The sequence below is a fragment of the Coregonus lavaretus genome (assembly GCF_964263955.1).
Source record: "Coregonus lavaretus genome assembly, chromosome: 40".
Taxonomy (NCBI): domain Eukaryota; kingdom Metazoa; phylum Chordata; class Actinopteri; order Salmoniformes; family Salmonidae; genus Coregonus; species Coregonus lavaretus.
The window spans coordinates 3,196,656-3,485,013 of record NC_140027.1 but is presented as its reverse complement, the minus strand read 5'-3'; the positions used below and the strand labels follow the sequence as shown (position 1 = coordinate 3,485,013).

Genomic DNA, 288,358 nt, shown 5'->3' with positions numbered 1-288,358 from the left:
TTGGGCTTATAGTCCTTTGTCTAATTAGATCCCTCGCCTTCTCTCCCTCCCTCCATCACCAACCGCCCCATAGACACCCTGGCCTGCTTCTCCCCTCCTCCCCCTCTCATTTCTCGCTCCCTCCATCTTTATGACCCCCTCGTTCTTGTCATCTCTTCCCTTCTCTGAATTCCACTCCTTCTTTCCCTCTCTGTTTCTACCACTCCTCACCCCTTCTCTCCATCTTTCCCTCTCTGTTTCTACCACTCCTCACCCCTTCTCTCCATCTTTCCCTCTCTGTTTCTACCACTCCTCACGCCTTCTCTCCATCTTTCCCTCTCTGTTTCTACCACTCCTCACCCCTTCTCTCCATCTTTCCCTCTCTGTTTCTACCACTCCTCACCCCTTCTCTCCATCTTTCCCTCTCTGTTTCTACCACTCCTCACCCCTTCTCTCCATCTTTCCCTCTCTGTTTCTACCACTCCTCACGCCTTCTCTCCATCTTTCCCTCTCTGTTTCTACCACTCCTCACCCCTTCTCTCCATCTTTCCCTCTCTGTTTCTACCACTCCTCACCCCTTCTCTCCATCTTTCCCTCTGTTTCTACCACTCCTCACCCCTTCTCTCCATCTTTCCCTCTCTGTTTCTACCACTCCTCACCCCTTCTCTCCATCTTTCCCTCTCTGTTTCTACCACTCCTCAACCCTTCTCTCCATCTTCCACTCAACCGTTCTTCCCTGCCCTCTTCATTTTTCACCGCCCCCTTCTGTTTCTCTACCCTTCTTTCCATCTTGCTCTCTACCCCTACTTCTCTCCTCCTTTTTCATCCCACTCTCATTGTCAATGAGTTAATTAGGCTCGTCTCTGGCACCCTCTCGCCAAGCCCTGTACCCAGAGGGGCAGCTGCCTGCCTGACCCACTACACTGATGACTGGGGGCTATTTTAAGAAGACAACAGAGAAAGGAGAGGAGGCGGAAAGAGAGAGATGGTCATCCAGTACTGTGTGTGTGTGTGTGTGTGTGTGTGTGTGTGTGTGTGTGTGTGTGTGTGTGTGATGCAGAGAACAAGAGGGGATATAATAGTGAGGAGGAAGAGAGCGAGAAAGAAAAACATCATGGATTTGACAGTCTCTTCACAGTCACGTGTAGAAGACTACAGTATTTTCCAATGAAAATGGTTCAATTATAAAACCCCTATAGCACCCAAGGCAGAAACGGACAGTTTTACACGAATACATCAATGGCACTAATAATGTGGCTCAAAATTCCTCCATATCAGTGTGTGAATGAGAGCAAGAGTACATGCTCTTAGTGTCAAGGCTTTTCCATTTGGGCTCTCAAGCACAAGCCATTGCCTATTGTGTTTAATTATAAAAACTGGCCTCTCATTCGCTTCTAATTAGCACGCTGCTACTCTGGAGAGGGCTATAGCGCTAAAGCCTCGGTCTCCATGGAGAATCTGTCAGTGGAGTAGTGATCCTCTGGACAAAAGGGCTGCGATTTAACCCTCACACTGCTAGAGTAGCTAGTCCTACGCCAACATGACTGAGAGTCATTGAGGTTTCTCTATGGTAGGGGTATTCAACTTTTACCCTACGAGGTCCGGAGCATGCTGGTTTTCTGTTCTACCTGACCATTCATTTCACCCACCTGGTGTGCCAGGTATAAATCAGTCCCTGATTAGAGGGGAACAATGAAAACATGCAGTGGAACTGGCTTCAAGGTCCAGAGTTGAGTTGAGTGTTTCTCTATGGTTAGACAGCCTGTTTTTATTTCTGAATTGGTAATTAAAATAATAGATGGGACTTATATAGCACTTGTTGAAATGAAACAAAAAACTGAAATCAAAAACATGAAACAAAGAGAAGGGGGTGGGAAAGAGTGATGTGTCAGTGTATGACTTTGGAAATGTTACGTGGTGGAAGAATGATGATTTGACAGTCAGTCTTATGTGGTGGTCGAAGGACAGGGTGGATTCAAGGGTTGTCCAAGGTTGCGTGCGTGGGGGCAGGGAGAGACAGTGATGTCGTCAATGGTAAGGGTGGGTTGCAGACTTAGGTTAGGGTGGATTTGTGCGTAAAGATCAAATTAAATTGCTACTTGCTATCATGTTTAGCGTGGGTATGCAGCAGCAGGGACATTTTAAAGATGGCAACTGTATCACTTCTGGTAAGTCGTCTCTTTTTCCCGTTTGTCCCCCTCGTCTTCCTTTCCAATCCATTCAATTTACCCAACAGTTTCAATTAAATATGCGATAACCAACCAATTTGGTATCGTTACGAAACATTTTCCCCTCCGTCACGCGTTGTCAGGACAACCAGGCGGTTCTACTTTCCATGATCAGCTGAACCCTTGCTGTATGTAAAAAACAAACGCCTTGTCAGGGCGACCGGGTGTACTTTTCCCGAACAACTGAACCCTTACTGTAGGAAAACAAACAGGTTCAGGGTGTTGATCATGCATCATGACAAATATAGAAACACAGGGCCTAGAGAGGGGTGAGCTGGCCAGGAGACAATTTCCCTGCCTCTCCTCGATAAACAAAGCAATCAGTGACAGTCTGTGACACAATGAGGTAATTATAGAAAATAACTTGATTTCCTCTCCAAACTTTCACGGTTGTTTCACAGGGTACCGACAGCTTTAACCTCATGTATCCTTCAGCTCACACAATCATGCATGCACACACATATTCACACACACACACACACACACACACCACCCCCCCAGAGCCCCTCTTAATTAGCAGCCAATAAGCCATCTCATGGCAACACACTTGTCAATCTCACTCTGCGCCGTGGAGAGAAAGTGCTAATTAACAGATTTAAATGTGAGTGTGTAACGGAGTGACACAGAACACAGGTCTCCCCCTCCCTCATCCCTCCATCCCTCCATCCCTCGATTGACCTGGCTGATTACTGGTATCACCGCGTGAAACGCCTCTCTGCCAACTGGCAAGCCCCCATGCTCTGTGCCCGCATGGCTGGTTGCATGGCTGGTTGGCACAGGCGAACACGTTTCACAACATGGTAATTATACCATGGCTGGGTCCATTGGGAGGGGTTATGCTAAATGTTTGAATTAGGGTGACATCAGTGGTTTCAGAGAGCAGGAGTGAGTGACTGAGGGTTGATGAAAGCTAGGCAGATCGCCTGAGGGTAAATTGAGCAAAAACCGAAAAGAATATGAAAATAATAGAAATAGCTTATGGGTACTAAGACAAGTGGTCCTCTGTAGCTCAGCTGGTAGAGCACGGCGCTTGTAACGCCAAGGTAGTGGGTTCGATCCCCGGGACCACCCATACACAAAAATGTATGCACGCATGACTGTAAGTCGCTTTGGATAAAAGCGTCTGCTAAATGGCATATTATTATTATTTATTATTACAAGCGACCAGTCATTTTTTTTGTAAGAGGGGAATGAACAAGATTGACAGTATCTAGACAGACATTCTCTGTTTTTCATAGGGCCACCAGGCTACATGGGCCTAGTACCAATGCAGAGGGGGCAGATACACAGGGATACAGGGAGAAGACAAATCACTGTGGTCCCCTCCGGGTCCCCAGTCCTAACTAATGTTGAAGCCCAGCTCCACCAGAGGGGTGTTAGGAGCATTAGGAGGATAAATGATGGTCACCTGGGAGACAAGCACCACCTCCTTCTCCAGATGCGGTCTGGGAGGAGCCGTCATGGGAGGTCCAGGCCTGGGCAAGGCATCACCTTTGGCCCCTCCGAGTTGCCCTGGGGCCCCCCGTATCCGCTCTCACACCACTATTATCCCTGAGCATGATGAAGCACTACTATACTGCCAGGCCACAGGGCCACAGAGCTGGCAGTGGGGTCCCTCAAGGAACAGTGCTGAGTCTCATCAAATATTTCAGATCCTGGAATATATCTCTCCTTTATCCTCTACTACAGGGATCATCAACTAGATTCAGCCACGGGCTTATTTTTTCTTGAGCGGATTGTCAGGGGGCCGGAACATAATTACAAATAATTTGTAAAATGCAAATTGAACGCAAGAAGCCCAAATAGATAACATTTGACTAAAACAATAATTTCAAACCTTCTTGTATACAATCACACATATCTCTATATCATGCATGGGAATACTTTGGAGCTGATTTGCGCAGTCCAACAATAAAAATATACTGTATACAGTACCAGTCAAAAGTTTGGACACCTACTCATTCAAGATTTTTTAAAATTTTTACATTGTAGAATAATAACTATGAAATAACACATATGGAATCATGTAGTAACCAAAAAAAGTGTTAAACAAATCAAAATATATTAAGAGATTCTTCAAAGTAGCCACCCTTTGCCTTGATGACAGCTTTGCACACCCTTGGAATTCTCTCAACCAGCTTCACGAGGAATGCTTTTCCAACAGTCTTGAAGCAGTTCCCACATATGCTGAGCACTTGTTGGCTGCTTTTCCTTCACTCTGCGGTCCAACTCATCCCAAACCATGTCAATTGGGTTGAGGTCAGGTGATTGTGGAGGCCATGTCATCTGTTGCAGCACTCCATCACTCTCCTTCTTGGTCAAATAGCCCTTACACAGCCTGGAGGTGTGTTGGGTCATTGTTGAAAAACAAATGATAATCCCACTAAGCGCAAACCAGATGGGATGGCGTATCGCTGCAGAATGCTCTGGTAGCCATGCTGGTTAAATGAGCCTTGAATTCTAAATAAATCACCAACAGTGTCACCAGCAAAGCACCCCCACACCATCACACCTCCTCCTCCATGCTTCACGGTGGGAACCACACATGCAGAGATCATCCGTTCACCTACTCTGCGTCTCACAAAGACACAGCGGTTGGAACAAAAAATCTCAAATTTGGACTCATCAGACCAAAGGACAGAGTTCCACCGGTCTAATGTTCATTGCTCGTGTTTCTTGGCCCAAGCAAGTCTCTTCTTCTTATTGGTGTCCTTTAGTAGTGGTTTCTTTGCAGCAATTAGACCTTGAAGGCCTGATTCATGCAGTCTCCTCTGAACAGTTGATGTTGAGATGTGTCTGTTACTTGAAATCTGTGAAGCATTTATTTGGGCTGCAATTTCTGAGGCTGATAACTCTAATGAACGTATCTTTTGCAGCAGAGGTAACTCTGGGTCTTCCAATCCTGTGGTGGTCCTCATGAGAGCCAGTTTCATCATAGCGCTTGATGGTTTTTGCGACTGCACTTAAAGAAACGTTCAAAGTTATAAAAAATGTCCGGATTGACTGACCTTCATGTCTTAAAGTAATGATGGACTGTCGTTTCTCTTTGCTTATTTGAGCTGTTCTTGCCATAATATGGACTTGGTCTTTTACCAAATAGGGCTATCTTCTGTGTAACACCACTACCTTGTCACAACACAACTGATTGGCTCAAACGTATTAAGAAGGAAAGAAATTCCACAAATTAACTTTTAAGAAGGCACACCTGTTAATTAAAATGCATTCCACCTCATGAAACTGGTTGAAAGAATGCAAAGAGTGTGCAAAGCTGTCATCAAGGCTACTTTGAAGAATCTCAAATATAAAATATATTTTGATTTGTTTAACACTTTTTTGGTTACTACATGATTCCATACGTGTTATTTCATAGTTTTGATGTCTTCACTATTATTCTACAATGTAGAAAATAGTAAAAATTAAGAAAAACCCTTGAATGAGTAGGTGTGTGCAAACTTTTGACTGGTACTATATGTATGTATGTATGTATGTATGTATGTATGTATGTATGTATATATATATATATATTTGTAAATCTTTTGTTGACTCAGAAAACTTGGGGGGCCAAATAAAATCACCCATGGGCCAAATTCGGCCCACTGGCCGCCAGTTGGGAACCCTTCTCTACCCTTAGCTGGACTAGTCTATGCCTGTGTCCCACTAGTCTATGCCTGTGTCCCACTAGTTGTTATACCGTATTTTACGATATACCGGTATTGATGCACGGACCGGTTTGGGTTTTTACTTTACCTTTTATAACAGTATTTCAATGTTTGGTTTGTTAAATGTGATACGCCGTGTGTAACGTCAATCTTTTAAAGTTTACTTCGCTACTTGAGTCTTCTCTTTCCGCTCTCTCTCTCTCTCCATGCCGCTTTCCACACAGACCTAGCCCCGACCCTGAAGGAGTGCATATTATTCCTCGACCACAAGAGACTTGTGTTCAGTCTCTGTTTGGTCAATGCAGGACACGCAACAATGTTGACGACAACGATGCTGTTTTCACTTTGCTTCTCAATATAAATCCACTAGCGTTTTATAATTACACTATTAGTTTGTGTTTCTTAGGCTACATCTGCAAACAGCTAGTTTGTCTTTTCTAGAAAGTTGGGCCTACAGTAAATCTTGTTAGCCGCTAATACTAATCACTAATCCTAATCGCTAATGCTAATCGCTAATGCTAATCGCTAGCTAGCTGATAAATGTTCTGAGTCAGAGCAAATTATTTATTATTTTTTTATTATTTCACCTTTATTTAACCAGGTAAGCCAGTTGAGAACAAGTTCTCATTTACAACTGCGACCTGGCCAAGATAAAGCAAACCAGTGCGATAAAAACAACAACACAGAGTTACATATGGGGTAAACAAAACATAAAGTCAAAAATACAAACAGAAAATATATATACAGTGTGTGCGAATGTAGTAAGTTATGGAGGTAAGGCATAACACACAGAAAGTGTAATACACACACATGTAACTAGCTATACAGCCTGATAATACCAGTGATGGACCTACATCTGCATGTTTTTTGTGCAACAGTATCTTCTAAATCAAAGATGAATACGCAAAGCAAGAATATGTTAGCTACGTGAAGTAGCTAAGAGAAAAAAACATTAAATGTAGCCAAGATTATAGGGTCCCCTAGGTTCCTACCCTGTCACAATAACTCCTCCCTGGCATTTCCATTTGTTGCCATGTCAAACACTGTATTCAAAGTGCCCACTATTATATCCTAACTATAGAATTAGAATAATCATTCTATTTCCATGACTCCAACAGTTCACCCAAGTGTTTTGCTCTAAATCACAAGTCAAATCGCAATTGCAACATTTGGTTAAAAATGAGGCCTAGATTGTTAGCCCATATCATGCAGCCCTTCGTGGCAGTGTGGAAATGATCTCAAATTAATGCAGAAAATGCAGAAAATGCAGAAAATTATTTTGGTTGAAGTTGAATTGAACGGTATAAAACAATCAGATTGGAGAAAGACCCATTGAAATCACTTAGAATGTATGTGTTTCCACCCTAGGGTCACGCACTACTCATAAAGCACATTTTGAACTTTTATTATTCAAAAACATAAAATACAGTCAAACCGTCCAATATTGTTTTAATACTGTGATATGATATTTTGGCCATATCGCCCTACCACTAGTCTATGGCTTTGTCCCACTGGTCTTTGGCTGTGTTCAATGCAGGCCATCAAAGGATGCATCTGAAATGGCATCCTATAGAGTGCCATTTCAGCCGGCATTGAATCCAGGGCCCAAAGCTGGGGTTGGGATCCCTTAAGGTGCAGTCTCATCAACATTCTCCTTTATCAGTCTCTTTCTCCTCTATTCTCTATTCTACCATTTCCTGGACTAGTCTATAATAGCCTCCTTATAATTGTACCCCCTCCAGGTAGTAGCTAAATCATGATGAAGAATAAAAGCAATAGTCAACACCTGAACAAAACCCACGACGACGCCACAGAATCAGGAGGAAACAAGCCAGATTGTCTGTAAAGTGAAGCCTGAATTCAGCAACAGGCTCAATAGAAGGTCTAGTGGTCCAAAATAAAAGCATACAGTGGGGAGCTTGGCCATCCCAGGAGATTGTGCCACAGAGCCATAAAATAACCCACGCTGCCTGTCCACTTTGGATCCTATCAGACCCGGTTGTTTACAAATCACTCTTTTCAGGACAGATGGGGAAAAATGAGAAAGTAAATGAAAGTAAAGTGGTTCTGCAGTGCTGGGTCTGGGCAGCCGGGTTTAGGAGGGCATTGTCCGTTGGCCATTAATTCTTCACAGCAGCTACTGTATATCTAAAATCATCACAATCCCCAGTAATGCCCAGTCTCTTCCTCTCTCCTTCCTGCACCTGGCTCTCCATCACGTCTCGAGATCCTCCGTTTTTCATCATTTTATCGTGGATAACTAATTCTGGCTTTATCCCAGAGTAATATTGCCCTTATCGAGGCGGAAGGCGAGGGGAGGCAGGTGCCGGTTGGAAGTTGGAATGTCAGTATGGCGGAACTGATTGCGAGCGCCCAGTGAGGCGTGCGTTGCCGAGCGGCTGCAGCATAACCCAGCACAGATCCATTTACTCCCCCAGGTCCCCTGCCCTCCTAAGCCCCGCAATATTGCCACTGATATTGCCCTGGCGTTACATCACTCAGCCCACGCAATCCAGGCACTGCCGCTACTGTCACACCTGCCCCGCTTGCCCACCACACACACACAAAGGGTAATACACACACACACAGAAAGGGTAGTACACACACACACACACACGTCTGAGTGATACAGCCGAGGAAAAGCCATTTTATTCCCTCAACCCCCCACCTCTATTTTCTCCTCCCTCCTCCTTTTCTCATTCCACTTCTCAATTACTGGTAAGATACGGTGGGTTCACCCCTCAGCAACCCCCCACCACACACACACACACAGTAAACAAGGCATAGATGTCAGGGAGCAGAGGAGTGTAGAGTACACCACCACACACTTATAATGTAGCCTGTACACACACGCACACACACACACACGTGCACACGCACGGTACCAAGGTCAGTTTACATTGCTGTGAAGTAAATCTCACAAGAGGTTCTCACTGCATACAACATGTACTGTATGCTAATCATCCTCCAGCCAATGTTTTATAAAGTACATTCAATTTGACACACATTCCTCAAACCAGGGAACTTCCAGGACACACTTCTACTGGGTTAATGAAGAACTATGACAGGTGTAGAGTTGACATTTAAAGACATTCTTCATCTGTCCTCTGGCACAATCTTATCCTGTGTGTGTCTGTCTGTCACTGGTTTTGGACCGAGACACAGACAGACCCTGTGATGGGGAAACAGTCTCTGCCCTTGGCTACTACCCTCTCCCCTCTTTTCACCACTCTCCCTTTCTCCCGGCTCTCTCCCTCTCCCGACTCCCCTCCTTCTCTCCCCCTCGCCGCTCTGCTCCGAGGGCACGGGCACTGGGTGATTGATGTGGTGAGTGAGCGTGTTGCCATGGTGCTGTACCTGATGGGGAGGAATATGCTGCGGTGGTGTATGTGTGCTGCTAGCGCTGCACGGGCAGCCTGCCAATGAGAGAACAGTTAGAGAAGCTCTTGTTTCACACACACACACACACACACACACACACACACACACACACACACACACACACACACACAGACAGACAGACAGACAGACAGAAAAACACACACATTCACGCGCACCATCTCATCATTCTCCACCAGAATTAAATCATGGTAGCTCCCAGACAGTAGTGCAGTTGAATTATTTATGGGTGCCCGTCTCTGAGGCTGGCCGTAATAAAGTTACCACGACGACTAATTTGCAGTTTGATCAGGTGGGCTTTTAGCAGTGGGTCCTGGGCCCCAACATTAAGTAGATATTGTTTTTACAGATTTGATTACTTTTTCTATTGTTATTTTTATTAATGCACTGGGTTTGCACAGTGTAAAGTAGGCTAGACCACCCAACCTGGCTAGCCGGCTCAATACAAAACCAACGGGAGCTTAGACTGAATGTCTACTACCATGTAGGGAGCACAGGAGGCTGGTGAGGGGAGGACGGCTCATAATAATGGCTGGAATGGAGTGGTATCAAACACATGGAAACCATGAGTTTGATGTGTGTGATACCATTTCAATAAATCCGTTCCAGCCATTACTATGAGCCGTCCTCCCAAATTAAAGAACCACCAGCCACCAATTGTAGGAAGCCATACAACATTATATAGGGATATCATCTAAGCGCTTTAAGCGTCCCAATAAACTCAGGGCTCTGTGCTTAAAAATACATAAGGCTGAGTATGAATCAGAGCTGAATTGGACCTGTGCGGGTGGGGGCGTGTGCGTGTATGCGTCCCACAGCCGCCATGTTGGGTGATGATAAGGACTGTATAGGACAGAAATGGGGATGGCAATATGTCCTACACCAAAACCTCTTAGCCATTATGATAATCTGTACTATAATTATGGTTAACATTATTTAGTATGATTATTATAACTGGTTAAAAAGGTAATTATCTTTTTGTAGGAAGTACCTACATTATTATTTGTCTAATTTTAAAGGAATTCATGCATTCAGGGATATTTTTTAAATAAAGTTTTTACAAAAGTTATATAGTACAACTGAGGTGAAAAGGTTAGAAATGCTTACTGCTGCTAACCTGTTTTTGTGCGGTAAGTGGCACTTTGAGAAGTTACTTGCATTTAGACTGAGAAAACAACGTTTTTAAAGATAACTCAAATCCACATGAAAATAACAGAAATAGCTAATGAATTTGTCAAATACTACCAAAAACTCTATACTCCAAAGCTACAAGAATCTAACAGAGAAATTAAGTAATACATTTTTACATTTACATTTTAGTCATTTAGCAGACGCTCTTATCCAGAGCGACTTACAGGAGCAATTAGGGTTAAGTGCCTTGCTCAAGGGCACATTAACGTCATTTAGCAGACGCTCTTAGCCAGAGCGACTCACAAATTGGTGCGTTCACCCTATAGCCAGAGGGATAACCACTTTACAATTTGGGGGGGGGGGGGGTAGAAGGATTACTTTATCCTATCCCAGGTATTCCTTAAATATAATTAATATAATCCCCTGATGTCAAACTCTGACCAAAAGGGTTGTGTCCAGCAGACTTCTGAGCAATAATGTTAAGTGAACGTTTAATGTAATGCAACACGCTCGAGAAAAAACATAAACTGCTTATGCTAATTCTAGATGCAGATAAAGCCTTTGACAGGGTGTCATGGCCTATCATCTTTGAAACATGTAAAGAAATTTAACTTTGTGAAACTTTCCTGAACTGGCTGCAAATGACGTACAAAACACCAAATGGGAGAACAAGTGTAAATGGTACATTATCGCGCTCTTTTGACCTCCTAAAGGCTTCCACGTGCTTCAGCCGAACTCGGCTAGGTGAACCGAACGAGTGTGCTCGTATACTCCCTTAAAAGATTAAAGCTTGAAAAATGAGAAAAAACGGCAATAGTACTGTTTGTCCATCTTGAGACGCCGTAGCCAGTATACTCTTTCTCAAAATAGTCAGAATTAATGTAAGATAACTTCAAATGTAATGACATTTGTTGAGTTTTCGTCAAGGAGATTTAGTCGCGCAATCTAACTAAGATGTTTGGTGCAGTATTTCTCAAGTGAAAAATGTTGCATGAAAATGAGTCTATCGTTGAGTGACAGCAAACACTTCTTTGAAGAATCCCTACAGTTGACCAATGACCGACGAAGGGATGTAGACTTCGGCTACCAAAATTCGGTTTGCCTCAAGAAAAAAATGTGTGCACGAACAGTCGAAAAAACCCTTTGCCTAAAACTAACAAAAACCTCATAATATATGTACGAACTGTTCTGAACTGTTTTGGATGGGAAGCATGCAGACGCCTTAAGGGGGACAAGACAGGGAGATCATCTGTCATCTTTAATCAAAAATATGAGAAACAATCGGAAAATACAAGGTCTACAGATCGATCAGGAAGAACACAAATTAGCAATGTACGCAGACGACGTGATTCTCTACCTAACAAACATATCTCAGTCAGTTCCCGCCACTATGGATGAAATGAAACAATACAGTGTTGTATCTGGGTACAGACTAAATACAGGGAAATCATGACGGTAGGTCAACCAACACCCCAAGACACCAACTGAAATCAAAATAAACTGAAATACTTAGGGATTACTATCCCCCAAGATCTGACGAAACTACATCAGTATTACTTCAGAACACTGGAAAACAAGCTTAAACAGGACCTACAAATATGGAAATTATTACCTTAAACAATAACAGAAATGGTGAAGCATGGTGGTGGTAGCATCATGCTCTGGGGATGTTTTTCAGCGGCAGCGACTGGGAGACTAGTCAGGATCGAGGGAAAGACGAAAGGAGCAAAGTACAGAGAGTTCTTTGATGAAAACCTGCTCCAGAGCGCTCAGAACCTCCAACTGGGGCGAAGGTTCATCTTTCAACAGGACAACGACCCTAAGCACACAGCCAAGACAACGCAGGAGTGACTTCGGGACAATTCTCTGAATGTCCTTGAGTAGCCCAGCCAGAGCCTGGACTTGAACCCGATCTAACATCTCTGGAGAGAGCTGAAAATAGCTGTGCAGCGACGCTCCCCATCCAACCTGACAGAGCTTGAGAGGATCTGTAGAGAAGAATGGGAGAAACTCCCCAAATACAGGTGTGCCAAGCTTCTAGCGTCATACCCAAGAAGACTTGAGGCTGTAATCGCTGCCAAAGATGCGTCAACAAAGTATTGAGTAAAGGGTCTGAATACTTATGTAAATGTAATTTTTTTGTTTTTTTTGTTTTTATAAATTTGCTCAAATTTAGTCAAAATGCTCAACTTCCAGATGAGTACGAGTGAGCTGTTAAAGTATAAATCTTACAAGCTTGTTTGGCTGGTCTGTAGCTTATTCTTTAGATGTTTGGGGCTGCTGGTGAACCATGATGTGCCGGCATAATCAAAGTGACACTGAACTAGAGCACTTACCAGAGTATTAGGGTGTTTATAGCTAGGTTTCCATCCAATTGGTGACAGATTTTTGCAAATATTCTAAAATCTGCATAAAAACAATATGCACATTTTCCCATCAGAGTTGTTTCATCAAATTGCCTTGTTGCAGATAAGTGTGTGTAAATATGTGGTGCACATAAAAATAACTATTGCGGTTAAATTCCCATGTAGCGAATAAAAAAATACAAGTTAAATGGGTTTCCATCACATTTTTCACTCTAGGCCTACTGATGATTTTGTCACTCCAAATGTTGCCCAGGTAGAGCAAATGTACCCACTCTGGTATTGGCACGTGTGCTCTAAAGGCTGGACAAAAGTGCAAGGTTATTTTTATTTGTCAAACGGCAGCCAAGCATCGATCATCATGTAACCAGAATAAGACCCTCGATGTTAATTGAAAGGAGCATCAAGCTCATCACCGTGCACTTTCACCACCCTTTGAAGTTCATCATAACTTACACTACCGGTCAAAAGTTTTAGAACACCTACTCATTCAAGGGTTTTTCTTTATTTTACTATTTTCTACATTGTAGAATAATAGTGAAGACTTCAAAAATATGAAATAACACATATGGAATCATGTGTTGTGACAAGGTAGGGGTGGTATACAGAAGATAGCCCTATTTGGTAAATGACCAAGTCCATATTATGGCAAGAACAGCTCAAATAAGCAAAGAGAAACGACAGTCCATCATTACTTTAAGACACGAAGGTCAGTCAATATGGAAAATGTCAAGAAATTTGAATGTTTCTTCAAGTGCAGTCGCAAAAACCATCAAGCGCTATGATGAAACTGGCTCTCATGAGGACCGCCCTAGGAATGGAAGACCCTGAGTTACCTCTGCTGCAGAGGATAAGTTCATTAGAGTAACCAGCCTCAGAAATGGCAGCCCAAATAAATGCTTCACAGAGTTCAAGTAACAGACACATCTCAACATCAACTGTTCAGAGGAGACTGTGTGAATCAGGCCTTCATGGTCGAATTGCTGCAAAGAAACCACTACTAAAGGACACCAATAAGAAAAAGAGACTTGATTGGGCCAAGAAACACGAGCAATGAACATTAGACCGGTGGAAATGTGTCCTTTGGTCTGGAGTCCAAATTGGAGATTTTTGGTTCCAACCGCCATGTCTTTGTGAGACGCAGTGTGGGTGAACGGATGGTCTCTGCATGTGTATTTCCCACCGTAAAGCATGGAGGGTGAGGTGATATGGTGTGGGGGTGCTTTGCTGGTGACACTGTCTGCGATTTATTTAGAATTCAAGGCACACTTAACCAGCAGGTCTACCACAGCATTCTGCAGCGTTACGCCATCCCATCTGGTTTGGGCTTATTGGGACTATCATTTGTTCTTCAACAGGACAATGACCCAACACACCTCCAGGCTGTGTAAGGGCTATTTTACCAAGAAGGAGAGTGATGGAGTGCTGCATCAGATGACCTGGCCTCCACAATCCCCCGACCTCAACCCAATTGGGATGGTTTGGGATGAGTCGGACCGCAGAGCGAAGGAAAAGCAGCCAACAAGTGGTCAGCATATGTGGGAACTCCTTCAAGACTGTTGGAAAAGCATTCCAGGTGAAGCTGGTTGAGAGAATGCCAATAGTGTGTAAAGCTGTCATCAAGGCAAAGGGTGACTATTTGAAGAATCTCAAATATAAAATATTAAAATTTAAAATGTTGGTTACTACATGATTCCATATGTGTTATTTCATAGCTTTGATGTCTTCACTATTATTCTACAATGTAGAAAATAGTAAAAATAAGGAAAAACACTTGAATGAGTAGGTGTTCTAAAACCTTTGACCGTTAGTGTATTGTCCCTAAACTAAGATCATTAGGGGAGCTTTTTGAGCTGCGTGTCTCATGTCTTCACTGTTCTTTCATGCACAATAATGTACCTGGCCTCTCCACTGCCTATCAGCTATTCCTATTTGTTCCTGTGGATACATATTGAAAATGTATGAAGCTTTGAATGCTTTTATGTGTGGTATGATTGCTAGTTAGCCTATTGCAGATCTGGACAAACGATCCCCCCAAAGCAGAGGACCCAATAAAACACTTAATGATATACATCCTTTAAATTAGATATAGCAAAGACATAAACAAGGTAAATGCCAAGAATGTGCTGGGGCACATATACAGAATTATTGAAGAAGAAACAAAAGATGAGAATATTATAGCGGTAACCAATTGGGAAGACGAGCTGCAAATAGTAATAACCCAAGAGGACTGGGAGGACATATCTAGAAACAAGTCAATCAACTCTACTCTGGAGGGAATATCTCTCATAAATCCTATAATACAGCCAAAATACATCTGTGACATCACACCAAGTTGCTGGTGTAACAGTGGGGAGAGCAGGGCTAACCACACCCACATACTATATTCCTGCCCAGTCCTCAAACCCCTCATGGACTGGTCCTCGAAGTACCTCTTCAGAATTCTGAGAATAACAGCACTTAAACAGATTACTAGAAACTGGCTTAAACCGCTGGCACCACAAATAAGCAATTGGAAAGAAACAATTCATGAAATCTATAGTATGGAAATAACTCACAGAATAAGAAACCAAATCACTATTTGAGATACGGTAGAAGTGCAAGTGTTTATGCATGAGTGTGTGTGTGTGTGTGTTATGCACGCAAAGACGGTGAAAACGCAATGCAGATAGTGATGCCAACACCACGCATTTGAGATTTAACCATAAAAAACAAGTACATAAATGAAAACAATAATGGTGGAAACTAGACTCCCTGCGGACCTGTCATCTTTTCACTCCCTCCTCTCTACATTATCTTCCTCTGTTTCTGCTGCTAAAGCCACTTTCTACCACTCTAAATGTCAAGCCTTTGCCTCTAACCCTAGGAGGCTCTTTGCCACCTTCTCCTCCCTGCTGAATCATCCTCCTCCTCCCCATCCCTCCTCCCTCTCTGTGGATGACTTCGTCAACCATTTTGAAAAGCAGGTTGACGACATCCGATCCTCATTTATTAAGTCAAATGACACCACTGGTCCTGCTCACACTGCCCTACCCTATGCTTTGACTTCTTTCTCCCCTCTCTCTCCAGATGAAATCTTGTGACTTGTGACGGCCAGCCGCCCAACAACCTGCCCGCTTGACCCTATCCCATCCTCTCTTCTCCAGCCAATTTCCGGAGACATTCTCCCTTATCTCACCTCGCTCATCAACTCATCCTTGACCGCTGGCCATGTCCCTTCCGTCTTCAAGAGAGCGAGAGTTGCACCCCTCCTCAAAAAACCTACACTCGATCCCTCCGATGTCAACAACTACAGACCAGTATCCCTTCTTTATTTTCTCTCCAAAACTCTTGAGCTGGTCATTCAACTGACACTGCTCTTCTCTGTATCACGGAGGCTCTCCGCACTGCTAAAGCTAACTCTCTCTCCTCTGCTCTTATCCTTCTAGACCTATCTGCTTTTGATACTGTGAACCATCACATCCTCCTCTCCACCCTTTCCGAGTTGGGCATCTCCGGCGCTGCTCACTCTTGGATTGCGTCCTACCTGACAGGTCGCTCCTACCAGGTGGCATGGCGAGAATCTGTCTCCGCACCACGTGCTCTCACCACTGGTGTCCCCTAGGGCTCAGTTCTAGGCCCTCTCCTATTCTCTCTAAACACCAAGTCACTTGGCTCTGTCATATCCTCACATGGTCTCTCCTATCATTGCTACGCAGACGACACACAACTAATTTTCTCCTTTCCCCCTTCTGATAACCAGGTGGCGAATCGCATCTCTGCATGTCTGGCAGACATATAAGTGTGGATGTCGGATCACCACCTCAAGCTGAACCTTGGCAAGACGGAGATGCTCTTCCTCCCGGGGAAGGACTGCCCACTCCATGATCTCACCATCACAGTTGACAACTCCATTGTGTCCTCCTCCCAGAGTGCAAAGAACCTTGCTGTGACCCTGGACATCACCCTGTCGTTCTCCGCTAACATCAAAGCGGAGACCCGATCCTGCAGGTTCATGCTCTACAACATTCACAGAGTACGACCCTACCTTACACAGAAAGCGACACAGGTCCTAATCCAGGCACTTGTCATCTTCCGTCTGGATTACTGTAACCCGCTGTTGACTGGGCTCCCTGCCTGTGCCATTAAACCCCTACAACTTATCCAGAACGCTGCAGCCCGTCTGGTGTTCAACCTTCCCAAGTTCTCTCATGTCACCCCGCTCCTCCACATCCTACACCCAAACGAGGGCACTACGTTCATCTACCTCTGGTCTGCTGGCCCCCCTACCTCTACGGAAGCACAGTTCCCGCTCAGCCCAGTCAAAACTATTCGCTGCTCTGGCACCCCAATGGTGGAACAAGCTCCCCCACGACGCCAGGACAGCGGAGTCACTGACCACCTTCCGGAGACACTTGAAACCCTACCTCTTTAAGGAATACCTGGAATAGTATAAAAGTCATCCTTCTACCCCCCCATTAAAAAAATTATGATTGTTGAATGCACCAATTTGTAAGTCGCTAAATGACGTAAATGTAAATAACAGTTCAGATACATGTACACGGCAAACTGAAAACAAAGACCTTGTGTTTGCAATATATATACAGTGTCTGTGTGTGTATATATATATATATATATATATATATACACATATACAGTGGGGAGAACAAGTATTTGATACACTGCCGATTTTGCAGGTTTTCCTACTTACAAAGCATGTAGAGGTCTGTAATTTTTTATCATAGGTACACTTCAACTGTGAGAGACGGAATCTAAAACAAAAATCCAGAAAATCACATTGTGTAATTTTTAAGTAATTAATTTGCATTTTATTGCATGACATGAGTACAGTGGGGGAAAAAAGTATTTAGTCAGCCACCAATTGTGCAAGTTCTCCCACTTAAAAAGATGAGAGAGGCCTGTAATTTTCATCATAGGTACACGTCAACTATGACAGACAAAATGAGAATTTTTTTCCCAGAAAATCACATTGTAGGATTTTTAATGACTTTATTTGCAAATTATGGTGGAAAATAAGTATTTGGTCAATAACAAAAGTTTCTCAATACTTTGTTATATACCCTTTGTTGGCAATGACACAGGTCAAACGTTTTCTGTAAGTCTTCACAAGGTTTTCACACACTGTTGCTGGTGTTTTGTCCCATTCCTCCATGCAGATCTCCTCTAGAGCAGTGATATTTTGGGGCTGTCGCTGGGCAACACAGACTTTCAACTCCCTCCAAAGATTTTCTATGGGGTTGAGATCTGGAGACTGGCTAGGCCACTCCAGGACCTTGAAATGCTTCTGACGAAGCCACTCCTTCGTTGCCCGGGCGGTGTGTTTGGGATCATTGTCATGCTGAAAGACCCAGCCACGTTTCATCTTCAATGCCCTTGCTGATGGAAGGAGGTTTTCACTCAAAATCTCACGATACATGGCCCCATTCATTCTTTCCTTTACATGGATCAGTCGTCCTGGTCCCTTTGCAGAAAAACAGCCCCAAAGCATGATGTTTCCACCCCCATGCTTCACAGTAGGTATGGTGTTCTTTGGATGCAACTCAGCATTCTTTGTCCTCCAAACACGACGAGTTGAGTTTTTACCAAAAAGTTCTATTTTGGTTTCATCTGACCATATGACATTCTCCCAATCCTCTTCTGGATCATCCAAATGCACTCTAGCAAACTTCAGACGGGCCTGGACATGTACTGGCTTAAGCAGGGGGACACGTCTTCACTGCAGGATTTGAGTCCCTGGCGGCGTAGTGTGTTACTGATGGTAGGCTTTGTTACTTTGGTCCCAGCTCTCTGCAGGTCATTCACTAGGTCCCCCCGTGTGGTTCTGGGATTTTTGCTCACCGTTCTTGTGATAATTTTGACCCCACGGGGTGAGATCTTGCGTGGAGCCCCAGATCGAGGGAGATTATCAGTGGTCTTGTATGTCTTCCATTTCCTAATAATTGCTCCCACTGTTGATTTCTTCAAACCAAGCTGCTTACCTATTGCAGATTCAGTCTTCCCAGCCTGGTGCAGGTCTACAATTTTGTTTCTGGTGTCCTTTGACAGCTCTTTGGTCTTGGCCATAGTGGAGTTTGGAGTGTGACTGTTTGAGGTTGTGGACAGGTGTCTTTTATACTGATAACAAGTTCAAACAGGTGCCATTAATACAGGTTATTTTCCACCATAATTTGCAAATAAATTCATTAAAAATCCTACAATGTGATTTTCTGGAGAAAAAAAATCTCAATTTGTCTGTCATAGTTGACTTGTACCTATGATGAAAATTACAGGCCTCTGAACTTGCACAATTGGTGGCTGACTAAATACTTTTTCCCCCCACTGTATTTATCATGTGATATGATTCTGTTGTGATCTATAACAAATAAATAAAAAGTATTACTTTTTTTCTCCAATGTTACACAATTCCAAAGAACTCTATAGTGTTAAGTTGTGTACTGAAATTACATTTCTATAAACCAACAGAGTGACAACCAATGAAGTATCCATTCAAATTATGATGCCTGTCAACGGCAGCAAATTAACTATCCAATTCAATAAATATTCTACAGTGTCTCTCCAAATAAGACTATACAATTATTTGATGAAATGACACCAAGCCATATTATATATTTTTAATACACAAGAAAGGAACAAGATGACAAGCTTAACAATTAGGTCAATTAGACAATCATTTTGCTGGGGTTAATTAGCAGCTCTCTTTATGAGGACGCTATTCATCCGTGTGCCAATGACACGTTATTGACGGGGTGGGTGTGTGTGTGTGCTTGTGTGTAAAGAATGTGCATCTGTGGTGTGTGTGTGTGTGTACACAGAATTTGTATGTGTCTGTGCAGTACGTGTGTATAAGTGTATATCTGTATACAGTGAGGGAAAAAAGTATTTGATCCCCTGCTGATTTTGTACGTTCGCCCACTGACAAAGACATGATCAGTCTATAATTTTAATGGTAGGTTTATTTGAACAGTGAGAGACAGAATAACAACAAAAAAATCCAGAAAAACGCATGTCAAAAATGTTATGAATTGATTTGCATTTTAATGAGGGAAATAAGTATTTGACCCCTCTGCAAAACATGACTTAGTACTTGGTGGCAAAACCCTTGTTGGCAATCACAGAGGTCAGACGTTTCTTGTAGTTGGCCACCAGGTTTGCACACATCTCAGGAGGGATTTTGTTCCACTCCTCTCTGCAGATCTTCTCCAAGTCATTAAGGTTTCGAGGCTGACATTTGGCAACTCGAACCTTCAGCTCCCTCCACAGATTTTCTATGGGACTAAGGTCTGGAGACTATCTAGGCCACTCCAGGACCTTAATGTGCTTCTTCTTGAGCCACTCCTTTGTTGCCTTGGCCGTGTGTGTTTTGGGTCATTGTCATGCTGGAATACCCATCCACGACCCATTTTCAATGCTTCTCACCCAAGATTTGACGGTACAAGGCCCCGTCCATCGTCCCTTTGATGCAGTGAAGTTGTCCTGTCCCCTTAGCAGAAAAACACCCCCAAAGCATAATGTTTCCACCTCCATGTTTGACGGTGGGGATGGTGTTCTTGGGGTCATAGGCATCATTCCTCCTCCTCCTCCAAACACGGCGAGTTGAGTTGATGCCAAAGAGCTCCATTTTGGTCTCATCTGACCACAACACTTTCACCCAGTTCTCCTCTGAATCATTCAGATGTTCATTGGCAAACTTCAGACGGCCCTGTATATGTGCTTTCTTGAGCAGGGGGACCAGGGGGCGCTGCATGATTTCAGTCCTTCACGGTGTAGTGTGTAACCAATTGTTTTCTTGGTGACTATGGTCCCAGCTGCCTTGAGATCATTGACAAGATCCTCCCGTGTAGTTCTGGGCTGATTCCTCACCGTTCTCATGATCATTGCAACTCCACGAGGTGAGATCTTGCATGGAGCCCCAGGCCGAGGGAGACTGACAGTTATTTTGTGTTTCTTCCATTTGCGAATAATCGCACCAACTGTTGTCACCTTCTCACCAAGCTGCTATGCGATGGTCTTGTAGCCCATTCCAGCCTTGTGTAGGTCTACAATCTTGTCCCGGACATCCTTGGAGAGCTCTTTGGTCTTGGCCATGGTGGAGAGTTTGGAATCTGATTGATTGATTGCTTCTGTGGACAGGTGTCTTTTAAACAGGTAACAAGCTGAGATTAGGAGCACTCCCTTTAAGAGTGTGCTCCTAATCTCAGCTCGTTATCTGTATAAAAGACACCTGGGAGCCAGAAATTTTTCTGATTGAGAGGGGGTCAAATACTTATTTCCCTCATTAAAATGCAAATCAATTTATAACATTTTTGACATGCGTTTTTCTGGATTTTGTTGTTGTTATTCTGTCTCTCACTGTTCAAATAAACCTACCATTACAATTATAGACTGATCATTTCTTTGTCTGTGGGCAAACGTACAAAATCAGCAGGGGATCAAATACTTTTTTCCCTCACTCTATATGTGTGTCTTAACATACAGTGTGTGTGTGTGTCTGTGTGTGTGTGTGTGTGTGTGTGTGTGTGTGTGTGTGTGTGTGTGTGTGCGCGCGCGCGCGTTGGTATATGAGCCCAGGCGCCAGTGTGTTATCCATGCAGTAGCTGTAGGTATTAACTGTTCTCCTGATGAGCTGAGAGATAAGGCGAGGCGGTGCTCTCAGCCTGTGTTAGGGGGGCCAGCCCCAGCCTGTGGAAGCCGATTAATTAATCAAAACAGGACACTTGAGTCGGAGCGAAGCCACTCATCATCCCATCTATCCTCCTCTTTTTTCTCCTCCCTCCCTCCCGTTTCTGCACACACACATAGGCTATTCATACACACACACACACACACACACACTGCATGCGCTCACACTCCGTGTTTGGCGTGCAGTGTGCTATGGCGGCGGGTGCAAATGAGAAATACAGGGAGGTCATTTCCATATTCACTTAACAGTGAAGTGTCACAGCTCCCGCTCCTTTTTCAACTGAAGCGGTTTTAATCAAAGAGCTACGCAGCGGTGCCACCAGATCGTAAATGGCCCTGAAGCACCTCTGAAACACAGTAAGCACTGACACTGGTGTCGCCAGTGAAAAGGACAGGCTTTTTATCTCCTTAAATGGCTTGTAAAAGGGCCCCATTGACTAAACAGTCTTTCTTTCTTTGGGGCGCCATTGTTCTGTAAAGTGATTATGTCGATGGAAGCAATGAAACCTAGACGACAAGTCTGTTCAAGCAGTATGTGTGTTTGTGTGTGTGTGTGTCTTTCAATAATGCAGAAAGCACCGGAGGTAGAACATATTTCCACTATTGACATTTCCAGACTTTTCTACTTCCGAATGAGGAGTCTGGATCCCATATAGCAGAGCAGTATCAAAACAGAAGGAATGTTATTACTGTAATGTGAAATTCCCTCCTTCACACACACACACACACAGTCACACACAGTCAACGGCGGTGAAAAAAATAAAATAAATGTACCCTAACGGCTTCGATATGAAGGCTGTCATCCATCAGAGGTTATTGCATGTTCTTGTTATGAGTCCTAATCCACTTGTTTCAACCAGTTATTCTCCTGATAGTAGACTAGCCCTCCTCAAGACTAATGGCTATGGAGTGCTGAGGATAGAGATATACTGTATAGAGAGAGAGCGCGCACATACACACAAAAGCATGCCAACCGGCGCGCACACACACACACAAAGCGTGCACACACACACAGACGTCAGATCTGCTCACTTCCCCAAGGCACAGCGATATAGTGGATATATAGTGCCTTTATCAGACTGGGGAAGGTACAGCGACACCACACAACAATGTATTGACTATTTGGTTACCCCTACACAGAGTACTCACTGATGTTGTATCAAGTGCAGTCATCTCCAAATGTGTGATTATGGTGTGAGGTTCTGTTAGTGTGTGTCAGTGTGCTTGTATGTGTGTGTCAGTGTCTCCCGCTCTGTGTAATTGAGCCTGTGTGAGTGTGGCTCTATCAGCCCTCTCTGTGTAGTCTCTCAATTAGCCCTGAGAGGAGGCCCGTGGGGAGGCATTGTTTGAGCTGCACTGGAAGACAAACAAGGCTGCTATCACTGAACACTCCCTGGGCAACACTTGAGACTGCAGCAACACTAAGTCTGTACACGCACATAATTACACTTGAAAGCGCACAAACACAAACAAACACACAAACTCTCTGGTGAATGAACCATAACCAAAGATCCAGAAAAATTGAGAGGGCCTAGTTGTTTTCCCACAAATTGTACCCAGTGGGATGGGCCCCATTTCAACAAGGACAGACCAAACAGCATTTGACGAGTGAATCGATATTATCTCCTGCCACCCTTCCATACACACTTCAATGATAACAGCAGCACCTGTGGTCATAGCAATATTTCACTTTGTAACATTGGTCCAATTTGGAAAGGAATACAACTGAGATTGTTATTGATTGTTTCATCCCCCCCAACTCTCTCCCTCTCTAGAGACCAAAATAGAGGACTTTCAAGTAATTTCATCCATAAAGAGTGACTGTGTACTGTTGGCCCTTTGGAGCTCATCCCCAGTTTTTATACTCCACTGAGACGGGAAGAGGAAGGTTAGTCTAATAGCTCTCTCTTCATCTATTCTAGGATGCTTTCAGTTATTTTCATCCTCTTCCAAGGCCAACTAAAATCTCTAGAGGGAGACGAAGATGCACTTTTCATCTCCTTCCAGGAGTGCATTTAGCCATCTGAAGGTAGAACTGTAGGGATGACAGTATTGAAAGGGAAAGGAAGGCACAGTGGAGGATGTCACTAGCCCAGTAAGCCCATGCAGGCTTTGGCCCACAGTCAACTAAGTCCCTTTGTAGTGAAGGAAGGACGTCCCTGGTTGATTAAGAAGTGTCTTATTCAAAGCACAAGAATATGATAAATAGTGTCTTAGAAAGCAGACGAATAGAATACATTGTATTACATTAACCATGTTTACATCCACAGTTTTTATGCGAGTAAGGTCATACCACAGAGTTTCTAAACCCAGAAGTGCAACATTGCGAGACTTCCTGGAATGCTTGCGAAACAGACCAGGCCAAGTTTTGGGGTTTGAGAAGTCAATGAGAGAAGTAAACAATTCTTCCTTAGATGTTAATTTTCTCGAAATTTAAAGGCACAACCCATATGCGAGCCAATGTCTTAAGTAGTTGAACATGTTATTACTCCAACCTCGTAAAAGTGACAAACTGACACGTTTAAATTTCAGTATTTTTTTTTTAAAAAGTATATCGAAGGAGTACCTTTGATTTGACGGCCTGAACATGCGCAGTTCAGCGCGAGACGACCGTTAGACCGATGACGTGTTTCTGCATATGAACTTAGCTAGCCAACGTCACCATGACATCGCCTATAAGTGTGATCTGGGATTTCTATTGCAGAAGCAGTTTCTGCCCATCTTCATATTGTACTCTTTGGTCAGCTGCGATGGAAACAGGAAGTTTCTGTACAATTTTATAATAATGCCGACAGATCATTTGTTTGTTTGACATGGTGGGATCTTTTTGTGTCAGTAAAAGTTATTATGCGAGAAATGGTGATGGAAACGCCTTTACGCAGAAATATTGATATAATAACCATCATTTCGAAGTCAACTTGGGGAGTACCGCGATGATACGGTGTGTGGTCCTCCCACTACGATTCGGGAAACCATGCAGTTTATTAGGCTACAGACAAAATAAGTTATGATGAACTTCACACAGTGGTGAGATTGCACGATGTTGAGCTTGATGTTCCTTTCCAATAAATATCGAAGGTCTTATTTCTGGTGACATGATGATCAATGCTTGACTGCCGTTTGACAAATGAAAATATTCTCGCTCTTATCCATAATAATCTCATCATGTAGACTAGCCTTCCAGCACAGCCTACCTGCACTGTATCTGTGAGCTGTTGGCATTTGCTATTTTACGCAACAGTTTGTGACAAAACATCGGTAGAGTTGAAAATGTGATGGAAACACATTGAACTTTCAAAAAAAATTCGGTACATGAAAACTTAAAGCTGCAATATGTAACTTTTTGGCGACCTGACAAAATTCACATAGAAATGTGAGTTATAGATCTGTCATTATAATTGAAAGCAAGTCTAAGAAGCGGTAGATCTGTTCTATGTGCGCTATTTCTATGCTTCCCATTTCTAAGTTTGGTTTTTGCGTCTTTTACTTTGGTTTTGTACACTAGCTTCAAACAGCTGAAAATACAATATTTTTGGTTATGGGAAAATATATTTCACAGCGGTTTAGATGGTACAATGATATACTTGCTTGTTTTGTCAAAAACTGAAATTAGGCTAACTATTAGAATATTAACAACCAGGAAATGGTGGAGGGATTTCTGCATAGTGCATCTTTAAGTACATTGTGTGCACTACGTCATCACGCACTGATTCTTATCCGCAACAAGTGGAAACACCCCTGGTGGGAAAATGCAACTCTTTTCTTTATGCGGATTTTAGAATATTTGCATGAAAATCTGTTGCCAATTGGATGGAAATCTAGCTAATGGCCATCTCTATTAATTCAATGACAAACAGTTTGATACTGGGCTCAGAAATCTTACATGACTGACTGGTATTCAGTTGGTATTCATGCTGTGGCATCTTGTGCTCTCTGCCTTCCCCCTGTAACCCATGCCAATTGGAAAGCAATAAAATACAGTGAGCAGGGCAGCAACAAGATAAACTACTTTCTGGACAAAGGCGGCGAAGCAGAATGGAATGCATTTCTCCTGAGGCTAGGGGGGGGAGAGAACGACAGAGAGAGAGAGGGATGGATGGAGAAAGTGAGGGATGGAGAAATCACCTTGCGCAGCAGCCCCATATCATTTGCATGGTTTATACTCTCCAAGGCCCTCCATGCAAATGAGTCATAAAGTAGGAATAGAGAGACTTTGGAAGGGGTGTTGGAGCAAATTTATATATGATTGCCGAGGCGCTGAGTGTCCTAAATCATTTTCAATTAGGTGACACTTTCAATATCGAGCGGCTGATTTAGAGATATTAAAACTTCTCCCCTCACTCTGGCTGTTTCCCAAATGGCACCATTTCCCCTATTTAGTGCACTACTTTTGACCACGACCCATAGGGCTCTTGTCCAAAGTAGTACACTATAAAGGGAATAGGGGACCTGTTGGGACACAACCTCCATCTTCAGCAGAGTTGAAGGAAGACCGGCGATGCTATTCCTGCAATACTGGTGTCCCCCCTCCTCCTCTCCTTTCCCCTCCTCATGTTTATCTCATCTCCCTCTTCAAAAATATATTTAACAGGAATAGAACTGAAACTATAGAGGAAAGGTATTTTTCCAAGAATGAAGCATACTTTAGAGCGAATAGAGACTTTTATGTTGAAGGAGGACATCTGGACAACCATATGCCAGAGCAGCAGCTGATCCCTTAAAAATACTGTCCATATTGTCTATACATACATACATACATACATACATACATACATATATACATACATACATACATACATACATACATACATACATACATACATACATACATACATACATACATACATACATACATACATACATACATACATACATACATACATACATACATACATACATACATACATACATACATACATACATACATACATACAGCACCAGTCAAAGGTTTGGACACCTAGTCATTCAAGGGTTTTTCTTTAATTTTACTATTTTCTACATTGTAGAATAATAGTGAAGACATCAAAACTATGAAATAGCACATATGGAATCATGTAGTAACCAAAAAAGTGTTAAACAAATCAGAATATATTTTATATTTGAGATTCTTCAAAGTAGCCACCCTTTGCCTTGATGACAGCTTTGCACACTCTTGGCATTCTCTCAACCAGCTTCATGAGGTAGTCACCTGGAATGCATTTCAATTAACAGGTGTGCCTTCTTAAAAGTTAATTTGTGTAATTTATTTCCTTCTTAATGTGTTTGAGCCAATCAGTTGTGTTGTGACAAGGTAGGGGGGGTATACAGAAGATAGCCCTATTTGCTAAAAGACCAAGTCCATATTATGGCAAGAACAGCTCAAATAAGCAAAGAGAAATGACAGTCCATCATTACTTTAAGACACGAAGGTCAGTCAATACGGAAAATGTCAAGAAATTTGAACGTGTCTTTAAGTGCAGTCGCAAAAACCATCAAGCGCTATGATGAAACTGGCTCTCATGAGGACCGCCACAGGAATGGAAGACCCAGAGTTACCTCTGCAGCAGAGGATAAGTTAATTAGTTAACTGCACCTCAGATTGCAGCCCAAATAAATGCTTCACAGAGTTCAAGTCACAGACATCTCAACATTAACTGTCCAGAGGGGACTGTGTGAATCAGGCCTTCATGGTCGAATTGCTGCAAAGAAACCACTACTAAAGGACACCAATAAGAAGAAGAGACCTGCTTGGGCCAAGAAACACGAGCAATGGACATTAGACCGGTGGAAATGTGTCCTTTGGTCTGGAGTCCAAATTGGATATTTTTGGTTCCAATCGCCGTGTCTTCGTGAGACGCGGTGTGGGTGAACAGATGATCTCCACATGTGTAGTTCCCACCGTAAAGCATGGAGGAGGTGGTGTTATGGTGTGGGGGTGCTTTTCTGGTGACACTGTCCGTGATTTATTTAGAATTCAAGGCACACTTAACCAGCATTGCTACCACAGCATTCTGCAGCGATACGCCATCCCATCTGGTTTGGGCTTAGTGGGACTATCATTTGTTCTTCAACAGGACAATGACCCAACACACCTCCAGGCTGTGTAAGGGCTATTTTACCAAGAAGGAGAGTGATGGAGTGCTGCATCAGATGACCTGGCCTCCACAATCCCCCGACCTCAACCCAACTGGGATGGTTTGGGATGAGTCGGACTGCAGAGTGAAGGAAAAGCAGCCAACAAGTGCTCAGCATATGTGGGAACTCCTTCAAGACTGTTGGAAAAGCATTCCAGGTGAAGCTGGTTGAGAGAATGCCAAGTGTGCAAAGCTGTCATCAAGGCAAAGGGTGACTATTTGAAGAATGTAGAAAATAGTAAAAAATAAAGAACAACCCTTGAATGAGTAGGTGTGTCCAAACTTTTGACTGGTACTGATACACACACACACACACACACACTCCGGACTCTGACATTGCTTGTTCTAATATTTCTATATTTCTTAAGCCCTTGATTATTTTTTTTATTTTTTGGGGGGGGGCGGATTTACGTGTATTATTTTGTTTTGTCAGGTATTACTGCACTCTTGGCGCTAGGAACATAAGCATTTCGTTACACCCGCGATAACATCTGCAAAATATGTCACCAATAAAATTTGATTTGATTTGAAATACGCATCGTCAGAAAACAGACTAAAAAGAAACCGTTGTCTGTAAATGCAATAATTAATATTCCACCACCAACCGATTGTCACGCCCTGATATAGAGTTCGCTAGTTGGTTTGGTCAGGGTGTGAGTATTCTATGTAATGTGTAATTCTATGTGGAGATCTAGTATGTTTAGATCTATGTTGGCCGGGTGTGGTTCCCAATCAGAGGCAGCTGTCGATTGTCGATTGTAGCCTGGTTGCCTACCTTAGTTGTGGGATCTTGACTCATGTTTGGCTTGTTGTGTGTAGCCACTGTTTGAGCTTCACGTTTCGTTGTTTTGTTATTTTGTCAAGTGTTTATTTGTCTTAATAAACATGTACGCATACCACGCTGCACCTTGGTCTGACCCGTCTCTCAACGATCGTGACAGAAGATCCCACCAAACAAGGACCAAGCAGCGTGCCCAGGAGGAGCAGAAATCATGGACTTGGGAGGAGATATTAAATGGTAAGGGATCATGGACATGGGAGGAGATCCAGGAAGGTATGGATCGCCTTCCTTGGGAGCAAACAGAGGCAGCGAGGGAGAAAAGACGGCGACTCCAAAAGGCGAATTGACGAAGGAGACCCGAGAGGCAACCCCAATAAAAAAAAATGGGGGGGGGGGGGGGGGGGGGCACACGGGGTGGTCGACGAAGCAGCAGGAGGCCTTGAAAGGGCTGACTATAGAGGAGGAGACTGCTATTTTAGAGGTCCTCCAAGACCTGCGGATCAGCAGTTTAAGAGAGGAGGCCACCACGTTACGGGGGCTGATGGCGAGGTTAGAGCAAGAGAGCTCCCTTCAAGAGGAGGCGCTGCAGGAGGCCCGTAGGGAGAAGGAAGTAGTGGATGGACGGAGAGAGGAGCTGGTCAGGCAACAAAAGGAGCGTGTGTTCATTGAGGAACCAAGGTATGCGGAGATACGCACTGTGTCGCCAGTACACATTCACAGCCCAGTGCGTCCTGAGCCAGCGCCCCGCACGTGTGGTGCGAAAGTGGGCATCCAGCCAGGACGGGTTGTGCCGGCTCAACGCTCCTGGTCTCCAGTGCGCCTCCACGGTCCAGTATATCCTGCGCCAGTCCTACGCACTGTGTCGCCAGTGCGCGTTCACAGCCCAATGCGTCCTGTGCCAGTGCCCTGCACGTGTCGTGCGAAAGTGGGCATCCAGCCAGGACGAGTTGTGCCAGCTGTACACTCCAGACCTCCAGTACGTCTCCACGGTCCAGTATATCCTGCTCAGGTTCGACGCACTGTGTCACCGTACCTGCTCCACGCACCAAACCAGTGGTGCGTGTATCCAGTCCGGCACGGCCCGTGCCTGCTCCTCGCACCAAACCAGTGGTGCGTGTATCCAGTCCAGTACGGCCCGTACCTGCTCCCCGCACCAAACCAGTGGTGCGTGTCTCCAGCCTGGTACGCCCTGTACCTGCTCCTCGCACCAAACCAGTGGTGCGTGTCTCCAGCCTGGTACGGCCTGTACCTGCTCCCCGCACCAAACCAGTGGTGCGTGACGCCAGCCCGGTACGCCCCATACCTGCTCCCCGGACCAAACCAGTGGTGCGCGTATCCAGTCCAGTACGGCCTGTAACCTGCACCCCGCACCAAACCAGTGGTGCGTGTCGCCAGCCCGGTATGCCCCATACCTGCTCCCCGGACCAAACCAGTGGTGCGCGTATCAAGTCCAGTACGGCCTGTAACCTGCACCCCGCACCAAACCAGTGGTGCGTGTCGCCAGCCCGGTACGCCCCATACCTACTCCCCGGACCAAACCAGTGGTGCGCGTATCCAGTCCAGTACGGCCTGTAACCTGCACCCCGCACCAAACCAGTGGTGCGTGTCGCCAGCCCGGTACGCCCCATACCTACTCCCCGGACCAAACCAGTGGTGCGCGTATCCAGTCCAGTACGGCCTGTAACCTGCACCCCGCACCAAACCAGTGGTGCGTGTCGCCAGCCCGGTACGCCCCATACCTGCTCCCCGGACCAAACCAGTGGTGCGCGTATCCAGTCCGGTACAGCCCGTACCTGCTCCCCGCACCAAACCAGTGTTGCGTGTCACCAGCCCGGTACGCCCCGTACCTGCTCCCCACACCAAACCAGTGGTGCGTGTTCCCAGTCCGGCACAGCCCGTGCCTGCTCCTCACACCAAACCAGTGGTGCGTGTCTCCAGTCTGGCACGACCCGTGCCTGCTCCTCGCACCAGACCAGTGGTGCGTGTTCCCAGTCCAGCTCCGGTCAGCTGCTCCACTCCAGTGCCAGAGCAGTCCGCTCCACCGGGGCCCAGTTCAGCTCCGGTCAGCGGCTCCATTCCAGTGCCAGAGCAATCCGCTCCACCGGGGTCCAGTTCAGCTCCGGTCAGCTGCTCCACTCCAGTGCCAGAGCAGTCCGCTCCACCGGTGCCACGTCCAGCTCCGGTCAGCGGCTCCACTCCGGAGCCAGAGCAGTCCGCTCCACCGGGGTCCATTTCAGCTCCGGTCAGCGGCGCCACTCCAGGCCCAGACGTCAGCCCCTCTCCAGGGTCGGGGCACCTCACACCAGGGTCCAGACAGGGCTTGTTGCATCGTGGGAGGATTGCCGATCCAGGCCCAGACGTCAGCCCCTCTCCAGGTTCGGGGCCTCCCACACCAGGGTCCAGACAGGGCTTGGTGCATCGTGGGAGGAAGGAGAGGGGAAGCATCGCGCCGAGGTCCAGACCAGACCAGGGGTGCAACGGGGAGGCAGAGAGGGAGAGGTCGTTCAGCCTCCGAGGCTGAATGTCCACCCGGACCCTCCCCTAATGAGTCAGGTTGGTGCGGCCGGAGTACGCACCTTTGGGGAGGGGGTACTGTCACGCCCTGACATAGAGTTCGCTAGTTGGTTTGGTCAGGGTGTGGTTCCCAATCAGAGGCAGCTGTCGATCGTTGTCTCTGATTGGGGATCATACTTAGGTAGCCTGGTTGCCTACCTTAGTTGTGGAATCTTGACTCGTGTTTGGCTTGTTGTGTGTAGCCACTGTTTGAGCTTCATGTGTTGTTGTTTTGTTATTTTGTCAAGTGTTTTTTCGTCTTAATAAACATGTACGCATACCACGCTGCACCTTGGTCTGACCCGTCTCTCAACGATCGTGACACCGATAACCCAATGGGCATCAACCGATAACCCAATGGGCATCAATCCAATGGTATTTGCATTCTTATTACCTCCACATCATGACATCATGTATTGATCTGAATCACTTCAAATCACCCTGGCTAATTCTCATTCCAGACAGGCTCCTCCATCTTCCTCAAAAAAGACCCATCTACCATTAGGTCAGGGGGCATACTCAGTTACCTCTACTACCACCCTCTCTCTACAGAATCAACCCCTGCACCTTGAGAGACCCATATACACACCTCCTCCCCACCTTTTTGAAGGCAATAAAGTCCAGGGAGGATAAGATGGACATACCCCATCTCCTCCTCCCCTCACACCACCACCCTCCCTCCTATCTCCATACAGTCAACCGCAGCACCTTACGAGACATTACACACCCTCTTTCTGAGGCAATAAAGTCAAGGTTTAGATGGACATCTCCCATCATACCCTCCCTGTTTGATTGTCTCTCACCAGGCCGAGGCGGCTGGCCGACAAGTCTGGGTTCAGGCGATAACGTGGCGTCTGAACAATGGGAATATTGTAAAGCTAATGGAAGAACTGGAGGTGGAGGACAAATAAATCAGCCTAGCTTGGCACTGATGGGGGTTTTCAACAGCAATAAGGGAGGCAATACCTCTCAGAGAAAAGGAGGAAGGCGCACACACACACACACACACACAGAAGTAGGCACACACACACACCTCTCAGAGAAAAGGAGGCCCCCCACACCTCCTCCTCCCCATCTCGTGTGAAATAAAACAAAATAAGTCTACCAGATGAATGATCCTCGCAGCCGCCAGCCAAAAGCACTCTAGAGTGTGTTAAAGTGGCAATGTGTCAATCTAGGAAGGAGTTTAAGCTTGCGAGAGTGATAAGCACAGAGAGGGAGTCATTTTACCTTTACAGTCTGTTGCGCATGCACACACACACACACACACACACACACACACACACACACACCTTGGCTTTTCAGTGTTAACTAAGATAATGGATGTGGGGTCTTAGTAATCACACTGTCAATTAAAGGCTTTCTATTGTGTTCTGTCTCACCGCAAAGCTTTTCTCTCTCCGCTATAATGTGTAGTTATCAGAAAATGTATCACATTTGCCTCTATTTCATGATTTTACATTCCCCATAGCCATCTAGGGGTGTGCAGATTGAGTAATTGCCCATACATTCTCGTAGGTAGGTCAGTGGGCAAAGAGCTTCGGCTCTCACAGGTTGATGCCTGAAACAACTTGAGATACAGTCACTATCTTAGTACCTATAGACAGCATGACACAAACTCAATGTAGAGCCATGCCATTGCTCAGCCGTCCAAAATTCAACCCAGCAACTTGCTCATAAGCGCTCAAACACAGGCGTACGCACACACAGTGTAAGATAAGTATCTTTGCTGGTCTAAAATCTCATAACTGTAACTGGCTATGGTGTAATTTCCTGACGGTGGCAAGCGGCCCATAATGAACGTAGAGAGAGAGCGCGAGAGAGAGCGCGAGAGAGAGCGCGAGAGAGTGCGCGAGAGAGAGCGCGAGAGAGAGCGCGAGAGAGTGCGCGAGAGAGAAAGAAAGTGGCTGAGAAACAGTAAGAACGAGAAGGAAAGAGAAAAAGAGTGGTAGAGAGAAAAAGAGCGGTAGAGCGAGAGTGATTAGACGTCCTCCACAGGTCTTAAATCTCCATTAATCATTGGCATTCCTTCCATTCATTCACAGTCTGGGGCCTCTGACACTGATAAGGGCCCGAAGAAAAGAAAAGGATAGAGAGAAAAAACGGAGGGGAGATCACAGACTTGTTAAAAATAATACGCTGCTAAGGAGGAGCCACGTGGAGTGGACCGGCGAGATGGGAATTACTGATTAAATTAAAGGCTCGTTAATCAGCCCGCCTTGACGACTGCCGTTTTTCTTGTTCATCTACATCGCCCCAGTGGGTTGCCAGGTCTAGAAGGCCACGTCCCCCTAACGGTCCTGGAAAGGTTCAAGGTCAAGATTCAGCAGGAGAGGGGGATAAAGGGTGTGGAACCTGGCAACCCGCTCATGTCATTAACCAAAAAACAACAATCTGGCCTTCAACCTCCTCAACTACCCCCTGTTACAGAGAGTATCCAGGGTTGCCAGATTCTGTGTATTGAAAACCCCCTCTCTTTAACTCCTAAGACTACATCCCCTTTGCATAGAGAATAACCAATCCAGGGTTGCCAGAGTCTGTGGGTAAAAAAACTGAACTGATTTTAATTCAACACAACCATTAAGCACACACTGGCTCTAATCTCCAATTCAGGAGCATTCTCGCTGATGATGGTCTTGGCTGCATTCATCATCTGTTGGATGAAATAATTAGCCTGGTTAAACCAGACTGAACACCGTGCTCAGCATTGCTCCACATCAACAGAGCGTTCAGTCTGGTTTAACCAGGCTATGACCTTGGGAGAGAAGCTGTTGTGTAAATGAGATGAAGGATGGCTGTAGGCAGCGTGGCTGTAAGGCATAAGTAGGCAAGGTGGTTGTGGTGATGAAGGATGTGGAGGGAAGGCAGCGTGTTTCATAATGACGCTAAATATGCTGATTATGCTGCTGAGGTCATTACGAATACTGCATATTATTATTACGTCACTCTGCAAGAGAGGGGGTTCCTGTCACGGTTTCGGCCGAGGCTGCTCCTTCTCCTTGTTCGGACAGGCTTCGGCGGTCGTCGTCCCCGGAGTACTAGCTGCCACCGTTCGTTGTGTCTGTGTGTGTTTGGTTTGGTCTGATTTGTTACACCTGTTGCTCATTTCGTCTTGATTATGTGTCCTTTAAGTTCTCGTTGTTTCTGTCTTGTGGTTGTGTGTAGTTGTTCTATGTCAGCAGGTGTTGCCAGTCAGTTTGTGCTCTATGTTATTAGAGAGTCCGCACGTTGTGCGTTTGTTGTACTTTTACGTTGAGTGCGTTTATTTTTCCCTTGTTCAACCGGCTCTGTTTATAGCCGTTGTTTCTGTGGACTTTATTAAAGTGTTTTTGGACTTGCATCTGCATCCTGCAATTGATTCCACACCACACCTACGCCCGGCCTTGACAGAACTACACACCATTCATGGAATCAGCAGGAGCAGCAGCAGCGACCGAGTCATGGGAGGAGCGCGTCCGCGGACAGGATGACAGGATAGCCCAGATCACCAACGCATTACAAGGAGTAATGAATACCCTGCATCGCCTGGAGACCAGTTGGGCACCCACGCCTCCTCCCACAGTACCACCAGCACCGGTCAGTCCCTTAGTCCACGCTCCGGAACCCAGTGGGATTCGGCTCTCGCTCCCGAGGGCGTATGATGGTACCGCTGCCGGGTGTCAAGGTTTCCTCCTACAAGTAGAACTCTACCTCGCCACCGTACACCCGGTGCCCTCGGGACACGAGAGCGTTTCCGCCCTCATCTCCTGTCTCACCGGCAAGGCGTTGGAGTGGGCCAACGCCGAATGGAGGAGAATAGACCCCGCGACGATCACCTATGCGGAGTTCTCCCGTCGCTTCAGGGCTGTATTCGACCATCCACCTGAGGGGAAGGCGGCGGGAGAACGTCTATTCTACCTCCGACAGGGGAAGAGGAGCGCACAGGATTTTGCACTGGAGTTCCGGACTCTAGCGGCAGACGCAGGGTGGAATGAGCGGGCCCTCATAGACCACTTCCGCTGCAGCCTACGGGAGGACGTCCGTCGTGAGTTGGCCTGCAGGGACACCACCCTCACGTTTGACCAGTTAGTTGACATGGCCATTCGCCTCGACACCCTGTTGGCCACCCGCGGACGTCCTGAGTGGGGGTCGTCCATTCCACCCTCCAGCACCTCCGAGCCTAGTCCTATGGAGCTCGGGGGTGCTGGCGCTAGAGAGGAGAGGAGAAGGAGCCCCAGGGGAACCAACCCCTGTACCTACTGTGGCCGTGGAGGACACACTGCGGCCAGGTGCTGGGGGGGGGTCTCCTAGGGGGAGAGACGGCAGGCCACGCTCTGGGGAGTCCCTCCAGGTGAGTAGGCGCCCCACTTACCCAGAGCTCTCTGTTGATCATCTAACCATATCTGTTTGCTTCCCACAGGTTGCACCTCATTCCCAGCATAAGGCGCTAGTAGATTCAGGCGCAGCTGGGAATTTTATAGATCGGCGATTTTGTGCTGAGTTAGGGATTCCCCTCCTTCCAGTCAGTAGTCCCTTCCCTGTACATGCTTTAGATAGCCGTCCGTTGGGATCGGGGTTGATTAGGGAGGTCACAGCTCCCCTTAGGATGGGGACGCAGGAGGGTCATGAGGAGACTATTCAGCTATATCTTATAGACTCTCCTGCGTATCCGGTGGTGCTGGGGCTTCCCTGGTTGATTACTCATAATCCCTCTATTTCGTGGCAACAGAGGGCTCTCAAGGAGTGGTCTGTCCAGTGTGTAGGGCGATGTCTGGGCGTTTCCGTAGGGGCGACCTCGGTGGAAAGTCCAAACCAACTGCCGGCATTGCACATTCCCCCCGAGTATGATGATTTAGCAATTGTGTTTAGTAAAGTGAAGGCGACGCAATTGCCACCACATAGACAGGGGGATTGTGCGATAGACCTCCAGGTAGGAGCTACGCTTCCGCGGAGCCATGTGTATCCTCTGTCTCAAGAGGAGAAGAGAGCTATGGAGACTTACATAGCCGAGTCTCTGAGACAGGGATACATACCGCCCTCCACTTCCCCTACGTCCTCAAGTTTCTTTTTTGTGAAGAAAAAGGATGGAGGTTTGCGCCCGTGTATTGATTACCGCAGTCTCAATCAGATTACTGTGAAATACAGTTATCCACTCCCTCTGATTGCGACTATGAAGGAGTCTTTACACGGGGCGCGTTTCTTCACAAAATTGGATCTCAGGAGCGCATACAACTTGGTGCGTATTAGGGAGGGAGACGAATGGAAGACAGCATTTAGTACCACCTCGGGTCATTACGAGTATCTCGTCATGCCATACGGGTTAATGAATGCTCCTTCAGTCTTCCAATCCTTCGTTGATGAGATCTTCCGGGATATGCAGGGGCAGGGAGTAGTCGTGTACATTGACGACATTCTAGTGTATTCTTCTACCCGAGCCGAGCATGTAGCCCTGGTGTGCCGAGTATTGAGGAGATTGTTGGAGCATGATCTGTATGTCAAGGCAGAGAAATGTCTGTTTTTCCAGGAGACTGTCTCCTTTTTGGGTTATCAGTTGTCTGCGTCAGGGGTTAAGATGGAGGTTGACCGTGTGTCGGCCGTGCGTAATTGGCAAACTCCAACTACTGTTAAAGAGGTGCAGCGGTTCTTGGGTTTTGCGAATTACTACAGGAGGTTTATCTGGGGTTTTGGACAGGTGGCAGCTCCCATAACGTCTCTACTAAAGGGAGGTCCGGTGCGCTTGCAGTGGTCTGCTGAGGCGGATAGGGCTTTTGGGAGACTGAAGGACCTGTTTACCTCGGCGCCGGTGTTGGCGCATCCGGATCCCGCACTCCCATTCCAGGTCGAGGTAGACGCGTCTGAAGCCGGTATAGGGGCCGTGCTCTCGCAACGATCTGGCACGCCCCTGAAACTCCGCCCCTGTGCTTTTTAATCTAAAAAGCTCAGTCCGGCGGAGCGAAATTATGACGTGGGGGACAGGGAGCTGCTAGCCGTGGTCCAGGCCCTAAAGGTGTGGAGGCATTGGCTAGAGGGGGCTCAACACCCTTTCCTCATTTTGACAGACCACCGAAACCTGGAGTACATCCGGGCAGCTAGGAGACTGAACCCTTGCCAGGCTAGGTGGAATATGTTTCTGGCCCGGTTCGTTTTTAAGATCACGTACATCCCTGGGTCCCAGAATGGTAAGGCAGATGCTCTGTCCCGGCGGTATGACACGGAAGAGAGGTCCGTTGAGCCCACGCCCATACTCCCGCCGTCTTGCCTGGTGGCACCGGTGGTGTGGGAGGTCGATTCCGAAATCGAGCGGGCGTTGCGTACCGATCCTAGCCCTCCACAGTGTCCTGTGGGTCGGACGTACGTGCCGTTCGAGGTTCGGGATCGACTTATATATTGGGCTCACACGTCACCCTCCTCTGGACATCCAGGGATTGGCCGGACGGTGCACTGCCTTAGCACTAAGTACTGGTGGCCAACGTTAGCCAGGGATGTGAGGGTTTATGTTTCCTCCTGTTCGGTATGTGCCCAGTGTAAGGCACCCAGACATTTGCCCAGGGGTAAGTTACAACCCCTGCCCGTTCCACAACGACCCTGGTCTCACCTCTCGGTGGATTTCGTTACTGATCTTCCCCTCTCCCAGGGAAATACCACCATCCTGGTCGTTGTGGATCGGTTCTCGAAGGCCTGTCGTCTCCTTCCCATGCCGGGTCTTCCCACTGCCCTACAGACCGCTGAGGCACTATTCACTCACGTCTTCCGGCATTACGGGGTACCCGAGGATATAGTGTCTGATCGAGGCCCCCAGTTTACCTCTCGAGTCTGGAGAGCGTTCATGGAGCGCTTGGGGGTCTCGGTGAGCCTTACCTCGGGGTACCACCCGGAGAGCAATGGGCAGGTTGAACGAGTAAACCAGGATGTGGGTAGGTTTCTGAGGTAGTATTGCCAGGGCCGGCCGGAGGAGTGGGCGAGATATGTTCCCTGGGCCGAGATGGCACAGAACTCTCTCCGCCACTCCTCCACTAAACTAACCCCTTTCCAGTGTGTGTTAGGGTACCAGCCGGTTCTGGCACCTTGGCATGAGAGCCAGATCGAGGCCCCTGCGGTGGATGAGTGGGTGCGGCGCTCGGAGGAGACGTGGAACGCTGCTCACGTACATCTGCAGCGGGCCATCCGTCGACACAAGGCGAGCGCCGATCTCCACCGCAGTGAGGGACCGGTGTACGCACCGGGAGAGCGAGTCTGGCTCTCGACCAGAAACCTGCCCCTCCGCCTGCCCTGCCGGAAGCTGGGTCGGCGGTTTGTGGGGCCTTTTAAAGTCCTGAGGAGGTTGAACGAGGTGTGTTACAGATCACAACTTCCTATTGAGTATAAGAATATTAACCCCTCGTTCCATGTGTCTCTCCTCAGGCCGGTGGTAGCTGGTCCACTCCAGGAGTGTGAGATAGCAGAGACTCCTCCGCCCCCGCTGGACATCGACGGGGCTCCGGCGTACACAGTTCGGTCCATCCTGGATTCGAGATGCCGGATGGGGGGTCTCCAATATCTCGTGGAGTGGGAGGGGTACCGTCCGGAGGAGCGGTGCTGGGTGCCGAGGAGAGATATCTTAGACCCGTCTCTTCTGACTGAGTTCCATCGTGGTCATCCCACGCGCCCTGCTCCGCGTCCTCCTGGTCGTCCCCGAGGCCGGGGTCGGCGCACGGCTGGAGCCGCGCGTCAAGGGGGGGGTACTGTCACGGTTTCGGCCGAGGCTGCTCCTTCTCCTTGTTCGGGCAGGCTTCGGCGGTCGTCGTCCCCGGAGTACTAGCTGCCACCGTTCGTTGTGTCTGTGTGTGTTTGGTTTGGTCTGATTTGTTACACCTGTTGCTCATTTCGTCTTGATTATGTGTCCTTTAAGTTCTCGTTGTTTCTGTCTTGTGGTTGTGTGTAGTTGTTCTATGTCAGCAGGTGTTGCCAGTCAGTTTGTGCTCTATGTTATTAGAGAGTCCGCACGTTGTGCGTTTGTTGTACTTTTACGCTGAGTGCGTTTATTTTTCCCTTGTTCAACCGGCTCTGTTTATAGCCGTTGTTTCTGTGGACTTTATTAAAGTGTTTTTGGACTTGCATCTGCATCCTGTAATTGATTCCACACCACACCTACGCCCGGCCTTGACAGTTCCCCTGAATCAGTGTATGATGTGAAATCATTAATTACCATAATAAAATCCTGAAAAAGCGATATCCTTGTGCCTGTGGGTTGGTCTTGCAGTTAAAGCCGTCTACATCGCATGTAGCCTACAATCCCCTGCCTGCGTGGGATCAAATTCCTTCTACAGTGATACCCCTCTGTCTCACCCTCATTCAACCAATCACTGTCAATAAAACACTTTTTTTTAAAGAGCGCTATCCCCATACTTTACAATGAACTAAGCCCTTTAACCATTGTCTTGTCAGTGGACATCATGTATAGAATGGGAAGAAAACTAGGCATCAGACAGACTGGCACACCCACTCTTACATAGCCCTGTGAGATCCCCTTAGGATCAGCATATAAATTGAACAGAGCCCTTGACATATCTGACAACACCCTCTTCTCTCCTCCTCCACAGCCTCCCCTCCCTCCCTCCGCCACAGGGAAGTGGAGTAATAGGATCCCTGGGTGAACTGACCCCCACATATCTAAAAGGGCTGGCACACACACCACACACACACACACACACACACACACAGTTAAAAAGGAAATGGAATGGAGGTGAAGACGGAAGAGGAAAAAAAGAGGAGTGTGATGGGAGGAGAGAACAACAAACAAGCGGCCAGCCATGTGTGAAAGATATAATTGAAAATGTCAAAAGATGTAAGGAATGACAGCAATGAACTGGCTGAGCACGGCGATGCAGTCTGTCAGAGCAGAGAGAAGATTTGTTCAATCTCTCTCTCTCTCACACACACACACACTTTGTCTATTTCCTCCCATTGTTGTCTTGTGTCTCTGTGCTACTTAACTCACAGTATTAACAGGCCTTATTGGCACATACTTTATATCTGCCCTCATGATAATGAGTTTGTCGGTGTGTAAGCAGGCGTATGGAGACACTAATACGTGCATGTCAGCGTAAATGTAACAGAGGGGTTGGCTCAACAGGTGGTGAGGAGACAGATGCAGGGTCTGGTCATGCGTGGACTACATCTGAGGCCCTTGAAACAGACACAAGGCCTTATGTCAGTGCAAGTCCTACTCCCCCCTCGTCCTCTCTCCATCTCTCCGTCCATTTCTCTCTACTTCTTCAAAAGGTGACCCTCAGCCTGTGTGCATACATAACAGATAATTCACTTAACAATGCTCCGATCAGATAGCTTTTATCTCATTTTAGCTGGATAATGATATTCATTCTAGGAATAACCACGTGCGGTATCAGATCCTGGACATGTCTCATGGATATAGGACAGCTCTCTGAGAAACATTGAACTGAGAAACATTGGCAAATAAGGGGGCGGCATGTAACCTAGCGGTTAAGAGTTTTGGGACAGTAACCGAAAGATCGCTGGTTCGAATCCCAGAGCCGGCAAGGTGGAACAATCTGCCATTCTGCCCTTGAGCAAGGCAGTTAACCCCAAACCTCAACTGCTGCCTGGGTGCTGATGACGTGGACGTCGATTAAGGCAGCCCCCCGCACCGCTCTGATTCAGATGGGTTGGGTTAAATGCGGAAGACACATTTCGGTTGAATGCATTCAGTTGTGCAACTGACTAGGTAGCCCCTTTCCTTTCCTTTAGTGAGACTCTTCTTCATATAAGCCCTTCTAATTTCCATGTCACACCGCTCCTCTGCACACTCAATTGGCTTCCATTCGAACCATGCATCATCTTCAAGACCCTAGTGCTTGCCTATGGAACAGCAAGGGGAACTGCCCCTCCTTACCTTCAGGCTATGCTCAAACCCTACATCACAACCCGAGCACTCTGTTCTGACACCTCTGGTCTCTTGGCCCTCCTACCCCTACGGGAGGCAACAAGCTTCCCCCTAAAGTCAGGAAAGCGGAGTCCCAGCCCATCTTCCGAAAACGTCTGAAACCCTACCTCTTTGAAGAGTATCTTAAATAGCCACTTATTTTCCCACTAGTACTGACTTTTCTAATAACTACTTCATTGAGGGAAAATGTACATGATACAATTGTGATGTGTTGTTGTCTCACCTAGCCTTCTTAAGATGAATGCACTAATTGTAAGTTGCTCTGGATAAGAGCAGCTGCTAAATGACTGAAATGTAAAAAACCTCGGGGAGAACTTGGAATCAAAACAATGAAAACAGAATGAGCATTGTGATAAAAAACAAAAAAAATCAGAAATGTGAGCGAAAATGTCTGTCTCGCTTGGCAGCCAACTCCTTAAAAGATGTGTTTTGTAGTTGGGGAAAGTTAACTGTAAAATGATTGTTGTCTGTTACTGTTGTCTGTTTAAATTCTTCGCCACAATGCATATTTGAAGACAATTAGCTGCCATTTTCCCTTGAGAGAGAGTGCTGAGAGAGCGAGAGGGAGCGAGCGAGCGCACTCGGAGAAAGAGAGAGAGAGAAGGAAAGATCTTAATGTAGCGTCTCCTGGTTACAATAATCTCTCTATATGTAAATAGCAAGGTAGCAACTTATAATTAGAATTATTTTGTTTCCATCTCAGTTCGTCTAATTTGTCAGAGCAATCAGTTGTCTCTGTCTTTATAATAGGCAATCAATTCCCTAACATGAACTTGTGGCATTTTTGTTCATCAATGACGTGAATGACAGAAAGATCTAAAGCTTGTGCAATTTCCAAAAAATATGTAAAGTTTGTCAATCTGATCAGAAATATGGTGTGTTGATACGTGTCTCTATGGACAAATTGCCTAAAGCTATTGAGTGTACAGTAGATCAAGCTATTGAGTGTAGATCAAGCTATTGAGTGTACAGTAGATCAAGCTATTGAGTGTACAGTAGAACAAGCTATTGAGCGATGCTCATCCACCACCAAAAGGTCTGATAACCCCCTAGGCCAATAGGGGTTTTCACAGCGCACTTTATTAGCCCTGGGCTATCTAAGCTAACTCTGGGTTAAAACTGGCCCCAGGGCTATCTTAACCCTTCTCAACCTAGCAGGTTAAGCAGAACAAATTACTATCACAAGCTGAGCTGTGCTACAGTAATCCTGCTCTGGACTAAACAGGGCCAGCTAAGTCCTGAGTTGGTATACTGTAGGCCTATCAGCAACATCAATTCCGAGTCAGTAAAAAGTGACATCACTGTTTCTTACCAAAAACAAAACTGTAGCCTCTGGCCAGGACGAAAGACAAAGTGAACAGGAAAGCCCTGAACAAACAATACAAAAGTGTTTCTCCTCATCGCCTGTAGGTATCAGTCCTATTTGCATGGAACTGCTTCCCTCCCAGAAGAGAGAGAGATAGAGGGAGGAGAGGAAGAGGGATAGGGCAGGAATGGCTGCAGGGAGCGCCAGGGAGGGAGTTACACAGCTAGAGCAGAGACACCAACCCAAATTAAACTCTTAATGGCTATATTAACACTCCTCCAAATACACAGTGGCTGGATGGGTGATGGTGTGTGTATGCATGTGTGTGTGTGTGTGTGTGTGTAAGGGTGGCAGGGGAGAGCAGCGAGATAGTTTGATAAGATACGTTTTTTATTTGATAAGACGTGTTTAAATAATATATCCCCCTTGATCGGACTTCAACATTCCTTGGGGCAAAAACGTCAGAACAATCAGATTCAATATGGACTACAGTATAATTATCCATTATTCAATCATGCATATGAACAAATTCCTAAGACACGATAAAAAGGTAAACTATTGAAGATGTTTGTGTCCATTCAGTGACAATAAAATACAGTGGTGCTCTTTTTATGACACGTGTGTGTCACGTGTGAAGGTGCGACTTTGCGTATGTGCATGCATTTTCCCAGTGTGTATGTGTCACGTGTGTATTCACAGAACATGCATGATGCATTCACATTGTGGGAAAGCTGAGTGTAAGAAAGAGTGCAGACACAGCAGACAATGGAGCGGCGAGGGACACCTGGTAATGGGATAAGTGGTGGGTTGCAAATGTGTCAACAAGAGTGTGAACGCTGTGTTAAGTACGCAAATGAGACGCCAGCCAGGGCCCCGGCATGGGCCATCTAGCCTACAACTGTGACGAACACTGTGTGTGTGTGTGTGTGTGTGTGTGTGTGTGTGTGTGTGTGTGTGTGTGTGTGTGTGTGAGTGAGAGACAGTGTGTGTGTCACAGTGAGGGTTAACATACTATACGGGAGAGAGAGGTTTGACCTTCATGGTCTGTGGTCGTGCCAGGAAAGGTTGGAGGTCAATTCCATTTCATTTTAGTTCAGTTAAGAGATTAATTGAAAATCTGAAAATGTATCTTCAATGTGGTTATTTTCCATGTATGAATTGGAATTTCAATTCACCTCCTGTATAGTGAAATTGAAATGGAATTGACCCCAACCTAACCCTGGTATCCAGTCAAAGATTCTAATGGAAATACATTCAACCAACAATGACCTCGTTCCATAGAAATTGAGCTTTACAAATAACTTAAAGTATGTCTGACTGTCTGGTTACTGCTGCAGCTGTCCAAGTTCTCCTGATTTCACATAGAAATACACTATTCACTACTGAGTATTGTACAGGCACTCGCCATATCTCCACGCTATCCAAAACCAAACAGTTCCCACAGTGTATCGTAGCCTTCAGTCATACACTCCTCATCCAAAATGTATAAAAACACAGACAAACCCAGGATATTCAAATCTTACGACTTTGAGGATTCTCTTCTGGAAATACAATACAGCCCTGATGCAGCTCCGATTGTAGGCTAAAATGGCTGAATAGGAGAGGCGATTCAAGGCGAATATATTTTACGATGACATCTACATCCCTCCTAAATCACAGGCAATCTTGGCAGGGGTTTGTGTTTTGTTCTGTGTTTGCATAATCAAAAACCTTGGCCCAATGACGTCGTTGTGGCTGTTCTGCATTGTGTCGATAGATTGCGTTGTGTTGTGTGAAGCCTGGTATCACAACACAACGACCTTACAGCAGGGGAGTTTGTTTGTCCCTTTGTTCATAAACAAAAAAGACGGAAAGGGGAAATTAATGGCGAGTGACTGAAAAAGAAAAGTAAAAAAGAAAGAATAAAGGAACGTCTTCCTGATGAAATGACCTCGACTCCTTTGAAGAAAAGTCAGGAGCCCTTAAGGTTCAGAAGGAGAAACCTGATTTCTCATCCTCCTCCGACACATTTCTCTTTGTCCTTTCAGCCCTCTCTACCCCCTCCTCCCTCCTTCCCCTCTCCTACCCCCCCTTTCTAATTTTCCAGAGGACGAAGGAGCCTGGCACATGACATTGATTTCCATCAATGCTTGGAAATAACCTCCGCCTGCCGTTGCTGGGGCAACCCGCATTTACCTTTTTGCATATTGCTGCGAGTTTTCCATTAGCGTCGGAGCGGGAGGCTGAGGCTGGGACTCATAAAGCGAATCGGTGGGATGACAAATGCGCTCAGGTGGGGCGGTGATGTGATGGCAGGGCTGGGGGGAGAAGGGATGGATGAGAGAAGGGGGCAAAGAGAGAAATAGAGACAGATGGGCATGCCAGGCAGGAGCAGGGGCGCCACTGCAGCTCTCATTTCTGGCATAAGCTGCATGTGTCTTGATGTGTGGGTGTGTGTGTATGTGTGGGGGAGGGTTATTGATGGCCCTCCATCTGATTCCGGGGCCGAGAGGGAAGAATAATACAACACCAGAGCTCTGACACCAATGGACTGCTGCTTCCTAATTAACCCTATATAAGACAAGAGACAGAAAGTGTGTGTGTGTGAGAGTGAGAGTGAGTGAGAGAGAGGAGAGGGTTTGTGATCCGATTAAAACAAGGGCGCTTATACCTCTTCACGTCATCCCAACACGTCACCACATCTCATGTTACACCTCACACTAGTGTCAGTTCAACTCTCTCGGGATTGAGTACATGATGTTCCTCGTCTGAGGGATAGCCTGGCTGTTTTGTGTGTGTGTGGTGCCCAGGTCATCTGCAGTGACGAGTGACCTTTGAGTCTAATCTGGGGTTGATGACATTAATCTACTGTTGTTGGTCATGTCATACACTGGTTCAGCGTGTAAGGTGGGTTGTGGTGCCGGAAGGGTACGTGTGTGTGACAGGGACACGGGGGGGGGGGGGGGGGGGGGGCATAATGGATTCAGGGAGGAGGGCTAGTTGCGGTTCGCTCGAGACAACCAGAGAAATCCCTTGACTGCTTCCCCTTGTATCAACACCCTAGTCAAAGTGCAGCCAGGGAGAAAATTAAATTATTATTAACTGATTATATTATTAGGTTTGGCTTGGAGTGTCTGTTAAATATTCCACATCAGCGTTTCATCAGTAGCAGGGCAGGCAGACCAGGGCTGCATGGGTTAGGGCTGGGAGGGGAGGGCTGTAATCACCTGAGCCGTCCCCATGAATATAAAGACTGGCGTTGGCAATATGCTGGCAGAAAGTAATTTTCTCAAGTGCTATTCCCTCTAGTCTAGACTCGGTAGGTGCACACACACATCCAAATCAATGCCCGTTCTTTCACAATGGGTCCGGGGTGTTCCGCTCGAGCATTTAGGCGCACACAAACACGGACATACACACAGACCCACACGAGCCGTGGGCTTTCTTTCCAATAAACTCGAGCTGACTGGATTCATCAAGCCTGCCCTCAGTCCGCTTTTCATTCTTTCATCCCCCCCGCTCCTCTCCTCCAAACAGCGAGGGTTAAAGACATGTGCCTTGGATTGCCCCCCCGCCCACCAAGATGCTTGCCAACATTCCACAAACACACTACCCTCATGACGGAGTTTAGAGGGCCATTAGAGACGAGGGAAAATGAAAAATTATATTTTGAAGACCGCCCCTGGCAGCAACAACCCCCCAAATAAGTAAATAAATAAATATACACACATTACAAGAAAGACAGACGTTTCTAGGCCTAAATCAAATCTTAGGTTATGTACCCATGGCTTAAAATAGACTGGTAAGAGCTTTAACATTTACATTTTTTACATTTTACAGCTTTAAGGGGGTAGGGTAAACTAAATGTATCATTACCAAATTCATGAGGTCCAGAAATCCCAAACGTGGGTCTGTATCTTCCTACAGGGCAATGTTATTATTTTTCTCTACACCGCAACAAATCTGTGTGCTCAGTGACCAAGTCTCGGAAAAGGGCACATTTGCATACAGTCCATAAGGAAGTGAAAATCTGATCATATAAATGTAAATAAGGTGAGCTTAACTTATATTTTCCTTGAAAAAACAGTGATAAGATGAGTGAGAGGCAGGGAGAGAGGGGTGGATGGGGTGGAGAGGGCTCAGAGCGGGCTCATGAATCAGAATATGCATTAGTGTCAGAAATAAATTAGCTTCAGTCCATGGTGCTGGTAAACAGGCAGGAGGGTAAATTACTACCGACATACAGCAGGTGGCAGTGTTGCAACACCATCAGCAGAGCAATTGCCCATACACATTTGTACTGGAATACATGAGCACCGTCAAATTGATCCCTACCAAAACATAGGCTGTGAATTCTTAAAATGAATAAAACCCTGTACATTGTTCCCCAAATAAACTACATTCACAGATTTTGCTTCAAAAAGAACATTGACGCAGCAATTTGCTTTAGTTTCACAAAAAGAACAGAGTTGTACCTTGCCTGCTTGCACTACAGCATGTGATGTAGCTGTAGGAACAAACATCAACCTTCTGAGAAAATGAAAGGACACAGCCTGAAGCACCGCTGCCCATCTTAGACGGCAAGAAACAAAAATACAATCTGTGTGGTTGCCAACCTGGTCAATCCGTATAACTGCCTATTTCATTGTTATGACTTTCACAGCACCGTTTTCTTCTGGTTTTTGTCCTTGGTCTATGAGGCCACCCTTGGCTTGCATCTGCCCACCCCTTACAAACCCCCTACTACCATCTCAATACAAACATCCTTGGTAGGGTTGGCCCCTTATCTCTCTACTTTCATTGTTTGTGATTTATTATGCACGGCCCTCATCTCCGAGGGCCGTCTGAGGGCTGGCTACGAGCCAGGAGATGGAAGCCGAGGGAGTGTCCTGACGTGGTTATGAATGCCGGGAATGAGGGGTTTGTATGTGTGTGTGTGTGTGTGTGTGTGTGTCTGTGTGCATATGTATATGTGTGTTTGTGTGCGTGTGTGTGTGCATGTATGTGTGTGTGTGTGTGTGTGCATATGTGTGTGTTTGTCGAAGGGTGATGAGGGGGGTGATAACATGGCTGGAAACAAGCAAAACCTGAATTAAGTAAACGAACAGATGGACGATGGGGCATTAACATAGATCAACAAAAAACAGGGGTACGGAACGCTCAGTCGTTTGGGGAGCAGGGCTCTCAAGGGTAAAATGGGCAGAATAAGTAGGCGACAGGGTGTCTGGGGGGTGGGGGGGGGGTCCCGCCGCCAACAGATGAACCGGGGGTGTCGAAAACCACCCAAAACACTGATTTTCAAGCAGCTTATTAACAAACGGCGAGGGACAGAAAAACAAAACATTCACGCCTGCTTTAAATGCAATGCCATTAACAATCCCGCAATTAATTAGCGACAAATTACCTTGTGTTGATTATTTGCGTCGGGCAGGGGAGAGGAGCGGCGGGGGTGGCGATCGTTTGTTTTGCCTTGAATGGGCTGTTTTTCGCAGACGACGAGGATGGGGAGTGGTGACGACAGACTGACTAGACTGACTAGACTGACTAGACTGACTAGACTGACTTCTCCTGTACTGCGTGTCTGAACCTCTGGAAGAGAGACTGAGAACGAGACTCACTGAGGAGGATGCGGGTTAGTTAAAGATGGGAGGAAAAGAGAAGGACATTTCCTCTGGTGCTATATTACCAATACAGACAGTGTATCAGCCTGTCAAATCTGCCTAGCAACGACATAGCGAGCAATCAGCACGACTACATGCAGAGTGATTGTAGAGGCACCAGACAGTTAACACTGTGACTGTATGTACGCCATCTTCCCTCTCTGCTACCCAAACAACGCTTTCTCTATATGATGACACCGTCTGTGTACATACGACGACAGGATTCAGAAGCGAACCGTCTCTGTGCCAAACGACCATGGCACCATGCCACGTTAAAGCAATATGTTGTGAATACGGTGTTGCACGCATTGATGCGGTATACGAGTCCCTATAGACCCAACTCGCTGTTACATTTGGCACGAGTACCAACGTTGACTCAGCACTGGAGGGAAAAGGTGTGGTTCGGTCAGTTCCCCTTCCTGAACGCCACCCTCAGCTCAACATTAGTGCTCAAGACGCAATCACTCACTCTCCCATTGCACAGTTTCTCGTGACAGACTGACTGTTAACAAAATCAAGATTTAGTTCTGGGTTACCCAAGATTACCCATTGCATTGATTTATTTACACAACTATCAATTTCAATGCTTTATTTGTGACAAAGAAATCATTGCACTGCCAAAGCAACAATGTTGAACTATCCGACTAACTCCCATCCGCTACAAAGGCACAGATAGTCAACTACAGACCACACACCCTGTCAAAAAAATCGGAAACCTTTTTGAACCCCTGCCAAATATGCATGTCGACGTCTGCTGCCCACAGCCTCCAGCTTAGGTACATTAGACTATGTGATTGTCTCATTAATGCAGACCACCCAGTGTTTCTCAGTGTCACACCATGTTGACTCCGTGTAACAAACAACACTGGCACTGCAGCAACATGGGGGCATCGCCCTGACACACACAGCGGAGGAGACACACCCATACACAAAGGAGACACACACAGCACGCACACACACACACACAGCGCCAGAGAGAACTGTCTGGGACACAAGACTAGGGCTCCCTTGAGCGCTATAAGCTCAATGGGGTTTCTTGCTCCGTCTGACAAGGGTCGCAGATACATGGTGGAAAACAATCTACAGCTGTTTGATTACTAACTAACAAGTATGGCGCTACACTGCCCAGCCTCTCGCGAAACACACACACACACACACACAAACAATCCATCGGGTCTCTGCGCCTGAAAAGTTTCACTGAATGGCAAATTAATTTAATTACACAGCGGTGCTTTGGCAAATAAAAGGGAGGGGAGGAGGGAGTGTGTTTGGGAACTGAGTGAACGCTCTGCTGCTATGGATCTGAGAGCAGCACATTTCTCTCTCCCTCTGTCTCTAAGGGATACGCCGGCGGCACTGTGCTGGAAAGAGTGTAAGAGATAATGAGCTGCTCTTTACCTGGCAGTAGCAGACAGTGTGAAATCCAAAATATACTAGCCAGAGGAAAGGCAGTGAGAGAGGGATAGAGAGAGCCCGCCTGGCTGGCTGGTTCAGAGAAAAAGGTGAGAGTAGAAAGAGCCAAGGCGGGCGCCATTTTGAGTGCAGCGACCTCGACGTCTCGCCATTTTACAAGAGAAGAGAAGGGGCATGAAAAGTCCCTGACCCACACACACTTCTAAACAAAAGCATTTGCATACCAACACAATAAGCTTCGCTGTTCACTGCCAAGAGGATTCAGTTAATTAGCCAACAGACGACTTGGGTTGAGGACAGAATGTTTTCAAGGCGTCCTTTAATGATGGTGGTGGAGTGGTTGAGATAACTACTAAGTTGTGCTGCGTTCATAACAAGTGGGGAACTAATTGTAAACTGGGAGCAACAAGTTATGTGTGTTCACGTGCTTTGAACTCGTTGAGAATGCCATTTGGCTAATGGCAAACAAGCTTCATCAACAATAAACGAAAAGTACAGCTATCGTGCTCGTAAACAATTTATAGTGTTCAAATACCATATAAATAGATTGTCATTTATTTCATAAATAATGTTTTGTTGCTCCATTTAACGCTGAAAATGCTGTTATCCAGGTCATTTCCTTAGTAGGTGACGTCAGGTCTCAGCATGTGGGAGAAGTTGGAGCTCAGAGATGAGACAAGTTTAGTAATAGTAATTACGAGTTGGAGGGGCGATCAAGTGGATTTTTCCAGGTCGTATGCTCATATTTGCGAATTTACGAGATGTTATAAACGCAGCATTAGGTACCATTCTGGTAGAAGTACCAATATATCTAGGATATGGCAGGTGTCATTCGTATGTACAACATTTCTCTGTTCAACATTAGCCTAGTGTTACACAGCCTTACTAACTTGAACACAGTTGTGTGTAAACCATCACTTACCTCTTATCCCTAGTAGTAGTCAGCATCTGCATCAACGTCAGTAAAGCAGATGATTAGGCTTCTTCAGTTTTCAGGCAGGTCTTCCAGAAGCCTGGGGGGTGGCAGGGAAAGGCAGAGTGGGGAAGTGTGAGAGACTGACCTCTTCAACTGACCAGCTAGTTAAACATGCCAACAAGGATTTAGGAACTGATGGTACTGGCAGCTGAGAAACGATGACAGGAGAGGTATGAATGAGTGTACCCAGTGTTGCGTGACCAAGGTGTCATGCATGAAGCTCCTGTTTGAAGCGTTGTTTACCCCGCAGGACATGGCCTGTCGTGAGTTAGTCCCACTCTCCCTGTTAATGATGGGAAGTTCGGCTCTTTTCTGAGAGCCGGCTCTTTTGACTCGGCTCCCAAAGAAGAGCCGGCTCTTTCGACTCCCGAACGGCTCTTTATTTAGGATCTTTTGTAGCCTATATTTTACCTTAACTTTGAAAAAAAATCATGGTTTATGTGTTGAAAACCCTTTTGCTTTCAGTGTTTTTATGAGAGACCTTATAATGCCTAATTCTGTGCATTTATTCTGTGACAAAACCACTCTTACATTTGTTTATTTCAATTAAACTTTTTTATTGCACAAATTAACAATAAACTTCAAACAAATCCACAGAACAGAATCAAAACCAGAACCAAACTCCAGCAAACAGCATTAGTCCTCAGGGCAGGTTGGCATTCAGGAAGATCAGATGCCTCAGCTTGGATGGGCTGATAGGCCTGATACGATTTCGCCTCTCCGTGAGTATCTGCCCTGTTTTGGAGAAGATTCTCTCAGAAGGAACTGATGTGGCAACAATACATAGTCTCCCCTCCATCACCTTCACCAGGAGTGGAAAGACTGAGGCCTTGGCCTGCCACCAGCTCAGTGGGTCTTCTGCTCTCTGGATGAGGGGCTCCTCAAGGTAGCTCCTCACCTCCAGGACGGCGCAGACCTCTTTCACCAGCTCCCATTCCTCTTGGCTTAATGGCTCAATAGATGCGTTGATGAGGGCCAGGGTGGAGATGATGGCATCTTTTATTTCAAGCATTCGTTTCAACATATCAAATGTTGAGTTCCACCTGGTGGCACACTCTTGTTTGGGCCTCAGTTCAGGAATCCCCATTTGGCGCTGTGTGGACTTTAGCTTCTGTGCTGCTACTGTGCTTTTGTGGAAAAACTCCACAACAGCCTTCACCTTATCCACGGTTGTTTTGATCACCTTCAGAGCATCTCTAACCACCAGGTTTAGTGTATGCGCCAGACATGGGTGATGGGTCCACTTCAAAACTTTTATGGCTTTGGTGATGTTTGCAGCATTATCACTCACACAGCACACCACTTTGTCCTCTACTTGCCACTCTTTTGCCACTCTTAGTAGCTCCACTGCCAAGTTTTCTGCAGTGTGTCTGTCGGTGAACTCGAAGCAGTCCAGAAGGCAAGATGTCATCTTGTAATCTTCAATAAAGTGGCAAGTGACAGACATGAAAGAGCAGGTTGTTCTGGAGGTCCAGCAGTCAGTTGTCAGGCAAACTGATGGAGCTTTTGTCACCCTTTCTTGCCATAATGCACGTTCTGTGTCATATAGTTTTGGGATCATTGTTTGGGAAAGTGTTTTTCTACTGGGTAGAGTGTATGTGGGATTTAGGGCTTTGACAAAGTTTTTCATTCCTTTGTCCTCCACAATGGAAAAGGGTTGAAAATCAGAAGCTACCATTTTAGCCAACTCATCATCAATACTGTGCTGTTTGGCTGGGGTCATCAGTTTAGGTAAAAACTGACTTATTTTGCTTTGAGTTGCAGTAGGAGAGGTTATACTTGCACGCATGGGGATGGCAGTAGACGTTACAGCAGCTGTTGTTCTGGTATGAGACACACCAGGATCAGTAGATGGTGAGCTGGCTTGCCCTCTCTCCTCTAACTGCACTGTAGGATGGACAGTTCTTGTATGTCTATGCAGGTTTGTGGTGGAACCTGCTCTTATAGTGACCTTCGTTTTGCAGTGAAGGCACTCTGCTTTCTTGTTCCCAATATCTTTAAACTGCAGCCAGATGCTGCTTCGCTTTCTAGTGTCACTCATAGTTAAACGACACGACAATGCAAGACGCACACACGCTCCTCAGTCCGCTCTGTCTCTCTCTTCACTTGCAGTGGAGTCAAGTGGTGTGTCTGCCCCGCCCCCTCTCTGTTTACACATCCTTAATTCTCACGTGAATGCCGCATGCTGGTCGCCATGCTGGCCAATCATAACAGACCTCTGTGAAAGTGAAACCTAAGCAGCGAATGGGCAAAAAACTGGGAGCCGGCTCTCACTCGATGCGAGCCGGCTCTTCTGATTCACTACAAAGAGCCGGCTCTCAGAGCCGATGCTTGTGCGCATGACCCATCACTACTCCCTGTCTGCCGTTGACAATTGAAGAGTTGTCAGACCTGCAATTCTACTAGGCTACTGTGAAATGACTAAATCCGTTCTAGAAAACAAAAAGTAGCCTAATGTCTTCTGTTGTAGCCTAGACCTACACTTGTTTGCCTTGGAACATTTTGAAATAACGTTGTAGCTTCTCTATTGTAGTTTATTATCCAACATTGTTTATTAGGCCTATAAATGCAGTTAAATACATTGACCACCTTCCAATACTAGAATGTTTCCATTAATTAAATTCCCCAAACATGTGACTGATGTTTACTTGCAACGGTACAACTACATCATCACCAAACTAAAAATATTCAGAAGTTGTTTACTTTTTCATTGCAATTTGGTAGGCATATTTTACCCCCATCAGCCCACTTCCAGTACCATATTGTTTGATTGTTTTCGAAATACCTTGTAACTTGGTTCTCCTCGTTATGACTTTGCAAAAATACTCCGTTAGGACAATAAAACACAAACTTCAATGGCAAACGCAACACAAATGGTAAAGCTTTGGTAAAAAGCCTTTCTGGTAGTTTTGGAAATGAACATGTGAACATGTTTTGCAGGGTTTAAGACATGCCAAATTGCGCATGAGGAAAGGGGCTTTTGTGATTGGTTGACTGAGGTCAATAATCGGCAATCAAGACAGAATAAGTGTAAACAATAAAATAATATTACTTTTTTTGAGATAGCATATCAAAGATACATCTTAATCTATCATACCATAAATTACACAACAATAAACATTGTATTAACTTTTGTCATTTTTTATGTAACTACATTGCTGAATTAATAGTACTCTTGGTTTTGACCTCTGTCCATGAGTTTTTGGCTGAGTTTGAATTGTGTTTGGCTGAATGGCACATTTATAACGTTTTTGAATAAACGTTTAGTAGGGAAGATAAGGAAGTTATACATTGACTACACCGGGAATGCAAAACTGTCAGGGAACTAAATATTATTTCAAGCTGTGTATGTAGGCTACATATTCAACCTACCTGTAGTCCTATTCTGTATCATGTCCAAAAAGACAGAACATAAATCTAGATTCATACAATTCCCTATAAATACAGGGGAGACAAAGTATGAGGGAAAGGAGATACTGCTAAATACAACCAAAGAGGGTCTACATAGGTTTTCCTTGCCTGGCTACCCAGACTCCTTGATTCGGTCAAAGGCTACGCCCACGGACATTCGTTTCTTCTCGGTAGCGAACGACAGAGCAGAAGAATGTCTGGCGAAGGTTTTCCATCCTCTCTGGTACAACTACTCTCTGAGTACAACGGGCGTGTTTAGAAGCTGGTAGCCTATGAGTATCATCTAACTCAATTAAAAGTGAGGACATAATAAGCATAAACAGAAAGGGCATTTATTTGGTTTACAGAATAGAAAGGCATAGGGAGAATACAGGTGTGTTCCCTACACCCACATCTAGCTAAAAACAATGCAAGAATATTATAATTACAACACAACAGTAAATGCAAAATACACTGTCACAAATATGACATTGGCATATTGGTATAGACAGGATAGTCTTAAACATATGAAAACACAAAGAGATTTCAAAGCTGCTCCACACCACATTGCTGTTTTACTGGGCAGTGCAGATGTGTCAAAATATACAAAGAACCTAAACCCTACCCACCCCTATCTCCAATATCTCCAATATCTAGACAACACTATACAGCACAACACACAAGTAGAACAGGTCATTTCAACCAGTTATTTCTAGTTAGCTAAATGATGATGTGCAATACTTAGATAGCTGTTCTGTACACATCTGTATGCTATACTATTGTGGCATCCCATCTCCCTAGGGGACATCTTGTACTGTTTATCCAACAGCTCTGACCTACAACTACCTACACTAGAAATGTCAGGTAACAGAAACTCTGTTTGGCAGTTGATCATGTAAGAATCATTATACACTTGATGTTCTATGTACAGTCCTTTATGTCACGTCAGCCAGTTATGATGGGGAGATGTCGGAGGAGGCTCGGTGTGAGTGGATGCGTGTGTGTGTGTCACGTGGTGTTTTTGCATGTTTGGGTGTGTGTGTGTCACATTAGTTGCCAGCCATCAAAGATATGGGTCGTTCCACAAAATGAGTCTATTTTGCATCCCTTTGATATTTAGAAATTGTGCACCAATAAAAAAAGCCTGTTTAAATTAATTAAATGTAAAAAAAAATATATATATATACAGTGGGGGAAAAAAGTATTTAGTCAGCCACCAATTGTGCAAGTTCTCCCACTTAAAAAGATGAGAGAGGCCTGTAATTTTCATCATAGGTACACGTCAACTATGACAGACAAATTTAGAAAACAAAATCCAGAAAATCACATTGTAGGATTTTTTATGAATTTATTTGCAAATTATGGTGGAAAATAAGTATTTGGTCACCTACAAACAAGCAAGATTTCTGGCTCTCACAGACCTGTAACTTCTTCTTTAAGAGGCTCCTCTGTCCTCCATTCGTTACCTGTATTAATGGCACCTGTTTGAACTTGTTATCAGTATAAAAGACACCTGTCCACAACCTCAAACAGTCACACTCCAAACTCCACTATGGCCAAGACCAAAGAGCTGTCAAAGGACACCAGAAACAAAATTGTAGACCTGCGCCAGGCTGGGAAGACTGAATCTGCAATAGGTAAGCAGCTTGGTTTGAAGAAATCAACTGTGGGAGCAATTATTAGGAAATGGAAGACATACAAGACCACTGATAATCTCCCTCGATCTGAGGCTCCACGCAAGATCTCACCCCGTGGGGTCAAAATGATCACAAGAACGGTGAGCAAAAATCCCAGAACCACACGGGGGACCTAGTGAATGACCTGCAGAGAGCTGGGACCAAAGTAACAAAGCCTACCATCAGTAACACACTACGCCGCCAGGGACTCAAATCCTGCTGTGCCAGACGTGTCCCCCTGCTTAAGCCAGTACATGTCCAGGCCCGTCTGAAGTTTGCTAGAGTGCATTTGGATGATCCAGAAGAGGATTGGGAGAATGTCATATGGTCAGATGAAACCAAAATAGAACTTTTTGGTAAAAACTCAACTCGTCGTGTTTGGAGGACAAAGAATGCTGAGTTGCATCCAAAGAACACCATACCTACTGTGAAGCATGGGGGTGGAAACATCATGCTTTGGGGCTGTTTTTCTGCAAAGGGACCAGGACGACTGATCCGTGTAAAGGAAAGAATGAATGGGGCCATGTATCGTGAGATTTTGAGTGAGAACCTCCTTCCATCAGCAAGGGCATTGAAGATTAAACGTGGCTGGGTCTTTCAGCATGACAATGATCCCAAACACACCGCCCGGGCAACGAAGGAGTGGCTTCGTAAGAAGCATTTCAAGCTCCTGGAGTGGCCTAGCCAGTCTCCAGATCTCAACCCCATAGAAAATCTTTGGAGGGAGTTGAAAGTCCGTGTTGCCCAGCGACAGCCCCAAAACATCACTGCTCTAGAGGAGATCTGCATGGAGGAATGGGCCAAAATTGGGCCAGCAACAGTGTGTGAAAACCTTGTGAAGACTTACAGAAAACGTTTGACCTGTGTCATTGCCAACAAAGGGTATATAACAAAGTATTGAGAAACTTTTGTTATTGACCAAATACTTATTTTCCACCATAATTTGCAAATAAATTCATTAAAAATCCTACAATGTGATTTTCTGGATTTATTTTTCTCATTTTGTCTGTCATAGTTGACGTGTACCTATGATGAAAATTACAGGCCTCTCTCATCTTTTTAAGTGGGAGAACTTGCACAATTGGTGGCTGACTAAATACTTTTTTTCCCCACTGTATATATGAATAAGACTTGATAAAGTGCCAAAATTCAGCATTTTGACATGTCTCTCTGTGCATCCTCTGTGATTTCTAGGAAGATTTTAACCCCAACATTTCTCAAAGTTTTCACCATCATTGTAAAGCCCTAGTTATTTTTGTTGCTTTGACAAAGTCATTTCTAAAGAGTATTATTTATTTAATGTGATTAGTGATTCATTTTAAGGGGAAAAATATATAAAAAACCTGTTCCTTGTTTTAAGGTCAACCCTGTTACGTGAACTGAACTCTCATTTTAATGATGAAACTATTCATTTTTTTGTATTATTTAAAAGAAACATTGAACATGAATAAACTGAGCGGGTCGAGCAAAACACGTAAACCCTTTTACCCATAGATAGACAGTGTCACACCCTGGTTCTGGGACTCATTATGTTGAGCCAGGGTGTGTGCAGTCTATGTGGTTTGGTTCTATGTTGGGTGTCAAAGTGTTGTAATTATGTTGATTAGTCATATGACTCCCAATCGGAGGTAACGAGTGTCAGCTGTCGGCTCGTTATCTCTGATTGGGAGCCATATTTATTCTGTATGTGTTCTTGTGGGCATTGTGGGTTATTGTTCCGTTTCTGTCAGTTTAGCAGAGGACTTCACGAATCGTCGTTTGTTTTGTATTTACGTGCTTTACTTTATTAAAGTTATCATGTTCACTCAACGCGCTGCGCTTTGGTCCGTTCATTCATCAGACGATCGTGACAGAATAACCCACCACAAGAGGACCAAGCGGCGTAACAAGCGGCAACAGGACCTACCTACGCAGGATTTATGGAAGCCTCCTAAGGACTTTTGGACATGGGAGGAGATTCGGGCTGGAAAGGGTCCTTGGGCACAACCGGAGGAATATCACCGCCCTCGTGAAGAGCTGGAGGCAGCTGCAGCCGAGAGGAGGTGGTATGAGGAGGAATATCACCGCCCTCGTGAAGAGCTGGAGGCAGCTGCAGCCGAGAGGAGGTGGTATGAAGAGGAAGCGCGGAGTCGAGGCTGGAAGCCCGTGGTTACTCCCCAAAATTTTTTTGGGGGGGGGCACATGGCTTGGGCGCCTGGGCAGCAGGAGGCTGCCACAGGTAGAGCTGGAGAGAAGGCTATCGGATTACGGGAGCCATTGGCGAGTAGAGGGAGGGAAGTTGTTGTGGCACGGCATGAGAGACTGAAGTGTGTTCCCAGTCTGGTCCGGTCCGTTCTTGATCCCCAGTTAAGGCCAGTGGTGGGTGTTCCCGGTACGGACCGGTCTGTTCCTACTCCACGCACCAGGTCCACGATGTGCGTCGCCAGCCCGGCCCGGCCTGTTCCGGCCACTCGCACCAGGGATAAGGTGCGCGTCGCCAGCCCGGCCTGTTCCTGCTCCACGCACGAATCCTACGGGGTGCGTCACCAGTCGGCCAGAGTCTGCCGTCTGCCCAACGGCGCCTGAACTGGCCGTCTGCCCAACGGCGCCTGAACTGCCTGTCGGCCCTATGGCGTCTGAACTGCCCGTCTGTCAAGCGCTGCATAAGCCGCCCGTCTGTACTGAGCCTGCAAAGCCGCCCGTCTGCCATGAGCCTTCAGAGCCGTCCGCCAGACAGGAGCCGCTAGTGCCTTCCGCCAGACAGGAGCCGCTAGAGCCTTCCGCCAGACAGAATCATACACCTGCTATGGAATCAGCAGGAGCCGACGCAGCCCATATCAGACTGGAAGCTCAGGTTCGGAACCAGAAAGAGCAGCTCCTGCAGATGGGAGCCGCCCTGCTGGCGGTGATGACTGCAATCCGAGGCTGGGGTCCGCCTCCACCGCCAGCCTCCCAGCCAGCACCATCAGCCAGCCATGAGCAGCCAGATCTGTCAACCAGCCATGAGCAGCCAGACCCGTCAGCCAGCCATGAGCAGCCAGACCCGTCAGCCAGCCATGAGCAGCCAGATCCGTCAGCCAGCCATGAGCAGCCAGACCCGTCAGCCAGCCATGAGCAGCCAGATCCGTCAGCCAGCCATGAGCAGCCAGATCCGTCAGCCAGCCATGAGCAGCCAGATCCGTCAGCCAGCCATGAGCAGCCAGATCCGTCAGCCAGCCATGAGCAGCCAGACCCGTCAGCCAGCCATGAGCAGCCAGATCCGTCAGCCAGCCATGAGCAGCCAGATCCGTCAGCCAGCCATGAGCAGCCAGACCCGTCAGCCAGCCATGAGCAGCCAGACCCGTCAGCCAGCCATGAGCAGCCAGATCCGTCAGCCAGCCATGAGCAGCCAGATCCGTCAGCCAGCCATGAGCAGCCAGATCCGTCAGCCAGCCATGAGCAGCCAGATCCGTCAGCCAGCCATGAGCAGCCAGATCCGTCAGCCCGCCAGGATCCGCCAGATCCGTCAGCCAGCCAGGATCCGCCAGAGCCGTCCAGCCAGGATCCGCCAGAGCCGTCCAGCCAGGATCCGCCAGAGCTGTCCAGCCAGGATCCGCCAGAACCGTCTAGCCAGGATCCGCCAGAGCCGTCCAGCCAGGATCCGCCAGAGCCGTCCAGCCAGGATCCGCCAGAGCCGTCCAGCCAGGATCCGCCAGAGCCGTCCAGCCAGGACCCGCCAGAGCCGTCCAGCCAGGATCCGCCAGAGCCGTCCAGCCAGGATCCGCCAGAGCCGTCCAGCCAGGATCCGCCAGAGCCGTCCCGCCAGGATCCGCCAGAGCCGTCCAGCCTGGATCCGCCAGAGCCGTCCCGCCAGGATCCGCCAGAGCCGTCTCGCCAGGATCCGCCAGAGCCGTCCCGCCAGGATCCGCCAGAGCCAGCCAGCCAGGATCCGCCATCTAGTCAGGTACTGCCCCTTAGCCCGGTGCTGCCCCTTAGTCCGGTGCTGCCCTTTAGCCCGGTGCTGCCCCTTAGTCCGGTGCTGCCCCTGAGTCCGGTACTGCCCCTTAGCCCGGTGCTGCCCCTTAGTCCTGTACTGCCCTTTAGTCCGGTACTGCCCCGTAGTCCGGTGCTGCCCCTTAGTCCGGTGCTGTCCCTTAGCCCGGTGCTGCCCCTTATCCCGGTGCTGCCCCTTATCCCGGTGCTGCCCCTTATCCCGGTGCTGCCCCTTGGGCCGATGCTGCCCCTTAGTCCGGGGTTGCCCCTTAGTCCAGGTGGGGTTAGGTGGAGGGTGGTCATTAGGAGGAGGCTACCGAAGCAGGTTGTGACTGTGGTGGGGTGGGGATCACGACCGGGGCCAGAGCCGCCACCATGGACAGACGCCCACCCAGACCCTCCCCTAGTCCTGATGTTGGTGCGCCCGGAGTTCGCACCTTTAGGGGGGGGTACTGTGACACTCTGGCTCTATGGACGTTTATATTGAGCCAGGGTTGTTCATTTTCATGTGTTTGGGTGTATTTCATTTGGTGGTGTTGGGGATGGGTGAGTTTCATTTTGTTTGTGTCATGTGGTGATTGGTCGATGACTCCCAATCGGAGGTAACGAGTGTCAGCTGTCGGCTCGTTATCTCTGATTGGGAGCCATATATATTCTGTATGTTTTCTCCTTTGTGTTGTGGGTTATTGTTTCTTTGTTGCTGTTAGTCGTATTTCAGTTTAGAACTTCACGTATCGTCATTTGTTGTTTTCTTCGTGGTTGCTTTAAGTTAATAAAGTCATCATGTTCACTCGCAACGCTGCGCATTGGTCTCCTCCTTCAGACGATCGTGACAGACAGGCTAGAAATGTTTTAACAATTTAAAATGTTTTGTGAAGCTTGCATTCAATTGCCCCTCCCTGTTGCACACAATCTTCCATTCCCCTGTTACAAGGGGATTTATGGCTGATTTAAGATGAAATAGTCAACCCTGTGATGGTGAACCCTGTTAATTGATTTGGCATTTAATAGGCACTTACTATAGTAATTTTTTTATTTAAATTTTTGAGATGGGGAAAACGTGTTTTTAAATTAAGTTGAACATGTGCTCTTTATGACAGAATGTTAAAATTAGGTGAAATAAAACTCTTCACCAAGTTACACTACCCAAAAGGGTCTCATTTCGTGGAACAACCCATATGTGCGTGTGTGTGTGTGTTTCTGGGGTGGTTAGATGTCTACATCTCATGGGTCAGAACTGTGCTGTCACTGCGTTGGCCTGCTGTGGCTGTGGGTTGACCAATGTGTTGAGTGGCTGGCTGTTGGGCTGGGCGTTGGTCTCATTTAGCCTGTGTACACAGTACACCTCGTAGTGGATGCTACTGGTGATGTCTGTGATGTTCTGCATGTGGGTCCTGACAGAGCGGAAACGAAGATGGGATTTAGTTATAAATGTTTCCCAGAGAAACATCAACCCACTGGGCACACTGGTTGAATAAACATTGTTTCAACGTCATTTGTCAACCTATTGTGACATGGAATCTACGTGGAAAATACCTTTGGATTTGCAAAAAGTCAACCAGTACTGTTTTCATCTAATTTCAACCAGCATTGTAAACATTGAAATTAGGGTAAAACTTCAATTGAAACACAATTACTTAACCTACTAACAGGTTGTTGCATCAATATTTCAACATAGTCATCAGAACTATGTATACATTGAAATTGCGTTAAATTCCACGTAGAAAAGTACAACATCCTTTTCATCCTATATTCAATATATTTTGGGTGGTTGAAATTATGTTGAATTTCATATTTGATTCGACATTTTATTTGACCTTGTTTCAATGTTGATAGTAAAACGGTATGTTTGAATCAACATCATAGTTTCAAGGTCATGCCATCAACCTAAATAGAGGTACAGTATATTGAAATAAAATGTGAAGCCACAGTCCAATGATTCCTGCCTGAACAGTGACTCCTACTGGTATATGATAGGTAATGCACTTACGTGAGAACGAGTCTACCATCCAGAGGCCTACCTCTATGTACCTTGCTTAGCTTTGGAAACAAGCTGTGTTTGTTTTTGCTGAGCTATCATGTCATAACATTTAGACATTGATCAGCTTCCATACTCATTTGCGTAGACTACCTAAATAACATTGAATAGTTGAAAGTAGCCTAACGCTAACTTTTCTTACACAAGCTGTATGTGAAAGTACATTTGGAGTGAGGTTGGGTTTATGTAGGCTATTGACATCTGATTTGCCCAAAGGTATACTATCATTCATCCATGGTTGATTGGAACTTTGGAAGTTATCAGTTATCTTTAGCCCTATGAATAGGATGCCATATTCATGATATTAAAACTAGAATCCGCAGTTGAAACCACAACAAAGCCACAACCCTGCCTTTGTTTTGATTAAAAGCTGAGGGATGGGCCTCCAGAAATGTAAACATTAAATTCATAGACCGAGCTATGGCTGAAAGGACGGACCATCCATGATATTGAAATGATAGTTTTAACCATGTTTTGAGGTTATACAGTGCTTGCTTAAATTTACATTGTTTACAAACATTGGAGTAAAACAATATTGTATTTAGGGTTCTGATGGAGTACAACAGTTGAACTAAGCTCATGAGGCATTTATAAGTTATATTCTTCAAGAATCAATTGGTTTATACAATTAATTTATAAGTCAAAAAATTGACTAAGCAACTGCAGATTGCCTCTTTAATAATACACTTTTACCTTTAGATAGTATTTTATGTGCCTTCAGAAAGTATTCACCCCCCTTGACTTTTTCTTATGATGGAGGTGCAGACGTGCCCAGCAGCTCTCTTCCTCTCACTCGCTCCCGCTCCCCTCCTCCTTCACTCGCTCGCTCCCGCCATCCATCCCTCTCCCACTGCCTGAGCACAACGCCTGGCCAGGGGGCAACCACATTTCTCACATCCATGCTCCCACAAACACACCTTTGTCTAAAGTTAAATTAAAGTCCATGGGTGTTTTAACCCCATGGAGTCTAAGCCTTGGGGCAAAACAGATAATAAAAAATGTAATCAGAAGGAAGTATGTTTTGAAGCGTCTGTCCTATATTTTTTTGCCATATTTAACCCTTTTTTTGGGTACAAAAAAACGTCCATACACAGACGACTCTTGTGAAGCTTGTGGGCGTCGTAGAGCAAAACAGCATGTTTGTTAGAGTCTCAGCTTTTGATAGTGGGGTCATATGAGTTTGTGGCTCAGACTGAAGTTGGCACACTGTCGGTACCGACTTCAGACTAGTCCCGTGAAGCTTGTGGGGGTCGTAGAGCAAACAAAGCCCAAACTGCTCGGACTCTGCAGACGTTTCAGTGAGAAAATCGATTTTCGGGATGTCTCCTGGTCTGACAAACACCGCTGTAGCTCTGCCACCTTCCAGAGCAGATGTGGAAGGCCGATTGAGAAGCAGACCTCTAGATTAACCTTTACGAGATCGGTGTCCCATATATGGGACGGTTGAGCTAACGTGCGCTAATGTGATTAGCATGACTATTGTAAGTAACAGCAAACTTTCCAGGATATAGACATGTCTTATATGGGCAGAAAGCTTACATTCTTGTTAATCTAACTGCACTGTCCAATTTACAGTAGCTATTACAGTGAAAAAATATCATGCTATTGTTTGAGGAGAATGCACAACAAAAAACTTATCACGGCAACTGGTTTGATACATTCACCTCTGAAGGTAAATAATGTACTTACATTCAATAATCTTGCTCTGATTCGTCATCCTATGGGTCCCAGAGATAAAAATCTAGCATAGTTTTGTTTGATAAAATCAATTTTTACATTCAAATGTAGGAACTGGGTTCTACAGTTTGAACCCTTGCTGTCTCTGGCTCCACACCCACCCCGCCCGGCCATCTAGATGTGTGAAAGTTAGTGTATAAGCTAATGATACATCATGTATGACATTCCTGGGAGTGTGTAAACTTACATTTTGTATTACCATATCATTTTTGTATGTTCTCTATAGTTATGTACTTGAAAATGTATCAATTTAGATTTTGCAGTGTGTGTGCAAAGTTTCAGATTGACCAATTCGGCACATTTGGGCAGACTTGATACAAAATAGTCCAGTATTGCAATGCTTCACTGGATCAATCTGAAACTTTGCACACACAATGCTGCCATCTAGTGGCCAAAATCTAAATTGCGCCTAAACTACAATATTATATTGTGGCCTTTCTCTTTTTGTTTGTATTATCTTTTACCAGATCTAATGTGTTATATTCTCCTACATTCATTTCACATTTCCACAAACTTCAAAGTGTTTCCTTTCAAATGGTATCAAGAATATGCATATCCTTGCTTCAGGTCCTGAACTACAGGCAGTTAGATTTGGGTATATCATTTTAGGTGAAAATTGAAAAAAAGGGTCCTATCCTTAAGAGGTTAAATATACAGATTCTTCTTCTTATGCTAATTAGATTGAAGAGCAGGCGCGTCAATCGACTATGGGGTAGGAGACGTTGATAGTTCAAGAGCAGGACCAAAGTACTAGAACACTAGAAAACTATTTATGCTAAGCTCACTGGTTGGTTGGTCCTTTGAACAGACCTAACAGCAACAGAGGTCCAGAATAATATAGCTGCTCTTCAGCCGTCTGTCTACAAGTGTGGAGTGATGACAGGAGCATTCACCAAGGGCCAAGAGGGCCCTGGAGGGCCAGGTGCAATCTGGGAAGGAGACAGTCGGTCCTCCAGTAAATAGGAGCTTTGACATTCCCCCCCCCCCCCCCCCCCTCTTTTCCTCCTCTCCTGTTTGTTCTTCCCATCATCACCTCCCCCTCTGCCCCCCTATTCCCCCCAGGGACGACCCCCAACTTGGCAATAAAAATGATCAGCGTAGTCCAAAAAACGTAAACACTATGATAGTTTGTGTGTGTGAGTGCACGCATGCTCTCAACTACAGTATAGTACACCTGTGTCTGTCATAAACATAAAAAATCAGTAGATGGTGATAGCACTGACGTCATCCACATATTCCTATGGAAAACTCCCGATGGCGCATGAAGCCGGAAGTATTTTAATTTGAAGTGTGCAATATTGCTGAATGGGACTGAATGGCAGCAACAACAAAAATCGCTAAGGATCATGGTGAAAGTGATCGTAACTAGCAAAGGATCATGGTCGATGTAGTCATTTTCATCCTGCCTGAGAGAGTCAACTGTAATGTCTATGGCATGAGGGCGCAAGCCTCCTTGTGTGGACAAATGTAGTAGTCAGAATGGATCACTACTTAAAAAAATATCTCGATTTGTAGCGAACTTTAAAATAATTCACCGTGGGGATCGAACTAGATCATAATAAACACACTTTAAAGGCCAAAATGACGTAAATTTGTTTTTTTTGGGGGGGGGGGGGGGGCGTTCTAGCAATTGTATTTTACATAGGCGTTCTGGGGCAGAGCAGGGCTTTTGGCACCGCTAGGTTGCTATGCAGTAGCCGACCAGCAGAGCTCGTGACTTCACATTCCAGACCGGACACTGGGGGCCTGGTGTCTGTGCACAATTTCCCCGATTGTGACCCGGAATCAGACGGTTCGGTAAATCGTCCTCCTCGCGTCTATTACTCCTAAATCTGTTTAGTCACAGACAGACCAGAGAAACGTGGATATGAGTTAGACGACAGATGTTTAAATCAGTTGGCTGGGATTTAAACATGTATTGGCAGCAGTAACATAAGTACAGTGAGGGAAAAAAGTATTTGATCCCCTGCTGATTTTGTACGTTTGCCCACTGACAAAGACATGATCAGTCTATACTTTTAATGGTAGGTTTATTTGAACAGTGAGAGACAGAATAACAACAACAAAATCCAGAAAAACGCATGTCAAAAATTTTATAAATTGATTTTCATTTTAATGAGGGAAATAAGTATTTGACCCCTCTGCAAAACATGACTTAGTACTTGGTGGTAAAACCCTTGTTGGCAATCACAGAGGTCAGACGTTTCTTGTAGTTGGCCACCAGGTTTGCACACATCTCAGGAGGTATTTTGTCCCACTCCTCTTTGTAGATCTTCTCCAAGTCATTGAGGTTTTGAGGCTGACGTTTGGCAACTCGAACCTTCAGCTCGCTCCACAGATTTTCTATGGGATTAAGGTCTGGAGACTGGCTAGGCCACTCCAGGACCTTAATGTGCTTCTTCTTGAGCCACTCCTTTGTTGCCTTGGCCATGTGTTTTGGGTCATTGTCATGCTGGAATACCCACCCACGACCCATTTTCAATGCCCTGGCTGAGGGAAGGAGGTTCTCACCCAAGATTTGACGGTACATGGGCCCGTCCATCGTATCTTTGATGCGGTGAAGTTGTCCTGTCCCCTTAGCAGAAAAACACCCCCAAAGCATAATGTTTCCACCTCCATGTTTGACGGTGGGGATGGTGTTCTTGGGGTCATAGGCAGCATTCCTCCTCCTCCAAACACGGCGAGTTGAGTTGATGCCAAAGAGCTCCATTTTGGTCTCATCTGACCACAACACTTTCATCCAGTTCTCCTCTAAATCATTCAGATGTTCATTGGCAAACTTCAGACGGGCCTGTATATGTGCTTTCTTGAGCAGGGGGACCTTGCGGGCGCTGAAGGATTTCAGTCCTTCACGGCGTAGTGTGTTACCAATTGTTTTCTTGGTGACTATGGTCCCAGCTGCCTTGAGATCATTGACAAGATCCTCCTGTGTAGTTCTGGGCTGATTCCTCACCTTTCTCATGATCATTGCAACTCCACGAGGTGAGAGCTTGCATGGAGCCCCAGGCCGAGGGAGATTGAAAGTTATTTTTTGTTTCTTCCATTTGCGAATAATCGCACCAACTGTTGTCACCTTCTCACCAAGCTGCTTGGCGATGGTCTTGTAGCCCATTCCAGCCTTGTGTAGGTCTACAATCTTGTCCCTGACATCCTCGGAGAGCTCTTTGGTCTTGGCCATGGTGGAGAGTTTGGAATCTGATTGATTGATTGCTTCTGTGGACAGGTGTCTTTTATACAGGTAACAAACTGAGATTAGGAGCACTCCCTTCAAGAGTGTGTTCCTAATCTCAGCTCGTTACCTGTATAAAAGACACCTGGGAGCCAGAAATCTTTCTGATTGAGAGGGGGTCAAATACTTATTTCCCTCATTAAAATGCAAATCAATTTATAACATTTTTAACATGCGTTTTTCTGGATTTTTTTATTGTTATTCTGTCTCTCACTGTTCAAATAAACCTACCATTAAAATTATAGACTGATCATTTCTTTGTCAGTGGGCAAACATACAAAATCAGCAGGGGATCAAATACTTTTTTCCCTCACTGTATGTATGGTTGAGCTGCTGTACTGTGCAGTCCAGTCAGGCAAATCTGCTTCAACCCATTTTACATGATTCATTTGACAGGGATAGTAATGGTTGTGTGTGTGTTGAATTACCTTCTATGGTGCCCCACTTTGTTTTTCTGCCCAGAAGCTTCTTTCCATTGACCTGGTACTCCTGGTCGCTCCCCACCACAGCAAATGGGATCATCTCCTATGGCACACACAACACATGGTTTAAGACCAACAATGCTTTATAATGAATCCATGCGTTGGTCGGTCAGTGGTGTTTGTGAGTGTGTGCGTATTTACAACACTGTAAACTCCCCGTGATCTTCTCATTGATCCATCCTGTCATCAGCATCCTCATCAACCTCCTTCTGAAGGTAGACGTCGATCCCGTTGGCTTGCAACTCTTCCCTGATCTACACACACACAGAAACACATCAGAATCTAACACCAGGTTGCAGTGTTACATCAATGTACTGTAGAACAGCAGTCAGGGCAAAGCCCAGGTCTGAAACAATGGCTGTTTCCACCTCATATCATCCACCAAGTAATCTAGTCCTGGAGGTGGAGGAGTGTGTCCTGCCCAGTACATCACACACCAAAGCCTTTCACTCACCACCGGGGGAAAGACCGGGGAAGGGAGGCTGTGTCACATCATAACAATTATTGATGTAGATTTCCAGATACCCTGATTGTTTGGATCAGTATAAGGTCACCATGATTGAAAAAATATACAAGTATTTAATCTCAGAGAAAATGAACTGATTGACTACATTTCGACCATACTGTAGCTCACTCGGATTCCACCATAAATACTCCATCATGCTGTTAAGGCTGGTGTTAACCTTAAACAATATATAATGTTCTCTAACATGGAGACTTAATGTGGAGGTTAACAACCATTAATCAAATATACAACCAGACACAAAATGGCCGCCTTCTTTATAATGACTGGAACACAGACATGCTTCTTCTGCCAGCGGTGATGGCCTTTAAATTACTACTTTGACAGTTTCCACTTGGTCGATGATCAAACAGATTTTCTACATTTCTCTGTTTATACTTCTTGGAAAGTTTAAATGTGTAACTTTTTAAACTTTCTCAGCCTTAGGCCTACATTATAGGATGAACTGTAAACTGACTAAATTTTTTAAAGCTACAACAGAGCATGCACGCACACACTGTTGGACACAGATGGTAAAACTTTAATAAAAATCTCTCTTGTTCCCTTTGCATGCATGACAACTGCTGCAGGGAACAGAGAACAAGAAAAAAACGTCAAAAAAACATTAAGATCACAATCCCAGGGTCGTACATTGCCCAGCCCATGCAGCCAACCAAAACAAGCAGGGTTACAAGCCCCAGAGCTTCCACCTCGCTCTGCCTTGTTCTCATTGGCTGTTGTTGGGGGAAACGGTAGCCAAGTTGCCCAGCGTGTTTCCTCCTCCAGAATTAATAAAGCTGTGTCGCAGGATGCCAGAGAGAGGGAGACTAGCGTCCCTCGAGAGAGTGTGTGTGCGTGTACATGTGCATGTTCCTTTTCTTGTGTGTGTGTGTGTGTACATGTTCTTTTTCTTCTCCCAGGCTGACCACTGGCCAACAGAAACAGAGGAACAGAGGGGGGTGCAGAGGCCTCTTTAGACTGAGCCAAGCAGGTAGTTCGGGCCTGTGTATCCTGGTATGGTGTAGAGTTAAAGTGATAACAGGAAGAGAAAGCAGCATTTGAGAATTCCATTGAATTCTAAATCATTTAAACTTCCATGTAAATCAGCAGAGGGCCTCTAGTCTCTGTACCATAAGCATGAGTCAGTCATCAACAGAAAGGGTTATGCTTTCTATCATGGAGGAGTTGCTACTAGACAGTCTCTACCAAGTAGTAAATAGACAGCCTCTACCAAGTAGTTACTAGACATCGTCTACCAAGGAGTTTCTAGACAGCCTCTACCAAGTAGCTACTAGACAGCCTTTACCAAGTAGTTACTAGACAGCCTCTACCAAGTAGCTACTAAACAGACTCTACCAAGTAGTTACTAGACAGCCTCTACCAAGTAGTTTCTAGACAGCCTCTACCAAGTAGGTACTAGACAGCCTCTACCAAGTAGTTACTAGACATTTTCTACCAAGTAGTTACTAGACAGCCTCTACCAAGTAGTTTCTAGACATCGTCTACCAAGGAGTTTCTAGACAGCCTCTACCAAGTAGTTACTAGACAGCCTCTACCAAGTAGTTAATGGACATCCTCTACCAAGTAGTTACTAGACATCGTCTACCAAGGAGTTTCTAGACAGCCTCTACCAAGTAGTTACTAGACAGCCTCTACCAAGTAGTTTCTAGACAGACTCTACCAAGTAGTTACTAGACAGCCTCTACCAAGTAGTTTCTATACAAGCACTACCAAGTAGTTTCTAGACAGCCTCTACCAAGCAGCTACCAGACAGCCTCTACCAAGTAGTTACTAGACAGCCTCTACCAAGTAGTTACTAGACAGCCTCTACCAAGTAGTTTCTAGACATCGTCTACCAAGGAGTTACTAGACAGCCTCTACCAAGAAGTTACTAGACAGCCTCTACCAAGTAGTTACTAGACAGCCTCTACCAAGTAGTTAATGGACAGCCTCTACCAAGTAGTTACTAGACATCGTCTACTAAGGAGTTTCTAGACAGCCTCTACCAAGTAGTTCCTAGACAGCCTCTACCAAGTAGTTAATGGACAGCCTCTACCAAGTAGTTACTAGACATCGTCTACCAAGGAGTTTCTAGACAGCCTCTACCAAGTAGTTACTAGACAGCCTCTACCAAGTAGTTACTAGACAGCCTCTACCAAGTAGATCTAGACATCGTCTACCAAGGAGTTTCTAGACAGCCTCTACCAAGTAGTTACTAGACAGCCTCTACCAAGTAGTTAATGGACATCCTCTACCAAGTAGTTACTAGACATCGTCTACCAATGAGTTTCTAGACAGCCTCTACCAAGTAGTTACTAGACAGCCTCTACCAAGTAGTTTCTAGACAGACTCTACCAAGTAGTTACTAGACAGCCTCTACCAAGTAGTTTCTATACAGGAACTACCAAGTAGTTTCTAGACATCGTCTACCAAGAAGTTTCTAGACAGCCTCTACCAAGTAGTTACTAGACAGCCTCTACCAAGTAGTTAATAGACAGTCTCTACCAAGTAGTTACTAGACAGCCTCTACCAAGTAGTTTCTAGACAGACTCTACCAAGTAGTTACTAGACAGCCTCTACCAAGTAGTTTCTATACAGGCACTACCAAGTAGTTTCTAGACAGCCTCTACCAAGTAGATACTAGACAGCCTCTACCAAGTAGTTAATAGACAGCCTCTACCAAGTAGCTCATAGACAGCCTCTACCAAGTAGTTACAAGACAGCCTCTACCAAGCAGTTTCTAGACAGACTCTACCAAGTAGTTACTAGACAGCCTCTACCAAGTAGTTTCTATACAGGCACTACCAACTAGTTTCTAGACAGACTCTACCAAGCAGCTACTAGACAGCCTCTACCACGTAGTTTCTAGACATTGTCTACCAAGGAGTTTCTAGACAGCCTCTACCAAGTAGTTAATGGACAGCCTCTACCAAGTAGTTACTAGACATCGTCTACCAATGAGTTTCTAGACAGCCTCTACCAAGTAGTTACTAGACAGCCTCTACCAAGTAGTTAATGGACAGCCTCTACCAAGTAGTTACTAGACATCGTCTACCAAGGAGTTTCTAGACAGCCTCTACCAAGTAGTTACTAGACAGCCTCTACCAAGTAGTTAATAGACAGCCTCTACCAAGTAGTTACTAGACAGACTCTACCAAGTAGCTACTAGACAGACTCTACCAAGTAGTTACTAGACAGCCTCTACCAAGTAGTTTCTATACAGGCACTTCCAAGTAGTTTCTAGACAGTCTCTACCAAGCAGCTACTAGACAGCCTCTACCAAGTAGCTACTAGACAGCCTCTACCAAGTAGCTCATAGACAGCCTCTACCAAGTAGTTACTAGACAGCCTCTACCAAGCAGTTTCTAGACATACTCTACCAAGTAGTTACTAGACAGCCTCTACCAAGTAGTTTCTATACAGGCACTACCAACTAGTTTCTAGAAAGCCTCTACCAAGCAGCTACTAGACAGCCTCTACCAAGTAGTTACTAGACAGTCTCTACCAAGTAGTTACTAGATAGCCTCTACCAAGTAGTTTCTAGACATCGTCTACCAAGGAGTTTGTAGACAGCCTCTACCAAGTAGTTCCTAGACAGCCTCTACCAAGTAGTTAATGGACAGCCTCTACCAAGTAGTTACTAGACATCGTCTACCAAGGAGTTTCTAGACAGCCTCTACCAAGTAGTTACTAGACAGCCTCTACCAAGTAGTTAATGGACAATCTCTACCAAGTAGTTACTAGACATCGTCTACCAAGGAGTTTCTAGACAGCCTCTACCAAGTAGTTACTAGACAGCCTCTACCAAGTAGTTAATAGAGAGCCTCTACCAAGTAGTTACTAGACAGCCTCTACCAAGTAGTTACTAGACAGACTCTACCAAGTAGTTAATATACATCCTCTACCAAGTAGTTACTAGACAGCCTCTACCAAGTAGTTTCTAGACAGACTCTACCAAGTAGTTACTAGACAGCCTCTACCAAGTAGTTTCTATACAGGCACTACCAAGTAGTTTCTAGACAGCCTCTACCAAGTAGTTACTAGACAGCCTCTACCAAGTAGTTAATGGACAGCCTCTACCAAGTAGTTACTAGACAGCCTCTACCAAGTAGTTACTAGACAGCCTCTACCAAGTAGTTAATGGACAGCCTCTACCAAGGAGTTTCTAGACAGCCTCTACCAAGTAGTTACTAGACAGCCTCTACCAAGTAGTTAATGGACAGTCTCTACCAAGTAGTTTCTAGACATCGTCTACCAAGGAGTTTCTAGACAGCCTCTACCAAGTAGTTACTAGACAGCCTCTACCAAGTAGTTAATAGACAGCCTCTACCAAGTAGTTACTAGACATTCTCTACCAAGTAGCTACTAGACAGACTCTACCAAGTAGTTCATAGACAGCCTCTACCAAATAGTTTCTAGACAGCCTCTACCAAGTAGTTACTAGACAGCCTCTACCAAGTAGTTACTAGACAGCCTCTACCAAGTAGTTACTAGACAGCCTCTACCAAGTAGTTACTAGACAGCCTCTACCAAGTAGCTACTAGACAGACTCTACCAAGTAGTTACTAGACAGCCTCTACCAAGTAGTTTCTAGACAGCCTCTACCAAGTAGCTACTAGACAGCCTCTACCAAGTAGTTTCTAGACAGCCTCTACCAAGTAGTTACTAGACAGCCTCTACCAAGTAGCTACTAGACAGACTCTACCAAGTAGTAGTGATCGGGAGATCATCGGGAGAGGTTGTGTTTTCTCTAGCAGGAGGTAAGCTTGGCTTCTTATATGGTGTTGAGTAAAGCTTAAACCATGTATTTAGATCGTAGGTAGGTAGTTGTAGTTAGGTATTGTAGGTAGTTTATTTAGGTAGTTATTTAGGTAGTTATTGTAGGTTTCCGTAGGTAATTATTGTAGGTAAGTATTGTTTACGGCGGAGCCCGGCGAAGCACGAGGCTAGCTAGCTAGCGGGTAGCTACTGGTAACGTTTAGCAACGGTGGAGAGTTGTTTCCAATGTTATTTCACGCTTAAGAGTACCTGTAATTATTAATTTTTGCTGCGTTATGAAAGGAACTAGACACGGACACGAATTATCTGTTTAGTGTGTTAACACACTATTGGTAGTTTGTTGTAACCAAGTATTGGTGCTAAACTGTGTGTTATTGGATGCTAGCATGCTAGTTAGCTATGGCGTCATAGTTAGGCATCGTGGGCTGTTGTGGGTAGTTATTGTAGGTTAGCATTGTTTTCGGCGGTGCCGGGTGTAGCACGAAGCTAGCTAGCTAGCCGTTTTTCAAACAAAGTCAACACAGTAGCCATTGCTAGCTAGCCAACACGACCAGCTAACTGTACTGTAGTAGCTAAATACAATATACTTGTGCTAGCTAGCCAACGTTTAATTATTACTGCGTTATGAAAGGAACTAGACACGGACACGAATTATCTGTTTAGTGTGTTAACACACTATTGGTAGTTTGTTGTAACCAAGTATTGGTGCTAAACTGTGTGTTATTGGATGCTAGCATGCTAGTTAGCTATGGTGTCATAGTTAGGCATCGTGGGCTGTTGTGGGTAGTTATTGTAGGTTAGCATTGTTTTCGGCGGTGCCGGGTGTAGCACGAAGCTAGCTAGCTAGCCGTTTTTTCGAACAGAGTCAACACAGTAGCCATTGTGTGCTGTACTGTGGCAGCTAAATACAATATATTTGTGCTAGCTAGCCAACGTTTAATTATTGCTGCGTTATGAAAGGAACTAGACACGGACAAGAATTATCTGTTTACTGTGTTAACACACTATTGGTGGTTTGTTGTGACCAAGTGTTGGTGCTAAACTGTGTGTTATTGGATGCTAGCATGCTAGTTAGCTATGGTGTCATAGTTAGCTAGCTGAATAAAGTGGGTTGAGTCTATTCCTTGAAACATTGAACCGCTGTGGTTCACAACAATTCTGATTTCTAAAGGTGGAAGTTGGGAGAGTTTTTGTTCGGGTGGTTCAGTGAAACAATTATAGTTTCTGAGGTGGAAGTTTTGGTGAGGGAGGCCCTGCTCTCTCCTCTCCCAGATGTTTAGTTCATTTCATTCCGATCTCCTCTGCATTATTGTAGCCATTTGCTACAGCCTGTCAACTATGCCTCTGCCTATCCCTGTTCTCTCCTCTCTGCACAGGCTTCACAAACGCCTCACACCGCGTGGCTGCTGCCTCTCTAACCTGGTGGTCCCTGCACGCACCCCACACCTGGAGTTCCAGGTCTCAGGCAGCCTCTGGAACTGCCGTTCTGCTGCCAACAAAGCTGACTTCATCCCAGCCTATGCTAACCTCCAGTCCCTCGACTTCCTGGCGCTGACGGAAACATGGATTACCACTGAAAACACTGCTACTCCTACTGCTCTCTCCTCGTCTGACCATGTGTTCTCGCATACCCTGAGAGCATCTGGTCAGAGGGGTGGTGGCACAGGAATCCTCATCTCTCCCAAGTGGACATTCTCAATTTTTCCCCTAACCCATCTGTCTATCTCCTCATTTGAATTCCATGCTGTCACAGTCACTAGCCCATTTAAGCTTAATATCCTTGTCATCTATCGCCCTCCAGGTTCCCTTGGAGAGTTCATCAATGAGCTTGACGCCTTGATAAGTTCCTTTCCTGAGGATGGCTCACCCCTCACAGTTTTGGGGGATTTCAACCTCCCTACGTCCACATTTGACTCATTTCTCTCTGCCTCCTTCTTTCCACTCCTCTCCTCTTTTGACCTCACCCTCTCACCGTCCCCCCCTACTCACAAGGCAGGCAATACGCTTGACCTCATCTTTACTAGATGCTGCTCTTCTACTAATCTCACTGCAACTCCCCTCCATGTCTCCAACCACTACTTTGTTTCCTTTTCTCTCTCGCTCTCCTCCAACACTACTCACTCTGCCCCTACACAGATGGTAATGCGCCGCCGCAACCTTCGCTCTCTCTCTCCCACTACTCTCTCCTCTTCCATCCTATCATCTCTTCCCTCTGCTCAATCCTTCTCCCTCCAATCTCCTGATTCTGCCTCCTCAACCCTCCTCTCCTCCCTTTCTGCATCCTTTGACTCTCTGTGTCCCCTATCCTCCCGGCCGGCTCGGTCCTCCCCTCCAGCTCCGTGGCTTGATGACTCATTGCGAGCTCACAGAACAGAGCTCCGGGCAGCGGAGCGGAAATGGAAGAAAACTAAACTCCCTGCCGACCTGGCATCTTTTCACTCCCTCCTCTCTACATTTTCTTCATCTGTTTCTGCTGCTAAGGCCACTTTCTACCACTCTAAATTCCAAGCATCTGCCTCTAACCCTAGGAAGCTCTTTGCCACATTTTCCTCCCTGCTGAATCCCCCCCCCCCCCCCCCCCCCCCTCTCTCTGTGGATGACTTCGTCAACCACTTTGAAAAGAAGGTTGACGACATCCGATCCTCGTTTGTTAAGTCTAATGACACTGCTGGTCTTACTCACACTGCCCTACCCTATGCTTTGACTTCTTTCTCCCCTCTCTCTCCAGATAAAATCCTGCGACTTGTGACTGCAGGTCGCCCAACAACCTGCCCACTTGACCCCATCCCCTCCTCTCTTCTCCAGACCATCTCCGGTGACCTTCTCCCCTACCTCACCTCGCTGATCAACTCATCCTTGACCGCTGGCCATGTCCCTTCCGTCTTCAAGAGAGCGAGAGTTGCACCCCTTCTCAAAAAACCAACACTCGATCCCACTGATGTCAACAACTACAGACCAGTATCCCTTCTTTCGTTTCTTTCCAAAACTCTTGAGCGTGCCGTTTTTAGCCAACTCTCTTGCTATCTCTCTCAGAATGACCTTCTTGATCCAAACCAGTCAGGTTTCAGGACTGGTCATTCAACTGAGACTGCTCTTCTCTGTGTCACGGAGGCTCTCCGCACTGCTAAAGCTAACTCTCTCTCCTCTGCTCTTGTCCTTCTAGACCTGTCTGCTGCCTTTGATACTGTGAACCATCAGATCCTCCTCTCCACCCTCTCCGAGCTGGGCATCTCCGGCGCGGCTCACTCCTGGATTGCGTCCTACCTGACCGGTTGCTCCTACCAAGTGGCGTGGCGAGAAGCTGTCTCCGCACCACGTGCTCTCACCACTGGTGTCCCCCAGGGCTCGGTTCTAGGCCCTCTCCTATTCTCCCTATACACCAAGTCACTTGGCTCTGTCATATCCTCACATGGCCTCTCCTATCATTGCTACGCTGACGATACACAACTAATCTTCTCCTTTCCCCCTTCTGATAACCAGGTGGCGAATCGCATCTCTGCATGTCTGGCAGACATATCAGTATGGATGACGGATCACCACCTCAAGCTGAACCCTGGCAAGACGGAGCTGCTCTTCCTCCCGGGGAAGGACTGCCCGTTCCATGATCTCGCCATCACGGTTGACAACTCCGTTGTGTCCTCCTCCCAGAGTGCGAAGAGCCTTGGCGTGACCCTGGACAACACCCTGTCGTTCTCCGCTAACATCAAAGCGGTGACCCGATCCTGCAGGTTCATGCGCTACAACATTCGGAGAGTACGACCCTGCCTTACACAGGAAGCGGCACAGGTCCTAATCCAGGCACTTGTCATCTCCCGTCTGGATTACTGCAACTCGCTGTTGGCTGGCCTCCCTGCCTGTGCCATTAAACCCCTACAACTCATCCAGAATGCCGCAGCCCGTCTGGTGTTCAACCTTCCCAAGTTCTCTCACGTCACCCCCCTCCTCCGCACACTCCACTGGCTTCCAGTTGAAGCTCGCATCCGTTACAAGACCATGGTGCTTGCCTATGGAGCAGTGAGGGGAACGGCACCTCCGTACCTTCGGGCTCTGATCAGTCCCTACACCCAAACGAGGGCATTGCGTTCATCCACCTCTGGCCTGCTGGCTCCCCTTCCTCTGCGGAAGCATAGTTCCCGCTCAGCCCAGTCAAAACTGTTCGCTGGTCTGGCACCCCAATGGTGGAACAAGCTCCCTCACGACGCCAGGACAGCGGAGTCACTCACCACCTTCCGGAGACATTTGAAACCCCACCTCTTTAAGGAATACCTGGGATAGGATAAAGTAATCCTTCTACCCCCCCCCCCCCCCCCCCCCAAAAAAAAAAAAAAAAAAAAAAAAAAAGTGTAAAGTGGTTATCCCACTGGCTATAGGGTGAATGCACCAATTTGTAAGTCGCTCTGGATAAGAGCGTCTGCTAAATGACGTAAATGTGCCCTTGAGCAAGGCACTTAACCCTAAAGGATTACTTTATCTAGCTGTGCCACTAGAGATCCTGGTTCGAATCCAGGCTCTGTCGTAGCCGGCCGCGACCGGGAGACCCATGGGGCGGCGCACAATTGGCACAGCGTCGTCCAGGGTAGGGGAGGGAATGGCCGGCAGGGATGTAGCTCAGTTGGTAGAGCATGGCGTTTGCAACGCCAGGGTTGTGGGTTCGATTCCCACGGGGGGGCAGTATGAAAAAAAAAAAATATATATATAAAAAAAAGAATAAAAATAAAATAAAAAAATTAAAAAGAATGTATGCACTCACTAACTGTAAGTCGCTCTGGATAAGAGCGTCTGCTAAATGACTAAAATGTAATGTAAATGTAATTGCTCCTGTAAGTCGCTCTGGATAAGAGCGTCTGCTAAATGACTAAAATGTAAAATGTAAATGTAGTTAATAGACAGCCTCTACCAAATAGTTTCTATACAGGCACTACCAAGTAGTTTATAGACTGTCTCTACCAAGCAGCTACTAGACAGCCTCTACCAAGTAGCTACTAGATAGCCTCTACCAAGTAGCTCATAGACAGCCTCTACCAAGTAATTACTAGACAGAATCTACCAAGTAATTTCTATACAGGCACTACCAAGTAGTTTCTAGACAGCCTCTACCAAGCAGCTACTTTTTGGTTGTGGGTTCGTTTCCCACGGGGGGCCAGTATGAAAAATTTATGCACTCACTAACTGTAAGTCGCTCTGGATAAGAGCGTCTGCTAAATGACTAAAATGTAAAATGTAAATGTAAATAAACACTTCTGACTCTCTGTGGTCACTAAAGATCCCATGGTTGGGGGGTGCTTGTGCATCCTACTCCAAAGATCTCAAGTCTTAGAGCTTCACTACCTACTCTCTCTTATATACAGTGGGGAAAAAAAGTATTTAGTCAGCCACCAATTGTGCAAGTTCTCCCACTTAAAAAGATGAGAGAGGCCTGTAATTTTCATCATAGGTACACGTCAACTATGACAGACAAAATGAGAAAAAAAATCCAGAAAATCACATTGTAGGATTTTTTATGAATTTATTTGCAAATTATGGTGGAAAATAAGTATTTGGTCAATAACAAACGTTTCTCAATACTTTGTTATATACCCTTTGTTGGCAATGACACAGGTCAAACGTTTTCTGTAAGTCTTCACAAGGTTTTCACACACTGTTGCTGGTATTTTGGCCCATTCCTCCATGTAGATCTCCTCTAGAGCAGTGATGTTTTGGGGCTGTCTCTGGGCAACACGGACTTTCAACTCCCTCCAAAGATTTTCTATGGGGTTGAGATCTGGAGACTGGCTAGGCCACTCCAGGACCTTGAAATGCTTCTTACGAAGCCACTCCTTCGTTGCCCGGGCGGTGTGTTTGGGATCATTGTCATGCTGAAAGACCCAGCCACGTTTCATCTTCAATGCCCTTGCTGATGGAAGGAGGTTTTCACTCAAAATCTCACGATACATGGCCCCATTCATTCTTTCCTTTACACGGATCAGTCGTCCTGGTCCCTTTGCAGAAAAACAGCCCCAAAGCATGATGTTTCCACCCCCATGCTTCACAGTAGGTATGGTGTTCTTTGGATGCAACTCAGCATTCTTTGTCCTCCAAACACGACGAGTTGAGTTTTTACCAAAAAGTTCTATTTTGGTTTCATCTGACCATATGACATTCTCCCAATCCTCTTCTGGATCATCCAAATGCACTCTAGCAAACTTCAGACGGGCCTGGACATGTACTGGCTTAAGCAGGGGGACACGTCTGGCACTGCAGGATTTGAGTCCCTGGCGGCGTAGTGTGTTACTGATGGTAGGCTTTGTTAATTTGGTCCCAGCTCTCTGCAGGTCATTCACTAGGTCCCCCCGTGTGGTTCTGGGATTTTTGCTCACCGTTCTTGTGATTATTTCGACCCCACACGGGGTGAGATCTTGCGTGGAGCCCCAGATCGAGGGAGATTATCAGTGGTCTTGTATAATAATAATAATATAATAATAATATGCCATTTAGCAGACGCTTTTATCCAAAGCGACTTACAGTCATGCGTGCATACATTTTTGTGTATGGGTGGTCCCGGGGATCGAACCCACTACCTTGGCGTTACAAGCGCCGTGCTCTACCAGCTGAGCTACAGAGGACCACATTGTATGTCTTCCATTTCCTAATAATTGCTCCCACAGTTGATTTCTTCAAACCAAGCTGCTTACCTATTGCAGATTCAGTCTTCCCAGCCTGGTGCAGGTCTACAATTTTGTTTCTGGTGTCCTTTGACAGCTCTTTGGTCTTGGCCATAGTGGAGTTTGGAGTGTGACTGTTTGAGGTTGTGGACAGGTGTCTTTTATACTGATAACAAGTTCAAACAGGTGCCATTAATACAGGTAACGAATGGAGGACAGAGGAGCCTCTTAAAGAAGAAGTTACAGGTCTGTGAGAGCCAGAAATCTTGCTTGTTTGTAGGTGACCAAATACTTATTTTCCACCATAATTTGCAAATAAATTCACAAAAAATCCTACAATGTGATTTTCTGGATTTTCTTTTCTCAATTTGTCTGTCATAGTTGACGTGTACCTATGATGAAAATTACAGGCCTCTCTCATCTTTTTAAGTGGGAGAACTTGCACAATTGGTGGCTGACTAAATACTTTTTTCCCCCACTGTACCTTCTGTCTTCCCCATCTCATCTCTTTCCTACATATAACTCTCCTAACTGTTCTCTCAGAGGAGAATGCATGAGAATGTTCAGGCTATAGCTAGCCTGGCAGTGCCCCTGGTTGTTCCATATGATTCTGAAACACATTTTCACATTAATTTATTCAACATTAAAATATTAATATGAATATCTCAAAACTACCCTTTTTGATTTTGTTTATTTTAAGACATATCGTTTGGAACAATACTCTCTACAAGTACATCACAATTACAGAGTGGGCTCTCTGTTAATTTCTGAATTTCTGATAAATTGAGCACCACCAACAAAGTGAACGGTAAATGGATTCAAAAGGGAACTCTCTCTGCTGGTGATTTGCTGAATGTGCAATCCTAAAGGTGGGCTGTGATTGGTTAATGACCTATAACGTTAATTTCTATGTTTAAAATGGGTCATATCATTAAAGGTACCAGAGAGCCCACTCTGGAAATGTGATGTGTATGAAGAGTATATTGTTCCAAACAATATGTATAAAAGTAAAGGGAAAAAAAGCTCAATCAAAAAGGGTAGTTTGGAGATATTCATATTAATAGTTTTAATGTTAAATAAATTAATGTGAAAATGTGTATTTCAGAATCTAGACATACTCCATATGTTAGAGCACACTATAAGGAGTATAATGACACCAAGATGTCTGTATCATGTATGGTTCACAGATCATTGGTCTTACAGGAGGCATGTATAGGTCAAAAAGGGCCTAAAATGGCCACTTTCATCATGATTTTAAAATATATATTTTGTGATTCAAATGTAAAAAGCATTTCAAACATTCTTTCTCCCAATTAAGTTTCTATGTGAGAATTGCCAGAACAATCTGAGATACCCCTAAATATTTTCCGCTCCCGCTAGTGTAGAATCACCCTGCATCCACTTCCATTGACTATGCCTGCATCCCAAATGGCACCCTATTCCCTATATAGTGCACTACTTTTGACCAGAGCCCACAGAGAATAGGGTGCCATTTGGGTTGCAGCCATAGTCATTTATCTCAAACCGCTCCAGCTAGTAAAAGGAAACCTTGAAGCAAATTGCTGACACTAAACCAAGGCCTAATCAATTCAAATTGCAGTCAAGAAGCTTGACACTCAAAACACAAAGCCACAACCATTGGGCTATAAAACTAATATGGTATACCAGTATTCCTGAATATTCAGCATAGTGTCTACCATTTAATAGACACTATTAGATGGACATAATGGCACCAAAGCATGGAGCTGTCCTAGACAAAGGGTTGCTTCCCAAATGGTACCCTATTCCCTATGTAGTTCACTATTGGCCCTGGTCAAAAGCAGTGCACTACAGGGAAAAGGGTGTCATTTGGAATGCACATATGGCTTTGGCATCGTGTCTATGTAATTGATTACAGACCCTTGTTTCAAACCTCAACCGACTGACGAGAATCCATTTGTGAAAGCAATGAATAAGGGGTGAAAGAAGAATGGAGAAAGAAGAATGGGGAGAATTTGGGTTTTGGGGAGAATTTTGAAAATAGTTCCAGAAGCTTCTCAAGTCTAGAACATGAGCCAGGTTCCACCCACAGTAAGATCTATAGTCCTTATAGAACACCAGGGTTGAGAGTTATATCCTCATATTGCCTTAAAGAGCAGCATTGGCTACTCAACACATTGTTTTAGTGCGTCTCCCCTCATCCCCTGTCGTGCCATCTGTTTTTGCTGAGGGACTAAGTGTGTGTCATGTTGTTTCTATTAATGTGTGTGTGCCTCAACACCAGGAAGGCCCAACCACCCCTGCCCACAATGCACCAAAATATGTGGCTCCCGGATCGACCTCTACAGCCATCTGAAGATCAACAAATAGAAGACCCTACACCAGTCCTTCTCAAATAGTGGGGCGCGCCCCCCTGGTGGGGCTCGGAGCAATGCCAGGGGGGGCGCGTGTGACCCCGTGGAACATGCTTTTTTTTCCCGCAGGGAGTAGGTTTTTTTTGCACCGAACAAGAGCACACAGCAGGAGATATGAAGTGCAGATAACAAACCCTTAAGAGACACCCTGGAAAAATATTTCACAGGGATGAAAAGAAAGGCGGAGAGAGACGGAGAGAATGAGACAAATGTAAGTCTCCCGAAAGCTAAGACGAGGAAATATGACGAAGCGTATGTAGCGCTTGGTTTCACTGTGACTACGGTGGGAGACGAGGAAAGACCGGTATGTTTACTGTGTCTAAAAATGTTGGCTGCGGACAGCATGAAGCCAAATAAATTAAGGCGTCACTTAAAGACATTACACCCCAATCACGCTGATAAGCCGCTTGAGTTTTTTTCGTCCCGTTTTGTGAATGCTACTTCAGTAAACCAGCGAGCACTGTTAGCATCATATAAGGTGGCGTACCAAATTGCTCAGTGCAACAAAAAAAACACTCCATAGCAGAGGAGCTGATACTGCCTGCAGCATTAGACATGGTCTCTGTCATGCTGGATGACGCAAGTGCTGCAAAAATAAAAACTATCCCTCTGTCCAATGACACTGTCGCCAGACGTATAAATGACATTGCTAACAATCTTAAAGAACAGCTGGTAGATAAACTCAAAGACAAACGTTTTGCCTTACAGTTCGATGAAGCAACTGACGGCAACAAAGACTGTTTGTTTATGGCTTATGTACGATTTGACATGACAAACTCCCTGTGTGAGGATCTACTTTTTTGTAAATATGTCAGAGACAGAGCCACAGCTGAAGAGCTATTCAAAATGCTGAACTGCTTCCTGACTGAGAATGGGCTAAAGTGGGAGAACTGCATTGGTGTTTGCAGTGATGGTGCACAGACCATGGCAGGGATGAGAAAAGGACTTCGGGCACTCATCAAGAAGGCCTCACCTAATGCTGAGTGGACACACTGTATTATACACAGAGAAGCACTGGCATCAAGGCACATTTCCTCTGAATTAAGTGAGGTTATGACTGACATTGTAGGTGTAGTCAATTTTATAAAGACCAGGGGCCTCATGTAGAAAGACTTGCGTTGAATTCATACTAAAACATTGCGTACGGACAAAGCCATAAATGTGCGTACGCACCAAAAAAATCTGATGTATGAATCTCTGCGTACGCAGCATTCCACATACATTCTCTTTGTACATCCCAATCAACGCGAAATTGAGCGCACATGCACGAGCACCACACCACACCCTGTCTCCTCCCTCAATTAAATCAATTTAAATATGGTAATTAGTCCAATTTGGCAAAAGAAACCTGCAAGAACATGGCTAAAGCAAGCAAGAAACGAAATTTCACTGAAAACGAATTAGAGGTGCTACTATCAGAGGTAGAAACAAGAAAAAATATTTTATTTGGAAATCTGTCCTCTGGAATTAATAACAAAAGAAAGAAAAAAGAGTGGGCGAGTTTGTCTGATGCCGTCAACGCAGTGGGATCTGAGAGTCGCACCGTAAATGAACTGAAGAAGAAATGGTCAGACATAAAGGTGGAAGTTAAGCGGAGAACTGCTGCGCACCGACAAAGTGTGGGCAGAACAGGCGGTGGTACAGGGACCGATGAACTTGCACCCTTTGATCAGAGAGTTGCCTCTATTGTAGGAGACACGTTAATCTCTGGAATCGTATCCGCTGATGTAGGAGACTCGGATATACTACAGGACTGCCAGCAAGGTGACTCAGATTTATTTCCTTAACTTTGATATACATAGCCAGCCACCGTTTAATTTTAAAATGCATGCAATATAGCAAAAGGTACACCAGAGATTTCACGTATCCACTGCTTTTATTGCAAATGCGTGTACCCATTAATAAGGAACAGACTCAAATTACTGTTAAGATGTGCCTGTGTTTAATTGGACTTAGGAACCGCAGGAACGTCCACTGGCACGCACTCAGTGTCACGATCGCCAATGAAGTATGACCAAAGCGCAGCGTTGGGAGTGAACATGATGATTTTAATTTTGAAACACACGACAAAACAAAACACGATCCGTGACGTCCTCAGTTACACCGACTGAATAAAGAACAAAAACCCACAACCACAAGGTGAACACAGACATTTAAATATGGCTCCCAATCAGAGATAACGAGCCGACAGCTGACACTCGTTACCTCCGATTGGGAGTCACTGACCAAACATAGAACGCGAACACCTAGACACTACCCACAGTACACAACACACGGAAATCTACACACCCTGACTAAACACAAAAAGTCCTAGAACCAGAGTGTGACAGTACCCCCCCCCAAAGGCGCGGACTGCGACCGCGCCTAACTACAAGCAAACAGGGGAGGGCTGGGTGGGCATTCCTCCTCGGCGGCGGCTCCGGCTCCGGGCTTCCTCCCCACTTCCTCTCCAACCCCCCAAAGTACCCCTGGTCCTGCCTAGCCCCGCTGGCCGGAACCGGACTGACGACACGCGCCCCTGGCTTGGTGCGTGGATCCTGGCTGGACGGCTCTGGCGGATCCCGGCTGGACGGCTCTGGCGGATCCCGGCTGGACGGCTCTGGCGGATCCCGGCTGGACGGCTCTGGCGGATCCCGGCTGGACGGCTCTGGCGGATCCCGGCTGGACGGCTCTGGCGGATCCCGGCTGGAAGGCTCTGGCGGATCCCGGCTGGAAGGCTCTGGCGGATCCCGGCTGGACGGCTCTGGCAGATCCCGGCTGGACGGCTCTGGCGGATCCCGGCTGGACGGCTCTGGCGGATCCTGGCTGGACGGCTCTGGCGGATCCTGGCTGGAAGGCTCTGGCGGATCCCGGCTGGAAGGCTCATTGCTGGCTGACGGATCTGGCTGCTCATGGCTGGCTGACGGATCTGGCTGCTCATGGATGGCTGACGGATCTGGCTGCTCATGGCTGGCTGACGGATCTGGCTGCTCATGGCTGGCTGACGGATCTGGCTGCTCATGGCTGGCGGAAGGCTCTGGCTGATCCTGTCTGGCGGAAGGCTCTGGCTGATCCTGTCTGGCGGACGGCTCTGGCTGGACAGGGCTGACGACGCACCCCCTAGGCTCGGTGCGTTGAGCAGGGACAGGCAGAACCGCACTGGGGACACACACCCCTGGCCCTACACGGGGATCAGGAACGGGCCGGACCGGACTGGAAACACCCCCCAGTACCTCTCGCCGTGCCTCCACACTTTCCATCCCCTTCGTAACCAGTGGCCCCCTTAAACTGGCGGCCATATCTGCCAACCTCTTGCACTCCTCCGGGCCGTACACCTTCTGCCCCGACGTCGTGAGCCCCCCCCTAAAAATTTTCTGGGGGTCTCTCCTCTCGGTGGACCAGGCCTCCATAGTCCTCTCCCAACCTTCGCTCCTCTGGCTCCACCACCCGTTATCCAACTGCTGCTTGGTCTCGTTGTGGTGGGTTTTTCTGTCACGATCGCCAATGAAGTATGACCAAAGCGCAGCGTTGGGAGTGAACATGATGATTTTAATTTTGAAACACACGACAAAACAAAACACGATCCGTGACGTCCTTAGTTACACCGACTGAATAAAGAACAAAAACCCACAACCACAAGGTGAACACAGACATTTAAATATGGCTCCCAATCAGAGATAACGAGCCGACAGCTGACACTCGTTACCTCCGATTGGGAGTCACTGACCAAACATAGAACGCGAACACCTAGACACTACCCACAGTACACAACACACGGAAATCTACACACCCTGACTAAACACAAAAAGTCCTAGAACCAGAGTGTGACACTCAGAGTCCGCACCACCTGAGCAGCCAGAGCCCATTCAGTCCAGCGTCTCCCGTGTCTCTAATGTTCCCCCCAGTGCTGAAGCCCGTCCATCTGGCCGTGTCTTGACGCATGCTGTTCTGGAGTCACAACAACAAATTGTTAGGGCCATTGAAGAAATGAACAGTCACCTTAAAAATGTCACTGACGCACTCACAGAAATAAGCCATTCATTAAAAGAATTGGTCAAAAAATGAACTTTGTGTCTGAGTACCATTTATATTGTCGCAATTACACGTTGACGGGCCTGAATGGCTTGTTGATTGTGCTGCACATATACTGGTCCTGGGTCAGGGTCATCTGGCGGTGCCCCCACCTCACCAAGGGGTATGCCATGCCTGTGCGCGACATTGTGCAGCACTCCACAGGCCAGTATGATGCGGCAAACCTTGTCAGGGCGGTATAACAGCATCCCCCCGGTCCTGTCAAGGCAGCGCCACCGACATTTCAGCTGCCCAATCGCCCGCTCCACAACTGACCGAGTGCGGGAATGGGCATAATTGTATCTGCGCTCTCGGTCAGTTTGTGGGTAGGTAAGGGGGGTTAACAGCCACGTCTTTAGTGGATAACCACTGTCTCCTGATGGGCAGTAATAATAATTACAGACACAAACATTTTACTTTTAGATAGAACCATACATTTAAATGCATAACTTACCAAGTAGCCACCCATCGCGCACCCTGCCAGCTTGGAGTCTCATCCCAACCATGCTGTTTGTAAGGATATATGAATCATGGGTTGACCCAGGCCACCTTGCCACAATATTTGTTAGGCGCATTTGTGCATCACATATAATCTGCACATTTATTGAATGGAAATGTTTCCGATTCACATATGCAAATTCGTCTTCAGATGGCGCCTTTATAGCAATATGTGTGCAGTCGATCGCTCCGATTACATTAGGAAAACCGGCTATCGCTGCAAATTGCGCTTTGATGTTTGGCTGGTCACCTGCATCGTATGGGAACGTTATATACCTGGTAGACAAGCGGATGATGCCGTCCCATACAGGTGGCATTGCACGGCTCAAACACGACTGGCTTATTCCTGAGCGGTCTGCCAGTTCTCTTTGGAAAGAACCGGTTGCTAGGAAACCAAGTGTAGTAAGCACCTGTAAAGGAACGGGTAATGCGTGGCTCCTCACTGTCTCTCTTTCCAAATTCGGACCCAACTCAGCGCAGAGCTCCAAGAGTATAGCCCTTGGAAATCTGAAACGGCTGATGAGCCAGTCATCGTCGTGGGCCAGAAAATCACCGTGGTCCCTAAAAACTTGTTCTCTCCGGATTTGTCCATTGAAAATGTCTTCTAATAAAGCCAAAGCTGCCATTGCTAGACGGGTTGTATCAATTGTCACATCCTTTATATATGTTCTTACTTAATTGCATAATTAATAGAATATTCTAATAAGACTCGTGTGACAATAATATGGCAAATCATTTATCAATTACAAATTATAAGCAATATCTGGCAGGTGCGATAGAACAGTTCGTAGTGTAATGTTTGCCACTTCACTTTATTGCCTCTATGAGTCGCCAACGGACAAACATCACAAAAATGTACGTACGCCAGGCCTGAAGTTTACGTGGAAGAACGCACATTCTTACGTTAATTTCACTGTTAGTACATCTGACCGTGAACGTGAAAGCTGGCGTACACCGTGTTTTCGTGCGTACGCAAGATTGATACATGAGGCCCCAGACCACTAAAAACAAGAGTCTTCTCTGCTATCTGTGAGGAGATGGGAGCTGAACATCAAGCTGTGCTGTTTCACAGTGAAGCAGGGTGGCTGTCACGAGGAAAAGTCTTGTCCCGAGTTTTTGAGCTCAGAGAGCAGATAAGAATGTTTTCGGAGCAGGAGCACAAGTATGACCTCGCAGAAAAATTTAGTGATGAGAACTTCCTGGCAAACCTGGCCTACCTGAGTGACATATTTGGAAAGCTAAATGAACTAAATCTACAGCTTCAAGGGAAAGATAAACACCTCCCTCAGGTCACAGACAAGATCAGCTCTTTCACTCGAAAGCTTGCAATGTGGGGCAGGCGACTTGATGAAGGACATACTGATTCATTCGAGAACCTGCATGAATTTGTTGACACTACTGACTATGATGCCACCTCAGTGATTCCATATATTAAGGAGCATATTTCATCACTGATGGGATTCTTTAAAAAGTACTTCCCTGAAAACAGTTCCCAATATGACTGGGTCAGAGATCCTTTTAATGCACCAGCTCCAACTGGTTTCAGCTCTGCAGAGGAGGACCAGTTCATTGATATGACATCTGACTCCACATTGAGACTGAGGTTCACATCACAGACACTGAGTGAATTCTGGCTGAGTGTAGAGAGGCAGTATCCACTCTTAGGGCAGAGGGCCATGGGCATTCTTCTTCCTTTTGCAACATCTTATCTTTGTGAGACTGGCTTCTCTGCTGTTGCTGCACTGAAGACCAAGTACAGGTCCCAGCTAAACATTGAGCAGGAGCTGAGAGTTGCAGTATCATGCTTCAAACCCCGCTTCGAAAAGCTGTGCACTGCAAAACGTGCTCATTGTAGCCATTAATCCTGACTTCCTCATTTTGATTTTTTAAAAATCAGCACAAATTGTTTTATTCATTTTTGTTTTATAGGTCAGTGTTACATATATTGTACTCCTGAGTTAATGTTGCTGATCAATTTGAATGTATTATTATTTATTGATTATATTTAATTTAATTTTTCAGTATCAAATGGTCAAAAATATTTTACAGTTTAAATAAGGATTGAATTATTTTTTTAATTTCAGGCAAATCGATGCACTTTAAGTATTTTCTGTTACAGGCTAAAAAATGTTAATAAAGTTATTCTTTGTAAGTTGATCTATATTTCTTTTTTGTTTTTTTGTTTTCTTTAATGTTAATAAGGATACAATGTTATGCAGAGGTGTACTTATAACAATTTTATAGACAAATGATACTATTTACAGTCGCAGCGGAGAGTTGGGGGGCGCGAAATGTTTACTTCTTCCTAGGGGGGGCGTAACAGAAAATAATTGAGAAGCACTGCCCTACACGCACGTGTGAGACTAACCAGGGGGCACACAAGGACACTTCATCCCTGTTAAATGAATCAAGCAAACTGCAGACGTGGGTAAAGGGAACATTTGCTAAATCACTAGCAGAGCGGCAGGGAGCAATGTGGTCGGTACTATTAAGACATTATGAGAGTGTGTCTATGCAAACGTTATGAAAATTTAACAAATGGCCACCATCTGGGTGTCTAAATTGATTCTATTTGCTGCTAGTTGCTCACTAGATTAACTGTGATGATTTACAAGCATGCTGACGCTTTAAGGTTTAATTTTCCATTCCTGAAATCACAAGAAACAGCACATTTTAAACATGAAAATGGTTTTGGTCCCATTCCTGGTCATTGTTAGGCACCTCACACACTATTCCCAGCTGAACATATATAAACGTATTGTCTCAGTCTCCCCGTCACTCCCTGGCAAATGTTTTCTACACTGTGTACTATAGTCTACAAAAGTGTCTGCGGTCAAAGGAGTCTTTGTGAAACCTGATTCCCAAAGTGATACCTCAGTGTCTCTGTGGACAGAATGAGTTCCACATGTGGTCGAAGAGAGAGGGAAGGAGATGGAGGCGGGAGAGGGAGGGAGGCAGTTTAGAGGAAGTGGTGAAGAGCCCCAGACAGACAGTGAGCTCACGGGAGATACCCACAGTAGTAGACATCAGCAGGTGAGGCAGAATCCAGACCAGTGAGTGTGTATGTCTGTTTCCTGATCCGAACCATACGGAGCTCAATTGTATACTTTCCTTTTACACTATCCTTTTCATAACGTTTCCAGCAACTATGGTGGATGTGTGACCAGGTCAGCACAGTGCATCTCAGCTTGGCTCAGTAGTGTGAAAGGGGTGTATGCGTGTGTCCATAACTCACCAGTGTCCAGTAGGTGGTATGAAGTATAGAGTAACACAGTCATAATACCCATAAAACTTAGCGGTCAAACAGGGAAATGGTTCCAATCATTTTCCCACCATTCATTTTTCCCATAGGGGATTTTTGAAACACTTAAAATATGGGCTGTGTTTCGTGTAGGCTTACCCTGGCGTGAGGTTTTGTTAACCGTGTAAATCTCTCTAGGACAAGGTGACAAAAAAGATTACACCCATCTATACATCCTTTACATTGTTTGCGAGATCAGACATAATATCACTATAATGCGAGTGTTCATTTTCTGAAGTTGCTTTCATTTCAGCGCATCTAATTTGTAAACATTTCTACGGTATTAAATTATAACTTTTTTCAATTCCACAGAAAAAAGTGGAATTGTGGCGAGACGTGTCGAGACGATGCGTTAAATCCCAGATAAAGCTTTAGCGTTCTTATAGATGCAACGGAAAGACAATATATTAATTTTTTTTATATTTTATTTTACTGTGTTTGACAGGTCATTACAAACATTTCCGCGGTCATAACATTAACGTGAAAAAACCTACAGGCACAAGCAAGAGAATGAAAGAGTCGCAGGAGTAAAATGAAAGCAATCAATCCATTGAGATTTAAGTGACAAGTGGATTTTGCAGCCTTCAAACAGGAAACAGCTGGCTGAAAAAGACAGATCCTCAGGTGGGCAGGGAATGCGCATTGCTAGTATAAGATTTACAGTATATTTATTTGTAGCCTATGTATATAAACATTTGAGAATATTGCCTGTTCAGAATTCCCTGATCTGTGACTTGGAGGTGGGGAGAAGGTATTCATGGCAAGGGTGCCCTCTACCCAACTCTATGGTCATGTGAGTACGGAGGGCACTAATGGCAGGTGTGCCCTCTGTATTACTCTATGGCCAGGAATGTATATGGGCAGCCATTGAGGGTGCCTCCTTTTCAATCCGGGTCCTTCACCCAGTGAGAGTTGAGCAGTTGAACACACCAAACAACTCTCTCACAAGAAACATAAGGTTACTTCCTTACACTCTTGCGAGTACAGTGATCCCTCGCCACTTCGCGGTTCACTTATCGCGGATTCGCTATTTCGCGGATTTTCATAATGCATTTTTTTTTTTTTGGTGCATTGTGCTCTGCATTCTGATTCGCTAAAAACTCACTCCCGCTTCTTGTATCAAAACATGCTACGAATTGTGCTATCATTTTGTCGTCTCGTGCAGTTATGTGTACGTACATAAAACAGCTTGGCAAATTTACATTAAGTTGGCCAAATTATCTTGTAATTTCGAACATCTCCTAAACCCATAATGTCGACGAAACGGCCTGGACCGACAAAAGCACCTGCGGATGGGCCCAAACGGCGGAAGATGCTACCTATCTCAGATAAAGTTAAACTTCTGGACATGCTAAGGGAAGGTAAAAGCTATGCAGCCGTTGCTCGCCATTACGGAATCAATGAATCTTCCGTTCGTTACATAAAGAAGGAGGAAAAAAACATAAGGACGACAGCAGCAGTCAATGAGGAGGAAGGACTAACGCTTGGTCGCTTAGCAACCATGGTGCGAATGGCCACTGAACTTAAGCGAGTAGCTGAGGAATGGGACCCTTTGATGAGCCGTTCATTACAGTTCTCCAACGTAATCGATGGTGGCATGTCGGTGTACAAGGATCTTTTTGCAAAGAAGAAAAAAGAGCGACAACAGCTGCCTATCACTATGTTCTTCTCCCGAACAAACACACCTGCACCGCGGGCTTCAGAAGAAGAGAACACTGCAGAGCGCAGTCAGGATGCAGCGGCCCAGTCTGAAGAGCAGTGAAACGGCCTACACGTGAGTCACTGTATTTGTATACATGTAATAGTTGCTAATTGTAAAAAAAAAAAGTTTTCTATTTCGCGGATTTCACTTATCGCGGGTCATTTTCGGAACGTAACCCCCGCGATAAACGAGGGATTACTGTAGTGGAATGTGGCGAGATGTCTCCCATAATATCAGAGAACCGGGGTTACGCAAGTAACCCTAAGATCTCTTTAAATTATTTGTTTTGACATCTCACAGTGGGATATGGCCAACTCCCATATCACACATGCTCTCTGGAGCCAGGGAGTCTCCATTCCCTTTGATGGGGATTCCCTCTGGACAATACGTCTGCTCCTACGTTCAGTATGCCCGGGACATGAGTCAGGCGTAGGGACAGTAGGTGTGCTCTGCTCCACAGAATAATCCTGACGGATAGTCTAAATGCAGGGAGCGAGTGCCACCCTGGCGCTTGATGTATGCCACTACAGTCGTATTGTCCGTTCTGATCAAGACGTGCAAATTCTGAAGAAGGGAGGGTAAAAAGTGTTTCAGTGAAAGAAGCACTGTCAGCAATTCGAGGTAATTTACGTGAGCAATGCGGAGTTGTGGAGTCCATACTCTGTTTATTGCATTTCCCTTGTGAACTGCGCCCCATCCTGTGAGTGACTCATCTGTCGTCACCACTTTCCTTTTTGCCACTACCCCTAGGGGAGTGCCAGAAACGATGATCGAGGGGCTCTTCCAGTGACTGGGAGCCAAGAGACATGCGGATGTCACCTCTATCCGGCGATTGACAGACAACAGGCAAAACCCAGCGCTGGAAGTCTCTTATCCTCAGTAGGCCTAGTGGTACTACTGAGATGTTGGACGCCATTAAACCCAGCACTCGGAGGCACGTCTTGAACATGACCGAGCGCCCCCTGTGGAACAGGGAGAGGCACTGTCGGAACGACACGATGCAGTCTTCTGAAAGTGTTGCCCGATAAGAGAGAGAATCCAGCATTACGCCTAGGTATTCTATTTTCTGTGTTGGCACCAAACAGCTCTTTTTCTGATTTATCTTGAACCCTAGCTTGGAGAGTTGGGTTAAGCTTACCATATACTTCCCAGTTGAAACAGTTTGCACATATGACAATTTGACATTTTCTTTCATTTTGGTGTTCGGCAGCGTTCGGCAGGGGTTTTTCCCGGCTGTTCGAGCACACAACAATTTCTCTTGAGGCAAGCCGAAGTTCGGTAGCCGAAGTTTACGCCCCTTCGTCGGTGATTGGTCAACAGTAGGGATTCTTCAATTAAGTGTTTGTCATTCAACAACAGACTATTAGTTTTATACAAATATTTTCTATTTAAGGGAATATGCGAGGCACATACATTTGCATCGCCTAGCAGAGTTCTGATAGGAGTAAACCGAGCCTAGTATGCAGACGCTTTTACAAGGGAAGCCGTGTCTCGTACCGCTTGCTCCCGGGATCGGGAACAAAGCAAGTAATCGTCTATGTAGGCGGAGACTCTCAGTCCCTCAGGAATGTGAGAGCTGCCTCTACACAAATGCTGAACGTTCGGGGAGCTAGCGCTAGCCCAAATGGGACAGCAAGTTTTTCATAGGCTGTGCTTTAAAAGCAAACTTCAGAAACCTCCTGTTTGCTGGCAGGATGCTTATGTATTGAGGACCCATAGGTCCAGAACGGGGTGAACCACTCCCCCTTTCTTGGGAACCAGGAAGTACCGGCAGTAGAAACCGAGGTGGCTCTCTGCCACTGGTATCGCCCTGATAGTCCCTTTGCTTAGTAGAGAGGAGATTTCCTGCTCTAGTATGCGTGCCGAGTCACGAGTCGCTTCCTATTTCCAAAATGGTCTCAGAGTAAACTGCAGTCTGTACCCCTTTGTCACTGTGGACCAGATCCAGGGCTGGACTGCATGTCAGTTCCCTGCTTTGCTGGTGAGTCACCCACAGGTCGATAGACTCAAGGTCACCAGTGGTGCGGTGATGGATCAAATCTCCTTTTCATTGTATTTTCAATCTGTGTCTGTGGATGCCTGGATGCAGCAGAGTGAATGCATCAAAATGGGTCGCTGCACAGATGTGCCCCTCCCCCATAGTGGGGTGAACTGTTGGCTGCCCCTCTCTGCCGTGTACCCCTAGGTCTGGCACCCCTTCCCCACATGGGAACCAAATGGGCGGAACCTCGATGCTGCTTCAGGGAAGGAACGTTTTCCCCACTGTCGGCCCGTTAGGGGATCCGAACTGTGGGGTCGATGACCGCTGTGTCGCTGGGGGCTTCTCGCAGAAAGCTCTGGTGCCAGCAAATTGCCCTCTCTCTGCCACGAAGCCTTGGCTTCTGGAGGGGTTGACCGGGTAACCACGATTCCCAGATCTACTGGGCAGACAGAAGTTGAAGGCTTCGCCCTCCTCCTTTCAAAGTTTGCACTCTCCCCTACCACTGCAAGGCTCATGGCATGACCACAGGCTTGAATGGCACCCCTGGAGGCTTGGAGGTTGATGTCTGTGACGACACAGATCTCTTCCCAAAGGTTTGGGTTAGGCTTGCCAATTGATAGGAGATTATGCATCTCCTCCCTGCTGAATCCTACCCCCCCCCCCCCTCCTGCCACCCTCCTTACCAAGTTAGCTAGCTGAATAAACTAAGTTGGGGTGGGGTGGGATTCAGCAGGGAGGAGATTCCTAGAAAACATTGAACCACTGTAGTTTACAACAATTATAGTTTCTGAGGTGGAAGTTGGGAGAGTTATATTTGGGTGTTGTGGTGAGGGAGGCCCCGCTCTCTCCTTTCCCAGATGTTTAGTTCATTTCATTCCGATCTCCTTTGCATTATTGTAGCCATTTTCTGTAGCCTGTCAACTATGCCTCTGTCTATCCCTGTTCTCTCCTCTCCGCACAGGCTATACCAACGCCTCAAACCGCGTGGCTGCTGCCTCTCTAACCTGGTGGTCCCTGCACGCACCACCCACGTGGAGTTCCAGGTCTCAGGCAGCCTCTGGAACTGCCGTTCTACTGCCAACAAGGCAGAGTTCATCTCAGCCTATGCTACCCTCCAGTCCCTCGACTTCTTGGCGCTGACGGAAACATGGATTACCACTGAAAACCCTGCTACTCCTACTGCTCTCTCCTCGTCTGACCATGTGTTCTCGCATACCCGAGAGCATCTGGTCAGCGGGGTGGTGGCACAGGAATCCTCATCTCTCCCAAGTGGACATTCTCTATTTTTCCCCTGACCCATCTGTCTATCTCCTTATTAGAATTCCATGCTGTCACAGTCACTAGCCCATTTAAGCTTAACATCCTTGTCATTTATCGCCCTCCAGGTTCCCTCGGAGAGTTCATCAATGAGCTTGACGCCTTGATAAGTTCATTTCCTGAGGATGGCTCACCCCTCACAGTTCTGGGGGACTTCAACCTCCCTACGTCTACCTTTGACTAATTTCTCTCTGCCTCCTTCTTTCCACTCCTCTCCTCTTTTGACCTCACCCTCTCACCGTCCCCCCCTACTCACAAGGCAGGCAATACGCTTGACCTCATCTTTACTAGATGCTGTTCTTCTACTAATCTCACTGCAACTCCCCTCCATGTCTCCGACCACTACTTTGTATCCTTTTCACTATCGCTCTCCTCCAACACTACTCACTCTGCCCCTACTCAGATGGTAATGCGCCGTCGCAACCTTCGCTCTCTCTCTCCCGCTACTCTCTCCTCTTCCATCCTATCATCTCTTCCCTCTAGTCAATCCTTCTCCCTCCAATCTCCTGATTCTGCCTCCTCAACCCTCCTCTCCTCCCTTTCTGCATCCTTTGACTCTCTATGCATTTCCGAGCGGAAATGGAGGAAAACTAGACTCCCTGCGGACCTGGCATCTTTTCACTCCCTCCTCTCTACATTTTCTTCATCTGTTTCTGCTGCTAAGGCCACTTTCTACCACTCTAAATTCCAAGCATCTGCCTCTAACCCTAGGAAGCTCTTTTCCACCTTCTCCTCCCTGCTGAATCCCTTTCCCCCCCCTCCTCCTTCTCTGTGGATGACTTCGCCAACCATTTTGAAAAGAAGGTTGACGACATCCGATCCTCGTTTGTTAAGTCAAATGACACTGTTGGTCCTGCTCACACTGCCCTACCCTATGCTTTGACTTTTTTCTCCCCTCTCTCTCCAGATAAAATCTTGCGACTTGTGACGGCCGGCCGCCCAACAACCTGCCCGCTTGACCCTATCCCCTCCTCTCTTCTCCAGACCATCTCCGGTGACCTTCTCCCTTACCTCACCTCGCTGATCAACTCATCCTTGACCGCTGGCTATGTCCCTTCCGTCTTCAAGAGGGCGAGAGTTGCACCCCTTCTCAAAAAACCAACACTCGATCCCTCTGATGTCAACAACTACAGACCAGTATCCCTTCTTTCTTTTCTCTCCAAAACTCTTGAGCGTGCTGTCTTTAGCCAACTCTCTTGCTATCTCTCTCAGAATTACCTTCTTGATCCAAACCAGTCAGGTTTCAAGAATGGTCATTCAACTGAGACTGCTCTTCTCTGTGTCACAGAGGCTCTCCGCACTGCTAAAGCTAACTCTCTCTCCTCTGCTCTTGTCCTTCTAGACCTGTCTGCTGCCTTTGATACTGTGAACCATCAGATCCTCCTCTCCACCCTCTCCGAGCTGGGCATCTCCGGCGTGGCTCACTCTTGGATTGCGTCCTACCTGACCGGTCGCTCCTACCAAGTGGCGTGGCGAGAAGCTGTCTCCGCACCACGTGCTCTCACCACTGGTGTCCCCCAGGGCTCAGTTCTAGGCCCTCTCCTATTCTCGCTATACACCAAGTCACTTGGCTCTGTCATATCCTCACATGGCCTCTCCTATCATTGTTACGCAGACGACACACAACTAATCTTCTCCTTTCCCCCTTCTGATAACCAGGTGGCGAATCGCATCTCTGCATGTCTGGCAGACATATCAGTATGGATGACGGATCACCACCTCAAGCTGAACCTTGGCAAGACGGAGCTGCTCTTCCTCCCGGGGAAGGACTGCCCGTTCCATGATCTCGCCATCAAGGTTGACAACTCAGTTGTGTCCTCCTCCCAGAGTGCGAAGAGCCTTGGCGTGACCCTGGACAACACCCTGTCGTTCTCCGCTAACATCAAGGCGGTGACCCGATCCTGTAGGTTCATGCTCTACAACATTCGGAGAATACGACCCTGCCTTACACAGGAAGCGGCACAGGTCCTAATCCAGGCACTTGTCATCTCCAGTCTGGATTACTGCAACTCGCTGTTGGTTGGGCTACCTGCCTGTGCCATTAAACCCCTACAACTCATCCAGAATGCCGCAGCCCATCTGGTGTTCAACCTTCCCAAGTTCTCTCACGTCACCCCGCTCCTCCGCACACTCCACTGGCTTCCAGTTGACGCTTGCATCTGCTACAAGACCATGGTGCTTGCCTACGGAGCTGTGAGGGGAACGGCACCTCCATACCTTCAGGCTCTGATCAGTCCCTACACCCAAACGAGGGCATTGCGTTCATCCACCTCTGGCCTGCTGGCTCCCCTACCTCTGCGGAAGCACAGTTCCCGCTCAGCCCAGTCAAAACTGTTTGCTGCTCTGGCACCCCAATGGTGGAACAAGCTCCCTCACGATGCCAGGACAGCGGAGTCACTCACCACCTTCCGGAGACATTTGAAACCCCACCTCTTCAAGGAATACCTGGGATAGGATAAAGTCATCCTTTTATCCCCCCCCCCCCTTACCCCACCCCACCCCAAAAAAAAAAAAAAAACATTGTAAAGTGGTTATCCCACTGGCTATAAGGTGAATGCACCAATTTGTAAGTCGCTCTGGATAAGAGCGTCTGCTAAATGACGTAAATGTAAATGTAATTCGGCCTGGTAAGATAGTAGTAAGGACGTAACGTTCAACGCCCGTAAAGAATGTGCAGCAGAGACTTAGACATTTTGGTAGATAGACGTGGAGAAGCGGTTCGTCTTAACAGGGAGAGAAGTGCCCGTCTTTGACGAGGTACTGGGGTTGAGGTGGTTGGCCAGTGACCACTCAACCACTAATGGCTTGTCCTTGACATTCATTTTGGCAAAAAGTCTGGTCTGGACATTGCCAGTCAAAGGTTTATCCCAATTGCATTTTGCTTCAGCCACGCAAGCTGGGAGGAGTTGTTTGCCTGGGACGGTGCTATAGGGGAGTTTACTAATGTCGTACCAGTCCCTCTCTGTGATGCCACCCCCCATGGGTATGAGCTGCACATTTGCTGACATATATGAGCGAATATCTCATCCACCATCGATGCCCTGCTAAGTTTGCAGGTTCCATGGCTCCAAAAAACAGCTAACAAAGTGAAACGTAACTAGCGTTCACGACTTGGGCTAGTAGCCTAGCTAGTTAAGAGTGCTGGCCAGAGAAGCTAATCCTTTAACAATGTGAACATAGCTTACGTTCGCCACGAGGGCTAGTAGCCTAGCTAGTTAGCACAAAATTAGCCAAAGGAAGCTAGCACTATGTTGGTCATGCGACGAACAAAAGCGAGGATGGTTGGTCTAGTCAACGGCGATGAAGGGTTGAACTAAACGAGAGCGCAAACTAGTAATTCTACCCTTCCAGATAGCTAGCCTTGCAGCGAGTTAGCCAGGTTTGCTAAGCCTTGCAGCTAAGCTAGCCAAGTCTCCGCAGCTAGCCATGTGATGCTAGCTACTAAAGGAGACAAAGGAAGAAAGGCGCTGAAGCAAATTCTTACCCGAAAATATCACCCAACACAAAAGACGAGAGCTGGTAAGGTCACGCCACCGAGCGCAGGGTTAACGGCACACGTGAACAGTTAAACAGGAAAAATTATCAAGTCGTGCTGAGGAGAGCCAAGTAGAACTCTTCTGTGAGGAAGACATGTGAGAATGATAAGAGGGCAGGTGAGTGGCTCTTTGGTATGAGAGGAAGGGCTCCCTCATTCGCCACTCGACTGGTCTGATTAGTCCTTCGAGCTACTTACAGGATTCTAGTGAATCCCAATGAGATGTCGAAACAAATAATTGAAAGAGAACCAGTGTGCGTCTGACATTTAAGTACCTGCCCTTTTATCATGTAGAAGAGGATAAGAAGAGAACTCCCTCACCATTGTTGTTCATAGGCCAAAGAGCTACAGTATATTTTCCTCTCATCTAACAAATGTAAATAGAGTTTGCATGGAATTAAACTAGAATTTTCTAAACAGCATTGGCACTTGTAGTAGAATCGGTGCGTTAGTTGATGACATGAAAACAGAGCTCTTTGGCCATGCACACCAGTGGTGGGTTTGGCATCGAAATGAGAATGCATGAGCAGAAATGAATCCCATACCTACTTTCAAATATGGTGGTGAATTATATTTAACCTTTATTTCATCAGGGAGTCATACTGAGACCAAGTTTTTTTTTACAGATGAGCCCTGAATGTAATAAATTACAGAAAATAAACACATCAATATAAATACAAAATGCAAGAAGAAAGAAAAACAGTTCATAACTTTCTGAATTGCCCTAGAGGCACCAAAACATAAAATGTAAGAACATTTTGAAGATTGTTCCACAAATAAGGTGCAAGAAAACTAAAAGCTGATTTACCTAACTCAGTAGAGACCAAAGGGATTTTCTGAGTTAGCCATCCCTGAGACCGGGTGTGGTAACTCATATGTCTAAAGTTTAGTAATGATGTTAGGTACAGTGGGACTTTTTGTAAAAAGGCTTTATAAATGAAAACATAGCAATGCATCAACCTACATGTTTGAGCCATTATGCTTCCACTGGTCCTGCGGCCCATGTTAAGGTCAACAGCATAGTGAACTACCCAGTACCAGGACATTTTAGCCAAAAACCTGGTTGCCTCTGCCAGGAGGCTGAAACTTGGCCACAACTGGCTTGTACTGCATGACAATAACCCCAAGCACACATCAAAATCCACCAGGAAATGGTTAATTGGCCACAAAATCAACATTTTGAAATGGCCATCTCAGTCTCTGGACTTGAAACCTATTGAAAACCTTGAAGAGGGCAGTCCATAAGCGCAGACGAATGATATCAAGGATCTGGAAGGATTCTGTAAGGAGGAATGGTCTAACATCACTCCCAATGTGTTCTCCAACTCATAAAACATTTTAGAAAAAGGCTCTGCCATTATTCTCGCATGGTAAGGTATTGAAAGGTATTGAAAACAGGGGTGTCAATCACTTTGACCCCTACGTTTTTGAAAAAAAAGTATTACTTGTTAAACAAAATCTCTTTCTCTGAGCCATTGTATTAGTATAAAACAATATAATTACCCCATTTTTTTAGCATACAATATAGCTCAGTATTAGAATGATTTATTTTATACAGTCATTTTTTGCTAATCTTTATCAAGGGTGTCAATATTTTTGGGCACCACTGTATGTGTGTGTTACCGTGACTGTCTTGGGGATCCTCTCCGCGGGGGTGGATACCACAGACTTCCTGCTGACCTTAGACTTGAACAGGGTGTTCATCAGGGTCGACTTCCCCAGACCACTCTGGCCTGTTAGGGACAACCACACCCAGGGGCTTAGTTTGCTATAGGTCTGGACGGACACGCACACACACACACACACACAATCTTCCGAGTTCATACATGATAGCAATGAGAGAAATTAATACTTTTTGACCTTGCCCAGATAGGTCTTCATTGACATTCCCCAAACACTGTTTGTAATGGTTTAGGATCTCCTCAGAACCACTATGACATCTAGTATGTATACAAAACACACTCCCGCAGTGCTCATATACAAACACACCGTGTGTGTGTGTGTGTGTGTGTGCGCTCTACTCTACCACCATCACCATGCAAACATAAATACCGTTGTATCAAGTCTGACACCAACAGGCTCCTAAACAGCTGCTATCCCCAGGCCATAAGACTGCTAAATAGCTAACATAATGGCTATGAGGACTATCTGAATTGACACAACATGCACACACATTTATACTGACTCCACACATTAAAACTTGAAACTTAAAACACTGAGTGATATCTAAGCAGGGAAGAAAGACTTAAGGTCTTTCAACATGCTCTTTGTTGCTTCAATCACTTCTCAGTGTGTTCTCATCCCCCTAGATCCATCTGCTGGCTCAGGCTCTGCACACTCTTGGATTGCATCCTACCTGGCAGGTCGCTCCTACCAGGTGACGTGGAGAGGATCTGTGTCTGCACCACATGCGCTCACTACCGGTGTCCCCCAGGGCTAGGTTCTAGGCCCTCTCCTCTAAATACCAAGTCACTCGGCTCCATCACAGCCTCACAGTCTCACCTATCATTGCTATGCAGATGACACGCAACCACTTTTCTCCTTCCCAAACCTTCTGACACCCAGGTGGTGACATGCATCTCTGAGTGCCTGGCAGACATCTCAGCTTGGAAGTCTGCCCACCACCTCAACCTCGACAAGACGGAGCTGCTCTTCCTCCGGGTGAAGGCCTGCCCACTCCAAGACCTCTCCTTCACAGTTGACTCCATGGGGTCCCCCTCCCAGAGTTCAAAGACCTTTGGCGTGACCATGGACAACAATCTGTCATTCCCTGCAAACATCAAAGCAGTGACTCGCTCCCGCAGTTTCATGATCTACAACATCCGTAAAGTACAACCTTTTTTCACACAGAAAGCGACGCAGGTCCTAATCCAGGCACCTGTCATCTCCTGTTTGGATTACTGAAACTCTGTTGGCTGGGCTCCCCGCTTGTGCCATAAAACCCCTGCAACTTAACGCCAGAACGCTGCAGCCCACCTGGTGTTCAACCTAACTAAGTTCTCCCTTGTCACCCCGATCCTCCACACACTCCACTGGCTTCCAGTCGAAGTTCGCATCGACTTCAAGACCCTGGTAATTGCCTATGGAGCAGCAAGAGGAACTGCCCCTCCCTACCTTCAGGCTATGCTCAAACCCTACACCCCAACCAGAGTACTCTGTTCTGCCACCTTTGGTCTCTTGGCCCTCCCACCCCTAAGAGATATATGCGATCGTATACAAATGTAAGCAAGGTTTGAAATTATGTTTTAGTCAAATGTTATATCCGTTTGGGCTTCTTGCAGTTAATTTGCAGTCTACAAATTATTTTTAATAATGTTCTGGCCCCCTGACCATCCGCTCAAGAAAATTTTAATTATAGTTGATGATCCCGGTCATACACTTACGCGGGCGCATACACACCCACGCTCACATGCACACACATTTCTAAAAGGCAATGTTGTAAGAGGCTGTGTTTATGAGCCCCTATTCTCTGTGTGTGTGTGTATGGGTGTGTGTGTGTGTGTGTGTCTGTGTGTGTGTGTATGGGTGTGTGTGTGTCTGTGTGTGTATGGGTGTGTGTGTATGGGTGTGTGTGTGTGAAGAAAGGGCACAGATTTGGTGGTGGCATTTAATTGGCCCTTTTGAGCTGTTGATGTTCTCTTAACGAGAGTGTGCTTCAGCTTGTTACAGTATGGGCATCATTACTACTCCATCTCTCTGCCTGACAGCTTTCTTTTATCTACTGAAGGATGCATGCCACTATGTGTAGTGTGTACCAATCTCAGGGGCACTCGGGGTAAGGGTTCCCCAATGGGGTTTCATGCTAGTATTGAAGAACAAGCTGGAGTGTGTGTATGTCTACATGCATATTAAATGCCTCTCAGCAACAACCATGATGTTGAGCTCAAAGCCCTGTTTCATGGCTTTCTTCCTCATCTGCTCCAGGGCGGTATCGATGCCCAAGTAGCTGAAGTCGCCAGCGCCATGTGATGGCAGGGTGCGAATGTGGTGGGATGGACATTGTGGCTCGGTTACTGTGGCTCGGATTGACCTCTGACCCTGATGAGGCAATAGGAGAGAGAGAGACCAGTTAGTCAGGGTTCTGTGACATGATTTTGGAGGAACCCGTTTTAACTGATGCTTTGTCAGCATGGAACATTGTAAAGGAACATTTTAAATAGGAGAGCTCCATGCTGACAAACATTATGATAAATATTTTCCATCTCACTCTTTTGAATGAAATGACTCAGACCCCCCCCCCCTTTAACCTACTAAAATGGAAGATTCCAGATCCCCGAGGGATCAAACCGAGCCAACAACCTGCTAAAATTGAAGATTCCAGAGGGATCAAACTGAGCCAACAACCTGCAGAGAAGAGTAAATCACACAGAGCAGCTTACAAAACACATCCGCTCCCTAGCGTCGTATAAATCTGAAGATATATATTCAACTTGTCATGCCTTACAAAAGCCATTTATTTTGTTTGGATTCAGGCTGTTGCGTTCCCCAGAAGAGCATTTGGTGAACAATGATGGGAAGCTGTAAAATGTTGTGTGTGTATCTGTAGCTGGCTGCAATGTGTGTTGGGGGTATGTGTGTACACACGTGTGACTGTGTGTGTGTCACTAGGAGGTGGAGTAAGGTCCCCTACTGCAGTGGTTCTCAAACCTCTCCTCGAAGACCCACAGACGTTTCGCAATTTTGTTGTAGCCCTGAACTAACTCACCTGATTCACCTACTAGTCAAGGGCTTGATGATTAGTTGACAAGTCGAATCAGGTGTGCTAGCTGTGGAATAGTTCAAATACATGGAACGGCTGGGGGTCCCCGAGGAGCGGTTTGAGAACCACTGCCCTACTGTGCAGGCAGCCTCTCTGAAAACTGAGAGACAGGATACAGATAGGTACTAATGATGATATTAAAGTTCAATATATAGCCATCCCGCCCCTGGGTACCACGACAGTGCCAGCCAGCTCCCCCTGTGCCATCTGCTGGGTTATGTGACATCTGTGTTCTCCAAGAATAAACACACACTCACACTTCACAATACTGTAATCCTAGCCCTGAACATTCAACTGTCTATGGCAACGTTTCCCAAACCCTGTCCTGGGGACGAGTTCATTATTTGAATCAGCTGTGTAGTGCTAGGGCAAAAACCAAAAAGTTCACCCCTTGCGGTCCCCAGGTCTATGGGCCCTTGGCCATGAGCTTGTAGACATGAAAAACATTGGCATTTGAAGATCCAACAAATGGGGCATCAAACTTTTATAGAAAGCATTGCCTTCCTTTTATGAGTCAGAATAGCGGCCAGGCGTAAACATTGTTCTACAGAGCACTGGTAGCCTTTGAAGCCTGCTGGGTCCAGACAGTCAGACATCTCTGGCTGAATCACCTGATTAAAACGGACCAGTGAAAATATGACTACTACACGTTCTAAACTTAGCTCACGCTAATGACCCTAATTTAATGTAAAGCCCCCTCCAATACGTTGTATTTACCTCCATTCACCCACAGATTGTTTAAAATAACTTGTATCTTGGTCTTCCCCATTATGACTTTGCAAAGACACTTTGTTATGACACTAAAACCCAAACTGTGATGGCAAACGCTACATAAAGGGTACCCTTCTTTTTCGCACGTTTCAGACAAGCCAAATTGCGCATGAGCAAAGGGGCTTTTGTGATTGGTTAAGAGGAGTCACCTGCACAGGTGAAACGGATTGGCAATCAAGACATAATTGTAAACAATAAAAATATCAATCTTTATTTCTATGACATAGCATATCAAAGATAAACCATACTCTCATCATACTATAACAAATTACACAACTATACAACAGTAAACGTATTACCTTTTGTCATTTTTGATGTTATGTAAGATACATTGCTGAATGAATAGTACTCTTGGTTTTGACCTCTGTCCATGAGTTTTTGAATGAGTGAAGAATTGTGTTTGGCTGAATGGCACATTTATGACTTTTTGGAATAAAATGTTTAGTAGGAAAGATAAGGGAGTTATACATTGACTACACCGGGAATGCAAAACTGTCGGGGAACTAAATATTATTTCAAGCTGTGTATGTAGGCTACATATTCAACCTACCTGTAGTCCTATTCTGTATCATGTCCAAAAAGACAGAACATAAATCTAGATTCATACAATTCTCTATAAATACAGGGGAGACAAAGCATGATGGCAAACAAATACAACCAAAGAGGGTCTCTATAGATTTTCTATCCTCTCTGGTACAACTACTCTCTGAGAACAACGGGCGTGTGTAGGCCGACTGGTAGGCTATATGAATATCAAACTCAATTAAAAAGTGAGTACATAACAAGCATAAATATCTATTTGTAAATCAATTCTATATATTTGCTTCTCTTTAAAACAGAAATGGCATTTATTTGGTTTAGAGAAAGGTCCGGTAGCATAGGGATGTCTGTTCCCTACATCCCCACCATCCAGATAATAAACAATACAATATTATAACACAACAGTAAATGTAAAATGCACTGTATGTATGAACATGATACGTTTAACAACATATGACATTGGCATATTGACAGGATGGTTTGGCAAGAGGTCTTAAAGATATGAAAACACAATTGAAAAAGAAAGGGATTTCAAAGCTGCTCCACACTGCATTGCTGCTTTTCTGGGCAGTGCAGATGTGTCAAAATATACAAAAACCTAAACCCTACCCACCCCTATCTCCAATATCTCCAATATCTAGACAACACTATACAGCACAACACACACGTAGAACAGGTAAATTTGACCAGTTATTTCTAGTTTAGCTAAATGATGATGTGCTATACTTAGATAGCTGTTCTGTACACATCTGTATGCTATACTATTGTGGCATCCCATCTCCCTAGGGGACATCTTGTACTGTTTACCCAACAGCTCTGACCTACAACTACCTACACTAGAAATGTCAGGTAACAGAAACTCTGTTTGGCAGTTGACCATGTAAGAATTGTTATTGGTACCCTCTTTGGAGTGTATACAGTTTATGTCAGCCAGTTTTGATGGGTGTTGGTGTGTGTGGATGTGTGTGTGTCACATGTGTGTCACGAGGTGTGTTTGCATGTGGTGTGTCACAGTTGCCAGCCATTTAATATATATATATATATATATATATATATATATATATATATATATATATATATATATATATATATATATATATATATATACACACACGTGTGTGTCTGTGTGTGTGTTTCTGCAGGTGGTCAGACGTCTACATCTCATGGGTCAGGACTTGGTGCTGTGCTGCCACCCCATTGGCCTGCTGTGGCTGTGGGTTGACCAATGTGTTGGGTGGCTGGCCATTGGGCTGGGCGTTGGTCTCATTTAGCCGACGGACACGGTACACCTCGTAGTGGATGCTACTGGTGATGTCCTTGATGTTCTGCATGTGGGTCCTGACAGAGAGGACACGAAGATGGGGATTTAGTGAGAAATGTTACCCAGAGAAACATCAAGCGTCATCAAAACACTGCTCAAACACAGTCCTAAAACACAAGTGAATTACTCATTATCCCCATCACTTAAAACCCTGTTAATATTCACCTGATGAGAAGGTCTCGCAGATAGGCAAACTCGCAGTGTGCAATGTTCTCAACTGCAAAAAGAGCGAGTAAAGAAAATGAAATTACATTCTTTAGGATAAACAGCAAGTGTTTTCTGTTTACAGTTACTTAAATAATATTCAATCCAATAGCCCACGTACCATATATTTTGTGTATCAGGGTGTGTATATTTATGCATAGTCACTTTAACTCTACCCACATGTACATATTACCTCAACTACCTCAACTAGCCGGTTCCCCCGCACATTGACTCTGCACCGGTACCCCCCTGTATATATAGCCTCCCTACTGTTATTTTATTTTACTTCTGCTCTTTTTTTCTCAACACTTTTTTGTTGTTGTTGTTTTTTAAACTTTTTTATTTAAAAATAAATGCATTGTTGGTTAAGGGCTGTAAGTAAGCATTTCACGGTAATGTCTGCACCTGTTGTATTCGGCGCATGTGGCAAATAAAATTTGATTTGATTTATAACAAGTTCAATGCCATGTGCTATTCTACACTCTGCCACAAGATGGGAGTGTTGCGCCAAAGACAGGTCAAGGATGCCCATTTAACTTGACATCTGCAGCAATGTTCTTAAATCAAGATTACACCCTCCACTACAAGTAATTGAATACATCTCAGCCCCCTTAGCAAGTCAGACAGTTTAACAAACTCTCCATGACAATTTGCTGGAGTCTACAAAGGGTCCAATACATGTTTGAATGATAGATTATGTCAAATCCACAAAATGAAAAAGGAGCGCTATTTATGTGAAATCGCAGCGCAGGAAATTACATTCTATTTCATCCCTCCTAGGGAGGGGCGGGGGAGAGGAGGGGGGGAGAAGACGGTGCTGCTGTGTAACCACCATAGTCTGTGGGTGGGTGTACTGATTAATGTGGTGGTAGGTCTCCCTTAATTTAAAACCAGGCTGGTCTCTCTTTACAAACAGGGGATTAACACAAGAACCCATGTCAAACACACCGAGATGGACACATTTTATATGTTGCTGTATAGGTACCAGCCCTCTAGATATGTATGACTATTGTGGAATGGAATTAGGAGGAAGAACGGATGTGAAAGAGGGAATGACATTGGGGCAGCGGTAGAGGGAAGCAAGAAAGAAAGAAAGAAAGAAAGAAAGAAAGAAAGAAAGAAAGAAAGAAAGAAAGAAAGAAAGAAAGAAAGAAAGAAAGAAAGAAAGAAAGAAAGAAAGAAAGAAAGAAAGAAAGAAAGAAAGAAAGAAAGAAAGAAAGAAAGAAAGAAAGAAAGAAAGAAAGAAAGAGATTTAAAAAAGAAAAAAAGGTCCTGGCTATGAGAACCCTGGGCCCACAGGCCTCCCTCCTCTTGTGGCCTAATTTATGATGGCGGTGCAGACGTGCCGAGCAGCTTCCTCTCCCTTGCTCCCTCCCTCCCTCCATACATCCCTCCCTCCCTCCATCCCTCTCTCCCACTGCCTGAGCTGGCTGGGCTAGAGTCATTGTTCCCTCAGCCTGGGGACAACCACATTTCCCACTCTTATCACATCCATGCTCCCACAAACACACCTTTGTCTTAGAGTTAAATTACAGTCCATGGGTGTTTTAAAGACACCTTGACAGTTCAAGAGCAGGTCCTAAGTATTTTACATTTACATTTTAGTCATTTAGCAGACGCTCTTATCCAGAGCGACTTACAGTTAGTGAATACATATTTTTTTTAATACTGCCCCCCCGTGGGAATCGAACCCACAACCCTGGCGTTGCAAACGCCATGCTCTATCAACTGAGCTACATCCCTGCCGGCCATTCCCTCCCCTACCCTGGACGACGCTGGGCCAATGAGTCTCCCGGTCGCGGCCGGCTGCGACAGAGCCTGGATTCGAACCAGGATCTCTAGTGGCACAGTTAGCACTGCGATGCAGTGCCTTAGACCACTGCGCCACTCAGGAGTACTAGAACACTAGAAGGCTGTGTATGCTAAGCTCACTGGTTGTTTGGTCCTTTGAACACACCTAACAGCAACAGAGGTCCAGAATAATATAGCTGTGCTTCAGCCGTCTGTCTACAAGTGTGGAGTGATGAGAGGAGCATTCACCAAGGGCCAAGAGGGGCCCTGGAGGGGCCAGGTGCAATCTGGGAAGGAGACAGTCGGCCCTCCAGTGAACAGGAGCTGTGACATTCCTCTCTTTCCCCCTCTCTCTCTAGACCTCCTCCTTCTGTTTGTCCTCCACATCATCACCTTCCTTAGATGCCACCCCCCCCCCCCCCCCCCCCTTCAGGGTCAAGAACACTCACTTGGTACGACCTCCTTCTTGGCAGTAAGAGTGCTCAGTGCAGTCCAAAAAACGTAAACACTGTATGGAAGTTGTTACTGTGAATTGGTGTGTGTGTGTGTGGTACAGTATCTTTGTCTGTGCACATTTCCCCCACCGTGTTATGGATGCAGACAGCTCAGTAGATCCTCCTTGTGTCTGTGACTTAGAAATGTCTTTAGTCACAGACCAGAGACTCGCTCATAGTCACACAAAAGACAATCATTTGGCTGGGATTTAAACATGTACTGGTAGCAGTAACATGCATGGTTGATCCACTGTACTGTGCAGTCCAATCAGGCAATGGCAAATCTGCTTCAACCCATTTTACATGATTCATTTGACAGGGATAGTAATGGTTGTGTGTGTGTTGAATTACCTTCTATGGTGCCCCACTTTGTTTTTCTGCCCAGAAGCTTCTTTCCATTGACCTGGTACTCCTGGTCGCTCCCCACCACAGCAAATGGGATCATCTCCTATGGCACACACAACACATGGTTTAAGACCAACAATGCTTTATAATGAATCCATGCGTCAGTGGTGTGTGTGAGTGTGTGCGTATTTCCAACACTGTAAGCCCACCCTGATCTTATCATTGGTCATCCTGTCGTCAGCGTCCTCGTCAAACTCCTTCTGAGGGTAGACGTCGATCCCGTTGGCTCGCAGCTCTTCCCTGATCTGCACAAACATAAAACAGAAACATGTCACAATCTAACACCAGGTTGCAGTGTTACATCGATGTACTGTAGAACAGCACCAAGTCATCTAGTCCTGGAGGTGGAGGAGTGTGTCCTGCCCAGTACAACACAAAACAAAGCCTTTCACTCACCACCAGGGGAAAGACTTGGCTGAGACTTGTGTCACATCAGAATCCATCAACAGTAAGTAAGCTTACTAATTCTTCCAACTCAACTTTCACTGGCAACTGACAACAATAAAAACATAAATTATTCATGCAGATAGCCAGATTGTTAGACCAGTATGAGGTCACCATGACTGAAAATATAACAGAATAGGAAATGACTGACTACAATTCTAGTGTAGCTCACTCCGAGTCCATCATAAACACTGCTAAGGCTGGTTTTGACGTTAAATGATCTAGAATGTTCCCTAACATGGAGGGTTAATGTGGAGGTTAACCACTATTATACAAATATACAGCCAGACAATGAGGTTTACAAAATGGCCGCCTTTCTTCTTCTATGACTTTATAATGACTGGAACACAGACAAGAGAGAGTGAGAATTACTTCTGCCAGCGGTGATGGTCTTTAAATTAATGACCGTTCCGCTCACAATTACTACTTTGACAGTTTCCACTCGGTCGATGATGAACAGGTTTTCTACATTTCTCTGTTTATACTTTTTGGAAAGTTTAAACTTGAACTTTCTCAGCCTTAGGCCTACATTATAAGCCTACAACAGTCGGGGGAACCTGAACAGAGCACACACACGCAAGCCCACACTAACAGTTGGACACAGAGGGTAAAACAATAAAAAGCTTGTTCCCTTTGCATGCATGTCAACTGCTGCAGGGAACAGAGAACAAGAAAGAAACGTCAAAAAAACATTAAGATCACAATCCCAGGGTCGTACATTGCCCAGCCCATGCAGCCAACCAAAACAAGCAGGGTTACAAGCCCCAGAGCTTCCACCTCGCTCGGCCTTGTTCTCATTGGCCGTTGTCGGGGGAAACGGTAGCCAAGTCGCCCAGTGTGTTTCCTCCACCAGAATTAATAAAGCTGTGTCGCAGGAGGCCAGAGAGAGGGAGACTAGCGTCCCTCGAATGTGTGTGTGTGTGCGCGTGTTCCTTTCTTCTCCCACACTGACCACTGGCCAACAAACACACACTGGAACAGAGGGGGGTGCAGAGGCCTTTTTAAACTAAGCCAAGCAGGTCGTTTAGGCCTGTGTATCCTGGTATAGTGCAGATTTCAAGACACAGCAGGAAGAGAAAGCAGCAACTGAGAATTCAATCGAAGATGGCCTCTATACCATAGACATGAGTCATCAACAGAAATGGCTGTGCTTTCTTTCATGGAGGAGTAGCTACTAGACGGACCACCACTGGACAGCCTCTACCAAGTAGATACTAGACAGCCTCTACCAAGTAGTTCCTAGACAGCCTCTACCAAGTAATTCCTAGACAGCCTCTACCAAGTAGTTCCTAGACAGTCTCTACCAAGTAGTTTCTAGACAACCTCTATCTATCATGTAGTTACTAGACAGCCTCTACCAAGTAGTTTCTAGACAGCCTCTACCAAGTAGTTTCTAGACAGACTCTACCAAGTAGTTTCTAGACAGACTCTACCAAGTAGTTTCTAGACAGACTCTACCAAGTAGTTTCTAGACAGCCTCTACCAAGTAGTTTCTAGACAGACTCTACCAAGTGCTGCATAACCCTTACCCTAAACTCTGGAGGGGAACTCCTCATCTGAGGTCCTGTGGTGGTTTCTCCATCTCCTGTACCCAGTAGCTTCTTGCTAATAAGAGACTAGCCTGCTACAGTACAGCTGCCTCTGAGGTTTAAAGAAAGCTGGAATACTGTGCTTTAAATAAATAACTTCTTAAAATGCTCCTTTCTGGCTAAAAACATCCGTTGGTAAGTGTTCCAGGGTTTCATACCGCTACACCCCAGACTGGGCAGAGTACAGTAGTTCATCCAGATGGCTGCTGTTTGTAATGCCTGGCATGGCTTCATACCGGCCTGTGTGTGATCTTACCCTCTCGTTACCCTGCTGTAAAGGCCTAATGCCAGCCAAGGTCAGGTTGTTGTAGTGCAAAAGGGACTAGTTTAAAAGCATAGGCTATTTGTGTACACACACGTGCATGTATACACATTACGCACGTGCACACACCTTACCGTCTGTTTGAAGAAGTCCCTCTCCTCCAGGGTGAGTGTGTCTGCCTTAGCGATGACAGGGACTATGTTGACCACTTTACTCAGACGACTCATAAACTCCACATCCAGGGGCCTCAGACTGGAGAGAGACAACATGGAGGGAGAGAGAGAGGGGGGAGAAGGAGAGAGAGAAATATGTTAATAAGATAACTTCAAGAGTAAAGGAGATATTTTCAGATTTCCTTTGGGTCTTGGTAGGTTACATTGTAATGCAGCACTGTGGTATAATTGAAAACACATCCAAAACGTGTATTCAATCACAAAATACATTTATTTTGAGACGTATGATAAAGCAGTGTATTGTGAGGCAATAAATGTCACATCCACTGAAGACTTTTCAGTCATAGATGATATGAGACAGATATACCACTAGGGGGAAATGATGGTCTACTGTCTATTATTTTCTGATCAATGACAATGTGATTGTGCAGCAGTGTGCCAGTATAATCCTAGTTCTCAAATTTAAAAAGTAAATCACAACCTCTTTCCAAGGTTAAAAACTGAAACTGATATAAGCCTGCAAACAGATAATGGTCCTCTCAAGATGTTCCTCATGGATGGCAGTTCTGGGAGCTAGAATGTGTGGGATAATGCAATTAAATACATATCTGTATTGAGCAGAATGTGATGAGGAACCTTGTCCTCATATGACCACTCACACAAAGCTTGTGTATCCTACTCTAGATCTCAAGTCTTAGAGCTTCACTATCTACTCTCTCCTATAAAACTTCTGTCTTCCCCATCTCATCTCTTTCCTATATACTCTCTCCTCTCTGCTCTCTCAGAGGAGAATGCATGAGAATGTTCAGGCTATAGCTAGCCTGGCTGTGGCTCTGGTTGTTCCATATCGAGTATGCCTAGACTCTGAAACACATTTATTCAACATTGAAAATATTAATATCTCAAAACCACCCTTTTTGATTTTGTTCATTTTAAGACATAGTTTGGAACAATGCACTACAAGTACATCACATTTACAGAGTGGGCTCTCTGATCATTCTGAATTTCTGCTAATTGTATGAGCATCACCATAGCTAGCCTGGCAATGCCTCTGGTTTTCCCTCCCTCCTCCTCCTCCCTCCTCCTCCTCTACTTTCTCCTTTCTATATGCTCCCTCTCTTTCCCCCCCAATCTCTTCTGTCTCTCTCTTTCTCATGGTATCACCACTCTCCGCTTGGCTGGCAGTAGTGCCTCTGGTTGTTCCCCTCTCCAGCGCCTCCTCCTGTTCTCCTCTCCCCTCCAATTATCCCAGCCATGCCGGGTCACCCTGGTTCAAAGACCTGGAGCAGCTGGAGTGTCGAGGGGCCACCTCAGGAGAGAGGAGAGACATGCACACGGAACACTGAACGGGGCGGGAACAGAGAACCCTACGCGTGTCAAGTCCGAGATAGACTGGTAAGAGAGAGAGAGAGAGCGAGGAGAGAGAGAGGAAGAGAACACCACTTCATGTTAAGGGACAGAAAATGAAAGAGAGGGATGGTGTGAGAGAGATCCCCCATAGGCCAATGATGCAGCTCTCCTGGGCTCCTCCTATAATGTGATCTACTGTCCCCTCAGGAGTCGTGACCTCAGCTTTGTGGACTGTAAGTCAGACACACACGTGTTCCATGTGCATCAGTGGTATGTCCACACATCTGTAAATACATACTGTAGATGTTTGACTATGAAGATGTTCACACGCTTCTGAACAAATAGATGAGAGGTTACAAATTGACGCACTGCACAGATAGACATGCACATGTCCACACACAATATAGCCATACTCCAGTTCTCCAGTTAAATGGGAAATTATCAACAAAAAGGTCAACACACACATGAAATGCACTCCTACACACTAAACATATGTACGCAGACACACGCCATATGCTCAAATTTCCACTTCAAAAGGGAAGTAGTCAACTTGGTAGCTATGTCTGCAGAGGGAGGGCTGAGCTGTCACTGCTAATTCTCTGAAAGCTGTTCTGTGGTCAAAATGGAAGCTACCATACAGAGGAAGGGGGTGACCACACTGTAGACAGCTCTCTTCTTCCTTCCTCTTTCTCTGATGCCTTTGAAACCACCTCACGGGTCAAGAGAGTCCGAGTGCAACATTGCCTGGCGTAACCGTGGGATACCCTGGTAGTTCTCAAGGAAAGCATCCTTCATGAGGTAACAAGAGGACAGCCTTGAGGGAAGGAGTGTGGTCAACCATTCAGTCAACGGCTGCTATGCAGTCAAGACTGCATCAGCTTCCATTGGCTACAGGTGTGACCAAAATGGCATCCTATTCCCTATATAGTGCACTACTTTTGGCCATAGCCCACAGAGAATAGGGTGCCATTTGGGACGCATCCTACGTCTATCGAAAACCGGTCTAGCTACTAAAAGAGACCTTGAAGCAAATTGCTGACACTTAAAGTACTCCTACTAACCCAAGGCCTAATACGTTCAAATTGCAGTCAAGAAGTTTGACAATAAAAACACAGAGCCACAACCATTGGGCTATAAAACTTGATATCTCTGCTATTATTTTGTAATATGGGATACCAGTATTACTGAATATTCAGTGGTGTCTACCATCTAATACTTTTTTTCTGCTTGGGATTTCTCCATTATGGACATAATGGCACCAAAGCATGGAGCTGTCCTAGACACATGGGTTGCTTCCCAAATGGTACCCTATTCCCTATGTAGTTCACTACTTTTGACCAGAACCATAGGGGCCCTGCTCAAAACTTGTGGACTAAATTGGTAATAGGGTGTAATTTGGGACACAACCATGGCTTTGGCATTGTGTGTTAGTAATTGGTTACAGGCCCTTGTTGCAGACCTCAACCATAGAGGAGAAGTCATTTGTAAGAGCAATGAAGAGGAAAGAAGAATGGGAGTTGGAGTCTTTTGGTTTTGGGACAGTTTGGGAGAATTGTTCCAGAACTTTTGAGTCTAGACCATGAGCCAGGTTCATCCCACAGTAAGATCTATAGTGCTGTAAGAACACCATGACACCAGGGTTTCATCCTTAGATTGTCCTGTAGATGAGCATTGGCTACTGAACACATTAGTGTCTCTCCCCCATCACGTGTCGTCCCATCTGCTTTTGCTGACTGTGTGTATGTTTTATACATCCCTATGTGTGTTGCTTGTGTTCTCTAGCCCAGTGCCAGGTTGTAGCTTCAGGCCCACAGTGAGTGGTGGTGAGTGGAGTAGGACTTCCTCTTTGTACTCCTGCTCTGAAGTCTCCTGTTGGCAGTAAAGAAGATCCTACTTCCTGCTCCCCCTGTTTCCAGGCCTGATTAAGAGGGCCCTAGAGGGGACAGGTGCTTGGAAGCTTCCAAGAGAGCCTGTTTAGGGGGGGTTTAGGGGGACTGGCAGAGAGGGAGGGGATGGCAGGGGAAAATAGGCATTTTAGCTTTTGGGACGAGAGAGAACGAGGGAAAAAGCCTTGGCTCGTGCGAAAGAGGGTCTGGACAATGCACTGACTGTACAGCTGCCACATAGGCGGATACAACCCCCCCCCCCCCCCCCAATATGCAGCTGTGGTGTCATAAGGAGGAGGTGAGGGAGTGTGTCAAACAGTGGGATACACACACGCCACACACTCAATACACTCAAGAGAATCACTAGTGGTCAACTGTTGAGCTACAGGTCAAGGAAATGATGTGGGAGGATGGAAGAGACAATTTTGAGCCAGTAGATGGAGTCATGATATTTGCTCAGACGGGGTGTGTGTGTGCATGCAAGTCCACCCAGGGGGCACACAAGGACACTTTCATCCCTGTTAAATGAATCTAACAAACTGCAGACGTGAGTAAAGGGAACATTTGCTAAATCACTAGCAGAGCGGCAGGGAGCAATGTCGTTGGTATTATTAAGACATTATGAGAGTGTGTCTATGCAAATGTCATGAAAATTAAACAAATGGCCACCATCTGGGTGTTTAATACAATTATGCTAGTAATGTATACACGTGTAGAAGACTGCAGGACGTTGACACAATCTTTGCATGCTCTGAGACATACTGAAGTCACTTAACGATTTCCCCATCTATTAGAATAAACGCTTTTAACTTTGCATGAATGTCTAGGATTTTGATGTTTATATTTCGGTTGGTTAATATGAAGTAATTCTCTAATTTGCCAAGTCGCGGTTCCTGGTCACATACACAAATGTCTCCTAAATGCTTTGTTGTACATCATCTTAGTCTCCCTGGCACACCCTGCTTGCTTTCACAGTCTATAGGATTGGGTACACTAGTTTTCCCAGACAGTGGGTACTCTAGTTCCTAAAGTCAAAGGAGTCTTTGTGAAACCTGATTCCCAAAGAAAAAGGGGGGGGGTCAGACTAGAGGAAGTGGTGAAGTCCCAGACAAACAATGTGCGTGTGTGAGTGTGAGTGTGTGTGTCCATAACTCACCAGTGTCCAGTAGGTGGTATGAAGTACATGCAGCAGTGAACCCGTGAGTCTGGGATCCTCTTCTTCCTGTTGATGTTGATCTCCTCCTGCAGGTACTGCTCATACTGGTCGTTGATGAACTTCATGATTGGCTGCCAGCTGTTGGGGGGCACATGGGAAATGGAGTTCACAGACAGGCAACGACACATAGACATTCACTCTGCGGTAGGGATAAAAGAACTACAACTCACCAGTTCTCGTTGTTGATGTGGTCCCCAAAGCCGGGAGTGTCGATTACCGTTAGTTTCATCCTCACGCCCTTCTCTTCGATGTCTAGACAGAGAGACAGGAGAAATCCATGACATGTATTACATTGTTAATGTATACTGCATACCACAGATCTGTGTGTGTGTGTGTGTTACCGTGACTGATGGACTTGATCTCGATGGTTTTGGGGATCCTCTCCTCGGGGGTGGACACCACAGACTTCCTGCTGACCTTAGACTTGAACAGGGTGTTCATCAGGGTCGACTTCCCCAGACCACTCTGGCCTGTTAGGGACAACCACACCCAGGGGTGAACTATAGGTCTAGACACACACATGTATTGGACACACACAAAAAACAGAGGAGCTTTTCTTCAACCAAGAGGCTCTTCTAACCTGTTGTGAATGTACAATAGCTTTCCTGACTCTGAACAGAGACCCTACACACAAGTAATGTGAAAGATCGAGATAGACAAAGAGTGTGTCCTCATGCACTCACTGACTATGACAATAGGGTCATTCCAGCCTGCTGTAAGTTCATTCTAGCCTGCTGTAGGGTCATTCCAGCCTGCTGTAGGGTCATTCCAGCCTGCTGTAGGGTCATTCCAGCCTGCTGTAGGGTCATTCCAGCCTGCTGTAGGGTCATTCTAGCCTGCTGTAGGGTCATTCCAGCCTGATGTAGGGTCATTCTAGCCTGCTGTAGGGTCATTCCAGCCTGCTGTGGGGCTACAGAGGACAGGTGGACCGGCCACACACTCCTCACCAAGACCCAGAAGAGGACTGGCCACCCCTCAGAGCCTGGTTCCTCTCTAGGTTTCTTCCTAGGTTCCTGCCTTTCTAGGGAGTCTTTCCTAGGCACTGTTCTTCTACATCTGCATTGCTTGCTGTTTGGGGTTTTAGGCTGGGTTCTGTATAAGCACTTTGTGACAACTGCTTATACAAATACATTAGATTTATTCCTCTTCCTCCCCATAGGCATCCATCAGCAGCAGGCCTGATAGTGGGCATCGGCAGCCCAGCCATGCCAGCTTAATTAGCCTTTATGCATAGGGGACACTGCTGCGGTCTAAGAGGCTTTAGGGCTGGGATTAGGGTAATACATCTCATAGAGAGGCCTTACGAGATTGGAGTCTGATTACATCTCCACTGACCTTTCACACAATGCCTTTAGAGAGGGACAGAGAGTACTGCTGCTGTGTCATAGAAGAGCAGGGTTTACCAAACTGTCCTGGGGCTCCCCATGGGTGCACGTTTTGGTGTTTGCCCTAGCACATCACAGCTGATTCAAATAATCAAAGATTGATGATGAGTTGGTTATTTGAATCAGCTGTGCACCTGGGGGGGGCCAGGACAGAGTTTGGGAAAAACTGTCATAGAGGATAGACAAAATGGCCACTTCAAGACCAATCAGAGTTAGGCATTTGTACAGTAGTAAAATGACTTCACATCAAGTGCTACCCTGTATACTGTAGGTCATTGGATCAACTATATCCCTGTAAAAGGACAACCTTATAAAATGTCTTCTTTATCTTAATCATCAGGACTTGATTCATAATCATACTGCTCATGTATATGGACAGATCATATGAACAGATAGGGACGCGTCAACAAGCAATAACCCTCTCTATTCTAACCTGGCATTTATCATGTGATTCATGTCTCACACAACAATATCCACTATAACATGTATGCGCACAATTGCACAACATACCCTGGGCTCGTGAACACAACTATCACATTCACTACAGGTCTGCCTTTCTCCAACGTTACAACTCCAATTCAAGTGGGCACACGTTTCTGACGTCTCTGATGTAGCGCTGACTGAATGCTGCCCTTTTCCAAAAAGAACTATGAGGATTGGGATGCGTATCAGTGATGGTGTGCCAACAAGATAAAGATATAGCCTAGTCAGAGATTATGAAAGTCTGGCGTAAAAAAAGAGATTGAATTGATCTTCCTACATGATAGAAATGACAGAAATTAATACTTTTTCACCTTGCCCAGATAGGTCTTCATTGACTTGGTGCCATGAGATGCCACCCTTATTTTAAACAACATTCCAATGGTTTAGGATTTCCTCAGAACCACTATGACATCTAGTATGTATACAAAACACAGTCCCGCAGGGCTCATATACAAACACACAGTGTGTGTGTGTGTGTGTGTGTGCTCTACCACCATCCCCACTGACTGCCACGCAAACACAAATACACAGAGACATCTAAGCTGGGAAGAGAGACTCGAGGTCTTTCAACATGCTCTTTGTAGCTTTAATCACTTCTCACCGTGGTAAAGTACAGGTAACTGCCAAAATAAAGGAAACACCAACATAAAGTGTGTTAATAGGGCGTTGGGCCACCACGAGCCAGAACAGCTTCAATGCACCTTGGCATAGATTCTACAAGTGTCTGGAACTCTATTGGAGGGATGCGACCATAGATATAAAGCAGTGTTCTATATACATGGATGCAACACGATTATTCCGCTAGAAAATCTGTCATTTGGTGTTTTGTTGATGGTGGTGGAAAACGCTGTCTCAGGCGCCGCTCCAGGATCTCCCATAAGTGTTCAATTGGGTTGAGATCTGGTGACTGAGCCGCACGCACACGAGCTGTGGTGAGCTGAGGACAGAGTAGAGTGTGCTAGAGCTGGTCAACATTAATAGGCATCATTACTCCACCATCTCTCTGCCTGACAGCTTTCTTTTATCTACTGAAGGATGCATGCCACTATGTGTAGTGTGTACCAATCTCAGGGGCACTCGGGGTAAGGGTTCCCAAATGGGGTTTCACGCTAGTTAGTCCTGGAAGGACAAGCACTCACTCCAGGCTCATTTCCCAATGACAGTTTGGCTTTGAAAACATTTAAATGCGGTGTACAGAAAAGAAAGTGTCTCTCTCTCTCTCTCTGGCGATGGGTGGATGTAACAGATGTGATGTTGAGGACGTGTGTGTGTGTGCGTTCAAGTGTGGGTTCAACACCACTTATCCACTACCGTGATCTCAAAAGGGTGTGTGTTGCATGTGTGTGTGTTTTGCTTGTGTGTGTTCACTGTTCAACACCACTCACCGACAATCATGATGTTGAGCTCAAAGCCCTGTTTCATGGCCTTCCTCCTCATCTGCTCCAGGATGGCGTCGATGCCCACGTAGCTGAAGTCGCCAGCGCCATTTGATGCCCCCTTAGCAGGGGGGTGCGGATGTGGTGGGGCGGACATGTTGCTGTGGCTCGGATTGACCTCTGACCCTGATGGAGAGAGATCAGTGTCAGCATGGAACATTGTAAATAGGAGAGTTCCATGCTGAGAAACATTATGATTAATCTTTTCCATCTCACTCGTCACTGTAGCTGCCGATTGAAGAGTAGATATCACGACTGTTCACTGAATTTCAGCTGGTTATATCAAACTGTACTGAACTCAAACTACACCAGACAAATGTAACTTAAACTGATTATAGTCAACAGTAGTGGCATGTTTGGTGAGTCATGGATGCCATGCTTCAGCAGCATCAACATGAGTGTCACAGTTAACAACTCCACCTCACACAATAAGTCAGACTCTAACAAGAGTCCAACTGTAGCCACAGAACAAGTCACTAAAACAACAACATAAAACAGATGAATCCGGATCCCTCAGGAATTAAACCGAGTGAGGCAGCCAACAACCTATAGAGACTATAGCCCAATAAATTACACACAGAACAGCGGACAAAACACATCCTCTCCCCAACGACACATATATCTGAAGATACTGTATACATGTGTGTTTTACAATAGCCATTAATTTTGTTTGGATTCAGACTTGTGAATTACTGTGTTATGGTGGACAATGGTGGCAAACTGCAGCTGTAAAGTGGATGTAGTCCTCACAATATTTCAGACTACAAAAGTTACACAGATTCTTGTTGTAGAGGAGTAGCAGTTACAAGTTACAACTCACCTGAGCGAGTGACTGGGAGGCAGGTAGATGAAAAGGTACAGTCTACCTTGAAATAGACCTAAAATAGTCCAAAGTTGTTGAAGAGAAGGTATGACTGCCTATCGTAGCAAGGCTAACTGCCAAAGCAGTGTCGGGACGAGCCTACTGAACAGACAACAAGCTGCTTTCAACTGTTGCATGTACACACACGCATACACGCTGGCGCACGCACACACTCACATGTTAGCCCCGGCGGGGTGGGAGGAGTAGTTGGGTGTTTTCTCCTCTGACAGCGTGCTGTGGTATCATCTGCCGCTCGAGGTCTACAGACCCTCCAAACCACAGACAGAGACATATCACAGCCACTAAAATAGCTGTGAATGAATTAAAACCCTCGAGCAGAAGATACACAGACAAACTTCAAGACTAATGCACATACTGTAATCACAGACCACTATGAACATACTCCAGATAAGGGGAAATGTGGCTGTTGTTTCCAGTGCTTTAAATTCTAGTTTGTGTTCATACAGTACACTCACAGTAGGAGAGAATGTATAACTCACTTTTGCGTTTGATAATGTCAGCTCTAGCTGTATGTGACATGTCATTGTAACCACCTCACCCTGCTCCTGTAGCAGCGTGCCTGTTGACCTGATGAATATGGATGAGTATCAACAGCCATATCTGTCTTCACAGTGAAATCTTCACCGCAGTCTCTGGGTTTCCTGTTCATCACACTAGCATCCACATCCTCTCGCTTTGACACACAGAGACAGACCTCTATCTCTGGCAGAGGAACAACAGTATCTCTCCTTAGCTTGCTGGGTCTGATGATTAAAGTGTTGCGTTTTGTTTCACCTTGCACACTGGAAGTCATTGTCACACTGCACCTTATTTCCTGTCCATGTCTGATAACGACAATTGTGAGTATGCCCATAAAACAAGACGCCTCAGATCTGACACTAAATTCAATGCCATGTATAGAAACTTCTCCAATGGCTTTCTACACAATATGTAACCATTTTGTGGAACCATTACAGTATGAGCTTTCTTTTGACTAGGAAGTAGTAAACTTTCCACAAGAAAGCCCTGGGAAAAATGCTGCTAATAAACTTTGAATAAACAGTGTTCCCAACTGTTCTATCGGAGCTATAATTTCAGGGCCGAACCCGGACCCTTGTACAGTAACTACCACATGCGCATACATCGCCTACACACACTTCCCGACCACACACCTCTTCCAAACCCACCCACTCAGACACTCATCCCAGAATGTAGGACTCCCACTCCCAGTAGAATCTCTGAACGACTGAATCTCTGAACTGAATAGTCAGAGTCAGACAATACAACTGAAGAGAATGAGTAGGTGGTGCCAGATGGGTTGGACCACACCTTCACTAGCTAGTATCTGTGACGACCTTCAGTTTCCCAGACCCTGTGATGATTGATGGAGGCTAAGATACCACAGAGCGGCTTGGCTGAAACATCCTGGGAACATGAACTTTATAGAAGAAAAATCCATTCTTCTTTACCGTCATCAATCAATACACATCACGTCAGAGTATTGGGTTTTGTTTTTGTATTCTCTCAACCGGCAAAGCACTCTTCAACTTCTTTATGCTCCTTCATTAAGCTTACATTAAAACTCTGACATTAAACATTCGATCAAATGGGGAAATGTGAACCCTTTGGTCGGTTGAAACCGCATTAGCCCCTACTGTATATGTGAGAACAGACAATCCCCTGTAGTGGGAATAAGATGTAGAAGAACACACAGAGTGCTCATTTGATGGTAAAAGGGAGATACAGCATGACACAATGGCATGTACAGGGCCTTTGTTGATGTTATGGTGTCATGTGCACATCTGGCAGGGTGTGTGTGTGTGTGTGTGTGTGTGTGTGTGTGTAGCATGTCTCGGTAGAGCGTGTCTCAGCAGCATACCACCCTGCATCCCATTGCTGGCATGCCTCTGAAGCTAAGCCGGGATTGGTCCTGGTCGGTCCCTGGATGGGAGACCATATGCTGCTGGAAGTGGTGTTGGAGGGCCAGTAAGAAGCACTCTTTCCTCTGGTCAAATAAATATATCCCAGTGCCCCAGGGCAGTGATTGGGGACATTGCCCAGTGTAAGGTGCTGTCTTTCGGATGGGACTTTAAACGGGTGTACTGACTGTCTGTGGTCACTAAAGATCCCATGGCACTTATTGTAAGAGTAGGGGTGTTCTGGCTAAATTCCCAATCTGGCCACCCTAGCTTCCAATTGGATCATTCATCCCCCCTCCTCCCCCCTGTAACTATTCCCCAGGTCGTTGCTGTAAATGAGAATGTGTTCTCAGTCAACTTCCCTGGTAAAATAAGGGTTAAATCAAATAAATAAAAGAGTAAGGACCCTACTGCGTAGGAGGCAGCCTCTCTGAGAAAGAGACAGGATACAAACAGGCACTAATGACATATTAAGGGTCTATAAGCCATCCCACCCCTGGGTACCACAATGCCAGCTCCCCCTGTGCCATCTGGTGGGTAACGTCTGTGTTCTCTAAGAATAGAGACAACACACACACACCACACAGAGAGGAGAAAAAGGGTGCAGATGGCAGTAACGTTACTCAGGCTTAAACAGCGGTCTGAATTCTCTGTTCCTGTTTGACTGGCACAACAGAAGAGAACTATCAGTTTCGCTCTCCTCAACAGCAACCACTGATAATGTCCACTTCTTGTCTCATCTCTAGCCTAGTCTGGCCTTAGGCCTAGCCAGAAACATTTCACCTTCCAAGGACCCTTCCTCATCATGTCTGAGCTACAAGAAAAACAACATTGGCATTTGAAGATCCAATAAATGGGGCACCATCAAACTTTTATAGAAAGCGTTGCCTTCCTTTTATGAATCAGAATAGCGGCCAGGCGTAAACATTGTTCTACAGAGCACTGGTAGCCTTTGAAGCCTGCTGGGTCCAGACAGTCAAGACATCTCTGGCTGAATCACCTGATTAAAACTGACCAGTGAAAATATGACTACTACACATTCTAAACTTAGCTCACGCTAATGACCCTAATTTGATGTGAAGCTCCCTCCAATACACGTTGCATCCAAAGTGAAGACGAAGGGCCCCCTAAGCCCAACAAAGCAGCTGTTGCTTATTCAAACGAAATAAGATATTTGACCTGTAAAAACCTGTGCCTAGCTGACCCCAGAATGAACCATCATAAACACAACATCAAAGCATTTTCTCCACTTATTAACACTTCAAACTGACTACCAAATACAGTGTTTACCAGAACTCTGAAAACAGACAACTGTTATGACTGGGGTCGAAAAAAGGCTAACTGACATTTCTGACTTGAGTGTGAAAAGAGATTTAAGTATTAACGGAGAGAACGTGGCGCTTTCCTGAATGGACATAGCTGAGTTTAAAGGTTCAGTCCATCCTCCTTTTCCTTGCATGGATGAATGAAGGAATGGATGAGACCCTAAGAGCTGCTGTTTCCAGACTCCACATCCAGATTCGCTCCATTGAGAAACACCTCTGATTCATCTAAACACTGGTTCATTACACTCATCCTAGATCAATGTGGACCATATGGAGACCCAGCACCTTGGTCAAATGAGGAGGATTCTATTTAAAGACATGGAAGTATAAGGGTGGAAATAAGATGCTTAGAAGTTGACTTATCTTGTGTAATGAAGAGGTTGCGATCTGAATGTTGAAAGCTAATCATGCTACATAGTATGGTAGGTGACCGCATTTCTGGTGGTTATGGGTAGGGTATGGGATGGTACCAGGGTCTGTATGCCACATCTAACCTCTTTACTGTCATGTATAATGAATGTGAATGAGAATATGGGCTCATACAGAGATATGTAAATCTGTGTTTTCTAGTAGAGATTGAGCATGAGCTACATTTTTCAACCCCATACATAAGGTTTCAGGCTCGGTGGTAGATTCATGGTTTCCTGTTTGTCAGTAGAGACACAACGGAAGAGGCCTAGACGAGACAGCGAAAGAGACATCAATGTGAAATGTATCAACTCATATGCCACCTGAAGACTATAAAGGTCAACGTGTTAAAAAAATAAATGTATATGATACAACTTTTCAGCATCTGATAGCACTTCTGATTCATTTCAAATGATAACTACACTGATAATTTCAAGACCTTAAACATAATCCCCCAATTTCCCTGTTAATAATGGCAACTGACAGCAGTGTTGCACTAGTACTACTATAGCGTTTCAAACCACAAACCTCCATCTTAAAAAGCACCAGCCACCACATTCCCCACTCCCCTCAAGGGTTGGGTTCAATACCAATTCAATTCAGTCAGCAATCCAGTCAGTGAACTGAAATTCTAATTCCTGCTCGTTGAAAAGCAATCCCCTTACCCTACATGCACACTTTGCCCACCCGGTGCTCCTGGCCAGCCAACACGGCGTTCCCAATGGAATTTTCTCTCTCTCCGGAATCTCTCCCACATCCCATTCGGATACAATCCGCCCACAGTCTGCACCGGAGGATCCCTTACTGATTTACATGCACCCATAACCAAATATTGTTCTGCTTTCATTCTGCCATTCAAATATTCATAATATCAGGCACATCCTGACCCAAATACAATATTCAAAGAGTGTAATTCATATTATGAATTTCATTCAAACTTGTTTGTAGAGTTATGAAACAATGGGTTGGTTGTTTGCGGAGAGCTGTGCTTTCGGTTTGTTTTGGTTTCACTATATTGAATATACTGTAATACAATTTGGCGGAACCTTATTCAAAATGCGTTAAAAAGCAATAGGAAACTCCAGAACCTTTCCAATTTAAACCACAACCTCTTTAGTTGCCTTTCTGTTGTGAATGATATGACAACGTGTTTGTTTTTCTCCCTTCTTTGAGGCAAATCCAACCTTTGATGACAGCAGAACTCTGGATACCACAGAGAAGTAAGGGGAAAATGGAGGAGAGAGACCATGACAATGATTCATCTCATGCACAACGTGTAATTTGGCCTGATGTTGGGCCATGCTGTTTAAATTGTGTGGTCAATGATTGAGCTGGTCCATCAGGACTGGTCTGTGGGAGAGAAAGAGAGAGATCTGGACCAGGACCACATGTCCTCCTCTCTTCACAAGACAACGGGTCATAAAGAATGAGAACTCTACAGCACCAGTCATCCAATCCAGTTTGAAGGTCTCTGGACTTCTGAGGAGATCACACCAGTTCACCTGCTTCCTCATAATTGGTGAAACACACATTGTGACAGATCCTATTTGCATGGCTCAGATTAGAGACAGTCTATGCCTCCTCTTCAACCCTCTAGCACATGGATGCTAAGGATGTCATGCCTCTCCGTTTGGGCTTTGGGAGGAAGCCTAGGCATCATCCGCTTCTTGGTCACACACCGTTACTGATCCCCTTAACAACACGGTCTGCTCTTTTAAAGTCCCAGTTCCTAGGGGGTGACCTTGTGTCCCAGTAGCCTGGTCCCAGATCAGTTTGTTCCATCTTGCCAATTCCATTTGTGTCAATGTCACGCCAGGACTTGGCAAGACAGCACAAACAGATCTGTGATGAGGCTAGGGTCTCAGCCCTGTACCGACCAAATGGTCAGACTCTCTCTCTCCCTCCATCTCTCTCGCTCACCCCTTCCCCCTCTCGCTCCCTCTCTTTTACAGGAGATGACATTTCCATAGATTTGGCGGCTGTCTCTCTCGAGGAGGAAGCGATCGTTAAGCATTCTGCTGTCTTGAGCAGATATATGGATGGTCGGATTACATGGGGCAGTGTGGGAGAGAGGGCTGACGGACAGGCACGGCAGGAGGGCACCGGATCCTACTATTGGACATAGAGCAATAGTGACTACTGCAATAGGAGCACCTCATCCTCTGTATAGCTTACTGTACAAGACACGCGTGCAAGAGGAATTCTAGACTACATAGAGTACAGTATTGTAAAGTCATTTACGAAAGTTCAAATCAGGAAGGCTGGTCTGAATGCTGGTTTAACTTCAAGCAGCATAACATCATTCACTCGGTTTCCTATTATTCGGGCCTAGTGGGAATGAATAGAAACGTATCATCATCATCATCATCATCATCAGCATCTCATTCTTCTCCTCTTCCTATTAGCCATGTGCAGAATGGCATTCACCTATTGACCTTATAGCCTATAAGCACGGCACAATGATGCACATTCCACACGCTAGCTGTTTAACCTATGGGCTCACTCTTGCAATTATCACTTTCCTCTCTTTCAACCAAGGGGTGTAAATCTTGGGATGTATTTATATGTCAACTTACCCATGTTCTTTCACTTGCTGTTTTTCAGCAACAGTTTGACAACCATCCACCTCCCCACCACCAGCTATAATAACCGTGAGGCCCATCATTGGAACTCCTTTCCGGGTTTGATGCCAGCTGCCCAGCAAAGGGCCACCTGTCATTAGCATACCCCAAACTATTTAATAACATTCCATATTGCATTCGGTCTCTGTTGTTCATTCACTTAGACCTGTACTTGATTGAACTTGGGTATCAAGAAACCTTCAGATTCTAAGGTAGGAGATATCTGGCAACCACTGGAAACTACTCCTGTTGGTTAAACCCATGCTGTATACTGTAAAAGTCCTCGAGCAGAAAAGAGTGGAGAGTAATGATGGACACCCTGTTTCCCAAGAGGACTAAGTCAAGTACTGTGTTTCATGTTCCAAGTTTTATTAGTCGTATGCACAGGATAAACATGGTATACACCGTCCAACGAAAGGCTTACTTGCAGGTTCCTTCGACAACGCAACAATAATAAATAATACAAAATACAAATAAAGTAAATGGCTCAGTAGAATAGAATAAACATTTTAGCATTAAGTATAATACAGGAAGTGTGAACTGTGTGATGGAGATAAATAGGTAATGTTTCGGTTGGTAAACAACTGGGGGGTCAATGGAAGGCTGGAACAGTCAGTAGAGGTGAGGCTAGGTACAGTAGGAGGATATACGTAACTGTCCTGTAGTGTACATCCAAGAGGATATCCCACTCACTCAATCTCCCATCCGTCCTTTGAACCAAAGGGAACCAGCTGATTAAGAAAGTCAACGTGTCTCTTTACTGCAATAACACCGTGGCATGCGATACAGTGGGCTTGAAGAATAGAACAGTGGACACACACACACACACACACACACACAAAAAGCACTCCTCCTGCCCCCTCACACACACACACCACCGCTTCAGATGAAGGTGGGTGAAGAATTCTACCGGCTCACTTCATCCTTCACTCCTGCCGTTGCTCGTCGGCCCCCTGAGAATGTGACCTTTGGCCCTGCGCGGCCCAAAGCAGATGGTGTTAAAAGATAGCTTTCCACACAGGAACACAAAGATAATGACCTTTCCCCTTTACCCACCACAGAGGCCGTGACAGAGTGAGAGAGTGAGGGATGGAGGGAGAGAATGGAGAGAACATCTGAGAGGGGAGGCAGGCCCATGCTGTAAATACAGTGACAGAGCGAGAGAAAGATGGAGAGAAGGAAACAAAGTTGAGGAAAATATAAAGGAGGAAAGATGTCCGTGCTACAAGACAATGACAAGGTGAGAGAGAACGAGAGAGAGGAGAGAGAGAGAGAGAGGTCAACTAGAGATGGAGTAAATGAGAGAGAAGAGGAAGGCCCGGCATAAGTGCAGCCATTATTGTGTTGTTGAGTGCCATGGCGGACACTGTGTGGGAACCAGCTGCTTTAAGTCATATACCTACCACAACACTTTAAAACCCTCCAGGCCTCTGAGGAAGAGGGAAGAGAGACTCAAAAGAACCCAGCCACAGAATGGTTCATAGCAGCATTATCGGGAACTGGGGGGAACTGGTGTATGGCAGTGGGAACCTGGTAGACTGCGGAACTATAAATCACACTACCACCAAGTATGAAGTGGGAAGGAGTTGGGTGGTTTGAAAAATATTGTATCCCCACTGAAAACTGTTAGTCTTCCTTATTAGAGAAAAATGTAATTACGTTCAGAGCGGAGGCCTGAGACGATACGGTGGCCTGAGATGAGGACTGAGACGATATGGTGGGGAATATCTTTCCAAGATACTTGTTTCATTTCGTGCCCGCGTGTGCTGCAATTAGCTACACATAAAAATGTGTTTCCAATTAGTTTTATTAGCCAGTTGCCCCCTTTATATTTCCACAAATGTTGGTATTGGAAGAAATGCAATTATGATCTCTCCAAAGGCCAAAAACAACCACAATAGTCAAATTAATATTCCTTTAAGCATTAATAGGGGGCTTAAATAGACTTGAGAAAAAAGGGTTTACAGATGTCTGGACATTAATCAAGTTGTTTGCTCATATCTGCTAAGAAGTGTGTTCTACATGGCCAGAAACATTTATCTAATTTCCATGTTAATGACCTGAACATGTTCCACTACGTAAGAGTAATCACACAACCGGGTTCAAACAGACTGTTGGCTGTATCCTTCAGACAGCATAAACAGAGGAGGCCAGCAAACAGGACATATGGGAATCAAATAAAGAAATCCTGTTACACCAGAGGTAGACCTAATAGTCTCCAATTCTGATCTATAGAGAGCACTGAGAAATTAATGACAGCTGCAATGACTGGCTAATCCTGAAAGATGTTAGTTTCATGTCAGTCAAAGGATACACATAACCCAGAAGCTATTCCTCGTAAAATCATCCAAACTGATACATTGATACTTGGAGTCAATAGAGTGCAAGTATGTGTTGTTTACAAACACTACGCCAAGGAGGACCATGTGTACTCCATCACCCAGTACTGTTAAAAACAGTCATGATGGACGTCCTATCATGTCGTCGTCATCAGAACTCTGTGTAGATGACATACGGCGGTGCCTATAGCCTGCAGTACATATGCTGCCACAGGCCCCTCGCTGTCTCGCTGGCACACAGACAGCAACAGTCACCTCTAACAGGAAATTACACGTCTGCTGTTCCTCCCTGCTCACGTCCTCCCTCCCCCCTGTCTCATCCTCCTTTCATCCACCTCTCATATACACTAACAGTACGGTTAACAACCTCCCAGTGTGGTCTGGTAGATAGAGGAATAGAGGAGTCTGTCATTGGATGAGAAAAGGAAAGGCTATGTTTAGGAATACAATTCATTATGGTGTTTATGGTATAACAGGCCACAGATCCACATCTTAAGAACTCTCTACCTCCAGGAGGGTCACCTGAACAGGGTCGGGCTCAGAAGAGAGAAAACCTTTTTTTTAAATACACAGGTTTTTGCTTTCCCATGTTCAGTCCTGCCACCTTGCCTGTGAGCTGAATAGTAACTAAAGCATGAAACAATGGTGGACGCATTAGCGAACAGTTCTACTGTAATCACAATGCAACTACTCCCTTGTGGGCTAATGTAGCTAATTAACTGTTGGTTTATTGTGTTGATCGCTAATAACCGTAGCGGCTAGCCTAGAACCTGTAAACACATTAGAGCTTAATTACTTTTTTATTATGTCAGTGTCTCCTACTCTAAAGCAGTGTTTAAATAATGAATGATGGACTAAACACGTGTAACAGGGTTGGTTATGTTTCCACTTGACACTGCAGAAATATCTATTCGATGTTTATGTATTTCTATTGGTTGGTTGAATTTACATTTTACATTTTAGTCATTTAATAGACGCTTTTATCCAGAGCGACTTACAGTTAGTGAGTGCATACTTTATTTTAATTTTTTTCATACTGGCCCCCCGTGGGAATCGAACCCACAACCCTGGCGTTGCAAACGCCATGCTCTACCAACTGAGCTACATCCCTGCCGGCCATTCCCTCCCCTACCCTGAACGACGCTGGGCCAATTGTGCGCCGGCGGCTACGACATTTACATTTCAATAACGTGTTATGACATTGGTCAGAGGGAGATCGCGAACGTAAATTCTTCCCAGTCTGATATTGACACGCAAGCGGTAGGTCACGTTCTGAAATACTGTTTTATTTTCATATTTACAATGTGTACGAGTTCACTATGTACATGTCCTGATGTGTATATACACTGAGTATACAAAACATTAAGAACACCTGCTGTTTCCATGACATGGACTGACCAGGTGAATACAGGTGAAAGCTATGACCCCTTATTGATGTCACTTGTTAAATCCACATTAAATCAGCATAGATTTGTATGCCTTGAGACATGGATTGTGTATGTCTGCCATTCAGAGGGTGAATAGGAAAGACATTTTTTTAAGTGCCTTTGAATGGGGTATGGTAGCACCGGTTTGTGTCAAGAACTGCAACGCTGCTGGGTTTCTCACACTCAACAGTTTCCCATGTGTATCAAGAATGGTCCACCACCCAAAGGACATTCAGCCAACTTGCCAACTGTGGGAAGCATTGGAGTCAACATTGGCCAGAATCCTTGTGAAACGCTTTCGACACTTTGTAGAGTCCATGCCCCTGATGAATTGAGGCCGTTCTGATGGCAAAAGGGGGTGCAACTCAATAGTAGGAAGGTGTTCCTAATGTGTTGTATACTCAGTGTATATGTGTACGGTACCTGTTAGATATTGGCCAGAAGTCTGGGATGTGCTTTTGTATGTTATTGCTGTATGAGTGAGTTAGCTAGCTCGAGATTAGCCCCTGCTAATTCACAGTTATTTCCATGCTAACAGATGAATCATGAATCTACAGCCATCAACATACTGTGTCCTGCACATCTAATGTGCTTCCTTGTGTCTATCGTCAGGTACTTAAATTGATTGTATTTTGTACTGTTTTTGTCATTGTTATGATGTTTGATCACAAAATACCCAGTCTGATATTGACATGCAAGCGACGAATCACTAGTCTACAGCCATCAACATACAGTTGTCTTGCATATTTAACGCGCTTCCTTGTGTCTATCGTCAGAATAAACACCAATCAACTGGGACCGCTGGCTGGGCAGTTGCAAAGTACGATCACATCTGTTACACTGGTGCTGAGACCAGTTTTCTTGTCTTTGCTGCATAGCTGTTATGCGCGCGCACACACACACACACACACACACACACACGTTAACTGCACGCAGTTAAGCTAACAGTATCCCTCCTTGGCCATATAGGGATACGGTGTGGCTAACACCCCAAGGCAAGGACATCTAGAATATCTCTGACGTGTACTATGGTTTGACGACAACAACTGGAGCAGAACGTTACACTGCTGCTTATTGTTCTACTTTCTTCAATGATAGTTGTCTATTGGTGGATTGTGTCAATACAACCTGTTGAATGCTGGGTAAAATTGAGGTCATGTGACCAAAAACTGGAACTACTGCAAATAGAAGCAATATGGCTGATATTTCAACAGCAGAAACAGGGAACCGAACATAATCAGTCACATAAGATGGAGCACAAGCGTGGTTCTTTCTTTCTTGGGAGGCAAGTGAAGCAGGAGGAAGAGGAGGGGCTGGGGGTGGGTTGTAAGGAATGGTCCGATCTTCCATTGAAGAAAGTCTCATGCAGAAAATGTGGCCTGACGCTTCAACTCACCTTGAACATGCTACAGCAATCCACCAGAGAGCAGAAGCATGGGGTTGCCAAAATTAAATCATGTTGAAAAGTTGGCCTCTACATCTTACTTACTAATCCACTGCAATGGATCAAAGTCAAGCTAGAACGATCCCTGATGGGAGAAATTAAATAAAAAAAGAGGAAGTGAAAAAAATAAGAGACACATACCAGGGACCTTAAAACACGAGACACAGGGAGCGACTAGGACTAACATGATTGGTCAATAAATACTCCCCCCATCCATTTTAACAGATTGATTATTCAAGCTGAATGGAACCGAGCACACAAAGGAAAGAGACAAGGGGGAGAAGACAGAGGAGAGAGAGAGAGAGAGAGAGGGGTAACAGTAACCCCCCGAACTCTCCCGGAAAGCACAATGGAACAAGAGACACCACTGCAAAAAAAAACACCACTGCAAGTTCTGGTCTGCATATTATTATTACACTGTTCCAAGCCCTGACAAATACAGCTCACACACACTACACGCTTCAGCTCCAAAACCCTGTCCAGACAGGACACCTGGCAAACTAACTTTGACACAAACATTGAACAACCCCGTCATCCCTCTCTTTCCCTCATCCCCCTCTTTCCCTTTCTATCACTCTTCCACAGCCTCTCTACAAAAGGAAATCCCACACAATCAGAGAAACAAGTAGCATGTTATGAATGAACAGAAAACAAGAGACACTCACCCAAGCCTTTCTCTTTCTCTCTTTCCTCACAACCACCCAGATCTCTGCTGCTGCTCCCAGGCCCCGCCCCCACAGCCTGGTCACATGACCCACCACTCCACACCCCAGCAGGCCAGCAGCATGCATTGCACACCCCTCATTCAGGGAGAGTTGAATGGAGAGCATTGTGAATGTGCTGGACACAGGGAGAGTGAGTGAGTGTGTGTGTATGTGTGTGCAGGGGGGGGGGCAGTTGGAAATAGGAGGAAAGGAGTGTGTTTTAAGAGTGCATATGTATGAGGAATGGAGAGAAAGGGGTGTATGTGTTTGACAGAAAAATGTAATGTGTGTTTAGTGTAAGAGGTGGAAACGGAAAGATTGGAGAGAACATTTCTCTGTGACAGTATGCATGTGCTTAAAATGGAGAAAGAAATTGAACAAATGTGTATTCAGTGAAAGAGTGAGTATGTGTGTTTATGTCCATCTGTCCCTTTCCCTCCCAATGCTCAGTGCCGTGTGTCTCTCCCTGTATGTCTGTGTGTGTGTGCGCGCACAGTGTTCATGATGTACTGTGTATGTACTGTGAGGAGGACACTGGGTCATCTCTCATCCTGTCTCTTTCTCCTCCGGGGCTACAATGAGTCTCCATCACATTAATGCCTGCCTCATACAGCCCCATGACTAAAGGAATATGTCCCAGATAACGAATGAATACCATCCCATAGAGTCATCAGACTCAGCATGAAACATTCTATGGGAAACAGCTCTGTAGACTGTAATTCAAACATTATTAATTGAATAAGAGTACAATGTGTGATTCTTTTTTGGTCTCATACGTTCACTTGTTGCATGCAATATCTGTGGAGCTACAGTGAGGGAAAAAGTATTTGATCCCCTGCTGATTTTGTACGTTTGCCCACTGACAAAGACATGATCAGTCTATAATTTTAATGTTAGGTTTATTTGAACAGTGGGAGACAGAATAACAACAAAAAAATCCAGAAAAACGCATGTCAAAAATGTTATAAATTGATTTGCATTTTAATGAGGGAAATAAGTATTTTACCCCCTCTCAATCAGAAAGATTTCTGGCTCCCAGGTGTCTTTTATACAGGTAACGGGCTGAGATTAGAAGCACACTCTTAAAGGGACACCTGTCCACAGAAGCAATCAATCAATCAGATTCCAAACTCTCCACCATGGCCAAGACCAAAGAGCTCTCCAAGGATGTCAGGGACAAAATTGTAGACCTACACAAGGCTGGAATGGGCTACAAGACCATCGCATAGCAGCTTGGTGAGAAGGTGACAACAGTTGGTGCGATTATTCGCAAATGGAAGAAACACAAAATAACTGTCAATCTCCCTCGGCCTGGGGCTCCATGCAAGATCCCACCTTGTGGAGTTGCAATGATCATGAGAACGGTGAGGAATCAGCCCAGAACTACACGGGAATATCTTGTCAATGATCTCAAGGCAGCTGGGACCATAGTCACCAAGAAAACAATTGCTAACACACTACGCCGTGAAGGACTGAAATCCTGCAGCGCCCGCAAGGTCCCCCTGCTCAAGAAAGCACGTATACATGCCCATCTGAAGTTTGCCAATGAACATCTGAATAATTCAGAAGAGAACTGGGTGAAAGTGTTGTGGTCAGATGAGACCAAAATCGAGCTCTTTGGCATCAACTCAACTCGCCGTGTTTGGAGGAGGAGGAATGCTGCCTATGACCTCAAGAACACCATCCCCACTGTCAAACATGGAGGTGGAAACATTATGCTTTGGGGGTGTTTTTCTGCTAAGGGGACAGGACAACTTCACCGCATCAAAGGGACGATGGACGGGGCCATGTACCGTCAAATCTTGGGTGAGAACCTCCTTCCCTCAGTCAGGGCATTGAAAATGGGTCGTGGATGGGTATTCCAGCATGACAATGACTCAAAACACACGGCCAAGGCAACAAAGGAGTGGCTCAAGAAGAAGCACATTAAGGTCCTGGAGTGGCCTAGCCAGTCTCCAGACCTTAATCCCATAGAAAATCTGTGGAGGGAGCTGAAGGTTCGAGTTGCCAAACGTCAGGCTCGAAACCTTAACGACTTGGAGAAGATCTGCAAAGAGGAGTGGGACAAAATCCCTCCTGAGATGTGTGCAAACCTGGTGGCCAACTACAAGAAACGTCTGACCTCTGTGATTGCCAACAAGGGTTTTGCCACCAAGTACTAAGTCATGTTTTGCAGAGGGGTCAAATACTTATTTCCCTCATTACAATGCAAATCAATCTATAACATTTTTGACATTCGTTTTTCTGGATTTTTTTGTTGTTATTCTGTCTCTCACTGCTCAAATAAACATACCATTAAAATGATAGACTGATCATTTATTTGTCAGTGGGCAAACTTACAAAATCAGCAGGGGATCAAATACTTTTTTCCCTCACTGTATGTCTTTATCTTATGTCTACATACACTGTGAAAGACATCAGTATGGTATTTTCTTTTGGTTTCATAGCTACATTCACTTGTTGCGTAGGACTATCCATGCAATATCTATGGAATTGTGTCCATCATAAATCTGCATTCACACACTATGAAAGACACAATCCCTTCAATGCTGAAACAACACGCTTCCTTCTTATCCGATTACTGGAATTAAGAGATAATTAGTTTTATCACAAGCGGGTGGAAAGATGGAAAGAGAAAAATCTCTGTACTGCACTTAACTAGCAAGCTTTTTTCCACATTTGCAAGCTGATGAGAGGCCCAATATGTTCTCATATTCAGCACAAACACTTCCTTCCTGTCATGGTTTCGGTGGTTTGTGTATGTATTGGACCACATGGTTTGTGCACCTGGCCCTATAGGCATCCGGTCTCAGTGAGAGATAGATATGAGAGAGCAGTCCGTCTTCTACTGAACTAATACAGATCATCACATGCATGCTCTTCGGTTGAGGCTCTATTAGGAATACAATAGTAGTGTGTCTGTTTATTCTACAAAAAATATATACAGTACCAGTCAAAAGTTTTGGACACACCAACTCATTCAAGGGTTTTTCTTTATTTTTACATTGTAGAATAATAGTGAAGACATCAAAACTATGAAATAACACATATGGAATCATGTAGTAACCAAAAAAGTGTTAAACAAATCAAAATAGATTGTATTTTTGAGATTCTTCAAATAGCCACCCTTTGCCTTGATGACAGCTTTGCCCACTCTTAGCATTCTCTCAACCAGCTTCATGGGGTAGTCACCTGGAATGCATTTCAATTAACTGGTGTGCCTTCTTAAAAGGTAATTTGTGGAATTTATTTCCTTCATAATGCGTTTGAGCCAATCAAGTTGTGTTGTGACATCATAGGGGGGGTATACAGAAGACAGCCCTATTTGGTAAAAGAACAAGTCCATATTATGGCAAGAACAGCTCAAATAAGCAAAGAGAAACAACAGTCCATCATTACTTTAAGACATGAAGGTCAGTCAGTACGGAAAATGTCAAGAACTTTGAAAGTTTCTTCAAGTGCAGTCGCAAAAACCATCAAGCGCTATGATGAAACTGGCTCTCATGAGGACCGCCACAGGAATGGAAGACCGAGAGTCACCTCTGCTGCAGAGGATAAGTTCATTAGAGTTACCAGCCTCAGAAATTGCAGCCCAAATAAATGCTTCACAGAGGTCAAGTCACAGACACATCTCAACATCAACTGTTCAGAGGGGACTGTGTGAATCAGGCCTTCATGGTCGAATTGCTGCAAAGAAACCACTACTAAAGGACACCAATAAGAAGAAGACACCTGCTTGGGCCAAGAAACACGAGCAATGGACATAAGACCGGTGGAAATTTGTCCTTTGGTCTGGAGTCCAAATTGGAGATTTTTGGTTCCAACCGCCGTGTCTTTGTGAGACACGGTGTGGGTGAATGGATGATCTCTGCATGTGTAGTTCCCTCCGTAAAGCATGGAGGAGGAGGTGTTATGGTGCTTTGCTGGTGACACTGTCTGTGATTTATTTAGAATTCAAGGCACACTTAACCAGCATGGCTACCACAGCATTCTGCAGCGATACACCATCCCATCTGGTTTGCGCTTAGTGGGACTATCATTAGTTTTTCAACAGGACAATGACCCAACACACCTCCAGGCTGTGTAAGGGCTATTTGACCAAGAAGGAGAGTGATGGAGTGCTGCATCAGATTACCTGGCCTCCACAATCCCCCAACCTCAACCCAATTGAGATGGTTTGGGATGAGTTGGACGGCAGAGTGAAGGAAAAGCAGCTAACAAGTGGTCAGCATATGTGGGAACTCCTTCAAGACTGTTGGAAAAGCATTCCAGGTGAAGCTGGTTGAGAGAATGCCAAGAGTGTGCAAAGCTGTCATCAAGGCAAAGGGGGGCTATTTGAAGAATCTCAACACTGCAACACAAAAGTCGTTTGTTTGTTGGTCTCCTTTGTCTTGTGAGAACCCAGAGATCACATGTGACCGAATCAATGACCGCCATACATTCAGTTAATCCTGTGGAAAAGCAAATTCATATTGGAACTCAAGCTTTGCTCATTGACTGAGTCTATTTCAGTGCTCCAACTCATCTCAAAATAACTAAGTCGCTGGCCCATAGAAATAGTCCTAGAACAGGCATCCTCTGTTTACTACTGTACGCTCATAACCATAGCAACTTGTCCGAGTCCAGCCTTTCAGCCATTTAGCTAATAGACCTCAGAATACCTTTTTGGCAAAGAGAAGCTCTGTGGGTGAGAAATCACATTCAGACTTCCTTCCTTATCTTGATTATATGCCATGATAACGAGATGACACCCTAGAGCCACTTCCTTGTTTTGCAGTTGCAAACAAACATTGGAATTATTAAATGACCCAGCTCTTTGGCAGCTGTTGCTCTGTTGGCTGAACGTCTCTCCAGAGCTTTGTTTGTTTGTCATTCTGTTTGTGTTGTCATTTACCCCACTTCTGGAGGCCATTTTGAGGCCAGCTTCGTATAATCACATCAAACTGTGTGGGCCGAACAGGCAACCGGAGACCCATGCAGGCTCAACCCCAGAGGGGAGCTCTCTGATTGGACTAGAGGTCAGGTCTGATTGGAGGAGGCCCACACAGTGATTAGAACACATGGAGTTGATTAGCCAAGTCACCTCAATGACTCAGCAGAGAGTGACTCACACAGACATACAGCCTCCCACCCAGAGAGATGGAAGAAGGGATGAAGAAGGACAGAGGAAGAGAACATCTGGTATCAGGGAAGGAGAGAAGACAAGCGACTTCCTGTTGAGCTGTAGCCAAGGCTGCTCTGCTCCCCTGTGGTGCAGATGGAGACAGCATGTGAGGACGCATGCAACCAGATGAAAACATCTAAGGCCTGGGTGCATCTCTCTAGTCCAAAGTGGCTTCCTCTCCTCGTCTCCTTCTCTTCGTCCACACTCATCTGAGGGAACCAGATAAGTGATAGCAAATTCACACTAGGGTTAGATCAGTGCAGGTGAAGGAAAGCAGACAGAGAGAGGTAGCCCCTTAACACTATTGAGATGAACCCATCATCTCATGGCACACATAGGAGACATGGTATTGACAGAAAAAGGCCAGTTTAGAGTTCATTTTAGGGACAGACTTATTCCTGACTGTGTGACCACAGCAGGATAAAATCTGACCCTAGTCACATGGTCTGGAAACTCCCTAGGCCTACTTGTTCTTCTCTCTCCACCCTGAAGACATTAAGTTCATGCAGTCCATTTCTAATCCTCCTCCATATACACACTGTACTACTCCCTCAGGAACTGTGCTGCACTCCAGCAACGCTACACGATCCCTCCAACTCTGCTCCTGACACATCTCAGACCTCAGCTTGTATGTTGCTCTTCAAGGTTACCGTAACCCTGGCCTTGTTTGCTTTCATCCCCACTTTTCTGTACTCTTGAGGTATATACACACACACATACTCTCTCTTGAAGGGCCCGTGCGCCTGTTGTTTGAACAGCGGCCGCAAAGTAAATAAACTATCGGAATTTGTGGTCGGAGGTTTGTTTTAGCCAAGGTGTTTATCTAGTGGATTGTTTCCCCTCAGTTTTACAGTGTTAAGACACTTCCCAGCTGTGTTACCTAACAGAGCCTAATAACTCCCAGAGATAGATAGATAGATAGCGAGCGAGAGAGAGATCTGTTGAGTCTGCTATACTGAAAGGCTAGCATGTATAAGGATTTAATCAAACCCACATTAGAAGTATGCAGACTCAGACATAACACATACTGTATATATGCACAAACTATTCAACTCCACTATCGAATCAAGGACATTCTTAGTGATACATAACTTAACTGTGGACATGGAGCCTTAATGCAACATACAAGAGTAGCACAAAACAGCACAGACGATAAAACAAGACTTCAGGGAGAGAGAAAACAATGCAGGTTTTAGGGGGAGAAGAGGAACTTTAAAAAGCATCTTGGGAAGTCCCTGAATGCCTTTCCACTTCCTCAGCGTCTAAAGTAGAGTTAAACATCATGTAGCCCTGATTGGCCTTAATAGAAACCAGTTGTCTCAGTCACACCTTCCTTCACCCCAAATGACACCCTATTCCCTACATAGTGCACTACTTTTGACCAGATCCCTATGGACCCTGGTCAAAAGTAGTGCACTATAGAGGGAATAGTGTGCCATTTGGGTGCAGACCAACAGCCATACTCACAGAGGACCTCCATCTCAGGGTTAATGTGCATCTCTGCACCACATGCAGCCATGTCTTCCAATCGCAGTCCCAGTCGAATCACCACAGTACAGACTATTCTGACGTGGAAGTAAAAAAATAAAATTCCCAACTGCTTCCCAAACCTAAACTCTTCAGTGTGACAGCTGGGAGTGCCTGGGAGCGCTTGGGATCTAATGCACAGTTTCTGTAACTCTCCCTCTTCCCGACGTTCCCAACTCGACGTTCCTAACCCGGAGCCTCAAGACTGAACAATAAACAGAGCTCCACGGATCACATCGGCCTTCCGGGGGAATCCCTGCCCCTAATTCCAGCTGGAATGCTAGGGGGAGTCGGATGACTCAGCTTGGAATGGAGAAGAAGTAAGAGAGGAAGACGGGACTCTGTGATTACCTACTTTCTCTCTGTGCGGTGGTTCCAGAAAACCTCCCATAGTTATGATGATAATTATCCATAATAGAAACCTTGCCATGTGCTGTACTGGGAGAGACAGAGAGAGAGTTTATCAGTGTTCGACTAAATGAAGACTAAAAGATCTAGTCATAACATGACAAGTTGTCAATGGTTTTTCCAATGATAGATTTACTGTAAGTTTGATGATTTAAATGATGGTGTATCCTCTTTCTAAAAGACATGTCAGTACAGTCTAGAAAGGGAGAATACGACTAATTGTAGACGTGTACTACTGTACTCAAAGCAGCCTCTACATTTTGTCTACAATGCAATGACTTCACGTAGTTAACCAACACTGCATACTATCAGAGGCAGTAATGTTGCCCTTTCCCCTAAATCTTCAGCTGCTCTTCCTTGTTCCATCTCCTACTCTCCTCCATGTCTTCTCTCCCCTACGTCCCATCACTGAGTACAACGCTCTACACATCGTAAAGGTGAAAGTTCACCCAGAGTTCCTCTGAGCCAAGCTATTTTAGCTAAATTGACAAAGCTAGCTACTTCCACAGGATAATGACTCCCAATGTAGCGGTGTTAGCTGTGTTTAGGCAATAAAGGACTAGCTGTTCACCATGGAGGTGAGAAGCCAGTCAGGCAAGTAAGCACTGTGTGTGTGTGTGTGTGTGTGTATGTGTATGTGTGTGTAAGGCTAATCCAGTGTTGTTTGATCTAGGGCTGTTCAGAGGGGATTAGGGTTTAAGTCTAGTCATAATATTACCCCTGTCAAACACACCTCGAGGCACTGTACCATGTGTCAATGGGTGAAATGATGACTTCATCATGGAGTGGTCTCATTCACTTCAATGTAAAGTGAGCATCAGCAAGGAAGTTGTTGCCTCAGCTATTATCAGCATGGGGCACCAGCCTGTGCAACTGACACCATTTTGTGTCAAAGACCCTACAGTACTTGAATTATGTCCGGAGGAAATGTATTGAATGACAGATCAAATCAAATCAAGTAAACATGGGAAGTGGCTATATGACCAAATCGATAAGATCTGTCAGTGAGACATTTAATTAACATGGATTAATTTCTTCGTGTTATTTACAAAATATATATAATTGAAGATTAATAAACAATTGATCATAAAAAGTAACTGGTTTCCTCTTCTATTGAAAAGCTAATGATCAATAACCCCCTGCAGTACAGTGTCTCCACCATCCACACCACCACCCAATGGACTAGTGGCTTGTCACACCCTGGCTCTGGGACTCTATATGTTGAGCCAGGGTGTGTTCATTCGATGTGTTCTGTTTCTTTGTTTGGGTGTTCTAGGTTGTCTGTGTCTATGTTTGCCTGTGTGACTCCCAATCAGAGGCAACGAGTGTCAGCTGTCGGCTGGTTGTCTCTGATTGGGAGCCATATTTAAACTGTATGTTTTCCCTTGGGTGTTGTGGGTTTTTGTTCCGTGTCGGTATTGTTAACCGTGGACTTCACGAGTCGTGTTTTGTTTGATACTTTAATTAAATAAAGTCATGTTTGTTTCACACGCTGCGCCTTGGTCTACTCACTCCTACGACGATCGTGACAGAAAAACCCACCATACAACGACCAAGCAGCGTGTCCAGGAACACACGCAGGAGGTGACGCTGGTGGATGTCCTCCTCGGTTGGGGGCAGATTACCGAGGAGGAGGCCGTCCGGTACCGGAGGGCTATGAAGGGGGAGACCCAGGCAGGAGAGGAGCAGCGGCATCAGCAGTGCCATCGTCGGAAGGACGAGAGGCACCCCCAATAATTTTTTAGGGAGGGGCACACGGCATGGGCGACTGGGAAGCAGGAGGCTGCCACAGGGCGTAATGGGAGACGAGGAGAGAAGGCCACCGGGTTACGGGAGCCATTGGCGAGAGGAGGGAAGGAAGTTGTAGAGGCACGGCGAGAGGTACTGAGGTGTATTGCCAGTCCGGTCCGGCCCGTTCCTGATCCCCGTTTAAAGCCAGTGGTGTGTGTTCCCAGTACGGTCCGGCCTGTTCCTGCTCCACGCAACAAGCCTACGGTGTGCGTCGACAGCCCAGCCCGGCCTGTTCCTGCTCCACGCACCAAGCCTACGGTGTGCGTCGACAGCCCAGCCCGGCCTGTCCCTGCTCCACGCACCAAGCCTACGGTGTGCGTCGCCAGCCCTGTCCGGCCTGTCCCTGCTCCACGCACCAAGCCTACGGTGTGCGTCGCCAGCCCTGTCCGGCCAGTCCCTGCTCCACGCACCAAACCTACGGTGTGCGTCGCCAGCCCTGCCCGGCCTGTTCCTGCTCCACGCACCAAGCCTACGGTGTGCGTCGACAGCCCAGCCCGGCCTGTCCCTGCTCCACGCACCAAACCTACGGTGTGCGTCGCCAGCCCTGCCCGGCCTGTTCCTGCTCCACGCACCAAGCCTACGGTGTGCGTCGCCAGCCCTGCCCGGCCTGTTCCTGCTCCACGCACCAAACCTACGGTGTGCGTCGCCAGCCCTTCCCGGCCTGTTCCTGCTCCACGCACCAAGCCTACGGTGTGCGTCGACAGCCCAGCCCGGCCTGTCCCTGCTCCACGCACCAAGCCTACGGTGTGCGTCGCCAGCCCAGCCCGGCCTGTTCCTGCTCCACGCACCAAACCTACGGTGTGCGTCGCCAGCCCTGCCCGGCCTGTCCCTGCTCCACGCACCAAGCCTACGGTGTGCGTCGCCAGCCCTGTCCGGCCTGTCCCTGCTCCACGCACCAAGCCTACGGTGTGCGTCGCCAGCCCTGCCCGGCCTGTCCCTGCTCCACGCACCAAGCCTACGGGGTGCGTCGCCAGCCCGGCCCGGCCTGTCCCTGCTCCACGCACCAAGTCTACGGTGCGCGTCGCCAGCCCGGTCCGGCCTGTTCCTGCCACTCGCACCAAGTCTACGGTGCGCGTCGCCAGCCCGGCCCGGCTCGTTCCTGCCACTCGCACCAAGCCAGGGGTGCGAGTCGTCAGTCCGGCACAACCCGTGCCTGGGTCATCGGTGCCAGATCAGGTACCGCTTTATTGCTCCCCAACGGAGCTGAAGCTAGCCGCTCCTGCTACGTCCAGGTCAGCTCCAGCCAGCGGAGCTAGACTGGACCAGGGGCGCTATGGGGGGTTCATTGGAGGGTGGTGGTCAAGGCCGGAGGCAGAACCGCCGCCGAGGAGGTATGCCCGCCCAGCCCTCCCCTGTTTTGCTTTAGTTGAGGCGCGGTCGCAGTCCGGGGGGGGTACTGTCACACCCTGGCTCTGGGACTCTATATGTTGAGCCAGGGTGTGTTCATTCGATGTGTTCTGTTTCTTTGTTTGGGTGTTCTAGGTTGTCTGTGTCTATGTTTGCCTGTGTGACTCCCAATCAGAGGCAACGAGTGTCAGCTGTCGGCTGGTTGTCTCTGATTGGGAGCCATATTTAAACTGTATGTTTTCCCTTGGGTGTTGTGGGTTTTTGTTCCGTGTCGGTATTGTTAACCGTGGACTTCACGAGTCGTGTTTTGTTTGATACTTTAATTAAATAAAGTCATGTTTGTTTCACACGCTGCGCCTTGGTCTACTCACTCCTACGACGATCGTGACATGGCTGATAGAAATAGAATCACAGAACATTGACTTGAATGGGGACGCCCGTTCTAGTAATTCTATTTCTATGGTGGCTGATTACTATTATTACTGTACCTCCTTAGGAGAGGTCCAGCAGAGAGAGGTGGTCAGCAGAATGGTCTCCTACACACATACTGACCCCACACACACCCTGCCTGCCTCCCATCTGCCCACTGCCCAGCCTAGCAGATGGCACAACAGTGGTACGTATGGCAATCTGTCCAGTGCCCACTCACACTGCACGCGCGCGCGCGCGCGCACACACACACACACACACACACACACACAATCTCTCTGGCCACACAGCAACAGCTGCTGGTTGTGAGGCACTGCCATCGACAAACACCTATACATGACGTCAATATCTGGGAATCTTGTATTGTTATGGTGAAAGAGAGAGTTTAATTACAGCAAAACACCATTAGCATTCCAAACAGCCAGAGAATGAGGAAAACATCATTATCAGAGGATGTTGAGAGCCGAGGAACTGACCCAAAGTTGACCTTCTCTTTGTCAACCAGCTGTACAGTTCGCAAAACTGAGAAATACAGAGCTCATCCTGGTCAGCCCGTAGCAGCTGGGTGCAGTCTATAAGCAGGACCAGACAGGACCAGACAGACACCTCTAGAAGATAAAAACTGAATAAACCAGATAAAGACTGTGGTAGAGCCAGGAGAGGGTCCAGACACTGATAGTGATGATAGTTGTTGACTGCTGGTCAAGTGGTCAGGAAAAAGTCCTGGCTCTACCTATTGTGTACGGTCATGACTAGTGTCAGGCCAGCTTGACCAGCATTGAGAGAACTCACTAAGGAAGACAAGAATGGGGACTGGGAGAGAGCGGCTCAGGGAGACTGGAAATAGGAGGAGAGGGGAACTGGGGTAGCTTTAGTGGAGTGTGTGTGTGTGTGTGTGTGCTGCATGGGAACCTTCTTTAACCCCTGACTTCCACCAGGCGGAGCAGAGTAAACAGAAGCTTCCGGAAACCTTATCTGGGGGACCCTGTCCTGTTTCCACTTCTCTCAGCTCCGCTCCACCCACAGTGGGAGACCTCAATACAAACAGACAGACACAGGTTTTCCACTGACCCAGTCAGTGTCCACAGCCTCCAAAATACTTAAAATCACATCAGGGATAAATCCCACACAACACAAGCAGACACATTCATTCAGTTTCAGTGAGATACAGAACAATGTGTGAGTGAGAGAGTGAGAGAAGAGAAAGTGGGGAGTGAGAAAGAAAGACAGAGTGGATAAGAGATGTACTTAAAAATGCACCTTTAAGTACCGTCTATGCCCTCAGCAATGTCCTGTATAAGATGCAATCATTTTCAGCAAGCCAGGTCCCATAGCTAACTCCCCTAAGCCAAACCCTACACGCCACTCGTCATACTGCACCTCCTGCTGGCCTCTCTGAGCTCTGCACCCACATACATTATATTATGACCTAACACTGTTAGCCCTCAGGGGAGCTGAAAGTGAGTGGCCAACACTGCAGTCTAATGACCTCACTCTGTAGTTTTCCTTGCCCACTAACGCTAACCCTGAGAGGTTTGGAACCTGTTTAAGATGAGCCATGATAATATACTCTAGCAGGAGGCCTCTTCTACTCTACTCTCTCTCTGATAATGACACAGCAGGTCATCCTGAGTGCAATTAAACTGTGAGATGCCTGACCACTGTCTGAGGTGTTGTGTGTGTGTACGTGCGTGTGTGTGTGCATGCGTGTCATAGTCCTCCCTTGTCATCAAGTCCATGCTTGTTAGCTATGTAAAAGCAAAATGTACACCAGCCCAAACCCTGTTGCGCTCCCCTCTCCCCTAAGATGTTGACACCTACCTAGTCCTGTCCACAAACTGAAAACAAATATGAAGCCAGACTCCAGAGTGGACATCTGTTAAGAACACCCAATAAGCATAATCTCCAGTATCTGCCTGGTTAAAATGAGTGGGGCCTCCTTTCTCTCTTTGTACCATAATGACTTGGTGAATGACTTCATGAATACCTCAAATCAAATCAAATTTTATTTGTCACACGTGTTTAGCAGATGTTATAGCGGGTGTAGCGAAATGCTTGTGCTTCTAGCTCCGACAGTGCAGTAATATCTAACAATTTCACAACATATACCCAATACACACAAAAAAGTAAGGAATGGGATTTAAGAATATATACATATATGGACAAGCAATGACAGAGCGGCATGGACTAAGATACAGAAGAATATTCTAGAATAGAATGCAGTATATACATATGAGATGAGTAGTGCAAGATATGTAAACATTATTAAAGTGACTAGTGTTCAATTTCTTAAAGTGGTCAGTGATTTCAATAGGCAGCAGCAGCCTCTAATATGCTAGTGATGGCTATTTAACAGTCTGATGGCCTTGAGATAGAAGCTGTTTTTCATTCTCTCGGTCCCAGCTTTGATGCACCTGTACTGACCTCACCTTCTGGATGATAGCGGGTTGAACAGGCAGTGGCTCAGGTGGTTAATGTCCTTGAGGATCTTTTTGGCCTTCCTGTGACATCGGGTGCTGTATGAGTCTTGGAGGGCGGGTAGTTTGCCCCCGGTAATGCGTTCGACAGACCGCACCACCCTCTGGAGAGCCCTGCGGTTGTGGGCGGTGCAGTTGCCGTACCAGGCGGTGATACAGCCCGACATGATGCTCTCAATTGTGCATCTGTAAAAGTTTGTGAGGGTTTTAGGTGATAAGCCAAATGTCTTCAGCCTCCTGAGGTTGAAGAGGCTCTGTTGCACCTTCTTCACCACACTGTCTGCGTGGGTGGACCATTTCAGTTTGTCGGTGATGTGTACGCCAAGGAACTTGAAGCTTTCCACCTTCTCCACTGCGGTCCCGTCGATGTGGATAGGGGGGTGCACCCTCTGCTGTTTCCTGAAGTCCACAATCATCTCCTTTGTTTTGTTGATGTTGAGTGAGAGGTTATTTTCCTGGCACCACACTCCCAGAGTCCTCACCTCCTCCCTGTACGCGGTCTCGTCATTGTTGGTAATCAAGACTACTACTGTTGTGTCGTCTGCAAACTTGATGACTGAGTTGGAGGCGTGCTTGGCCACGCAGTCATGGGTGAACAGGGAGTACAGAAGGGGGCTGAGCACGCACCCTTGTGGGGCCCCAGTGTTGAGGATCAGTGAAGTGGAGATGTTGTTTCCTACCTTCACCACCTGGGGGCGGCCCGTCAGGAAGTCCAGGACCCAGTTGCACAGGGCGGGGTTCAGACCCAGGGCCTCAAGCTTAATGATGAGCTTGGAGGGTACTATGGTGTTGAACGCTGAGCTATAGTCAATGAACAGCATTCTTATATAGGTATTCCTCTTGTCCAGATGTGATAGGGCAGTGTGCAGTGTGATGGCAATTGCATCGTCTGTGGATCTATTGGGGCGGTAAGCAAATTTAAGTGGGTCTAGGGTGACACGTAAGGTAGAGGTGATATGATCCTTGACTAGTCTCTCAAAGCACTTCATGATGACAGAGGTGAGTGCTACAGGGCGATAGTGATTTTGTTCAGTTACCTTTGCTTTCTTGGGTACAGGAACAATGGTGGCCATCTTGAAGCATGTGGGAACAGCAGACTGGGAAAGGGAGAGATTGAATATGTCCATGAACACACCAGCCAGCTGGTCTGCGCATGCTCTGAGGACGCTGCTAGGGATGCCGTCTGGGCCGGCAGCCTTGCGGGGGTTAACACGCTTAAATGTCTTAATCACGTCGGCCATGGAGAAGGAGAGGCCACAGTCCTTGGTAGTGGGCCTCGTCAGTGGCACTATGTTATCCTCAAAGCGGGCGAAGAAGGTGTTTAGCTTGTCTGGAAGCGAGACGACGGTGTCGGCGACGTGGCTGGTTTTCTTTTTGTAGTCCGTGATTGTCTGTAGACCCTGCCATATACGTATCATGTCTGAGCCGTTGAATTGCGACTCCCCTTTGTCTCTATACTGATGTTTTGCCAGTTTAATTGCCTTGTGGAGTGAGTAGCTACACTGTTTGTATTCTGCCATATTTCCAGTCACCTTGCCATGGTTGAATGCAGTGGTTCTATCCACAGTTTCTGGTTAGGGTAGGTTTTAATAGTCACAGTGGGCACAACATCACCTATATACTTCCTGATAAACTCAGTCACCGTTTCAGTGTATATGTCTAAATTATTTTCGGAAGCTACCTGGAACATATCCCAGTCCGCGTGATCAAAACAATCTTGAAGCGTGGATTCCGATTGGTCAGACCAGCGTTGAATAGTCCTTAGCACGGGTACTTCCTGTTTGAGTTTCTGCCTATAGAAAGGGAGAAGCTAAATTGAGTCGTGGTCAGATTTGCCGAAAGGAGGGCGGGAGAGGGCCTTATAACCATCCCGGAAGTTTGAATAGCATTGGTCGAGTATTTTCGCAGCGCGAGTACAACAGTCAATATGTTGATAGAACTTCAGCAGCCTAGTCCTCAAATTTGCTTTGTTAAAATCCCCGGCTACAATAAATGCAGCCTCAGGATATGTGGTTTCCAGTTTGCATAAGGTCCAGTGAAGTTATTTGAGGGCCGTCGTGGTATCGGCTTGAGGGGGGAGATACACAGCCGTGACTATAACCGAAGAAAATTATCTTGGGAGATAATACGGTCGGCATTTGATTGTGAGATATTCTAGGTTGGGTGAACAGAAGGACTCGAGTTCCTCTATGTTACTATAATTACAAACTACAATTACACCATGAGTCGTTAATCATGAAACACACACCTCCGCCCTTCTGCTTCCCGGAGAGATATTTATTCCTGTCTGCGCGATGAACTGAGAACCCGTCTGGCTGGACCGATTTCGACAGAATATCCCAAGAGAGCCATGTTTCCGTGAAACAGAGTATGTTACAGGCCTTGATGTCTCTCTGGAAAGAAATCCTTGCCCGGAGTTCTTCGAGCTTGTTAACCAAAGATTGAACATTAGCAAGTAGTATACTTGGAAGCAACGGGTGGTGTGCGCGCCTCCTAGGTCGAACCAGCAGGCCTCTCCGAATGCCTCTCCTCCGCTGGCGATGTTTTGGGTCAGCCGCTGGAATCAGTTCAGTTGCTCTGGGGAGAGCAAACAAAGGATCTGCTTCGGGAAAGTCGTATTCCTGGTCGTAATGCTGGTGAGTTACCGCGCTCTGATATCCAATAGTTTTTCCCGGCTGTATGTAATGATGCAAAACACTTTCTGAGCTAATAATGTAAAATATAATACATAAAAAAACTAAATACTGCAAAGTTTCCTAAGAGCTAGTCTCGAGGCCGGCATCTTCGTCGGCGTCTTGTAAGCGAGCGAGGTGTCTCTTACTATGATGGATACCAGGGGCATATTCATTACGCCGATTCTGTTGCAAAACATTTTTTAAACGGAAGCAAACAGGGAGGGACCTGAATTTGTCCAATATAAACTCTAGTTTTGCTCTGTTTGCTTCTGTTTGGTTCTTAAACGGTAAACAGTTTCCGTAATGAATACACCACAGGCCCTGCTGTCAAGAGCTGCTTTATCACAACGACTTTACTAGAGATACCAATCAGACTGCTTCAACTAAGACCCTTTTAAAGCTTGAGTAGGTTTAATCACATAACGCTGTAGGTCATTCTAGTTCCACATGTGGCGCAGCATGGAATGACATGGGGAAGGGGAAACTGGATACAGTACTTCGGAATTCTAGGGAATTAGTACAAAGATTCTTACTTTGGGAATGTCTACCCTCGATTCCACGGTACAGGCCCAGTGTGTGTGTGTTGTCATCAGAGACTGTAACTAGCGTGAACTTAGCCAGATGGGAATGGCAGCCCCCCTGTTCCCTAAACTTCCCTCCTGGGGGGTCCACTACTAATCATGTTAATCAGCCTGGGATCTCCCTACCCTTCTGGCTCTCTGTGTGTGTGTGCATGTGGAGGGATTCTCTGTAGAGAGGGGACAGTGGGGCCCTCATCTGGTGTGACGCTGCAGAAGGTCACATGGTGACACAAGGGGTTAGGGGACAGGGACAGACAACACACAGGCAGGCCACCAGAGGAGAATGAAGGGGTACAGAGGAAACAGAGTGAGAGGAGTGTGTCACGGACAATCAAACTCCTTCGTCGCAACTCTGTTGATCAACCAAACATGTCATTTCAGGGCCAATGAGACACTATGAGAATTTAAACAAACAAATTCAATGCTGGGTTAGAGGGCTTGAACTGGCAGAAATTATGGTATAACCAACCACCCCCCAGGACAGTGGTCAAATTGAATCTCAATGGGCCTTCCTCTCTGTATTGTTACAGTATAATGTAACAGTAATGTACAGTATAATGGACCTCTGGTTGTAGGGAGGTCAAAGGGCAGTCAACCACGGCAAATCATAACCCTGTCAATCTACTGTAAAGGTCAATGTAGACGTGTGAATGGGAGCAACAGTGCACTGATTCAATTGAATAGTCTTCCAATTCCTTATACAGTACATGTAAAACATATTGAAACAGGTTATTTTGCGTTCTATAAACATCAGTTACCTGTTGATATTTAGAGCCACCTACAGAGATCAGAGACTGACATTTTGATCCTTCAACTAACTACAAATGTATCCAGATGTACTCCATTGTACTCTATTGTGGTGAGATCACACAATTGGCTGGAAGTGCCACCGACTCAGATCACATGACCTAGGCTGAGAGAGGAAGAGCGGCGAGGTCAGGACAAGGGGAAACAATTGCCCTGACGGACAGCACACGGAAGGAAGGAAGCCCGGGAAACCAGAGTGTGTGTCTCTGATGTCATTACCCGTTTGAAAAACTGAATGGACAGGAAAATGGCTTATCACTCACAAAAACACAGCTGACGGTAACGTGGAAAACTTCACAAAAGGCACTGAGTTAACAATCTGTACGCCAATGAAAATAGTTTCATATCCACCATTATCTAGGCAATATCTTGTATTGAAAGAGGATCAATATCTCTTTTAAGTCACTTGTGAAACCATCACATCTATCACTCATAGTCACCTATTGAAATTAATTACGGCCTACTTATGTATTATGTCGGAGCCACTTTCTCCTACTTGACACAAAATCTGATGGAAACTACCCACAACCAGTCCACTACAGTGCTGTGTTGTTCATGTTTCTGCTCCACTGATGCCATCTCCCCACATTGGCAGACGGAGCAGGACAAAGCAGGGGCCAGAGTCACTCAGTCAGTCAGGGTGGGCCCCGGCCTCAGGCCCTCCAGGCAGGTCACCCTTCATTTAGAGCCCTAATAAGGCCCTCTCCCCCTGGGCAAATAACTAGCCCAGACCTCCGTGGCCTGAGCAGGAACCAGGCTACAAGACTCCCAGGTCCAGAGCGGAAAAACACACACACACACACACACACACACACACTATCGTCCCATCAAATCTGAGCTCTTAATATTGGAATATAGCCTACAAACTCGTACTGAATGATAAAGTATGGTCATTTATACCAATACTGTTCCAATCCAGGAACACATAATGCTAAATGGTCTGTGTCAACAGGAAAAAAGCCTACAGAATTATAGTTAATTAAAACCAAGTAAGTCATGAATACTTGGCAATGTTGCTAATAGCACTGGAACTGGAACATACTGGTTTATTAAATACTGAAAGCCATGATTTATTTGATAACTTTGGATTTAGAGTTTGAGGAAGCGAACGACCAAGGCTAAGTAGAATGCTTTTCTGCATGTGGCTGTGTCCAAAATGGCACCCCATTCACTATATAGTGCACTACTTTTGACCATAGCCATAGCTCCACTATATAGGGAATAGGGTGCCATTTGCGACGCAGCATGTGTGTTTGTCCATCTGATAAACAAATCAATGCGTCTAGCAGCTGTAGTTTCCCTGCAGCTGGTCCCATACTGTGTGCTCCCTCAGTCTAAGGTCTAAAACGTTGTCTTAACGTTATTTAAACATTCCCTAAATGCTCTCTAAACATGGCTTAAATGCAGTCTAAAGACTGTAAATGCTGACACATTAGGTCATATTTGGCTCCGGGTTTTATCCCTCAGTTTACAGGAATCTAACTTGGCTCGTGTCGGATGCCCCTTCTGGGGGCCGAGACACGCTCAATCTGCACAGGGAGGAAAGAAGAGGAGTGGTTGTGTGAGGAAAGAGAGGGATAGACAAAGAAAGAGTGAAAAGCAATGGAAAGAGTGAGTGAGTGAGTGAGTGAGTGAGTGAGTGATTGAGTGAGTGAGTGGAACCCAAATGTGTCAGATGCTGCCGACTGCTAAAACACCCTGGTTTGCCTTGAGACAGGGTTCTCTCCATCCATGTATACATTCATGGTTTGCACATGTAGGAGAATAAAACAATATATTGCGGTTATCGCACAGTCTACCAAAAGTGCATGAATTGAAGAACAAATTGCCTGAATATTTATTGTACATTCAATGATAGGGGACTGAGTTGAGAGGGAATTGAAGAACAAAGCAGCTTAACATTTCTTGTACATTCACTGATAGCGGACTGAGACTCTGGGCTCCAGACAGAGCAGAGTGGGACAGGACGGACAGGCCGTACTGACAGACAGGCCCAGGCCGGTCTTTAATCAAACAGACCTCTCCTCTTACAGGCCCACTCTGGGGACCCAGAGTTCTCCACTCTGTGTGTGATTGGATCTTCCAGTCTCTCTGTGAGGTAGAAGAGGAGGGCGACTGGAGGGGGATGATGTGTTCTGTAAAATGTTCTGTACCTCCACCACTGGAGGTTTGAAAACTAAATGTGTATCCAAAATGTGGACACCTACACTACTGTGTACTGTGGAGTTATGTGCATATTGCCAATAGTTTTAAACAGTAAGCTGACATGAATACAGGACCATTGCACACTTTCTCTATATACCTAGCCTCACTGGTCCCAGATCATGTTTGGCATGACAAAAAACCAATTTGAGTTGGCTATGTAGCACAAACAGATCTGAGACCAGTCAACGATGCACTCTTTGCTTACTCATACCACTTTTACAGAGTGGCATCTCTCCGCCAAGTCAGCCTGTATCAGACTGGAGGCACTCAGCCACAGTGTTGGAGAGGCCAGCCTTCTTATCCTAGAAACAGGCCCCAGATCAGTGGTGTGAGCCCATTACTGCCTCCACGCCTCATTGGGCCTCTCTGCTTTCTCACGCCAAGCCTCGGCTTAGCAGCCTGTGCAATGCCACGGGGAACTCAAGCCCAGATCAAAACACACACTACCATACACACCAGATCCCATGAGCGGTGGTTAGCAGCTCACACACACCAGGCCCAAAGCCTCAAAACGCTGCTTTACTCTCATGTACATCCTGGTCATCTCCAAAGCAACTTCACAGTGAGCCAATTGGAAGACAATGGAGAATTGGGGCCTTCCTACAAACCCAAGTATCTCTAAGGCTGCTTCAAGCACCTCACTCTGTTAGAGTGGCTAATTCCAGGATCACATGTGGAACCTAAGGAGTTAGAGGGTTCAGGAGAAGAAACCTAGGGTTGGGGGTGAGAGCAGTACTGTTAGAGGTTAGAGGTCACTTACTGTCAGGGTTGGGGGACTTGGTGCGGTTGGGCGAAGAGCAGCGGATGGTGGTGACGATGGTGTTGTGGTGGGGGTTGGGGTGGTGTGGGTGGTGGACCGGTGCATGATGACCATGGTTCTCCTGGTTGTTCTTTCCATTCCCCATTGTCTCGGGTGCTTTGGTGATGCTGATCCCTGATGTGGTCCTTGTGGCCGGGCCGTCCCCCGGACTGGGGGGCTCAAACCTCCGGCCGTGGCTAGGGGGCTCGGGGGTCCGGGCCCCTCTGCGAATCACTGCATCCTGGGGCGTTTTAGCGAAGGTCACCTCCCGTTTGTGGCCCATCTCGGGCGTCTTGGAGTGGCCTAAGACCTCGGGTCGTTTCGCGCCGAATCGGAGGGAACCAGGGCTGGTTGGATCCACCTGCTTGGAGGAAATGTCGATGGAGAGCTCCGTACGTCCCCGGGATATGGGTTCAGGAGGCTTGGAGCCACCCCCTCCCATGATGGTCTTGGGGGTGGAGCCGTTGTTGTTGTTGGCGCCCAGCTCACGGTAGTAGATGCTGGTGGGGGACATGACGGGGCGGTGGTTGGTGTTGTTGGGCGCCCGGCGGGAGCCTGGCGAGGAGTTGGCCGAGGTGTCCACATCCTCCACCTCAAACGACCTCTTTAGAGCTGCATGGAGGGTGAGATGAGACAGACACACTCAATCAATGAGTCATCCATACTTGACCATTTCTGACATTGCTGATAATCAGAGTGCACTTAGGGCCGGTTTCCTAAACAAACATTACGGCTAGTCCTGGACTCAACAAATACCACAGGAAATATATGAACAGTGTATTCTAATTCCAGAGGAGCAACATGAACTGTATTGACGTCCCTGGCATCATAGCTGCTTGAGGTTAGTGGGTAGCAAGAAGCTGGAAAAGCAATCTCAGCGACATCACAAAGGAAAATGGCAGCAACAAGCAATTAAGCCAAGCTCAACTCATTTCAATAACTCTTTACTAGTGGTGCCAATCTGTCACTACATACGACTGCATATGGCACTGTATAAGTTTATACAAGTTTAAATGGTGCCAGTTCTATGACACAGTGTGGTACTGTATGTTATAAAATGTTTTCATGTTTTACTGTGATCCAAATTATACACCCACTTGCCTGGGCTCAAATGACCTTATACTTGCATGGCCTTATATAAATTAAAGTAATATATCTGCCCTTTATTCTCTACATGCATTCTTTAATATTGAATGAGATATGGATGAGTCATGGATGAGCAGTAGTAACTGATACATAGCCTATATACAATGCATTAATACCAAATTAACAAAGGAGACATGCTTCCCCCAGGTTACTGGTGGCTTTCTTAGAAAATCCTAATAAATACATTTGAACAAAAACTTCAGGCTAGTTTGGCCTTGTAGGCACTGCCTCTTGGAAGTCAACTTGAATCCCATGGGGAAGATGCTAAGCTAGTCACTGTGGTTACGAGCTGGTTATGACATCACAGTCACACACATCCATGTCCTCTCTGTAACACTCATCACAATTCAAAGCTGATGATCAGTTCTGTTATGGCCTAAAGTGTGTGTGTGTGTGCCTGCACGCGTGCGTGCATGTGTGTGTGCGTGTGTGTGTGTACACCCACAGAGAGGGGGTACTCAGCCCCTATCCCATTGCCCTCTCCATAAACCCAGTCCTAGCTGTGAAGGGACCAGAGAGCTGCAGACAATCACACCAAAACCTTTCCTCAAAACATCAATTATGGGCCTGATCTAATTTTACTGCTATAAGCCTCTTCATTTTATGACAGCGACACTCGATACTCTTTCTCCCCCTAAAACAAATCCTCTTCTTGCCAAACTATAATTTAGGGCGCTGGAACAAATGTCTTGCTCTTCTCTGACCGTCCAATTGCATTTTTCCAGTTCAAGGACATATTTATGGCCTCATAAGTGTCCATGATGTCTATATGCTGTTGTATGATTGGTGTTGCTAGTCCCCTTCCCTCTGTATCTCTCTATTTAAAACACTCACTGCCATGGTTACCGTACACCTTTCCATTTTCCTTTGCTGATCTGCCTTTCCTTGTTCTTGCATTCCCTGTGCATTGAAACAGCTAGCTAACCAACGTTAGCATAGCAGCATTAGCAAACTGCTAAATCTCCTAACTGTATTTGAAGGGTCTCATGTGTACATACTGTAGGTGTTAAATGCTCCTAACTACCCCCAAACCCTCAACTAAACATTTATTTCCAATGACTAACTGTTATTCTCTCAAGCTTTCTCCATTACGCTGTCATGACTTGGGGAATATTGTAGTTAAATTCCGGAGTCTACGAGGCATTATAAAAACGTTTTAATCCTCCACTTTAAGGATGTGTGTTGCTTTTGCTGTTACTGAAAACACATCCCATCTCCCATATCTTTAATTAGAATGGGAGACCCAATCCCTTATGCGCTTATAAAACATAACACGGTTATAAGTTATTTCCATGTCCAAACCACTTTGCCACTGGACTCCATCCCCCATAACCCCCCTTTCCTCCCTCTTGTGTTTTATGATTGTGCTGAATGAGTCCAAGGTGGCGGCTACTTTCAACTCGGTCCAGGACTAGGACTTGACTGCCAAATCAGTTTGCTGCTTAGTGCTTAGCAAACAGTGAGCTGGAAGACCATTGGCGTATTCAGTGATCTGAAATGTTCTGAACGTTGCAGATAGAAATAGAATGAATAGAGCTGACACGATTCCCTATTCAGATAAACAGTCAGTCCTTACTTTTCTACAACATACATTTCTATCTGAATGTTCTGTAACGTTACATGCTCTTGAACAGGCCCCAGGGTTGCCTGCATAGAGAGACAGTCAGTATAAGCCTAACACTGAGTGTTATTATCAGAGAGAGACTGTACAATGTATGATTTAATGCTCAATGCTTAAAAACAGTCGGCTGGCTGTAAGACCAAAGACCATGGTTGCATAGAGAGACTGTCAGACACACATAACACTGATAGGACTTAAGTGTTATCATAACATCCAAGATGGCTGCATATAATTTAATATGACCTAGAAATTCAACTTACTCAACGGTCACCATATGCCTTAGAATGACTTGGAAAGAGAGACATTACGGGGATTATTATAGCAAAGAGGAACGTTCCTCGACTCAGTTCTACCATGCGGTTTTCCATGGTTTTCCATACATTCAGAGGTCACTCTTTCCAACATCATTCCACTAGAAGACAGACAGAGAAGAAGGATCACGTATTTCCGAGGAAGCATCCAAGGATATCCCTGTCATGGATTTCACACGTGCTAGATTGGCCTGGGATCACGGTGCGCCAGTATCCCGACGTGAGCGAAGGCCAGACGAACGATACCGTCTCATCCCTCCAGTGAAATGGCATTCCCAGACAATGAGCTGGAAATACAGAAAGTCTCTGTGGAATCTCCTTAACAACAGTTCAGTCTACTTCTCTCTCCCTGTGTAGCCTACCTCGTAGTGTCCAGTATCTCACAGCCTCTTGTGAGAGGATGACCATAACAACAGCCAAAGGGCCAGGCATTCTTCCTGACCAAGAACAAATCTGGGCTGCTGTCCAGGCCTATAACTGGGCCAGCAGAGTTTTTCCTGGTCAGATCATGTGGTCAGGAAAACTCCTGGTCCTAGCATGGCACAACACACTAAGATGGAGGTTCTCTCCCACCTGGCCTAAATAGTAGGGTCCGGGAAGATACCAGTATCGCAAAGAAATGTCTATGGCAAAAATGAAAACACAAAGCAGACCAAACTCTTTGGTACTTTAAAAACCTGCTGTAAAATATTGTGTACTAGCTTGGAAAATAAATAAATGTGACTCTGGATGACAACATAATGATGTTTGTTTCCAACATTATAACTGTTTTCCTAAAGAAGTTAAATCAGCTTCGTATTTTGTTTCCTTGCCACGACACTAATGAGTATCGCGATACTGGTATCGTCCCAGCCCTACTAAATAGGTTTAAATAGAGAAGAAGAAACATACTTTTGTTCTGTCTCCCACCCTGCTAGGCCCAGGTGCTAGCCTTGACTTCCTGTCCCTGTGTGCATCACTGGCGTTAACTCATCTCCTCAAGGACACACAGATACAGATACAGATACAATAATGAACAACAGATTCTGTACAGCTCTGATGCAGCTATAAAGAGATAGGCTTATGATAAACATCACACAGTTATGCAGGTGCTTTTATCTAATGGTTTGAGTTAACACTGTCAGTATGCATTTCACTGTTAGTCTACACCTGTTGTTTACGAAGCATGTGACAACTAAAATTAGATTTTTATGCAGGATATGGGTATCGAGCTGAGAAATGTAACTATTGTGAGAACTATGCTCCAATCAAATGAGACATCAGAACCACAACGTATTGTTTCCTGTTTACAGTCTCATGGTAGTTATAGAAAGAGACTGACTTCATGGTTGTGTTTTGAGCCAATGCGGTGATCTGCTTTCACAGCCAATCAAGGTGTGGGTTCTGACTAAGGTCAAAGAATTCAGAGTCATCACCGCATCCTGTTGTGGGGTTTAGTGAGGCTAGAGAAAAGATTGAACACTGAGGAAAGAGAGGGCGAGAGAGAGAGAGAGAGCCTATAGACTTATACTAAAACTGACTAAAAAGGTCAAGACATGAGGTTGTGTTCTCTAGGGTCCACTGTTGCACTACTGCCCATCAACATCAGTACAGTATCCCACTAACAAGGCCAAGGGACGTCATGGTGGCCTTCATGTAAGAGTCGAAGGCCTTGATCAGTACTCCTTCTCTGAGATACTTTCTGAGTACGGGCCCAGAGTTCCATGGTATGGCGTCTGAGTCCTGATGTGACCGGCTAGATCAGCTTCCTCAAAGAGAGGGGTCTAGACAGGGGCCAGACGGCCTTCAGACGGCATCTTAGAACTGAGGAGTGAAGGGAGCTCTCCTGGGGACCGCAACTCTGAGGCCCAAATGCTAGAGTTTCATCAGTGTGTGTGTGTGTGTGTCTAGTCTAATTTATGTCTATTGGGCTGGATGTGCAAGTCTGTGTTTTGAGGGTTCTTTAGGGGAGAACGGCCAACTGTACTGTAGAAAATATATAGTATTACATATTATCTATGGGATACTGAAAAAGATATTGCCAAATAATATTGCTGACGTTTCTCTGCTCATACAACACCATGCTATTACATTTACATTTTAGTCATTTAGCAGACGCTCTTATCCAGAGCGACTTACAGTTAGTGAATACATGTTTTATTTTATTTTATACTGGCCCCCCGTGGGAATCGAACCCACAACCCTGGCGTTGCAAACACCATGCTCTATCAACTGAGCTACATCCCTGCCGGCCATTCCCTCCCCTACCCTGGACGACGCTGGGCCAATTGTGCGCCGCCCATGAGTCTCCCGGTCGCGGCCGGCTGCGACAGAGCCTGGATTCGAACCAGGATCTCTAGTGGCACAGTTAGCACTGCGATGCAGTGCCTTAGACCACTGTGCCACTTAACCTGAGTGGCGCAGTGCCTTAGACCACTGCGCCACTCAGGTTGTCTCACTGAACCACTCACCCATCTCTTACATTCCAGCCTCGCTCACTTTCTGATCAGTATCACATGACGGTAGAACTATGAGGACGCTGATAGTTACTGTAATACTGCCAGATAATGGTCTGTGAAAACATAAGAGGCATGATGATATAATGCTGGCATTTAAAACTGTGCAGTGTCAGACATATACTACTGTACATACAATGCCAAACCCACTGGCAAAACAGTGATTATGGCTTGAATTAAATGTCTATTCAAGTATTTGAAAACACTTTATCTTGATACACTAACACAAACTATAATGGTAATGTTTAACTCCATGGTACTACATACACACGTTTACGCACATAGCGGTTCTGCCAGTATCAACAGAAGCGGGCTACAACATTATGCAGTGGAATTATAATATCATAGAAATCTTTCAAAACCAAGTCTGACAAGGCAAGGCCAGTGATTGACCGATAAAGTTACACAAATCCTCCCCCTATGATATTTCACTTGGTCAGTCCAAAGCTTAGCCACCGCTAATGTTAGGGTGTCAAACATACACTTCCTCCTGTCTTCTCTGGACAGTGTTGGGTTTATGCTGACACACGCCGTGTGTGACTCACTCGTGGTCAGGCTGATACCCGGTTCAGCACAAAATAATTCTAGTAGAGAGAGCGAGCGAGCGAGACAAAGGGAGAGAGAAAGAAAGATATGGAGGAACTCAAAGCGAATGCAGCTGTTGGTAGTTCAGTAGTAGCTGGCTCCATACCCTTCAGTCTGAACCCCTGGGTGCTTGGCAGGTAAGGCCTAGTTCATTCCTTTGAACAGGCAACAGCCACAGGTTAACGACTATAAAGCCTTCTGTACTGCAGGCTACAGCCATCCTGATTTACATCACTTGTTGACCACTGGAGCCGTTTACAATGTTAGAAGTATCAAGAGTGGACGGATTCCAAACAACACCTGCAGCTATTTCAAACTCCACCATAGCAAACAGATCGTGAGAGGGTTATTCACTATTGATGAGTAGGCCTATTCACTATTTACAGTGAGGGAAAAAAGTATTTGATCCCCTGCTGATTTTGTATGTTTGCCCACTGACAAAAAAATTATCAGTCTATAATTTTAATGGTAGGTTTATTTGAACAGTGAGAGACAGAATAACAACAAAAAAATGGGACGATGGACGGGGCCATGTACCGTCAAATCTTGGGTGAGAACCTCCTTCCCTCAGCCAGGGCATTGAAAATGGGTCGTGGATGGGTATTCCAGCATGACAATGACCCAAAACACACGGCCAAGGCAACAAAGGAGTGGCTCAAGAAGAAGCACATTAAGGTCCTGGAGTGGCCTAGCTAGTCTCCAGACCTTAATCTCATAGAAAATCTGTGGAGGGAGCTGAAGGTTCGAGTTGCCAAACGTCAGCCTCGAAACCTTAATGACTTGGAGAAGATCTGCAAAGAAGAGTGAGACAAAATCCCTCCTGAGATGTGTGCAAACCTGGTGGCCAACTACAAGAAACGTCTGACCTCTGTGATTGCCAACAAGGGTTTTGCCACCAAGTACTAAGTCATGTTTTGCAGAGGGGTCAAATACTTATTTCCCTCATTAAAATGCAAATCAATTTATAACATTTTTGGATTTTTTTGTTGTTATTCTGTCTCTCACTGTTCAAATAAACCTACCATTAAAATTATAGACTGATCATTTCTTTGTCAGTGGGCAAACTTACAAAATCAGCAGGGGATCAAATACTTTTTTCCCTCACTGTAGTTGATTTACTATTCAGCTGATTCAATTTATCAGAGAGCAATAAGAGACCAAGGCTTATGACTTGATGTTGATCTCAGATGCACTCAAAAAGAAGAAATAAAAATCCATACCAATCTAAAAACACACACACTGTCCACAAACATTAAGCCTCTGGAAAATCCCCACACTTCTAGTTTGAGCTGAGAGACAGATAGATAAGTGACTGGAGACTAGACTGGCCAGTAAATAGCAGAGTAGACCTACGTCAGCTGGGCTTCAGCAGAAGTGTGTGAACAGTAGTGACATTTCTACACAGTTCCAGATCAGATACCAGGGAGAATCAGATACCAGCAGAATCCACAACTGTCTGAGAGGACTAAGACTGAGTGACAGAGTTGTTGACATCATCCTGTTACCATGGCACTGATATGGTATTGTTCATCCATTTGATCATACAGTACTGATAATGTAAAGTTAACATTACACTGTACCTACAAAATGTGTGCAACGCAACCCGCATAGTAATAAACTGAGTCTTACAAAAAAGACCCCAGAGATGGTCATAAAAGTGCACACCAAATATACATAAACACATGCCACTTTAAAGAGAGCCCAGGCAGTAGAACACAGGTTTACTCTACCTATTGTTGGCAGGGTAACACACACACAGGCTCTCGGTGGAATTGCCTCTCCCTGCCCAAACGCCCAGTTCCATACTACAGCAGCACGCTCCCTCAGAACACATCATCACTCACTAAAAAACTACCTGGAAATAAACCTACAGATGTGGGAGATAGAGTCTGGTCTGTCCGATATGGAGAGAACACCCATAACCACAACCCTTTCTCTCAAAAGAACAAGGTCTTACCCTCATGCAATGACTGATATTGTTTTAAACTTCATCGACTCTAAACTACTTTCTGAAGCAGGACCACACATCCAGAAGAGTAAATCTAAGGGAGTGACTGATCTGACCAAGAGAGCGAGAACCTAACGCTAATCAAGTTTTGGACTGTGTCCATCTAACCCTAAAGAAATTAATTAATAATACTAACTATGTTCAGTCACACATTCAGATTCTCAGATTTGAGGGAGTAAACACACTCAATGTGTGTGTGGTTTGGTTTAACTATCCTTGAGGGGACCAGAGTCCTCACAAGGATAGTAAAACAAGGAACATTTAGACAAATGGGTACATTTTGTCAAGCCCACAAGGAAAAAGCCTTTTTTAGGCTTATGGGTTAGGTTTAGGGTTACAATTAGGGTTAGAATTAGAGTTAGAGGTTTAGGGTTAAGGTAAGATTAAGGATTAGGGGTTAGGGCAGGGTTTCCCAAACTCGGTCCTTGGGACCCCAAGGGGTGCATGTTTTGGTTTTTGCCCTAGCACTACACAGCTGATTCAAATAATCAACTAATCATCAAGCTTTGATCATTTGAATAAGCTGTTTAGTTAGGGCAAAAAAACAAAAGATGCACCCCTTGGGGTCCGAGGACTGAGTTTGGAAAACGCTGGGTTAGGGAAAATAGGATTTTGAATGGGAATCAATTGTTTGTTCCCCACAAGGATAGCAAAACAAACGTGTGTGTGTGTGGCTTCTGTGTGTGCGGCATCTGTCAGACCTCTCACAGCTGGAGGGAAGGACACACTCGGACCGGAGGAGGAAGAGGAAAGGAGGAAGAGGACAATAACAAAGGAAATCAATGGCAGCTTCACAGGACAGCTAGGAAAACAAAGGAGAGAGACAGAGGACACACTGAGGAGTTGTGAATGAATGGGGGTTTGGTGGGGTGGCCAGATGTGAGGCTTTACTATGAGTCCCTTTAATGCTTTCAGCTGGAAGGTTTCCTGTGGTGAAGTAGCACTGTCAATACTGGGGTACTCTACTGACGTAACTAGCATATAATCAATAACAGACTGGGATTAAGAGACTGAGGGGAACACATGTCCACTGCGCACACACACATGCATTCGTATGCACACGCACACACGCACGCACACACGAGAAACAAAAACAGAGAGGGAGAGACCAGTGCTGTTAAGTGAAGAAAAGGCTAGTGACTCAATTGTAGATTCGATCTAGAATTAGTCCATTTTTGACAGCAGTTATCTTCAGTTGTTAGTCATCACTGGCTGTCGATAGGAACGTCTGTGACAAATAAAAAAAGAGTAATCAAAACAAGACAAACCTTCAAAGTCAGAGATAATTCCGTCCAAGTGAGCAGTAACCTTGGAGTCAGACATCTTGCTGGTTTGATATCAAAGTAAAACAGAATTCCCAAATCCCTTCCCAATCAAGGTAACGTTCCAGAGTCCCTCTACTGATTCTAAACAAATCCCAAATTAGGAGCCAGTGTAAAAAACGAGACTGCTGTGTAGTAGATCTGATCCAAGACCACAGCTTTCTTAAAGGAGCCACTTATTTTTCTCTGCTTCCTATGCCTGGCACTACATCGCAGCGTTCAGTCTTCAGAGAGTGAAAGGCAAGCCCTCCTCTCCTCCCCTCAGAGAAAAGCTCCCTCCCTCTTTTTTCGTGGATCTCCCTGCCTGCAGTCTCCCTCTCAATAAATGTTTGTGAGTGCATGACTGTGTCTGTGTCAAGTCTGATCCCATAACATTGTACAACATGTAAAAAGATCTGAGCCAACAGGGGAAATGTCACACAGCCACTTAACCAACTTAAACCAAGTTCCTGGCTTCATGTAATCAACCAACCCTTCCCTTAGTCAACCAGTCAAAAAGTCAGGCCCTCAAATGGCATTCTTAAACCTCAAGCCACTCAGTCCCACTCCACTCAAGTGAACACGAACTGACCATCTCAGAAAGTACGTCAGTAGTTATAGATAAACATGGAATTGTGCCTCACTACCACTAATTAAAGAACACTCACTTCTCTGGTACTTTCCTAACACATAAAGTAGGTCTGCATCTGCAATGGCACCCTTTTCCCCATATAGGGCTCTGGTCAAAAGTAGTGCACCATATAGGGAATAGGGTGCCATTTCAGACTCATCCTTAGACTCACTACCTCTCTAATTAAAGAACACTCACTTCTCTGGAAGTTTCCTGACTGACAGAGAACGACTGACTACGCTGTAGGGCCTAGAGCGGCTAAGGAGCGAGTCACACACAAACTCGCTCCCTGTAAAAAAACTGTTCCAAGAGAAACACAGGAAGTTAAGATCTGTGGGGATCTCGGAGAGTGCGTAACCTAATAACACAGCGCGGGAATGAGCTTGATAACAAGACAGCGTTTGATCTGGGTGGTGATTACATGTCCTTACGCATGGATTGGGGACTACTTTTTTGGAGTGAGTAACAAGTTCTGACAGCTTGGAAAACTGTTGATGTAAAAACAATAGAAAGTGATGAAAAATAACAGATTGTTGACCTTGTGTTTCTTACTAACGTCTGCACCGCTGTCACCCTGCAGGATATTAGCATTAGGAAGCATTACCAGAGCTATCTGCTTATGATCTCCCGTTAGCATTCTACGCTAACAAAGCAATAGCGTAATTAGCGATGAGTGACTCATGGCTTTTCCAAAGCAATTCACTTCCTATTTGGAGCCAGACATGTTGAGGCCTACAGGAAGTCAACATTTTAATCACACAGTGTATAACACCCTTAGTGGAGCATATGGACCATACAGAGGACCACTCTGATGCCAACAACCCATACAAAGGAAAAAAAGAGCTTGTTAGCAGGATGCCACAACGTCTTGTGAATGTGTACTATGTATACTAGCCTGCTGTATGAATGAAAAGGTATTTTTGAGAAGGTCAATGTCAATATAGGAGCCTGGTCCCACCTGGTGGCTGGCGTCGTCTCACCATAACACCAGGTCAGGAGAGGTCCTGTTGTGTTTTATTGTGTGTTCTGGTTCCTTTGTATGGTGAGTGTCTAGGGACCAGGGCCAGAGGCTGCCAGGTAGAGTGTGTGTGTGTGTGTGTGTGTGTGTGTGTGTGTGTGTGTGTGTGTGTGTGTGTGTGTGTGTCTAAGGACTATGGAGTGTGTGTGTTTTTGATATATACCAGTTATAGGACTGGAATACCTCTGCTAGACTGCTACCATGTTTTTTACCACTTGTGCTGTGTTGGAAAGGTTGCAGTCTCCTATGGATTGTGTAGGGTGCCTCTCAGTGCTGAAAGCAACCATGGGTTGAGTCAGCCTCATAAGTAGGCACATAGCCACATTCTGTGTGTAACCGGTGTGTAGGCGTGTGTGGTTTTGTGGTGTGTGTGGGCGCGCGTGTGTACATGCTCACTAACCCATGCATGTGCATTCATGTACACATCTTTGTTCAAATGTAGCAGTGTGTGGCCCCCTGGTACACAGCCCCAGTGGCAGGACCCTAAACCATATGCCACACAGCCTCAGTCCTCAATTAAACCAAAACACACAGTGTGAAATACACACCTTCCCAGACAGCATATATTTATCTAAACACGCACGCAAACACACACACACACATGCAGATGATGGCTCCCTCCCAGGCATAGAGAGACAGATTTTCAAAACAACATCTGGAGCGTGTGTGTGTATGTGTGTATGTTTCAGTACCCCTGAAATAGCCCAGTAAACAGTGTTTGAAGGCTCAGGGCTAAACTGTAGAAAAATCCCCACCAAAACAATACAGCCTGGTCCTGGATCATGGGAGAGAGAGAGAGAGGAGACAGGAGAGCTGTGGTGTAGATTCATGTTGCTTGTGTAAAAGGGTGCCGGTTTGTCAGTACAATGTACTTATAGGATAGCCTGGTCTAGGACTCTTCACACATTCAACTATTCACACTGACTACTTCACATCATCCCTCCACAGTATTGACTTGGGTTAGCTTTGTCACTTACTGTGTAGGCCTCCTAATACTTCACTGGTTGTACCTGCAGACTTGGTTGTCAGGTCAATTTCAGATGAATAGGAACACACAACCATAGATGTTCATCATCAGGAAGTGACACAAAACCAGTTGCCCAATATCAATTCCATTTATGAGTGTATGTGTGTGGGATTAGACAGTTTCTCTAAAATGACACCTTTTAAAAAGTGATTGTCCTGACCTTTCAGTCCAGACAGCGTGGCAACACTACACTGCTGACTGCTGATGGAATTAACAGAGCTAAATTCACATGGCTTCAATAAAAGCTTGAGTAGAGAAACTCTACGTAATTAAACGGTATAATAAAACTCAGAGAAAGAGGGAGAGAGAGAGAGCGACAGAGAGAGCGAGAGAGCTGTCCAACTATAACTCGTAAACACGCCAGGCCTCCTAGCCTGACTGGATCATTTCACACTTTGCCCATCAGGCATAAAATACACTCTGTGCGATGAAGTGTGCCTTTTCACACGTCATGTTATGCTGCGTTTAGACGAGGGACGCAAAAACCCGTCATACCACATCAAATCACATTTTATTTGTCACATGCGCCGAATACAACTGGTGTAGACTTTACCGTGAAATGCTTGCTTACAAACCCTTCCCAACAATGTAGAGTTTAGAAATAAAATAGTAACACAAGAGGAATCAAATAAAGCACACAAGAATGGAGCTATATACAGGGAGTACCAGTACCAGATCAATGTGCAGAGGTATGAGGTATTTGAGGTTGATATGTACATGAAGGCAGGGTAAAGTGACTAGGCATCAGGATAGATAATAATAAGGTATTTGAGGTAGATATGTACATGAAGGCAGGGTAAAGTGACTAGGCATCAGGATAGATAATAATAAGGTATTTGAGGTAGATATGTACATGAAGGCAGGGTAAAGTGACTAGGCATCAGGATAGATAATAATAAGGTATTTGAGGTAGATATGTACATGAAGGCAGGGTAAAGTGACTAGGCATCAGGATAGATAATAATAAGGTATTTGAGGTAGATATGTACATGAAGGCATGGTAAAGTGACTAGGCATCAGGAAAGATAATAATAAGGTATTTGAGGTTGATATGTACATGAAGGCAGGGTAAAGTGACTAGGCATCAGGATAGATAATAATAAGACAAAAATAAAGAACAGAACATAGCGAGACAAGAAAGCAAGAAAGATGGCGATGGCAAAAGCAAGTCAGCACAATGGTATGCATTGCCATGGTGATTTCAGTAAACAAACAATGCAAATCAACATCCGGTAAAAAAACAACGCTATGGCAGACGGCAAAAGTTTAAATATTTGAACTCTGGTGGCAAGTCCCGTCTACCGTTGCGGCTAACTGTCGTGCTCTCATTGAAAACAATGACATCCAGTTTGGCATCTACCATCTAAACGTACCATTATGGAGGTCGTCGGGTAAGCTTGGTCGTCGGGTAAGGAGGTCGTCGGGTAAGCTTGGCGTCGGGTAAGTTTGGCTTTATACATAGCTTGGGCTTTGTCGAGTAAGGCTTAAACTATGTATTTAGATTGTAGTTAGGTATTGTAGGTAGGTATCGTGGGATGTTGTAGGTAGTTGTTGTATGTAATTATTGTAGGTTAGTATTGTATTCGGCGGTGCCGGGTGTAGCACGAAGCTAGCTAGCTAGCTAGCTCACCACCTGGACTAGCTGACTAGCTGGCGAGTAGCTATTAGCAACGGTATAGTTGTTTCACGCCTGAGAGTGCCTGTAATTACGCCAGCTGGCTGCCTGCAACGATTACATACAATAACTGCCTACCATTCAGCTCTTTCTAACCTCATTGTCTGAACCGTTAACGTTAGGTAGCAAGTGGCTACTGTGCTTGAAAATTAGCAAGCTTGTTGCAACCTGGATAGCTACTTGTAAACAATAGCTGGAACGACCGAGCGAACAGACGCGAACTGGCTGAGTCAATTCAGTGGCTAGCTTTGCACTTGGCTAGCTAACAGTAGCTGCTAGGGGTAAGTCATAACCTACACTTGTGTTTTGTTTTTTACATATTGATAGCCCGAGTCGCTCAAGGAATTCGGGACATGGGTGACTAGTTAACGTTAGTTTGGCTCTCTCTGTGTGTTCGTGCCGTGAAAGGAGGGGTTCTTCTTTGTCTGAAAGCAATGGCTAGCTAGTTTGCTAACTATTCTAGCTAACTAACTGGCTGAATAAGTTGACGACGGACTCGCTCAAGCTGTCGGGACTAACCCACAACGTTAGACACGGACACGAACGATCTGCTTGTGTGTTGATACACTGGTGGTTGTTGTGGCTGAGTATTGGCGCTAAACCCTGCTGCTGGAGACCGGCATGCTAGCTGGCTGTGGCGTCTTATGACGAGGTGCCCGGACGTTTTTCACGGAATAATACTGCACCTAGTTAGCTAGCTGAATAAACTAGGTTAGTCTATTCCTAGAAAACATTGAACCGCTGTAGTTTACAACAATTATAGTTTCTGAGGTGGAAGTTGGGAGAGTTATATTTGGGAGTTGTGGTGAGGGAGGCCCCGCTCTCTCCTTTCCCAGATGTTTAGTTCATTTTATTCCGATCTCCTCTGCATTATTGTAGCCATCTGCTGCAGCCTGTCAACTATGCCTCTGCCTATCCCTGTTCTCTCCTCTCCGCACAGGCTACACAAACGCCTCACACCGCGTGGCTGCTGCCTCTCTAACCTGGTGGTCCCTGCACGCACAACCCACGTGGAGTTCCAGGTCTCAGGCAGCCTCTGGAACTGCCGTTCTGCTGCCAACAAGGCAGACTTCATCCCAGCCTATGCTACCCTCCAGTCCCTCGACTTCTTGGCGCTGACGGAAACATGGATTACCACTGAAAACACTGCTACTCCTGCTGCTCTCTCCTCGTCTGACCATGTGTTCTCGCATACCCCGAGAGCATCTGGTCAGCGGGGTGGTGGCACAGGAATCCTCATCTCTCCCAAGTGGACATTCTCAATTTTTCCCCTGACCCATCTGTCTATCTCCTCATTTGAATTCCATGCTGTCACAGTCACTAGCCCATTTAAGCTTAATATCCTTGTCATCTATCGCCCTCCAGGTTCCCTTGGAGAGTTCATCAATGAGCTTGATGCCTTGATAAGTTCCTTTCCTGAGGATGGCTCACCCCTCACAGTTCTGGGGGATTTCAACCTCCCTACGTCTACATTTGACTCATTTCTCTCTGCCTCCTTCTTTCCACTCCTCTCCTCTTTTGACCTCACCCTCTCACCGTCCCCCCCTACTCACAAGGCAGGCAATACGCTTGACCTCATCTTTACTAGATGCTGTTCTTCTACTAATCTCACTGCAACTCCCCTCCATGTCTCCGACCACTACTTTGTATCCTTTTCTCTCTCCCTCTCCTCCAACACTACTCACTCTGCCCCTACACAGATGGTAATGCGCCGTCGCAACCTTCGCTCTCTCTCTCCCGCTACTCTCTCCTCTTCCATCCTATCATCTCTTCCCTCTGCTCAATCCTTCTCCCTCCAATCTCCTGATTCTGCCTCCTCAACCCTCCTCTCCTCCCTTTCTGCATCCTTTGACTCTCTATGTCCCCTATCCTCCCGGCCGGCTCGGTCCTCCCCTCCAGCTCCGTGGCTTGATGACTCATTGCGAGCTCACAGAACAGAGCTCCGGGCAGCTGAGCGGAAATGGAAGAAAACTAGACTCCCTGCAGACCTGGCATCTTTTCACTCCCTCCTCTCTACATTTTCTTCATCTGTTTCTGCTGCTAAGGCCACTTTCTACCACTCTAAATTCCAAGCATCCGCCTCTAACCCTAGGAAGCTCTTTGCCACATTCTCCTCCCTGCTGAATCCCCCCCCCCCCCCTCCCTCTCTGTGGATGACTTCGTCAACCATTTTGAAAAGAAGGTTGACGACATCCGATCCTCGTTTGTTAAGTCAAATGACACTGCTGGTCCTGCTCACACTGCCCTACCCTATGCTTTGACTTCTTTCTCCCCTCTCTCTCCAGATAAAATCTTGCGACTTGTGACGGCAGGCCGCCCAATAACCTGCCCGCTTGACCCTATCCCCTCCTCTCTTCTCCAGACCATCTCCGGTGACCTTCTCCCTTAACTCACCTCGCTGATTAACTCATCCTTGACCGCTGGCTATGTCCCTTCCGTCTTCAAGAGAGCGAGAGTTGCACCCCTTCTCAAAAAACCAATACTCGATCCCTCCAATGTCAACAACTACAGACCAGTATCCCTTCTTTCTTTTCTCTCCAAAACTATTGAGCGTGCCGTCTTTAGCCAACTCTCTTGCTATCTCTCTCAGAATGACCTTCTTGATCCAAACCAGTCAGGTTTCAAGACTGGTCATTCAACTGAGACTGCTCTTCTCTGTGTCACAGAGGCTCTCCGCACTGCTAAAGCTAACTCTCTCTCCTCTGCTCTTGTCCTTCTAGACCTGTCTGCTGCCTTTGATACTGTGAACCATCAGATCCTCCTCTCCACCCTCTCCGAGCTGGGCATCTCTGGCGCGGCTCACTCTTGGATTGCGTCCTACCTGACCGGTCGCTCCTACCAAGTGGCGTGGCGAGAAGCTGTCTCCGCACCACGTGCTCTCACCACTGGTGTCCCCCAGGGCTCAGTTCTAGGCCCTCTCCTATTCTCGCTATACACCAAGTCACTTGGCTCTGTCATATCCTCACATGGCCTCTCCTATCATTGCTACGCTGACGACACACAACTAATCTTCTCCTTTCCCCCTTCTGATAACCAGGTGGCGAATCGCATCTCTGCATGTCTGGCAGACATATCAGTATGGATGACGGATCACCACCTCAAGCTGAACCTCGGCAAGACGGAGCTGCTCTTCCTCCCGGGGAAGGACTTCCCATTCCATGATCTCGCCATCACGGTTGACAACTCCGTTGTGTCCTCCTCCCAGAGTGCGAAGAGCCTTGGCGTGACCCTGGACAACACCCTGTCGTTCTCCGCTAACATCAAGGCGGTGACCCGATCCTGTAGGTTCATGCTCTACAACATTCGGAGAGTACGACCCTGCCTTACACAGGAAGCGGCACAGGTCCTAATCCAGGCACTTGTCATCTCCCGTCTGGATTACTGCAACTCGCTGTTGGCTGGGCTCCCTGCCTGTGCCATTAAACCCCTACAACTCATCCAGAATGCCGCAGCCCGTCTGGTGTTCAACCTTCCCAAGTTCTCTCACGTCACCCCGCTCCTCCGCACACTCCACTGGCTTCCAGTTGAAGCTCGCATCTGCTACAAGACCATGGTGCTTGCCTACGGAGCTGTGAGGGGAACGGCACCTCCGTACCTTCAGGCTCTGATCAGTCCCTACACCCAAACGAGGGCACTGCGTTCATCCACCTCTGGCCTGCTAGCTCCCCTACCTCTGCGGAAGCATAGTTCCCGCTCAGCCCAGTCAAAACTGTTCGCTGCTCTGGCACCCCAATGGTGGAACAAGCTCCCTCACGACGCCAGGACAGCGGAGTCACTCACCACCTTCCGGAGACATTTGAAACCCCACCTCTTTAAGGAATACCTGGGATAGGATAAAGTAATCCTTCTACCCCCCCCCCCCCCCCTTTACTCCAACCCCCCCCCCCCCCCCCCTTTACTCCAACCCACCCCCCCCCCCCCCCCAAAAAAAAAAAAAAAAAAAAAAAAAACGTTTTAAAACATTGTCAAGTGGTTATCCCACTGGCTATAAGGTGAATGCACCTATTTGTAAGTCGCTCTGGATAAGAGCGTCTGCTAAATGACGTAAATGTAAATTATTGTAGCATTCCCTACATGTTACATTAGCATTTTCCACACTTTCAAGGAATGTTTGTTCCACTGGTGCAAGGCCCAGTCAGACCCATAGATCATACAAGGGTCAAACAAGAGCTGGCCCTTTCTGTGATACACCTCCAAGACTACCAGTATCCATTGACGAATATATCATGACTAACCTAACCCCAGATTTGACCCCTGTTCCGTCATTTCCATATAATAGCCTAGTACCAGCCAAACTCCCAACACCAAAGGTGGGGCTTCCATAGAGCCTGTCCACCCAGTTTCCTACTTTCCTGTTCTCAATGTCCAGGGCCGTGTTCTTTGGGCCCGGTCTTATCCTAGTGGAGAAATAATAATATTAGCAGACAATAAAAGGTAGGGTGCAGAGAGGTGGGAAGGTAGAAGTGTCGACAGCTGACTCATGGAGGAAATCCTGTACACTGCTATTATGGAACACAAAGAGCCTTGCAACTTCCTCTACAGGGGCTAGCCATTGGGTAGTGTGTGTGTGAGTGGAGTCTTGCATGTGTTTGTAAGTCGCTCTGGATAAGAGCGTCTGCTAAATGACTTAAATGTAAATGTAAATGTTTGTTGTGCTGTGTCTTTAGAGTACTGCATTGGCTATCGTCAGCATTCACTGCACTGTTTAAATTGTGCAAAACCCAAACTAATTCAAAGGAATATTCACATACAGCAGCTGAAGGATGAGTAAGCTGATGTGTGACACACTGAACAGGCCTTGTGTTGATCCAGAGCATGTAATAACCAGTGTTCAGAGCAAAGCCCTTTACTCAAGGGCTATCTCCACCTCCCTCCCTCTGCATTGACCTCAACAGGTCTATCAACTCACACCTCAGCCACCAATAGCCTGCCATGGCTGTGATGAGTGTCACCCAAAAGGATATCCTGTACGGATCATATCTCTATCTCAATGTCACAATACAGACATTTACATGGTATTTCTGATCTCCTCTCAGTTCAAGTATTAAATGTCGGTTTTCATTTTTCCGCTGAAGCAGCAGCCAGTGACATTGAGTGAGTCTGCCATTAGAGCACAATGTGCTGACCATATGTAGAGATGATCAATGAGACGTCACATTGAACATATTATCTTAAATCCTGCACAGCCGAGCGTAGACAGGCTACACCATGGCCGTAACTCTGAGGTCTGATGCTATGGGTTATAGCAGTGAGGTTTGAAACACAAGTCTTAGCGGGACATTTTGGACCTAATACTGTAGCTCATATCGCTCTCAAAACAAGTCAAGTGTTTTTTGGGGGGAGAGTTGGTTGTCATAGCAACACATCTAAAAACAACCCCGTAAAAAAATTAAGAGTTGAGCAGAAACAGGAAGTTGCTCAGCCCAGGGCTTCCTGGGTGAAAGGCAACTGCTGCCACCAAACGCTCGAGCTGTGGAACAACCTCACACTTATCCTCACCCCCACCAACGTCCGACTTTGCTAAATTCTTCCAACTCACACAAGAAAGAAATCCCTGTCTGCAAAATATGAATCATCCACATGGAACTTTTCACAGAACTCAGTGAAATGGTGGTGCACTCCACTGACTGCCTGCAGAGAGAGACAGGAAAACTCACATAGCAACACTGCCTCCATGTGGTCTAATCTAGAACTATACAGTGACAGCAGATGCATTCTGAGCTGAAGTGGAGCCATCTCATTAGCAGCTGAATGAAGGCTAATTTTCAGAGTGACGCTCAGTTTGATATCCGACGCTAATCTCCACAAGCCTGTTGGATTAGCCTTATCATCTTAATCCAGACTGAGCCCATATGGCCAGTTTAGAAGCCCCTCTACATGCAACACCCATCAAAATACCAATGAAAGATTTGATTAGGCAGGTCTATGGATCAGAGATAGGAGATAGCCTCAGTCATAGCACTATGTGTAAACAGAGAGAGTGACATTAACAGGGGAAGTGGAGGAATATCAACCCTGAAGCTCAGAGCAACAGCGGGGAGGACACAGAATGACAAGACACTCATTCTGACAGGACACATTGTGTGGGACGTACTATGCTTTCCTGAAAAGACGCTAGCGGAGGCCACAACCGCAAAAAAAGCATATTAGCGACGACATGAGACATGAGCTCATGCCTCATCCCATAACTAAAAATAGACTTTCCCATCATCATAGTTAATCCAGATGACTGAATCCAAGCATAAACTCCCTCGTATGCATGGCTATGACATTATTCAGAGTTAATCATGTCTATAGCCTGGCTCCCACATCAGGGTCAGCTGTAGTGAATCATTATCCCATCTTATCCAATGCAATCCTACTGCAATGCCTCAGTCACAAATTGCATATTTGGTTTGTGGCTTTTACACATATCTTTCCATAGTAGTGTCCAGGATACCTTGTAGTCATGGGGCTTAAGGATTTAAATAGTAGTTATATATCTGACACTTCTTCACATGATGCCCACTCACTCTCACGCACACTCATGCAGACAAGCACACTCAGTAAAGGCAACCATACAGTATCTCACAGCTGACAGTGCCAGAAAGAGAGACAAAGATTACCAGCTGAAGCAACAGTAAAATGTTACAACTCAACCCTTAAATGGAGAGAATTTAAAAACAAAATAAGTGTCCAAAGTGAAAAGACTGAAATCATCATTAGAGCAGATGATAAACTTGTGGAATTTACTAGCAAGATGAATTTGTTAGTTCTAAACTCTTTCAAACAGTAGTGAGGCAAGCAGACTAGACAGACAGAGTGCCCCAGCGCCTACTGTACTGCCCGACTAAGCAAACAGAACCCTGAATGACTCGTGGCTTCCTCTACACAGGCGAGGCAGCAAACTTTAAAGTTACCAAGTGAGTTAGAAAAGAGAGAATTAAGCAGCTTTTCTTCAACGAAAAAGACTCCAAACTATGCACAAAAAAAAAAACGTTTGAGAGCCCAGAACTTACCGGCTATTCTGTCTCGCTCCATTACTCACTCGCAGCCTCAGATAGCCACATGTAACGTCTGTCTTTTTTCTCTCTCTACCTCCCTTTTTTGCTGGAGACTTCCCCTTTCTCTGTCTCTCTGACTTAGTCACCCCTCTCTCTCTCTCTCCCCCTCTCTGCCTCTCTCCCTCCCTCCTTCTGTAGTTCTAATGTCTTCAATCTGCCATGATAGCGTTAGTACTGTGTGGCCATGTGCTGATCATATAAAAGTTATCTCGCTCTCTTTTGTTATTTTGTTTTTCTTCTCCCTCCTCCCTTGACCAGTCGATCCATGTTACTGACTCTCCACTACTAGGACACTAGAAGGGTCCTGGTACTCAAGCACCCCGCTACCTCTATTCAACGGCCCCCAATCCCCTCTCACACACACAAATTCCCTCTCTGATACTGTATGTGTAGGGACCTTCGACACCATCCTAAGACGCCATGGTTACAATGTAAACATTGGGTAAACGGATGAAGAATACTCTCAAAACAGTATCAGAGTTATAGAGGAACTTTAACATTTCCTGATCAGAGACTGTGTATTCTATCCTCCCAGAGTAGCTCCAGTTCTCTTGACTGGGGTTTAATCAGTAAAAACAAACACTGGAGTCACTTAACAGACCTGGAGCATTCCATAGTGCCCACCCCTAACCCCACTCCATTTCCAACCCCTCCCCTAACGTCGGGAGAGCAGGACACACTCTGACCTCTGACCCTCCACCTTGCTCTCCGGAGAGGTCACTTAGCGAGCCGCCGTCTGGGCGAGAAAACGGACAAACAAACACACCCATGTGTGTGTGTGAGAGTGTGAGTGAAAGGGAGAGGGTGGTCCAAGTTACAAGCTCTCCACTTCCCTTTCCATTTGTTCTCAAAAGGGACATCCGATCCCTTCCTAGATACTGCAGAGTAAGCGACTTTAGCTAGCCAGAGTTAGCGACTTAGCTATCTAGATAGCTTTAGCATAAACATGACTGGAGACAAACCCTTTGGCTCTTTCAGATGAATGTGACCTGTCCTGGGCTGTTTTAGTTTAGTCTACAGGAACCGCGGCTGGGTGAGGACAGTGATATGCTACAGTTGCGATATGGCAAGTTGTTTCTCTTGGCTCGCCCCGATGACAAACGCCCGGCTTTATCTGAGGTGAGATGATGATACAAGAGACGGGGCTGGGGATGATGTACGTGTCGACGGGGGTTTGTCATACGCTGTCAAAAGCATAAAATTGAGCCAAACTTTGCACTGGAATAACAGTCTCTCTGCCAAAGAGTGTGATCAGAAGTGAGTTCACACCCATTCATAATAAACTTCTCTGGGATTTCCACTCTGTCTTGTAAGATACTGTTTTTAAATAGCTCAATCTACTGTATGAGTGACCCAAGGAAGTTGGAACCAGTCATGAAAGGGTGCCCCATGGCTAATAGATTACAGAGTTTTGTGGCACACACACACACACACAAACACCCCACTCTACACACACACACACCTGATCCTAGTGGGAATGAGACAGTCATGGATGAGCAGTGGGGTTATGTGTATCTACATAGCCCTTTTAAAAGAAACCTGTTATCTAGGGTCCCTTCTAACCCAAACCATCTCTGTGGAGTTGTATGTCTCTTCCCCCTCTGCTGCACCTCCTGCCTCTGGCTCTCCTCACTCCCCCACTGCTCATGTCATATGGCCATATGTCTGTGTGGGGGAGTAGAGGGACTGGATGGAGGGATAGGGGTGTGTGGATTTGTGTTTGTGTGTCCATATGTGTGTGTTGGTGTGTCCATGCGTGCGCTCTCACACAAACACACACACACACATACACACTGTGTGGTTACTAAAGGTCACACAAAGAAACAGATCAAAGCTACTCTGGATAAATTCTCACCTTTTTGATGCTGAATTAAAGAGGAACTCAGTCATAAGGAAGAAGCCAAATTACATCCACATGGTGTTTTTCAATGTTACGTAAGTCTGTCATAAATAGAGGCCTGATTTGAGGCCCCTGGCTGATTCCGCCTCATCCTGCACTCTGTGTGTGTGTGTGTGTTTTAGCGTGTGTGTGTGTGTGTGTGTGTGTGTGTGTTTTAGCGTGTGTGTGTGTGTGTGTGTCTCATGCTGCTCAGTCCTCAGACATTTGAAGCAGAGAAAATCAGGGTCAAGACTAGCAACATAAAAAAACACCCTTCCCTTTTCCGTTAAAGCTGTTGAGCAATAACAAAGTTAGTAGAACGCAATGACTGCTTATGACATGTTTTAATTAAGGAGAACTCTTTAGGGCAGTCAAATGGCAGCACTAACCCAGTCTACCCTGGAACTAGTCAGTGCTCAGCTGGTCAGGCGAGATAGAGTCAGACCCTTGGCCTGAGCCCAAAAGCACTGTGGTCTCTCACACACAGACATATGCAAGCAGGCACGCACGCGGCCACGCGCACAAACACACACACAGAAACACATATATGCACACGTGAGAATCTGTGACTTCTTATTTGTAACACTCAGACAACTAACAAGACAGCAGTATCTTTTGGTGTCACACATTTTGATTTGTGATATGTGTACAGCATTTAAACAGTGGTGCTACGGTAAGCCAGCTCTGATTCAACGTTGGTTTACTATAAGCCTCAACAGGGCTGTACTGTAGTGGCTGCATGCTGAGACCTAATGGAGGAGAGAGAGACCAGCTCCAGTGTCTATCTGTAGAGAGAGGAGAGAGTCCAGCTCCAGTGTCTATCTGTAGAGAGAGGAGAGAGTCCAGCTCCAGTGTCTATCTGTAGAGAGAGGAGGGAGACCAGCTCCAGCATCTATCTGTAGAGAGACGTCATTGAGCTTGTCTGGTGCTTTAAGCTCACTGTTTGATGAAATAAGACACATATGACTCAAGAGGGAGCCAGAGATCAAGAAACCAGAAGAAGAAAACCTTAACCTGTCCCGATCATCCAACCCCCGCTCCTGCTGCCTTTCGCAGATTCTGACATTACTCTCCTGAAGTTGCCGGTAATAGGCTGCACGAGGAGTCGGCAAACTTTCTCACTTGGAATGCCAATTTATCTTACCATTTCTACTGATCTGCGTGCCAGTTATGGTTTTCATATGCACATTTTCGTGGAACAGTTTCATTTCATTTATAATAACGTCTTCGTATCTCAAAATCATTGTCATGTGGTTAATCAAAATTCTATCCAAATCTAAATGAAAATAATACAAACCTAAAAAAGGCCTGTCTGCAACGAACTTGAAACATTGTATCAACTATTAACTTGGGTCTGGCCTGAAGCGCCTTGCAACATTGTATAAATGATTCTGGGCCCTCAGCTGTAGGCTATTTGCGCAAGGGATAAGAAGTAATCAAGTAGGCCTATTTTATGACGTTTCCACTGGATCAGAGCATGACATTTTCCCTTTCACGCTGAGTGGTTTTCAAAAGGGAGAGAGCTGGAAAGATTTTTCAAATACATTGAGGAATTATTGTCATTCTCAATGGATGTAAAAACAGACTTTGTTTCCTCACTGTTTGAGGTGAAGAAAACTTTACTTTGAGAAACCTATAGGTTTACTTCTATGCGTAATAAGGTGCGCGTCGATACTCGACATTGACTGAACTCGTAAATGGAATGAAATAAACCAAAACGTGTTTCTTACAAGTGTAGCATAGGTTAAGTGCTCTGCAAACAACGTGTCCACTCCTACAAAGAGAACGGTAAAAGACTGGAATAATAATATATTGAATGCATTAACAGACATTACCGTAACCAAACAAAGATTGTAGATTAGAAATGATAGGAATTAACGGTAAATGTACTACTGGTGATATACAGTTGAAGTCGGAAGTTTACATACACCTTAGCCAAATACATTTAAACTCAGTTTTTCACAATTCCTGACATTTAATCCTAGTAAAAATTCCCTGTCTTAGGTCAGTTAGGATCACCACTTTATTTTAAGAATGTGAAATGCCAGAATGATAGTAGAGAGAATGATTTATTTGAGCTTTTATTTCTTTCATCACATTCCCAGTGGGTCAGACGTTTACATACACTCAATTAGTATTTGGTAGCATTGCCTTTAAATTGTTTAACTTGGGTCAAATTTTTCAGGTAGCCTTCCACAAGCTTCCCACAATAAGTTGGGTGAATTTTGGCCCATTCCTCCTGACAGAGCTGATGTAACTGAGTCCGGTTTGTAGGCCTCCTTGCTCGCACACGCTTTTTCAGTTCTGCCCACACATTTTCTATAGGATTGAGGTCAGGGCTTTGTGATGGCCACTCCAATACCTTGACTTTGTTGTCCTTAAGCCATTTTGCCACAACTTTGGAAGTATGCTTGGGGTCATTGTTCATTTGGAAGACCCATTTGCGACCAAGCTTTAACTTCCTGAATGATGTCTTGAGATGTTACTTCAATATATCCACATAATTTTCCTTCCTTATGATGCCATCTATTTTGTCAAATGCACCAGTCCCTCCTGCAGCAAAACACCCCCAAAGCATGATGCTGCCACCCCCGTGCTTCACGGTTGGAATGGTGTTCTTCGGCTTGCAAGCAACCCCCTTTTTCCTCCAAACATAACGATGGACATTATGGCCAAACAGTTCTATTTTTGTTTCATCAGACCAGAGGACATTTCTCCAAAAAGTACGATATTTGTCCCCATGTGCAGTTGCAAACCGTAGTCTGGTTTTTTTATGGCGGTTTTGGAGCAGTGGCTTCTTCCTTGCTGAGCGGCCTTTCAGGTTATGTCGATATAGGTCTCGTTTTACTGTGGATATAGATACTTTTGTACCTGTTTCCTCCAGCATCTTCACAAGGTCCTTTGCTGTTGTTCTGGGATTGATTTGCACTTTTCGCACCAAAGTACGTTCATCTCTAGGAGACAGAACGCGTCTCCTTCCTGAGCGGTATGACGGCTGCGTGGTCCCATGGTGTTTATACTTGCATACTATTGTTTGTACAGATGAACGTGGTACCTTCAGGCGTTTGGAAATTGCTCCCAAGGATGAACCAGACTTGTGGAGGTCTGCAATTTTTTTTCTGAGGTCTTGGCTGATTTCTTTTGATTTTCCCATGATGTCAAGCAAAGAGGCACTGAGTTTGAAGGTAGGCCTTGAAATACATCCACAGGTACACCTCCAATTGACTCAAATTATGTCAATTAACCTATCAGAAGCTTCTAAAGCCATGACATCATTTTCCTGAATTTTTCAAGCTGTTTAAAGGCACAGTCAACTTAGTGTATGTAAACTTCTGACCCACTGTAATTGTGATACAGTGAATTATAAGTGAAATAATCTGTCTGTAAACAATTGTTGGAGAAATTACTTGTGTTATGCACAAAGTAGATGTTCTAACCGACTTGCCAAAACTATAGTTTGTTAACAAGACATTTGTGGAGTGGTTGAAAAACGAGTTTTAATGACTCCAACCTAAGTGTATGTAAACTTCCGACTTCAACTGTATGTAATGGGGAATTGAAAGACACTAACAATGAAACGCAAACAATTCACACAATGAAGTTATGAAACAATGAATGTGCACAAATTGGCAGGAGAGAGCGCATTCTGGAGAGAGACGTGCATTGTGCAGCCACACTCCCCTTCTTCTTTGTACTGTGCCATCCCCACGGCCTCCGTAATGGATTAGCTCACTGAGATGAGCGCAAATAAGACAGGTGTCTCGTGTGCCATAAGAAAAATATATCTATATTTGCTACTGCTCGACAACAACAAAAAATCTCTGTTGACCAACAGCCTATCGACCAAACAATCGACCAGTCGAATAATTGGAGTCAGCCCTACACTGCACACAGACACACACACGGACATGCGCGTGCACACACACAAATGGGCATGCACACACACACAAACACACTCATATGCAGAAACACACACACACCACCCAGCCAAGGGAGGAAGGCTGTTATCCAGAGCAGATTCCTCTCGCATGACCATACATCCTGTAAACATAGCCGCACACACACACACACACACACACACACACACACACACACACACGTTGTGCAGTAGGGCAGATGGGCATAAAACGCAGACAGCCACGTACACAGAAGCACCCATGCAAGACCAAACACACCAAACACACAAGCCCCAAAAAAGCTGTAGGCTACACGGTGATGGACATTGCATGGTGAGCCTAAGGGTTCACATGAAATGTAAGCCGTCACTTTAGTACATGACCTATGGCCAAACGCGTGACTACAAATGCGCTACATTTTGTTACATAAGGGTCAAGGACTGGACCAGCACACATCGGGCCACTAGTAAAGACATGCCTATGGGGCGGTGATGCACTATGAAGGAGAAAGAACAGTCAGAAGGAGGTAAAAGATGAGGGGGAAGAGAAGAGAGAGATATAAGAGAGGAGGAGGTAGTGAAAGGGCTGAGGGTCAATGGAGAGGAAGAAGAAAGGAGAAAAAAGAGGAGGAGGAGGAGAGGAGAGATCAGGAGGTTCCCTCTGTAGGAGAGTGTCTTCTGCACATCTGGGGAAGGGCCTCAGGGGGCCGATGATACACACACAAGCACACACATGCATACACACACTTTTAGACCGCCTTCCTAAACATACAGGAAGAGCTGATGATGCAGTAAAGAATCCACTTTTCACAGAAAAAGGGGAGCGAGGGAGAGAGAGAAAATAAAAAACAGAGTGTGCCCGATTCATCGCTGCAGCCACAATCTATGACCTCATCTCAGCGCTACGCAGTGCAGTTCCTTATTCTCTGTCAGACAGACAGGCCTGTCCTTCTCATTTGTCTACTGCCCTGCTCCTACAACCAGACCTGCTGTCCTGGGGATCACTTACATTAAGGAATCGATAAGCTCTACATATTCATTTATATCTGCAATGTTCTAAAAAGTATCACCATCCTAAATAAAACTACTGCTTCCCCTGCTATGACACATATAGCAGCTGCTAATCTAGGGGCCTATGACACTCACACTCACTCACTCACACACACACACTCACACACACACTCACACACACACACACACACTCACACACACACTCACACACACACTCTGCATGATTGAGGGACCTTGATTTGATCCAATCACCCGATTCTCTCTGCTCCCGATGGCAGCCACATGCTCCAGCCCTTTCCCAATCCCCATCCCCAGATTCTCCACTGATGGTGTCCAAATGCTGCGGGAGAGGGGATGCGTGAGTGGGGCTCACTGGGGCTATGGGGGATCTAAGGACTCTTCTCTTTCTCACACACACACTGATTCCCACTCGCTAGATTGGCATTTCCTGCCATGGGGCAGATAGAAGGCAATTGAACCAGTGTAAAGACGCAGATTGAGATTGTGATTATGTGGAGTCAGTGTGGTTGAGTTAATGAGTGAGGCCTGGATTCAATAAGACAGTGATTAGACTTGGTCCTTGACGGTTCTGTTTGCTAGCAGTTTCTCATGGTTTTCATTGGTTAAAGATGACCTGGTGTAAACCAGTCAGTGAGAGAAGTTACACTTCCCAGTTCATAACCAAATAGAGAATGAATTTCATGGCCAATATATAGCTGAATAAGCATTGTCCCAAAGGATGAGTAATCACTCTTGGTATGGCTGCTCACAGTACAAAACAGATATAAACTACTATCTACAATCTAACCCACTCCCCTCCACAGGACAATCATTTCTCAACTCTAACTCAAAGACATACAGTGGGGAAAAAAAGTGTTTAGTCAGCCACCAATTGTGCAAGTTCTCCCACTTAAAAAGATGAGAGAGGCCTGTAATTTTCATCATAGGTACACGTAAACTATGACAGACAAAATGAGATTTTTTTTCTCCAGAAAATCACATTGTAGGATTTTTAATTAATTTATTTGCAGATTATGGTGGAAAATAAGTATTTGGTCAATAACAAAAGTTTCTCAATACTTTGTTATATACCCTTTGTTGGCAATGACACAGGTCAAACGTTTTCTGTAAGTCTTCACAAGGTTTTCACACACTGTTGCTGGTATTTTGGCCCATTCCTCCATGCAGATCTCCTCTAGAGCAGTGATGTTTTGGGGCTGTCGCTGGGCAACACGGACTTTCAACTCCCTCCAAAGATTTTCTATGGGGTTGAGATCTGGAGACTGGCTAGGCCACTCCAGGACCTTGAAATGCTTCTTACGAAGCCACTCCTTCGTTGCCCGGGCGGTGTGTTTGGGATCATTGTCATGCTGAAAGACCCAGCCACGTTTCATCTTCAATGCCCTTGCTGATGAAAGGAGGTTTTCACTCAAAATCTCACGATACATGGCCCCATTCATTCTTTCCTTTACACGGATCAGTCGTCCTGGTCCCTTTTCAGAAAAACAGCCCCAAAGCATGATGTTTCCACCCCCATGCTTCACAGTAGGTATGGTGTTCTTTGGATGCAACTCAGCATTCGTTGTCCTCCAAACACGACGAGTTGAGTTTTTACCAAAAAGTTCTATTTTGGTTTCATCTGACATTCTCCCAATCCTCTTCTGGATCATCCAAATGCACTCTAGCAAACTTCAGACGGGCCTGGACATGTACTGGCTTAAGCAGGGGGACACGTCTGGCACTGCAGGATTTGAGTCCCTGGCGGCGTAGTGTGTTACTGATGGTAGACTTTTGTGCTAGCTCTCTGCAGGTCATTCACTAGGTCCCCCCGTGTGGTTCTGGGATTTTTGCTCACCGTTCTTGTGATCATTTTGACCCCACGGGGTGAGATCTTGCGTGGACGCCCCAGATCGAGGGAGATTATCAGTGGTCTTGTATGTCTTCCATTTCCTAATAATTGCTCCCACAGTTGATTTCTTCAAACCAAGCTGCTTACCTATTGCAGATTCAGTCTTCCCAGCCTGGTGCAGGTCTACAATTTTGTTTCTGGTGTCCTTTGACAGCTCTTTGGTCTTGGCCATAGTGGAGTTTGAAGTGTGACTGTTTGAGGTTGTGGACAGGTGTCTTTTATACTGATAACAAGTACAAACAGGTGCCATTAATACAGGTAACGAGTGGAGGACAGAGGAGCCTCTTAAAGAAGAAGTTACAGGTCTGTGAGAGCCAGAAATCTTGCTTGTTTGTAGGTGACCAAATACTTATTTTCCACCATAATTCGCAAATAAATTCATAAAAAATCCTACAATGTGATTTTCTGGATTTTTTTTCCTCCATTTGTCTGTCATAGTTGACGTGTACCTATGATGAAAATTACAGGCGTCTCTCATCTTTTTAAGTGGGAGAACTTGCACAATTGGTGGCTGACTAAATACTTTTTTCCCCCACTGTACTTTTTTCCTTCCAAAAGTCTGACAACCCCCAACCCCAATTCCAGGTCAGTAAGATGTTAAATCAAATCTTGTGCTGTAAAAGTGCTTGGACTGCAGTCCGTCTGTCTGTCCTTCCCAGTGTGGCTGTGGTAGTACTGGGATATCTGCTGGATATTTACTCACCATAAGGTAGTAATTAGAGCCTGGAGGAAGCTGGCAGCAAACAGGGCAGAATGGGATATCCTCACAGTCTCTGGTCCAGGAGTCTCCAGCTATACATAGCCCAGACCTAGCCTGAGTCTCTGATCTGTTTGTGCTGCAACTTGTTTGGCGTGACACTCATAGCAAGGGAGTTGGCAAGACAGCACAAACAGATCTGGGACTCAGGCTATCTAATACCCAGGTCAGAACCACACTTAGCATTTTGATTTTTGAATAACTGATAGAGTTGAGAGTTGATGGAACTGACAGATGGAGTTAAATACTGACACATGTTGACACTGAGATAATTAATCATCAACAGTGGCTTGGATGCGTTATCAATTCACTAAGTACTGCCTAACACACAGCAGGGTACAGAGTGTATGGACAGACAAGACTGAGGGCTAGGTAGTCAACAATAATGTGTGTTTTGAGATTCCACCCACACACACCTCTGTCCTGTCCCTGCGAATTAGACTGAACTGAGTCATGGTGAGTGAGAGAGAGAGAGCGAGAGATAGAGGGAGAGAGGGAGAAAGCATAGGGAAAGATAGAGAGGAAAGAGAGAGCAGGAGAGAGGAGAAATTGAGAGGCAGAGGGAGAGAAAGAGAGTTCCTGTGGTTCCGTGTGGCTTGTGCCCCTGTAATCAGCATGGCAGGCTCCTGATGTCTAAATCTGCTGCACTGACCCAGACAGTCTCCACACACATACACACACACACACGAGCGCTGTGGTAGTGTCTGTGCATGTGGAGTTTGGCAACAGAGCACTCCCAGATAAATACAAGACCGCAGAGTGTTAAATATGCCCTACGTGGCTTCTACTGGGACATTAAGCAACTATTAATTGACATGGCATCCACATGACCTACCATAGTACTTTAAAATCGACTCTTTAAAAAAAAACATGCTATTACTCAGTCAATTACTGTTTTTAATGCATCTGCGGAAATGCAATCAACAGTTTTGGGGGAAAAACTGTTATCTTGATTAAATGACTGACCCAGTCTGTTACCCCCAAATATGACTGTCCACATTATGTTTACAAGCTCATTTGCATGGCAATAATGACTAGCTCATTAGTAATGCTTTGTTAATGACAGCTGCTCTCAACAGAAGGCGTGTGTGTTTTATTTAAGTTATATAACTAAATAATGAATAATGCTAGAGGACTGCCCATCACCCTAAGCCATAGTGACATGGCCCTGTTTTAAAATCAAATCAAATTGTATTTGTTACATACGCTGAATACAACAGGTGTAGACCTTACCGTGAAATGCTTACTTACAAGCCCTTAACCAACAATGCAGTTAAAGAAATAGAGTTCAGAAAATATTTACTAAATAAACTAAAAGTAAAAAATAAAGTAATACAATAAAATTATATAACAATAACGAGGCTATATACAGGGGGTACCGATACCAAGTCAATGTGTGGGGGTACAGGTTAGTCGAGGTAGTTTGTACATGTAGGTTGGGGTAAAGTGACTATGCATAGATAATAAACAGTGAGTAGCAGCAGTGTAAAAACAGAGGGAGAACAGTCTTTGACTTGGGTGACTGGAGTCTTTGACAATTTTTTGGGCCTTCCTCTGACACTGCCTAGTATATAGGTCCTGGATGGCAGGAAGCTTGGCCCCAGTGATGTATTGGGCCACACGCACTACCCTCTGTAGCGCCTTATGGTCGGATGCCGAGCAGTTTCCATACCAGGCGGTGATGCAACCGGTCAGGAAGCTCTCGATGGTGCAGCTGTATAACTTTTTGAGGATCTCGGGACCCATGCCAAATCTTTTCAGTCTCCTGAGGGAGAAAAGGTGTTGTCGTGCCCTCTTCACGACTGTCTTGGTGTGTTTGGAGCATGATAGTTTGTTGGTGATGTATACACCAAGGAGCCTGAAACTCTCGACACGCTCCACTACAGCCCCGTCGATGTTAATGGGGGCCTGTTTGGCCCTCTTTTTCCTGTAGTCCACGATAATCTCCTTTGTCTTGCTCACATTGAGGGAGAGGTTGTTATCCTGGCACCACACTGCCAGGTCTCTGACCTCCTCCCTATAGGCTGTTTCATCGTTGTCGGTGATCAAGCCTACCACTGTTGTGTCATCAGCAAACTTAAGGATGGTGTTAGAGTCGTGCTTCGCCAATCAGTCGTGGGTGAACAGGGAATACAGGAGGGGACTAAGCACGCACCCCTGAGGGGCCCCAGTTTTGAGGATCAGCATGGCAGATGTGTTGTTGCCTACCCTTACCACCTGGGGGCAGCCCGTCAGGAAGTCCAGGATCCAGTTGCAGAGGGAGGTGTTTAGTCCCAGGGTCCTTAGCTTAGTGATGAGCTTTGTGGGCACTATGGTGTTGAACGCTGAGCTGTAGTCAATGAACAGCATTGTCACATAGGTGTTCCTTTTGTCCAGGTGGGAAAGGGCAGTGTGGAGTGCGATTGAGATTGTGTCATCTGTGAATCTGTTGGGGCGGTATGCGAATTGGAGTGGGTCTAGGGTTTCCGGGATGATGGTGTTGACGTAAGCCATGACCAGCCTTTCAAAGTACTTAATGGCTACCGATGTGGGTGCAACGGGGCGGTAGTCATTTAGGCAGGTTAACTTCGCATTCTTGGGCACAGGGACTATGGTGGTCTGCTTGAAACATGTGGGTATTACAGAGGTTGAAAATGTCAGTGAAGACACATGTCGCATGCCTTTGTACACGCCCTGGTAATCCATCTGGCCCTGCGGCCTTGTGAATGTTGACCTGTTTAAAGTTCTTACTCACATCGGCTACGGAGAGCGTGATCACACAGTCAATTTGAACTGCTGGTGCTCTCATTCATGCTTCAGTGTTGCTTGCCTCGAAGCGAGCATAACAGGCATTTAGCTCATCTGGTAGGCTCGCGTCACTGGGCAACTCGCGGCTGGGTTTCCCTTTGTAGTCCGTAATAGTTTGCAAGCCCTGCCACATCTGACAAGCGTCAGAGCCGGTGTAGTAGCATTAAATCTTAGTCCTGTATTGACGCTTTGCCTGTTTGATGGTTCGTCTGAGGGGATAGCAGGATTTCTTATAAGCATCCGGATTAGTGTCCCGCTCCTTGAAAGCGGCAGCTCTAGCCTTTAGCTCGGTGCGGATGTTGCCTGTAATCCATGGCTTCTGGTTGGGATATGTACATACGGTCACTGTGAGGACGACTTCGTCAATGCACTTATACGGACACTGTAAAGTCCATGGAGAATAAGAGCACTTCCTCCCAGTTGCCCACTGCACTGAGGCTAGGAAACACTATCACCACCGATAAATCTACAATAATCGAGAATTTCAACAAGCATTTTGCTACAGCTGGCCATGCTTTCCATCTGGCTACCACTACCCCGGCCACCAACTCTGTACCCTCCGCTGAAACTTGCCCATGCCCCCCCCGCTTCTCCTTCACACAAATTCAGACAGCTGACGTTTTGAAAGAGCTGCAAAATCTGGACCCCTACAAATCAGCTGGGCTAGACAATCTGGACCCTTTTTTTCTAAAACTAGCCGCCGAAATTGTCGCAACCCCTATTACTAGTCTGTTCAACCTCTCTTTCATAACGTCTGAGATCCCCAGAGATTGGAAAGCTGCCGCGGTCATCCCCCTCTTCAAAGGGGGTGACACTCTAGATCCAAACTGCTACAGACCTATATCCATCCTGCCCTGCCTTTCGAAAGTATTTGAAAGCCAAGTTAACAAACAGATCACCGACCATTTCGAATACCACCGTACCTTCTCCGCTATGCAATCCGGTTTCCGAGCTGGTCATGGGTGCACTTCAGCCACGCTCAAGGTCCTAAACGATATTATAACCGCGATTGATAATAGACAGTACTGTGCAGCCGTCTTCATCGACCTGGCCAAGGCTTTCGACTCTGTCAACCACCGCATTCTTATTGGCAGACTAAATAGCCTTGGTTTCTCAAATGACTGCCTCGCCTGGTTCACCAACTACTTCTCAGATAGAGTTCAGTGTGTCAAATCGGAGGGCCTGTTGTCTGGACCTATGGCAGTCTCTATGGGGGTGCCACAGGGTTCAATTCTTGGGCTGACACTTTTCTCCGTGTATATCAATGATGTCGCTCTTGCTGCTGGTGACTCTCAGATCCACCTCTACGCAGACGACACCATTTTGTATACATCTGGCCTTTCATTGGACACTGTGTTAACAAACCTCCAAACGAGCTTCAATGCCATACAACACTCCTTCAGTAGCCTCCAACTGCTCTTAAACACTAGTAAAACTAAATGCATGCTTTTCAATCGAACGCTGCTGGCACCCGCCCACCCGACTAGAATCACCACTCTTGACGGGTCTGACCTAGAGTATGTGGACAACTACAAATACCTAGGTGTCTGGTTAGACTGTAAACTCTCCTTCCAGACTCACATAAAGAATCTCCAATCCAAAGTTAAATCTAGAATCGGCTTCCTATTTCGCAACAAAGCCTCCTTCACTCATGCTGCCAAACATGCCCTCGTAAAACTGACTATCCTACCGATCCTTGACTTCGGCGATGTCATTTACAAAATAGCCTCCAACACTCTACTCAGCAAATTGGATGTAGTCTATCACAGTGCCATCCGTTTTGTCTCCAAAGCCCCATACGCTACCCACCACTGTGACCTGTACGCTCTTGTTGGCTGGTCCTCACTACATGTTCGTCGTCAAACCCACTGGCTCCAGGCCATCTATAAATCACTGCTAGGCAAATCCCCGCCTTATCTTAGCTCATTGGTCACCATAGCAGCACCCACCCGTAGTCTGCGCTCCAGCAGGTATATCTCACTGGTCATTCCCAAAGCCAACACCTCCTTTGGCCGCCATTCCTTCCAGTTCTCTGCTGCCAATGACTGGAACGAATTGCAAAAATCTCTGAAGCTGGAGACTCTTATCTCCCTCACTAACTTTAAGCATCAGTTGTCAGAGCACCTTACCGATCACTGCACCTGTACACATCCCATCTGAAATTAGCCCACCCAACTACCTCATCCCTATATTGTTATTTATTTTGCTCTTTTGCACCCAAGTATCTCTATTTGCACATAATCTCTTGCACATCTAGCATTCCAGTGTTAATACTATTGTAATTATTTTGCACTATAGCCTATTTATTGCCTTACCTCCATAACTTGCTACATTTGCACACACTGTATATATATTTTCTGTTGTATCTTTGACTTTATGTTTTTTACCCCATATGTAACTCTGTGTTGTTGTTTTTATCGCACTGCTTTGCTTTATCTTGGCCAGGTCGCAGTTGTAAATGAGAACTTGTTCTCAACTGGCTTACCTGGTTAAATAAAGGTGAAATAAAAAAAATAAAAAAAATTATGAAGCCGGTGACTGAGGTGGTATACTCCTCATTGCCATTGGATGAACATATTCCAGTCTGTGCTAGCAAAACAGTGCTGTAGCGTAGCATCCGCGTCATCTGACCACTTCCGTATTGAGCGAGTCACTGGTAATTCCTGCTTTAGGAATCAGGAGGATATAATTATGGTCAGATTTGCCAAATGGAGGGCAATGGAGAGCTTTGTATGCGTCTCTGTGTGTGGAGTAAAGGTGGTCTAGATTTCTTTCCCTCTGGTTGCATGTGACATGCTGGTAGAAATGAGGTAAAACAGATTTAAGTTTGCCTGCATTAAAGTCCCCGGCCACTAGGATTTTCTTGTTTGCTTATGGCCTTATACAGCTCGTTGAGTGTGGTCTTATTGCCAGCATCGGTTTGTGGTGGTAAATAGATGGCTACCGATAATATAGATGAGAACTCTTGGTAGATAGTGTGGTCTACAGCTTATCATGAGGTACTCTACCTCAGGCGAGCAATACCTCGAGACTTCATTAATATTAGACATTGCGCACCAGCTGTTATCGACAAATAGACACACACCCCCGCCCCTCGTCTTACCAGACATAGCTGCTCTATCCTGTCGATTTATGGAAAACGCAGACAGCTCTATATTATCCGTGTCGTCGTCCAGCCACGACTCGGTGAAACATAAGATATTACAGTTTTTAATGTCCAGTTGGTAGGATAGTCTCGAACGTAGATCATATAGTTTGTTTTCCAGTGATTGCACTTTGGCCAATAGAACCGATGGTAATGGCGATTTACTCATTCGCCTACGAATCCTAAAAAGGCACACCGACCTTCTCCCTCTGTATTTCCGCCTTTTCTTCATGCAAATGACGGAGATCTGGGCCTGGTCTCCAGAGAGCAGTATATCCTTCGCGTCAGACTCATTAAAGAAAATCTCTTCGTCCAGTTCGAGGTGAGTAATCGCTGTTCTGATGTCCAGAAGCTCTTTTCGGTCATAAGAGACGGTAGCAGCAACTTTATGTACTAAATAAATTACAAACAATGCGAAAAAACTAACAAAATAGCACAGTTCGTTAGGAGCCCGTAAAATGGCAGTCATCCCTTCCGGCTTTAAGCTGAAACGTCATCCGTGTTACACAAATCAACATCCCTATATATAGCTGAACACAGTGGCTAATGATGTCATAGAGCACACCACAGAATTTCCGGCATTTTTGACGGCATTCTGAAACAAAACGTCAGTGGGCATTCTTGCACAGCGAGGCTAATTATAGAGGCATCTGGACCTGGGGAGACAGGAGACAAATTAGTCATAATAAGTAATGGGTCACTTCCTATGGGGGGCTTAAGATTAGGCTAATGAAAGCTTAAAGCTTAAAGCAGGAAATGGAGATGTAACCGTTTGAGGGGATACGCAAATTCACAGAACACCAAGTCCCTTTGAGAGCCATAGGCTAAGTTGTGGGTTTTTCTGAGTGGGAGTTCTGATGTGATACTCATCAATGAGAGAGCTTAATAGGTCATTTAGCAGACACTTTATTCTAAAGAGACTTCCAGAATGGTTAACATTAACAATGACAGGCCAAAATTTTAAAACAATGGCCCATGTGGGAAATTGAATCCACAACCCTTGTGTTGCCAGCACCATGCTCTAACTCACTGAACCATTGGAAGCACTATCCACAGTGTGTATTAATGGAGTTGGAGTTGGTCCAGTACAGAGTGTCTCAGATTCAGGGAATGAGCTGGCTTCACTGTAAGGCAGCATTGTTAAGAAGACATAAAGAGCAGTATTGACTCCTCATCTGCTGCTTGGTCACTACGGGACCTGGATCTGCCATTGTTCTACTGAGTAGGAGGACGCCTGACACACTGAAGCCTAATGAGAAAAACTAGATACACAAAGTTCCTTATTACATACAGGGTTGCTCAACTTGTCCACCCACACAGAGGGTTGATACACAGCATCCCGTTACTACGGTGTTGCTCAATTCTGGTCCAGACACACTCACACAGTTTGCAGGCATTTGTTCCAGCCCAGCACTAATCTGAATCAGCTGATCCAGCACACCTTATTCAACTGGTCAATGGCTCATTGATTAGTTGATTCAAGAGTTAGTGTTTGGCTGGAACAAAAGCCTGCACTCTCTGTGTGGGGGTACCCAAGACCAGGACCAACTGTCTGTGCCCAGGAACCAGAGATGCCTAGTGGTCCCAGTTGCCCCCAATGCACATCTGCCAGGGCCAAATTGGGGCCAAACCTAGGCCAACAGCCTCCTTAAGCAAAATACTGTACACAGGGCTCACCCTGGGGACTGAGATCATTTTGTCACTTCCTCACATCAATGACATCACTGTGAGTGCTGCTCTCTTAAGGACGACTACACCACACACAAACAAACAAACAGACACATCTGACAAACAAAACAAAAACACTGTTACAGATTAGTAACTCATACACACTAACAATAAATTAATTTCTGGTCTCTCTTTCCTGTTAGTACTAACTTAGCCATTTTCGTGGTGAAAAATCATGCAGATGGGGTCATTACACTTCACCGAATCATTTTATTTGCTATTAAGTCTTTGAAAGGCTTGCTGCTAATGCACATCAGAGACCTGACACCCATTTCATTATGGAGGCAAGTATCAAAAAATGGCAAGTGCAACGAGTTCATAACACCCCCTTAAGCAACTCCGTAACACAAAAGGTCCATTCAGTGTGAGGATGAATCCTTAGAGGAGTCAGTGTACAGCGCAGCTGACTGGGTTTGCTCATGTGTACAGAGAGAGAGATGGGGAGTGCATTTATTCAGCTGAGCCCCCACCACGCTTTAATTTGGAGTTTGTTACTGGAAAATAAGCAACAACATGGGTACATCCAGCCCATTAGTTCTCAATGTGTGTGACAGACAGACAGACAGACAGACAGACAGACAGACAGACAGACAGACAGACAGACAGACAGACAGACAGACAGACAGACAGACAGACAGACAGACAGACAGACAGACAGACAGACAGACAGACAGACAGACAGACAGACAGACAGACAGACAGACAGACAGACAGACAGACAGACAGACAGACAGACAGACAGACAGACAGACAGACAGACAGACAGACAGACAGACAGACAGACAGACAGACAGACAGACAGACAGACAGACAGACAGACAGACAGACAGACAGACAGACAGACAGACAGACAGACAGACAGACAGACAGACAGACAGACAGACAGACAGACAGACAGACAGACAGACAGACAGACAGACAGACAGACAGACAGACAGACAGACAGACAGACAGACAGACAGACAGACAGACAGAGGCCTCTGTCCAGATGAAGATTCACTGGCCTTGCCTTCATAGGAGACATCAGACACAAAACAAAAGTCTTCCTCTTTGTGGACAAAAATATCTAATAATATCAAATTATGTCCACTGGTCATTAGTAATGGAAGACTGAGGAGGAGAGTAGATGAGGTAGAAGGACCCCCCACTGTTACACAGCGATGCAAAATAGACCAGAGCTAACCACAGTGATGGGAAATAGACCAGAGCTAACCACAGCAATGGTAAATAGACCAGCGCTAACCACAGCGATGGGAAATAGACCAGAGCAAACCTGAGGCAGGTTATTTTTCACCATTGCGGCAGGTGCTTTTTCACATTTCTCCCCATTTCTCTCAACATCTCCACTTGTGACAACTACACAAGCCCAGAATTGCCGCTAGAACAGAGCATCCAGCATCATCATAACTCATGAAGAATCAGCTCAGAAATACAGGCAACAGAGCAGGACGCATCCATGCAATGCTTGAACTAAGCAGAAAAGCCCCAGGGTGAGTTTCCCCTCAGAGTGGGTCTCTGTTTCGTCTCAACCTCACAAACAGAGCACTGGTATCAGTATAAGCAAATCTGAAGGGTCTGAATAGGTATCAGCAGTGTAGTGGGGGAGCTTCCACCATATTGCTAACACCTTACAGATTTAACATCGAAAGGAAAGGCCCAAGGAGAAGGGTTAGGGAGTGAATTGGGACAGGCTGTCTGGTTTGTCTCAACACCACCACTAAGAGAGGGCTGGTATCCGTATCAGAGGTCTCCCAGGTCTCTGGGATGATAAACAGAGATAGGAGCCGACATACAATGATAATCACTGATAACACTCCATAAACTGCTGAGGGTAATGCTATGTTGGAAAAGGTCCTGCTTTAAAGGCCATTCTCCTTCCCTCTGAAAGGTCACACACTGACTTAACGATGCTTAGCCTGGTTCCATATCTATTTGTGCTGTTTTGCCAACCGTGATCTGAGTATGAATCCCAACACAATAAAAAACACTGTGGCATCAGCATGTGTTCTTTTCCGATTCTCTGATCCACTTGATCCCAGGAGCCAGTCCTGTGGTCCTGAACGTTGGGAACGAGCGGGAAGCACAGATGTGGTCTGAGAGGAGCCAGTGAGCAGAGGTATGCTGTGACAGACATACACACACACACACACACACCACTATGTGTATTAATAGAGCATAGCCTAGAGAGGGCCAGCACATCACAGCCATAGAGAGCGGGAAGGAGAAGGACAGAGGGATGATGCATAATGAGACAGACAGAGGCCTTAATGGCTAGAGAAGTCCAGGGGGCTGTCCTCTAGATGGAGAACACTCAGTCTGCGTACACACACTGGTCAGAGGGGAGAGAAGAAAAATAAAAAAGAGGAGGGTGGGGGGGTGGGGGCAGAGCTGTGTAGAGAGAGAGATAATAAATAAAAGGAGAGAAAAGGGATTAAGGGGTGACTGACCTGTACTGCTCCCTGCGTTTAAGTATAGGCTATCTTTCATTTGTCTAACGACCAGACATGCAAGTAATGAAAATACAGGGAAATCCAGGCATATGGTACACATGCAGACATGTAGGGAAAAACACTAGCCCATTGATCATTAAACTAAAATGTATTCAGAAATGTATATAAAAGAGGTTCAAATTAAAATACAAAGGAATCAAACTAAGTGCTGAAAATACACAGTAGACAGACATGCACTCAAAAATATCACATCAGCTACAACAAGCCGCCAAGATATTTTGGAAATAAACACTAGTGAAATAACACATTTCCCAACATACCCGAATTCGCAGGACTTTTCTTCATGTTCTGGTCGTTTGGGTGACACTTAGTCAACGTTTTCCTATAAAAATTAAATCGATTATTCGTCCAAGTATTCTTGTACTAGATCCCGTTTCTCCTTTCACTATTCTCACTGTTGGAGAGTGTGCCGCGGCTCATGCGTAACCGTTCGCGGTATCACATTCAAACAATCGAGTAGCCTACTCTAACTTATTGTAGCCTAGCCTGTATTATTTCTCGTCGCTGGATGTTTCACCAAGCCTGATGTGCACTTCGTGGGATGCTCCAAGTTTCAAGGACCACACGAGCGCGCATATGGAATCACGCGCGCATCAGTGGCACGAATGGATGTTGATGTGCCTTTTACGCACGTCCCACTTATGACCATGCTGTTATTTTAGTGATGCGCTTTCCATGCATGACATCGTTCGTGCGTAAGCATCCAATCAATCCATGTGAAGAGAGAGAGGTCGCAGAGACGACGTCAAGGGTTGTTGCCCTATGGAATAAATGTGTTTGATCTTATTGGCGTCCCCAAAATGTCGCTTTACTGACCATTACATAGAAGATTGAGGAGGTTCTATTCGTAAATTAGAACACATCCATTGCATTTTATTGTAGTGTAAAATTTCACAAACACCCTATTTAGGCCTATAAATATTAATGGCTCAGATGTTTCTATTACTGAACAAAAATATAAACGCAACATGCAACAATTTAAACGATTTTACTGTTACAGTTAATAAAAGAAAAGCAGTCAATTGAAATAAATAAATTAGGCCCTAATCTGTGGATTTCACATGACTGGGCAGGGGCGCAGCCATGGGTGGGCCTGGGAGGGCATAAACCCACCAAATTGGGAGCCAGGCCCTGGCAATCAGAATGGGTTTTCCCCCACAAAAGGGCTTTATTACAGACAGAAATACAGTATTCCTCTGTTTCATCAGCTGTTTGGGTGGCTGGTCTCAGACGATCCCACAGGTGTGGAAGCCGGATGTGGAGGTCCCGGGCTAGCATGGTTACATGTGGTCTGCGGTTGTGAGGCCGGTTGGACGTACTGCCAAATTCTCAAAAACAAATTTGGAGGTGGCTTATGGTAGAGAAATGAAGATTCAATTCTCTGGCAACAGCTCTGGTGGACATTCCTGCAGTCACCATGCCAATTGCACACTCCTTCAAAACTAGAGACATCTGTGGTATTGTTGTGTGACATAACTGCATATTTTAGTGGTCTTTTATTGTCCCCAGCACAAGGTGCACCTGTGTAATGATCATGCTGTTTAATCAGCTTCTTGATATACCACACCTGTCAGGTGGATGGATTATCTTGGCAAAGGAGAAATGTTCACTAACAGGGATGTAAACAAATTTGTAAACAACATTTTAGATAAATAAGCCTTTTGTGCGTATGGAACAATTCTGGGATCTTTTATTTCAGCTCATGAAACATGAGACCAACACTTTACATGTTGCGTTTATATTTTTCTTCAGTATAGTTGTAGTAATAATTAAACTAATTAAATCAGGACATAGACCTAAACATGTTGGCCTTTGTCTAGCTGAAATAGCTTTTTCCCCCAAATGCAATGTGTCATAATTTCTTTAGGGCACTGACAAAAAATTTAGCTCAAAACTTTTTCTCATAACACAGGATAGAGGAGAATTTAATATGGATGAGATTAGTCACTTGCTTAATCTTATATATATATATATATATATATATATATATATATATATATATATATATATATATATATATACACACATATACTTATAGCTTAAGTTTCACATTTCACTTTCAATAGGCAGGTTAGCTCCTATTGTCTGGACCTTATCTAAATCCATACTAGCTCTCGAGAACCCAAAGGGTCTTATAGCCTAAACTAAACTACAATCCCGACGCTCTGTTTTAACGTTTAGAAACGTTCATAATCCTAGCTTGCAATACGGTTTTGGAAACCTTTGGAACTTAACTTTCATACAAGTGAGTAAGAATCTCTCCAATATAAAAGATACACTTACTGTACGCAGTTTAGAAAGTTGCACCCAGCTGTAACTGCCTTCAGACATGGAATATCACATCCTCTCACATTTCCATTGGACCATTCCATTCCACATTTCTGGTTGGAAGCAGGTGTTCGTCAAAACATTACTCAAAATACAGCTGGGTGCAACTTTGCTATACTGTGTAATGCATACAGTAAGTGTATCTTTTGTATTTGAAAAATGTTCTCATTCATATTAAAGTTAAGTTCCAAATGTGGTCCTCTGTAGCTCAATTGGTAGAGCATGGCGCTTGTAACTCTAGGGTAGTGGGTTTGATCCCCAGGATCCCCCATACGTAAAAATGTATGCACACATGACTGTAAGTCGCTTTGAATAAAAGCGTCTGCTAAATGGCTTATTATTATTATTAAATGTTTCCAAACCTGGTTCACGTGCGAGGCGTATTTGCATTTGGGAAGCGTCTAAGAGTCGGGGCATTTCCCTGACAAGGCTAAAGGGGACGTCCAATGACACAATGTAGTGCAATTGATTTGGAGTCATGATAAGGGCTAAATCCACACGAGCTCCAGCTTAAGACATTATTTGGGCTCCTCTTGTGAAGCCTAAATGGAACACTTACCTTGATGAAATACAGTATATATTAATTTAAAATGGTTAGTTCCAACTCTGACCTTTAAAAAAATACTTTGATCCAGGCTGCCCTAACTTGGTCCGCAGAGGAGGCTGGTGGGATGAGCTATAGGAGGACGGGCTCATATTTAATGCTGGAATGGAAATAATGGAACGGAGTCAAACATGTGGTTTCTATATGTTTGTGTTTGATACCATTCCATTTATTCCATTCCAGCCATTACAATGAGTCCGTCCTCCTATTGCTCCTCCCACGGTAGTCCGTTTTTTTTTATATGAATGATGTTTACCTAACTGCCGCCTGAATGTGCAACAAAAAATGCCATGTGCAGCCAATCAGAATTGATTAGGCTGTTGATTGTAAACATAAAACAGCTGCCGTTTTTTTAAATAAAAGCCTGTGACAAAATACCCACTGGGCACAGACTTCTATTCCGTGTTGGTTCAACATAATTTCATTGAAATGACGTGGAAACAACTTTCATTCAACCAGTGTGTGCCCAGTGGGTAGGCTTCTATTGGCCATTTTAGTCTACAAGCTGTGACATCATTTATAGAAGTCTGCTGTTTTTCCATTGAATGCATAGAAGTACATTTCCGCGTTCGTATGCTTAGACATGTCTGACCCCTGATAGAGCTCACAACGCCTGGATAGGTATTTTAAGTATCAGCTAACCACATTATACGTTGTAGCAATTTGTCAGTTGATGACAGTCAATGACATACCATGTAACCATTGGTTGATGCATTCAACGTCTGAGCAGGGGAACGCGACCATTGGGATGGTTCAACGTTGCAGCCGACTGCTGAATGACTGATCTACAAACCACCTTGCATCATAAATAACTATTCATTATTGTTTGTAGATCAGTCACCATTTACCAACAATACATCATGGATTTGAAGCTCTCGTACACAGCCAATTTGCTTCTCCTCAGACACCGATATAGGCTGATATGACCATGGTTTTGCTGCCCTCTAGTGAGCATTCATTTAACTACTACAGTTTCTGGTACTGTCTGCAAAATGACAGTCACATCTCTTATGTCTGACAAGGGAGAGGCCACAGCAGAGTATCTATCACAGTAAACTTTGAACACATCTCATACCTGTGTGATGAGGCAGCCTTAGCCTCATCACCATTTCAAAAGGTATTTCATGAAGTGAATATTATCTAAAATGCTTGAAAGTATGTGTGGTTTGGATAAAGTAGTCCATTGCATAGCTGCCATTTTAGGTGTGCCTGAACTTAATTGGTTGCTACCAAGATGATTGCTCAGGTTGAAGCCAGGTGTGGTGAGTTAGGTAATTAGCGAGCAGCTCACACATGCTTTCAGTCTCTGAGTAGTAGCTCTAATCATGTTCTACTTGATGCAGCTCTATGTCTTTTAAACTAAAGTCTACTTGACTAAATATAGTAATTTAAACAAATGAATGTAATTAACTGAAATATTTTTTTTTCCATAGTATTGCCTGGTCTAATTAACAAAGTAAAGTTCAGCTAATTAAATGTACACGCTCATTGGTTAATCGATATGGGATTGGTTTAGGTGCTATGGTAGAAATGCTGTCCTTTTCTCTCAGCTTAGGGTTGAACACCATTTTACAATGTGCTCCATAGCAGTTTGTTGTGTCCTGTATGTACAGGAAGTTGATTTAGGCTGACCTGGTAGACTCTCTTTAGTCCCAGTAAGGGGGAGAGTTAGGCTCTGTTTAGAGCTAATAAAGGGGTAATCTCTAGTTATGCTGTTTAGGAAAAAAAACTGATGCACGCGCAACTATGGGGCAAAACAGACTGGGTTGGCCTAGATCATGGTTTCCCAAACTCGGTCCTACCCTAGCACTACACAGCTGATTCAAATAATCAAAGCTTGATGATGAGTTGGTTATTTGAATCAGTAGTGTAGTGTTAGGCCAAAAACCAAAATGGGGGGGGGGTCTGCGGGTTTTCACTCCTCCCTTTTACTTGATAAAATAAGGTCACTAATTAGTAAGGAACTCCCCTCACCTGGTTGTCTAGGTCTTAATTGAAAGGAAAAACCAAAAACCCGCAGACACTAGGCCCTCCATGGAATGAGTTTGACACCCCTGGCCTATTTAGGCATAGTCTTAGCTGCAGTAGGAACACTATTGCGGGGCTGAGCTTTAGACTCGCTGTCATTTTTGTACGTTTTTGTGTCCTGAATATTACTGCTATGGACAACTGTTTTTCAAGACAAGCCATGTGTCCTGAAATTCTTCATCTGCAATAAATTCAAGTATTGCTTTTCTACAACCACGGGTCCTCCTCATTCCCACCTATCACCTCCCTTGGCTACTCTGGGTCTGCTATTCTACAACCTGTAATTTTCTAGCAGCTTTATCTCGCTGCTTGCCTCCTGTGTCTTTGTCAGTAAGGCCAACCACAATCTCTCCAAAACATCGTAGGTGTTAGTTTCACTCAGCTGCATGTGGTTCCAAGGTAGAGAGAGACTAGCTGTAGGTTAATATGTATATTTGATGCCTTTCTAGTTATGTATAGATAAAATGTATTCATAAGTACTGTATGTTTTTGTACAGGTGTACTGTATATTCAGCTGAATGAGAAATATTTGTTTGTATAGATTATTTTTCTTCGATACCTTGAAAGTGGAAATGAAATGGGAGCTCAAACTCTCTAACTGGATTCCAAGTGTTTCTGCCCTATCTTTCCTGTCCTCTTACCGGGACAAACCTGCCTTTTAACAGTTTCTCACCTCCCTTATTTACATATAAGTTGAAGTTAATGGGTATCTTCAACCTAGATCTACAAAAGGGTACATGCCATGGTTGCAAGACAACAGAATGAACAGGAAAACAACAACTAAGAATATAAGGCTGCTTCACCACACTTTTGACACAGTTGATATTAATATACTTTATGACTGTATTAACGCATACGTCAGGGGTAAGCAAATAGATTCAGCTGCTGGGTGATTTTTGTCGGAGCAAATGGCAGCGGGGCCGGAAAGTAATTACAATAATTTGTACATTGCAAATAGACCACCACTGACTATGCCCAAAAATAGATTGTGTTTGAAAATAACAATCATTGCATACCTTGATTGCACTGAGACATTCTCTTGAATTGATGGCGATTATAGTATTTTTTGATCCCCCACTCGCGGACCGATTTTGGCACGCGGGCCACCTGTTGCCGACCCATGACATCTTCGTTGGTAGTATAGGCTCTAGGCTGACTTTTGCCCAAAATATAATTATGTAGGCCCTAATACTTTGTTTGAAATTCAAACAGAAGCTATTGCAGTTCAAAACAAATGTTAATTTCGTGACAAAACTTGTGATGTTCTATGCAACGGTTATGTGGCCCTCAGACTTTTAATGTCTAGCCTAGTATAGGCCTATATAAGAACTCATTCAGTGTACATGAGAACTCATAGTAAACAGTGTCCATAAGAGCTCATACAATACCAACAATAACTCATATAGTGTACATAAGAACTCCTATAGTACCAATAAGAACTCAGTGTACATAAGAGCTCATATAGCACCAATAAGAACTCATACAGTATACATAAGAGCTCATATAGTACCAATAAGAACTCATACAGTATACATAAGAGCTCATATAGCACCAATAAGAACTCATACAGTATACATACTTAAGTAAAAGTACTTTAAAGTACTACTTTTTTATTTCACCTTTATTTAACCAGGTAAGCCAGTTGAGAACAAGTTCTCATTTACAACTGCGACCTGGCCAAGATAAAGCAAAGCAGTGCGATAAAAACAACAAACACAGAGTTACATATGGAATAAACAAAACGTACAGTCAATAACACTATAGAAAATCTATATACAGTGTGTGCAAATGTAGTAAGTTATGGAGGTAAGGCAATAAATAGGCCATAGTGCAAAATAATTACAGTTTAGTGTTAACACTGGAGTGATAGATGTGCAGAAGATGATGTACAAATAGAGATACTGGGGTGCAAATGAGCAAAATAAATAACAATGTAAATAACAATATGGGGATGAGGTAGTTGGGTGGGCTAATTACAGATGGGCTGTGTACAAGTGCAGTGATCGGTAAGCTGCTCTGACAACTGATGCTTTAAGATAGTGAGGGAGATAAGTGTCTCCTGCTTCAGAGATTTTTGCAGTTCGTTCCAGTCATTTGCAGCAGAGAACTGGAAGGAATGGCGGCCAAAGGAGGTGTTGGCTTTGGGGATGACCAGTGAGATATACCTGCTGGAACGCATACTACGGGTGGGTGTTGCTATGGTGACCAATGAGCTAAGATAAGGCGGGGATTTGCCTAGAAGAGAATTATAAACAGTGGGTTTGGCGACGAATATGTAGTGAGGGCCAGCCAACGAGAGCGTACAGGTCACAATGGTGGGTAGTATATGGGGCTTTGGTGACAAAACGGATGGCACTATGATAGACTACATCCAATTTGCTGAGTAGAGTGTTGGAAGCTATTTTGTAAATAACATCGCCGAAGTCAAGGATCGGTAGGATAGTCAGTTTTATGAGGGCATGTTTAGCAGCATGAGTGAAGGAGGCTTTGTTGCGAAATAGGAAGCCGATTCTAGATTTAACTTTGGATTGGAGATGCTTAATGTGAGTCTGGAAGGAGAGTTTACGGTCTAATCAGACACCTAGGTATTTGTAGTTGTCCACATATTCTAAGTCAGACCCGCCGAGAGTAGTGATTCTAGTCGGGCGGGCGGGTGCAAGCAGCGTTCGATTGAAGAGCATGCATTTAGTTTTACTAGCGTTTAAGAGCAGTTGGAGGCCACGGAAGGAGTGTTGTATGGCATTGAAGCTCGTTTGGAGGTTTGTTATTTTTATTTGATTTATTTCACCTTTATTTAACCAGGTAAGCCAGTTGAGAACAAGTTCTCATTTACAAATGCGACCTGGCCAAGATAAAGCAAAGCAGTGCGATAAAAACAACAACACAGAGTTACATATAGGGTAAAACAAAACATAAAGTCAAAAATACAACAGAAGATATATATACAGTGTGTGCAAATGTAGCAAGTTATGGAGGTAAGGCAATGAAGGGCCAGATGTATACAAAATGGTGTCGTTTGCGTAGAGGTGGATCTGAGAGTCATCAGCAGCAAGAGCGACATCATTGATATACACAGAGAATAGAGTCGGCCCAAGAATTTAACCCTGTGGCACCCCCATAGAGACTGCCAGAGGTCCAGACAACAGGCCCTCCGATTTGACACATTGAAATCTATCTGAGAAGTAGTTGGTGAACCAGGCGAGGCAGTCATTTGAGAAACCAAGGCTATTTAGTCTGCCAATAAGAATGCGGTGATTGACAGAGTCAAAAGCCTTGGCTAGGTCAATAAAGACGGCTGCACAGTACTGTCTTTTATTAATCGCGGTTATTATATTGTTTAGGACCTTGAGCATGGCTGAGGTGCACCCATGACCAGCTCGGAAACCAGATTGCATAGCGGAGAAGGTACGGTGGGATTCGAAATGGTCGGTGATCTGTTTGTTAACTTGGCTTTCAAATACTTTCGAAAGGCAGGGCAGGATGGATATAGGTCTGTAACAGTTTGGATCTAGAGTGTCACCCCCTTTGAAGAGGGGGATGAATGCGGCAGCTTTCCAATCTCTGGGGATCTCAGATGATACGAAAGAGAGGTTGAACAGGCTAGTAATAGGGGTTGCAACAATTTCAGCGGCTAATTTTAGAAAGAAAGGGTCCAGATTGTCTAGCCCAGCTGATTTGTAGGGGTCCAGATTTTGCAGCTCTTTCAGGACATCAGCTATCTGAATTTGGGTGAAGGAGAGGCGGGTGGGGGGGGGGGGGGTGGCATGGGCAAGTTGCAGCGGAGGGTGCAGAGCTGGTGGCCGGGGTAGGGGTAGCCAGGTGAAAAGCATGGCCAGCCATAGCAAAATGCTTATTGAAATTCTCGATTATTGTAGATTTATCGGTGGTGACAGTGTATCCTAGCCTCAGTGCAGGAAACTGATTGTGTATATTGGTTCCTGACTTCCCTGAAAAGTTGCATATCGCGGGTGCTGTTCGATGTTAATGCAGTACGCCACAGGGTGTTTTTGTGCTGGTCAAGGGCAGTCAAGTCTGGGGTGAACCAGGGGCTATATCTGTTCTTAGTTCTGCATTTTTTGAATGGGGCATGCTTATTTAAGATGGAGAGGAAAGCACTTTTGAAGAACATCCAGGCATCCTCTACTGACGGAATGAGGTCAATATCCATCCAGGATACCCGGGCCCGGTCAATTAGAAAGGCCTGCTCGCTGAAGTGTTTTAGGGAGCGTTTGACAGTGATGAGGGGTGGTTGTTTGACCGCGGACCCATTACGGACGCAGGCAATGAGGCAGTGATTGCTGAGATCCTGGTTGAAGACAGCGGAGGTGTATTTAGAGGGTAAATTAGTCAGGATGATATCTATGAGGGTGCCCATGTTTACGGATTTAGGGTTGTACCTGGTAGATTCCTTGATCATTTGTGTGAGATTGAGGGCATTTAGTTTAGATTGTAGGATGGCCGGGGTGTTAAGCATATCCCAGTTTAGGTCACCAAGCAGTACGAACTCTGAGGATAGATGGGGGGCAAGCAATTTACATATGGTGTCCAGGCACAACTGGGGGCTGAGGGTGGTCTGTAGCAAGCAGCAACAGTGAGAGACTTATTTCTGGAAAGGTGGATTTTTTGAAGTAGAAGCTCAAACTGTTTGGGCACAGACCTGGATAGTATGTTAGAGCTCTGCAGGCTATCTCTACAGTAGATTGCAACTCCACCCCCTTTGGCAGTTCTATCTAGATGTAAAATGTTGTAGTTGGGGATGGACATTTCTGAATTTTTGGTGGCCTTCCTAAGCCAGGATTCAGACACTGCTAGAAGATCAGGGTTGACAGAGTGTGCTAACGCAGTGAATAACTCAAACTTGAGGAGGAGGCTTCTGATGTTGACATGCAAGAATCCAAGGCTTTTACGGTTACAGAAGTCAACAAATGATAGCACCTGGGGAGTAGAAGTGATACTGGGGGCTACAGGGCCTGGGTTAACCTCTACATCACCAGAGGAACAGAGGAATAGAATAAGGATACGGCTAAAGGCTTTAAGAACTGGTCTTCTAGTGCGTTGGTACAGAGAATAAAAGGGTCAGATTCCGGGCGTTGTAGAATAGATTCAGATTCATTATGTACAGACAAGGATATGGAAGGATATGAGTACAGTGGAGGTACACCTAAGCATTGGTTAACAATGAAAGAGGTAGCATCAATGGAGGTACCGATTGAGCCGGTCTCCACGTGTATGGGGGGTGGGACAAAGGAGCTCTCTGAGGCTGGTTGAGCGGGACTGGAGGTTCTACAGTGAAATAGTACAATAAGAACTAGCCCAAATAGCAATAGGCAAGGTATATTGACATGGGAGAGAGGCATAACGCAATCACAGATGTTATTCGAGAGGGCTAAGACAACAACTGGTAATGACGACGAAAGTTTGGGCTGAGGCTAAACAGATAAACAGGATAGGGTACCGTGTAAAGGAACAGTCCAGCAGGCATCAGCTGTGTAGCTGAGTGATCATAAGGTCCAGTGAACAGCAATAGCTAAGTCCGGGAGCAGTTTGTAGGCTGCTACAGCACAGGCGAGCAGAGCAGGAGGCACGGCTGTTGATTGGGCGTGCTAGCGTGCCGGGGCTAGCAGATGGATCTTCGTGGTCGTCGCAACGGGAAGCCTGTTGAAACCACATCAGACGATTACGGTGGCGGTGGAAGAAAGGCCTATGCGGGCACGAACTCGCCCTGCTTATCTGGGGGACTACTTAACCTCTTTTCATTCTTAGGCTCCGTTAGGTGTCTTAGTCAACCTCCAGGTTAATGGACTGAACTGGCTAGTTTGGAGAGTCCATCCGTTTAAGGGTTAATGTTTATTTCTTACAGGTATCACTCTAGGTTCTTGCCCTATGGACATTTTATATGTGGTACCAGTCCCTGGTTTTGGAAAGGGGGGGGAAATGTTATGTATGGTACGACGTGCTGTACGTCGTACTGTACGTTGTTATGGTTTACGACAGTGTGCTGCGTTACGGATGAATGGGTTGTCAGAATGCGTGGCACATGTCATTAAACGACAGAGTGATGTTCAATGTGAAACTGTGCAGATGTCCGTTCTTCTACAACTAGGCTAGATATAACATTGGCGACGAAGATGGCTGAATTCAGTTTACCACCGCCAGCACCATTCCTCGCCGTGCCTGGCGAACCTCCAGTCCCGTGGAATAGCTTGATAGTTTTAACACTTACCTAGAAGCTATGGACTTTTCTACAATCTCCGACAAGCGGAGGACAGCACTGCTCCGTCACTGCCTTGGTACAGAGGGACAGAGGATTTTCAGAGCGCTTGGATCGGCTCCTACATTCACTGCTGCAGTCAGCCTCTTACGGAACCACTTCGCCGGGAAAGAGCGAGTGCTCCTCCGACGCTACCGGCTACGGAAGAGACACCAACGGCCGGGTGAGTCCATTCAAAGCTACGTGGCTAATCTGAGGGATTTGGCTAGCTCTTGTAACTACGAGATCATCAGGGATCAGTTGATAGAGGGGACGTTATGTGAAAAGACAAGGGAGAAACTGCTTTTGGAATCGGATAATTTACAACTAGATGGAGCTATTAAAATAGCACTCCAGGTTGAAGCGGCGTTGGAATGCTATTCTATGCTAACAGACAGCTCTGCAGCATACACTCGGCCCCCAGCCATTCTCACACAGCAGCTTCAGCCCGAGCAGGCGCACTACAACGATCACGCGCTGCGCACGCCCTCCCGCGTCGATAGCTGCATGGACACAGACACCGACATGCCCGTGCAGCAGGCACACAGACAAACAAACAGAAGTAGCTGTGGCAACTGTGGGGCTAGCTCTCACAATTCAAGGGCTTCAAACTGCCCAGCCCGTGGGAAAATATGCAAGAACTGTTCAAAATACAATCACTTTGCGAAAGTGTGTCGTTCTGCCCCTGCTACTAGCTCCACCCAGAACAGGCCCTTCGTTTCATCTCACTCTCAACATGAACACACGGAAATCCGAACCGTCTCCACCAACCATGTGTCATTCAGGACATGCACTGTGCAGCTGGGTGAGGTGGGTTTGCCTTTGCTGCTGGATACTGGCGCTGCGGTGTCGTTGCTCAACCTTGCCACTTACTACAAGTTTTTCAGTCACCTACCACTCCAACAGCCCTCCACTGCCCTGTGTGGGTACGGTAGATCTAAGATAGACATTCTAGGCACCCTCCAGGTCCCAGTACACTACGGCACCAAACATCTGCCATCATTCACATTTCATGTTGCAAAGCGGGGTGCCAACCTTCTGGGCCTCGACCTCTTCACAGGCTTGGGATTCACACTGAGAGATGACAGTGGGTCAGCTATCTACCAGGTTACCTGCACATGGCAACAGAACTGGCCGACTCTGTTTGATGGACTGGGCTGCCTCACAGCCTTTACTCACAGGCCCCTAGTGAATCCGGAAGTGACCCCAGTCATGCAGCCCCTGCGGCGCATTCCCTTTGCACTGCGTGATGACGTCACAAAAGATCTCCAGTCACAGTTGGATGCAGGCATCATTGAGCCAGTCAACGCTGCCCCCTGGATTTCAAACTTGGTCATTGCAACCAAAAAGTCCGGTGGAATCCGGACCTGTGTGGATCTCCGTGCTGTGAACAAGGCCGTTGTCCCGGATAAGTACCCCTTGCCTACAGCTGAGGAGCTGACCGCACAATTCCATGGCTCCACGATCTTCACGAAGCTTGACCTCCGTCAGGGTTATCTTCAGGTACCCCTCCATGCAGCTAGCAGAGACCTCACGGCCTTTGTCACACATGCTGGCGTGTTCAGATATACACGCATGCCTTTTGGACTTAGCTCCGCCCCCAGCTGCTTCCAGAAGGTGATGAGCACCATCCTCGCTGGAATACCTGGGGTGGCGGTCTATCTGGATGACATCGTGGTCCACGGCCCTGACCTCCACATCCATGATTATCGACTCCACAGAGTATTCAGTGCTCTACTGCGGAACAACCTGACCCTGAACGGTGGAAAGTGCACCTTTGCAGCTCCAGCCGTCGAGTTTGTGGGCTTCCGCCTGTCGGCCAAAGGCATTGCCCCACTCATGTCGAACATTGAAGCCGTCCACCGGATCCCGGAACCGACCTCAGCCTCTCAGGTGGCCTCATTCTTGGGCATGACAGCTTACTACCTCCGGTTTCTGCCCCACTACTCTCAGACCACAGCGCCCCTTCGCCAGCTCCTCAAGAAGGATGAGCCATGGGCCTGGACGGCAGCCTGCTCAGACGCGGTCCGCTCACTGAAGAGCCAGCTCACCACAGCCCCAGTCTTGGCTCACTTTGACCCCGTCTGCCACACCATTGTCACATGTGACGCCTCAGCTGGAGCACTAGGAGCTGTCCTCTCACAGCTGCAGAATGGCATTGAGAGGCCCGTCGCCTTCGCCTCAAGGGCCCTGAGCCCCACAGAACAACGGTACTCTGTGGGCGAACGAGAAGCACTGGCCTGTGTCTGGGCGTGCGAAAGGTGGCACCTCTACCTATATGGCCGTCTGTTCACACTCCGAACCGACCACCAGTCCCTCACAACGCTACAGTCAGCATCAGGAACTGGCCACAAGCCACTTCGGCTGCACAGATGGGCCGACCGCCTCAGACAGTATGACTATCAGCTGAAGTTCACTCCGGGGAGGGATAACGTGGTGGCAGACCTCCTCTCACGCTCCTTTGACGCTCCTACTCCGACCATCTTGCCAGACGACAACGAAACAGAGCTTGTACAAATGCTCTACGCTCCTCTTCAGTCAGTCGTCTCACTGGAGGAGCTGAAGCAAGCATCGGAACAGGATCCCACACTGTCTACCCTGCGCACCTACATACGCACTGGATGGCCAGCACATGTGCCGGAAGAGCTGGCGACTTTCGCCAGAGTGAAGCACGAACTTTCTTGCTGGGAAGAAGTCTGTGTCTCTCGAGGGTTTTGCACTGTGGTCCCGAGTGGCCTGCGTGCGCGTGTTCTATCCATGGCGCACGAGGGTCACTTGGGCATAGTCAAGGTCAAACAGCGATGTCGAGACCTTGTGTGGTGGCCAGGCATCGACCACGACATTGAAGCCCTGGTCAGGGATTGTGCTGCATGCCTCCTCAGTGGGAAAACAGTACAGTCCGCCCCACCCCCCCTGCAGCCTCTCGCATGGCTGTCCCACCCCTGGGAGCACATCCAACTGGACATCTGTGGCGAGATCCATGGACACGCAGTCCCTCACCATCAGCGCTTCCTGGTGGTGGTGTATGACCTCCACTCTAAGTGGCCAGAAGTGGTTCCTGTCAGAACTGTCACAGCACAGGCCATCGTGGACATCCTAGACAGCCTGTTCACAAGGTGGGGCCTACCCCTCACCCTTACCACGGACAATGGGCCCCAGCTAACCTCTGCCGAGTTCTCCTCATATCTCAGCAACAAGGGAATCAAACACATCCGCACGGCCTACTACAACCCACAAGCTAACGGAGGGGTGGAACGCTTCAACCAAACGCTGAAGAACGGCATCAGAGCGCACCTGGTCCAGGGGTGCACGTTCCAAACTGCTTTGAATCAAACGCTAATGCACTACAGAGCAAGCAAACACACAACAACACAGGTCTCCCCGGCATCCCTCATGCTAGGTCGTGAGATGGAACTGCCACTGGACAGACTCAGAACACAGAGAGTAGCAGAACCGGCGACTAGGCGCACCCAAGAACAGCAGGCAGTGACCAGGCACCAAAGAGCAATGAAACAGCGTTTTGACAAGGCACACAGGGTGAAGAAGTCGATCATTCAAGTGTCAGACTGGGTCCGAGCCCGACGGCTTCAGCGGTGCAACAAAATGGCCTCATTCTGGTCGGACCCCTTGCAGGTCAGTCGACAACTGGGGCCCGCCACATTCATGATGAGCAATGGATCACGCTGGCACGCCAGCCGCCTCAGAAAAGTCCCTGCCCCTCAAGGAACACGAAGGCACACAAAACAGACATGCAGGCCAGAGACGCCACCGGATGGACCTCCTCCACCACTACCACCTGAGCCCCAGCCTCTGTGGGTTCCCCAAGGGCCAGAGCCACAAGCGGTGGCGGTGGAAGAAAGGCCTATGCGGGCACGAACTCGCCCTGCTTATCTGGGGGACTACTTAACCTCTTTTCATTCTTAGGCTCCGTTAGGTGTCTTAGTCAACCTCCAGGTTAATGGACTGAACTGGCTAGTTTGGAGAGTCCATCCGTTTAAGGGTTAATGTTTATTTCTTACAGGTATCACTCTAGGTTCTTGCCCTATGGACATTTTATATGTGGTACCAGTCCCTGGTTTTGGAAAGGGGGGGGAAATGTTATGTATGGTACGACGTGCTGTACGTCGTACTGTACGTTGTTATGGTTTACGACAGTGTGCTGCGTTACGGATTAATGGGTTGTCAGAATGCGTGGCACATGTCATTAAACGACAGAGTGATGTTCAATGTGAAACTGTGCAGATGTCCGTTCTTCTACAACTAGGCTAGATATAACAGGTAGGCTTCTATTTGCCATTTTAGTCTACAAGCTGTGACATCATTTATAGAAGTCTGCTGTTTTTAGAAATGTATTCTAATTATTTTAGCAGTTTTTTCACAGCAAACATGAATACTAAATGAGCCCACTGAATGCATAGAAGTACATTTCCGCGTTCGTATGCTTAGACATGTCTGACCCCTGATAGATCTCACAACGCCTGGATAGGTATTTTAAGTATCAGCTAACCACATTATACGTTGTAGCAATTTGTCAGTTGATGACAGTCAATGACATACCATGTAACCATTGGTTGATGCATTCAACGTCTGAGCAGGGGAACGCGACCATTGGGATGGTTCAACGTTGCAGCCGACTGCTGAATGACTGATCTACAAACCACCTTGCATCATAAATAACTATTCATTATTGTTTGTAGATCAGTCACCATTTACCAACAATACATCATGGATTTGAAGTGAATATTATCTAAAATGCTTGAAAGTATGTGTGGTTTGGATAAAGTAGTCCATTGCATAGCTGCCATTTTAGGTGTGCCTGAACTTAATTGGTTGCTACCAAGATGATTGCTCAGGTTGAAGCCAGGTGTGGTGAGTTAGGTAATTAGCGAGCAGCTCACACATGCTTTCAGTCTCTGAGTAGTAGCTCTAATCATGTTCTACTTGATGCAGCTCTATGTCTTTTAAACTAAAGTCTACTTGACTAAATATAGTAATTTAAACAAATGAATGTAATTAACTGAAATATTTTTTTTCATAGTATTGCCTGGTCTAATTAACAAAGTAAAGTTCAGCTAATTAAATGTACACGCTCATTGGTTAATCGATATGGGATTGGTTTAGGTGCTATGGTAGAAATGCTGTCCTTTTCTCTCAGCTTAGGGTTGAACACCATTTTACAATGTGCTCCATAGCAGTTTGTTGTGTCCTGTATGTACAGGAAGTTGATTTAGGCTGACCTGGTAGACTCTCTTTAGTCCCAGTAAGGGGGAGAGTTAGGCTCTGTTTAGAGCTAATAAAGGGGTAATCTCTAGTTATGCTGTTTAGCATAGACAGGTTGGTTGTTTAGGAAAAAAAACTGATGCACGCGCAACTATGGGGCAAAACAGACTGGGTTGGCCTAGATCATGGTTTCCCAAACTCGGTCCTACCCTAGCACTACACAGCTGATTCAAATAATCAAAGCTTGATGATGAGTTGGTTATTTGAATCAGTAGTGTAGTGTTAGGCCAAAAACCAAAATGGGGGGGGGGGGGGGGGGGGGTCTGCGGGTTTTCACTCCTCCCTTTTACTTGATAAAATAAGGTCACTAATTAGTAAGGAACTCCCCTCACCTGGTTGTCTAGGTCTTAATTGAAAGGAAAAACCAAAAACCCGCAGACACTAGGCCCTCCATGGAATGAGTTTGACACCCCTGGCCTATTTAGGCATAGTCTTAGCTGCAGTAGGAACACTATTGCGGGGCTGAGCTTTAGACTCGCTGTCATTTTTGTACGTTTTTGTGTCCTGAATATTACTGCTATGGACAACTGTTTTTCAAGACAAGCCATGTGTCCTGAAATTCTTCATCTGCAATAAATTCAAGTATTGCTTTTCTACAACCACGGGTCCTCCTCATTCCCACCTATCACCTCCCTTGGCTACTCTGGGTCTGCTATTCTACAACCTGTAATTTTCTAGCAGCTTTATCTCGCTGCTTGCCTCCTGTGTCTTTGTCAGTAAGGCCAACCACAATCTCTCCAAAACATCGTAGGTGTTAGTTTCACTCAGCTGCATGTGGCTCCAAGGTAGAGAGAGACTAGCTGTAGGTTAATATGTATATTTGATGCCTTTCTAGTTATGTATAGATAAAATGTATTCATAAGTACTGTATGTTTTTGTACAGGTGTACTGTATATTCAGCTGAATGAGAAATATTTGTTTGTATAGATTATTTTTCTTCGATACCTTGAAAGTGGAAATGAAATGGGAGCTCAAACTCTCTAACTGGATTCCAAGTGTTTCTGCCCTATCTTTCCTGTCCTCTTACCGGGACAAACCTGCCTTTTAACAGTTTCTCACCTCCCTTATTTACATATAAGTTGAAGTTAATGGGTATCTTCAACCTAGATCTACAAAAGGGTACATGCCATGGTTGCAAGACAACAGAATGAACAGGAAAACAACAACTAAGAATATAAGGCTGCTTCACCACACTTTTGACACAGTTGATATTAATATACTTTATGACTGTATTAACGCATACGTCAGGGGTAAGCAAATAGATTCAGCTGCTGGGTGATTTTTGTCGGAGCAAATGGCAGCGGGGCCGGAAAGTAATTACAATAATTTGTACATTGCAAATAGACCACCACTGACTATGCCCAAAAAGAGATTGTGTTTGAAAATAACAATCATTGCATACCTTGATTGCACTGAGACATTCTCTTGAATTGATGGCGATTATAGTATTTTTTGATCCCCCACTCGCGGACCGATTTTGGCACGCGGGCCACCTGTTGCCGACCCATGACATCTTCGTTGGTAGTATAGGCTCTAGGCTGACTTTTGCCCAAAATATAATTATGTAGGCCCTAATACTTTGTTTGAAATTCAAACAGAAGCTATTGCAGTTCAAAACAAATGTTAATTTCGTGACAAAACTTGTGATGTTCTATGCAACGGTTATGTGGCCCTCAGACTTTTAATGTCTAGCCTAGTATAGGCCTATATAAGAACTCATTCAGTGTACATGAGAACTCATAGTAAACAGTGTCCATAAGAGCTCATACAATACCAACAATAACTCATATAGTGTACATAAGAACTCCTATAGTACCAATAAGAACTCAGTGTACATAAGAGCTCATATAGTACCAATAAGAACTCATACAGTATACATAAGAGCTCATATAGCACCAATAAGAACTCATACAGTATACATACTTAAGTAAAAGTACTTTAAAGTACTACTTTTTTATTTCACCTTTATTTAACCAGGTAAGCCAGTTGAGAACAAGTTCTCATTTACAACTGCGACCTGGCCAAGATAAAGCAAAGCAGTGCGATAAAAACAACAAACACAGAGTTACATATGGAATAAACAAAACGTACAGTCAATAACACTATAGAAAATCTATATACAGTGTGTGCAAATGTAGTAAGTTATGGAGGTAAGGCAATAAATAGGCCATAGTGCAAAATAATTACAGTTTAGTGTTAACACTGGAGTGATAGATGTGCAGAAGATGATGTACAAATAGAGATACTGGGGTGCAAATGAGCAAAATAAATAACAATGTAAATAACAATATGGGGATGAGGTAGTTGGGTGGGCTAATTACAGATGGGCTGTGTACAAGTGCAGTGATCGGTAAGCTGCTCTGACAACTGATGCTTTAAGATAGTGAGGGAGGTAAGTGTCTCCTGCTTCAGAGATTTTTGCAGTTCGTTCCAGTCATTTGCAGCAGAGAACTGGAAGGAATGGCGGCCAAAGGAGGTGTTGGCTTTGGGGATGACCAGTGAGATATACCTGCTGGAACGCATACTACGGGTGGGTGTTGCTATGGTGACCAATGAGCTAAGATAAGGCGGGGATTTGCCTAGAAGAGAATTATAAACAGTGGGTTTGGCGACGAATATGTAGTGAGGGCCAGCCAACGAGAGCGTACAGGTCACAATGGTGGGTAGTATATGGGGCTTTGGTGACAAAACGGATGGCACTATGATAGACTACATCCAATTTGCTGAGTAGAGTGTTGGAAGCTATTTTGTAAATAACATCGCCGAAGTCAAGGATCGGTAGGATAGTCAGTTTTATGAGGGCATGTTTAGCAGCATGAGTGAAGGAGGCTTTGTTGCGAAATAGGAAGCCGATTCTAGATTTAACTTTGGATTGGAGATGCTTAATGTGAGTCTGGAAGGAGAGTTTACGGTCTAATCAGACACCTAGGTATTTGTAGTTGTCCACATATTCTAAGTCAGACCCGCCGAGAGTAGTGATTCTAGTCGGGCGGGCGGGTGCAAGCAGCGTTCGATTGAAGAGCATGCATTTAGTTTTACTAGCGTTTAAGAGCAGTTGGAGGCCACGGAAGGAGTGTTGTATGGCATTGAAGCTCGTTTGGAGGTTTGTTATTTTTATTTGATTTATTTCACCTTTATTTAACCAGGTAAGCCAGTTGAGAACAAGTTCTCATTTACAAATGCGACCTGGCCAAGATAAAGCAAAGCAGTGCGATAAAAACAACAACACAGAGTTACATATAGGGTAAAACAAAACATAAAGTCAAAAATACAACAGAAGATATATATACAGTGTGTGCAAATGTAGCAAGTTATGGAGGTAAGGCAATGAAGGGCCAGATGTATACAAAATGGTGTCGTTTGCGTAGAGGTGGATCTGAGAGTCATCAGCAGCAAGAGCGACATCATTGATATACACAGAAAATAGAGTCGTCCCAAGAATTTAACCCTGTGGCACCCCCATAGAGACTGCCAGAGGTCCAGACAACAGGCCCTCCGATTTGACACATTGAAATCTATCTGAGAAGTAGTTGGTGAACCAGGCGAGGCAGTCATTTGAGAAACCAAGGCTATTTAGTCTGCCAATAAGAATGCGGTGATTGACAGAGTCAAAAGCCTTGGCTAGGTCAATAAAGACGGCTGCACAGTACTGTCTTTTATTAATCGCGGTTATTATATTGTTTAGGACCTTGAGCATGGCTGAGGTGCACCCATGACCAGCTCGGAAACCAGATTGCATAGCGGAGAAGGTACGGTGGGATTCGAAATGGTCGGTGATCTGTTTGTTAACTTGGCTTTCAAATACTTTCGAAAGGCAGGGCAGGATGGATATAGGTCTGTAACAGTTTGGATCTAGAGTGTCACCCCCTTTGAAGAGGGGGATGAATGCGGCAGCTTTCCAATCTCTGGGGATCTCAGATGATACGAAAGAGAGGTTGAACAGGCTAGTAATAGGGGTTGCAACAATTTCAGCGGCTAATTTTAGAAAGAAAGGGTCCAGATTGTCTAGCCCAGCTGATTTGTAGGGGTCCAGATTTTGCAGCTCTTTCAGGACATCAGCTATCTGAATTTGGGTGAAGGAGAGGCGGGTGGGGGGGGGGGGGTGGCATGGGCAAGTTGCAGCGGAGGGTGCAGAGCTGGTGGCCGGGGTAGGGGTAGCCAGGTGAAAAGCATGGCCAGCCATAGCAAAATGCTTATTGAAATTCTCGATTATTGTAGATTTATCGGTGGTGACAGTGTATCCTAGCCTCAGTGCAGGAAACTGATTGTGTATATTGGTTCCTGACTTCCCTGAAAAGTTGCATATCGCGGGTGCTGTTCGATGTTAATGCAGTACGCCACAGGGTGTTTTTGTGCTGGTCAAGGGCAGTCAAGTCTGGGGTGAACCAGGGGCTATATCTGTTCTTAGTTCTGCATTTTTTGAATGGGGCATGCTTATTTAAGATGGAGAGGAAAGCACTTTTGAAGAACATCCAGGCATCCTCTACTGACGGAATGAGGTCAATATCCATCCAGGATACCCGGGCCCGGTCAATTAGAAAGGCCTGCTCGCTGAAGTGTTTTAGGGAGCGTTTGACAGTGATGAGGGGTGGTTGTTTGACCGCGGACCCATTACGGACGCAGGCAATGAGGCAGTGATTGCTGAGATCCTGGTTGAAGACAGCGGAGGTATATTTAGAGGGTAAATTAGTCAGGATGATATCTATGAGGGTGCCCATGTTTACGGATTTAGGGTTGTACCTGGTAGATTCCTTGATCATTTGTGTGAGATTGAGGGCATTTAGTTTAGATTGTAGGATGGCCGGGGTGTTAAGCATATCCCAGTTTAGGTCACCAAGCAGTACGAACTCTGAGGATAGATGGGGGGCAAGCAATTTACATATGGTGTCCAGGCACAACTGGGGGCTGAGGGTGGTCTGTAGCAAGCAGCAACAGTGAGAGACTTATTTCTGGAAAGGTGGATTTTTAGAAGTAGAAGCTCAAACTGTTTGGGCACAGACCTGGATAGTATGTTAGAGCTCTGCAGGCTATCTCTACAGTAGATTGCAACTCCACCCCCTTTGGCAGTTCTATCTAGATGTAAAATGTTGTAGTTGGGGATGGACATTTCTGAATTTTTGGTGGCCTTCCTAAGCCAGGATTCAGACACTGCTAGAAGATCAGGGTTGACAGAGTGTGCTAACGCAGTGAATAACTCAAACTTGAGGAGGAGGCTTCTGATGTTGACATGCAAGAATCCAAGGCTTTTACGGTTACAGAAGTCAACAAATGATAGCACCTGGGGAGTAGAAGTGATACTGGGGGCTACAGGGCCTGGGTTAACCTCTACATCACCAGAGGAACAGAGGAATAGAATAAGGATACGGCTAAAGGCTTTAAGAACTGGTCTTCTAGTGCGTTGGTACAGAGAATAAAAGGGTCAGATTCCGGGCGTTGTAGAATAGATTCAGATTCATTATGTACAGACAAGGATATGGAAGGATATGAGTACAGTGGAGGTACACCTAAGCATTGGTTAACGATGAAAGAGGTAGCATCAATGGAGGTACCGATTGAGCCGGTCTCCACGTGTATGGGGGTGGGACAAAGGAGCTCTCTGAGGCTGGTTGAGCGGGACTGGAGGTTCTACAGTGAAATAGTACAATAAGAACTAGCCCAAATAGCAATAGGCAAGGTATATTGACATGGGAGAGAGGCATAACGCAATCACAGGTGTTATTCGAGAGGGCTAAGACAACAACTGGTAATGACGGCGAAAGTTTGGGCTGAGGCTAAACAGATAAACAGGATAGGGTACCGTGTAAAGGAACAGTCCAGCAGGCATCAGCTGTGTAGCTGAGTGATCATAAGGTCCAGTGAACAGCAATAGCTAAGTCCGGGAGCAGTTTGTAGGCTGCTACAGCACAGGCGAGCAGAGCAGGAGGCACGGCTGTTGATTGCGCGTGCTAGCGTGCCGGGGCTAGCAGATGGATCTTCGTGGTCGTCGCAACGGGAAGCCTGTTGAAACCACATCAGACGATTACGTCGGCAGACCAGTCGTGATGGATCGGTGGGGCTCCGTGTCGACACTAGGAGGTCCCGTCCGGTTGACAGAGAGGTAGATAGCCGGGAGATGGGCCTGGCTCGAGGCTAGCTCAAGGCTAACTGGTGCATCGGGACAGTGGTGAATTAGCCAACAACAGCCATTCGGTTGCAGCTAGCTAGTTGCGATGATCCGGTGTTAAGGTCCAGTGACTCAGTGATTCCGGCAGAAAATCCGATATGCTCTGGGTGAATAGCACGCTGTGCAGACCGATAATTGTCCAGGCTAGAGCTGGCTGGTAGGTAGTGCAGGCCACGGACAGTGGTGAAGACCGCTAACGGTGGCTAATAGCAAGTAGCTAGTTAGCTGGCTAGTTTCAGCCGTAGGTTCTTGATAAAAATAAATAAATAATAGAATCCGTTCCACATTGGGTGAGGCGGGTTGCAGGAAAGTATATTTGGTTAAAGGATGGGAAGTGAGATAGAGAAATATATACGAAAAAAAGACAAAAAACAAAAAAACAGGCTATTTACACGAGGACACAACACAATTCACGACCACACTGCTAAGCTATCTCGTGTTTTTTTTGGTATCTGTACTTTACTATTTATATTTTTGAAAACTTTTATTTTACGACATTCCTAAAGAAAATAATATAGTCTTTATTCCATACATTTTCCCTGACACCCAAAAGTACTTGTTACATTTTGATTGCTTAGCAGGAGAGAAAAATGGTCTAATTCACACACTTATCAAGAGAACATCCCTCATCATCCCTACTGTCTCTGATCTGGCGGACTCACTAAACACATGCTTCGTTTGTAAATTGTCTGGTTGTTGTAGTGTGCCCTCGACTATCCGTAAATTTAAAAAAACAAGACAGTTGTGCCATCTGGTTTGCTTAATATAAGCAGTATGAAATGATTTATACTTTTGATAATTAATTATATTTTTACAATTATACTTACTTTTGATACTTAAGTATATTTAAAACCAAATACTTTTACTCAAGTAGTATTTTACTGGGTGTCTTTCACTTTTACTTGAGTCATTTTCTATTAAGGTATCTTTACTTTTACTCAAGTATGACAATTGGGTACTTTTTCCACCACTGCTCACATACTGTAGTACCAATAAGAACTCATACAGTATACATAAGAGCTAATGCTGTATACATAAGAGCTAATGCTGTATACATAAGAGCCTGAAGGACCAAAGAGTGCACATGGTCCCTCATTATTATATCTATCCACTATGTAGGCCTCATAGTTTAATCTTGATTTCACCAAAGATGTTTACAAGTTTGAGTGATGCAGCTCAACTTGAATGCACATGCACATTATATATACAGTGGGGAGAACAAGTATTTGATACACTGCCGATTTTGCAGGTTTTCCTACTTACAAAGCATGTAGAGGTCTGTAATTTTTATCATAGGTACACTTAAACTGTGAGAGACGGAATCTAAAAAAAAAATCCAGAAAATCACATTGTATGATTTTTAAGTAATTAATTTGCATTTTATTGCATGACATAAGTATTTGATACATCAGAAAAGCAGAACTTAATATTTGGTACAGAAACCTTTGTTTGCAATTACAGAGATCATACGTTTCCTGTAGGTCTTGACCAGGTTTGCACACACTGCAGCAGAGATTTTGGCCCACTCCTCCATACAGACCTTCTCCAGATCCTTCAGGTTTCGGGGCTGTCGCTGGGCAATACGGACTTTCAGCTCCCTCCAAAGATTTTCTATTGGGTTCAGGTCTGGAGACTGGCTAGGCCACTCCAGGACCTTGAGATGCTTCTTACGGAGCCACTCCTTAGTTGCCCTGGCTGTGTGTTTCGGGTCGTTGTCATGCTGGAAGACCCAGCCACGACCCATCTTCAATGCTCTTACTGAGGGAAGGAGGTTGTTGGCCAAGATCTCGTGATACATGGCCCCATCCTCCCCTCAATACGGTGCAGTCGTCCTGTCCCCTTTGCAGAAAAGCATCCCCAAAGAATGATGTTTCCACCTCCATGCTTCACGGTTGGGATGGTGTTCTTGGGGTTGTACTCATCCTTCTTCTTCCTCCAAACACGGCGAGTGGAGTTTAGACCAAAAAGCTCTATTTTTGTCTCATCAGACCACATGACCTTCTCCCATTCCTCCTCTGGATCATCCAGATGGTCATTGGCAAACTTCAGACGGGCATGGACATGCGCTGGCTTGAGCAGGGGAACCTTGCGTGCGCTGCAGGATTTTAATCCATGACGGCGTAGTGTGTTACTAATGGTTTTCTTTGAGACTGTGGTCCCAGCTCTCTTCAGGTCATTGACCAGGTCCTGCCGTGTAGTTCTGGGCTGATCCCTCACCTTCCTCATGATCATTGATGCCCCACGAGGTGAGATCTTGCATGGAGCCCCAGACCGAGGGTGATTGACCGTCATCTTGAACTTCTTCCATTTTCTAATAATTGCGCCAACAGTTGTTGCCTTCTCACCAAGCTGCTTGCCTATTGTCCTGTAGCCCATCCCAGCCTTGTGCAGGTCTACATTTTTATCCCTGATGTCCTTACACAGCTCTCTGGTCTTGGCCATTGTAGAGAGGTTGGAGTCTGTTTGATTGAGTGTGTGGACAGGTGTCTTTTATACAGGTAACAAGTTCAAACAGGTGCAGTTAATACAGGTAATGAGTGGAGAACAGGAGGGCTTCTTAAAGAAAAACTAACAGGTCTGTGAGAGCCGGAATTCTTACTGGTTGGTAGGTGATCAAATACTTATGTCATGCAATAAAATGCAAATGAATTACTTAAAAATCATACAATGTGATTTTCTGGATTTTTGTTTTAGATTCCGTCTCTCACCGTTGAAGTGTACCTATGATAAAAATTACAGACCTCTACATGCTTTGTAAGTAGGAAAACCTGCAAAATCAGCAGTGTATCAAATACTTGTTCTCCCCACTGTATACAGTTGAAGTCGGAAGTTTACATACACCTTAGCCAAATACATTTAAACTCAGTTTTTCACAATTCCTGACATTTAATCCTAGTAAACATTCCCTGTTTTAGGTCAGTTAGGATCACCACTTTATTTTAAGAATGTGAAATGTCAGAATAATAGTAGAGAGAATGATTTATTTCAGCTTTTATTTCTTTCATCACATTCCCAGTGGGTCAGAAGTTTACATTCACTCAATTAGTATTTGGTAGCATTGCCTTTAAATTGTTTAACTTGGGTCAAATGTTTCGGGTAGCCTTCCACAAGCTTCCGACGATAAGTTGGGTGAATTTTGGCCCATTCCTCCTGACAGAGCTGGTGTAACTGAGTCCGGTTTTTAGGCCTCCTTGCTCGCACACGCCTTTTCAGTTCTGCCCACAAATGTTCTATAGGATTGAGGTCAGGGCTTTGTGATGGCCACTCCAATACCTTGACTTTGTTGTCCTTAAGCCATTTTGCCACAACTTTGGATGTATGTTTGGGGTCATTGTCCATTTGGAAGACCCATTTGCGATCAAGCTTTAACTTCCTGACTGATGTCTTGAGATGTTGCTTCAATATATCCACATAATTTTCCTTTATCATGATGATATCTATTTTGTGAAGCGCACCAGTCCCTCCTGCGGCAAAGCACCCCCACAGCAGTTTACATACACTTAGGTTGGAGTCATTAAAACTAGTTTCCAACCACTCCACAAATGTCTGGTTAACAAACTATAGTTTGGCAAGTCGATTAGGACATCTACTTTGTGCATGACACAAGTAACGTTTCCAACAATTGTTTACAGACAGATTATTTAACTTAGATTTCACTGTATCACAATTCCAGTGGTACAGCACTAAGTTGACTGTGCCTTTAAACGGCTTGGAAAATTCCAGAAAATTATTCATGGCTTTAGAAGCTTCTGATAGGCTAACTGACATAATTCGAGTCAATTGGAGGTGTACCTGTGGATGTATTTCAAGGCCTACATTCAAACTTAGTGCCTCTTTGCTTGACATCATGGGAAAATCAAAAGAAATCAGCCAAGACCTCAGAAAAAAAATTGTAGACCTCCACAAGTCTGATTCATCCTTGAGAGCAATTTCCAAACGCCTTAAGGCACCACGTTTATCTGAACAAACAATAGTACGCAAGTATAAACACCATGGGACCACGCAGCCGTCATACCGCTCAGGAAGGAGACGCGTTCTGTCTCCTAGAGATAACGTGCTTTGGTGCGAAAAGGGCAAATCAATCCCAGAACAACAGCAAAGGACCTTGTGAAGATGCTGGAGGAAACAGGTACAAAAGTATCTATATCCACAGTAAAACGAGTCCTATATCGACATAACCTGAAAGGCTGCTCAGCAAGGAAGAAGCCACTGCTCCAAAACCGCCATAAAAAAGCCAGACTACGGTTTGCAACTGCACATGGGGACAAAAGATTGTACTTTTTTGAGAAATGTCCTCTGTTCTGATGAAACAAAAATAGAACTGTTTGGCCATAATGACCATCGTTATGTTTGGAGGAAAAAGGGGATAGCTGAAGAACACCATCCCAACCGTGAAGCACGGGGGTGGCCGCATCATGCTGTGGGGGTGCTTTGCTGCAGGAGGGACTGGTGCACTTCACAAAATAGATGGCATCATTACGTTTTAGTCATTTAGCAGACGCTCTTATCCAGAGCGACTTACAGTTAGTGAGTGCATACATTTTCTTTTTCATACTGGCCCCACGTGGGAATCGAACCCACAACCCTGGCGTTACAAACACCATGCTTTACCAACTGAGCTACACGGGACTAATCCTTCATGAGGAAGGAAAATGATGTGTATATATTGAAGCAACATCTCAAGACATCAGTCAGGAAGTTAAAGCTTGGTCGCAAATGGGTCTTCCAAATGGACAATGACCCCAAACATACATCCAAAGTTGTGGCAAAATGGCTTAAGGACAACAAAGTCAAGGTATTGGAGTGGCCATCACAAAGCCCTGACCTCATTCCTATAAAACATTTGTGGGCAGAACTGAAAAGGCGTGTGCGAGCAAGGAGGTCTACAAACCTGACTCAGTTACACCAGCTCTGTCAGGTGGAATGGGCCAAAATTCACCCAACTTATTGTCGGAAGCTTGTGGAAGGCTACCCAAAACATTTGACCCAAGTTAAACAATTTAAAGGCAATGCTACCAAATACTAATTGAGTGAATGCAAACTTCTGACCCACTGGGAATGTGATGAAATAAATAAAAGCTTAAATAAATCACTCTCTACTATTATTCTGACATTTCACATTCTTAAAATAAATTGGTGATCCTAACTGACCTAAAACAGTGAATGTTTACTAGGATTAAATGTCAGGAATTGTGAAAAACTGAGTTTAAATGTATTTGGCTAAGGTGTATATAAACTTCCGACTTCAACTGTAGCTTGCTTGCCAACAGCCGCCATCAGAGAATGAGTATGTATTACCTGGTTGACTAAATAGACCGCCATATTATGGTTGAGTGAGTCTAATTGTTGCAATATCAGCTGATGCAAATAGTCTGGTTTCCTGTCTGAACTTGTCTTCGCTCAGTTTAGATAGAAGGCTTTCCGAACATACAATATACTGTAAGCCATATAGCTGAACATCACCAACGCGTACCACACACGTATACAAATACAACATTAACATGAGTACACAAGTTGAATATCACATTACTATCAATTATGTATCAATATTTTGATTAAAAGGCAAACAATGAGAATATATTTCTCACAAAAAAAAATACAATAGACATTTACAGCTATTCAAAGTGAAAATACCTGTTAGGAAGTTGAAACTTAAGTAGAAAACAGTGACACGTAGAGTAAGACAAATACTACGTCACTTGGGAAAAATGAATAGTTGTTTTTCCAACCACAAGACGTACTCATTACTCCGTATCAGTATGAAGACAATGTACTCAGACCATAATGGTTTTAACCTACTAGCTATCTCAACTGAAACCATAGAATAATAACATGTAATGTAAAAAATGGCTTATATCCTAGGTAATGCATGATGTACCTGATAAGGTTTAGGCGTCTAAAATATTTGTACCCATGATAAAATGTAATAAAAGTCTTAACAAACTGTTGTCGTTTAACGTTCAAGCTCTTTTGACTTTTTGGCAGACTCCATGCACAGGAACAGCTTCATGAGTGGTCTACAGCATTGTTTAGAACTAAAACCAATATAAATATTATCACCTGATGTATTGAAAAAAAGTATAGGTAGAACTCCATTACTATCAACTGTACACCTTATGGACTAAAACAGGGATATTCAACTGCCGGCCCGTTTAGTAATTTAGACTGGCCCTTTGATCAATTCTGAACATTCATAAAAGATTTGCACCAAAATCCGACGTCCAGTGCCAAAGTGAAAAGCACTATGGTTGTTATCTGTTATTTATTGAGATGCTTCGTTTTCAGATGATTTTCAAATCACCTAATTACTTTCAAGAATCTTTTAATAGTTAAAATGGTGAGCAAGCATTGAGCGTTTTCCTTTTCAATGATGACCACATTTTTTGGTTGCAACTCAACTCACGTTGATTGAGCACTTTCCACTTCTTCCCTAACTACTTTTAGCAACATTTAATTGGAAGAAATGTGCTTTATTGGTGTGTGTGCATCGCATGTGGAAAATGTCCAGCCCCCCTGCAATGAACCTTTTTTACATCTGGCCCCCGCAAGAATATAGTTGAATAGCCCTGGACAAAAACATTGTCTGTTCCCTCCTTCCCGCTGGTCTTATGTTGAAAGACGAATACTGTCCATATAGAGATTTTATTCACACACATACGCATGGTATGGTGCAACACACTCGCACACAGAAATACAGTAATTTACTACTAAGACTTGCATTGAGGCTAGAACTGTGAAATACAGCAGAACAGGCTTTTCAATTCTGAGAAAGCAAAGAAGCAATATTCAGAGAAAGCATTTGAAGAAGCTACTCAGTGTTCCAACTTCCTGCTTTGGTAGACACAGAATATGGGTGCGATTCTACTAGCTGAGTCTCTGGCGGAGAAGTGTGATTCCTGGCCATGTCTACATAGATCGAGTCAGGAAAGACCTGGGGTGTGTATCCTCCCTGGTTACAGCACCTCTTCACCTGTGAAACAGGAATGTTGCTTCATTAATATCTTCTAATGTGCTACAAGCAATCAATAATTTTTACTAATTCAACCACTTATTAATTATTTTTGGACATTGTTTAAAAGAATTATGCATCTACTGTATATTGCCCTTTGTCCATTTCAGTCACTGCAATGACTGGCATTGAAAGGACATTGTGTTTTGACAGAGTTTAGAACAACATGTAGATCTGCATACTGTTATTATGACCCAATGTGTTTAGTAGGACTAGGACAACTTTGTAAATAAGGGAAAATATTTTGACAGAGTTTGACACATACACGTGATTGACCCATCGCCTGGAAAACCTTCAGCACACTCACCTGAGGAGCGACCCAGATGAGGAAGATGACAGTACACAGCAGGGTGGTCAAGATGCTGGTGATGATGATGATGTTTACCCAGCCAGATAGGCACGGCTTCTCGTCGGCTGGGTGAAAGGGGGTCAGCGTTACCGCAGTAGCTGTAGGGCATGGCAGCTGTAGGGCATTGTCTATGGAAGACATCACCAAATGGGAAAATCAAATCAGTATGCTGCAGCACTCACACAGAATAACTATCAGAGACAGACTTATACAAAATAAAAGTTACTGAAGAACAGTGTTTCTTAACTTTTTTGTACGGGACCAGCAGGCTATGGTTGTTTAGATTGAAACTAACACTTGAGAGCTGACTAAATTGGTCTGAAACACCTCAGGGACCGCTGCCAGTCCATGAACCACAGATTGAGAAACACTAGTCTGGATTCTGTAATTTACTGTCCATTGAGAAGAGTAAAACATATCACATCCCCTAGAGTGTAAACATACACCTACCATTCACCACGACCTGAGTGGAGCCTCTTCCTTGGTTGATATCATTTTCGAATCTGGCTTCATTGAATTTTGTGTAAACACACCAGTAGACTCCTGTGTCCTCTATGGTCAGGTTACTGATGGTGATGGTCAATTGGTCCACAGGTCCCTCAGTCATCACTCTGTCCCAGTAGCCTTTCCTGGGCGTCAGCTTGGAGTCACGCTGGTGGTAATACAGCACCTCAATGTCCTTGTCCAGCCCAACATACAGGTACATTCCATCCTGGTCTTTTAGAGTGGTGGAGCAATTCATGGTAAACTGCTCCCCTGTATTCACCCTAAGGATGGTTTCTATGGAAAAGAGAGGGAAGAAAGAGAAACCATGCTTGTTAGATTAGGTGATACATATGTTCAATACTGATGATTTAACACAGAATCAACCTTGATTGGTGGGAAGAAACAGCTTTCCTTACCTGCTGCTGTTGTCAGTTCTTTGAGTGACAAGTGGAACAACAGCAAACACCTCAGCAGTGACATCACCATCACCACAGCTGGCTGTGTACTGCTGTCTGTCTCTGTCTGACATCTACTTATAAAGACAGGAAATAGGATACATCTGACATCACAGTCCCTCACAGTCAACCACACCTGCATGCATTACTGCAGTGATTCCTAACCTTTTGCGATTACTGTACCACCAACTGAATGTTGCTCTGCCCGGAGTACCCCTGAAGTACACCCTCATGAATTTAAGCAGTAAGCCTATGTTCTAATGAGCCTTCTTAAGTACCCCCTGTGGATAGACCAAGTACCCCCAGAGGTCCTAGCACCCCTGGTTGAGAACCACTGCATTACTGAACACTATACACCATCAGATCCTTCTGTAAATCAACGATATGGCATTCACATAACTACAGGCATGTTAAAGCATATTCAAGTTACATCATGTTGTGTTCATGTTATTCATCTTTCAGATGTCCATTTTTCTCAATGTTAATCAAACTAAGCTCATATCTCTTCTCACGCTTTGCATCAGAATTGGACATGTTGCCTTCTGTTCAGTGTCACATCTCTAACTTGAATTCAATCAAACCAGGGTTGTAAAACATGTGGAGGAACCACCTAAAATGGACCAATAAGAAACATTTGTTTTTGTTTTCCGTTGCAAACGGTTTTGTTAAGTTTTTAAGTTTAAGCTAACGTGCGCTAATGTGATTAGCATGACTGTTGTAAGTAACAGCAAACTTTCCAGGACATAGACAGGTTTCATATAGGCAGAAAGCTTACATTCTTGTTAATCTAACTGCACTGTCCAATTTACAGTAGCTATTACAGTGAAAAAATACCATGCTATTGTTTGAGGAGAGCGCACAACAACAAAAAACGTATCACGGCAACTGGTTTGATATATTCACATCTGAAGGTAAATAATGTACTTACATTCAGTAATCTTGCTCTGATCCTAAGGGTCCCAGAGATAAAATGTAGCATCGTTTTGTTTGAAAAAAAATCAATTTTTATATTCAAATGTAGGAACTGGGTTCTACAGTTTGAACCCCTGCTGTCTCTGGCTCCACACCCACCCCGCCCCGCCCCGCCATCTAGATGTGTGAAAGTTAGTGTATAAGCTAATGATCCATCATGTATGAAATTCCTGGGAGTGTGTAAAGTTACATTTTGTATTACCATGTAAATATCATTTTTGTATGTTCTCTATAGTTATGTACTTGAAAATGTATCAATTGACCAATTCGCCAGGTTTGGGCAGACTTGATACAAAATAGTCCAATATTGCAACGCTTAACTGGATCAATCGGAAACGTTGCACACACTGCTGCTGTCTAGTGGCCACAATCTAAATTGCGCCTAAACTGCAATATTATATTGTGGCCTTTCTCTTGCATTTCAAAGATGATGGAACAAACAAACAAAATAGAAAACGCATGTTTTTTAGTTTTTTATTATATTTGACCCTCACGGTCGAGAACATTCTGGGCCACAACTGAGCGGTTGGGATTGGACCCGCCATCAGTGAAGACGGACGCGAGCCTGCGTTTAAATGTGAACTGACAGGTAAGCAATCCGCTCAGCCATAACATTTGTTAACGTTACTTGTTTTTGTTTAAAACGTGATTTGTTAACTTAGTAAACGGGTAAGCTACCTAGACTCAATGGATTGAATATTTTACCGATGGTAACATTGCTTGTCTGGCCAATAAAACTAATTTAGCAAGAGCTAGAATAGCTAACGTTAACACTGATTAAGTTATTTAATGTTGCCTGTGTGGCCGTTTTACAAAAGTAAGTCAATTATCAGCGAATTCGCAGTTTCAACCCAACCTGTTTCAACGCAAAGATACGTATGTTAAAGCTAAACCGCCACAATAGGTCACAAAATCAGTCACTTACCCAAAGTTAACTTCTGGGTATAGCCATTATGATGTTAGCTTACGTAAGCCACGCTAGCTCACGGTTAGTATAACAATATTACAAAGCCTACATTGACTTAAGATCACTTGGCTAATAAGACCCATGTAAGTCGTTAGCTAAGTAACATATATGAAAGGGGGCATAACTTACTTGAGATGAAAATGAACACATCTAGTGCAAGGGAGTAAGTTTATTAATCTATGTACTAGGTTGCTATCTTTAGGTTACTGGTTTTGAGCTAACTTTACTACAGGCTAGCATCTAGCTAGATGTGTGCGCCTCTAGTTAGTTGCCGCCATACTTTCCTGTGGATGCAATTCAATAGTTAGCTAGCTAACAATGGTGGAAAAAGTACCCAATTGTCATACTTGAGTAAAAGTAAAAATATGTTACTAGAAAATGACTCAAGTGAAAGTCACCCAGTAAAATACTACTTGAGTAAAAGTCTCCATTGCACTAAGAACACTCTAGAGGTCCAACCATTCCCTCACTGCACCCAGTGTCTGAAAGCTATATTTGAACAGTTCAGCATTGCCACAACTACTGGGGACAACTAACTGTGTTATGGTTAACGGAGACCTTGGACTGGTACAGAACATCCTACGAGATGATCGCACAGGGGAGGAGTACATTATTTTCAGGAAGTTCTTGACATTAGAGTCAATCTTCTCCAGTCCCCTGGATTCATAAGACATTGGCATCTATAAAGCACGCCATCTTCAACTAAGAGACCAAGTTCACCACCTATTGGACATGATGATAAAATGTTTTGATCCCAATGTGCACAGATTGCTCAGCCACGCCCTTGCTGCATAGTCATTAGAGGTTTAGTGTGTTTTGTTTTACCTATTTACTGAATTTCCCAAACTCTTATTTTTCTATTGTCCTACAGAGATCTATATTGTTTCCTAATGGCACAGTATCACATTGTGGAGTTTCTGGATTATTCAGTTAGGCTTGTTAGTAGTACATGGATACAGGAGGACTCATCCAAAACTTTATGGCCACCTTATACCGATCCGAACAAATGCAAGAGAGCTTTAATGACTCATGAAGTACCTGGTGAAACACATATTTCATATGAGATGACAACTTTAGTCACAGCAGGTAGGCATTTTTTCTAAATTCTTTCTGCAAGTAGGGTCACCCACAAAAATACAATAGGAACATGCAAATAGCACTAGATTTTTGACCCATATGGTGTGCTGAAAGAATAACGTCTTGAACAGCATAATGTCATATTAAGCGATGAATATATTTGTTATACAGTACATCCCACAAAGTGCGAACAGCTGCCAAATTAAATTAATTTGTCTTTCTTAGTTGATTATGAAAAGGCAAGATTCAAAGCTAGAGAAGCGGAGACCAAAATGGTTTTACTAAGCGACCCAGAAGAACTTGAATGGTCGAGACAGTAAGATCTATTTATTGTTTCCATACCCTCTGATTTATTAGGACAATACAGTATATCTTGAATAATTATAGACACCTCATGAAAATTGTGTAATGTGATGCACTTCAACTGTGTGTGTCCTGCATGTGGTATGATATTTACACAAGTTGTGGGCAATTTTTGGCTTGCGAGTGCTATAAAATAAATAGCGGTTATAATTACAGCAAAGTTATGTGAAGCATCTTTACATTCATATTTTTGTGGTGAAATCATTTTCTATTTTCACCAGACAAAACAAGGCAACCGACTTTTCCAAGTGCAAGTGACCTGTGTCCAGTTGTGTCTGTGCTTCCAGTCCCACCACCAACAAATACATTTGCCAATACCTTCACCTCCCAGTAACTCTCCGTCTACCAGCAACCCTATGAACCCTGTGAGCCACTCACTTCCTTTGAGTCACCCCAAATCTGCGAGACTCAAAGTCATCTTCTAGTGCCGAGAGACCCGCTGCCTCCGAGCCACCCTTTGCCTGCTAGCCACTCTCTGTCTGCAGGTATGTCTTTCAAAATTCTTTGCTAAGCCTAAATTATAAAAATAACGCAATTAGGCTTTCAGCCTCGCTGAGTACATGTGGCCAAAGTTTGTGATTAGATGCTTTCTTGTCAGGTATTGATAGGTACTTGGTCAATGCGCTTGAAGAAATTAAGCACAGACTGACAACCTGAGAGAATGGTGTCAGGTCTCTCTCGATCAAGTACAGCAGAGGCCACTTTATCTGACGACATCAGCCTACCCTTACAAAACTATGATGAACTTGATGAAAAATGGAGGACCACCAAAGTCGAAAAGACTTGGTAAACTCACTCAATACAGTAATTAGTCCTCTGTAGCTCAATTGGTAGAGCATGGCGCTTGTAACATCAGGGTATAGGGTTCGATCCCCGGGACCACCCATACGTAAAATTGTATGCGCACATGACTGTAAGTCGCTTTGGATAAAAGCTTCTGCTAAATGGCATTATTATTATTATTATTATTAATTACTTTCGTACTAATAGTGTCTCTTTCCATTACATTTTAGTTTTTATTTATTTCCCTTAATTTTAGATTACATATCTGGGGACCATTGGAGGTTGTGATGTCCAAGTGACAACAAGAAGGATAATGGCAGCACTGATAAGTCATGCTCTGACAAGACAGCTCAACTGCAAAGGCACGAATGACAAAATACCCTTTCACAACCTGGGGCTATGGAAGGTTGTTGCAGGTACATCCGGGGGAATCTCACAAACATTTTCACATTCTTTCGAGCACTTAGACATCTGTGATTTAAATGTGTGAAACTGCAACTGTTTCAACTCCATCTCCGACTATGGCCTGAAATTGTCATTATGTAGAATATCAATGTGTCGCCATGGGCTTTCTTGTGATATATGGCGATCCTAGGATCTGACCACTGCATTATGTCTGTATACTCTAGGGTCTTCAACTGGACCTGTCACTGGGTCCGCAGAGTCTGGTCATCATATTGCATACCATACCCAGTTCATTATTAAAATTTGAATTTTTTTCAGATGTAGTCAGTAAAAGCCCTATTCAACAGTTGAAGGGGAGATCAAGATCTGGTTGAGGAACTCACGTGACCTTGCAGGTGGATGCAAGGAGCGGTTTGAAAGACATCGGAGGCAACAGACACAAGACTTTGGGGAAGAGTGAGCTCAGTAAATTTGCTATTCGAGAGCTGACTGGTAGAGGTGAGTTGACATTAAACTTGGGTCCGGCAACTGAACGTTTAGACTTGAACCTCAAGGACTAGGCTGATACTGGGCTGTTACGTATCTGTACACAGACAGCCTCCGAGACAAAGTAGTTCCAGTGTTCTCTCTCTCCAGGTTTCCACCCCTACTCTTTCTCCTGTGTGACCTCTACTGTGTAGGATGTTTTTTTCGAAACCAAGTTATTTGCCATCTACAGACCATGTGTCATAAAATATTACACGGAATGTGCAGGTTTACCTCCACCTGTTGCCCATGCAAAATATATGAAATTGAGGGACACCGATTAACATACGTTACGAACCTGATTGTGAGGTCAGTGAGTGTGGGGTTTGTAGTTGATTTAGAATTGGTACTGTAGTAGAAAGGTAAATAATGATCATTAGAAAAACTACCACAGTAGCTACTTCACATTAACTGCCATACAGTCACTCTGTTCTATTTTTTTTTTCATTTTTTACTACCAATTCTAAAACGACCAACCTCACATTCACTCACTATCCTATACCCTAAAAGAGACTTGTCTCACACTAACAGAGGGTATAGTTCAAGTGGGTGACTGTGTGGTGCTCACTGCAGAGTTGTCAGTGAGGTGGCCTTTCACTCACTCCAACAGACTGAGAGACTCCAATGGGAGGAGCTAACTACACACTTAGACAAGACTGGTGAAAGAGAGCAAGGGGAGCACAAGCAAATCTGAGCTGTTGCTAGCGTGGAACCCCGTATTATGGGCATATTCAACAGCGTTTAAGAAATATATTACCTTCAACAGTGTTATCTTGTGATCAAGCCATCAAAGTTTTGTGATTATTGGTGTCGTAAAAATGTTAGCTAACAGGTTAGCAATTAGCATGTTTGACATTTCAGTGGAAATACTATTATCAGCTTTTTGATAAGCGGTTTAGCAAAAAAAAAATACGTCCCCGTATTATCGGCATACGGCCCCCAGTATTTGGCCACCTTACTATTTTGTTCAATTACAAGATATATCAGTTTAATTTTGTTGAAAAAAGAGACACCAACCTCGTATCCGAAGTGTTTACTAGATAGTTGACTAGTTGGCTAGCCTTCTGGTAAAAAATTATGACTTGCCTGTCAACTTTTCACTGCGTAGCCCGGTGCGCCCTCCTGTGGACTCTTAAAAAATGGTTCTTCACCAACATATTCAGTGTTGTAACCAAATAATGTCTCATCATTTGTTTTACAGATTAATCTTATGTTTTGAGAAAGTAGATAACAGTTGAATACTAAAATATAAGTATTAATAATTTACATCAAATAAAACTTTAATTTCAGTTATGTGCATTGACATAAACAATGAAAACACTGTTGGAGTTTGTGTTGCAGAGGTGCACTTGGAAAGTAAAGGAAGAAATACACAAGATGAGTTGAATAAATATATTACATTTTAGACATTTTTTTCTTTGTACAAATAAATTATTTCATATGAACACAAACAAAACAAACAATTAAATCTCGACCTCCATCCCTATATTGTCACAAATCACAATAAAAATCCAGCTCCCCGCTACCTCTTGATCCCACTGCAGACACCAGCAGTGGAACCAGTGCTGGCAGAAGTCACAGCACACCCATGGCACCTCGGATCTACACTCCTGAGAGGAGCTTGCAGGCGGATCATGCTCCCCGCAGCGAGCACAGCAGGTGGTGTCTTCTTTTATTAAAAAAATAATAATAAAAATTGATTAATATGGTTTTGCAAAATGTAGAAGTTCTTCAACAACAATAGTAATTGATACAACTGAGAGAGAGAGAGTAACAGATCATGAAGTACCTGAGAGCGGTGCCATGGGTGGTGTGACAGATGTGACCGGTGGAGCTTTTCTCTTCCTTTTCTATGCTGCAGTTTGAGAAAAAGTACTGTTAGACAGAGCATGTTTCATGAAAACCCTTTTCAACTTTTTTACATCAATACCTCTGGAGGAAGCTGCAGGGGTTTTGGAGGAGGTGGAGATGACTTGAGGGCTGGTGCTATGGACTGTAGATATGTAAAGAGTTTTTTTTTTTTTTTTACATTGCTGTTTTATAAAACAGATAAGTCATTTTTTTTCGTAATTTAACATGTGTTTACCTGTGGAGGTGGCGGTATTCAAATTGCAGGGGGCAGGGACACCAGACAAGGCTGCTATGGTGGTGTGACCAGGGGAGACAGAGGAGGCAGTTGGTACAGAGGAGGCCGTGTTGGTGGTGACAGACGGGGGGTGGTGTGGTGGTGGTGGACAAAACCGCCGACGATGGCTTGGAGGAGCTGGTGTTTGTAATGGTGGGGTTGAGAGGCCGACGATGGTGTGGCCGGGAGAGTAGGCACGTGGCCTTCTTCTGCAGCTGGGGACTCCGGTGGCTCCTACAGGTGTTGCACACTGGGAGGCACTGGTATTGGTGATACAACTGTCAGGAGTGGTTCCAGCAGGTGGTCCAGCAGAGGCGATGGCATCAATGGTCTCATCCATGGCAGACCTCTCCTGTGCCCTCTGTGTTCTGAGGGCTGCCTGACACTCTTTCTCCTCTGCCTCGGCCCTCTCCTTCTCACCCCTCTCCTGCCACTGGCGCGTGTATTCCTCCCCGGTGAGGCATGTGGCGACCACAGGGAGTCTTCTGTATCGGTTCAGCCGATACTTCAGGACAGTAAGGATGTGCCCCAGGTCCTTCGCTATCAGCCCCCCCTCTATTAGGGGGTGCTCTTCTAGAGCTTGGGCTGGAGCAGGGGCTGAGGGTCTTCACTGGGGAGGAGGTGCTGATGGACGGCACAGTGCTGCTGGTTCCAGGAGAGGCGGTGGTGGGACCCGGTAGGTACCGAGACGGCATTAAACGGGACCCTTCAATGGCTGAAAGGTCAAAAGGGAAGAGGCCACACTTCTTAAACCCTTCCACCACATAGCGCATGTCCTTGCATCGCTGGTACGGGTAGCGGAATACTCTGGCAAATTCTGATTTGTTTACCATGTAGGAGTGGTCAAAATGGCTAAGGTCTCCAGCTACCTTGGAGAACTCAGCCTTTAAAGGGCCAAAGTATGCCACGTCCAGCGGCTGCAGAACATGGGTTCAGTGTGGTGGAAGACATAGAAGTATAACCCCTTCCCTTAGTGCCGCCGCGAGCACCTCCGGGTCCATGTGGCTCTTGTGCCCATCGAAGAGGAGAAGGAGAGGGCGCTCCTTCACTGCATGCTTAATGAAGTGCTGAAACCACTTCCTGAACAGGTCCCTGTCAATGTAGCCAGTGTTTGACCGTCCATACAAGGCTTGGGGGGAGGGGGGGGGCTCCCAGTGTGTAGTGGCCGGGGGGGGCTCCCAGTGTGTAGTGGCCACCGGGGAAACACTTGGGGTAGATGATAAAAGGGGGGACGTCCTCCCCAGCTGCGTTGAAGCAGGCCAGCACTGTGATGTGCTCCTTGGTCCCCGGAGCCTGCTGGTACACATGTTTTGCGCCCCGGGGAGCCAGCACTTTGTGCCTGCTCTGGTGTGTGGTCTGTCGCGCAGTCGAATTTTACAATATGCAGCGTGTTCCACAAAATGTGTACATGTAAAACTTTTTTGAAAACTCTCAAAACTTAACTTACATAAATTGCACTGAAAATCGGTGGTCAGCTAGTTAGAAGGGTGTTGTTAGTCGCAAAACGTACCATTATTTTCCAGTCCATTTAAATGTTGAGCTCGAGGTGATTTAGTCCAACCGCTAAAGAGTGTCCATAGTTAGGGGGTGTCCGATGTTGGGGGAGAATTAGCTACACAGTAGAGGTCAAAGGAGAAACAGTAGGGGTGTAAACCTGGAGAGAGATAACACTGGAACTACTTTGTCTCAGAGGCTGTCTGTGTACAGATACGTAACAGCCAAGTATCAGCCTAGTCCTTGAGGTTCACTTCTAAACGTTTGGTTGCTGGACCCAAGCTCAAGGTCAAAATGGGGATTGTGTTTAAATTGTAGCCCCACAGTCAACCTCTGCTTTTTCTGATGTGAACACAGCCTGAGAAACTGTCTGTCAGCTCTCACAGCTGCTGGACAGAGTATACATGAGAATCATACGTTCTGTATACTGTCCAGCAGCTGATATGTTTGTAAATGTCTGGTGTGTCTCTGTATATTTAAACCATGAAATGTTCATGTTATGTTAATGAAATATCAATGTTGTGCATGTTGAAGTTGTAAACTCACTTTGAAAGCACACTCTTAATTAATATTTTATTGTACTTTGAAGCTAAAGACTCCATTCAAGTCTTAAATACTCAATGTTATACTTATTTATTTGAAAAACGATTGTATATTTATATTCATTTTATTATATTAGCCAATTGTTAGAAAATCTTGCCCTTTTAATTGTATTGTATTTACTGGATATTAACCTAAGACTCCATTAAGACCCTGAGGTACTAAACTGTTATTTAATATTGACAAAATCTATTGAATTTGAACATGTGGTATTTAATGTTTATTAAATTTATGGGACTTAAAATATATATTTTATACCTGCAAAATTAACAGGTTTACTGCAGCTGTTTGGGTAGAATGCGGGTAATATTTGGGAATTGATCATTAGGCCATCAAACTTTAATTTGGACCGTAATGGGCCCAACGAGGGCAGGCCTAATAACATAAGGGCTTCTTGTGGGCTGGTACTGGGCTGCCCTCACTTACTTGGTGCTGAATAAGGGCTGCCAGCAATTAGGTGGCAACTATTTGCCCATGAGCAAAAACCCATGGGCCCAGTACCAGCCCAAGGCGGGCCTTTATTACAGCCCAAAGTGGACCCCTACGGTGCCAACCTGGGTGTGTTTGCTGGGATGGGTTTCCTGCTGTTGGTTCCTTGAGCTAAAGTTATTCAAACAGTTAACATTTTAGAACGCAGATTAGCCTCCCCATCAATTATGATTTTAATATGTTTAAAGAGTGTAATAATTAAAAATAACAATTGAAAACCTTCTGTCACTGGCCGCTGGCAGCATTTGGTAAACTATCACACCCACACACACTCATCTCCCCCCCGCTCCGTTTTCAGCTATGTTAGCAATGTGGGTCCACACACAAGTTAACTTAGTGATCTCAGTTAATACATTACACACATTATTCTTACCCTCCCTTCAGTAACAGTTTGGTATGGTATAAGGAATACGCAGACAGGCTTTCATGTTTAATTTAAGTGACGTTTAATGTACTTATCAATGTTGTGGATGAGTGCTCTGTTTGTTTGGCTTCTTCTCTCGGTCCGGGTATGCTGGAATCAGGACCGAGCTGCTGCTTCGATGAGGTTTAACGGCGGTTGGCATCCAATAAATGTTTCATTACCGCCACCTACTAGACTGGAGTATAACACCCTTATACTTTGCTTAAAATAAAAATACAACAAATACCCTACCATCTAACACTACACTCAATTTTTATTTTATTTTCATTAATAAATACCATACTCCACTATTTAAATCTATTTAGTACTACTTCAGGCCAACAGCCTGAAAGGATGGGACACCACCACTTAACACACCCTGTAACTCTTCTGACATGAAGTCTTGCACACCCAGAGACCTCTGCAGCTGCCACCACAACTTCTATTTTCTGCGACTTAGGTTCCATCCCTGCAGTACAGTTGATAACCATTGCTATAAATGTCCAAAATCCAATTTTACTGAAACATATCGCTTATTGGTTTATCCCTCTGTACTGGTACAGATCTACCACTCACACCACTCCTTTCAGGATCCCTCCCCCTTGACCCATTTTCCTCTACTTTTTTCACTGCCTCAGCATATGACAACTTCTGCACTACTCTAACCCTGTAAACCTCATCCTGCCTCTGTCGCACGGGACATTTCTGATCCCCAGATCAGACTCAACATCAAAACTCAAAAGAACAGACAATGACTCTTCTGTTTCTCCACTCACGCAACCCTTTCTGCGTCGCACCAAACGACGAGCATCACAAACACCGGGAATCTTCCCCTTCAGTTGGTCAACTTTCACATTTACCGCTACCCCAGTAATCACTCCTTTCAATGGCGCCCTTTTCTTGAGCGCAAAACAATTCACATCTCTTGTCCCCATTCGTTTAACACGGAGCGCCTGCTCCCTCTGACTAACAAAAACAATTATCATAAGACCACTTCTGGTTACCCATTAGGACCCGAGCTAGGCAATCGGGCTGGCTTTGTAGTGCCTGTCCCGAAAGGCGAGTTCATGTGAATGGGCATATTGGAAGACACCATGTCAGTAGTGATGGGGTTCTGTAAATGATAAACCGATTGCAAAGGTTAAAAAAATATAATTCATGATATGTTTAGCTGAGTGGAAAATGTAGGCTTTGATGTTTGTAATGGCTTAATTAATTAATGAGTTTGGTTAAGATCTGAGCTGTTGGTGGGGCAGCACTGTTTTGCTGTCCCCATAATGTATACTTTTGGTGGCAGGACTGTTTTTCTTTCGGAATCACTATGTAAATAAACACACTTGCACTGAAGTACTTTTGCAGCTCCGCCATCATTTTATTTGGTATAGTATGTTTCAGTTAAGGTTTTTCAGTTTAGCCTTCTGGCCTACTCTAGGCCACACCTTGCTTTCATTCCATTTACAAAACCTTCCGTGTAACAACTTTCTCACTGCCCTACAGCAGTCCCTTCTAAGTATATAGAGAAGTATAGAAGAGTAGTAGAGAAGTAGCCCTGTAGCAGCCATTACCTCTAAATCAAGCAAAAACTAAATAGTGAACTGCTCACATAGAGAAATAATCCCTCCTATAACTGTGAGTAATGATCTTAACAGCCTCATTTCTGGTTTAGACCAATTAGTATATTGCATTTCTATTGCATGGTTGGTCCTTTTGGGTCCAGTATTTGTTCTGTTTAGTGATAATTAACGTAGAATGTAAACAATAGGTCCATATGATCCCCAATGATATCCCCAAATCAAAACGTGTGTCTGTGCCCATTAACGCATCACATGCCCAACATTCGGACATTATTTATAACAACTTTTTTATTCCTGCACAAAGCCAAATGCTTTATTAGCAAAGTAACCTCCTTGTGTCTCAAGTGGTTTATTTATCATCATTTTTTAATTACTGCAATCAAAAGTTGCTTGTTACCAATTAGAGAGATCAGAACATCGACCCGGCCTACCAGAGGGGGGTGCTGAGAAGTATTTGTAAAAAATGTTTTTATTGCAATTGAATTACTGCAGCACCCCTATTTCCCGCAGCTATGATGGCGATAGCAGCCTTGTTTTAGTTTTTAGGTCTACCCCTGGTCCTGAGTCACTCATCTCTGAAATTAGTGTATTATAACATTTTACTGGTCACTTTAATAATGTTTACATACTGTATTCTAGTCAAGTCCATCCTATTCAACTATTGCTGTACATATACTATTCTATCCACGTATTCTTCAGATATACTATATATTCTATCCACGTACTGTCCATAATGTCTATACATCCCATTACATATATATAGTGTGTATATATATATATATATATATATATATATATATATATATATATATATATATATATATTAGGGCTGTCAAATGATTAAAATTTTTAATCAAATTAATCAGAATTTTCAGTGGATTAATCATGATTAATCACTATTTGCAATTACACCTGAATCCTAACCATTTTTTTTCTGAAATGCATACCAAAAGATAAATAACAGGACACAGATACATAATTTTCATATTATGTCTGTTTATTAACACAGCCAAATAATGGTGTTTTAAATCAAGCTGAAACATACTACACACCATAATATTTGTCTTTGGCTGTGGCTCTTGACGGTGGCTTATAGAATGAGTCTTGAGACGCCACTTGCAAAACATCAAGGAAACCTGAGTCTTCTACAATGCTAATGGGTCTACAATCCTTTGCAATCCATGTTGCTATTGTGTTGGTCAAATTATCTGAGGTTGATTTTGTTAATTGCCTGCAAACATTCAGCGTGGTCTGGCGCAAACCACTTGCTGAATCTGACGGCCCAGCAAACGCATGTTTGGCGTTGACATGGTACTTCAAGCTTGAACAGCTCCGGTGAAATTGAAACTCCTTCTTACAAATCTTGCAAATAACCTTGTACTTGTTAACTGTACCATCATCATTCTTTTTATATTTGAATCCGTCAATAGGCCCACTTTGCTCACCTTGCTCCATCTCGCCTCTAGCTCCCAACCACTTTCCTGACCTGAATAATTTGTCACACTGCGCATGCGTGAAATGCGTTAAAAAAATTGACGTAATTAACAGCAAACAACTAATTAACGTCGTTAACGCGCTATTTTTGACAGCCCTAATATATATATATATATAACTCAGCAAAAAAAGAAACGTCCTCTCAATGTCAACTGCGTTTATTTTCAGCAAACTTAACATGTGTAAATATTTTTATGAAAATAACAAGATTCAACAACTGAGACATAAACTGAACAAGTTCCACAGACATGTGACTAACAGAAATTGAATAATGTGTCCCTGAACAAAAGGGGGGTCAAAATCAAAAGTAACAGTCTGTATCTGGTGTGGCCACCAGCTGCATTAAGTACTGCAGTGCATCTCCTCCTCATGGACTGCATCAGATTTGCCAGTTCTTGTTGTGAGATGTTACCACACTCTTCCACCAATGCACCTGCAAGTTCCCGGACATTTCTGGGGGGAATGGCCCTAGCCCTCACCCTCCGATCCAACAGGTCCCAGACGTGCTCAATGGTATTGAGATCCGGACTCTTTGCTGGCCATGGCAGAACACTGACATTCCTGTCTTGCAGGAAATCACGCACAGAATGAGCAGTATGGCTGGTGGCATTGTCATGCTGAAGGGTCATGTCAGGATGAGCCTGCAGGAAGGGTACCACATGAGGGAGGAGGATCCTCCCTGTAACGCACAGCGTTGAGATTGCGCTCCAGAGTACAGGCCTCGGTGTAACGCTCATTCCTTCAACGATAAACGCAAATCCGACCATCACCCCTGGTGAGACAAAACCGCGACTCGCCAGTGAAGAGCACTTTTTGCCAGTCCTGTCTGGTCCAGCGACGGTGGGTTTGTGCCCATAGGCGACGTTGTTGTCGGTGAAGTCTGGTGAGGACCTGCCTTAAAACAGGCCTACAAGCCCTCAGTCCAGCCTCTCTCAGCCTATTGCGGACAGTCTGAGCACTGATGGAGGGATTGTGCATTCCTGGTGTAACTCGGGCAGTTGTTGTTGCCATCCTGTACCTGTCCCGCAGGTGTGATGTTCGGATGTACCGATCCTGTGCAGGTGTTGTTACACGTGGTCTGCCACTGCGAGGACAATCAGCTGTCCGTCCTGTCTCACTGTAGCGCTGTCTTAGGCGCCTCACTGTATGGACATTGCAATTTATTGCCCTGGCCAAATCTGCAGTCCTCATGCCTCCTTGCAGCATGCCTAAGGCACGTTCACGCAGATGAGCAGGGACCCTGGGCATCTTTCTTTTGGTGTTTTTCAGAGTCAGTAGAAAGGCCTCTTTAGTGTCCTAAGTTTTCATAACTGTGACCTTAGTTGCCTACCATCTCAGTTGATAGAGCATGGCGTTTGCAACGCCAGGGTTGTGGGTTCGATTCCCACAGGGGGTATGAAAAAAATTATAATAATGTAAGTCGCTCTGGATAAGAGCGTCTGCTAAATGACGTAAATGTAAATGTAAGCTGTTAGTGTCTTAACGACCGTTCCACAGGTGCATGTTCATTAATTGTTTATGGTCCATTGAACAAGCATGGGAAACAGTGTTTAAACCCTTTACAATGAAGATCTGTGAAGTTATTTGGATTTTTACTAATTATCTTTGAAAGACAGGGTCCTGAAAAAGGGACGTTTCTTTTTTTGCTGAGTTTACTAATACTATGCATGCCAGTCTCTCTTAGCTATGAGTTGAGGAAACACTGACTGCAACACTTCTTGTTTTTAGAAGAAACAATGTTGGAAATTCCAAATTGTTTGCATAGTCAAACAAACACAAACACACACACTAACCCCAACAGCCATGCCACCAGGGGTCTTTTCACAGTCCCCAGGTCCAGAACAAGGAAGCATACAGTATTATACAGAGCCATGAGTGTATGGAACTCCCTTCCATCTTCTATAGTGCAAGTGAACAGCAAAAAAATTATAAAGCAACACCTCACAGCACAATGCCTCTCCCCCATGTGACCTACTTGTTGTGTGTATGTACTGACATAACTGATAGATGCACACACACACACCACGTTAATGTTTTTAAATGTATGTAAATTGTAAAGTCTTTTGTCTGTAATGTATTTTTCGTTATGTGTCAGACCCCAGTAAAAGTAGCTGTCGCCGTTGGATTCGGCTAATGGGGATCCTAATAAATCAAATCAAATAGGACAGTGGAGACCGAATTTCAATATTGAAACAATTTTGCAAATGTCGAGAGACAGACAGCAACGTTTGTACACACCCCCGTTGTTGCAAACCAAATGTTAGGCTATAAGCAAGGGGAAATAATGTCTAGATGCTTTTTACAGTGGCGATCAAGCTAATTAATTGGCTGGCTGGGCTGATGGGACAGTGGATGTGCAGGGATTTCTCAGATGGAACAGAAAACAAGATGCCCATTTTTGCGTCATAGGTCTAACCGTGCTAAACCGGTTCTTTAGTATGGCTTAGAGCGTGTGTCAACCAATCACAATGCTTGTTTTGACCAACCCGTTTTAGAAGACACAATACCACCTCGGCCATAAGTATTCTGATTAAGAATACGATTTATACGTTCAGAAAAAGTTTTACTTTTAAGACACACGTCTCTCTCAACGTGTCTCTCCAAAATAAATAACTAGTAGAGTGTATGAGAATAGGGGTACATCCTGCGCTCCATATTCATATGCTCTGTGTGTTTGGTCACTCACTGTGGTTGAGAAGCACATGGTTTCAGGTATGGTTTCGCATGTGTCTGCTGCCACCACATCAAAAGCCACTGTCACCAGCAGCACACTGAGGTCTGGCTTACAGGATAAGTGTCTGTGTGACACTTATAGAGTACTTGACTTATGGTTAGTGATGAGCGGCAGGCGAGGTGAGTAGTCATGCTGTACTTCGCTCCGCAGGTAATATGACACATTACATTACAATGGAACTATTTGATTAGTGTAATGTTAGCTAGCTACATAGTTGTATTTGTATCAAAGATAAAGGTGTAGTATAGAGAAACCATCGAGGTTAGCTAGCCAGCTACATTCGTTCGCAGCGACGCCGTTTTTCAAACAAAGTCAACACCGCAGCCATTGCTAGCTAGCCAACACTACCAGCTAGCAGTACTGTAGCAACTAAATACAATATCCTTTTAGCCAGCTACATTTGTTCGCAGCGACGCCGTTTTTCAAACAAAGTCAACACCGCAGCCATTGCTAGCTAGCCAACGCTACCAGCTAGCAGTACTGTAGCAACTAAATACAATATAATTTTAGCCAGCTACATTCGTTCGCAGCGACGCCGTTTTTCAAACAAAGTCAACACAGCAGCCATTGCTAGCTAGCCAACACTACCAGTTAGCAGTACTGTAGCAACTAAATACAATATCATTTTAGCCAGCTACATTCGTTCGCAGCGACGCCGTTTTTCAAACAAAGTCAACACAGCAGCCATTGCTAGCTAGCCAACACTACCAGCTAGCAGTACTGTAGCAACTAAATACAATATAATTTTAGTCAATGAGAATTTTGCAACATAAAGCTTCCCTTTCTGAACATTTGAGATGTGTAGTCCACTTGTGTAGCTAGCATGACTGACTTTGTGCTAGCTAGCCAACGTTTAATTATTGCTGCGTTATGAAAGGAACTAGACACGGACACGAATTATCTGTTTAGTGTGTTAACACACTATTGGTAGTTTGTTGTAACCAAGTATTGGTGCTAAACTGTGTGTTATTGGATGCTAGCATGCTAGTTAGCTATGGAGTCATAGGATACGGTGCCCTGGGCGGTTTTCATGGAAGAATACTGTACCAAGTTAGCTAGCTGAATAAAGTAAGTTAGAGTCTATTCCTAGAAACATTGAACCGCTGTAGTTTACAACAATTATATTTTCTAAAGTGGAAGTTGGGAGAGTTATATTTGGGAGTTGTGGTGAGGGAGGCCCCGCTCTCTCCTTTCCCAGATGTTTAGTTCATTTCATTCCGATCTCCTCTGCATTATTGTAGCCATTTGCTGCAGCCTGTCAACTATGCCTCTGCCTATCCCTGTTCTCTCCTCTCCGCACAGGCTACACAAACGCCTCACACCGCGTGGATGCTGCCTCTCTAACCTGGTGGTCCCTGCACGCACCACCCACCTGGAGTTCCAGGTCTCAGGCAGCCTCTGGAACTGCCGTTCTGCTGCCAACAAGGCAGAGTTCATCCCAGCCTATGCTACCCTCCAGTCCCTCGACTTCTTGGCGCTGACGGAAACATGGATTACCACTGAAAACACTGCTACTCCTACTGCTCTCTCCTCGTCTGACCATGTGTTCTCGCATACCCCGAGAGCATCTGGTCAGCGGGGTGGTGGCACAGGAATCCTCATCTCTCCCAAGTGGACATTCTCAATTTTTCCCCTAACCCATCTGTCTATCTCCTCATTTGAATTCCATGCTGTCACAGTCACTAGCCCATTTAAGCTTAATATCCTTGTCATCTATCGCCCTCCAGGTTCCCTTGGAGAGTTCATCAATGAGCTTGATAAGTTCCTTTCCTGAGGATGGCTCACCCCTCACAGTTCTGGGGGATTTCAACCTCCCTACGTCTACATTTGACTCATTTCTCTCTGCCTCCTTCTTTCCACTCCTCTCCTCTTTTGACCTCACCCTCTCACCGTCCCCCCCTACTCACAAGGCAGGCAATACGCTTGACCTCATCTTTACTAGATGCTGTTCTTCTACTAATCTCACTGCAACTCCCCTCCATGTCTCCGACCACTACTTTGTATCCTTTTCTCTCTCGCTCTCCTCCAACACTACTCACTCTGCCCCTACACAGATGGTAATGCGCCGCCGCAACCTTCGCTCTCTCTCTCCCGCTACTCTCTCCTCTTCCATCCTATCATCTCTTCCCTCTGCTCAATCCTTCTCCCTCCAATCTCCTGATTCTGCCTCCTCAACCCTCCTCTGCTCCCTTTCTGCATGTCCCCTATCCTCCCGGCCGGCTCGGTCCTCCCCTCCAGCTCCGTGGCTTGATGACTCATTGCGAGCTCACAGAACAGAGCTCCGGGCAGCTGAGCGGAAATGGAAGAAAACTAGACTCCCTGCGGACCTGGCATCTTTTCACTCCCTCCTCTCTACATTTTCTTCATCTGTTTCTGCTGCTAAGGCCACTTTCTACCACTCTAAATTCCAAGCATCTGCCTCTAACCCTAGGAAGCTCTTTGCCACATTCTCCTCACTGCTGAATCCTCCCCCCCCCCCCCTCCTCCTCCTCCCCCCTCTCTGTGGATGACTTCGTCAACCACTTTGAAAAGAAGGTTGACGACATCCGATCCTCGTTTGTTAAGTCAAATGACACTGCTGGTCCTGCTCACACTGCCCTACCCTATGCTTTGACTTCTTTCTCCCCTCTCTCTCCAGATAAAATCTTGCGACTTGTGACTGCAGGCCGCCCAACAACCTGCCCACTTGACCCTATCCCCTCCTCTCTTCTCCAGACCATCTCCGGTGACCTTCTCCCCTACCTCACCTCGCTGATCAACTCATCCTTGACCGCTGGCTATGTCCCTTCCGTCTTCAAGAGAGCGAGAGTTGCACCCCTTCTCAAAAAACCAACACTCGATCCCTCTGATGTCAACAACTACAGACCAGTATCCCTTCTTTCTTTTCTTTCCAAAACTATTGAGCGTGCCGTCTTTAGCCAACTCTCTTGCTATCTCTCTCAGAATGACCTTCTTGATCCAAACCAGTCAGGTTTCAAGACTGGTCATTCAACTGAGACTGCTCTTCTCTATGTCACGGTGGCTCTCCGCACTGCTAAAGCTAACTCTCTCTCCTCTGCTCTTGTCCTTCTAGACCTGTCTGCTGCCTTTGATACTGTGAACCATCAGATCCTCCTCTCCACCCTCTCCGAGCTGGGCATCTCCGGCGCGGCTCACTCTAGGATTGCGAACTACCTGACCGGTCGCTCCTACCAAGTGGCATGGCGAGAAGCTGTCTCCACACCATGTGCTCTCACCACTGGTGTCCCCCAGGGCTCAGTTCTAGGCCCTCTCCTATTCTCGCTATACACCAAGTCACTTGGCTCTGTCATATCCTCACATGGCCTCTCCTATCATTGCTACGCTGACGATACACAACTAATCTTCTCCTTTCCCCCTTCTGATAACCAGGTGGCGAATCGCATCTCTGCATGTCTGGCAGACATATCAGTATGGATGACGGATCACCACCTCAAGCTGAACCTTGGCAAGACGGAGCTGCTCTTCCTCCCGGGGAAGGACTGCCCGTTCCATGATCTTGCCATCACGGTTGACAACTCCGTTGTGTCCTCCTCCCAGAGTGCGAAGAGCCTTGGCGTGACCCTGGACAACACCCTGTCGTTCTCCGCTAACATCAAGGCGGTGACCCGATCCTGTAGGTTCATGCTCTACAACATTCGGAGAGTACGACCCTGCCTTACACAGGAAGCGGCACAGGTCCTAATCCAGGCACTTGTCATCTCCCGTCTGGATTACTGCAACTCGCTGTTGGCTGGGCTCCCTGCCTGTGCCATTAAACCCCTACAACTCATCCAGAATGCCGCAGCCCTTCTGGTGTTCAACCTGCCCAAGTTCTCTCACGTCACCCCGCTCCTCCGCACACTACACTGGCTTCCAGTTGAAGCTCGCATCTGCTACAAGACCATGGTGCTTTCCTACGGAGCTGTGAGGGGAACGGCACCTCCGTACCTTCAGGCTCTGATCAGTCCCTACACCCAAACGAGGGCATTGAGCTTCATCCACCTCTGGCCTGCTGGCTCCCCTACCAGTGCTGAAGCACAGTTCCCGCTCAGCCCAGTCAAAACTGTTCGCTGCTCTGGCACCCCAATGGTGGAACAAGCTCCCTCACGACGCCAGGACAGCGGAGTCACTCACCACCTTCCGGAGACATTTGAAACCCCACCTCTTTAAGGAACACCTGGTATAGGATAAAGTAATCCTTCTACCCCCCCACCTTACCCCACCCCCCAATTTTTTGTATTTATTAATTAAAGTAATTGTAAAGTGGTTATCCCACTGGCTATAAGGTGATGCACCAATTTGTAAGTCGCTCTGGATAAGAGCGTCTGCCAAATGACGTAAATGTAAATGTAAAAACAACTTCATGATGCTGCTCATGTATATTGAAACTATTTATTGACAAGAGTAGCTTAAAAGTGATTAGATAGAAACATATAATATACTATAAGTAAGCCATAAAGCTGAACATCACCAATGTGTACCACATACATATATACAACATAAACATGAATACACATGTTGAATATCACATGACTTTATAAATGATCTATCAATATTTTGATTAAAAGGCAGTAAACTCCCTCAAAAAAATTCCTTACACATTAACAGGTATTCAAAGTGAAAATACCTGTTAGGAAGTTGAAACATAAGTAAAAAACAGTGACTCATAGAGTAAAATGGTAAAAATGAATAATTGTTTTTCCAACCACAAGACGCACTCATTACTCCGTATCAGTATGAAAACAATTTACTCAGACCAATAGTAACAGACAGACATTGATTTGGTTAAAGCTACTCTTTCAACAAAAATAATATAATAATACATTATGTAAAAATGGCTTATGTACTGTATAAACAGTGCATGTGGTACCTGAAAAAAGTTCAGGCTGCTAAAATAATAATATAAATATAATAAAAGTTTTAATAAACTGTTCTTGTTTTTACTTTGACGCTCTTTTGACACTGTGGCAGACACCATGCGCAGAAACAACTTCCTGAGTGGTTGGACGGAAGGTACTGTAGTTGAGTGTTCCAGTGACCTAAAAACACTACAGCCTACGGCATTGTTTAGAGCTGAAACCAATATAAATCGTATGACCTGATGTACTGTTATTGAAAAAAGTTGTACTGTATGTAGGCATCCATTGCTATCAACTGTACACCTTGCAGACTAAAACGTTGGCTGTTCCCTCCTCCCCGCTGGACTTCTGTTGAAAGACGAATACTTTCCATATAGAGATTTTAATTAAAAACACACATGCACGGTATGGCGACACGCACACACAAACAACCACTAAGTCTTGCATCGAGAATAGAATTGTGAAATATAGCTAGACAGGCTTTTCAATTCTGAGAAAGCAAAGAAGCAATATTCAGAGAAAGCATTTGAAGCTGTTACTCAGTGGTCCTACGTCCTCCTTTGGTAGACACAGAATAGGGGTCTGATTCTACCTGCTGTGTGGCTGGTGGAGGAAAGCGATTCTTGCCCATGTCTACATAGACCGAGTCAGGAAAGACCTGGGGTGTGTATCCTCCCCTCTTCACCTGTGAAACAGGAATGTTGCTTCATTCATATCTTCTAATGCGCTACAAGCAATCAATAATTTTTACTAATTCAACCACTTTAATTATTCTTGGACATTGATTAAAAAGATAATGCATCTGAATTGCCCGTTGTCCATTTCAGTCACTACGATGACTGGCATTGAAAGGACATTGTGTTTTGACAGAGTTTAGAACAAAATGTAGATCTGCATACTGTTATTATGCTCCCAAAGTGTTTAGTAGGACTAGGACAACTTGTTAATAAAGGACAATGTTTTGACAGAGTTTGACAGATACATGTGATTGACCCATCACCCAGACAACCTTCAGCACACTCACCTGTGGAGAGACCCAGATGACGAAGATGACAGCACACAGCAGGATGGTCAAGATGCTGGTGATAATGATGATGATGTTTACCCAGCCAGATAGGCACGGCTTCTCGTCAGCTGAGTGAAAGGGGGTCAGCGTTACCGCAGTAGCTGTAGGGCATGGCAGCTGTAGGGCATTGTCTATGTAAGACTTCACCAAATGGGGAAATCTAATCAGAATGCTGCTGCACTCACACAGAATAACTATCATAGACAGAATTTTACAAAAGAAAAGCCACTGAAGAACAGTGTTTCTCAACTTATTTGTATCTGGACTAGCAGGCTATGGTTGTTTAGATTGAAACTAACACTTGAGAGCTGACTAAATCGGTCTGGAACACCTCAGGGACTGCTGCCAGTCCATGAACCACAGATTGATTAACACTAGTCTGGATTCTAGATTACACAATTTATGTCTGCATGTGAAATTGACTGTCCATTGAGAAGAGTAAAACACATCACATCTAGAGTGTAAACATAAACCTACCATTCACCACAACCAGAGTGGAGCCTCTAGCTTGGTTGATAACATTTTCAAACGTGGATTTGTTGACTTTTGTGTAAAGACACCAGTAGACTCCTGTGTCCTCTATGGGCAGGTTAATGATGGTGATGGTCAGTTGGTCCGCTCTTGTTGTTTACGGGTCTCGTCCCCGTGTATTGTGTAGAGGTTACACCTCGCTCTTTTGTTTGGTGTATATATACGTGTTTGTTTTGGACTTCGAATAGAGGCAGCCCAGGGAGAATAGAGGCAGGCACAGTAGTATATATTGAAACAACAAATCCTTTTCATGTTTACAGTTTCATTCCATTTTCAAAAGTATCATAATCAACCACCAGCTGAACATTTTTATGTTAAACTTGAAACTGCTACCAATTCTCTCAGATTAATAATTGAATCTTGTCCATTGTTTTTCAGGTATACAGTTGCATTCCATTCCACTGCCTTCATGGAGGCGAGTCCTGAACAACATATAGATATAGATCTGAACGTTCCACCAGCAGATAGCGCAAGATAATGAGAAAGAGGAAGGACAAAAACTAAAACATCGGTGGTAGGAGCGACAGGCTGGCGTCTGGTAATAAGAGTGGTTATTGTACAGTCTTGCGAAACCCTCTTTCAGAAGAGAAACCATTTTTACTACATGTTTTCAGAAAAGTGCAGTGCAGGTTCGCACAACCTTAGTATTGAACAGTGTGTAAAGTTAGTGATTAGATGGTCTGGTGTTACAGTATAGTAATAACAACCACTATGGTAGAATCTACAGTATTAGAAACGTGGAATGTTTACCCATGCACCTTGTGGTATAGTGTGTACAGTGATCAGATTACCTGGTATTACAGTATGCCAATGTTCTACAGTGGTAGAATCTAGAGTATAGTGACACCATGGCAACCCTGTATAGAAACATTGATATATAGGGCAGTTACAGATAATTTGTAATCAACCACAGACCTTAAAGGCTGCCATCATCAGTAGATTATGAAGAAACAAATGCCTCAATCAGAATGACCTGCGTGTCAAAGTGACTGTCATCGGACACTTAGCAGGAAACTAAGGATAGTGATAAGCCCCTTATTGATCGTCAAGGAAACAGTCCTGGAATGCTGGTCCTGTGGACTGTCACTGCAGGCAGGCAGGCGGCGAGCGGGAGAGAGAAAGTGCATATTGTTACAAAATAATAGAAAACAGGAGAGACACCACTAATCATTACAAAATAATAGAAAACAGGAGAGACACCACTAATCATTACAAAATAATAGAAAACAGGAGAGACACCACTAATCATTACAAGGAGCAAGGACAGCATGTAAACTACAAGATAACTACAAGATAATCACTCATTTAAAAAAACATGTCCCCCATGAAGCTGATGCTGAATAGAAAGAGAGCTATTATAAATACAGTAGATGTAGATACAATATATTTTAGATAGATATATTCATTATAGATGTACAGTAGAGATAGACATATTAGATGAAGATACAACATACAGAAAGGATAACTTTTCCTTCTGCCTCCTCATTGTGATGTCTGTCTGTTGGATGGACACTGACCTATAACTGACAAGGACAAGTCAGAAGCTGATCTGTGACATATTGTGGAGGAATGTCATCTAACATTTAAATATCCAGAGGAGCATTGCCTCCTCCAAAGTTCAGTGGAATTAAGAGTTGGGCAGAAAGAGAAAAGTTAGTAAAGAGACTTGCAAGTCTTCCCTCACAGTGCAGGTAGGCCCATATTTCACCCAGCATTACATAATAGTATGACCCAAATAAATAATCTCCCTGCACCACAGCCATACAGCTAAACTACCTTAATTTGGACAGGGGTGAGTCAATTCTTACTATTTCCCCCTGAGAACAGTACAAAAGCGGAGCCATCATCATCGCCAACTGGTTTGGTAAACAATTAGTAATCATCCAGCCTCCATTTTATACTGGCACTCAGGCTATGTGAATGCATTATGAAGTGTTATTTTTGCCTTGTAATCATTTGTTGAGTTATAATTTTTGTCAAATATTCCAAATATGATGTTGGTCATTATAAAGTATATGTATTGCTTTTACAGTGAATTCTGTGAACTGTCTATGAAAGATGGGAAACCATAAACCCAAAGTGTCAAAATTAAAATGACATATTTTAATAAATACTGAATATTGAAGGACATACTCATTAAATGGCAAAGTGGACTGCCTTCGAGCCCCTGTGAAAAAATTACACAAAACCTACTATTACAATTTTAACTTAAAACAAACTATACTGAACAAAAAAATAAACGCAACATGTAAAGTCTTGGTCCCATGTTTCATGAGCTGAAATAAAAGATCCCAGAAATTTTCCATATGCACAAAAAGCTTATTTCTCTCAAATGTTGTGCACACATATGTTTACATGCTGTTAGTGAACAAAATATTTGACAAAATAATCCATCCACCTGACAGGTGTGGCATATCAAGAAGCTGATTAAACAGCATGATCATTGCACCTTGTAATGGGGACAATAAAAGGCCACTCTAAAATGTGTAATTTTGTCACACATCACAATGCCACAGATGTCTCAAGTTGAGGGAGCATGCATTTGTCATGTTGACTGCAGGAATTTCCATCAGAGCAGTTGCCAGAGAATTTACTGTTCACTTCTCTACCATAACCCACCTCCAACGTCATTTTAGAGAATTTGGCAGTACGTCCAACCGGCCTCACAACCGCAGACAACATGTAACCACGACAGCCCAGGACCTCCACATCCGGCCTCTTCACCTGCGGGATCATCTGAGACCAGCCAACCGGACAGCTGATGAAACTTAGGAGTATTTCTGTCTGTAATAAAGCTCTTTTGTGGGGAAAAACTCATTCTGATTGGCTGGTCCTGGCTCCCCAGTGGGTGGGCCTGGCTCACAAGTGGGTGGGCCTATTCCCTCCCAGGCTCACCGATGGCTGCGCCCCTGCCCAGTCATGTGAAATCCATAGATTAGGGCCTAAGGAATTTATTTCAATTGATTTCCTTATATGAACTGTAACTCAGTAAAATCCTTGAAATTGTTGCATTTATATTTTTGTTCAGTATACATAAAAAAGCTAATCAGTAAACCAAAAGCAATGTTGATGAACAATAAATAGCCTACTATTGCAGTTATCCATTAATAGATAATATTATTATTGACTTGGATTGAGCATCAACTACACTGTTTTTCATGGTTAGTATAAGCCTATGCCACACATGGCTGAAAGCCACTGATCATATAGTAAAGATGTCTTCTGATGTTTAACTACTGTACATGAAGACTGGCTGAGCCTGGAGTATTTTCACTATGATGTTTGACTACTGAGGTACTTGGCAGTGCTACTTTAAGGTATGCTTCCCCCATTCATAGCCAAAATGGATGGCTGCCAACTGCCAAAGCATGCAGTCCCACTATACAGGTTCATCTAGCACCAACTAGCATGGCAAACAGAGATCCATGATATTCAACACAGCTTCATGCAATGATATCTGTTCATGGAGGAGTTACACGCACATTGAGAGATCACACACATCTGATCAGCCAGGCCCATGTAGCACACAGGCTGTCATCAGTTTGTACTATATGAGTATGACAATTAATGTACTTACGTTGGGCGGAGTGCCTCTTAAATATCAGCAACGCAGCAAGGAGTCCAATGGTCAGAGATCCTATGACCCCAACCGGGGCAAGCCACTGGGTGATGGAGTCAGAAGCAAAATCCTCTTTTGAACCTTCAACTGCAGGGGGAAAATAAACAATTTGCAAAATAAATAGGAAATTAATGTGTTCTTGAATTAAATACAGGTAGTGCTATTCTATCTGTGACCAGATATAGATGCACAAAGTACATGACTGAGAACAAATCAAATTGATTATTTTTACAAATCTAATCCAGCAGACCTGGATTCAGTCAACCAGAGTTCACTGTCATTTCTACTAAATAGAAGTTCCAATTACTGTGTGTGTGTATACACATTTATTTTCTCAAATATCAAATCCAGAGGAAAAGGTTAGCTATGCTTGGTCAAAGTCTGTATCAGGGCATTTCACTGTTCCAACTTCATTTTCTGCAGAGTAATGTTTCGGATTATTTTGATATCTTAAAATAAACACACATACTAAAGCGCTGTTCTAATCTAAATATAATCTTAATTTACTTCCCATTGCTAAGACTAATTTGTTTTGGCATCAGATGGATAATTTTTATTTGGAAATTCCCAGCCAGGCAGGTAAAACATTTTATTTTTTTAATTAAAAGGCAGGTCAGAAAATACATTCAAAATGGCTGCCGGAGGTGAGAAACACAACTGCAGAGGCAGAATGTTCTGGTAAGAAGATATTATGACTGCACTGAATCATGATAAGAGGGAGCATTAGAGACAGATTGGAGACTATCAGCTCTGATTTGTCAACTAGCGCAGGTAGTTACAACTCCACTATCATTATTTCATTATTAACCTTGTAATTTCTTATAGTCTCATCAGATGACAAGCATACTAGGTTAAGCAAACATTGAAGATCTTCTGGATTCATGTTGAAACATGCATGGATTGTTTCTTACCCAAACTAAGTTTAAGTTTCAAGGAAGATGCTCTGTCAGATTGGCCTGATCTAGGGCAGTGTTAGGATTCTTTGATCTACTCCACTCTTGTGATGTTGTTCTCTCATTATGGCTGACTTTGATTGTGCTCACACGTGATAAAGACGTCGTAAAAAGGCCTATGCTAATAAAAGTAGACTAGATTGAGGCTGAATTGTTTACAATTATCAGGGTCAGGATGAGGTAATAAGGGAAACTGGCAGGTTTTGGACTTGGCCCTGCTTTCACAAAGGATGACATCAAAAACATCATTCATACACACTGTGTATACCAACCACGATGGCAGAACGTACAAACGGGATCTCAAATGATGCCTTCCCTTCCTGGACTCCATTGGTGTTGTGCACTGTGCATGAGTATTTTGTGGAACCACTGTATGTAGCATTCAGAACTGTTAGTTTACTGGAGAGCTAAACAGTTAGTCGTCGGTCTCTTTGGCCACCAGTTCAGCACTCTCTGTGCAGTTTGTGCCAAACTCGTCAAACCACCAGATCAACCCTTTCTGGTGCCCGCCTGTAGAGTTGAAGAAAATGGTCACATTCGTGTTCTGTTTGATGCTGTTCTCAGGACTGGAACTCATGGTTGGAGATTTGTACATAACTGGAAGAGAGAGAGGAAGATACATTATATTATGTACATGTGGGTCCTGTTCGCAACAGTAGTTAACAACGTCAGTGGGTAAACATTGTTTTTCAACATCAATTCAATGGTTATAACTTGGAATGAGATTACTGTAGGAGTGTTTTTTAATAAACTTGAATTACCTTTCTTTTATCACTCAGATGTTCTAATTGAGTCTGTGTACATTATTTGTAAACACTGATTGCATGCCATGGGCAGAATGGCATTATGGAGGCTATTTGTGGACGTTGTACTACTGTGTACCATTTGAGCACTGTCATTCTGAAACAGAAAGTAAACAATGCTCCTGCTGTGCTGTCCAATCACACACTTACAAATAGATCTGAACTCCCACAGAGAATATTCCAGAATAAACATCCTTATCAACTTTATATCATAACTGTATGAAATTGTGTGTGTGACAACAATGGAAGTTCAATAGAACTTCATTCCAACGCATTTCGGCATCAAATCAAATTGTATTTGTCACATTCATGTGTTTAGCAGATGTTATTGCGGGTGTAGCGAAATGCTTGTGCTTCTTTTTTTTTTTTCCACCTTTATTTACTCCGACAGTGCAGTAATATCTAACAATTTCACAATATATACCCAATACACACAATCTAAGAAAGGAATGGAATTAAGAATATATACATATATGGACGAGCAATGACTAAGATACAGTCGAATATTATAGAATACAGTATATACACATATGAGTTGAGTAATGCAAGATATGTAAACATTATTAAAGTGACTAGTGTTCCATTTCTTAAAGTGGCCAGTGATTTCTAGTCTATGTCGATAGGCAGCAGCCTCTAATGTGCTAGTGATGGCTATTTAACAGTCTGATGGCCTTGAGATAGAAGCTGTTTTTCAGTCTCTCGGTCCCAGCTTTGATGCACCTGTACTGACCTCACCTTCTGGATGATAGCGGGGTGAACAGGCAGTGGCTCGGGTGGTTGATGTCCTTGATGATCTTTTTAGCCTTCCTGTGACATCGGGTGCTGTAGGTGTCCTGGAGGGCGGATAGTTTGCCCCCGGTGATGCATAAGGCAGACCGCACCACCCTCTGGAGAGCCCTGCGGTTGCGGGCGGTGGTTGCCGTACCAGACGGTGATACAGCCCACCAGGTTGCTCTCAATTGTGCATCTGTAAAAGTTTCTGAGGGTTTTTTGTGCCAAGCCACATTTCTTCAGCCTCCTGAGGTTGAAGAGGCTCTGTTGCGCCTTCTTCACCACACTGTCTGTGTGGGTGGACCATTTCAGTTTGTCAGTGATGTGTACGCCAAGGAACTTGAAGCTTTCTACCTTCTCCACTACGGTCCCGTCGATTTGGATATTGGGGTGCACCCTCTGATGTTTCCTGAAGTCCACGATCATCTCCTTTGTTTTGTTGACATTAAGTGAGAGGTTATTTTCCTGGCACAACACTCCCAGAGCCCTCACCTCCTCCCTGTAGGCTGTCTCGTCATTGTTGGTAATCAAGCCTTCTACTGTTGTGTCGTCTGCAAACTTGATGATTGAGTTGGAGGCGTGCTTGGCCACGCAGTCATGGGTGAACAGGGAGTACAGGAGTGAGCTGAGCATGCACCCTTGTGGGGCCCCAGTGTTGAGGATCAGCGAAGTGGAGGTGTTGTTTCCTACCTTCACCACCTGGGGGCGGCCCGTCAGGAAGGCCAGGACTCAGTTGCACAGGGTGGGGTTCAGACCCAGGGCCTCGAGCTTAATGATGAGCTTGGAGGGTACTATGGTGTTGAATGCTGAGCTATTGTCATTGAACAGCATTCTTACATAGGTATTCCTCTTGTCCAGATGGGATAGTGTGTAGTGTGATGGCGATTGCATCGTCTGTGGATCTATTGGGGCGGTAAGAAAATTTAAGTGGGTCTAGGGTGACAGGTAAGGTAGAGGTGATACAATCCTTGACTAGTCTCTCAAAGCACTTCATGATGACAGAGGTGAGTGCTACGGGGCGATAGTCATTTAGTTCAGTTACCTTTGCTTTCTTGAGTACAGGAACAATGGTGGCCATCTTGAAGCATGTGGGGACAGCAGACTGGGATAGGGAGAGATTGAATATGTCCATAAACACACCAGCCAGCAGGTCTGCGCATACTCTGAGGACGCAGCTAGGGATGCCGTCTGGGCCAGCAACCTTGCGAGGGTTAATAAGCTTAAATGTCTTACTCACATCAGCCACAGAGAAGGAGAGCCCACAGTCCTTGGTAGTGGGCCGCGTTGGTGGCACTGTGTTATCCTCAAAGCGGGCAAAGAAGGTGTTTAGCTTGTCCGGAAGCAAGACGTCGGTGTCGGCGACGTGGCTGGTTTTCCTTTTGTAGTCCGTGATTGTCTGTAGACCCTGCCACATACGCCTCGTGTCTGAGCCGTTGAATTGCGACTCCACTTTGTCTCTATACTGACGTTTTGCCTGTTTGATTGCCTTGCGGAGTAATGGTTGAGGGTTTTAGCTGTGCGAGTACAATAGTCGATATGTTGATAGAACTTCGGCAGCCTAGTCCTCAAATCAGTCATAACACCTGAAGGCTTTGATCCGAAACACATGAAAATAAATAAGTTATTGTATTGTATTCTTCTATTGCCCTCCAAGAGTGGCTGAATATCTCACATGTTCAGTTTGCGTCTTTCATGAACCTGTGTTGAAAGGTGTTTATCTTTTTGTAATCACACTTGGTTGAACTGTAGACAGTACAGGACTCACCTGTGACACTGAGGCTGGTTGTAGCTGTGGCATCACCACTGTCTGTTTCCACCATGCATTCATACTCCCCCTTGTCGGCCATCTTGGTATTTGTCAACAACAAGGACACATTCATATTCTTCTTGTTCCAGGATGGCACAGCAAATTTAAATCCAAGGGTTGAGTTATTTTCTTCTTTATGGTATTCCAACAAAGATGCATCACCTCCCACTCTCTTCCAGGTCACTGTCAAGATGGTCACGTTCTGAACAGTTTTGACATTACACTCCAGCAGTGACTGCTGATCATGAACCCCATGGTATTCTTCTTTACACTCCAGTTAGACAAAAGCTGTAAGTAAAATATCATTACAGAGAAAAATTGGCATTAATACAAAAGAGAATTACTGTTATAGTAGTCAGCTTTATCATAATGTGACCAATCTTATTGAACTTTTAGTAAAAAAAATAATATACAGTTCTCCCAAACCATAAAGTTAACAATCAGCTGAAAACAATATATCTATTTTTGTGTTTTTGTATATAACATTTTATAACCATTGTGGCATAACTTACTCTCTGAGGAATTTCCAGCTCTGATACATGCAAAATGTATTGCAAGAAACAGCAAGCTGGTAGCTGAAGTCATCTTTGGTTCCTGAGAAAGAAGAGAGAAATGTACAATGACAACACTTGTCACAGCAGTATGAGGTAAGTCTATAGACTGCATGAGGTAGGTCTTTAGACTGCCTGTCACTCACAATGGCTCTGGACTGTCATTTGAAAATAAAGACATAGAAAGTTGCTAACAGAAACAAATCCAGATCGACTAAAGTAAAGTACTGAATAGGTCTTAACTAGCCCTTCTGTAGCTCAGTTGGTAGAGCATGGCGCTTGCAACGCCAGGGTTGTGAGTTCGAATCCCACAGGGGGCCAGTATGAAAAATTTATGCACTCACTAACTCTGAATAAGAGCATCTGCTAAATGACTAAAATGTAACTATACTGAATAAAAATATAAACGCAATATGCAACCATTTTATTGAGTTACAGTTCATATGACGAAATCAGTCAATTTAAATACATTCATTAGGACCTAATCTATGGATTTCACATGACTGGGAGTACAGATATGCATCTGTTGATCACAGATACCTTTAAAAAAAAAATGGGCCTCATCACAGTATTTCTGTGCATTCAAATTGCCATCGATAAAATGCATTTGTGTTCGTTGTCCGTAGCTTATACCTGCCCATACATAACCCCACAGCCTCCATGGGGCACTCTGTTCACAACGCTGACATCAGCAAACCGCTCGCCAACACGACGCAATACACATGGTCTGCAGTTGTGAGGCCGGTTGGTGGTATTGCCAAATTCCCTAAAACAAAATTTGAGAGAAATAATATTTTTGTGTGTATGGAACATTTCTGGGATCTTATATTTCAGCTCATGAAACATGGGACCAACACTTTACATGTTGCGTTTATATTTCTGTTCAATGTAAGTACATTGTGAATGAGGGCCTAACACAGGCAAAACAGGCAACTGTCCCCTATTTAGCTATCTACTGGTCACCTCACATCTAGATTGTCAACATGCCTGTTTCAACTATTTATCTGGCAGACAAATGCAATAAAATGTGAACATTATACAAATAGACAAAAGAGCATAACATTTTACATTTTAGTCATTTAGCAGACACTCTTAAGCAGAGTGACTTAACAGTTCATCTTAAGATACACTATATATACAAAAGTATGTGGACACCCCTTCAAATTAGTGGATTCAGCTATTTCAGCCACACCTGTTGCTGAAAGGTGTACAAAATCGAGCACACAGCCATTCACTCTACATAGACAAACATTGTAAAGCTCGCCACCAATGGATTCTGGAGCAGTGGAAACACGTTCTCTGGAGTGATGAATCACGCTTCACCATCTGGCAGTCTAACAGACAGAAATAGGCCTGCATATGCGAAAAGTCATGCAATGATCAAGGGATTAAAGTATTCAGTAGCCCGCTCTTCAATTTAATTTAACACACTTCTTGTACTCCAACTGGTCTTTGATTCTAAAACTTTTTCAAGTAGATTTCAACATTTTCCCCAAAAAAAATTATAGTGATCTAGGCTATGTCTGTGCCTTTCTGTTCCCAGCAGGGTTGGGCTCAATTCAGAATTCAATTGAGAATGCTTAGTAAAAACAGAATTAATCTTGATTGGAGGGAAAAAACTTTTTGCCTTACCTGCTGCTGTGGTCAATTCCTTGAATGAGAAGTAGAACAACAGCAAACATCTCAGCAGTCAACTGTGAGAGACGGAATCTAAAACAAAAATCCAGAAAATCACATTGTATGATTTTTAAGTAATTAATTTGCATTGTCCTTACACAGCGCTCTGGTCTTGGCCATTGTGGAGAGGTTGGAGTCTGTTTAATTGAGTGTGTGGACAGGTGTCTTTTATACAGGTAACGAGTTCAAACAGGTGCAGTTAATACAGGTAATGAGTGGAGAACAGGAGGGCTTCTTAAAGAAAAACTAACTGGTCTGTGAGAGCTGGAATTCTTACTGGTTGGTAGGTGATCAAATACTTACGTCATGCAATAAAATGCAAATTAATTATTTAAAAATCATACAATGTGATTTTCTGGATTTTTGTTTTTAGATTCCGTCTCTCACAGTTGAAGTGTACCTATGATAAAAATGACAGACCTCTACATGCTTTGTAAGTAGGAAAACCTGCAAAATCGGCAGTGTATCAAATACTTGTTCTCCCCACTGTATATGTTATTATAATTTCAATGGTTTATTGTGTTAGACAAAAAATATGGTGAGTGGAGAGTTTAGATGGATTACATTGTTATAAAAACACAACAGACCCATCTGTAAATCAACTTTATTGTATTCACATATCTACAGTTATGTTAAAGCATATCAAAGTTACATCATGTTGTGTTCATGTTATTCATCTTTCAGATGTCAATTTTTCTCAATATTAATATAACTCAGCTCATATCTCTTCTCACGCTTTGCATCAGAATTTTAATGTGAGGAGAGAATTCCCTCTAGTGGACATGTTGCCTTCTGTTCAGTGTCACATCTCTAACTTGAATTCAATCAAACCAGGGTTTTACTCACAAGGGACGAAATGAAAGCCGATGTAGAGGGACCACCTGAAGTTAAGATAAGAATACGAAACATTTGTTTTTGTTTTCCGTTGCGAATTGTTTTGCTACTGTGTACTAATGTACTGTCGCTGGGCAAAAAAATTAGTCTTCAGGTACATAATGATGAAAAAAATATATATATATTTGTGCAGTAATTATATACATTTTCTTCACAATGGGTTTCCCGCTTTTGGTTCCTTAAAACGTATTAAAACAGTTTAGATCTTAGAACATGAAAGAATGCAGATTAGCCTCCCCATCAATGATTTTCATTTGTTTAAAAACTCTAGGAATTAAAAACAACAATTGAAAATCTCCCTTTCATTCTATTTACAAAACTTTCCATGTAACAACTTTCTTACTGCCCTATATTTAATGAACAGTATCAAGGTGTGAGATTTGAACAGGAATTTCACAGTGCGAAATATACCCAAAAATATTATACAAAAGATGATTTACATTTTTTATCTGAACAAAGTAAAAAAGCTTTCATCACAATGATCTCATTAATAATAAACAAAGTCACATATAAAAAAAAATAAAAACATACAAAATGTAGCAACAATAAAGTCTGTTATATGGGGTAAAGTGTGGAGTAGGCCTCAAGCAGGCATATCTATCGGCCGAAAACAGGACCTTGTCTTTTTTTTTAACCTATTAACAAATCTCATGATAATCACTTCATATACAGACAGGAGTCTGCTCTCATCTCGGCCTCTTACATTACGAAATAACATGTCTTATTTTAGTTAGAAATGGGAAATAAACGTAACTTTACACACAAACATCTCAAGCCACCATAGTAGATCTAAGCAAAGATCAACAACAAAAAAGTCCCTGACTAGTGCCATGCAGGCTGGCATAGAAATAGGTTAATCATATCTTTATCTACAGTGCCAACTGCGAAGTATGCACATAAGCAAGAAGGAGCAGATACTGTAGAAGATTTGGCAGGAATTGTGGACGGCATTCACCTCAAGTTGCCACAATAGAACAACAGATTTCTCTGTCGATATAAAAAAAAATATATGTAATGCCATCACCAGCAACATGATATCAGAAAAACCAAGGGAACTGAAACAATCATTATATAACTATAAGACAATAGCTGCCTCTTGCATAACACAAAATATTTTAAAATGGTTTTCCAAAATTATCATAATCAACCACCAGGTGAAAATGTCCATGTTAAATTGAAACTGATACCAATTCTATCCGATTAATAATTGACTCTAGTCCATTGTTTTTCATGTTTACTGTTGCGTTCCATTAAACTGACCTCATGGAGGCGAGCCCTGGGCAAGACATAGATATAGACACAGATCAGACATAGATATAGACACAGATCAGACATAGATATAGACACAGATCAGACATAGATATAGACACAGATCAGACATAGATATAGACACAGATCAGACATAGATATAGACACAGATCCTGATTTTCCACCAGCAGAAAAAGGAAGGACAAAACAAAAGAAACTGCTGCAGTAGAACTGTTGAAGCAACAGGCTGGCTGTTGGTAACAAGGTTGGTTAATGTTTAGAGATTACACAAAGTCATAGGTTGAATTCCAAATGGCACCCTATTCTTTCTAGTCAAAAGTAATGCACTATTTAGCCTAACATTTCTTCCCATACACATTGTAGCAGAATCAAAGCTCAGGGAGCATAGTACCAGACACAGTAGTATCCATCAAAACCTGATGATCAACAAATCTTTGGTGAAATGAAACATGTCATGTTGTACAGTCTTACGAAACCAATTGTACTGAATGTTTATGGAAAAGTGCAGTGTTCACTCATTAACAATGTTCCCTCTAAGCTGCGAGTGGGTGCACAGATCCCCGGGAATGCCGTGCAGAAGAAATATCAGCCCATGCAGAGAAGCACGAGATGGAATTTCACTTAAATTTATCGTTTTCCCCGTTAGTTAACATTATCAACGTTTCCCTTTACTGTGGGAATTGTGATCGAATCAACGCAATAATAGCTACTTTCAATGCAACTTACCGAAATAAAATTAACTTTATTTTGTAAAGTGCTTTCTTGCATCAAACACAACATTTTCAGTCACCTCCTTGTCTGAAGGACAAGTGGATAAACAGGTTAATGTCTCATTGAATGTAGACCTACATTGAACACCACACATTGGCTGCTACTGTAGGCTGAACAATAGAACAGCTATTTCCATGTTAAAATGTTATGGGATGCATTTCCTCCATTGTTTTTTATGGTAGGCCACTCTGGTAGGCCTACATTATGATAGCCACACTAGCCTACTTGACCACTGTTAAAACTAACTTAAAACGGGTACAGCCTCAGTGTTCACAGTAAACGCGCGCCAGAAGTTGCACAGAATTTTTTGCAACGTTCAAGTTTGTGCTCAGCAGACCTGAAATTTGCTCTGTCATGAAAAAAACATTGCTGTATAGAACCATTCATGTTAGGCTTTTAAACTCATCAACCACAGTCATCAACCACAGTGCTTAATTAAAGGCTGGTATTAATCAGTAGATTAAGAAGAAACAAATGCCTCAATCAGAATGACCTGAGTGCCAAAGTGACTGTCATCGGACACTTAACAGGAAACAGTCCACCAAACGATAGTGATGGTGACAAGCCCCTTATTGATCGTCAAGGAAACAGTCCCTTCCAGAGACTGCCAGCTAACGAATCAGTTACTAGAGACTGGAATGCTGGTCCTATGAACTGTCACTGTTTAGACCTGGAGAGAGGGAGCGGGAGGGAGGGAAAGAGAAAGAGAGTGAAAGAAAAAGAGCGACAGAGACAGACAGAGAAGGCGAGAGAGAGAAAGATGGAGAGAATGAGAGAGAAAGAGCATATTGTTACAAAATAGAAAGTAAAAACAGGAGAGACACCACTAATCATTACAAGGAGCAAGGACAGCATGTAAACTACAAGATAACTACAAGGTTAACTACAAGATAATCAATCATTTAAAAAAAACATGTCCCCATGAAGCTATGATACTGAATAGAAAGAGTGCTATTATAAATACAGTAGATGTAGATACAATATACTTTAGATAGATATATTAATTATAGATGTACAATATAAATATAGATATATTAATTGTAGATTGAACACATGGACACAGTACCTTTTGCTTCAACATCTTCATCATGCCTGGTATCTGTTTGGTGGCCACCTAAAAAAGAAAAAGACAGTCAGTGATCGTGATGTCTGTCTGTTGGATGGCCACTGTGACCTATAACCGACAAGGACAAGTCAGAAGCTGATCTGTGACATATTGTGGAGGAATGTCATCTAACATTTAAATATCCAGAGGAGCATTGCCTCCTCCAAAGTTCAGTGGAATTAAGAGTTGGGCAGAAAGTGATGGAGATTCTTTAGTGGACTATGAGATAAAACTGGGTTAATCACGAACATAGAGTTAGAGTTCTTTGTTATTGGGCCAGGAACTTAATTGGATCAATTGACCCCTGTGGTCCTCTGTAGCTCAGCTGGTAGAGCACGGCGCTTGTAAAGCCAAGGTAGTGGTTTCGATCCCCGGGACACTTATATTTACATTTACGTCATTTAGCAGACGCTCTTATCCAGAGCGACTTACATTATTATTTTTTCATACCCCCTGTGGGAATCGAACCCACAACCCTGGCGTTGCAAACGCCATGCTCTATCAACTGAGCTACATCCTTGCCGGCCATTCCCTCCCCTACCCTGGACGACGCTGGGCCAATTGCGCGCCGCCCCATGGGTCTCCCGGTCATGGCCGGCTACGACAGAGCCTGGATTCGAACCAGGATCTCTAGTGGCACAGCTAGCAGGGACCACCCATACACAAAAATGTATGCACGCATGACTGTAAGTCGCTTTGGATAAAAGCGTCTGCTAAATGGCATATTATTATTATTATTTCACTGTGTGTGTGGGTTTGTGTATGTTTCAAGCCGGGGTTGAACAGAGTTTAAACTAAACATTAGTGTTTTTGCAAGATAAGGGATTGATTGATGGTATTATTATTGATTCTGAACTGAATGAAAGTCGAATTTAGCCGCCACCATAGACAAAGGGAGTGGGTGGAGTAATAAAAGAGCAGGAAACTGAAGAGGGAGGGACTATACAGCTAGGGTGTGTGGAGGGCACTATATAAGATGGAGAGAGGGCGGGGGAGGCTACTCTGCAGACCAGCTTCCTTTTATTGAAATTCAATAAAGTAAATCTTCATTCAACAAAAACTATGTAAGAACTTTCATTGTTAATAAAGTATAGTGATGAATTTCCACAACAAAAGAGAAAAGTTAGTCGAGACAGCAAGTATTCCCTCATAGTGCAGATAGGCCCATATTTCACTCAACATTGCATATTAGTAAGACCCAAATAAATAATCTCCCTTCACCACAGCCACGCAGCTAAACTACCTTAGTTGGGACAGGGGTGAGTCAATTCTTACGATTTCCCCATGAGAACAGTACAAAAGCGGAGTCATCATCATCGCCAACTGGTTTGGTAAACAATTAGTAATAATCCAGCCTCCATTTTATACTCCACTTGTGACGCATGTGATGAAACACTTCCCTTTGACCTACATTCAATCACCCTAGTAGTCATGTTTAATAGGATAGCTAAGACAGATACTGTGTGTACAGCATATCAGATATTATACTGGGACAGATACAGGGACGGACTGGGACCAGAAACCAGGTCCATGTTTGCCCCTGGAGGCCCCCATACCTTCCCTAGACTGATAGGCAGACACTGTGTGTACAGCATATCATAAATAAGGGCCCAATGCAAACAAAGTATCTCCCTCTGAAGCTACAGTAAAAAGGGACAGATAGAGGATGTGGTTAGTGAGTAGATTTGGAAGGGTGACAACAGACAGACATGTGTTCCGGGTGATTGGCCACGGTTTCACAGTTTTAATGTCCAAGGCTGAGTGGCTAGTTTCACAAACCAAAAGCATGTGAATGCTAGCCTGGTCAAATAGCTGATTGTACTACTCTTGCCAACTCCATAGATCATTGTCAAGACAAAGATGTTACGCATGACGATGAGTGACGAGTTGGCATGATAGCCCAAACAGACTGGCACTCAGGCTATGTGAATGCATTATGGAGTATTGCTTTTGACTTGGAAAATGTAATCATTTGTTGAGTTATCATTTTGATCAAATAGTCAAAATATGATGTTGGTCATTATAAAGTATATGTATTGCTTTTACAGGGAATTCTGTGAACTGTCTAGAAAATATGGGAAACCATAAACCCAAAGTGATAAATAAATATAAACTATTCAATATTTAAATAAATACTGAATATCGAAGGACATACTCATTAATGGCAAGGTGGACTGCCTTCGAGCTCCTGTAAAAAAAGACACAAAACCTACTATTACAATTTATCTTCAAACAAATTAAATAAAAAAGATCATAATTAAACCAAAAGTGATGTTGATGAACAATAGATAGCCTACTAGTGCAGTTAGTACTTAATCCATTAATAGATAATAGTATTATTATAATATTATACACTGAGTATACAAAACATTTAGGACACCTGCTCTTTCCATGACATAGACTGACCAGGTGAATCCAGCTATGATCCCTTATTGATGTTTAAATCGACTTCAATCAGTGTATGGGAAAAACAAAAGATTTAAGTGTCTTTGAATGGGGTATGGTAGTAGGTACCAGGCGCAACTGTAGAACTGCAAAGCTACTGGGTTTTTCAAGCTCAACAGTTTCCCTGTGTATCAAGAATGGTCCATACTTCTCCCATGGGCAAAGAAATTCAAAAGTGGTGATGATATTAATTAATAGTAATTTCGATCCGAATGTGCAAATTGTCCAAATAGATACACAAGGTAGATGGATATTTTAAATATGTTATTGGACCATAAACAGATATGGCTCATTAACCTTTATGGACCAAATAATGATGATCCACACTTCTTTGACAATATATATAATAAATTATCAACCCTGCAAGCAATTCAAGACAATATTATTATGGTGGGGGATTATAATACTGTTTTAAATAGCTCAATGGACCATAAAGGAAATCACACCACAAACAATCACCCACATGCGCTTAAGGAAATCGTGAATGTCATGGATACATTAGAACTAGTAGATATATGGAGGCTTAAATATCCTGATCTAGTGAGATATACATGGCGGAGACTCAATCAAGCTAGTCGTCTTGACTTCTTTCTTATCTCATTCTCGTTGGCACCAAAAGTTTAAAAAGTATTGATACGGGACAGAATGCGGTCGGACCATCATATAATTGGCATATACATTACTCTTACTGAATTTCCACGTGGGCGAGGATATTGGAAATTTAATCAAAGCCTTTTGGATGATAATTTATTTTTAACTAGGACAAAGGAATTTATAACTGACTTTTTCCGACATAACATAGGTACAGCAAATCCCCTTATTGTATGGGACACCTTTAAATGTGCCTTTAGAGGCCATGCAATTCAGTACTCATCTCGAAAACAAAAGCAATTTAGGTCAAAAGAGTTTATACTAACAAAGGAAATAGAAAGTCTAACAGAACAGATAGATGGCAACAAAAACTGTAACATAGAGGCTCAGAATAAATTAGAGGAAAAACAAAAAGAAATGGAGAAACTTATTCAAGAAAGATCAAGTGTAATATATTATAAAAATAAAGCAAACTGGATGGAATATGGGGAAAAATGCACAAAATTATTTTTTAATCTTCAACATAGGAATGCTACCAAAAATAAATGTATGAAACTGGTTACAATTGACGGAGTCACCCATGATTCACCAAATTATATATATTTTGAAGGAGGAAACAAAGTACTTTAAGCATATGTTTTCGTTTCAGTCGCCTCCATCTCCTCTAACTGAAGTTAATTGTAGAGATTTTTTTTTCTATTGATAATGTAAAATTAACAGCCATACAGGAAGACTCATGTGAAGGTGAAATTACAGAGGAGGAACTTCTGGATGCAATTAAAGACTTTAAGTCCAGGAAAACTCCAGGGTTGGATGGCATACCAGTCGAGGTATACCAAACCTTTTTTGATATACTAAGAGGACCGTTATTAGCACGTTTTAACCACTCCTATGTAAATGGTAGATTATCTGACACTCAAGAAGAAGGTCTGATGTCATTATTACTGAAACAGGATACAAGTGGAAAATATAAAGATCTAGTCCATTTAAAAAATTGGAGGCCCCTTACACTTCAGTGTTGTGATGCAAAAATTCTAGCAAAATGTATAGCGCATAGAATTAAAAAGGTATTGTCGGATATTATTCATTCTAATCAGACAGGTTCTTCACATGGAATATACATTGGAGATAATATAAGGCAAGTATTGGAAACAATAGAACATTATGGAAAATCTGGGAAACCACACCTGCTATTCATAGCAGACTTCGAAAAGGCATTTGATAAAGTACGACTGGGGTTTATATATAAATGCCTGGAGCATTTCAATTTTGGAGAATCTCTTATAAAATGGGTCAAAATCATGTATAGTAACCCTAGGTGTAAAATAGTAAATAATGGCTATTTCTCAGAAAGTTTTAATCTGTCAAGAGGAGTGAAACAAGGTTGTCCACTATCGGCATATCTATTTAGTGGCCATCGAGATGATAGCTATTAAAATCAGAACCAACAATAATATCAGAGGATTAGAAATCCAGGGCTTAAAAACAAAGGTGTCATTGTACGCTGATGATTCATGTTGTTTTCTTTTAAATCCACAACTAGAATCCTACCAATGATATAATATACGAAGATTATACCTTTTCTACACAGCCTCATAGAGGATCTAGATACATTTTCTAACCTCTCTGGATTACAACCAAATTATGACAAATGTACTATATTACGTATTGGATCACTAAAAAATACATTTTTTACATTACAATGTAGTTTACCAATAAAATGGTCTGATGGTGATGTGGATATAGTCGGAATACATATCCCAAAGGAAATAAATGATCTCACTTCAATAAATTATAATAGAAAGTTAGCAAAAATAGATAAGATCTTGCTACCATGGAAAGGTAAATACCTGTCAATTTGTGGAAGAATCACCCTGATTAACTCTTTAGTATTATCCCAGTTTACCTATTTGCTTATGGTCTTGCCTATGCCTAGCGAACTGTTTTTTTAATTATATGAGAAAAAAATATTCAATTTTATTTTGACCGGCAAGCCAGACAAAATTAAACGGGCCTATTTATATAATGAATATGAATTCGGAGGACAGAAATTATTAAATATTAAAGCATTAGACCTATCACTAAAAGCTTCAGTCATACAAAAGTTATACTTAAATCCGAACTGGTTCTCTAGCAAATTAGTAAGATTGTCTCACCCAATGTTCAAGAATGGCCTTTTTCCCATTATTCAGATTACAACCACTCACTTTCAGTTAAAGGAAATAATCTCCCAAATATCACTATTTCTAAAACAAGCCACAGAAAGTTGGTTGCAATTTCAATTTAATCCTCCAGAAATGACAGAACAAATAATGCAACAAATATTGTGGTTAAACTCAAATATGCTAATTGACAAAAAACCTTTTTTTTTGACAAAATGTTTAAAAAAGGTATAATCTTCGTATATTATATCATTGGTAGGACTGGTGGAGTTATGTCGCACATGCAGCTAACAAAAACATATGAAAATGTCTGCTCTACCCAAAATTACAACCAAATAATTGCAGCCTTACCGCAAAAATGGAAGAGGAAAGTGGAAGGGGAAGAAAGTAAGGACCTTGTCTGTCAGCCTTGCATTAAATAACATAATTGGTTAAGGAAAACTGTGATAAATAAAAAAGTATATCAGTTTCATTTAAGGACCAAAGGATTGACAGCCGTCCCATATAGATTGCAAAATAGTTGGGAAGAGATTTTTGACGTACCGATCCCATGGCATAGTGTTTATGAACTGATACGCAAAACGACACCGGATTAAAAAATTTGAATCTTTCAATTTAAATTATTATATAAAATTATTGCTACCAATAGAATGTTATTTATATGGGGGATACAATCTTCCCAGCTCTGCAGATTTTGCTGCGAAGAGACAGAATCATTAGATCATTTGTTTTGGTACTGTCCATTTGTAGCTTGTTTTTGGACACAGGTCCAGGAATGGCTAAAGGATTGCAATATTTACCTGGAGCTAACCTTGCAGATAGCATTACTGGGTGATCTGAAAAGTCATAGTCAATCGAGCAATAATATAATAATACTTTTAGCAAAAATGTTTATTTTTAATTCACAATCTGTTGAAACAATGAGAATAGAAAGGTTCAGAATTTTTGTACAGTTGAAATATATATGGCAAATAGAAATCCTATATGGATGGTGTTAAGAGATAGATGGGAGGTGTTGAATGGAGTTGAAGGATGGGACTAATAACAACTAACAACAAAATAATAACAATATATTAACTAATAATGTAAGCATACTGTGCCATAATAAGTATATAGGTTTTATGTTGGGAGCTTTTGGGAAAGAGCACAGTTAGAAAGATATGGCATATAGAAGCAAACCGGATGGACATCATGAAAATGATCGGAGAGGTTGAGAGTAGAAGAAGTTCAGGAGAAAAAAACAAACAAAATATAATTATTGTAAAATTGACTGTGTCCATAAAATATAGATAGTAAGTATAAGCTGGATGTAGAGGCCTAACCATTGTTGTTCACTAGTTTACCCCAAGTAGGGAAAGGGTAGCGGGGTTGGAAAGTAATAAAGGGGAATAAATATATAAAAAACATGGGGGATTGGAAGTGATGCAGACAATTACATTGATGGAACTTACAATCTATCTGCAGTATTTTTTAAAATAAATAAATTAAACAAACAAACAAAAAATATGAATGGTCCACCACTTTGTACAGGTTAATCTAGCACCAGCTAGCATGACAAACAGATACATGATCAGATACATTATCAAAGCTCCATGTAATGATATTTGTTTATACAATAATATAATATAATATGCCATTTAGCAGACGCTTTTATCCAAAGCGACTTACAGTCATGCGTGCATATTTTTATTTTATTTTTTTGTGTATGGGTGGTCCCGGGGATCGAACCCACTACCTTGGCGTTACAAGCGCCGTGCTCTACCAGCTGTTATACACACACACACAACAGTCTCTACTGTATGAGTATGACAATTCATGTACTTACGTTGGGCGGAGCGCCTCCTAAATATCAGCAGCGCAGTAAGGAGTCCAACGATCAGAGATCCTATGACTACAACCGGGGCAAGCCACTTGGGGGTGGACACAGAATCCAAGTCGTCAGCTTTCCTACCTGGACAGACAAAATTGACAAAAATTGGGAGTTACAAAATAAATAGGCAATTCATATGAAGTCAAGAGAAAAAGGTTAGCTATGCTTGGGTCAAAGTCAGAATCAGGGCATTTCAGACACACAGACTTGAGCTCTGTTCTAATCTAAATGCATCTTAATAACCTTTTACTGCAGTGGGCTAAATCAGGATCACACAGAGAGATTATTGGTAGTCTTAAACAAATCTAGAAGACTGGAATATAACAAAACCGTTTGACATAGAAACACTGGATTTTCGTTGTTTTTAAAAATAATATCACATAAATACTTCAAAATTCACAAAAGGTTACGTTAACTGATGAAGATTATCTCATAGAACAAAACGTATAAGATCTCCTAAGCCTATGTTTACCACAGACCTTATTTTTGGCGTTTATCCAAAAACCCTACAAAAACTCCACTCATTTACTCCATAGCCTTTGTCCAACGAACAATGGTGGAGTTAGTGCCTACAAAAAGACACCACTACTATTGCGCTCTATTGTTTCTTATCCAAACCAAGACAAGCATTTTCCTGTTGTTCGAGTTTCAAGGAAGGTGTTCAGTCAGATTCGGGAGCATGTTATGGCCTGATCTAGGGCAGTGTTATAATTCTCTGTATCTACTCCACTCTTCAGTGACATGTTGTTCTCTCATTATAAGGCTGACTTTTATTGCGTTCAGAAATCTGATAAAGACGTCGTAAAAAAGACCTATGCTAATAAAAGTAGACTAGATTAAGGCTGAATTGTTTACAATTATCAGGGTCAGGATGAGGGAATAAGATAAACTGGCAGGTTTTAGACTTCGCCCTGCTTTCACAAAGGATGATATCACCAACATATTCATACCATTAGGTAGCAGCCATGGCAGAACGTACCTAAGTCTCGGGACACAAACTGGATCTCAAATGATGCCTTCCCCTCCAGGGCTCCATTGACATTGAGCACTTTGCACGTGTAGTTCGTGTAACTGGATGTTGCCTTCAGCACTGTGAATTTACTGGCGAGGCTAAACAGACCATCGTCAGTCTCTTTGGCCACCAGTTCAGCACTGCGCGTCCAATTGTTGCCAGACTGATCAAACCACCAGATCAACCCTTTCTGGTGCCCGCCTGTAGAGTTGCAGAAAATGGTCACATCTGTGTTCTCTTGGATGTTGGTGTCAGGGATGGAGCTCATGGTTGGAGTTTTGTATTTAGCTGGAAGAGAGAGAGAGTAAGGGGAAATTATATTATACATGTGGGTGCTATTTGGTACATCAGTAGTTATACAACGTCAGCGGGTAACATTGTCTAGACGGACTTTGCACCTTTTCAACGTCAATCCAACGATTATAACTTGGAATGAGATTACAGTAGGAGTGATTTTAATCAACTGGAATGACCTTTCTTTTATCACTCAGATGTTCTAATTGAGTCTGTGTACATTATTTGTAAACATTGATTGCATGCCATAGGCAGAATGGCATTATGGAGGCTATTTGTGGACGTGGTACTACTGTGTACCATTTGAGCACTGTCATTCTGAAACAGAAAGTAAACAACGCTCCTGCTGTGCTGTCCAATCACACACTTACAAATAGATCTGAACTCCCCCTGAACATATTCCAGAATATATATCCTTATCAACTTTGTATCATAACTGTATGGAAGAGCTTTCTCAGAAATGAAAAGTCTGTTCTACTGTATTTCACAATTCTATCCTCGATGCAAGACTTAGTGGTTGTATGGTTGTGTGCGCGCGTGTGTGTGACAACAATGGAAGTTGAATAGAACTTTCCAAAGGATTTCAGCATATGGGTATCATAACCTATGAGCCGAGACACATAAAAAAAAATAAGTTGTCTATTCTTCTATTGCACTCCAAGCTTGGCTGAATATCTCACATGTTTAGTTTGCTCCTTTCAAGAACCGGTGTTGAAAAATTTGTATATTTTCCTAAAATGACACTGTAGACAGTCTATGACTCACCTGTGACACTGAGGCTGGTTGTAGCTTTGGCAGTCCCAACATCTGTTTCCACCTCGCATTCATACTCCCCATTGTCGGCCATCTTGGTATTTGTCAACAACAAGGACACATTCATATTCTTCTTGTTCCAGGATGGCTCAGCAAATTTAAACCCAGGGATTGCGTCCATTTTATCTTTATGGTATTCCAACAAATTAGCAGCAGCAGCTCCCACTCTCTTCCAGGTCACCGTTACGATGGTCACATCCTCAACCACTGGTTTGACAATGCACTCTACAATTGACTGCTGACCATAAACCCCATGGTATTCTGTTTTACACTCCAGTTTGACAAATGCTGTTAGTAAAATATCAGAGAAAAAAATTTACATTAATACAAGAGAGAATTACTGTTATTGTAGTCAGTTTTATCATGTGACCAATCTTATTGAACTTTTGGTTAAAAAAAGAATACACAGTTCTCCCAAACCACAGAGAAAGGTAACAATCATCAGAAAACTATTTTTTAATATAACATTTTATAACCATTATTATGGCATTCATGGCACAACTTACTCTCAGAGGAATTTCCAGCTCTGATACAGGCAAAATGGATCACTAAAAACAGCAAGCTGGTAGCTGAAGTCATCTTTGGTTCCTGAGAAAGAAGAGAGAAATGTACAATGACAACACTTATCACATCAGTATGAGGTCAGTCTATAGACTGTGTAAAGTAGGTTAATAGACTGCCTGTCACTCACAATGGCTCTGGACTGTCATCCGAAAATAAACATAAAACAGTTGCTAACAGAAACCAGACAGAAATTAATTATAATCCAGTGCTGAATATGTCTTAACCAGTGCTTGACTGTCCGGAACTGTCCGGAACGCCATACTGCCAATTCTAATTTTGGGGGATTTGCGTACAAGCTCCTCTGTAAAAACAAAGTAGCCTATCGCTGGCCCAGATTCACACACCGAAGAAAAAAAGGTTAATCAAACCGGATTTGTTTTTGGGTGTATTTTATTAGGATCCCCATTAGCTGTTGCAAAAGCAGCAGCTACTCTTCCTGGGGTCCACACAAAACATGAAACATTACATAATACAGAACATTAATAGACAAGAACTACATACATTTTGTTTTTAAAGGCACACGTAGCCTACATATCAATACATACACACAAACTATCTAGGTCAAATATGGGAGAGGCGTTGTGCCGTGAGGTGTTATCTGTTTTTTGAAACCAGGTTTGCTGTTCATTTGAGCAATATGAGATGGAACGGAGTTCCATGCAATAATGGCTCTATATAATACTGTACGCTTTCTTGAATTTGTTCTGGAATTGGGGACTGTGAAAAGACCCCTGGTGGCATGTCTGGTGGGGTAAGTGTGTGTGTCAGAGCTGTGTGTAAATTGACTATGCAAACAATTTGGGATTTTCAACACATTAATGTTTCTTATAAAAAGAAGAAGTGATGCAGTCAGTCTCTCCTCAACTCTTAGCCAAGAGAGACTGGCATGCATAGTAGTTATATTAGCCCTCTGATTACAATGAAGAGCAAGATGTGCCGCTCTGTTTTGGGCCAGCTGCAGCTTAACTAGGTATTTCCTTGTAGCACTGGACCACACGACTGGACAATAATCAAGATTAGACAAAACTAGCTTGCTTTTTGGAGTGTGGTGTCAAAAAATCTGAGCATCTCTTTATTACAGACAGACCTCTCCCCATCTTTACAACCATTGAATCTATATGTTTTGACCATGATAGTTTACAGTCTAAGGTAAAGCCAAGTAATTTAGTCTCCTCAACTTGTTCAACAGCCACACCATTCATTACCAGATTCAGCTGAGGTCTACAACATAGGGAATGATTTGTACCAAATACAATGCTCTTAGTTTTAGAGATGTTCAGGACACACTATCACACCTCCTCCATGCTTCACGGTGGGAACCACACATGTGGATCACCCTACTCTGCGTCTCACAAAGACACGGCAGTTGGAACCAAAAATCTCACATTTGGACTCATCAGACCAAAGGACAGATTTCCATCGGTCTAATGTCCATTGCTCGTGTTTCTTGGCCCTCTTCTTATTATTGGTGTTCTTTAGTAGTGGTTTCTTTGAAGCAATTCGACCATGAAGGCCTGATTCACACAGTCTCCTCTGAACAGTTGATGTTGAGATGTGTCTGTTACTTGAACTCTGTGAAGCATTTATTTGGGCTGCAATTTCTGAGGCTGGTAACTCTAATGAATTTATACTCTGTAGCAGAGGTAACTCTGGGTCTTCCTTTCCTGTGGCGGTCCTCATGAGAGCCAGTTTCATCATAGCACTTGATGGTTTTTGCGACTGCACTTGAAGAAACTTTCAAAGTTCTTGACATTTTCTTGATTGACTGACCTTCAAGTCTTAAAGTAATGATAGACTGTCGTTCCTCTTTGCTTATTTGAGCTGTTCTTGCCATAATATGGACTTGGTATTTTACCAAATAGGGCTATCTTCTGTGTACCACCCCTACCTTGTCACAACGCAACTGACTGGCTCAAATGCATTAAGAAGGAAATAAATTCCACAAATGAACTTTTAACAAGGCACAACTGTTAATTGAAATGCATTCCAGGTGACTACCTCATGAAGCTGGTTGAGAGAATGCCAAGAGTGTGCAAAGCTGTCATCAAGGCAAAGGGTGGCTATTTGAAGAATCTCAAATATAAAATATATTTTGATTTGTTTAACACTTTTTTGGTTACTACATGATTCCATGTGTTATTTCATAGTTTTGATGTCTTCACTATTATTCTACAATGTAGAAAATAGTAAAAAAGAAAGAAAAACCCTGGAATGAGTAGGTTTGTCCAAACTTTTGACTGGTACTGTATAAAATAATGACAGACAGACTAACTAGATCACCAATTTAAAACATAACTTGTAGCAGTTATCTCGCTAGTTAACTATAGCTAACTAAGCATTCATTTCGTTGTTGCCATTCCACCGACACTGTAGAGCCTAAATAGATCTACACTGTTGGAAAGCGGGGATTCCCTTCTATTAAACAGTAGCCATGTAATTGCGACAACGTTAAAAATATTCTAAGAACAGCTTAATTGACAAATAACTGGCTGTGCATTGATCTCCCCCGAAACATGAATATTTGAGCCTAATATATAAACATGTCTAGTTAGATACCTTGCTTTGAAATAGCCTACCTTATCCATTTGATCCCTGATTTATAGAATGATGGAATCATTTTATAAAGACAAAAGTATTTGGTTGTAATGTTGAAAAAGCCACGCCTGCACACCCAGGAGCTCTCCAGATGGAGGGTTGACCATCTGTTGAGAACATGTGACTAACAGTGCAGTTCTATGTGGGGGGGCTAAGTCCCTTGATCAAGGGCACAACGGCAGGAGGAGGTAGGTCTACATGGGATCAGATACAGCAGCTTTCCAGTGTCAATAATGCTTACTTTTTCATGTAGACTATAATAATAGTCATGGAAATTTGGTTAAAAGTGATGGAGAATTAATGGAAAATGTGTATAAACTGTTAACAGTGAATAATCAGAGGTCTCTATAACATAATGTAATTTGTGAATTTCAGTGAACATAGTCTAATGGACCGACTTGGAAAAAGACAGCTCCTGCACTTCTTCCATCCCAAATCAAGCACTGGTCTTAACTAAGTGCATTGTGAATATGGGCCTCACATAGGCAACTGTCCCCTATTTAGCTATCTACTGGTCACCTCCCATCTGGATTGTTAACACGTCTGTTTCAACTATTTCTTCGGCAAACAAATGCAATACAATCTGAACATTATACAAATACACAAAAGAGCATAACATTCACTGAAGGAAACACATTATATTATTAAGGAAACTGTGTGGGAGATGACAGTAATGTTAAATGAATTCAAGTGGCCACTAAAGCTGTTGGAATTATTCTCCCCCACAATATCCTCATTGCTTCTGGAGCCAATGCAGCTGATTTATGCCCAAAGGAATAAACAGCTGCAATGGGAGAATAAGGAATTTGTTCCTCCCTAGTGAAGGCTACTGGAGGGACCTTTTATGGAAAGATGCATGAAATAGGGCTACAGATGCTACAATGCATGCAATAATCGAGGGACAAATGTGCAGTACCCACCTCTTCAATTGTTTATTTAGCACACTCCTTGTACTCAACCTGGTCTTTTATAGTATTACACTTTATTGTGATATAGGCAGTGAGTGTATTGCCTTGCACCTTTGTGTTCCCAGATGGTTGTGATGCAATTATCAAATTCCCTTTTTACTAAATTAGACATTGTATGGGTGTAATGTGAATAGAAAAAAATCTTATCTGGCATAAACCAACCAGTTATTGAATACATGTTACAGTAGAATCCCAGTACAGCTCACTTAAAGAGGAAGTAAAGGAGAAGGAAGTTCTATAACTATAATTCAGCTTATGAACTCAGCACTTAACTTGTTTGTGGTTTAGGGACAAAAACGAACAAACAATTCCATTTGGTATACTTGACGTGGAGAAAGCGACAAAATGTTTGATAACACAAAAGGAAACATAAGATGCATTTGAAGGACTCAGAACATTCACAATGCAAATAGATAAAGAGGTCGTATAGCTTGTTCGACTAGGGAAAGTCCACCATGTATTTTGAGGGTACTATTAGCCCTAAGCAAAGAAACATTACTAATACCTCACAAATCTACCCCTCGTGAAGCATAGCCTAACAGTACCCATAATGGTTTTGTCAGTGGCAAACAACTCACAACAACCGCCTGTAGACAATCCGAGTGTTTCTCAACTCCTCCATGAGTACATGGAGTTGAGAAACCCAACTGTAGGCAGGCTAAACTTTTAAATAGTTCAACATACAAATATTTGTATTTCGAACACAGTAACATTTCCAACATAAAGCCCAATGGCATAACATTTTATTTTATCACGAGTGCTTGACAGTGACCGTCGTGTACTCGTGGTTTAATCTGTAAACCAATATCAACGGGCAACAATTAAGGATATTTATTCATAAAAACAAAACAGACACGGAAAACGTTAAAATCTTACCGCGCAAACCCTTCAGGCTGTTGACGTTTAGAAGATGTCGAAGGTCTGAGCGAATCTCATAAAGATCGTAACATTGACAGGCAACAGAATGTATGCCTACTTTCGCTTTTGCTATTATAAGTATGGGTGACGTGCCTTCAGAAAAGGATCGACACCTCTGGACTTTTCCACATTGTGTTGCGTTACAGCCTGAATTTAAAATGGATCAAATATCGTTTTTTTGGCACTGGCCTACACACAATACCGCATAATGTCAAAGTGGAATTATGTTTTTTTGACATTTTTACAAGTTAATAAAAAATGAATAGCTGAAATGTCTTGAGTCAATAAGTATTCAACCCCTTTGTTATGGCAAGCTTAAATACATTCAGGAGTAAAAATGTGCTTAACAAGTCACATAATAAGTTGCATGGACTCACTCCGTATGCAATAATAGTGTTTAACTGAGGAAGGGGACCAACAACATTGTACTTACTCTCCACAATACTAACCTAATTGACAGAGTGAAAAGAAGGAAGCCTGTACAGAAGAAAAATATTCCAAAACATGAATCCTGTTTGCAACCACACCCGTCGCTATGGTCGGGCCATAGGGGGGCGGGCCATAGGGCCGATGCAGATACTACATGTGAGCTGTAATTGATATGCTGGAGTTTTTAGTGGTGAATCAATTGCGGTTACGTGGAGATAATGCTGGTTCTATATCGTGGAGCTCCGCCCCATAGGGGAGCTCTGCTCCTAGTGGTTTACCCTCTGCCCTAAGGCAGCAGCAGCCTGAGACAAAATTATGCACACACCTACAGCCAATAGGAGTACAGGTGTCCCTATAAGAGGGGATGCCTCCCCTTACTCAGCCTCCCTTTTTCTTCAGCGACTGGATGACTAGACTGAAGAGCCAAGAAGAGACGAAGCACGAAGACTCAGGACGAAAACGCCGTTGATATTCCAGTCATCAATGTTGTCTAAATGAGCACACCAGGATAATTTCCACCCCCAAAAGCTCTTTTCAGAGCTCAGTGCAGATGCACTTCCATGGCGGCCGGTGACCACCACGACTTATGTTTAGTGTGTTTGGGATCCCAGCATGCCAAGGAAGGCGTCTGCAGTCCCCCGAATTGCGCCTCCTGCGCCCTCCTTTCTTTAAAGGAGAGGAAGCGGCGTTGGGCGTTTTTCAGGGAGGACATCCCCCTTGAGGATGTGTTGTCGATACTAGCCTCTGCTTCAGAGGCGTCGTCCGACGGCGCAGACTCGGGGGAAGATGGGGATTTTGAGGAAGGGTCTGGCATTCCAATGGAACAGTCGGACCCCGTCCCTCATACTTTCAAGCCCCCCTTTCCTTTGGAGAGCGAGAGGGCTTGTAGTCCCTATAGCGAAGGGGATACGAGCTCTGAGAGATCAGAAGCTCTCTCTTTCGCTGCAGCCTCTCTGAGAGCGGATTTTCCGGGTCTCATTGAGAGAGCTGCTCAACGGCTGGCAATAGAGCTGCCCCCTCTTCCCTCCGCACCGGAGGTTGATATGATGGAGGGCGGTCCTTATTCCAGGCCAAGGAAGGCGGCAGAGCCAGTGGCTCCTGCCATGCCTTCTTTGGCTAGGTACGTTGGAGGCTCGTGGGAGGCACCTTTAGCGGTGCGTTCGCCTGTAAAAGCGTATCTCCCATTCACGAGAGTGGAAGGAAGGCTTCTGGGTCAGGGAATCCCCAGGTTAGAGAGCGCCATGGCGGCGTATCTCGTACCGGGTTCGAGCCCTTGGCCCTCTTCCAAGAAGGCCACGTTGCCATCCCAGAAGGACCGACTCACAGCGTCGCTGTTAGAGAAGTCTTTTGGGTTGGGAGCCCAAGCTGTAGCAGCAGCTAACAACATTGCCCTCTTGGCGGCCTCTCTGTCCCGTTTAACCACGGGTAAGACAGAGATGGCACCGGAGGAGGTGGAGGAGGCGTCCAGAATTTCTGGCGCCATACTCCACCTTACACAGGCGTCCGCAGTCTGCGCGGGGAGATCCATGGCCACTTCGGTGGTCGGGGAACGACACCTCTGGTTGTCTTTGACTTCCATGAAAGAGGCAGACAGGACGTCTCTTTTGAACGCCCCCCTCTCTGACGACGGCCTCTTTGGGGTCGCAGTCAAAGAGGCGACGGAGCGTTTTTCGAAGTTGGAGGAGGAGAAGAAGCAGTTGGCCAAGCACCTGCCGTTGGCAGGACGACTCGGCCCCCCTCCTCCACAAAGGCCATCTACCTCCGCCCCTCTAAGTAGACCGGGATCTACGACGAGGCGGCGTAATCGGCGTCATCCGGCGGCCACGAGCAGCAAGGGAGCGGGCTCGGCCCTCCCAGCAGCTACGGTAGCCCCACTACAGCCGGCGAGGGAGGTGACGAGGACGCCGACCTGGCCCTCCAAGGGAGGCAAGAGGAGGCGTACGTGACAAAACGCGGGGGAGAGGATGGAGGACGCATCGATGGTGTCGAACGCGCCCACTGTTCCCCCCCACCCTTCGGTTGAAGGGACGGGTGCTGATGTAAATGCTTTTGTTGATGTGTTTAATAAAGAGTTGGCTCCACCTGACTTTGTCAAAAAATAGCCTCTTTTCCATAATACGTCCGAGAGCGTTCAAATCTCACCCTCTCTTCCTTACCACTCTAAGAGCCGTTCAGCCCACCGAGGGTGCGTTGCTGAACAGCCACTAAGAGTAGGTATCCAGAAGACCTCAATCAGGTCGTCACATCACACTTCACGTATAAGAAGTGCTTTACATAGAAGGCAGCAGTCCCGGTCAGATTCTGACATGAGGACGCAGCCGCTAATTGGGGATGGCGCACTAGTACAGACTAAGGTCTCCACTAGTACGAGCCAGACCCATGCTGCGTTCACGGAGGGCCCGATTACCGCGGTCACCAAGGTGCCCAGAGTATCGGCGCCCCCAGGCATTGTAACACAGCAGCTATCTGGGGACGGCGCATTATCGCAGACCAAGGTCTCGGTTAATACGATTCAGACCCATGCTACGTTCACGGAGGGCAGGATTACTAGCGTTATGGGTATAACCAAAGTATCAGCTCCCCTGACAGAACGAGCCAGTACTCACCACACTGAGCGTGAATCAACCCACCAGGGATGCAGAGTTGAACACACACAGAAGGTGAAAGTTAAGAAGGTATCAAGGCGCCGCCTTGTTTTACCTCATAGAGACCTCATACTACAGACTTCTAGGAGTACTGTAGTGAAGGGCTCTGATAGCGAATTGCAGTCACCTAAGATGACGCAATCGCTTGCTGGGGATGGTGCCCTGCCGCAGGCTTTGGCCTCGGTCAGGGCAATTCAGACCTGCGATGCGTTCAAGGAGGGCAGGAATACGACGGTTACGGGTTTAACCGACGTCCCTACTCCTCTTTCTTTCTCAGAACGCATTTCCTCTCCCTTTCACGGGAGGCCCACCTTGGGCTGTTCCACCACTTCAATGTTGGGGAACAGTGGCGGTAAGGGCCATAGAGGAATACAGGTCCTTCCTACTGGATGCACCACAGCTTCGCGCCCAGCCACTTTCTCAGCATTGCTGGCAGTGGCGAAGAAGCTGCACCCTCTCACGCTGGCTAGAACAGACGTTGCAGAAGGGTTATGCTCTCCAATTCCACCTGACCCCACCCCCGTTCAGGGGAGTGGTGGAGACGGTGATGAAAACGCCAGACAAAGTGGCCGCTCTGATGACAGAGATTACGGAACTTTTGGCGAAGGAGGCGGTGACAGTAGTTCCCCGGGAGCAAAGGAACAAAGGGCTATATTCGCCTTATTTCCTAGTGCCCAAAAAGACGGGGGGAGTGAGGCCGATTTTGGATTTACGCATTCTCAACGAGAGCATAACCAAACGGCCCTTCCGAATGCTAACGACAAAACGTCTGCTGGAATGTGTCCAGAGAGGGGACTTTTGTACGAGCATAGACCTAAAGGACGCGTACTTTCATGTGCCGGTTCAGCCGCGTCACAGGAAGTTTCTGCGGTTCGCCTTTCAAGGGGTGGCGTACGAATACACGAGGATGCCATTTGGGTACGCCCTGGCACCTCGCACATTTTCCAAGTGTGTGGAGGTGGCATTTGAACCGTTGCGTCATCAGGGAATACGGCTACTAGCCTACCTGGACGACCTACTGGTTCTCGCCCCGTCAGCAGAGCTGGCGATCACTCACACAACACAGACAGGGATGCATCTCACAAGTCTGGGGTTCGCTGTGAATTGGAAAAAGAGCGCGCCCTGGCCCACTCATCAGATTGTCTACCTGGGGATACAGCTAGACACTGTGAGGATGAGGGCTCGAATCTCGGACCCCCGAAGGGTAGCCTTGTTGCTAGCCCTAAGGAAGTGTCGTCCGAATCACACGGTGACGGCGCTGTCGATCATGTCACTTTTGGGTCTCATGTCGTCAGCCCACTCTGTGGTTCCGCTGGGGCTCCTGCACATGCGCAGGACGCAGCGATGGTTCGCCCAACTAAGACTAGACCCATTGCGTCAACGTCATCGGTTGGTGGTGGTTCCCATCTCGCTCAGTGCAGACCTAAACTATTGGAGAAACTCGCGCGTTCTCACGCACGGAGTCCCGATAGGAAAGGTGTCCTCTCACATCCCAGTATTCACGGATGCGTCCCTGACGGGATGGGGAGGGACATGTCAGACACAAGCGATAGGAGGTGTGGCCTCAATCAGGTCATCACATCAACCTCCTGGAGTTGGAAACGGTTCGACTGGTTCTGACCCACTTCGCGTCTACCCTTCGGGGTGGCGATGTGCTGGTCTGGTCAGACAACCGGACCACAGTAGCCCACATAAATCGCCAGGGTGGAGTCAGGTCGCCTGCTCTCCATCGCGCGGCAGAGGAACTGTGGCTGTGGGCTCACGAGCACCTTCGCTCATTGAGAGCAGCACACATTCCTGGCTACTTGAACGTAGGAGCAGACCTCATGTCAAGAGGGGGTCCTCGAGACGACGAGTGGTGTCTGCATCCAGACATTGTTCTCCAGATTTGGGAACAATTCGGGAGAGCCGAGGTGGACCTATTCGCGTCACGCGTGAACGCGCAATGTCCTCTGTGGTTCTCTCTGAGGGAACAGGACGAACCGCCACTGGGAAGGGACGCCTTTGCGCACCAACCGTGGCCGAGAGTTCTCCTGTATGCATTCCCTCCGCTGTCCTGCATTCTCCCACTGCTAGCCAGGGTGAGGTCAGGGGGGCTGTCAGTGATACTGATAGCGCCCGATCGCCCGGGGGCTCCGTGGTTTGCGGAGATGAGTCAGATGTTGATTGCGCCACCTTGGCCAATTCCACATCGACGGGACGCGTTGTCTCAGGCGGCTGGCACGATAGGGAAATTGCCCATAATCGGCCAACCACTGAAGGCCTGGCTGCTGAGAGGGACAGGCTAGAGCGCCGTGGATTATCTGATGCAGTGATCAGGACCATACAGTGTTCACGTGCCAGTTCCACTTCTAAGATGTATGCCAGCAGATGGAACGTGTTTTCACGATGGTGCGTCACACAGGGTGTAGACCCCATGAGCTGTCAGGTGGAGAGTATTCTCTCTTTTCTACAGCTCATGTTTGATAAGCAAAAATCGCCTGCCACGATTAGAGTGTTTGCAGCAGCGATTTCAGCTTGTCATGAGGGTTTTGGCAGAGACAATGTCTTTAGCCACCCTCTAGTGAAACGCTTCCTATTAGGAACGCGGCGACTTAGGCCAACACCTAGAGTCACGCTTCCTCAGTGGGATTTGGCTTTGGTACTCGAAGCGCTATGTAAGTCGCCGTTCGAGCCATTGAATCAAATACCCCTCAAGATGCTGTCTATAAAGACAGCACTGTTGCTCGCTTTGACTACAGCCAAGCGGGTCAGTGATTTGTGTGCTCTTTCGACGAGACCTGACTGCTTGGCCATCAATGGTGACCTGAGCAGAGCAGTGTTACGTCCTAACCCGGCATTTGTGCCGAAGGTTATTAAGAGTTCATATAGGTCACAGACCGTGGAGCTGTGGGCTTTTTCTCCTCCTCCTCATAGAGAGAGGAGTGAGGAAAAGCTCCATCGCCTGTGCCCGGTACGCGCTTTGGCGTGTTACGTCGAGCGCACAGCAGCGATTAGGTCATCGCCTCAGTTGTTTGTATGTCACGGTGCGGCTGCACTAGGTAGACCACTTTCAAAACAGAGGTTGTCTCATTGGCTTTGTGAAGGCATTGAGACAGCTTATGAGGCAGCGGGGCGGCAATTGCCTCAGGGTATCAGAGCTCACTCCACTCGTGGAGTAGCGGCTTCTACTGCCCTTTTCAGAGGAACAGGAGTAGAGGATATCTGTAGAGCAGCATCCTGGTCGACGCCGTCTCCATTTATCCGTTTCTATCTCTTGGATATGTCTTCTAATTCTCTGGCTCGATCTGTACTCAGCGTGGCTGAAGGGAGATCTTGAGCAAGAAAGAGAGGAGAAGCAGGACTGTGGACATAGGTTTCCATCAGGTCCGCTTTGGTTAGGAAGACGTGTTTTTTGACAAATGTGTTTTCTAACTCTTTGGCTCGGTCTGTACTCAGCATAGCTGAAGGGAGATTTTGAGCTAGGAAGAGAGGGAAAAGCAGGACTATGGACAGGGTTTCCATTAGGTCCGCTTTGGATGGGAAAACATATTTTGTGGCATGAATCCTGACTGACAGGGTCAGTACAGTAGAGGCATGCGTTGATTAACAGAATGTGAGGTCATCTATCTGCTTGTTCAGTTAGTATGACTCATGTTTTTGTTCCTGCCCACTAATCTCTGGGATTCCACTGAGTGAGTGAGGCGGTCTACCGCGTTTACAATGTAGAGTGACACTTGGTGTCATTCCATTAGTGGTCGGTAGTGTTTTCACAGGATATTGAGGCATACCTATCTGCTAGTACAGATTAGTACGGCTTCTATTCTGGTGATCTGCCCACTAGTCATTGGCATTGCCATTGGACTAGGTGGGGCGGGTCTTTAACCGATGACGCGGTATATTGTGACGCCCGTAGGGGTTTTTAGTTGCAGTACTGCGGGACTCGGTTGCAGCCATTGCTAGGCCTGACTTTCTCGTTTCGATGGGAAGTGTTAGGCTCGGCAGGGAGTACATTTTGGAGCGCTACGCTCCGCCTTAAACCACTAGGAGCAGAGCTCCCCTATGGGGCGGAGCTCCACGATATAGAACGATTAGTTACCGGAGTGTAACTCCAGTTCTATGAGTGGAGCGGAGCCCCATAGGACTTAAGGCCCTGCCGACCCTCTCTAGTCTCGCTGAAGAAAAATGTATCGGGAGGCTGAGTAAGGGGAGGCATCCCCTCTTATAGGGACACCTGTACTCCTATTGGCTGTAGGTGTGTGCATCATTTTGTCTCAGGCTGCTGCTGCCTTAGGGCAGAGGGTAAACCACTAGGAGCAGAGCTCCCCTATGGGGCTCCGCTCCACTCATAGAACTGGAGTTACACTCCGGTAACTAATCGTTTTGCCAGTGTGCTAGATGATAATAGCTCAATGGGGCTGTTTTTGTCTCTCTTTGAGTACACCATGCACAAAGATCCCGAACTGACACGGATTACAAAAACAATCCCACAGAATGACCGCTATACCAGCCCACAGATACAAAACGAGATTATCGAAATGATGAGCAAACTCGTGACAGAGGAGATAGAGAGACAAGTCGGCGATAGCTGGTATTCAATTAAAGTGGATGGCACACGGGATCCTTTAGGCCAAGAAAACATATCTGTAGTTGTGCGTTTTGTTGACAAAAACGATGGTCTGTGTGAGCGCCTCTTGGTAATGGCCACATCTGAGAAAGGTGATGCAGAGGCTCTGACAGGTGTCATCATTGATGAGCTCACCAGCGCCGGACTCAGCACGGACAAAATCCTGAGTCAAGTTTATGATGGCGCATCACTCATGTCTGGCAGGCATGGTGGTGTGCAGAAATTGCTCCAAAACAAGCTGTATCGTAACATACAATATATTCACTGCTTTAATCACCAACTTCATCTGGTTGTGATTCAAGCCATGTTCCAGTGAAGCAGCTGTCAATGATTTTTTTGGAGTATGCAACATGCTGTACAACTTCATCAGGAAGCCAACCATGGCTATTCTGTACAAAGGCGATACCCTGAAACCATTTGGCAACGGTCAAAGTTGTGGTGAAGAGTTTTCACGACATATCCACATTACTGACCGAGGTGGAAAACACACGAGGCCTTGGAGCGGAGGTGCGCGTCGAGGCTACGGGGCTGCTTCGTGCCATTACGCAGCGCAGTTTTCTTTTCATTGCGCACCTTATTATGAAACTGTTGTCACTTTTCGAGCCGCCTAACAGACTACTACAGGCCGAAGATATGGACTTGTTCACTGCGGTGACACTTGTGAACAGCGCTTCTGACTGCGTGAAGACACTTGAGATTGAGAGTTCATGAGATTGTTTTACAGTGTTATCGATGCTGTGCAAGGAGAGATGAATGCGCGTTTTGGAGAGCGCAGTAGCGAGCTCATTGGCGCACTGGCTGCTTTGAACCCAGAGGCCGAGGATAATTTCCTGGACCCATCAAAGGTAACCCCTCTCCTGGTATTAGCTGGAACTGATGTGGTTGAATCTGAATATACTGTGGCTCGTGAGTTCCTGGTGAAGAAAATGACTGACACCCCGGTTCCCCCCGAAGATGGAAAATGGACAATAGCCAACATCCTCAGCACATTCAACTGTGCACTCCAGGCTATGCCGACTGTTCTCACAGCCTACACACTTGCCCAAACTTTAGGAGCTTCCACAGCAATGTGTGAAAACTCATTTTCCACGCTCAAAAGCGTCTTCTCAGAGCATCGGCGCAGTATGCTGCACAGACGCAAGGCCCAGCTGATTCAGCTTGCTTTGGACCTCACTCACAGGTTTAAGTCCAAGTGGAAGGATACTGTTACGGAGTCTAGTTGATAGGTAATCGACTAGTTGGACTGTTCCCCAGACTCCACGCGTAGGGATTTGTACAAGGCTGAACAAGGCTATTGAACTGAACATTGGTGTCTGTCTTTATTCCTTAATCCAACATATCATACAGAAACATGGTATCAGAAGTGGCTCGGAAAACACACGTTTGTTATTTTTGTAGCTAAGTACAGTATAGGCGCAGTTACGTTCCATATGCGAACACAAGCCGTTTCCTACTCACAACACTGATCAACTCGTGTTAGCTGGCTAGCTAGCATCACTACCTACCTCCATGACTGAAGACAAAGAAATCTCCTATTCCATTGCTATGGCAGCGAACATTCCGCCACCAAATCACATGGTTCTCACAGGGGACTGGAATACTAATTGGGACAACTTCAGGGATGAATTCGAGGACTATGCGCTGGCGACCGGTCTACGTGAGAAACCCAACGAGGTACAAGCGGCAACTCTGAGGAGTTTAATGGGCAGCGAATGCAGGCATATCTACCGGCACAATCTCACCCTCACGGCACGACAACAGTGTGATGCAAAGGCTATATTGGATGCATTGGAGAATTACTTCAAACCCGCCAGAAACGTAATTTACGAGCGGTTCGTTTTCGGAAGCTGCAAACAGGAAGAGGGTGAGTCAGTACACAACTTTGTAACCCGTTTGAGAGAGAAATCCGCCACTTGTGAATAAGGGGGATTGAAAGATGAACTGATTCGTGACAAAATAGTACTGGGAATTGCAAATGAGAATACGCGCCGGCGTCTACTGAGAGAGAGAGGCTTAACATTAGTAACTGCCATCGAAATGTGCCGCACTGCTGAAGTCACTGACATGAGAATGAGAGCAATGGAAACTGAAACCCCACGCTCCGACGTTGATACTGTTCACGCTGTTGCTAGGCAGACATTCAGACAAAACCAATCGAGGCAGAGTAATTCACCACGAACGGTGAACACAGAGAGCCCCGTAGCATGTAAATACTGTGGGAATACACACACACGTGGCAAAGAGCACTGCCCGGCCTATGGAAAACCATGCAGAGCTTGTGGAACTAATAATCACTTTGCAAAAGTGTGTCTCAAAAGCAAAAGAAGGGTGAGTGAGGGCAAGATTCACTGTGTTGATGATGTTACTCAATGTTCAGAGCTGAACAGTGAAAGTGACATTTACATGCATGAATCCATTGGGGCTGTACACTCAAGAGGGAAGAAATGGTTTGTGACACTACGATTACACAACAAGCAACAACAATGTCAACTGGATTCGGGTGCTACATGCAACGTAATGAGCTACAAAGACAAAATCAATCTGGCACCTGACACACATCTATTTCCCAGCGATACTAGACTAAAGCTGTACTCAGGAGAACTAATGAGCTCTATGGGCACCTTTGAGACCGAATGTGTTATTCGGGGACGCAAACACAAGCTGGAGTTCGAGATTGTGAAAACCAGTCAAAATCCTCTCCTCTCAGGCTCTACATGCGAACGCCTGGGACTGATGCAGTTCACTGTACCAAATGACCTGCACATTGTGGATCATGTCCAGCATGGACCCCTGTCCAAAGAACAACTACTCAGTAGATATGACGATGTATTCAACATGCCCGTTGAATCAGTGCCTGGGGAGGTACACTTTGAAGTGGATGAGAGCATTACTCCAGTCCAGTGTGCTCCTCGCAATGTGCCCATTGCAATGAAAGTGGCTGTGAAGGCCCAGCTGGACAAGTATGAGGCCGATGGCCACATGACATCTGTGACTGAACCAACTGACTGGATCAGCAATATGGTCATAGTAAAAAAACCAGAGAAGCTGAGGGTCTGCATCGACCCAAAGCATCTGAACCAAGCACTGAAACGATCCCACTACATCATGCCGACACTAGAGGATGTCCTCTATAAGCTTCCCAAGGCCAGGATTTTCACCTTGGTGGATGCCCGAGATGCATTCCTTCAATGCAAGCTGGACGAAGAAAGCAGCTTCATGACTACCTTCTGGACCCCCTGGGGTCGGAAACGCTGGCTCAAGCTCCCGTTTGGTGTCTCAGTGGCGCCTGAGGTATACCAACGCAAGCAGCACGAGTTACTGGCTGGGCTCAAGGGCATTGAACCCATCGCCGATTATATCCTGATCGTAGGCTGTGGTGAAACAGACGAAGAAGCAGAACGCGACCACGATGTGAAGCTCCTGGCACTGATGGAGCGCTGCCGATCAGTTAAGCTTCGTCTTGGCCTGAAGAAGCTGCAGTTCAAGGTGAAAGACGTCCACTTCCATGGCCACATTCTCTCGGCAAAAGGCCTGAAGCCGGACCCAGACAAGGTCCAAGCGATCCTCGACATGCCAAACCCGTCTGATGCAAAAGGAGTACAGCGTCTCATCGGCTTTGCAAACTATCTTGCAAAGTTCATGCCACACCTATCAGCAGTCTGTGAGCCTCTGCGCCGATTGCTGGACAAAGACACACCATGGCACTGGCTACCCAAGCACGAGGCCGCAGTGCAGGAGATGAAATCTCTGGCTTCATCCATGCCAGTGTTGCGCTACTACGACGTCACGAAGCCTGTCACAATCCAGAGCGACTCTAGCCAAAGGGGACTTGGATGCTGCCTTATGCAGGAAGGCCAGCCCGTTGCGTTTGCCTCGAGAGCGCTCACCCCCACCGAACAAAACTATGCACAAATTGAGAAAGAGTGCCTCAGCATCGTCTTCGCCTGCCAGCGATTCCATCACTACTTATATGGTCGAGAGCTGGTCACCGCTGAAACTGACCACAAACCACTCATTGCCATATTCAGTAAACCTCTCCTCAACGCGCCCAAGAGGCTTCAAAGTATGCTCCTGACTCTGCAAAACTACAGCCTGAAGGTCATTTACAAGCCAGGACCTGAGATGTACATCAGCGACACACTGAGCAGGGCAACAGCACAATGTACAGGTAGAGGCACTGCCTATCAGCGGCAGGCCATCTGTTCGCTACAGCAGGAACAACAAGATGTTCAACAGATCAATCAGGCAGACTACTTAAACGTGACAGATCACCGCCTAGCCCAGATCAGGCAACATACTGACAAGGACGAACACCTACAGTCACTGAAGTCCATGGCTCTAGCAGGTTGGCCATATCTGAAAGAGGAGACACCTTTCACAGTGAGAGAATACTGGACCTTTCGAGATGAGATCAGTGTGCAAAATGGCGTCTTGTTCAGAGGTCAGAAGGTCATTATTCCCAAATCACTACGTCCAGAGATGCTTACCCGCATACACTCCAGTCACGTCGGAGGTGACGCATGCTACCGTCAGGCTCGTGAAACATTATACTGGCCAAACATGCAAGCAGAAATTAAAGACTTTGTCAGCAACTGTACCACATGCAACGAGTACGCTCATGAACAGCAAAAGGAAACCATGATGTCACACGAACTGCCCACAAGGGCCTGGCAAATCATCAGCATGGACTTATTCAGCCACAGACAAAAGGACTATCTTCTCCTCGTTGATCATTACTCTGACTTTTGGGAAATTGAACTGCTCCCTGACTTGTCCGCAGAGACGGTCATAAAGCGCTGCAAGGCGCAGTTTGCAAGGCAAGGTCAGCCTGACAAGGTAATCACGGACAATGGCCCACAATTCACTGCACAGTTCAAGCGTTTCGCCTCAGAATGGGAGTTTGACCACGTGACCTCCTCTCCAAGACACCCAAAAGCAAATGGCAAGGCAGAATCAGCTGTCAAGATTGCAAAAAACCTGTTAAGCAGGGCCTTGCGCGACAGCAACGACCCATGGAAAACGATCTTACAGTGGAGGAACACACCCACCGAAAACATGGACAGCAGCCCAGCACAACGCCTTCTGTCCAGACGTCTGAAGACTACTATCCCCGTAGCTAACAAGCTACTTGAGCCCTGCGTCATGGTTGGCGTCACGGACAAACTGCGTCACAGAAAGCAGCTCGCTAAGTGCTTCTACGACCGGACTGCTCGAGACCTACCAGAGCTGGAGGTGGGTGAAACTATAAGGATGAAACCGCTGCCGGGAGACCACACAGGACTTTGGAGGCTGGGCACATGCCTACAGAGAGTTGCACCACGTTCTTACCTGGTGGATGTTGGTGGCTCCCTCTATCGTCGCAATCGGGTGGATCTGCGCGTAGCAGAGCAGACAAACCAGAACATGCCATACACTCACTTAGATGAGCTGGATCACAGTCCAGGCCTAAGGGTAAGGGGTGCAGAATTGAGACATGAGCCAACTGAAGGTGAAGCTTCTACCCCACCAAACTCTCCAGCTCGTGGCCCTAATCCTACCCCTGTCAGAGCCAATACTTACTCACGGGTGGGTCGGCTGTGCAAGCCACCGGACAGGCTTACTCTGTAAGCAAGAGACTTAACTGGTTGTCTGTTAGTTAAAAAAAAAAAAAAAAAAAAAAAAAAAAAAAAGGAAGATGACAGCTGAAGTAAAAAGAAAATGTCATGCTTTTCAATTGTTATGACTTGACTGTTAAGAACGCAATGTTATGTTTGCACTTTCAATTGTTATGACTTGACTGTTAAGAACGCAATGTTATGTTTGCACTTTCTATTGAAAAGGATGATGTTACGGAGTCTAGTTGATAGGTAATCGACTAGTTGGACTGTTCCCCAGACTCCACGCGTAGGGATTTGTACAAGGCTGAACAAGGCTATTGAACTGAACATTGGTGTCTGTCTTTATTCCTTAATCCAACATATCATACAGAAACAGATACTTTGATGAGGAGGTTCTGCTCGGAGAAACGCCGCTTCCCGCTGTACTGACAGGAGGGACTGGAGAGAGGACAGTGCTGCCTCCACTCAAAGTACCGGTAGGTTCAAAGTCTCTGTGTGTGTGTATGTATATGCGTGCGTGTGTGTGTGTGTGTCTCATGGCAATGCATATCCCTCTGTTGACTGCTTTAAAATGCAATGTTTGAGAGATGCTTCTAGTGTTACATCTAATATGTTGTATAGTCAAGTGTTTTATGGATATTCATAACATGTAATGTAATATGTAATGTGGTGTAGGCTATAGGCTACCTGGTCATATTGCTGTTGGTTATGTTTAATGTGATGATTACGTGCTGCGCAAATAGAGTATAAGATTATTATAAATATAAGTACTGTAGGGTAATAATAATTGTGCCCTGCCCTCCCATGCATTTCATATGCCCCCCTTAAGACTGAGGTCTGGCGACGGGTCTGTTTATAACAAGGCACTAAAGTAATACTGCAAAAAATGTGGCAGAGCAATTCACTTTTGGTCCTGAATACAAAGTGTTATGTTTGAGGCAAATCCAATACAACACATTACTGAGTACCACTCTCCATATTTTCAAGCATGGTGGTGGCTTTATCATATTATGGGTATGCTTGTCATTGTTAAGGACTAGGGAATTTTTCAGGATAAAAAAGAAACGCAATGGAGCTAAGCACAGGCAAAATCCTAGAGGAAAACCTGGCTCACTCTGCTTTCCATCAGACACTGGGAGATTAATTCACCTTTCAGAAGGACAATAACCTAAAACACAAGGACAAATCTACACTGGAGTTGCTTACCAAAAAGACAGTGAATTGTCCTTAGTGGCCGAGTTGTAATTTTGACTTAAATATTCTTGAAAATCTAGCAATGATCAACAACCAATTTGAAGAATTTTGAAAAGAATAATGGGCAAAGTTGCACAATCCAGGTGTGGAAAGCTATTGGAGACTTACCCAGAAAGACTCACAGCTGTAATCACTGCCATTTTTACATTTTACATTTTACGTCATTTAGCAGACGCTCTTATCCAGAGCGACTTACAGTTAGTGCATACATTATTCTTTTCATACTGGCCCCCCGTGAGAAACGAACCCAGAACCCTGGCGTTGCAAACGCCATGCTCTACCAACTGAGCTACCTCCCTGCCAGCCATTCCCTCCCCTACCCTGGACAACGCTGGGCCAATTGTGCGCCGCCCCATTGGTCTCCCGGTTGCG

At 44.9% G+C, this 288,358-nt stretch overlaps 2 protein-coding genes across 5 annotated transcripts; both read right to left on the bottom strand.

Annotated features, from left to right (window-relative positions):
• Positions 1-104,532: 104,532 nt before the first annotated feature.
• On the bottom strand, positions 104,533-191,924 carry LOC311113668 (septin-9-like). Of its 4 annotated transcripts, none has more exons than XM_084156948.1 (11): positions 191,851-191,924; positions 151,070-151,720; positions 117,799-117,975; positions 114,887-115,015; positions 114,716-114,797; positions 114,486-114,623; positions 110,055-110,172; positions 107,775-107,870; positions 107,572-107,668; positions 104,897-104,948; positions 104,533-104,748 (listed from the first exon to the last, which is right to left on the bottom strand). In XM_084156948.1, the coding sequence occupies exons 1-11, from the start codon at positions 191,873-191,875 to the stop codon at positions 104,565-104,567; spliced, it is 1,749 nt and encodes a 582-aa protein (XP_084013074.1). In that variant the 5' UTR covers positions 191,876-191,924; the 3' UTR covers positions 104,533-104,564. The 4 variants fall into 4 exon arrangements, with proteins under 4 accessions (XP_084013074.1, XP_084013073.1, XP_084013075.1 ...); XM_084156947.1 differs by lacking the exon at positions 191,851-191,924 and adding an exon at positions 160,543-160,649; XM_084156949.1 differs by lacking the exons at positions 151,070-151,720; positions 191,851-191,924 and adding an exon at positions 137,530-137,762.
• Positions 191,925-258,096: 66,172 nt separating this feature from the next.
• LOC311113744 (uncharacterized protein) lies at positions 258,097-273,541 on the bottom strand. The gene is made up of 8 exons (XM_084157046.1): positions 273,414-273,541; positions 268,917-268,998; positions 268,363-268,698; positions 267,271-267,591; positions 266,247-266,372; positions 261,379-261,411; positions 259,185-259,232; positions 258,097-258,788 (listed from the first exon to the last, which is right to left on the bottom strand). Exons 2-8 carry the CDS (start codon positions 268,987-268,989, stop codon positions 258,766-258,768), a joined length of 960 nt encoding a protein of 319 aa, XP_084013172.1. The 5' UTR covers positions 268,990-268,998; positions 273,414-273,541; the 3' UTR covers positions 258,097-258,765.
• Between the last annotated feature and the right edge of the window lie 14,817 nt (positions 273,542-288,358).

What these genes read in the sequence shown, in the direction of transcription:
- LOC311113744 (XM_084157046.1), bottom strand. Translation starts at nt 268,989, where the DNA reads ATGACTTCAGCTACCAGCTTGCTGTTTTTAGTGATCCATTTTGCCTGT. An exon ending in AGCTGGAAATTCCTCTGAGA is followed by an intron (nt 268,699 to 268,916) that starts GTAAGTTGTGCC and finishes TTTTACTAACAG; the next exon opens with CATTTGTCAAACTGGAGTGT. An exon ending in GTTTGTGTCCCGAGACTTAG is followed by an intron (nt 266,373 to 267,270) that starts GTACGTTCTGCC and finishes TTGTCTGTCCAG; the next exon opens with GTAGGAAAGCTGACGACTTG.
- LOC311113668 (XM_084156947.1), bottom strand. Translation starts at nt 160,597, where the DNA reads ATGTCTGACTCCAAGGTTACTGCTCACTTGGACGGAATTATCTCTGAC. An exon ending in GCTCAACATCATGATTGTCG is followed by an intron (nt 115,016 to 117,798) that starts GTGAGTGGTGTT and finishes TGTCCCTAACAG; the next exon opens with GCCAGAGTGGTCTGGGGAAG. An exon ending in TGACCAATGATAAGATCAGG is followed by an intron (nt 107,669 to 107,774) that starts GTGGGCTTACAG and finishes TGTGTGCCATAG; the next exon opens with GAGATGATCCCATTTGCTGT.